At 38.3% G+C, this 272,608-nt stretch overlaps 5 protein-coding genes across 7 annotated transcripts; 3 read left to right on the forward strand and 2 right to left on the reverse strand.

Annotated features, from left to right (window-relative positions):
* Nucleotides 1-2,660: 2,660 nt before the first annotated feature.
* Nucleotides 2,661-25,981, forward strand: LOC127657050 (disintegrin and metalloproteinase domain-containing protein 17-like). Its single transcript, XM_052145688.1, has 19 exons — nucleotides 2,661-3,077; nucleotides 3,557-3,689; nucleotides 4,693-4,826; nucleotides 4,935-5,023; nucleotides 6,074-6,251; nucleotides 10,193-10,323; nucleotides 12,259-12,345; nucleotides 12,825-12,938; nucleotides 13,322-13,466; nucleotides 13,551-13,642; nucleotides 13,729-13,881; nucleotides 14,123-14,322; nucleotides 15,023-15,126; nucleotides 17,783-17,917; nucleotides 20,341-20,471; nucleotides 20,582-20,660; nucleotides 20,753-20,841; nucleotides 21,531-21,584; nucleotides 25,591-25,981. Exons 1-19 carry the CDS (start codon nucleotides 2,957-2,959, stop codon nucleotides 25,972-25,974), a joined length of 2,553 nt encoding a protein of 850 aa, XP_052001648.1. The 5' UTR covers nucleotides 2,661-2,956; the 3' UTR covers nucleotides 25,975-25,981.
* Nucleotides 25,982-27,746: 1,765 nt separating this feature from the next.
* On the reverse strand, nucleotides 27,747-31,544 carry iah1 (isoamyl acetate hydrolyzing esterase 1 (putative)). Its single transcript, XM_052145701.1, has 6 exons — nucleotides 31,236-31,544; nucleotides 31,113-31,165; nucleotides 30,879-31,021; nucleotides 30,638-30,799; nucleotides 28,070-28,191; nucleotides 27,747-27,920 (listed from the first exon to the last, which is right to left on the reverse strand). The coding sequence occupies exons 1-6, from the start codon at nucleotides 31,296-31,298 to the stop codon at nucleotides 27,747-27,749; spliced, it is 717 nt and encodes a 238-aa protein (XP_052001661.1). The 5' UTR covers nucleotides 31,299-31,544.
* On the forward strand, nucleotides 28,634-43,806 carry itgb1bp1 (integrin beta 1 binding protein 1). Of its 2 annotated transcripts, none has more exons than XM_052145705.1 (7): nucleotides 28,634-28,847; nucleotides 35,570-35,696; nucleotides 37,981-38,059; nucleotides 38,155-38,285; nucleotides 38,453-38,545; nucleotides 38,936-39,085; nucleotides 42,128-43,806. In XM_052145705.1, the coding sequence occupies exons 2-7, from the start codon at nucleotides 35,628-35,630 to the stop codon at nucleotides 42,197-42,199; spliced, it is 594 nt and encodes a 197-aa protein (XP_052001665.1). In that variant the 5' UTR covers nucleotides 28,634-28,847; nucleotides 35,570-35,627; the 3' UTR covers nucleotides 42,200-43,806. The 2 variants fall into 2 exon arrangements, with proteins under 2 accessions (XP_052001665.1, XP_052001664.1); XM_052145704.1 differs by lacking the exon at nucleotides 28,634-28,847 and adding an exon at nucleotides 34,237-34,351.
* A 1,630-nt stretch (nucleotides 43,807-45,436) lies between these two features.
* On the reverse strand, nucleotides 45,437-168,797 carry asap2a (ArfGAP with SH3 domain, ankyrin repeat and PH domain 2a). 2 transcript variants are annotated; one of them, XM_052145687.1, is made up of 28 exons: nucleotides 168,302-168,797; nucleotides 124,399-124,471; nucleotides 93,505-93,650; nucleotides 93,082-93,156; nucleotides 82,130-82,179; nucleotides 79,513-79,642; nucleotides 79,336-79,421; nucleotides 77,805-77,880; nucleotides 77,309-77,395; nucleotides 70,134-70,237; nucleotides 69,540-69,609; nucleotides 68,580-68,667; nucleotides 67,018-67,066; nucleotides 66,681-66,847; nucleotides 65,222-65,355; nucleotides 64,528-64,622; nucleotides 64,232-64,421; nucleotides 61,994-62,079; nucleotides 61,650-61,765; nucleotides 59,116-59,183; nucleotides 57,951-58,058; nucleotides 57,616-57,838; nucleotides 53,702-53,836; nucleotides 53,364-53,484; nucleotides 52,863-52,936; nucleotides 52,676-52,749; nucleotides 50,415-50,528; nucleotides 45,437-47,392 (listed from the first exon to the last, which is right to left on the reverse strand). In XM_052145687.1, exons 1-28 carry the CDS (start codon nucleotides 168,425-168,427, stop codon nucleotides 47,318-47,320), a joined length of 2,940 nt encoding a protein of 979 aa, XP_052001647.1. In that variant the 5' UTR covers nucleotides 168,428-168,797; the 3' UTR covers nucleotides 45,437-47,317. The 2 variants fall into 2 exon arrangements, with proteins under 2 accessions (XP_052001647.1, XP_052001646.1); XM_052145686.1 differs by having other exon boundaries at nucleotides 50,415-50,531.
* A 12,273-nt stretch (nucleotides 168,798-181,070) lies between these two features.
* Nucleotides 181,071-269,558, forward strand: mboat2a (membrane bound O-acyltransferase domain containing 2a). The gene is made up of 13 exons (XM_052145765.1): nucleotides 181,071-181,291; nucleotides 219,730-219,875; nucleotides 222,419-222,496; nucleotides 240,377-240,472; nucleotides 243,303-243,358; nucleotides 251,886-251,940; nucleotides 254,907-255,090; nucleotides 258,638-258,830; nucleotides 259,274-259,377; nucleotides 259,477-259,541; nucleotides 259,640-259,772; nucleotides 262,234-262,385; nucleotides 263,994-269,558. The coding sequence occupies exons 1-13, from the start codon at nucleotides 181,214-181,216 to the stop codon at nucleotides 264,166-264,168; spliced, it is 1,515 nt and encodes a 504-aa protein (XP_052001725.1). The 5' UTR covers nucleotides 181,071-181,213; the 3' UTR covers nucleotides 264,169-269,558.
* Nucleotides 269,559-272,608: the final 3,050 nt, after the last annotated feature.

Here is a 272,608-nt window from a genome sequence, read left to right on the forward strand (position 1 = left end):
CCTCTCCATTTTTTTTATTATTTTTTATTTTTGTGGTTAAAATACAATATTCTCAAATTTGAAAGCATAACGCATAATCTCAGAATGATAGTCAAAATTAAAGCACAGGATCATTGCCATAAATGAACCGCACACAAGTTACTTTATCCAGCTGAACCAAATCTTTGTCATCTTTTAAACATTTGGCCATTTCATGTGGAACAAGAGATAGATAGATAGACATGTATATTTTGACAATCATGCAAAGTGGATTTTAAGACATTGATAAGGGAACTCTTTTTGAAATTTGTAATCAAAGTACAGTAGATCTTTGTCATATGGGCTATATAATTACATCTTAGTTTATTTCATTTATGACATATGTACATTTGTGTTTTATTACTCCATTTGATGTTCTTTTTTTTGTTGTATACACAGTTTTTATGAAATATTAGCTGTATTATATATTAGTGTTCTGTATTTTAGAATGAATGAATGAATGAATTAGCACTTCACTCAGTGCTTATTTTGTTCTGTCTTTTTGGGGTAGTGTAGCCCCATGTTACCATGTAAAATGCCAAATGTTCCGACATATTATAAATTATTGTGGCTTTACAGGTAAACTGGAAACGCTCATTGACATAAACTAAACATCTTGCAAATGGCCAAAAATGGTGTTGTCCATGTGGAAGAATCTCCCCCCTTGGAGATAATTTGACTTTTGAAATGCATGTCTTTTGTTTTTACTACAGTTGTCTGTTTGTATTTCTGTCTTTTCACTTGGCTATTCCAAATATTCGTCATTATGACTTACAGTATTTGGATGTTTTTCACCATATAAATTTAGTGATCTGGCAGTGTCATTTTATCATTGCTCCTAAAACTGGTTTTGCCTTTTAATCTTCCTTAGATGGCCTTTTAATGTTTCATTTGTTTGTTTTTGATACATAATACATAGATTATGTATTTTATTCTCTGTAAATTGGAGCCAAATCCCACTTTTATAGTTGTAACCTTGTAAATTTGCATGTATGTGAAGTCTTGAGAGTAAAAAAATACAATAAAATTAAAATAAAAAAAGAGATCAAAACATATTCACTTGTATCATCCATGCCACAAACACTGTGATATTAAAATATGTCATATTAAATTTTTTTTTTTTGGGGGGTTATTTCCTTTATTTTTCAAGAACACTGTTCAGTTGATAATTGTTGTAAAATATACCATTAAAAATATGGATTTTTTTTTTTTTTTGTTAAAGTATGTAATTCTTGATGTGCTGACAAAATATAAAATAACATTGGCCAAATGTGACTATAAATTTAATTGAAATATTACTATGAATTATTGAATTTCTTACTATTTTATTTTTATGTTCCCCTTTTTGTTTTAATGACAAGCACTTAAAATGCATAGACTAAACCTGATGATCCGTGTTATTCCAGCATGATTTGAGAATGTCATGCTTGTTTTGCTTAAGTTAATATTATTATTATTATTATTATGTTTTTCTCCTTTGTCATCAACACACATTTTTTTAATTTTGTATTCCAAAACCACAATTAAGGCATTACAACCTGATTACAACAATACATAAAGAAATGCATTTTATTTATATATATATATATATATATACACACACACACACACACACACAGTAGCATGAAATAGTATGAGAACCCTTTGGAATTAGCTGGTTTTCTGCATCAATTTGTCATAAAATATGATCTCATCTTCATCAAAGTCACAAGTATAGACAAACAATGTGCTTAAGCTAACAACACACAAACAATTACAATCCTTCACATGTTCTTTAGCACACATAGAAATATTATATTAAATATTATAATCGTTTTTGTGTTGTTAGCTTAAGCATGTTGTTTGTCTATACTTTTCTCTTTGATGAAGATGAGATCACATTTTATGACTAATTCATGCAGAAAATAAATAGCTAATGCCAAAGGGATATTTTCAAATTGAATTCAACAATGAAATTAACAAATGTTCTAGAATTTTTATTTTAACATATTTAAAGGAGTTACAATAACTCCGACGTTAGTTTTTAAAAATAGATAATAGTGGTTTAGTTCTAAGTTACTCTTACATTTATGCATATATATATATATATATATATATATATATATATATATATATATATATATATATATTAATCTTTTTCTGATTAAATTAGTTAAAAGTTATTGACATTCTAAGCAAATTATGCATGTCAGACTAAAAAGTGTTATAGAACAATGTAAACAACAACAAACAAATGAGCTGTTGATTAGATTTAGAAATGCAATTATTATGAAAAGAATGTTTCAAGTACAATGGTAACAAGGAAATAATTTGTACATATTTTACAAAGGTAATACGGTCAACGTCACACATTTGTTTATTTGAGCACAAAGGTAGTGCAAAATCGTACTTATTCAGTTAAATGTCATAAGTTTTATTTGTTTTAAATGTTTCATAATCCCAAAACTGTATGTCCATTTACTGGTTTAAATAATAATAAAAAAGAAATGCCACATTTGAATGTGGTTCCAGCGTTTTTGACCCAACTGTATATTTTATTAAATTGTAATCGATATTCAATAGTCAAAACTTTGACATACAGCGCCAGTGAGAATACACAGTAAAGGTCCTCACTTCCGGGACATTCCGCTGTTCCCCGGAAACAGAATAGCGTGAGAATAGAGTGTCAGCTGACGAAGATGCAGCGCAAATGTGGAAGATGGTTTGAGACCCGCTGAACTCCTCTATATTAGTTCATATTTATGGACATTCAGTATTTATCGGGATCATATCCCATCAGTATCATTTTTGTCAGCATCTGTCATAGGCGTGGTTAATGAACGGAATAGAAGCTGGACGCGTATATTTGTAAATAAGAGACTGTGGATGTTGACAGCTGTAACGTGGGCTTTAAATTGAAACATGCTGCTTTGACACAAGTGATGTTACATCGCCAAATATGGGGTCTGTTATATTTTACTTGCTTTATATTCTGTTGGCTTTATTTTCTGTCCATTGTGCGGTGAAACCAGGATCTACAGATGAAGACTTGAGAAATCAGGAAGAGGAGCGAGAGTTTAGTAAGTTAGTTTGGAGTTGATTTGTTTATTAAATGGGTCCCACGAGTGAATTCGGAGTCAAATCAAATATCCCAGCAAACGTTCCCTTAACGTTAGTGGATTTGTTTTGGGAACCAACTCACGTTCAAGAAATGTCCTTTTTAGATTTTATTGTTTATAACCGAAAACGAATGTTCCCAGAACTTTCTTGTAACCAAAAATGTTTTATTTGGGATTTTGTCTTCTCAAGTTGAGATTGTGGGTTGGTTTTCCCTTTCCTGTTTTGACTTGTTTTCACGACAATGCGGAGTACATTTCCTGCTAAATGGAAGTTGCTGTATTTGCAGATCTCAGGAATGTGAAAATAATCATAATATTTGTTAGAATGAGTCTTGGCAGGCTTCAAACCCAAATGCAGAAGCTAATAGATTGGAAATAGTTTATGGCTGTTTTCAAAGGTGTGTATGTGGATGAATGATATATTATTCTTTGTCACCCAGATACCCTTGACTCCTTACTTTCGGACTTTGATATTCTACCTGCATCAGGGCTCCAGCTTCACTCGGTCAGAAAGAGGGACGTTGGCACTGGGTCACATGTGGAGCGGCTAGTCAGCTTCACAGCACTCCAGAGGTAATGCAGTCAAATCAGCATACACTGTCTTGCTATTGCACAGTGAAATGTACTAAATGGCATTGAAATTGGCTCTGAATATCATGAATAGTTCAACTCCTAATGCTCAACCAGACATAATTGACCTTTTATGACCACTATTTTTCAGACTCTTAGAATTATCAGGCTGTTTTTTAATCATCATATTCATAAAAAGATTGTGCGGTTTTATTTTTTTGTGAGTGATGGGAGATCAGATATATTTTTTGCTGCTGTGTCTTTAAAACTTAAATGTAAACACCCTCTTTGCATGTGAAATGAGCAATAGTGCAAAAAATACTTGTTTTAACTGCCCATCCCTTAATAACAGGTTCTTTGCATTACACTGTGACAGTTTCATTAAACAACCCTCACTGAAATAAGGTACACAAGACTGAATGATCAGATACCTTGTTCAAAATAAACATCAGTCTTAATATTTGGATCTAACTTTGCATCACCAAGCTGCTACCCAAGGCAGATCACATGAGATTCAAATAGTAATGGCACTTTAGGGAGGGGTTCCCTTTTCTCCACAATTTGGAATTCCCAATGCGCTCTTAAGTCCTTATGGTGGCGTAGTGACTCGCCTCAATCCGGGTGGCAGAGGAAGAATCTCTGTTCGCTCCGCATCTGAAACCGTCAATCTGCACATTTTATTACATGACATGTTAAGCGCGTTACCGAGGAGACATAGCGTGTGTGGAGACTTCGCGCTATTCTCTGCGGCAACCACACACAACTCACTACGCGCCCCACCGCCATCACATGGGTTACCCCATGTGACTCTACCCTCCCTAGCAACCGGGCCAATTTGGTTACTTGGGAGACCTGGCTGGAGTCACTTAGCATGCCATGGATTCAAACTGGTAACTCCGAGGGTGGTAATCAGTGACTTTACTCACTGAGCTACCCAGGTCCCCTCTAGAAACCATGATTAAAGACCATTACATCTTCTAAAGCTGTATCTATTTTTTCCCCAAAGGCACTTCAAGTTGTACTTGATGACGAACACTGAGCTTTTCACAGATGACTTCAAAGCTGTGTTTGTAGACAAGTATGGAAATGAGGACCAATATGACGTTCAGTTGCAAAATTACTTTAAAGGACATGTAGTTGGTAAGAAATAGAATTGGGACTACTGCAGATATACAGTATCTTTTTCATTGTGCTTTGTAACTAATCTTGATAATGTGTTGCTTTATCATCATTTAAAAATGCTTTCAGGAGAGGAACACTCCCGTGTGCAGGCACACATCGATGGGGAAGAGTTTTCAGCCCACATTCTCACTGATGAAGCTGAATACAATATAGAGGTGAATAGCAAACATATGCTATATATATATATATATATATATATATGTATGATCCTCCACTTAAAGAACCCATCAAATCAAAGTTGATCTTTTGTGGCTTTTAGACTCTTAAAGGAATAGTTCACCCAAAAATGATCTAATTTGCCATTCCAGATGTGTAAGACTTACTATATTCTGCCAAGCACAAACAAAGAGTTTTAGAAGAATATCTCATCTCTGTAGGTTCATACAATGCAAGAGAATAGTGACTAGAAATTTTGAAGCTCCAAAAATTACATAAAGGCAGCATAAAATTAATCCATATGACTCAAGTGATTCAATTAATATCTTCAGCAGCGTTATGATGGGTGTGAGTGAGAAACAGACCAATATTTCAGTTCTTTTTAAGTGGAGATTTAAAGTAAAAAAGGACTGAAATATTGATATGTTTCTTACCCAAAGTAATTGCATCACTTCAGAAGACATATATTAAACATCTGGAGTCGTGTGGATTACTTTTATTATGCTTTTATGTGATTTTTGGAGCTTGATGGGTCTGGTCACCTTTCACTTGCATTGTATGGATCTACAGAGATGAGATATTCTTCTAAAAATCTTCATTAGTGATATGCAGAAGCAAGTTAGTCATACACATCTGGGATGGCATGAGGGTGAGTAAATGAACTTTCCCTTCAACTTTGAGGCCATCTAAATGTTAGTGAACTCTTAAGCAAACATGCATTTCAAATATACAGTCTTTTTCTTTTTGGAGAAGAGAAATTTCTTTTGCCATGGTAGAAGCTGCTAAATATGGTTTTGTGGTATAAACTAAAGGCTAACAATGTGCCACTGTAAAACAGCAACAACATCTTTTTCGACCACCCCGGATTCTAAAGGAAATTTGTCAACACAGGAAAGAAAATTGTGTTCATCAAACTATTTCATGGGGTCTTTATTAGCAGTCCTGTCATTGGATCTGTTATTCTACTTGCTATTTTCTCGCACTATTTTACTGTCAGTACCTCTTTCAGAAGTGCATCTTACAACTCATCTCTGTCTTATTTCTATTAGCCTTTGTGGCGGTTTGCAGAAACGCCACCTGATGGCCGTTTGCTGGTGTACCGTTCAGAGGACATAAAGAACATCAGTCGACTATCCTCTCCCAAAGTGTGCGGATATTTGAATGCTGATACCCAGGAGCTGCTGCCTGCACAGGCGAGAGCAGTGAAAGAATCTGAACAGGTGGAAGGTGTGTATCTGTAAAGCTGCGTTCACACTGACAACTACTTTGTCGCTGCAGGTCGCTGGTGGTTAGGTCGCTAGTGGTGTGTACAAAGAGTCTAAACAGCACTGTTTCTTTACAATTCATATTTAATAATATTTATTATTAAAATATTAGGATCACGTGAGCTCTACCATCTTCTCTCGTATTGTCTGTCGCTCCCGAAAGTCTCTCCTATATTTGCATAAAGTGAAACATTTCTCAACTTTGTCGCGTTGCTGGACACGCCCACATCCGGTCGCCATCGCTCGTGTTGCCGGAAGTCACCAGCTCTCATTGAAATGAATGAGATGAGGTCGTTTTGTCGCTGCATGTCACTGGCAGTGTAAACGCAGCATAAAGGTTTGACCAGACACCACCAAGGGCTTAAGGCCATTTTGCTTGGTACTGCAGATTGGCCTTTTAAAGACAACTTGAAATTTACAGTTGAAGTCAGAAGTTTACATACACCTCAGCCAAATACATTTAAACTCAGTTTTCCACATTACCTGATATTTAATCGTAGAAAACTTCCCCTGTCTTATGTCAGTTAGGATCACTACTTTATTTTAAGAATGTGAAATGTCAGAATAATAGTTGAGAGAATTGTGTATTTCTGCTTTTATTCCTTTCATCACATTCCCAGTTGGTCAGAAGTTTGAATACACTTTGTTAGTATTTGGTAGCATTGCCTTTAAATTGTTTAACTTGGGTCAAATGGTTTTGGTATCCTTCCACGATCTTCTTACAATAAGTTGCTGGATTTTGGCCCATTCCTCCAGACAGAACTGGTGTAACTGAGTCAGGTTTGTAGGCCTCCTTGCTCACACACGCTTTTTCAGTTCTACCCACAACTTTTCTATCAGATTGAGGTCAGGGCTTTGTTATGGCCACTCCAATTCCTTGACTTTGTTGTCCTTAAGCAATTTTGCCACAACTTTAGCGTTATACCTAGGGTCATTGTCCTTTTGGAAGACCCATTTGCGACCGAGCTTTTATTTCATGACTGATGTCTTGAGATGTTGCTTCAATATGTCCACATCATTTTCCTTCCTCATGATGCCATTTATTTTGTGAAATGCCCCAGTCCCTCCTGCGGCAAAGCACCTCCAAAACATGATGCTGACACCCCGATGCTTCACGGATGGGATGGTTTTCTTTGGCTTACAAGCCTCACCCTATTTCCTCCAAACATAACGATGGTCATTATGGCCAAAAACTTCAATTTTTGATTCATCAGACCAGACAAAATTTCTCAGACAAGTAAGATCTTTGTCCTAATGTGCACTTACAAATACACTTGTCCTAATGTGCACTTACAAATGTGCACTTATGGCAGTTTTGGAGCAGTGGCTTCTTCCTTGCTGAGCAGCCTTTCAGGTCGATATAGGACTTGTTTTACTGTGGATGTAGATACTTTTCTACCTGTTTCTCCAGCATCTTAACATGGTCCTTTTCTGTTGTTCTGGGATTGATTTGCACTTTTTGCACCAAACTACTTTCCTCTCTTGGAGACAGAATGCGTCTCCTTCCTGAGCGGTATGATGGCTGTGTGGTCCCATGGTGTTTATACTTGAGGATTGTTGTATGTAAAGATGAATGTGGTACCTTCAGGCATTTGAAAATTGCTCCAAGGATGAACCAGACTTGTGGAGGTCCACAAAAGTCTTTGCTGATTTCTTTTGATTTTCCCATGATGTAAAGCAAAGAGGCACCATGTTTGACGATAGCCCTTAAAATACATCCACAGTTACACCTTTAATTCAGTACAACTCCTATCAGAAGCTAATTGTCTGAAGGCTTGACATCATTTTCTGGAATTTCCAAGCTGCTTAAAGGCACAAATAACTTGGTGTATGTAAACTGCTGACCCACTGGAATTGTGATATAGTCAATTAAAAGTGAAACAATCTGTCAAACAATCAAATTATTGGGAAATGTTCTTGTGTCATGCATGTCCTAAATTACTTGCTAAAACTATAGTGTGCTAATATTAAATCTGTGGAGTGGTTAAAAAAATTTTTTAATGACTTCTACCTAAGTGTATGTAAACTTCTGACTTCAACTGTAAATTGACCCCATTTACATTCTTAATGAATCTCCCTTGTCTTATTGTGCACATTTAGTCAGTGCTCAATCAGTTTGTTATTCTAAAGAATGTTAAGGATGTTAATGAGAATTATTTTTTATCGATGCAGTAACTTCTTTCACCTCTGAAATGACTTTTGTTTTATGCTGATGGAAATAAGGCCATGTGGGTGAGGGAAAAAATTATATTAACCAATAAAATCATAGTCTACTTCAGCCCTTATAATCCATTCAAACACTGATGGAAGCCTCTTCCTACACTATTTCCTGCTTCTTATTCTGTTTCATTCTGAAATATGTAATTTTGCAGAAGGTAAATGCATTCCAATTGCTGTTTATTGCCATTTGAGCCATGCTGAGACAGAAACATTAATTTTGTGACGGCATGCTTTTATCAGAAAATGATATTTTGCAGTCATCACATGCTCTTGATGATTGAAACGATAACTGCATGAGTAGGGCTGTCACGAATATGTAATTTGGCTGGCGATTAATTGTCAAACAACTAATTGCGATTATGATGATTAATTGTCTGTTTGAGAGCTATTATGATTATTTGTCTCTTTTAGGTCTTTCAATTGTCATATAAATTGTTATATTTTTTAAGGTGTGCTTTTTTCTGCATGTGTGCTTGATACACTTTAAGAAGTTATTTTTGCATATTTAACTTCAAATTCATAAATCAGATAATAAAATAGGGAAATATGATTTCCATTTAAGGCTTTAAAACTATAAGAATGACATAAAATATTTTTTAATATCAAAAGATTTCTAAATGCATACAATATGTCTCTTCTTGGTCAACTTTTTAGTTTTGGTCCATGTAAGGGGATTCAGATGGGCAAGGAGGTGGCGAGAACCGGCTTGTCAATATAAATAATGTTTAATTAAACTCAATACAAAAAGCACAAACATAAACGCACACATGACGGACATGCCCGTAATTCTCTCTCTCTCGAACCGTCGTCACCGGCCGCCTTTATCCCTCGCGTGCCCATCAGGCTGATTGGGGACCGGGCGTGCGACATTCCAGCCCGGCCCCGCCCCCGTCCGCTCCACAGTCCGTTTTACATTTACACTGTTTTTATGAAGAAGAAAAAATATTCCCTTATTTGGGCATTTAAATGTGATTGGAAGTGCACAATAATCGCGGTTTTCTCAAATAACCACGACTAATTTAATTATCGCCACAGGCCTGTGCGTGAGTGTGTAGGACAGGGGTGCCCACACTTTTTTTGTGTGATGATCTACTTTTAAATGACCAACTCAATAAGATCTACAACTAAAAAAAACACAGTTTCATTTAAAATAAGAAAATGCTTGTTAGGACTACTGCATGTATCCCTACAGGGAATTCATCTTCTAATTAATAAAACAATATATAATAATGTTCAATGTTCATATCATTCAGTTTTAAAACTAAACCCAAAACACCTACAGCACAATAGATTACAATAGCCAGGGCATTTACCTTATTCTGATGACGAGTAAATATTGACCAGGCAAGGTTTTGTTTATTCAGTTGCCATGACAACTAGGTTTGCACATACGTGCCTTCCAAGGACTTCTGAGAACAGAGCGCGAAATTGCGATGCTACTGCCTGGATTAGGCCAAACTGAATGGAATCAATTCCGCTCAACAGAGCGCAATTTTCGCTTCGATTATTTGTCTCCTAATGTTATGGTCATGGAATTCACTGCTTTTAATTTATGGAAGTAGACACTGTGGAATTTACTTGACAAAATAGATGGATCAGAGACTGGGAAATAATTCTTTGTTAGGTCAATTTTGTTTAATAGTAAGTGGGTTCTGTGGCTTTATTTCCTTAACTTGAAAATAGAACCTCACCATATAGAGAGGAGGGCTGCACATGACCACAAGAAAAACACCTGCCCTCTGCTGTTAGTGGCAGACCATCGCTTTTACAAGAATATGGGCCGTGGAGAGGAGAGCACCACACTCAACTACTTGGTGAGCATAGCAGCAGCCTGGAACACACCTAATGTGAATTTAAATGTGAAATTATGGTACACATCAGATTAAAGGGGGGTATTTACACTGTCACTTCATGCTTTTTTACTGATCGTATTCATATCCGATCATAAAATTTACAGTGTAAATGCCCTCCTGGAAGCATTTGAGGTGGCAATCCAATCAATCAAACTACCTCATGAGGTGCAGTAATAATAGATCAACATTTGTTATTCATATTTATTATATGTATACAGTGGTATGAAAAAGTTTGTGAAACCTTTGGAATTGCCAGTATTGATCTTCATTACAAGTTACCATAATGAACAAACTCAATCTATTTTAACTAATAACACACAATTTATTGTATTGTTCTTGTACATATTGAATACATCATTCAAACATTCCGACCATTTAATGGGATGTGTTCAATAAAGACATGAAAGTTTATAATTGTTTGTGTGTTGTTAGTTTAAGCGTATTGTGTGTCTATACTTGTGACTTTCCTGAAGATGAGATCACATTGTATGAACAATTAATGCAGAAAACCAGTTAATTCCAAAGGGTTCACATACTTTCCCTTGCCACTGTATACAGTATTTGTATTTACAAAGACACATTTATGTGGCCAAGTGTAAATGGAATTAGATTATGCATATTGATCAATAAGACTAACAAATTTACTAGGCCCAAATAGTAGATAGGCCCTAAGAAACTGAAGTTCTATGGACGGCATCTATGGCATACCGTTGATAACCACAGAGAATCATTTCAACAATTTTGCTCCATAGAAATCCATTGTAAGTGCATTTTTGTCATGCATCATTTTAACATTCTGTAAAACTAGTTGAAAAAGATTATTTTTGTCCTGTGGTAATTAATGGAATGCCATAGATGCTGTCCTTAGAGCTTAACTTGTTTTGAAACCAGAGCATTCCTTTAAAAAGGTTCAAAACAAGTGACATTTCTTTTATTAAAGGAATATTCTGGGTTCGTGCAATTTAAGCTCAATTGACAGAATTGGTGGCATAATGTCGATCACCACAAAAAATCGTTTTGACTCGTCCTTTCTTTTCTTTGAAAATTAAAGCAAAAATCGAGGGCCTGGGTAGCTCAGTAAGTAAACCACACCTGGAGTCGCAAGTTCGAATCCAGGACATGCTGAGTGACTCCAGTCAGGCTTCCTAAGCAACCAATTGGCCCAGATGCTAGGGTGGGTAGAGTCATGTTGGGTTAACCACCTCGTGGTCACTAGAATACAGTTCTCACTCTCAGTGGGGCACGTTGTGTGCACGGAGAATAGCGTGAGCCTCCACATACGCTGTCTCCTCGGTAACGTGCTCAACAAGCCACGTGATAAGATGCGCGGATTGACTGTCTCAGATGCGGAGGCAACTGAAATTCGTCCTCCGCCACCCGGAATGAGGCGAGTCACTACGCCACCACGAGGACTTGGAGCGCATTGGGATTGGGCATTCCAAATTGGGGTTCCAGTGAGGCACTTACAATGGAAGTGAATAGGGCCAATTTTTGGATTTATCTTTAGACAAAAAAGGTTAGTAAGCGATTTTATAAAACTGAAATCATGTTAGCACATATTGTTTATGTCTTGCGGTTATACTTTTAAAACAGTGAGTATTTTAACGTTTAAGATTTGGCCCCAATCACTTCCATTGTAGGTGCCTCAGTGGAACCCAGATTTTTTTAAAGAAAAGGAGGGACGAGTCGAAATAAATGTTTGTGTTTGTCAACATTATGCCACAAATGCTGTCAATTGAGCTGAACTTGTATTGAACACAGAACATTATTTTAAAGGATACTTAATTCATTTAGAATCTCAGTTAGTTTGTAATTACCAAGAGGCAAATTCTTCATCTTAGTCACACTTGGTTGATCACCTTCCCTGGTAAGTGTATTGCATTTTGTGTCTTTCAGATTGAGCTGATAGACAGAGTGGATGATATCTACAGGAACACATCCTGGGATGATGAGTATAAAGGATATGGTGTGCAGATTCAGCAGGTGACCTAAAAGATACAGCAATATTTGGGTATAATAGGGCATTTTACAGTTTTGTAGTGTCAAGGCACTACTTGGCTTTAGAAAATAGGTGGAATCAGTAATCAAAAAATAATGAGTATGACAACATTAATACCATAAACTGAGATCATCTTATTAAATGATCAAAATTTTAGACACTCACTGCAATGTTCTTCTGGTTTATTTCCCTTCTAACCACTTACATCTCTTTGGTCTTGTTGAGAACAGGGTCTGAAGAGATCTTTTTTATTTTAGTTGTGTGTGAAAGAGACAGAATTGCTTAAAGGGTTGTTTACTCCCCCTTGTGTTGTTCCAAACACTTGTGACTTCTGTGGCACCATTCACTTTGGAAAAAGTATAGTTGTTCCACAGAAGAATGAAAGTCACAGTCTTAAGAGTTGATTCTTGTGTAAATATTATCTTGTCATCCAAGATGTTTATACTCCAATTAATGCCCACAGATAATCATAAACAAGGAGCCCACAAAAGTTGGTCCAGGGGAGGTTCACTACAACATGAATGGCAGTTCATTAAAAAGAAAAGATGGTGTGTGGGAAGTGAAGAAGCTTCTAGAAGTAAGTGCTGGAATCGTGAGTTTGATTTGTCTGTCTCTGTGTGCAAACAAACAAATTTGGGGATACTGTGCAATTATGGTGTTTTCACTTAAATAAAGTTATTGGGTGCGTGGTTTTTCTTTTGATGACCAAGCTTTCAGTCATGTCTGACTCTAAATGATGCAAGAACTGGTTTCCTTACGGTTCTTGAAACGTAAATCACTGTTATTACTAACATGTTATTTATATGACAATCAGTAGCTAAAGGAATAGTTCACCTGTCAAATAAGAATTGTCATCGTTTTCTAACCCTCATGTTGTTCCATACCCATATGACTTTCTTTTGAGATTAGTTGACACTGAAATTTTCATTTTCTGATCTCTGTCCTCTTGGTTCTTTTCAGCAATTCAGTTATGACATCGCAGAAAATGCCTCTCTAGTTTGCCTTGCCCATCTCTTCACCTATCAGGACTTTGATGATGGGACTCTTGGTCTTGCATATGTGGCCCCTTCCAAACCGCAGGGTTTAGGAGGACTCTGCCCTAAACGTTTGTCTATTAAACTTTGATTAACAGAATAACACTGTTCAAAGACAGGGCTTGACTTTGCACATTCATTTTTTTGTCTTGCAGCCTATTTCCCATCACAAACCGTCAGTAAACCCAGTTACCTGAACACTGGCTTAACTAGCACCATGAATTATGGGAAGACTATTCTGACTAAGGTTTGCATGCAATGCTTTGAGTAGCACTTAGTGTAATAGATGTTTATATAATAGATGCACAGTGAGTTATTGTCTCTGATCTCCAGGAAGCAGATCTTGTAACCACTCATGAGCTTGGCCACAACTTCGGAGCAGAACATGATCCAGACAACATTGCCCTCTGTGCGCCTAGTGATGACCAAGGTGGCAAATTTATCATGTACCCTATTGCAGTAAGCGGAGATCATTTCAACAATAAGGTATTGTTCACCTTGTGCTTTATTTCCTTTAACATGTAGTTCCTTTTGGCCTTAATCTTAAACTATTCTGTGGGAATGGTGAACATCAAACATACTTTCATACTTCACATGTTGTTGTTTTCCAAAACGTGTCAGGATGCAATTCAAACCGCAATGCGAGTGCCCTGTAATTGTTGCATGTAGCATGTTCTGTAAGGATTATTATGCCTCTGCTGTTTACTTTGCCTAATTGTTTGCCCAGCGCTTCTCCAGCTGCAGCAAATCCTCTGTCAGTAAGACTTTGAAGGTTAAGGCCCGTCAGTGCTTCAAAGAGAGGAGCAGTAAGCTGTGCGGGAACTCTCGTGTGGAAGAGGATGAAGACTGTGACCCTGGACTCCTTCATCTCAATGACGACCCTTGTTGCACTGCCAAGTGCAAATTCAGGAAGAAGGCACAATGCAGGTAAACAAACACTAAAGCAGTAATAATCATATATGTTTTATACATTCCAAGGAAAGTGTGAAATGTGTGGTTTCTTTAATTATATAAACTCTATTCTTCTATTCATCACATTCAGAGCATAGTACTTGAGGGTTGTTCATTGGCCAATACTGATAGTGATATCTAAATTAGAGAGAGACCAGGCTGATTAATCAGCATATATTTAATGATTTTTAGATTATTGCCATCGGCTGATAAAAGTGCCTGACAGGCCTACCAAAGTAGTCATTCCACCTAGTGTCAGTTTTAAAATATACCACAGCCTTGTTAATGGATGATGAACATTTTCTGTTTTCAATGTTTGTTTGTTTTTTTTGTGAATTTTGAGTAAATAATGTGTAAAATAAGTGGTAATTTCACTTTTTTTGGAATAACATGCTTAGAATGTTCCTACTACCTGACAGACATCCCAGAAATGGATGTCTTGAGAGATCACACTTTTATATTTATCTTTTAAATATTCACATTTCTTATTTACTATCAGCTAATTGTATTACTGTGGATATGTTGGCCACCCTGCTCTCTAGATATCATCATCAACTATTAAAAAACATAATATCACCACTAATAGAGATTATGTGTTTAATGTGTGTTTTTTTTTTTTTTAGATTGTTTGTGTCTATCAGTATGTTTATTTTGTACTGCTCTCTATAACCGTCAGTGACAGGAACAGCCCCTGCTGCAAGAACTGTAGGTTTGAAAGTGCAGAGAAGGTCTGTCAGGAGAACATCACAGCCACCTGCAAGGGCATGTCAAACTGTACAGGTGAGACTGTGTGCACTATATGGACAAGGATATACAGTGGCAAGAAAAAGTATATGAACCCTTTGGAATAACCTGCATTTATTTATAAATTTGTCTTAGATGAAGATCAAAATAGATTACAAGTTACAATAACGAACTAACACAATCTGTTTTAATTAATGACACAAATTATTATATTGTTCTTGTACATATTGAATACATCATTCAGACATTCGCACTGCAGGTTTGAAAAAGTATGTGAACCCCTAGCCTAATGATGTCAAGAAAAGCTAATTAAAGTCAGGAGTTGGCAAACCTTGCATCCAGTTAATAAAATGAGATTGGATGTGTGGGTTAGAGCTACTTTGACTATATATGTTTGAAAAAAAAAAACACTCAAATATTTTGAGTTTGCTATTAACAAAAAGTACCCTTTGTAATATACCTTTGTCCACAGTTATGTAAGTTGTCTATAAATGAAGATGAATTAGTACTGTGGCTACTCTCCCTAGAAGTGGCCATCCAGCCAAAATACTCAAAAGGCACACTGCAGAGAGTTTGGTAAGGTAAAAAAAAAATAACCCTAGAGTGACAGATAAAGACTTGAAAAAATATTTCCCAAATTTATCAAGATATCCAACAGGATAATGTCAGGGTGGCTGTGCCCCAGCTGAAGTGCTGTAGAAGTTGGGTGATGTAGCAGCACAGTGACCCTAAACATCTATGTAAATCCATTATTCACCTTATGCGCCAGAGAAACTAGCATGCAGCCACCTTGAAAATTGTGTTTTTGATCTTGCAGTCTAACGTATTCTATATAGATTTCTATGGTGTTGATATCAAAGTGTGATTAGCTAGCAAAGAAGATTTACATGTTATAGAGTGGCCAAAAGTTATCATGAGTATTTCAAGTATTAGGGGATGTCATAGCAATGGAAAGCAGAGCGGGGTGAAATTAAACAAGAGTATTTCATTCATAAATTCACAAGATTCTACCTTCACACTGTGGATGTACTGATATGCTTTTGTGCTCATGAAACTTGACACAAAGTCATTAAAACTATCTCTGTATGACACATATGTGGTCATACAGAGTATACATGTCATTCACCCATCACTTTATAAGTGAGATTTTTGAGCTTGCATGTGTAATAATACGAGCTGTCCTGTTTGAAATTTCATGTCAACTACACATTTTAACACAAATTATTAAATGGTTGAAACCTAAAAATTAAGCAGAATTACACATATAACAATTAAACACTTGTATCATGGAATAATTGTAGTGTGTCAAATATGTCAGAATGTACTCTGCCATGTCCAATTTACCTCAGTGGGAGTCACAAATCTAACATTTACAGTGACAAAAAACCCCTCACAAGCATTTTCATGTAATAAAGGGGTTGTGTAGACTCCCTATCAACTCTTGGGGAAAAATATTTTCTGTGCTCCCACACGTAATCCATTTTGATGGACTCTTCTCAGTACAGTCTAATACAAACAGGTTAGATGACAAATTTCGAAAGAGCGGAGCGCACAAAAGGGGTGGGGCTGAACAAGGTGGCTAGAATGGCTTCAAAAAAAGAAAATCCAACTTTTGGACTGGCCCAGTTAGAGCCCAGACCTTAACCCAAAAGAGATGCTGTGGAATTACCCCAAGAGAGCCATTCACACCAGACATCCCAAGTATATGTCTGAGCTGAAGCAGTTCTTTAAGGAAGAATGGTCCAAAATTCTTTCTAAACATTTTGCAGGTCTAATCCGCAGCTACCAGAAACACTTAGTTGATGTTATTGCTGCCAAAATGGGATCGACCAGTTATAAAATCCAATCATTTACTTTTTCCGCAGCACTGTGACTGTTTAATGGGATGTGTTCAATAAAGAGATGAAAGATTATAATTGTTTGTGTGTTGTTAGCTTAAGCATATTGTGTTTGTCTATACATGTGACTTTCCTGAAGATGAGATCACATTTTATGACCATTTGATGCAGAAAACCAGCTCATTTCAAAGGGTTCACATACTTTTTCTTGTCACTGTATGCCTATCCAATTGAAGCACATACTGTAATAATAATCTGACACGGCATGTTTTTGAGGGGATTTTTCCAAAGCATTAATATGAGAACTCAGGCTTTCAGACAGACAGCAGATCTCCATTTAGTTGTTTTTTGAGTCATAACAGAACATTTTTACCAATATGAAATCATATCAAACCTGTTCTTTTTTTAAATGCATCTCATCTGAAGGATTGCCTTTTGGGACATATTAAGTCATACGAAGTGTTGTCTGGAACTGTCCCCTAATACACATATTCATTCACTCTTGACTCATATAAAGAGCTATAATATTTACTGGTTCAGACACAGCATATGCATATAAATATAGTAATGCCTTTTTCATGTATTGGGCAATGTCATGAAAAGCAAAATTTATTGTCCTCTGTCCACAATGACAGCTGCTCTCAGTTGTTTTCTGTATGATAACACTTACATTGTTATTAAAAACAACTGATGTAGATACAATGGATATTGACTTTTGTCTGAACAAATGGGTCAGATTTCATCTCTTACAAAATGATTAAAAATTGGATTTTAAAATGAATCAGATTTATGTGTTTTCATTGTGAACAAAGCCATAATTGCTTGCTTATCTTTGTTCCCCCATGTTTCCCCAGGCAACAGTAGCGATTGTCCGGCTCCTGGCAACCTGGCTGATGAGACAGTATGTGTGGATAAAGGCAGATGTCGCAATGGTGAATGTAAGCCTTTCTGTGAGGCTGTTCATAAACTCGAGTCCTGTGCCTGCAATGGTAAACTTCTCCACAAATCTTCCTGTTTGTACATTGTAGCGGTCTACTGTTATGGGTATGTTAATGGCTGGTGCCCATATCCAGAGAAGGATGCTTGACGACCAATATAATGCATAAATACATTACCAATCAAAAGTTTGCAAGCACCTACCTGTTCTTTATTATTACTATATTCCTCATTTTAGAAATAAAACTGAAACAACATTATAGGAAAAATTCACCCAAAAAAGAAAATTATCTCATCATTTAATCACCCTCATGCCATCCCCAAATTCATTCAATGCAAGTGAATGGTGGCCAGAACATTGAAGCTCAAATAAGCATATGAAGGCAGCATAAAAGTAATTCATTTGACTCCAGTGGTTAAATCTGTGTCTACAGAAGCAATATGATTATTGTGGTTGAGAAAGATACATATTTAAATCCTTTTATTGTTTTTTACCATCAGTCTCCACTTTCACATCCATATTCTTCTTTTTTCTGTTGTCTTGGTATGCATATATTTGTACATATCGCCACCTACTGGGCAGGGAGGAGAATTTAAAGTAAAAAAGGGTTTAAATACAGTTGAAGTCAGAAGATTACATACACTTAGGTTGAAGTCATTAAAGGTAATTTTTAACCACTCGACAGATTTAATATTAGCAAACTATAGTTTTGGCAAGTCATTTAGGACATCTACTTTGTGCATGACAGGAGTACATTTTCCAACAATTGTTTACATACAGATTGTTTCACTTTTAATTGACTATGACAGTTCCTGTGGGTCAGAAGTTTACTTACACAGTTTTTCACAATTCCAGACATTTAATCATAGAAAACATTCCCTGTCTTATGTCAGTTAGGATCACTACTTTATTTTAAGTATGTGAAATTTCAGAACAATAGAGACAATTATTTATTTCAGCTTTTATTTCTTTCATCACACACGATCATATTTTTTTTATCAAGAAAGTTCACATTGGATCATAATTTCTTTTTTTCTAGAAAGATGTTTGATATTAGGTCAAAAATCATATTCTTGAAAATATATATATTTTTTGTTTTCCTGTAAAAATATCTAAAAATCCTTAAAACAAGATCAATTAGATTCATCTTGTTATAGAAACAACACTGTATAAGATATTTAGGTTTTTCAGAGAATGTATTTTAATGTGTATTTTGTCTTACTGTACTGGCGAGTTTTTATAGTCAAAACAAGTGAAAAAAATCTACCAGTGCTGAAGAAGTAATCCAAAGTATTTACAATATGTTACTGACCTTGAGTAATCTAACGGAATACGTTACAAATTACATTTTACAGCATGTAATCTCTATTCTGTAGTGGAATATATTTAAAAAGTAACATTCCCAACCGTGTGTGTGTGTGTGTGTGTATACAGTATCTCACAAAAGTGAGTACACCCCTCACATTTTTGTAAATATTTGATTAGATCTTTTCATGTGACAACACTGAAGAAATGACACTTTGCTACAATGTAAAGTAGTGAGTGTACAGCTTGTATAACAGTGTAAATTTGCTGTCCCCTCAAAATAACATAACACACAGCCATTAATGTCTAAACCACTGGCAACAAAAGTGAGTACACCCCTTGGTGAAAAAGTCCAATTGGGCCCAATTAGCCATTTTCCCTCCCCAGTGTCATGTGACTCATTAGTGTTACAAGGTCTCAGGTGTGAATGGGGTGCAGGTGTGTTAAATTTGGTGCCATCGCTCTCACACTCCCTCATACTGGTCACTGGAAGTTCAACATGGCACCTCATGGCAAAGAACTCTCTGAGGATCTGGAAAAAGAATTGTTGCTCTACATAAAGATGGCCTAGGCTATAAGAAGATTGCCCAGACCCTGACACTGAGCTGCAGCACGGTGGCCAAGACCATACAGCGGTTTAACAGGACAGGTTCCACTCAGAACAGGACTCGACATGGTCGACCAAAGAAGTTGAGTGCACATGCTCAGCGTCATCTCCAGAGGTTGTCTTTGGGAAATAGACGTATGAGGGCTGCTAGCATACAAAGACAAGTGTGTCTTATATATATGTATTATTAGTATGCAGTAAAATAGTATTAAGTGTTCATATTTAGTTATTTATTATTAATATAAAATAAAAATGTAAATAGATGTAGACAATTTTTTTTTTTGTCAATGAAACTACATTCAAGCATACAAGCGTAAGCCTGTCGATCAAAAGTGAGAAACATAAATACAGTCAGGCTATCCAAACTTTTGACTGGTAATGTTATATATATATATATATATATATATATATATGTAACTTGTATAAGTGTGGGCAGATAATGATAAAATCAAAATGGCTTAATAACAGACAGATATAGTAGCTGATATTAGTACATAATATGCATGCAAATAATTATCACATTCTCTGTTTTACCTGCCATGTTATGCTGTGTTATTTTTCAGAGACCGTGGAGTCGTGTAAAGTTTGTTGTAGATATGGAAATGGGCTGTGTACTCCCTTTGTTATTAGTGATGGAGTGTATCTTTATCTGCGCAAGGGCAAACCCTGTACCGTTGGTTTCTGTGATGGGGCAGTGAGTTCTTTGCTTGTTTAGCATTCATTATAACTATTAGCTGACAGAATTATATTTTCTGTCCACTGCTATGTAAATTATGCTGTTTTTTTTTTAAATTTTTATTTCAGGGTAAATGCATGAAGCAAGTACAAGATGTTATTGAACGCTTATGGGACTTCATAGACAAATTGGATATCAACACATTTGGTAAGGGATGATATCTGAGTGATTTAACCAGACAATCTAATGATCTCTTAATCGTATTTTCTGTACATGACAGTAGTCCTATCTATGTTCAGGAAAGTTCTTGGCTGACAACATAGTGGGGTCCGTGGTGGTCTTCTCTCTCCTTTTCTGGATTCCTCTAAGCATACTGGTTCATTTTGTTGTAAGACAACCAAAAGGAATTTATTTTACGATCAACATATTTTATTCACCCTCATGTTATTCTAAACCTGTATTTATTTATTAAACTTTTTTTTTTGGTTTTATTTAATTTTCATATTTTTTTAGTTTCATACAGCTAAAGTATATAGTAATAACAGGCTTATAAATTTACCCAAAAAACACCATAAAAATATATTTGATTATAAAAAGGGGTCCATGCAACTGATACGATGTATTCTGAAGCCATTTATCGATAATCTTCCCCTCTGCCATAGCTCCCAAATTTGATTTGCATTTTAATAATTAAACTTGGTGTCTTAATGTGGCATATTTAAATATATGTAAACAGAAATAAAATTTTCAGTGAATACCTACATTTTATGCCCCTGACAGTAGCTATTGCTTGATCTCGAAAGACATGAAATATAGCACACAAGTCATTTGGACTATGTTTATGGTGCTTTTAGTTATATTTGGAGCTTGACAGCCCCTGGTCAATTTGATTTCATTGTATGGAAAAAGAACACCATCGACATTCTGCTAAACTTCTCTAGTATTCCATGCTAGAAAGTCATATGGGTATGAAATGTAATGAGGGCGAGTCAACAATGACACTATTTTCATTTTTTATTTAACTATTCTTTTAAATACCAGACACTGCACTGATGGTCTTTCTTTGCTTGTTAACAGGACAAAAAAATGGATCGCCAATATGAGAACTCCAAATCCTTGATGTACCCTAGTGTAAGTACTCTTTACAAAGCTCCAACTCCAACGACGGACTCCCTACCCATACTGCAAGGATTACACTTAATCTAGCAGTGTTGGGGTTACACGATAATAGTAATGCATAATCAGATTACTTTTTCAGAGTAACAAGTAAAATAACGCAATATTTTTTTATTTTAGACCATAACATCGAGTTACTTTTTAAATAAAGTAACACGTTGCTTTTGTGCACCTCTGCTGACTCCGTATTGTGAAAAATCAGGAGTAAAAGTGTGCAAACTTAGGGAGGAGACATTGTATTGGTATTGTGTTTCTATAGAGTGTGAGGCCAGAGACTATTTAGCAGTGCGAGATGAGTCACTTATATTTAAATGAATGTGAGAAATTGGAATGCCCATCCGAGAAGCTCTAGTACCCAACAGTCAATGGATGTAGAAAGGAAGTCCCATCTTGCTGGTAAAAGAGCCAATCACCTTTTAGATGCAGACATCGACTGTCAATCAACTCGCTAACTTGCATGAGCATTTCGTGTGTTTAGCTTGATATGAGGTCAACAACATTCATTTAAGTGAAATGCGCTTGATTCATGTGTTAATATACACTGCATTATAAAAATCAGTAAACTTGTTTAGGCAGAGGGATTATAAGACTAGTCTTCCACTTGCCACGGCATGATATACAGGGTGAAATACTCACTCAATTCACTAACTTATGCAGCCGAACTGCTCTGTGTTAGAGCTCCCTGTAACTGGGAGAATGGGATGAGAAAAGATGACTCTGGATTAGTGACTCAAAGTAACGTTCTACATGGTTGGTGTACGCAGAGAAAATTTTCAAAATTTTTGTTTTATAATAAACAAGTAGTTTGATTCATGAAACAAATAGTTTAATTACATTTTGGTAGCATTAAAAACTATTCCATTCAAGTTGGATCAACATGCACGTTTGAAGTTGTGGCGTCTGTACGCACCGTGGATCAACTCAAAACAAGCCAGCGCTGAAATGACTTCAGAAAAAAATATTTATTTATTAATCAGACTTATTCTTTGAGCATGTAAGTTTGGCATTCCCCACTGAATTTTATCCTGACTTTTGAAAAACATAAGTTGACTCTGGTATTGTCGATGGCACCGCACATGATGACATCATGCAGGTTCAGATGTTGAACTTTGTTGCATTTGGTAATACAGGGGTTATTATTCATATTGGCTGCCATGCCGATGGAAAAACCAATCATGCATATTCCTATTATTAAGTCTTTATCATAAATATGACGTAAAGACCTACTGATTGTAGACTTTCTAAATATCTCTTTGTTTAGTATATTGTTTTGACAAGAGTGTTGTACAGTAGCTAGCATGACCTGTAATGTCTCTTGGATTCAATGCATGGCTTATTTGTATGGAATGCATAGCAGAAGAGATGCAAAAGTAACGTAATGCTTAACTTTCCATAAAGTTTTTTTTTAATAAATTAAGTTACTTTAAGGAATAAAGTAATATTCTAATGAGTTAACATTAAATTAACAGTACCCAACACTGTAATCCATAATAAAATTTTCCACAACCCATCAGTAACAATAATTTTATGCTGCTGTTGGTATGGCAACTTTTATCAGGGCTAGTACAGGAGGAGCTTGGCTGCACATGTATGACTTGTGGCTTGTTTGCTCTGACCCTGGAAATGCAGCAGATTGTTTTGGAGGTGTGTAGTAGAGCTCACAACTCAAGTGAGTTTGCATTGTATGGCTCCCACACACTGCTGTGCAAACCCTCGAGTGATGGAGCGCACTGGTTGTGACACATCAGAAGGGCCGATTGTGAAAGGCTGGAGCTTGGAGTCCGTTGAGCTGTTGTGAATGTCTCGTGCATTCAGTGTCAGTGAGGATGTTTTGCAGATTTTTGGGTCAATATTGGATGTTTTAAATGCATGGCTTTGAAATGCTCTAGATACTGCAAATGCAAAGAATGTTCATGAACTAATTTTCAAATATTTGATATTTGAGACATGAATAGACATAGTTTGGTAGGCACATAGACCTAATTCATTGTATTGCCATATTTGATTGTTGACGGGAATGAAAACGAGGCTTTGAGGAATAGACTTACAATCTCTTCAGTGGCATTCACTGTATACAGCCGTATAAAGGTCTTCGATCACATCTTATTTTCACAACTTTTCTAAAGAATTCTTTGGAAAGATGCTTTTTTCAATGCTTTGTATGCTTAACGATTAAAAACCATTTAAACATTAGTACAACCCATTAATAAGATGAAGTCTATCCCTCAAAGGCTTGTCAAAAATCAAATATGGCAAAAGGATGAATAAGGTCCGTTTTGCTGCATTTCACATAAATGTAGCATGCTATTCGTGCTATGCATAGGGATGAGCATTATTTTTGTCTATTTGAGTACTCGACAGATAAATAAACAAAGATTTTTAATTGCAGGTCTATGTGCATATTTATCAGATGAGCGTCTATTATGCTGTTATGCATCTCGCCGAATTATCTCATGCATTTTTAAATGAATAGTTCACCCCAAAAAATTGTATTCACTCATCATTTACTCATTTCACCATTTACTCACCCTAAGATGTGTATGACTTTTTCTTCTGCTGAACACAAATGAAGATTTTTAGAAGAATATCTCAGTTCTGTAGGTCTGATCTGTGTCTAATGGTGACCAGATCTTTGAAGTAAATGCACATAAATGCATCACAAAAGTAATCCACAAGACTCTAGTGGTTTAATCTATGTTTTCAGGAGCAATATGATAGATGTGGGTGAGAAACAGATCACATTTGAAAGGAATAGTTCACACAGAAATGAAAATGTGCTGATAATTTTCTCACACTCAAGCCATCCAAGATGAGAGAGAGTTTGTTTCTTCATCAAAACAGAATTTAAGATTTTTAGGATTTCATGTCAGGCTTCCTTCTTTAAACAATGCAAGTGAATGTACTCCATTTTTTGACGGTCCAAAATGCATATTTAGGGTGCATCAAAATAATCCACATGACTCCAGTCGACAAATAAAGTTCTTCTGAACCCAAACGATTTATTTATTTTTAGAAACAAAACAATACTTATATACTTTTTAACTACAAATGATCACTTCCTTACATCTCTGTGACGCTCACTCATGAGAGGTGCATTCAGGCTCAAATAGGTAGGGTTGTGTTATAAACTCCATCTTCTCTTCTAAAATCGAAATCCTCCGACATTTTGGTTTGTGAACGGAGCTTGGTCTGTGCAGGTTTCTCTTGTAAACAATGACACACTTCCTGCCGCCGCCTCCATGCGTGACCTTATCGACAAGCTTACATCACCCCTCTCAGGAGCGCGCATCACAGAGATGTACGGAAGATAACATTTGTAGTTAAAAAGTATATAAGAGTACATTCACTTGCATTGTTTAAAGGAGGAGGCCTGAAATGAAATCCTAAAAATCTTAAATTCTGTTTAAGATTTTCTGCATTTAAATTGCAAGTGTAAAACAAAGATTACATGTGGTAAGATTTGCAAAACTAAACCAATCTGTACATGTAAAAATGTCAGCTATTTTAAGATTTTTCAAAAAGTGTCATTTGTGTTGTCAATATGTAACACATTTTTTCACCCAAAAAATATATCTCTTCAAATTTAGTTGGCACATTTTTTGTGACTGACTAACCACGTCCAAAAAGATTAAAACATTTGCAAAGAATGTAATTGACTGCACAGAATCAATTTATATGTGTAAAAATAAACAATTGCAAAAGTTTAAATGACAGTTCATGTATGTGTCAGAAGTGTTTTTCAGTAATAACACTATGCAATATTCCGTTATTTGACATGTCCACTTTTGGCACAACAAAAAACATAAATTCACCCAATGATCTTGTTTTTATGATCAATCATTGCTGTCAATTCTGAGAACTCTAAAACTCTTGCCCATCAAGTTATACAAAATGTAATAAGTGACATGATAAGGTGTTTTGAAGTCCCCCTAACAGATTCAAATTTTTCTTCTACCTTCAGAGCGTGGAGATGTTGAACAGTCAGGAGACCGTTCCCTTCCGCATCATCAAGCCCCCACTTCCGGCTTTGTTTTTAGCAGGAGCACGACCTCAGCCCTTAATGGGCCCCGGTATCTCACCGCCACAGGAGACTGTCGTCGCCCAAGGCCACGCCAGCCTATCCACCTCACCCAGATTGGATCAGCCACGAATGGACACCATCGAGGAGGACCCCAGTGGCGACTCCTCTCACCTGGATGAGGGTATGCCGGAGGAAGGCTTTCATCCAAGTGCCACAGCTGCCAGGTCCTTCGAGGACCTCACCGGACAGGCAACACAAAACCAGGCAGACAAGAGACGGCTGATGAGACAGGCGCGCATTGATAGTAAGGAGACAGTGTGCTGACGACAGATGGTCACACTACTCATTAGTACTTTTATGCACCCTTATTAGTGTGTATGCCAATCTTGATCACTTGATTAGGGTGCAATCAGGTTTCATTTTTAGGTGCACTTTTGAATTTAAAAGTCTTTGTGGTGTGTACGTTTTGGTTCTAATACATTTTATAGCATTCCTTTATTATAGACTTGTACGTGGCAAAGATGGGGTCACAAATGCCAGAGACTGCCAATATTAATTACTAACATATTGTAAAGGTAAGAATTAAAAGGAATGTTTTGGGTTAAATACAACTCGCGCTCCAACAGTATCTGTACTATCGATTAATTTTAACTTGTCCCTCAGTTTGTAAAAAAACAAGTAAAAAACAGGAATACACATAATTAACATTAGATTTGATTGCCCCATATGCTTTAATTCTACATGCATAATTTTCAAGGCATTTTTTGTTTGTTTTTACAAATTGAGTTACGAGTAGAAATTATTTTATATGCTATAAAATCAACATGCAACAGATGCTGTCTGGAATATTTGTATAATGCCGTATGTGCCTTGTATCACTGTTTCAGTAGTGCATTGGTAGCTACAGTTGCTTGTGTCCTAATATTTTAATGCCATCATCTCATTAATTTATACCTCATTAAGAATATGAGCAGCACATTTCTGTACAAGTAACCACACTTTTAATGTTACACTGGTCTACTCTGAGAAATTTAAAGCTATGCATATCCTATGTCATATGCATATGAAGTACATTTCGTATGTATGTGAACTACTAGAGTAGATGCTATTTGTAACCAGTTTTCTTGGATAATTTCTTAAGGCTTTATGGTAGAAATTGCAAAGGTTGTTTTTGCATTTTAAGATTTGTTCTGCTCATGGCATGACAATTTGTTTGGTAATACAAAAGGTATAAATATATGAATCATTATAGAGCTGAGGGATGTGCATAATATTTCACAGAAGAAAAAACCCCATCATACTTTTCTTTCTTTCTCATATTGCCACCATTACGGTTGTCAACTAGATGAGACCAAAAGCAAATTATATTTCAGAAGGATTAGGGACTTGTATTCTTCCCACTGGGTGAAATGTCTGGCTATAACTATTGCAGTTAAACATTTTTGTGAAGGGGAGTTATATTTTTCATGTGCCATAATTCAATGAACTAAATATATATTTGTAATGTTTCTTAAATTCCTGTATATCAGATCAGAGGTATGATCTAATTTGATTGTTGATGTCATTCTGCCATCAGTCAATGTGTGTTTCAGATGCTTTGTAATATGTTACATTAAATTTTCACTTTATTCTTGGGGTTTGCCTCCACATAAAATATAATTGATCATTTTCTGGGCCTACACAGAATGGAAATACATTTGGTGTTTCCAAAAGATGACAAATATACAGTATGCCAGATGGTGTGTTTTAGCAGCCTAAAAACCAAATAGGTCTCACCAAAACTTTGAACTTTTCTTGAAAAATGCGTGCTAAACTTGACAGTGAGTGTCCTCAGTGATAGACAAGTTTGTCGTTTGACACAACGTGAATATCAGACATTATATGTGGCTAAAGCTGTTCACATCTGTCATTTAAATTGCCTCAGAAACTCAAATCATCAAGTTCCCTCCTGTTTTCAAATAGAGTTGGTTTCAGCTCAAGTAACAAGAAGAAATCTGACTCGCAGATGGTCTTTCCAGAACCTGATCTGGATGGTAAGTGGGACCAAAGAGGGACCTAATAGTGTTCTTATCCATTGTGCGTGATTTGCCCTGAGTTTAATCACAGAGTAGGCTGCTCTCAGGACTTTTTGGGTCCACATCCCCCCAGTAGGGCAGAATAAAGGGCAGATCTGTCACTCGACTCTCAAGTTGCATCCATAAGTGCTCTGCCAGAAACTGGTTGCCTTTTTCAGAGAGATGCAGTCCGTCTAAAAGATACACTGATGAATCCTGAGGGTAAAATGCATTTGTTCATATTGTAGTTCCAAGTTTTATACCTGATGTTAAGATGTTCAAACTGACTTCTATAACTACAAACACAGGCCTTACCAGATATATTGTAATGTATAATTTATGTGTTTTGAGTGAATGTGTGTTACCTGTCCATCTCTTTGCATAAGTGTCCAGAGATCCAGAACATCCACACCACACTGTCCTGCAGCCTGGACACAAGCCTGTGCATACTGACCAGCCACAGAGTTCAATCGGTTCAAAGCGGAACCTAATAGTTGGAGAAATTGTAACACAAAAATCATATTCTATGTGTGTGTGTGTGAGAGAGCGAGAGAGACTGATATTCAGCCTGCGCTGAATGTTGCCAACTATTTGTTAAAAATAGTATGTGAAACAGCATGCAATATGCAGCCGTATATGTTTCAAATGGCAGTCATCTCCTATTTCATGAGCCAGAAGGAATATTTTAGTGTTATGCAGAAGTCGTAACTAACGCTCGTTATCAACAGCTCATCGGTTCTTCATACACGTCCGAAAGAGACAGTTCTCAGATCAGTGTGTACTGGCTCAAGGGCTGTCAGAGACTCGCGACTGTCAATGTAGATGTGAATATTTGTGACCAGATAATCGCCGATAACCCTATGACAATTATGACGCAAGCGTATTTCCCATAATGTTTTATGTGTTGTTATCCTTATATGCTGCTCTGTACATTCATTTCGTGCCCACACACGCCAGCTCTCGGTACGCGCATGCTCCGTTTCAGGCAGCAACTCGAGATTCTGTTCTCAGTTCAGTGTACAGTTGGAGTAACTGGAGCGCTGATAATAATAATAAGAGTTGGCAAAAACCGACATCATAGGATTATATACTCCAGGATATTGGCTCATTTCGAGTGGGAGTGACTGTCAGGAACGTTCGAAAGTGAGTTTTGATTGAGTAACTTAAACACTAATAAGTGTTGACTCGAGCCGCAAACTGTTTCAGACGATTCAGTCTGATTTAGTGAACTAGATCATCCAGTTCACTAAAAATAACCAGTTCAAAAGAATGATTTGTTCATGAAACAGACATAACTACCATCTAGTAGCAGTGAGATGTCAAGTAGAGAGAGCAGGTCAGTCAAGAGCAGAGAGCCAATCATAACAGCTGGTGTTTACTGTCAAGTCAAAGGATAAGCAGCACCAAAACCCAGCGTTTCTGACAGAGGGTCAGAGTGAGAGAGGAAATTTTGTTTTGTATATGTGTGTATGTGTGTGTGTGTATAGTATATATATATATATATATATATATATATATATATATATATACACACACACACACACACACCTAAAGGATTATTAGGAACACCATACTAATACTGTGTTTGACCCCTTTCAGCCTTCAGAACTGCCTTAATTCTACGTGGCATTGATTCAACAAGGTGCTGAAAGCATTCTTTAGAAATGTTGGCCCATATTGATAGGATAGCATCTTGCAGTTGATGGAGATTTGTGGGATGCACATCCAGGGCACGAAGCTCCTGTTCCACCACATCCCAAAGATGCTCTATTGGGTTGAGATCTGGTGACTGTGGGGGCCATTTTAGTACAGTGAACTCATTGTCATGTTCAAGAAACCGATTTGAAATGATTCGAGCTTTGTGACATGGTGCATTATCCTGCTGGAAGTAGCCATCAGAGGATGGGTACATGGTGGCCATAAAGGGATGGACCTGGTCAGAAACAATGCTCAGGTAGGCCGTGGCATTTAAACGATGCCCAATTGGCACTAAGGGGCCTAAAGTGTGCCAAGAAAACATCCCCCACACCATTACACCACCACCACCAGCCTGCACAGTGGTAACAAGGCATGATGGATCCATGTTCTCATTCTGTTTACGCCAAATTCTGACTCTACCATCTGAATGTCTCAACAGAAATCGAGACTCATCAGACCAGGCAACATTTTTCCAGTCTTCAACTGTCCAATTTTGGTGAGCTCTTGCAAATTGTAGCCTCTTATTCCTATTTGTAGTGGAGATGAGTGGTACCCGGTGGGGTCTTCTGCTGTTGTAGCCCATCCGTCTCAAGGTTGTGCGTGTTGTGGCTTCACAAATGATTTGCTGCATACCTCGGTTGTAACGAGTGGTTATTTCAGGCAAATTTGCTCTTCTATCAGCTTGAATCAGTCGGCCCATTCTCCTCTGACCTCTAGCATCAACAAGGCATTTTCGCCAACAGGACTGCCGCATACTGGATGTTTTTCCCTTTTCACACCATTCTTTGTAAACCCTAGAAATGGTTGTGTGTGAAAATCCCAGTAACTGAGCAGATTGTGAAATACTCAGACCGGCCCGTCTGGCACCAACAACCATGCCACGCTCAATTGCTTAAATCACCTTTCTTTCCCATTCTGACATTCAGTTTGGAGTTCAGGAGACTGTCTTGACCAGGACCACACCCCTAAATGCATTGAAGCAACTGCCATGTGATTGGTTGATTAGATAATTGCATTCATGAGAAATTGAACAGGTGTTCCTAATAATCCTTTAGGTGAGTGTATATACACACACACTTTGCTTATATGTGAACCTTAAGGAACGTATTAAATAATAATAACGGCATGTCATTACCCCTTTAAGACATTTTTAGGCAGTACAGTAAGTATGCTCTTGTTTTAAGTATGCTCCATTCTGAACAATACATTTTGAGACACGGCGGCCAGTGCATCACCTTTCAGCAAGCACTCTTTTTCCCAGGCAGCTTCCTGAAGTGGTGGTGGTGTGATGAAGATGATCTTGTCTTTGGACACTCCTGCAGACACCAGTTGTGTGACTATGTCTTTTAAATTCTCTGAGTACTCCTGACAAGGCACGTGCTGCTGGGGGTTCTTGTCTGAAAAGAAAGCATAAGTCTCTCAAGGACACCTAACTGGTGTTTAGAGCTGAAGCACAAACGTGGAAATGCTCTTTACCTTGCAATGCACAGTCGTTGGCTCCGAAGAAGACTGTCACAGCCGCGATAGGGGCTTCAGAAGTGGACACGATGCGAGGAAGCACAATCTTAGCCCACCTTGTGTTGTAACCTGACAACCCCCTGTTTACCACGTCGCATTTTCTAATAAATGAAAGGAATGGCAAATTAAGTTGCAGCGGAATGGATGCAATAATACATAAGTGCAATATATCATATGCGCTGTACCGCCCACCTTGCGAGTTTGTGAGCAATTTCAGACCCCCATCCATTAGCTTGAAACGAAAACTGAAACAAAAACAGTGCATGTCAGTGCAAGTCTCAAAACTTAAACTGCAGAGAACCCAAGATAACTTACTTGTGTAATAGAGTCGCCGAAAAGAATGATTTGGGGCCATATAATGCTCTTCAGTTTCGACATAGTGACTCCAATACAAGACTCTTTAAAAATCGACCTTCAAGTCTAGAAGGAAGTTACATGTGATTTCCTTCCTTAACGGCTCGACGGCAGGTCAATATATTCTAATGGGTTCGAATAAAAGATTAGGACAATAAATTAATCGGGTCATAAATTGATTTCTGTTTTATAAAGTATAGAGCTGTTCAGCCGTGACGTGAATTTATAGGCGAACCCGGAAGTCAAATTCTCCATGTGTTCCCTCGTGATTTTCAGAGCGTATTTAGGCCACGCCCACCGGGGGGGAATCAATCCAACCGTCTCTTGCGAGAGGCTGCCTCCTTGTCATTTATGACTTATAACAAAAAACAAAACAATGTCTAAAAGCTGCTGTGTGACAAGGTGTACAGTAAACAAGCTAAATAACCCAGAAATAAATTTTTAGAAGCTGTCGACCCCAAAAAACGGTTTGTTTCAGGACATAAAAGTGGATCAATTGAGACAGAGCGCAACTAGTTCTCGAACTACTCAGAACTACGCCCACTGGAACGCTACAGTTTAGCTTACATAAATATAATATATAAAACTGACATTTGATTTACCAGTGACAAAATGTTTACTGCACACGTAGACATACTGAGTGTCAGGATCCCACAATTTACCCACTCTTCCTGCTGATGCTTCACGTCTTATTGCCTGTATCCACTTTTGTCTCCTTAAAGGCTGGCTTTTACGGTTCGGAAGCTTATAAACATTTATTTATGTTTTGTTTTTTTGTTTTTTTTTATTGTTTGCTGTACACCTTGTCACACAGAAGCGTTTAGGCATTTTTCTGTCTTTTGTTATATGCCATAAATGACAAGGAGGCAGCCTCTCGCAATGCAGTCAATGGAGACGGTGGGTGTGGTCTTCAGATCATGACGCGTTGCGCTCTGTCTCTATGGGTTTTTAATAATGGGGTTATGTACGATACGTGGACGTTTTGTTCTACAATATAAATTACACAGTCTCATACCTCAAACGTGAATTTTGAAGCCGCTGTATCCCCCCTTCTCATTTATATGTAATTCAATACAGCTTTAAAATTCACGTTTGAGATATGAAAGTGTGTAAGCCTACTTTATGTTGCAGAACAAAACATCTACGTATGGTAAAGTAATGTTTACCACAGACCTTAATTTGTTCATAAGTTCAAAAACCCATAGGAAAATCTCGAGGAAACCCATGGCGGATTCTCTTCTGGGGTTTTGGACAGGGATTAAGATGAATTAACTACAATTCCCAGAATGCTCAATGACAACTGTCAATCTGGCCGCCATAATAATTTGTAGTTTATCCCTGCAACGACTGAAACTTTTATAGTCTGAAGTTTGTTACACACTGTATCAAACAACAACACCATAACATGTTATAAAAAGTAAATAACGTGGATATATATATATATATATGTAAATTAAAAAAAAAATCACATAGGCCTATCATAAATCTCAAATAAACAATCAAACAGCAGACACATAAAATACACCAGTAGCACCCCTAACACAATATTATAGCAAAGCTACAAGGTCATTACGGAGCAGGACTTTTCAATGAGCTGGAAACCGATACTATTTAGCAGAGACAAGCCACTTCTATTAAAATGAATGGGAGAAATTAGAACAGTAAGCGAATGTCGAAAGGAAATCCCGCATTAAAGGTAAAAGAGCCAATCAATCTTAGAATGTTTTTTTTTTTTATTTATTTATTTTTTTTTTTGCGTAATCTGAGGTAAAGAAGCACAATTTATGATACCAGTGTTGTCAGATGTGAATGCTAATTTTAAATATGTTCTTAGATCGTATTCTTGAACCGATTTTTTTCAGCCGTTTCGAAGATGTCGTTCTTTCCCCATTCAAGTACATAGGGGCATTCACTAAAGTACAGGGGTTTCAGTACAGCGACGCACAAGGGGCGTGGCCATGACATAAAACAAATTTCAGGTCAGCGCACATGTGCATTATAGTGCCTTCTTTCCGCGGGCGTTTCATATTTTCATCGCAGGCTTTTCATAACAGCGACAGCAAACTGATGGAACAGCCGTGGAGAATCTAAGACAAAATAGGGAAATCGGTAAATGTTTTTGTTGTTTTACTATGATACAGAGGCAGATGATTTTGTAAAAGATGCGGTAGCATTTTAATGTAAAGAACGAGTAACGATAAATAATTTTTGTTACCGTTTGCAATATAAGTGCATATGAACTATGCAAATTTTGAATTAGGAGAACGCCTACACTACCACGTCACATTTTTACGCTGTACTGAAACCCCTGGAAATAGAAATGGCTTTCCGAGAGTGTTCCAAAAATGGCCGACAGTGGACTGACTTGCTAGAGAGACTTTGGCTGGAAACCACACCTGCCAGAGGCCTCATTAGGGAATATGTTTGCAACTGTGACTTGCACCGTGGGAAGGGGACGCCACTCAAAGGGTTGTTCCAAACGGTTTGTAACTAAAATTTAAAGGTGCACTCATTAATATTCATATTAATGGTGCACCAACTTCTTAAATGTTCAAGTTACGTAGATGTAGCATCACGCAAAAACAGAAGTTCGCATAATTATCAATGCCATTGTAGAGCTGCGCCATTTGCAGTCCAAGTACAGAGGATTATCGAGATTACATTGCAATATTCGTCTGGTCATGCACCTCAGCATGCACCTCAGCACCAGGGCCATAGCTAGTGGGGTGAAATGTGGTAAAGATTCTAAGATTTCGTATATAGAACAAAGCAGCCTTTTCTCTATGGCGTGATATGATTAGAGCCTTCATTTTATGTGTGTACATAATTTTATAATAATAATTGTACTCTGCTATTAATATTTAATCATTAAAAAGTTCAGCTTTTTGCAAGCAAATTTAAGTTTTTATATATGTTGCGTCCCCTTTAAGAGGTGCTGGGTGGAGCCGCATAGGAAGTGAAGCATCAACGCAAGTCTCGCCAAAACAGAGAGTACTGCGGACCGCCACTTTGATTAAACTACATAATAATTATTATTATTACAGCCCTACACTGTGCATACTGGCTTCAAAATAGAGGTATGCCCTGTGTGCTTGATTACCAACTCACTAGTCTCGAACTCGCCATTTAATTTAAAGCAATCTACCAAATAACAGCCCTTTGCTTTGCGCATGAAGTTAGTTAAGCTAGACATGAGATGCTGCGGGCGAGTGTTTATCCTAGCAACGGGTTTCCGTTACCTTCTTCGTTGTTTTCATGAACAATGCCAACTCGTGCCCTGTTGTTGTCAAAGCGCACGAGCGGAGCGGCTCTCTGTTGATTCCACGAAAGTTGCTCAAAGTTAGGATTAGACTAGTGAGTTGCTCAAAGTTTGGCATCCGTGTTTTATAGTGGCGTGGGCACACGGAGAGCTTTTTTGTTTTAGCCCCGAGAACATGTCAATGTGGTCTTTGACCCTTATAAAATCAACACTGTCCGACACATGTTGTGTTTAAGGGTAGAAATGGATTACAACAGAGACCTTGCATGTGCATGGGACAACACCTCAGTGTTTGTTTACCTCTGCTATGAAGGTCTAGAATCAGTGGCTGGTTATGAAATACAATATTTTACTTGAGTTATTTATTAATAGGGCATTTTTACCACGTCGTTATAAGGTGCGCATATTCACAGTTTAGAACCAGTTTTAATGTTTATACTTTTACAACCCGTTTTTCTTATCCCATTTTCTCCCCAATTTGGAATGCCCAATTCCCACAACTGTCCTCGTGGTGGCGCGGTTACTCAGCTCAATTCGGGTGGTGGAGGACAAGTCTCAGTTGCCTCCGCTTCTGAGACCACCAATCTGCTCATCTTATCACGTGGCTCGTCGTGCATGACACCACGGAGACTCACAGCATGTGGAGGCTCATGCTACTCTCTGCAATCCACACACAAATTACCAGGCACCCCATTGAGAGCGAGAACCAGTTAATCACAACCACGAGGTTACCCCATGTGACTCTACACTCCTTAGCAACCGGGCCAATTTAGTTGCTTGGAGACCTGGCTGGAGTCACACAGCATACCCTGGATTCGTACTCGTAACTCCTGGTGTGATAGTCAGTGTCAGTACTCGCTTATCTACCCAGGCCTCACAACCCATTTTTACCTTTTGAAAAAATTTTAAGAATCGTGTTATGTTTTGGGCCTTTGATTGAAATCTGATTTTACAGAACTATTGACAGCACAGATGACACACATTCTTAGCTTTATGGATGTGATATTTATGGTACTAATGTGGTAAATCTCATTAGACTATGTTGCCATCTGCTGGTCAGCTGGAGAACTGCAGCACTGGCGTCATGGGGAAGGATGTTTAAAAAGGTCAAGAAGCCCCACAGCAGCAGCTCCCAGAGCAGTGAGATCAGCACTAAAAGCAAGGTGAGTTTTCCACCACATCAACTATGCAGCATTATAAGCATGTTAACATTTTATCTGAATCCAAATAAGCTTATTTCTACTAAGTACGAAAAGAACATTTAGCTGCAAACAGCAGTTGACAAGGTTCAAACGTTTCAAAGGGTCAAACGTTTAAGGGCCTTTTAGTGCATATGCAACATTAAGTATTAATTAGACAGTCTGTTATTACTTAAAATAATGATAAATTGCCTTAATTTTCAGAAACATTAGGTTAGGTAACAGAGATATGGCATTTTTTACATTCCTGATTCTTATAGCGCCACTAAGAGGCAGAGGTGTGCAGTTTTTTTCCATATGTCCTCATGTTGACCTTCTACATAAGTTTCCAAACTTTGGTAATAATATCTAATTTTGTTCAAGAGTTATAACCATTTAAGTAAAATTGACCACGCCCACATTGTACATTTTGGCGTACCATTGTGACGATTAATCTAAAGTTCAAACTTTTTATATATATAATTATTGATATTGGGACTCCAGAGAATCTTTCATTACTTGTTTGGTTCTGATCGTGCGAACGGCTTAGGACTAGTTCGACAAGTCGTTTTTCACACCAATGGTTCTTGAGGCAAAGTTTCCGCCTATGTTATGGACACTCTTTACAGAAATGCGGGACAGTACCTGTTTTTAGCACATGTTCAACAGATCAATGTAAACAATACAAAAGTTGCAAAATATAATATATGCAATATAATATCATATATTTTGAAATTTAATTTTGTTTATTTTAAAAAAGATCAAATGTGACAAATGATAAACTAATAAAATATAATTAGTCAAATTAATATTCAGATTGTACCTATTCAGATTGTACCTAGTTATAAGGTATTTCATTTGGAAGCAAAAGGGACATTATAACTGAAATATACCCATATGAATTGATATCGAATTCAGATTTGAATAGAGAGCTTGTGATTCAGAATCGAATCGGGAAATATGTACTAATACCGAGCCCTTGTGGTTATTTTTTTCAAACTATGTGACTTTCCTTAAATATATTTATTACACAATTTACAAAGACACTGCATGTAAAATTTCAAGTCGATCGGACCAACGGTTCCATAGTTAGAGCCGTTTTTATGTTTATCTTTGGATAATGCCATTAAGGGGCCGAGGTGTTTTTCGTTTTTTTTTTTCGTCTGTTCTCAGATTGACCTGCTACATAACTCTTGAACGGAATGAGATATTTTCACATAATTTGAGACACTTAAGCAAATGTGGCACCACCCACTTCATGCTTTTTGTCATAACGTTGTAATGATTAATCAATAGTTTGATAATTATTCATACTGGGGCTCCAGAGAATCTTTCTGCACTGGATTGGTTCTGATCGGGCGGACAGCCTAGGACTAGTTTGAAAAAGTAGTTTTTGAAAATGGCAGAAAATCTAGTGGGTAGAGCTAAAATTTGACAGGTGCATTAAGATTCGTCATGACCTCAAGGAATCACAGGAAGAATTTGATTTCTAGGCCTTAACGATTATAATCGTTATGGCCAAAAATATGCAGGTTTTTTCCACTATAGCACCCCCAATTTGCCGATTAGGTCAAGTTCATGCTTATGGCTAGAAAGCTGGAGTACGTACTACAACTCCCCAAAGTTTCAAGTCTCTTAAGCAGGGGTGAGGAACCTTTTTTTCCATTAAGGGCCATTTGAGTATTTATGAAATTATTTGCGGGCCATACAATTACTTGCAATTTCTGATTGTGGGTTGAAATTAATGTACGCATTCCGTTACGTGCTCGGCTCGCCCACCAAAAACACTAAAAGATCTGTCTATTATACAATATTTTGTGTTATCATTGAAAATTATTTGTAAACATTATTTGAAAAAAAAAATTTAGGTTAATTGAATCGAGGCCATTTTTTGCTTTTCAAATAATTTCTCAAATGGCCTAGTGGGCTGGGTAAAATGGTCTCACGGGCCTTATACGGCCCTGTGGTCTGACGTTCCCCACCTCTGCTTTACAGTTTGGTATGCACAATCAGTTCTAGGGCAGATAAATAATAATCCTGACAGTTACAATAGGGTTTCTGCACTTTGTGCTTCAACCCTTAAATACGAATTAAAGCTTGTATGGTAATTTTTTCATTACATGCCATCCATGTGCCTTACATAGAATTTTTCATCATACTATGATTCAGAATCCAGTAATAATCCTTATCTCACATACTAAATAGAACAAAGTATGGCTCAATCCCAGTTACCAATTCCCATCCTGAGCTTTGTATTCCACTTATCCAGTCTGTAGATTCCAGTTTGGTAGGCCTGTCTAGGTCAAGCACAGTTGCCAGCCTTGACACTGACTCCACCAAGAGCTCAGGTTAGACTTCGTCCACTCTCACCTTTAGGAAAAAACAAATGTTTACACTTACTCTGTTGCCCTGCTTAGAATTTCTGACCTTGTTGACCCTGCAGGTAATGCTGTGTCTGAGACCTGTGCTGAGTTCAGGGTAAAATATGTGGGAGTCATTGAGAAGCTGCATTTTGAAATGAGCAAAACCCTCCAGGAGCCTCTAGACTTCATCAACTACATTGATGCAGCTCAGGTAAGAATATTAAATGCTTTATTGCAGTTTTCTGGAATACTTCTGATTGGTCATTTATTTTTGTATATTGATCGCTAAAAAGTTTTTTTGATGGTTACCCCTGGCAACCTACTGTGATAGTTTTGTGACAGTTAAACATTTCAACATCTCGTGTATTCCTTTTAAAGCAAGATGGAAAACTTCCATTTGTGCCAGGAGATGAGGAGATGATTCTGGGAGTGTCCAAGTATGGCGTAAAAGTTGCACCATTGGACCAATGTGTGAGTTCTGTGCCTTATTCACATTTCATATTGTCAAGTTATATTGACTGTGGTCACGATGCCTGCATTTCACTTTTTACCAGCAATGTCAAAACATGTTAAAAAAACCTCCATGATTCTGATCTAATGCGGACTTTGCGTGTTTGCCCTTACATAAATCACCAGCCACAATGCTGTGTTCTGGGTGATTGCTTCCAAGATATTCTGGCTGTAGATATGGTTGTGTCCCCTCCTTCAATGCAAGTCTATGGGTTTTTGTTTTCACCATTTGTATTGATAATCAGGCACATATTTTACATCCAGATGCTTCCCCGCCACAAGATGTACAATTTAATGCTGCTCTAGATTCTTTCCCACAATATATAACATAGAACCCTTTTCTCTTCCCAGGGTGTGCTTCACCGTCACCCGCTCTACCTGATAGTGCGGATGCTTTGCTATGATGATGGTCTGGGTGCAGGGAAGAACCTGCTAGCACTGAAAACCACTGATGCCAAGCAGCAGGAGTGCAGCATCTGGGTTTATCAGTGCAGCAGTGCGGTAAGAGCTTTGAATGGTGTCAAATTGTTGTCATTTACAGTTACAGGAAAACCCTTTACATTTACCTGGATTTCTGCACAAATTGGTCAATATTTGATTTGATCTTCAACTAAGCCAATGATACACTTTCATGTTATTATTGAACAAGCCATGTAAACATTCACAGTGCAGGATGGAAAAAGTGGCATAAAAAAATGAAAACATCATCCCAATGGTGAAGTGCGGTGGAGGGATCATCATGTTTTGGAGCTGCTTTGAGGCCTAGACTGTTTGCCATTATAGAGGGAAAAATGAGTTCCCACTGAAAGTTCTTGGTTGAGGTTATTGCTGACAAATAAGGATAGAATAGTTTATAAATCCAAGGGTTCACTTACTTTTTCCACAGCACCGTGAAAGTTTAATGTGACGTGTTTAATGAAGACATGAAAGATTATAATTGCCTGTGTTGTTAGCTTAAGCACATTGAGCCTCATTCTTGAATCACGAGCAGAATTAATATTTTTTGAGTAAATCGTTCGTAAAGCCGTTCTGATGAAAATTCTCTGATTCATTTAAGTTTTCTTATTTTCAAAATGTTAGTTGGTATGAATGTAATTTACACCTGCTCCCGACCACGTGCAAAACATGTGAAAGACATCTGAAGGTTTTGTGTTCTTTCAGGCAAACTGTCATGACTATGTTTTGATTGAAGTGAAATTACATAAGTAATAAGTAAAATTAACCTAATTAACATAAATTAGTAAAAAAAGACCTTGCTTTCTTTTTAAACCATTGTCTATACTTATTTAGAAACGTTTCTTTAGTACTTGAATACATTTTTTCCAGCTGAAGTGCTTGATTTTACTCGAAACGATGAATGCCCTCGAACGTGACTGGTATGACTTTTTATTTATAATTTTTTTATTTTTTGATATGAGCTCTATAATTTAGGTTTCATAATTCTGAATTGGCATTGGTAAACAGCATTCAGTTTCTAACGTATGGTAAATGCTAATGCTGATAAATCCATAAATAAACACGGGTGCGAAAACAATGTAACAGGAAAAAATGGAAAACATTGTCTTATAGCTTGCAAATCTGAAATATCTGATATTTTCAGGCATTCTATTAATTTCTCCAAAGATTCTTCTAGTTAAATACCATCATGATTTACCCGAGAAGTTTCACAAATGATGCTGGCGATGTGCTGTGAACAGAAACAGAGAAGATTAATTGTGGTGGACATCCTCCTCCCGGCATGAACTGAATTTTTTTTACACGTCAAACCATTTTTATTGACTTATTGAAACTTTTGATTCGCAAAAGAGCGCCTTATGACAGCAAAAACATGCAATGGCAGTTACTCACTTTCTTTGAGGCGTTAGTTTACTTGCTAAATAAAAGAATTACGATGTGAATGCACTTAATTCATAAACTATTTAAAATACAGTTCCGCATAGATGTTAAAAGCATTTTCTATTGAGCCTGGTTTCTTCCTTATTTGGTGTTTTCATGGGCGTGGATTATGATAATTGTGAATGAATGTGCACACACCTCTTTACGAATGTTTGGAATTCACGAACATACTCACATTTAACTAACAAATCTTGGGGAGTACAAAGCATTTGTTAATCCGGGGGACATTTTTCAGGAAGGTCCATTTTACACTCAAATGACTCCGAATTTACGAAGGTTTCATGAATGAGGTCCTTTTGTGTTTGTCTATACTTGTGACTTTGAAGATAAGATCACAATTTATGACCAATTAATGCTATTTCCAAAGGGTTCACATACTTTCTCTTGCCACTATATCAATTCACATTTCATTTGCTGCATCTGTATTTGCAATAGTACATGATCCAGCAAACTTCATCTTCAAGAATCTTCATATAAAGTATAATTTAGGACTGGTCTTGTGTATATACACAGCTCTATAAGAACAGTTAATTAACTCTGTGTTTCCTAATCACTGTGACGTGGCACACTAGTGTGCCCTGAAAGATTGTCAGGTGTGCTCTTGATAATGATCAAATTCTACAAAATAAATAAATATGCATGAAAAAAAAGAAAATTCAGGGATCCAAATCCACTTTTGTGATTGTGAAGAGCAATGATTAATGTGCAAATGTGTCTGATGTTTATACGTCTTAAGGGTCTTTATGTGACTCACGTCAGCGCTGCAGAATACATTCAAGTCAATGAAGTGACGCCACTTTACATCAAAGTGTTTTTAATATACACTATTTTGCTTCACCAATAATGTCTTTGAGAGTACCAAGCAATAAGATATATTTAAAAACTGTCCAAATTTGTGAAGAGACATCGAATGTCTCATAATTTATTTTAATTATGCACACCGTTTAAGTCGATGCGGACCAGGAGGAAGGTTTGAGTTGTCGATTGAGTTCTGTTCAGTTAATTTTTTACGCGTTTTGTTCATATTTTAATCGCATTTGTTTCTTTTTTATTATTTTGCGTTGTTCATATGTCGTGTTTTAATGGCCGCCTCTGTAACTGCGGGGGAAAAAACATTCGTCTGCTTCGTGTCTCTGTTGTTCATCTGTTCTCTTCATAAATAAATAAATGCATAATCTGCTGTATACTCGTCCTGTAAATTTGTGATTAAAAATGTGAATGAAAATAAAAGCTATTAAATGCCTTATCATTTAAAATGTGAAAATTAAAATGACGGGTAATAATAGATTATGACAGGTTTTTTTTACGACCCTGTCTGTCAATATGACGGACGATGAGATATACAATGCTTGCGTTAGACTATGATTTATATATTACTTTTTTATTTACATTGCAAGTAATACAAGTAAACGCTACTAAGATGGACAGAAAACTTAGACAAGTTCTTGAAAAGGAAATACATTGATGATTGTTAGCTTATGTGGAATAGTGGTGTGCTGTCTAATGTTTTAGTCATAAAAGTGTGTCATGGCAGAAAAATGGTTGGAGAAACATTGAATTAACATATATATATATATATATATAAGGCTCTGTCTGCCTATGTAGATATGATATATGTAGATTTAACACTCAATTTTTGGTATTCAGGAGCAAGCCCAGGCCATCTGCAAAGTATTGTCCACCTCCTTTGACTGTGCCCTGGCCTCAGAGAAGTCCTGAGGTCTATTTGGGAGCGCTCCGTTTCACCTTTACTCATTCCCGGGAGGAATGGAAGAGTTGGAGCAAGCCTGTGGAAGTCTTGTAAATTCTGGAGTTTGTTTTTTAACTGATCTGAAAGAAACACAATGATTTCTCCTTATGATTAATATTTGTGCTGAAGATTTGGTTTTTGTCCAGCACGAAAGGGCAACCATCTCTACCATGTTTGCACCATAATCATTAGTCTTGCCAAAAATCCTCTTCTCCAGTGCCCCCCTTCCCCCTCCACCATCAGTATGCGTTTTGGATCCCCGTGTCTGTATATAATATTTGTACTTCCCTACTATATAGTATGTAGAAAGCAGCATGTAAAATTAGGTGTAAAGAATCAGTAGGTGAGAAATACCCAGATGATCTATTGCATCTGCTGAGATTCTGAAGTGGGCATCCACTGGACACTGTACTATCCCATAAGGACATGGGATCTAAGGAGCTGTCAGATTCAAAATACGTCCAAGTCCAAGTGCTGCATATACCAAGAAAGTTGATCCTCATGGTTACATTGTACTCATTTAACAAAACCAGAGTAAATTATTTTGCGGTCCTTGTTATGAAATCATGCACATTCCTGGGGGAAGTATGTCCCGAAATGCATTTATACTACATACATACTAAACTTACGTTATCTTCGTGCGACCCTGCATACACATGCGTGGACATTTGTGTTTTGGATTAATTTAAATTCATTGAAACTTGACTGATCTCAGTTCAGAAGACTCTGTACTGTCAGTAAGGGTTAAACTTTCTATTCAGTCATGTGACAAAACAACATGGTGCTGATCACAGCACAGTTTTCTTTGGGAGAAATGCCAAAAAACTACATCTGGTAAGAAACATAATTATGTTTTTACATTGAAACCTGTGTGAGTCAAAAGATTAGTGTCTAGTTTCATCCAATATAGCTTTCTTAAAATTGGAGCGATTTATAGTGAAATGCATTTTTAGCAAAACTGTTTACTCTAGAATGTATTATTATTATTTTTTTTCATGATTATTAGCTGCTTCTAGTTACAAATCAAAAGGGAAATGCACACATCTGTCACACTCATGTTTCAGGAGGTTGATAATGGTCAATAAGTGCGTTCTTGATCTAATGCAGTAGTTACTCTGAAAGTGCAGAAATTTGGACACAGAAAATAGTAAATGTGTACTACGAGGTGGCCTCAAGGTACAGGGTTGGGAAACACTGCTCTACTCCAAACATCCCTGCCATAATCCAAAGGTCCAGTGATCAGGTTTGGGCTGCATCTATTTTTGTAAGCTTATTTAATCTTATTTAATGTAAATGTAAATACAGTAACCTCAGAACACACTTCCCACCATGGTCCAGTAAATCTGTGATTTCTGAGAACCTAGTGAGATTTGTGCAAACTATGGTACATTAATGTCAGTATGACTGGGACTTGTTTATCAAAGATGCTGTAAATGCCAAACGCTCTGCACCCTGTATGTAGAGGTTGTAATGGGTCATATGACAATCAATGCTGTTTGTTAAATCTACCCCTCTTTTGTCATCCATCTCCAATGTTCTGGTCCAGATGGGATCAGTTAATATGGTACAATAAAGCAGTGCAAATGTAATTATATAAAAAAAAATGCTGTAGTTTTGCTTGTCTTTACAGTATTTTTTTATTTACGTCTAAAATCTGTTGAATGATGCCCCTTCTGTATAGCTCTCCACAGTTTTCCTGACCAACCACTGGGTGGCACCATGATTATTTAGATTGTTCCATGACAGTTTTCTGGTTCCGATCCCTATAAGAAGCAATCCAGACAGAGAACAACAACCATCTTAGTGTTAGTTGGAGTAAAAAAATAGTTCAGGCTTAAATATAAGGTGCTCAATTTGTCAATTTACTTTGAACACATCCTAACATTAACCACTAGATGGCAGCAATCCCCAACTATTTTGGACCCCAACATTATTTAGTAATTGTGTTGCTAACTACAGTGGCCACAAAGTATGTGGATTCTTAAGCCACACTTCAATTGATATGAATTGCATTGCTTTATACCACAGTTTCAAATCAAGAGGCATTTATTCTTAGAAAAATAACACAAGCACACCTTTCAAGCAAAAATATTTCATGAACAGAAGTTTGTTAGGTTTTATATGATAATGCAATACATAAACAGTTCAAAATGAAGATGTATTTTGTGGCTTACTGTAACATGTCCATACTTAATATGCTGAATTACACCTGCGGTTACTCTGCTAGGACACCTGTGAGGGGATCTGACTTTCCAATGCAACTGTAACACAATGACATTCATACTTTTAAGAATGGCTTGGGTGTCCAAATCCTTTTTGGGGCCACTGTATTAATAAAAGCAAGCCCCTGGATGAGGAATAATAAATATTGTAGAAGAACTGTTATACATACAAACAGAACACATTTGTGGCTCTTGCTTAATTCCAGATTTCCCATTTATTTGTACAATATATATATTATATATTAGTGTCTATGATGTCAATGGTAAACAGGTTGAATAGGTTATTTCTGTTGTAGTTAAAAAGTGTACTGCATCAGTTTTACTTAACAGTACATCACAACAAACGTCATCAATTTAGCTCTATGTTTACAATTAAATATGCACAAAGCAAAGTCAACATTTATTTACAATTACACACAGCAAGGTCCATTCATATACAGTGAGCTAAAGACGGAAACAGTGTGGAGGATAATCCCATCCCTTCACTGCCCGAGTTACAGGTCACTCTGGTCCGAGTTTAATTAAGACTAACATTATTATAATTAAAAGTTACAAAACAGATTCTATTAAGTTGCTCTGCAACCACATCAAACACTTGTCACATAAAACGCTCTGCTGTGTTACTCCTGTACAGAATTACTGCGGGATCTCCATTAATGGATGAGCTATCCAATGCTTTTGAAAGGATTATAAGTGTTGTTAGGGACAACGACTGGCAATGATCTAAATGTATTAGTTCTACAAACAGGGAAGATCTATCTAGCCCAACAAAGCCATGGAGAGCCCTGGTTTCTGAGAACATTCTGATAGATGAAAATAGATTTAATACATTTGCAGTTTTCTGAAAAATATCTTGAACTGACATGTTTGCATAAAGAATGACTGGGTGAATCTATCAAGAATATGAAAGGGTCACATTTCACCCCCAAATAAAAAAGAAAAATAAATAAAATTATATATATATATATATATATATATATATATATATATATATATATATATATATATATAAACACCGATCAGCCACAACATTAAAAGCACCTGCCTAATATTGTGTAGGTCCCCCTCGTGCCGCCAAAACTGCACTAACCTGCATCTCAGAATAGCATTGTGAGATGATATTCTTCTCACCACAATTGTACAGGGCATCTATCTGAGTTACTGAAGAATTTTGTCAGTTCGAACCCATCTGGCTATTTCTGTTGACCTCTCTCATCAACAAGACATTTCCATCCACAGAACTGGATGCTTTTTGCTTTTGGCACCATTCAGAGTAAATTCTAGAGACTGTTGTACATTAAAATTCCAGGAGATCATCAGTTACAGAAATACTCAAACCAGCCCGTCTGGCACCAACAATCATCCATGCGATTATCTAATCATGTGGCAGCAGTGCAGAGCATAAAATCATTCAGAATGGGGAAAAATGTGATCTCAGTGATTTGGACCATGGCTGAGACGTCAACACAGAATAGCCAGACTGGTTCAAACTAACAAAGTCTACAGTAACTCAGATAACCACTCTGTAAAATTGTGGTGAGAAGAATAGTACCTCACAATGCTATTCTGAGATGCAGGTTATGTATAAAACCTTTACAGCAAAACGATTGAGTTTTTGAATGACAGTAATGACAACTATGTTAAGGGAAATTTGCTTAATTGTCATAACACTAATGTCCTATTGCAAAACTAAATCTAATTAAAATAGGCTTCATTTTATTTAAAAAAAAAAAAAAAAAAAAAAGCTTTTGATTATGGATTGAATTATGACGCAAACAGATTCTTGACAGGTTTTTTGTGAGATTGACCCAATTTGTTTTGAAATGACATTGAATGGTAAAAAAACAGCATTCAGCATGTTCAAGTCGTGCACACTTAAAGAAGGTAGAAATAGTTCTACTGAAGCTCATCAAAATCAATAAGAGTATCTAAATAAAGAACATAGAAGGACAGCTCAGAGTCATAAATATCTATACAGAAATAAACATCCTTGATGCTCTGAAGTAGTTCCAATGCTCTCCTGCGAGACCATGAATGTTCACCAGACTGTCCCGGTGCTCAAAACTCCTTCCGACAGGTCCAGGGTTACAATTACAGAAGCTCTCATTCTTTTAAACACACAACACAAATGCAGTCGCAAAGTCGCACTGTCCCTTACACAAACGGTGTTTTTATTTTTGTCCAATGCTCAGTTTTCAGAGATTTCCCAGGTGTGAGCCATGGAAGGCCTATATATACACAGCACTGTGGCAGGTAGTGTAGAAATGGGGGCAACGGAGCACCTCATGGTGGGGGACAGCACTCATAGTGTATTCCAGGGTTAGTGCCATTTACCAAGCCATCTCCAAAATATCCTAAAAGTCATTTAATTCATATATCCTTCTGTTGCCTTCCAAGACATGGAATGTGTGCAAACAAGACTGTATTCACAGATATGTGTACTTCAAAAACAAATAACAGATGAGTGTTATGTTGCACTGTTCCATCTAAAAGGAAAAAGGATGTGAATGTTCATCTTGTATTAAACCTTCATCTTCGCAATACTCTCTTTAGCAATGTGACCACGGTAAATTCAGTCAAAAGTGCATTTATTGCATCAAAGTCACTAACAACAGTCGTTCTGAATCTGGTCCACAAACCAAAAATATAATCCAAAACTGATATCTCCAAAGATTTATGGAATTAGGTTTCACATCTGAGACTGCATCTCCCAGCCCAGTCGATCATCACTTTACAGTGAGAACCAGGGACCTCCATTGAAACTCGTGAAAAGCGGAACGATGATGATGATGATGATGATGATAGTCAGTGATAGTTAGAAAGGTGATGTCATCAGTCCAGCTCAGTGTCAGTGATCTATGACATTCAGTCCATGATGAAGTGTACGAATGTGACAGGAAACGCTCCTCTTCTCATGGGCTCTCCCTCGATGTGGCCCAGCTACAGAACAATGAAATATGTTAGAATCTATAATGTTTCTAAAATTATATTTTTGTAGAAAAGGATATTTGATTGTCAGCAAATCTAATTTGAACTATTGTTCCCATTCATGTTTTCCATAAAGTTTTCATAGAATCTTTTATAAAAGAGGTCTATTCCATGAACCAAACCAAACAGATCCTACGTGAATACTTTATGTACTTCATACTTTAATGAGGATATGAACTATAATATCATGAAGCATTGTAAATGATGTAAACTAATTAAAAATGCTGGAAAAACACAAAACTATTGATTTAAAATACTTGATTATACACCTAGTCCTTGAAAGTTTCTTTTCTTGGATCCTAAATATGCACAGAATTTCTGCAACTTCACTGCAAAACCTCTTAAAGCTGCAAACATTGTTGGCATGATAACGCTTTATAATGAAACCATCAAGCAGCTGTAGAGCTCTGCATCGATAATCACCAGAAGGGTATACACCTTCTAAAAATCAATGTCAGTGGAACGTTTTCTACATTGTGAAAAACTGAGTTTAAATGTATTTGGTTAAGGTATATGTAAACTTCTGACTTCAACTGTATATATACATACATATATATATATATATATATATATATATATATATATATATATATATACACACACACAGTGGATATAAAAGTCTACACACCCCTGTTAAAATGCCAGGTTCATCGATGTTAGGAATATTCCTTATTATGGTCAGGGGGACATGATTAACTGCGTTCATTTTTTACACACATTATTTTTTATATAATTAATCTCACTGAATGAATGCGATAATTAACCGACAGCCCAAATATATTTATGTAAGAAGGGGGGCCTCCAAGGAAACAAGTTAGGAACCACTGGTCTATGTGGCCACATGTGTCAAAAACAATAAAATGTACATTTAAATGTGGAAGAACTGGGTAAACATTTGTAGCAAAGAAAAAATTACATTAGCGTTATTTAGCAGCCTCTGCTGTCAATTGAGAAAATAACAAAATAAGTGAGGTAGAAGTGAGCTTGAAGCCACTGAAGCACATCCATATGTAAATACCGTTGAAGTCACACAGGCGGAAGACAGAGATTTGGGGATTTGGCTGTGCTGTTGATTAACCTCCACAGAGAATAAATGATTAAATTCGGCCAGTGGAAACTAAAGGGATTTGGTGGAAAACAAGCTGCAGCTGGTCTGCATTCAGCCAGAGAAACTAAACCAGTTTGAGAGTCTGAATGAGGTTACTTATTAAGATCCAGGCAGTCATAGGAACTGAAATATGCAATATTATATATATATAAATATATTTCTTTTAATTTGGTTCTCTTTCTCGACTTTTCTACATCCTAATAAATCCACGATCACCACTGTATTCAAACCAAAGAACAATCTCATGGTATGCTGTACATACACATCTACTTGTTACACAGTACATTCAGAAAGACACCTTCATTTCTTCCACATTTTGTTATGTTGCAGTCTTATGCTAAAATAAATAAATAAAAAAGGTTTTTCCCCATATAAATCTACACTCCATACCCCAAAGTGACAAAGCAAAAACCATATTTTTGATAACTTTGCACATTTATTAATATGAAAAAACTGAAATAGCACACGGACATAAGTATTCAGACCCTTAGATATGACACGACATTTAGCTCAGGTGCAACCCATTTCTCTGGATCAACTTAGATATGTTTCTACACTTTGTTTGGTGACCATCTGTGGAAAATTCAATTGATTGGACATGATTTGGAAAGACACACAACCGTATATAAGGTCACACAGCTGAAAATACATATCAGAGCAAAAAGCAAGCCATGAGGTCAAAGGAACTGCCTGCAGAGCTCAGAGAAGGATCTGTGTGTCGAGGCACAGATCTGGGGAAGTCTGCAAAACAAATTCGGTTATATTGAAGGTTCCCAAGATCACAGTGGCCTCCATAATTCTTAAATGGAAGGAGTTTGAAAAACCAGGATTCTACCAAGAGCTGACCACAGGCCAAACTGAGCAATTGGGGGAGAAGGGCCTTAGTAAGAGCAAGAACCTGATGGTAATACTGGTTCAGCTCCAGAGATCATGTATGGAGATGGGAGAAACTTGCAGAAGGACAACCATCACTGCAACACTCCACCGATATGGGCTTTATGGCAGAGTGGCCAGACGGAAGTCTCTCCTCAGTGCAAGAAAGCAAAAAATCACCTAAAGGACTCTTAAACTGTGAGAAACAAGATTCTCTGGTCTGATGAAACGAATATTGAACTGTTTGGCATAAATTCCTAGCATCATGTCTAGAGGAAACCAAGCACCACTCATCAGCTGTGCAATACCATCCCAATGGTGTAGCATGGTGGGGGTGTTTTTCAGTGGCAGGGACTGGGGCACTGGTCAGGGTTGAACTGGTCGGCTGAATGCAGCAATATACAGAGATATCCTTAATAAAAACCTGATCCAGAGTGCTCAGGACCTCAGACTGTCTGAAGGTTCACCTTCATACAGGACAATGACCCTAAGCACACCGCCAAAACAACGCAAGAGTGACTTATGGACAATTCTCCAGACTTGAACCCGATTGATCATCTTTGGAAAGACCTGAAAATGGCTGTCCACCGATGGTCCCCATCCAACCTGACAGAGCTTGAGAGGATCTGTAGAGAAGAATGGCAGAAAATCCCCAAATCCAGGTGTGCAAAGCATGTCGCATCATACCCCAAAAGACTTGAGGCTGTAATCGCTGCCAAAGGTGCTTCAACTAAGTACTGAGTTAAGGGTCTGAATACTTATGTCAATGTGACATTTCAGTTTTTTTTTTTTTTTTATACATTTGCAAATTTATAAAAAAAATTTTTTTGCTTTGTCATTATGGGATATGGAGTGTAGATTTAAAATAATTTAAAGCATTTTAGCATAAGGTTGCAACAACAAAATAAAAAAATACAAATAAAATAAAGGGGTCTGAATTACTTCTGAATGCACTGTAGTCAAAGCCTGGTCTCCAGCAGTGAAGATACTCACCCACCACTCCTGGTCCTCCTCACCGTCCACCACAATGACTTCTCCCTCAGAGAATGTCAGCTCATCTGGGTTATCAGCCACACAGTTATACATGGCCTTCACACGCTTTGGCTTCTGCTTCAGACACATGGATCAGGTATGAAAACACACACATGAGGATGTCAGATGGTTTCTCACATACACACAATCTCCGGCAATTATCATTAGGTTCATTCTGCTAAAAAACGTCTAACACATACATGACATTTAGCACATTTATTAACTTTTCTTTCTGCACTGAAGGTCGGTTTTAAGATATCAGCTTTTGGATTATGTGTGCAGAATCAGCATTCCAGAGAAATGGTGAGCTATTAATTTAGTTGGTAATCAAGTACAAGAAACGATAGAAATTATATGGCAAGCAATTGCTGGCAAAATGGGAAGCTTTCTAACATTACTATTATTATTATAACATGACAGATCCTGTATAAAGCTATCACATTATTATTAGGGCTGTCAGTTAAAGATGTTAATTCCGAGTGATTAATTATATAGAAAATAACACACAAAAAAAAAAATGTACGCAATGAATCATGCCAAATAAGCAATTCATTTTGATTAATTAATCGGCATATCACGACAGCCATAAATATCATACTTCATTCCATTCCAGTAGTGTAATAACATAACATTTAATTTTGGTTCAGGTATGCCAACTTTTCAGTTGAAAAAATCAGTTTTCATCTGTGATTTGCATAGTATTTTTGTGTCTTGCTGTAAATACAATATGACTTAAAAAGGTAGGCATGTCATAAATATAGATATATTGAACAGCACTTTATTTTATCAATATTTTTGGAGTAATAAATGTATTAGCTGACATTTAAATTAGATGCCAAATTTGTGTGCCTTCCAATTCACTGTCAGTTGGCCTTCTGTTTAATGTAGTCTGGTGTAATAGCATTGGTAGACCACAAGAGGGTGATATAACATTTGCAGAAGCCGGTCGCACACTAGATGGGAGAAGCGGACGAGGCACAGGTATCACAACATCTAGTGGTGGTGATTTTTATTTATGTTAGTGACTTGTCTTTTGATTCTGTTCAACAAAAAGATTTGTTCATTGACCATTTTGCAAATTACAAATTTGTGCCTGTAGATGGGGTCAAATAACCATCTTTTAAGTGATTGCATTGAACCAGAACTGAACAAACGACTTGCCAACTCCTCTCGTTCAGCCAATCAGCTCATCCTTGTTCATGATGACTGATTAATTTAATCTCGTTTGGAAACCAGTGCATTTGTTTCATTCACAAACGAAATGACAGACTGGTTCAGTGAAGGGGTGTATTCATTCAGCAGGTCAAACCAATGATATGCTCCTTCACAGCCCACACTAGAATGCTATTGGCTCCTGCTATAATCAGTCTTTGCAGGCATAAAAAAAGCACCAAAGCAGTCTTGTGCTTCAAATTAGAGTTAATTGGCTTCGAAAGGGAAAGACGTCAGTGAATGAGAATAATGAACAAAGTGAGGTTGATGAGTTTGCAGGTTAGTGTATGAAACTGGTATAACTGCGCAAACTGAATGATTAGAATTTATTATGCAATTGCGCTGTATGTAGCCTTGAAGAGATTTCATTCAAGCTGCCAAAACATACTTGTTTGTCAGTGACATACTTGTAACTGAAAATACATTGTATATCATCCATTGATGGCTAGAGTAAATAATCTTTGTCCTTTGATAATGATTTCGGTTGAATTTATTGGAAAACTATGCCAGTTGAGCTCTGTGACGCTACATATTTTGACCAGCCTCCAGAGATGGTGAGCGGTGGTGAATGCATTCTAAGATGTTTTTTTTTTTTTAGAATTTTAGAATGCCCAATGCCATCCGCCAGATGCGTCCGGTTTGCGACCCCGTTTAATTTACCCTTCTGCTCACACTTTACCAAAGTTGTGTTGAGAAATATGTCAGAAGAGACAAAGACTAAACTGCAATGAGCAGCCCTATTTATATCTGAAGAAAATGCAGATGTACATCAATATTCATCAGTAAAATGTTCTGATTAATAATGCGTGAAAAAGCCATCAGATCCCAAGCCTAGAAATGGTCATTATTCACACACCCCTCGTGTCTTTCCAAACCCGTATGACTTTCTTTCTTATGCAAAACACAAAAGGAGAAATTCCAATAAATATGTCGATTCATCTTTAGCTACAATACAATGGCAGTTGATATTGACTTACTTAATATTAATTTACACAAGTGATCGAACGTACCAGGTATGTTTTCCTTGTCATGTGGGTAGGGGGCAGCGATTTTCCAGTGGTATTTTGTCCAGGACCTTCTTTAGCTGCTCAAAAACAACAAACAAAAAAAAGGAAATGACATCACAATGAGTGTTACCCATCTACCCTTCAAATACAACAGTGCCGCAAGCCTTTTGTAAAACAAACATCAACTTACAGTTCAAATGGTTTCTTTGACATCTGCCTGGTCTCTCTATGGATCCTGAGCGCATCAGCAGGCTTTTGTCCGCACTGCAACCAACAAAAGGAAAATCCAATTTCACTGCATGAATTAACAGTTTGTGTGCATATAGTGTATAATATGATCCCCTATGTCAGCAATACAGAGTTATAAAAGTCATGCATGCTGGGTAATACCATTAGTAATCTGTGTGCCCTACTTGTCTCCTCATCTGGCACTGTGTGTGTGAACAAGGACTTGAATAGGAATTAATGACTTGGTAAAGCAGCATTTCCCTATAGGCTTTTTCCACCTCTACATTCACTCAACTTTTGCTCCCTTGAGTCAGGCTCACCGAAAACTGCTGAGAAAGTTTTATGCAAAGATGTATTGCTAACGGAAGCTTTTAAACTTTTTTTTTTATTCTTTCACCCTATAGGGCTGGAGAGTGTCTGTATACGTGTGTGCATGGGGTCATAGGTTATTTAGTATTCTGACCTTGTAGTCCTGTTAAGTTTCTGACCAGGGGGCCCCTGTCCAGATTTGGACTGTATATTCATGGCCTCCATCATACTCGCAGTCTTACCCGCAGGATGGGAAGGGCCGCCCGAGACAAGAACTTCACAGAGAAGATGAAATAGCCACCATAACATTACGCATGCTCACAACATTTAAAAAGTAGACAAAGAAACCATGACAGTGGCGCAACTGTCAAAGTCATCCATCTAGTGCATGTTTACATAGAAAACCAATAGAAAAAGACAGACACAAAACGTGTTTGGTGTGAATGGTCCTTAACAACTGGAAATTACTATTTCTAACTCAAATGCACTTACGTGACGAAGATGTGACTCGTAAAGGGGGTGCTGGGGGGTGCATGTTGGGTGGGTCAGAGGAAGATCTCTGCCTGCCTGTCAAATCTAGGGAACCAGGATTCCAACTGGCCGTTCCAGCAAGACCAGAAGGCTGAACTGTAGAATGAGAAGGAGAAAGAGAGACAAAGAGAGATTGCATGCAAGGTTCAGATACAGAAGGCAGACTCGGTGTAAAATCTCTCGTGGCTTCAGCATGGTCTAAAGGAGACCACTTCTGTTTACTTGGTAAAGTGAGAGCACTGCTAGGCTTTTAAAGTAGATTTTTCTGGACTTTGGTCTTGCTCCAGACCAAGGGAGCTCCATTCTGCACCGAAATGGGGGGGTTGGGGGTTCAACCAAGAAGAGAACTATGGGACTTAGCTCAAATTCCAGACAGAAAGAGAAAACTTGTTCTCAGAAATCAGCTCTTTGTATCTGTGTAAAACTATGACGGACATACAGTAGTCATCAGTTACCAATATCATGTTCACTAACATTTGGCTTACAAGCAGAACCAGTCCAGAAAGCAGTATTAGGCCGTTCAGTTGCACAAGACACCTGCTGCCAAGCATTTGAGCTCATAACAGCTCCTGTCCAGAGATTTTGGGAGCTCACATGTAGGTCAGCATTTTCACACGGCCGTTGCCATGGAGCCTGAATGTGTAACTAGATGAGGGTGAGGATTCAGGAACAGATCAACAGAGACTTTGAGAAGTGACTTCTATTAAATCTAAAAATACAGTGGCCTGACCCAATGCTGATAATGGGTCACATAGCATTAGTGACTTTGACCAAGTTTGACTCTTTTTAGCAGCATTTAGATAGAAGTAAAAAATTAATTTGGTGACACTTAATATACATTATTACTAATAACAATAACAAACATAATCACATTTATATTAACATATCATAAGTTAATGTTAGGGCTGGGCGATATGACTATATATTGTAGTGACGATATAAAGTGCCAATCGATAGAAATGTAGCTATATTGTGTATATCACAATATGTAAATATCTATGTGTGCAGGGCTTCACGTGAGACAGAGTATAGAAAATTCAATGACTTTCATCTTGCATTTGGTGCTTCATCAGCGCTAAATATGCTTTTAATCTGATACGCATGTGTTGCACATGAGTGTCTGGTGCGCTCCAGAGACAGGAGAATGCACTACTCAAGCTGGATTCTCTTGATATCGCAGCACAGACCACAAATCTTATGTGATCCATTTGTATTCTACTGAAAAGTTTAGTTTTTTTTTCTAATCAGGGTTCCCACTCTTTTCAAGGAACAATTTTCCTGGACATTTTATTTGCCAAACAGATGTAATATTTAAGCAAAAATACAGGAGAGGTCATGATATACAGTAAATTGTTATTATTGGATTATTTTTTTTTATTCCGTATTTAACAGTTTCAAACTTTATTATCAAAATGGTGTATAATCAGATTAATTCATTAAATGTTTCATCAAATTAAAATATAATTTTTTTGATTAATTTTTTTACATTAAAAAATAAATCAGTCGGCTTCACCAGATTCACACTGTCATTGTGAACTGTGTGAATTATATATTTATGTATATATAATGTATGTGATTTGGTTTATGACAGTCAACCTTTGATGTTGTTTCATAATTTGCACAGCCACCAGCAGAGACAAAACAATATCAATTTGTGTATTTAACACCTATCCCGAGTCCCAATTGTTACCATGTTTTGTACACAGTGAAACAGTTTAATTATACTTAAATATTTTCAAGGAGATATAATTATTTTCCAGGATATTGTTTTTTTTTTCTTCTTGTTTTCTTCTACTTTTCAATGGCTGGAAAACTGCATTGTAAAATTCCAGGTTTTCCAGGATGTGTGGGAACCCTGGCTAATGAGGCAATCAAACGGCTAGACAGCCCGATGAGGGAAATAGCTTCAACACTGTCATGTGCCAAAACAAAGGGTTTTTAAACAAAACAACATCTTTACTAGAAAAGATTTTAGATATTAGGAAAGAAACCGGCCAGGTTTGCCTTCAGATATTTACATACAGTTGAAGTCATAAGTTTACATACACTTTGTTAGTATTGGGTAGCATTGCCTTTAAATTGTTTAACTTGGGTAAACATTTTGGGTATCCTTCCACAAGCTTCTCACAATAAGTTGCTGGAATTTTGGCCCATTCCTCCAGACAGAACTGGTGTAACTGAGTCAGGTTTGTAGGCCTCCTTGGTCACACATGCTTTTTCAGTTCTACTTTTTGGTGTTCTTCGGCTTGCAAGGCTCACCTCCAAACAAAACTATCGTCATTCTGGCCAAACAGTTAAATTTTTGTTTTATCAGACCAGAGGAAATTTCTCCAAAAAGTAAGATCTTTGATCCCATGTGCACTTGCAAACTGTTGTCTGGATTTTTTTATGGTGGTTTTTGAGTATTGGCTTCTTGCGATATGATGGACGTGTGGTCCCATAGTGTTTATCCTTGCATACTGATCAGGCATTTAGAAATTGCTCACAAGGATGAACCAGACTTGTGGAGGTCCACAATGTTTTTTCCCCTGAAGTCTTGGATGATTTCCCCATGATTTCAAGCAAAGAGGGACTGAGTTTGAAGGTAGGCCTTAAAATACATCCACAGGTACACCTCCAATTCAGTACACCTCCTATCAGAAGCTAATTTGCTAATTGTCTAAAGGCTTGACATTATTTTCTGGATATTAGCCTTTCACAGATATATTGGTATCGGCGTATATATTTTCTGATATGCGCAAATATGAAAACTTTTTTTTTTCTTTAAAAAATATAATGCAGAAAACAAGGCTTGGGGGGGTTAGAATTGGTGTCATAACGCATTTTGTCCAGCAGAGTGCGTTCCGACTCCATTATTTACAGAGATGAGCTGACGGTGTGGAATTAAGGTGTCTTCACGGTAAGTTGATACCTAATTTATGAAATTTATAGTGGAAAATTAATATACAATGACCCCTCAATTTCTCTTTTCAATATAACAAATATAATGTTAACCCTGTCCCTGACAACCATGTCACTCATGTTTATCACATCTGTTAACAATGTTAGCCAGCTATAGTTTGTCAGTGCAGTCAGTAACGTAGCAGATTGAAAGGTAAACATCAGAGCATCTTATTGCAGCTCAGCAGACAACGGTGCGGTGGTGGATTGTGTCTGTTAAGAGTTGATTTTACACTACGTTGTTACCTAATTGGTGAGATGCAATGCTGGAAAGTAAATAAATAATGTCCATCTTTTACTCTCTGTGACAACAAGCTTATAGCTAACTAGCTAATCACGTATCTACTTTCATACCTTGTCAGCTGAGTGGAAGCTAATGTGTAAACATGTATTTACTGTTTTATTCAGGCATTTTCTATTACTTTATACTTCCACTCCACTACATTTCAGAGGGAAATATTGTACTTTTTCCACAGCATTTGTTTTTTTTAACTGCTATAGTTACTAGTTAATTTCCAGATCAATATTTTATATGTAAAATTTAAGATCAGTTATTATTAACGGTTATATCTACATTTAAAAAATACACATCTTAAAAATGCTCTGCTTAAATCAAATGTATAATTATAATAATAATGTCAAATATTCTTTGATAAAAATGTTTAACAAAGGAGCCTTTTGAGTACCTTTGCTTGTCCACTTATAATGTTAGTCAAGCTTTCGTGCACCAAAAACAATCCTGATTTAATTTTACACAGCCATTTTCAATAAATTGTCTTTTTAAAAGAAAGGTATCTGTACTGAAAGTTACAATTTCAGTTATGTTTTCATAGTACATAAAAATCTTTTTAAAAAGGAAATGACCTGGAGTTATGGGTTTTCTCTTTATTATGACCTGAATGAAATTAAATGTATATAAGCAGTTTAACAGTTACCTAAATTTCGGGGTGGTAGAGGTGGAGCAGAGGTGGAGAGGGCGACTGGTGAGTTGCTGTTTATAATGGTTCCATAGGTCTCATTGTTGACCAGGTTGGGCACGAAGCTCCGCTGCTTGTCTTTGACCATGTCTCGTGCCAGACTGGCCGGACTGGGCTGCAGGGAATTACTGCCCGATGTGTAAAAGCTCATGGGCCTCTCGTCCCGCCGGTGAGGACTGGACTATAGACATAAAATTTAAAGGTCATAAGTTCATAGAAGACACCATCTGATGCAAGCGATCTATGTCTCCACCGCTCTTTAATAAGAGCTCCTTTATCTTGTTCATCTTCACCTTTTCATCCAGATCTTCATCACTTTCATCCAGATCTTCATGCTGTAGTCTCCACTCATACTCAACATGCACATGAGCGTTAAATTTCCCTGCCAGAGCCTGGTTTAGCTAGGCATAAAACACAAAAACCATAAATCAACCATTTAGAATAGATATTTAATTCGCTTTAGATTGACAAATCTCACAAAGCCTGTCAAGAACAGGTTCGGGTCACACTTCATCCCAAAATCAAAAGGAAAAAAATAAGAAATTATAGTTTACATAAAGAAAATGAAGTGTATTCTAGGACTATGAATATTTTTGCATTACAACATTATTTTTATTACTGCAAATCCCCCCCCTCCATAACTTTAGTTATTGTAATGCTATACTTTACAATCTTTTTTTGTTAAGTTATGACAATGCCATTTTTAGTGGTTCTTATTAGGGGTCGAAGGGCCCTAATGTATTTGTAAGGATTATTATTATTCTGCCTTAAAATTATTGTGCAGACAAAACCGTAAGGCCTAGAGACTTGAAACTTTGGGTAAGGGTAGTAGGGGAATGGCTGGCTATATGCATGGACTCGCCTCAATTGACCAAAGGGGGGCACTACAGTGAACAAAATAAAAATAAACATTTTGGGCCATAAATCTTGAACCGTAAGGCTTATTTTCATGGCAAATAATTTGGAATACCTTACAATTGTTGCTCAGCCCTTTCCTAAACAATTAAACGAACTAGTGCTAGGCCATTTGCCCGATTGGAACAAAACCAGCGAAGAGTCCAAATATGAAAAGTTATCAAAGGAATTTTGAACTTTCGATTCAGCGTCAAAACGGTGCGCCAAAACGTACATAGTGGCCGTGGCCACTTTTACTAAAATGGTTATAACACATGAAAGGAATAAGATATTATCACCACATTTGGTACACATATGCATGGGGTCATTCTGAGGACTCACACAAAAAATTGCCTCTTAGTGGCACTATAATGATTCCAAATATAAAAATGGCTCTAGCTATGGACCCCTTGGTCCAATCAACTTGAAATTGTACATGCAAAGTAAACACTGTAAAATAACATTTAGAAAAACAAAACAAAAAAAACTTTTGTAATTTTTTTACTTGACAGGCTCTGTGAGATTCACCCAAGAATCAAAAATAATAAATGTATGATAGCTCACCAGTTCCTCACACTGTAGGTGTTTGAGTCGCCTGGCAATGTCAAGTGGGGTCTCACCAGCCTCATTAGCTAAAAGCAAACACACATTTCAATATGAAGTAATAGTGGTTTTATCACAGTCATTTAAGGTATTAAACTAAGCTTGGATTGATGAGGACATGCTTTACACTTTCTCCTTCAATTCAGGACTCTTGGCTTAATGTGGTGAATTGTACAAGTGAATTCACAAAAGATGTTGGCAGAAAGTAGAGGAGGTTCCCTGGCACTGCATTCACCCACATACACAAAAAACAGCTAAGCCACATATCTTTTGCAATCTTTTGATGCCATTGTTAGTGGACAGATTGTAAATGACTGAGAGTCCTGTACACAACAACAGGCTTACTAACCCTCACTGATCACCACACTAACTTTCCCCAGTAGTCAAAATAAAAACATATTGTGAGAGCATTCTGAAAAGAGCAAGCAAACAAAATGAGGAGTCTGGGAATTCTAAAAATAGCCTTTATACTGCCATCATTTCAGCCAGGGTAAAAAAAAATATAATAATACAAAAATCATATTAGCGTGGGTGGTTTCAGTGTCTACTAGACACGCAAAACTAAATATTTTCAAAATCAACTAGTCGAATAATGTGTGTAAAGGAATATTACAGGTTCAATACAAGTTAAGCTCAATCAACAGCATTTGCACATTAACACTGATTACCACAAAAATCTCTACTTTTCTTAAAAACATCTAAAATCTGGGTTCCAGTGAGGCACTTACAATGGAGGTTAAAGGGGCCAATCCGTAAATGATAAAATACTCACCATTTCAAAAGTATAGACACAATATGTGTGTTAACATGACTTTAGTGTGATAAAATCAATTACTAACCTTTTCTGTGTAGTTATATCCAATTTTACAACTTCATTGCCATGATAATGTCAACAAACCCTAAAATGACTGTTAAAATGATGATTTAAACAACTTTACAGCTCAAATAATACATGAGATTTAACCAAAGAATTAATGAAAGTGCTTTTATAAAATTATAAGCTTCACATTTCTGCCTTACATCCCTCCAAAAATTTTCCCCAATTGTAAGTGCCTCACTGTAACCTCGATTTTTACTTTAATTATTTTAAAGAAAAGGACGGGCGAGTCAAATAATTTTTGTGGTAATCAACATTATGCCACAAATGCTGTCGATTGAGCTGAACTTGTATTTGGCCTGGAATATTCCTTTAAGAAGCCCTGTAGAATTACATTACTTTTATAATTACATTTTATAATTACATATAATTACATGATTCTGAGTTCACCTGACCTTGATGAAATGCGTTTCATAAGAGTGTATTCAAAAACAGCTGGAAGAAGTGCTATGGAATAGAACAGAATGCAGGGGTCTGAAGTTGGACTTTTATTAACTTGACACGAAATCTTAAAAACACAACACTCATGGTGAGAGACTCAAAACACAGCATAATATGCGACACAAAAGCCCTATTCGGATGGGATTAGTTTTCTAAACGGCGTTTGAGTTACAATTATCATCGGCCGATGCCTGTGATTCAATGTACTGATTTGGATGGAACTAAAGATCTCTGTGTTTATAAACAGAGGTGGGAGTGTCTGTTTTCTAGATGTGGGCGTTACAGAAGGTAGAACACATAATTTAGGTGATAAAATGAATGTATATTGAATGTAAAATTACTTAACATTTTAAAAATGTATTTAAATTATTTAATTTCTTGATTTAATTGTATTTTATTAATTATACATTATACATTTCATATTTATAAAAGACTATTAAAATAATTAGCATGAGTTTATAGAGGTGGCTGCTTATAAAATTACAGTACAATAAATCCAATGAAATAAACAATACTTATCTGAGAATTATATCATTATAAATGTGCGTTATTGAGCGGAGAAATGAAGGTGAGTATCTTACATGACGCTGATATTACAGTGGTCAGTCATAGCAGTTTGCGCGATATGACTCTCCTTGTTAACTTTCTTTTTTCTTTTTTTTTTTCATCAAATGGCAAAAAATCTACATCCAAATTGAAAGGCAGCAGCAGATGATTGGCGTGCATAAGTACGATCTTAACGGAAGTTCATGTAGGTTAAAATACCTGAGGAGAAGCGTTGTGAAAATTTCAATATCAGCAATCGCATTCGCATTCAGACGGGATTAGATTTCCCTTTAGAGGACCCTTGAGTTAGCCGAACAGAGGTAGTGTGAGAAAAACACAGACTTATCAGATTCAGACGGGATAAAATGACAAAGAACGTCTGTGAAACACGAATTTCCCTAATCTTCTCAGGGAAAACTAGTCCCAAATGTACATGGCTGTAGCAAAGGTGTTCAAAGGGGATCCAATTTTAAAGCATAACTTTTCCAAGCAAGTTTTATCACGTAAACTGTTAAAACACCTCCGCCAAACATATTCAAACTAAAAAGGCTTGATAAGCTTTTCAACATGACTCTTCCTCTAGTTGTTTGATAAACTATTCAAAAATCACAAACCAATCACTATTTCATACCGATTTCTATAGAGGCCTTTCCTCTCAGAAGCAGTTTGAGACACTCGCTGTTGTCCGTCAGGCAGCAGTAATGGAGTGCTGTGCTTCCTTTAGCCGTTTGTTTATCCAGGTTTAAACTGTGGTGGGGGGAAACACACAATTTAGCCCATTTTAAAAACAAAATTGTGATTTTCTGGCTAGCCACAGCTATAATGGCACTCTTTAACCTTCAAAACCAGCATCTTTAAATAGCTTTGGTCAAACAACGACAAAAACGTCATTCATCAGTCAGCACTTGTTCAGCAAAAAGAGGATATTCAAACTAAAGGTATTTTCCACCCTGTGCTCGGGTGTCTGGTTCTTGCCTGTTTTGGGTGAGGAAGTCTACGATGTGAAGGGAGGTTCTGTCAACCAGTCTCACAGCCAGATGAAGGGCTGTTTCACCTTGTTCCTACCGCAGAGAACCAAACACATATAAATAAGCAAACAAAATAACATGTTTTATACTATTATAAGCTTGGTTACAACTCAGGTTTGTGAATAAGAGCTGCTTGGGTAATGTTTTGCGTGGCCATGTTATTTTGGATATATTGTTTGTTGCTTAACATTGAGTTCTAATGTGCAGAGGCCTGTTGCATGAAGATAGTTGAACAAACTCAGAGTTTCAGAGTAAGTTTCAGGTTGAAAAAACCAGGTTTAGAAACCGGTTTAGATCAGATTCAGCGATCTCAAGACGTTCTCTGTCTCTTAGTTGATACTTAACCCTGGAGCGCGTGCACATAAATGAGTGATGCTTGCCATGAACAGCCAATGTGTGAAGCTTGGAGAGATTCCAAGATTTACATCTCGCAAGAAATTCAGCATGATTTGCATCTCCGCTGAAGTTGAGGTTAATAAAAGTTAATCAAAATTCAACTTGACACCACTTTTTACTGCAAGCGCTTTTCATGTGGAGTTCAAAGCAATGCTGGCAATGATGCCCTGATGCATAAATGATTGCTGTAACAAAGCCGATAGCCACAGTCTACCGACAGATTCATATTGTGAAGGATGAGAGTTTAAGAGATTTAATGCCCATTGCAATGAAAATGCATCCTATGTGGGGACAAGTTCTTTCAATTAGTCAAACTCCCACTTAAACCTTGTAAACTGTTTAATGTTACTTATATTGGCGCTATTTTAGAGCATTTCTATTTTTATACTGTGGAAGGCTTTGTTTGGAAATGTTAATGAAGCATTATATTGTTACATGTTTTTGTTTTCTTTCCTACAAAGGAAATAACTGCATTTAGGCAGGAAAAGAAGTATATTTAGTCAAATTTCAGCACTTTCAAAATATGCGATTAATCGCAATTAACTATGTAAAATTATCGACTGACAGCACTACTAAATGTATTAAATATATACATACCCCTGTGAAGCGCACTTTAATTTGGAGCGAGAAATACAGTCACTCCTCAACTTTATTGTGTCAGAGATGTTACTTTACTCATAGCTGATTTGTTCAGTATCTGTTTGAGATCTGTAACCCAGAATAAAACCAACTCTGGAGCAGGTTAGCCGTAAGTTGCTATAGAAATGACAACCAGGAAAAACTTACCTTTAACTTTAAACAGAAAAAACAGAGTTTGCTCAAACTAAACTCAAAATTACCTGGGTAGCCCCTGAAACCGTCTTCATGCAACAGGGCTCAGAACACACAAGCCTTGTTCACACCGCCAGCGACTTTGTAGTTTGGTGTTGATAGACTCTGTGATATGTGTCGCTAGTGGGAGTACCTACTGTTTGTCGCTCGTGAATGTTGCTCGTCATTTGCATAAAGTTATAATTTTCTCCACGGCGATCTCGGTCTCTAATGGCTGTGACAGCTCGTGATGCTGGAAGTCGCTGTGCTCTCATTGAAAATGAATGCGATTGAGTCGCTGTCTCATGCGATGTTGCTGGCAGTGTGAACGGTGCTTTATAGCTGAAATGTGTATTTTATATGTTAAAATGACTTCTCTTATCCCAGCTTAAAACGTAGAGACCACTGTAAGCCATTTTATGGTCGATTGCCCGAGAAAATTTAAATATTGTGACTCAAAACATTGCTCGCAAGAGTGCTTTGGGTTTGTTTGAGCATCACGACCAGCCCGACAAAACAACATTGGCTCAACCATTGGCATGAGTTTGGTGCGGGACAAATATTTTGAGTGTCTGGGAAACCTGTATGAAAACAATGTATATTTTTGCAGTTCTGTTTTGGTGCCACTAGGGATGCAGAATATAATTCCTAATTAAAACGTTTGAGTGCGTTCAGTTTAATTTAATGTCATGAATGATTAAGAAAATATCAAGAACACTCTAATTCATACTACATATCTGTATTTAAAATGCAAAAAATGTATGTATATTTGTTTAAAATGTTTATTGTCCTTACAAAAATGTAATGTAGTAACCATAGTTTCGGCCAAAATACCACAGTCACTGTTACTACCAAAATAAGATGTATTTTTTCAATGCTATACCAAGTTTTATTGTAGTCATTATAATACAAATAACTATGATATTTTGATGGAAATTATAGTTATCGTTTTGCCAAGATCGTTTTGGAGCAGACTCACATGCCCATTGGCCAGAGGAATTGGCTCCATTAGGTCCACCCCCTCTGCGTAGACCTGGATGAGAGAAAAAATATCTCGGGCCTTCACCGCATCACACAGCGTGTACAGTTTCGACAGAGCATCAGGACACTTCTTACGAGCAAAGCGCTTCTCTGTGTATTTGGCCATGATGAAGTCTTTCCTCGCTTGCCTATGGCATTAAAAGTCAGGTAAGGATGGATACATGAAATAAAGCCTGGTACAAAGTAATGCCTTGAATTATACAGGACAAATTTACAAGAGAAACTATGGCTTACATGTCACTGGTTGGATTTGGTTTAATCACATCTTCTGCCATTAGACAAGATTCCATGATCTCATTAAAGCCAGCATTCCCCACGTTCTTGGCCAGCTGAAAACCAAACACACCCATACACACAAACACATGCAAAAAAAATCAACTAATTGCATTTCCTATCTCCAAACTGCTAGCAAACTGACTGCAGCGGTCAGTCCCGAACCTTCTGCCGGACATCTCCTTTTATGTTCCACTAAAAAAACTAACTAATACGGGTTTGAAACAACAAAAAGGGTGAGTAAATGATGACAGAATTTTCATTTGTGGCTTACAGTAACTATCCCTTTAAACACAGTTATTCATGGTCCATTTAATCTGTTTTGCTACTTCATAATACCCCAATCAGCATAACAATGTATCTTGGCATTCACTCAAAGAATCAAGTCATTCTCACTGTGGCTAACAGTTCTGCAGTCTTGTGTAATTGCTGTAATCATTCTAAATAGCTTGCTAAACACTGGGCAGAAATAATGTGTGTGAAATGACTCCCAAAGAGGCTGATTGTTTTAAGCAAACACTATAAAAAATGTAAGCATGCAGGCTGAATCAAAAAAGCCAGCACAAACCAAATAAATAAACCCGATATTAGGCTTTCAGAAACAGTGGTGGGGAATCGAATAAGCATTCTCTGAAACCAGACATCAAGCACTAACCAAGAGCTCTGAGGTGCTGAGAACATCTAGTGTTAGTGACTGGATTCTGGAGTAGTGAACACCTAACTCTCTGTGAATCCCAGAACATTCGATACACGTCAGAATCCCCAGGTTGGTGGAGAGCCACGTGGGGCCTGGAGAAAAACAACACGTGAAAAAACACTCAAATATGCTTAAAATGATTCTGCAGAACAAATATGTCCAAAAAGATGTAGACAAACGATAAGACAGCTTGTCTTCCATAATGAAAAGACTACAGTGGTGTAATTAATAATGCAGAATTATTTGTTTTCTCTAATGATTTAAAACCATCACAAATCAATGTGAATGGTGCTTACTTGTGCAAAACCTGCCACTTACTATGCATGGGTTTTGCTGCTAGGGCGTCACTATGCAGGTGTTTAGAGTGGTTTTAAACTCATTGATATGCAATTATGGTGGCAATAAACAGACACTGCTTTAGGTGATTCTAAAGATGCTGCCTAGAGTGTTCTGGGTGATTGCGGGAGCGTTGCTAGAGTGTTCTGGGTGATTGCGGGAGCGTTGCTAGAGTGTTCTGGGTGATTGCGAGAGCGTTGCTAGAGTGTTCTGGGTGATTGCGGGAGCGTTGCTAGAGTGTTCTGGGTGATTGCGGGAGCGTTGCTAGAGTGTTCTGGGTGATTGCGAGAGCATTGCTAGAGTGTTCTGGGTGATTGCGAGAGCGTTGCTAGAGTGTTCAGGATGATTACAAGAACGTTGCTTAGTGTTTTGGGTGATTACAAGAGCGTTGCTAGTGTTCTGGATGATTGCGGGGATGCTACTCTGGGTGATGGTGGGGATGCTGCTTGGGTGTTCTGGGTGATTAAGGATTTTTCTAGGGTGTTCTGGGTGATTTCAAGGGCATTGTAAGAGTGCTCTGGGTGATTGTGAGAATGTTGCTAGAGCGCACCCAGGTATTTGCAAGGACATTGCTATGGTGTTCTGGGTGATTGCAAGGACGTTTCTAGGGTGCTCTAGGTGATTGTAAGGATGTTGTTAGGGTGCACTAGGTGATTTCGAGGATGTTGCTAGAGTGCTTTAGGTGATTGTGGGGACATTGCTAAGGTGTTCTGGGTAATTGTGAGGTAGGTTCTAAAGTATTCTGGGTTATTGCGAGGATGTTGCCAGAGTTTTCTGGGTGATTGCTAGGATGTTGCTAAAATGCTCTGGGTGAGTATAAAGGAGTTTTGAATACATACAGTAAGTAGTATTCTCATAAGAAGTATGTTACTAAAAGAATGAGGTCAGATATGAAGTCTCATGGTGGCAGTTCAGAACATTATTTATTTATTTTTGGTCCAATTTGAGCAGCCTATGCAAATTCATCCCATTTAACAGAGTTCTTATAGCAGCATATGATTGTTCTTCCTCTGACCAAATTCAAAACAACCCCACCCTCTTTCTCAACTTCCTTCTTCCTGTCAATTTCCAGGTCACTCACCGGGAGCTCCGCAGTCACAGCAGACATCGTTACCCGCCATCCTCTTGACCTCGCCCAGGATGGCTTTGGTCAGCTCTTGCACAATGTTGTTCTCACCAACATGCTGGTCGCCCTTAAAGGCATTATTGAGCGCCTCCTCCTTACTGTTTTGTAGCACCGAGATCCATCTGAGAGGAGATGCACAGAGATCATGTAAAGAAATGAAAAGGTTATGGAGCAGTGGTTCTCAACTGGTTTTGATTTAGTATCCAGATTTGGATTTGCAACACAATTTTAGATTGTCTTATGGCAGGTTATTTTTTTTTTTAAGAGAACAGGGATGCAAACACAAACTCACATTTGACACTCCGGTTCATCCTCTGCCTGGAAATGATACGTTCTGTCATCTAGAGTGAAAGAAATAAAAGTCTGTGTTGCATGAAACAAGAGATAGATCATCTAGAAGAACAAAGATGTATTTGACGGTAATAGATATGCTCAGCCTCCAGAGTCCTATTTTTAAGTATGACTGAGCAACAATCATTCAGCAGATGTATTTGTGGTAAACTACAAGGTCTTCTCAACAGACATGGTCTAAATGTTACAACAACATTGTAGAAAGTTTGCGACATCCCTGTATACTGATGCTCAGCACATCCTTCCTATGTTATCTAAAAATGTATATAAAGACTGTGCTGTCGTCATGCATGTTGTCACCAGCTCTTGCCATTGTCTTGGGAAAATGTGTAGTTTTAGTGGTACTCCAGGAAAGGATTGAGAAACACTGATCTAATGCAATAACATTAGGGCCATCTCCCACCCCCACCCCAACCAGTGGGATCCCCCTGAGCGTTCCGCCGTCTGTTCAACCGACCGTATTAGAGGCCCTAGGCAATTGCCTGGTCTTCCTATAGCTATTGCTAGCCCTGAATGACATTCATATATTTTTAAGTGTGCCGAAAGTGCTTTTTGGGGCCACTGTACATTAATGGATGGATTTCCTTTTTTATAAAATGAATTCTTAAAAGCAATCAGAGATTTATTACACACTATATAATACCTAAAGTATATAACTGAACAAGAAAGTTATGCCAGCTAATTGAAGGGAATGGTTGCGATCCCCTATCAAGAGTGACACTGTGAGAACAAGTTCGGAATGAGAAAGAGTGGAAAAAATAGCAAGTTGTGAAAGGCAAGATAACCTCAAAAACTACTACTCTGACATGGGGAAATACACATAGATACAAAGTTGTTTTTATCTTTGGCATCAGTTTCCTGTGGATAGATGAGGAAGCACAGGAACATAGGCGAAAATCCCTCAGCCAGGGCCAGTGTTTCCTCACCCAGCACTTCCTCACAGATAACATTCACAACAACACCCACTTACATAAGGCTGCTATACTATAATATTCACTGCTGTGAAGACAACTTTGACATTATAGTTTGTCAAGCTACAAACTATAAAGTAGTTAGACTTTATCAAAGGGGGATTTGTTTTATATTATATATATATATATATATATATTAAAAACTCGGGGCAGTCTTTATCTGGCATGGACACTTATTTTTTTTACTATATACAACTTTTACAATTATGAAACAATTGATCAAATCAAATAGGAAAAACAAAAGTGATCAACTGCAATATTTATGTACAAATAAATAGATGTAAATAGCTGTTCAGCAACATAGAGTCATAATTAATAAAAATGTATTCACTCAATGAAATTAACCATCCAAAAGAACCATTTGACAAAAATGAATCAAACTACCCAACACTACTTGAGAGATGAGTTACATGAAAATGAACCTGAATCACAGTACAATGCAAACCAGTACTACAGTTCCTGTATTGCAAAAAGCTCTTGTATCAGATTTACAGATGTGTGTGTGAAGTAACATTGTGGGGTGTAACCGTACGGGAGATGAGGTCAAAACTCTTCTTCTCCTCTGGGTTGTGCTTCACTTGACAGGTAAGAAGATTGAGTTTAGCAGGAGGTCTGTTAGCCTGAAACACACAGAAACAGAATGAGAGAAAAGTGAGAACATATCAGTTACCAATAACATTCCTCCCAACACTAATTTAATGAGAATCACATTAGAGAATTATGATGAGAATGATATGATTATGATAATAATATTATGAGAAATTAGAATAAAAATAGAGAATCTAGAGTAACACCAAAAAATACAAATCTTCAGTAGAACAAACTGATGAATTATGGTATTGAGAATGTGGCAGAAAATTATCTTGTGCAAAATATAATAATATATATATATTTTTTTTCATTAGATTTGGTGGTGACATTAGACCAGGACATGCTTTCATAAAATTCACCCTCAGACTACATTTCAAAATGTTTTAATATGCTCTCTTTTTCCAAACATATAAAATATTGTGAAAACTGATACATTAAATGGATGCCCTACATTGACCACTAGCTTCAGCAAAAACTTTCATAACTGATGTGCTCTAGAACAAGGTGTACAATCGCAACTGTTGTATTCCTCTTTATTCCAAGCTCCTCCCAATCCTCGCCAGTTGCCTTGGTGACAAGAAAAGTCTTCAAATCTGAACAGCACTGAGGCCAAAGGAAATGCCTCTAAAAGGGACACAAGTATGACTGATAATGTTCATTGAGAGGCCTGACTTCTGTTTCTTACAGGGAAAGTTCAAAGGCATTCAGCTACTGAATCAGCATAGCACTAATGAGGAAAATGCCCTTCTTTACCAAAAAAAGAACCTTGGCTTGGAAACAAGGCTTGCTTTTTCCCCAGTGTGATTATGTTTGTGTGTTGATGTGTGTTAGTGCATGTGTGAGCACACGTGAGAGGAATTATTCAGATCCAGTATAGGCAAGGTCAGCAGTAATTACGTACTGTCCCATGCGAGATGGTCAAATAACCGTTCTTCACCGTGCATTTTCTCTTCTGCCATACTTTCCGAAGCCTAGAAAAATAAACAGTAAAAATCACATCATCATCCACAAGAGATTCAACTTACCCATCTTAAATTGTGTGTTTTTATGCCTTGTTTTTATGTTTAGGTTTTCTGTTATGTACTAAATATTGCGGTTCCAAATTCAGGTATTATTATGCAGTTATTAGCTGGCTAACAGATGAGGCCTTTTTGAAATTACAAAAGTGGCTTGTGATAGTCTTGGAAGCATAAGTTAAAAAGAGTTCAGTAGTGTTTACCAATCAGTAATGTTTTGCAATGTATGCCATTATTTTCCACCAAAAGTGTGTTTATGAATATATCTTTGTCTGTGACATTTTGGCATGGCAAGTACTATCTACCGTTGAGCCCCATAGTAGTGCTTAAGACCGCTATTTAGGAGCCAAATTAACCTTCACAGATTTCAATACACTATAAATTATGCAGCACTGCCTATAGTTGTTGTAACGAACATGCACTAAATCATTTTGGCATTTTAATGAGTGATCTGTTATGTTATGTCCAAGTATGATTACCCATCACTTTTCTTGTAAAGGTTTCCACTGCGCTCTGTCCCATGTTCCTTGTTGCCCTGTGGCTGGTGCAGACTGTATGTGGCGCTTTGTCTAACCTGCGAGTCCTATGAAAACAGAAAAGATGCATAATTGGCAAGTATATGTAATAGCAGTAAAACACTGGACATGTCACCAGTGCACTTTTTTGTAGCTCAGTCACAGTGTTGTCACTCCAATGAGGAAATGGGAGCAGTGGGCTTCTTCAAGTGTCCCTAGAGAGCTGAGCTCATTTTGAAATGCACTGCTGTGGAACACAAGGCTCTGAGCCAGTAATGAGAATGCTTCCATATTAATACTAATGTTGTTTTTGAGTTGAGTGAAAGCCAAAATGGGTTGTATTCTGATGGTGTACTGTGAAAAGCTTGGCTTAAACAGTGTCACATCACTCAGGTTTGGACAAGAATTTTGGCTTAAGAACTCTAGCAATCAATATTACTAACATGATGATACAATTTAGACTGCATTGTGGTTTATAAACAATGTAAGTAAAATGTACATATATGATCTGATGGCAGAAAGTGCATACCAAAAAGACACTTACTCTCCTAGACTTTGTTGCCAAAGGACGGTAGCATTAAAGAAGACAAGAGAACATTCTTAAGACAGGTTACACACATATATTTCACACTAAATGCTGCAATAATGTAAACAACACTTTTATATGAGGACGCACCAATATTGGAACTTTGCATCCAATGGTACTGATAACTGATCATTATTTTTTGTTTTATATAACCAATATGCCTGTTTTATACATTTTAATTTACAAATAAAAACACTGCTGCTTACCAAATAAATGATAAAATAAAGATCTGAGTTAAGGCTTCACAAGTATGACAAAAATGTATAATTGTTATTTTGGGTTGATCAACTTCAAGCTGTATTCTTAATGTTGCTTACATATCCAAAACAAGCTCAGAACTGTGTTACTGAATTACTTTATTGCTATGTTATGCATCAGTTAATAAAGACTTTGCCTCTGTCAAGTTCACACTGTTCACAGAAGTACAGTTGCAAGAATAAAATAAGTGAACCCTTTGGAATTAGCTGGTTTTCTGCATTAATTTGACATAAAATGTGATCTCATATTCATCAAAGTCACAAGTATTGATAAACACAATGTGCTTAAGCTAACAACAACATAATATTTCAATTTTTTATTGAAAACATCCTATTAATCATTCACAGAACTTTGGAAAAATTATGTGAACCCTTAGATTTAATACTTGGTCAATCATCCTTTGGCAGCAATAACCAGCAACAATAACAAGTGTTTCCGGGAGCTGCAGATTAGACCTACACAACAATGTTTTCATGTGGGTATACAGTTCCCCTTTTATGTCATACATAGTGCTGCATGTTCATCCCAAACAATTCCCTTAGTTTCATCATTCCACAAAACATTTTCCCATTAGCATTGTGGAGTGTCAAGGTGGTCTTTGGCAAACTTCAGGTGCACAGCAATGGTTTTGTTGGAATGCAGTGGTTTCCTTCGAAATGTCTTGCCACGGACACCATGCCTATTTAATGTTTTTTGTACAGTAGACTTATGAACAGAGATGTTACCCAGTTCCAATAATTCCTTCAAGTCTTTTGCTGTCACTATTTTTATTTTTTACCTCATTGAGCATTCTGCAGTGTGCCCATTGAGTCATATTGGCTAGACAGCCACTTCTAGGGAGAGTAGCCAAGGTACTAAATCTTTTGTTGACATTATTAGCCTAGGGTGTAACAGATAAAGGATGGCGAGGAGGAGGCGGGAATGGGCTAAACAGTCAATGTAAAGTTTAATATCAAACTCAACATAAAACAAACATGCAGCGCGCCCATGTGCATCTCTCTCTTTCGAACTGGCATCTCGCTCTCCCTGCTGATCAACTTTTCAATGCCGGCCATGCCCTCCTATTTGTCACACTCCTACCCTGCCCGATTCAAGCAAGGGTCTCATCGGAGTGACTACCACAGCTATGCAGGAAATCAGTTGTGCGAGACAATGATCAGTTATAAAGTTTAGCAGCAGTTATACAAAATATTTGACTGCAGAATGCTGCAATTGACTAATTAGAACACAAAGAGTAGAATATTTGAATTGGAAAGAAAGGCCCAATGTTATCTGTTTCACAGATAACAGCAAAATCAGATTGATGCTGTAAAGTTTACAAAATGCCAAATTTGGCCGATCATCAAAATATCATGAATTCATCTCATAGCAAAGAAGGCCAGCAGGGTAAACCTGGTAATGTTATCGGATAGTTAGATTAAAAAACTCTTGGCATCTTAGAAGCTGTTCACATGGCATTAAAAAGATTGTTACTTAAAGATTTTTGCATTCACTTTAAACATGCATAATTGTACATATTACTGTAAAGCATACAGTGGGTATCCATTCAGAATAGGCTTTCTACCTCCGCGATCACCGCGTGAATAGGTCATTAGCAGCTCTAAACCACTAAGGGGTGCTATAACCAAAGAATTTCAACAGGTCAGAGCTGAATGCCTCAGAGTTCTTTCTCCCTTAACGACCATTAAGTTGGAGGCGGTAAGGGCAAGTTAAGCTTGTTTTGCCAACAGCCATAAAAAAAAGAACAAAAAACTTCAAATTACCATAACATTTATTTTCTGGCTAAATGTTGAAATGAAGACATATTTGTGGTGGTGGTGGCGTGGTTGATTGCAGTTTGTGAATGGAGAGCGAGATCAGAACATGAGAGCAGTAAGGATCATCACCTGGCAATGAATTGTCTCTAACAGCCATTTGTCATTGCAGTGAGAGTGGAGACAGGCTTTTAAGAGCGAGCCAGATGCCAGTGAGGGAGAGAGAGCAACCACAGACACACACTGAAAGAGCATGTGCTGAGTTGCTCTGAAAAGCGAACGGATTGAGTTATTGTGGAAATAAATTACCTTTTTGAGTTTAATTATGCTGTCTCCTGCTTCCTCCTTGCACCCCATCCTAAGAACATTGTTACACTGGTGCCAGAACCTGGGATTAAGGGAGGAAGAACGCCAGCATGGATTCCTCACCTCTGGAGAACGTGGCCAAGACCCTCGCCTGCCTCCACCAAACACAACATTAGGCCCTCCTTGAGCTGTGCACCAAACAGGAGCAGCAATTCATTGCACTCCTCTGCACATGGCGGCGTGTTAGGGATCCGGAGAGACCCAAGATCCTTAGAGAAGGAGCCCCTAAGGAGCCCCTAAATGACCGGCTCCTCGACTCCGGGGATTGCAATACCCGCTGGGGAGGCAGAGCCGTGGCCATCTACGTCAGTTCCACGACAGGATTACTAAAGGGAGGGGGAAGTCTCGGCTTCCCAAGCCCCTAGAGGATTTCCCGCAGGGAGCAAACGCAAGACGAGAATCTTAGGCTTGCCTAAGACAGTGAGAGTGATTGATGGTCACCATCTTCAGCCAGATATTGCACTCGCCTATCCGTACTTTTCTATTATAATTGACTGGTTATATCGAGTGACACAGGACGCTCAGACAAAGGAAGATATGACCCAGTTATTGATACCAAAGAATCATCTGGAAATGTTATTCCAGACAGCTCATTATAATCCAATGGTGGGTCACTGAAGCATCTAATGGCCTGTTTCTATTGGCTGGGCATTTGATGTTCGCAGATGGAGTGCGGCCTGCCGGGAATGTCAGCTGGTGAATCCGCCGGCCACCCCAAGAGTGCCTTTGCGCCGCTTCCTTTGATCGAGGTCCCCTTTGATAGAATTGGTATGAATCTCGTTGGGACATTAGAGTGGACGGCATGTGGTTATCGCTTTGTGTTGTTCTGGGGGACTACGCAACGCGATATCCAGAAGCAGTGCCTTTAAAAAACATCTCTGCTGAAGCACTCTTCAAAATTATCTTCCGAGTGGAGATTCTGAAAGAAATCCTCACTGATCAAGGCAGCACTTTTAAGTCACTTACTCTACTCGAGCTGAATGAATTATTGGGAATTAAACTGATTCGGACAAGCGTGAATCACCCGCAATCGAACGGCTTCAGATTCATATGTTCATGCACGAAGATGCTCGGAATTGGGGTAAGTGGCTTGAACCCCTGTTATTCACAGTGTGAGAGGTCCTTCAAGCCTCCACGGGGTTCTACCCATTTGAATTATTGTATGGGTGTAGCCTCGGTGTCTTAGATGTCATGAGGGAAAATTGGGCAGAGGGAACTTCAAATAGCAAAAACAAAATTCAATACGTTCTTGACCAGAGAGCAAAACTCCACACATTGGGGCAACTATCACGGAGAAATTGCTACAGGCTCAAGAATGTCAGACCTGGCTGTGTAACAGGGGAGCTCAGCTACAGAATTTTACACAGAGAGAGGAAGTCCTTGTATCACTACCCACATCAAGCTCTAAATTGCTCGCAAAGTGGCAAGGGCCCTTTGAGGTCACACAGCGAGTCGGGGAAGTCGATTATGAGGTTAAACGCATGGATAGGGGTGGAGCATGTCAGATTTACCACCTCAAAATCATAGAACCATAGAGGGACGTGGTCCCCGTGGCTTTGGTGATGGTGGTAACGGAGAGGGAGGAGCTCAGGCCGGAGTGCACTTAAAAGCCAATCGCGGCACCCTGGTCACTTGCGGAGACCACCTCTCACAGTCTCAAATTACGGACGTGGCCCGGATGCAAAGATAATTCTCGGACGTGCTCTCACCCCTTCCCCGGTCATACGAACCTCATAAAACACCATATCAAAACAACCCCATTGGTAGTGGTATGAGGTCATCCTTACCGATTACCCAAGCACAAAAAAAGTGTTATGAGTAGAATTAACGGCCAAGCTCGATATGGGGGAAATAGAAGTATCCCACAGTGACTGGGCCAGCACGGTGGTGCTAGTTCCGAAGACTGACGGCTTGGTCCGGTTCTGTGTGGATTACAGAAAGGTCAATGCAGTGTCTACATCTGACACATATCCCATGCTTCGTATTGACAAACTGGACCTTATGGACTGAGTCCTCAGACCATTGGATGACATTATTATATATAGTAATGATTGACAGTGGCATATGCAGCATTTGGGGGCAGTTATGAGGTCAATTGATGGGCGGGACTCACGACAAACCTCAAGAAGTGTGCAATTGGATGGGTGGAGGTACGGTATCTGGGGTTCCACTTGGGTCACAGCCCACGGGCAGGTGTGCTTCCAAATTGATAAGACTGCAGCAGTTGCGGCCTGCCCGAGACCCAAGACCAAAAAGGAGGTGAGACATTTCCTGGGGCTAGCTGGATATTATAGGATGTTTGTGCCCAATTATTCGACATCACCAGCCCGCTGACCAATCTCACTAAAAAGGTAGCCCCAGACCTGGTCCAGTGGTCAGAGCCATGTCAATAGGCTTTTATGCGGGCGAAAGCTATGCTTTGTGGTGGGCCATTATTTCTTGCTCCCGATTTCTCGCTCCCTTTTGTTGTGCAGACCTATGCATCAGACAAGGGGTTGGGAGCCATGTTGGGGGCGGAACGCCCAGTGCTGTACATCAGCCTGAAGCTTTCGGTGAGAGAGGCGATGTACAGCTCCATTGAGAAGGTGTATCTGGCCATCAAGTGGGCGGTCCTCACCCTTCGGCATATATATATATATATATACAGATTTTGCGCTTACGAAAAGAAATTGGTACTTTTATTCACCAAAGTGGCATTCAACTGATTAAAATGTATAGCTTCAATATATCCACACAATTTTCCTTCCTCATGATGTCATCTATTTTGTGAAGTGCACCAGTCCCTCCTGCATCAAAGCACCTCCACAACATGATGCTGCCACCACCATGCTTCATGGTTGTGATGGTGTTCTTCGGCTTGCAAGCCTCACCCTTTTTCCTCCAAACATAACATCAGACCAGAGGAAATGTATCCAAAAAGTGTAGTCTGGTTTTTTATGGCAGTTTTGGAGCATTGGCTTCTTCCTTGTTGAGCAGCCTTTCAGGTTATATTAATTATAGGACTTGTTTTACTGTGGATATAGATACTTGTCTACCTGATTCCTCCAACATTTTCAGAAGGTCCTTTGCTGTTGATCTGGGATTGATTTGCACTTTTCGCACTAAACTACTTTCATCTCTAGTATTCCAGTATTCATCTCTCCTGTACCTTCTTGCCTTTGGAAATTGCTCCCAAGGATGAAACAGACTTGTGGAGGTCCAAATTTTTTTTTCTGAGGTCTTAGCTGATTTCTTTTGATTTTCCCATGATGTCAAGCAAAGAATCACTGAGTTTGAAGGTAGGATTTAAAATACATCCACAGTTACACCTCCAATTGACTCCAATTAGACTATCATAAGCTAATTGGCTAATTGCCTAAAAGCTTTCAAAATCATTATACAAATACATCATACAATATACATTCAACTGTATATATATGAGCGGATCTAACACTTTTAGTCTAACACTACTATGACTAGCTGGGTCAATTATAACATGGGTTAACGATAAAAAAAACTTAATAACTAGGTGTGCAGATAATTAAATAGCTAATATCTCTGAAACAACAGTTGTAATTTATTGAAAAAAATATTCTTTTTTTTTTAAAAAAACACTATTTTTCAGAATGTTTATCAATGGATTACACACAGCATTATAATAAGAGACAACAAAGAATGAAACGAAATTATTTTCATTAACTGAAATAAAAATATAAACTAATATATTTGGAAAAACTGAAAATAAACTAAAATACATTACCTAAAATACATACCCCCATACAGTACACATACGCACTCACAAACACATGCACAAATGAAATGTTGAAATTATATAGATGAGACATTTTCTTGAAAAATAAAATACAGTAGAATACAGTAGAATAAATGCAAATAAATGTTTCTTATTAGAGAAAGAATATGACTCCTTGTTTTTGATTTGCATAAAAATATTTGACTTACTATACCAAAAATGAATGAAATAGGCACAAGGAAATTAGTAATAAGTAAAAATTTATAAACAATCATTGGGGGGGAAATTTGTCAATTTGGATGTTAAGTTGTAATTAATAATCCCGGGTCAATTTGACCCGGCGATGTCTTCAGTAAAACTTGATTGTCAGGACTAAGTAAGGGTTAAACTTTGTGAATGGTGCAGAGGTTTTTGAGTGTGGAATCTGATTTGAGAAAAGACTAACCTCCTTCTGTTCAACCTGCAGAGCAGTCTTCAGGACGTCCCGTAACTGGGTAAGCTGCCTGCGCTCTTCATCCTGTACACGTTTAATCTGAAGGAGAAAAGAGAGTCAGCCAGGAGAAAAATCTGCTTTATGGATGTAGAAAAGCCATGTGTAAACTCTATGTTACAATCCTGTACCCAGTAAGTGCTCCATCTATGATGATTCTTCTTTATTTACCATTAGACATTATATGTCATACACAAAAAGTACCATGGTCTCACAATGTTGTTTAAACAGATACCATAGTAATACCATAAAGAACCTTGAAGTAGCTTAGAATACCACGTAAATAGCATGGTACACAAATATCATATCTATTCAGTATATGGTATTGTCATCTGATACCATCAGTACCATAGTACCTCCACAGTAAATGTTTGTTATATGAAGCTATGCATAATCATTATAGCTTTTGATTATGCTAAAACTCCCTAACATAAGAGTTTGAGTGTCTCACCGAGTGCAAATCTGTGGCCAGTTTCTCTATTGAGGGCTTTAGGTTGTCCACTGCTTTGAGGCCATCCTGAAAGAAGCTAAGAGAAGAAGGCATTATATAATTTATATTCAGAATGTACAAGCATCTACACTCACTTAATGGATTATTAGGAACACCTGTTCAATTTCTCATTAATGCAATTATCTATTCAACCAATCACATGGCAGTTGCTTCAATGCATTTAGGGGTGTGGTCCTGGTCAAGAAAATCTCCTGAACTCCAAACTGAATGTCAGAATGGGAAAGAAAGGTGATTTAAGCAATTTTGAGCGTGGCATGGTTGTTGGTACCAGACGGGCCGGTCTGAGTATTTCACAATCTGCTCAGTTACTGGGATTTTCATGCACAACCATTTCTAGGGTTTACAAAGAATGGTGTGAAAAGGGAAAAACATCCAGTATGCGGCAGTCCTGTGGGCGAAAATGCCTTATTGATGCTAGAGGTCAGAGGAGAATGGGCCGACTGATTCAAGCCGATAGAAGAGCAACTTTGCCTGAAATAACCACTCGCTACAACCGAGGTATGCAGCAAATCATTTGTGAAGCTACAACACGCACAACCTTGAGGCGGATGGGCTACAACAGCAGAAGACCCCACCGGGTACCACTCATCTCCACTACAAATAGGAAAAAGAGGCTACAATTTGCAAGAGCTCACCAAAATTGGACAGTTGAAGACTGGAAAAATGTTGCCTGGTCTGATGAGTCTCGATTTCTGTTGAGACATTCAGATGGTAGAGTCAGAATCTGGCGTAAACAGAATGAGAACATGGATCCATCATGCCTTGTTACCACTGTGCAGGCTGGTGGTGGTGGTGTAATGGTGTGGGGGATGTTTTCTTGGCACACTTTAGGCCCCTTAGTGCCAATTGGGCATCATTTAAATGCCACAGCCTACCTGAGCATTGTTTCTGACCATGTCCATCCCTTTATGGCCACCATGTACCCATCCTCTGATGGCTACTTCCAGCAGGATAATGCACCATGTCACAAAGCCCGAATCATTTCAAATTGGTTTCTTGAACATGACAATGAGTTCACTGTACTTAAATGGCCCCCACAGTCACCAGATCTCAACCCAATAGAGCATCTTTGGGATGTGGTGGAACGGGAGCTTCGTGCCCTGGATGTGCATCCCACAAATCTCCATCAACTGCAAGATGCTATCCTATCAATATGGGCCAACATTTCTAAAGAATGCTTTCAGCACCTTGTTGAATCAATGCCACGTAGAATTAAGGCAGTTCTGAAGGCGAAAGGGGGTCAAACACAGTATTAGTATGGTGTTCCTAATAATCCTTTAGGTGAGTGTATATGTCATGCTGTTCTTCTAAAACATATTGGCTGTATCTCAAAAACCTAGTGAGTAGCCTACAGTATTTTTGGGTATCGCAGGCATGTTTCGTTAAGACAAACACTCTAGGTGGGAGGCTAACTAGGTTTTGAGAAAGCCATTGTTTTAAAACGAATGCTTAGAGGTGTTGCCAGACTTACTTGCACTGAGCGTGAAAGTATTTGATGAGATTCTGGAGCAGGTCGACACCCTTCTTAACCTTGATTTCATTGACTTTGAGGAGGTACTGTAACAAAACATTGGAGGAGACTGAAGCAAACAAGCTACAGAGGAACTTCCTTTGCAATTAAAGTGACATTTCAGCATTCTCCTCTTACCTCACACATTTGAAGCTGAAAGAATCGCCGCTCCTTCTCCATCTCTTCGGCTATCTCCGCTCCACTGATCTCTGTCCGGATCATTCCATGCTGTCGAGCATGCTCTTTTTTCTCCTTCTCTATTTTGGAACTGCATGAAACACAGACAGACCACCTTAAAAATGATTCCAAGTGAACGCACATAAACACGCACAGGAAACACAAGCTCTTCCACTCATGCAACAGGGCATTCTTTTCCATATGCTCCAGCGCATATTGTACCCCACGTTAAGGATGCAGCATTTCCTCTGTGGCGAAGGAGGGCTGCTCTCACACATAGGATTCCAGAGAGAGCCTCATGCGTTTAGTTTAGGCCTTTTGGGCTCCAAGTTCCAACAGCCTATCATGAAGCAGGCTAACTGGCCGTTTCTGGAACCATTAGTGTCAGTATTTGAAGCCTAGCAGAAGGGTTTGTGATAAGGAGATGGCACAAAACTAGATGGCATTCTTAAAACAAATATTTTTAATGAGTGGGAAAGAAGAGATAAGCGAAAGTGTGTTCAAAAAGGCATCAAGCGATAATTAAAGTGCTGTGTTAGCATGTGGAGCTGTCCCTGACAACGTTTCAGGTTTCTGTATTAGGCAATACAGCCGTTTAGTTATGACGTCAATTTTTAGGCCAACCGGGAATGCTAATTTACAATGGGTACCTTCAGGAATTTCAAATGGGCTTTTAGAATAGTGCTTTTTGACTTATGAGTACTGTAAAAAAAAGTTCTGTGATTAGCATCACAGTAAGAGACTTTCATGTTTTGTTCTACAACATATATTACACACAGTCATACCTTAAACATGAACTTTGAAATTGCTAACAAGTTCTATATACCCTAAGGACTACAATGGTTGTCAACTAAAATAACTCCACATTAGTCAAGCATGTAAATTCACATTTGCTTGACAAATATTTTTGAGGGAACAAATGGCTCTAAAATGGTCATTCTATTCTGAACTACAAACTGAACAGCTGTACAAGGACTTTCTCATGCCAACATATCACTTCCTCTGGACACTTTAAAGAACAGTCCACCATTTTCAGAGAAAAGATTCCTGAAGCAATAATGCCATTCAAATTTATTTTTAGATAACATATTAACCTTTGAAGACTCTGAAGTTGTTAAATGACGGTATAGCTGTAAGTTGTGCTTTATATATCACAACAGTGCCTGCCCACTCTTTCAGTCTGCTTTTTTTTCCATAAATGTAGTTTTCCATAGGGATTTCATGAAGTCCTTCATAAAAAGAGCCATGAACCAAACCAACCAGCTCCGAAGTGAATCACAACATTACAAACTTTGAAAATGTCCCATCTCCATGATGTGCATCATCAAACTTTTGAACCACAATGCATCGTGCCACGATACACCCCTACTACATAGTATTAGTTGATATGGAACGTTGTACCGTTTACGAACGCATTTCAGAAAGAAGTGCTGTTTTCTGATAACACATTAAAAAGAAACAAAAACATAGACTGGTTTGATCTGACTAGATCGTATGCTACATTCCATTCACAATGCTTTATCAGAAGAGTAGTTCATTAATTCACCCATACACAAAAAGTACTTCTTTGCTTTGTATCAAGCGTAATGTTGTGATTGATCTCTGAGCTGGTTGGTTTGGTTTAGTAAGGCTTAGAGTTCATAGTTGAATAGTTTTCTGAAATGTCTATTGAGTGGAACAAATACATAAAAAATTGCGCATTTACTGTAGAGCCCTACATCAAACCAGTGAACGAAAGATAACAATGAAATAAATGGTGGAGTGTTGCTTTCATTTCAGGAAAAAACAAACTAATAAATAAATGAATTGTGATTTGATGTTTTCTGCTGCACACCTAGTCTCATGAGTCTCCTTTCTCTCTTTATTATACAAACACAGCAAGGTTTTTACCATATTCATTAGCAGGATATTTGGCAGACAATTATAAAAGCTGCTGCTGCACAAACTGCACTTTGCCAGAAAGCTGGAAGCTTTGCACAGACATAGAGACCAAAGAGAACTCAAACTGTAGCGTTGGCGATGATGAAAACCAGTTTAATGGAGTCAGGGCCAGTGTCGCATTAGAAGAGGGTTTCATTTCCTTCCGTCTGGAAACATGAAGGTATTTGTCACAAACTAATACCAGAGATTATATCCGGTTGGGGTGTGTTGGGAAATATGAGGATATGAAGCATGTATTTGACTGCCGATGATAAAAAACAACAATGATATTAAAAAAGACATGACTATCAAAAACATCCGGCTTTTAAGGTAAATCAACTAGTCAAATGACATGTTGTAAGAAAATATATTACCCTTTCAGCAAATAATGTCCCTTGCAGCTTGGAAAATATATAAAAAGTGCTCTATAAATGTCATACATTTTTGCATGCAGAACAATCAGTGAGATAGGACAGGATAGGAATACAGGAAGTGCGGTGGAAAGGATGACAGCTCGTTATCCAGAGAGCTCATTTGACACACACGACAAGTCATCTTTTGCTCACAATTTATTAAATTCTCCAGAGTGAGTAATATATAAGCATTCATGTATGGTAAAAATGGGTGGATGGCAGAGGAATCTTTTAAAATGTCTTACACTTTAGTCTCATAGTCTTTCCAGGCTTTATCAAAGGGCTTCTTCAGATCCTGCGGAAGACACAAGAGGACATTCATTAGACACACGAATGACTCAGCTTTCATGTTGACATCCAGTTTCACCCAAGTAACTAAGAAAAACAGACCTGAGCAACAGCGTCATCTTCCATAGCCATATTTTTGTCACCGTTCTGTGTAATTTCAACTTTATTTTAAAAAAATGAATCATCTTTTTTGTTTTAAATGAAAGTTTGTTATTTTGTGATTTACATCAGAGCTAGTTGGCTTGGTTCATGGCTTAGAACACTTTTATGAAATCCCTATGGAAAAATTAATGGAAAAAATACTTCCAGACCCAAGATGGCTAAAAAAAAATAATAAAATGGGTGGGCAATGTTGCATGGTATGCTGGCCAAGTGGGAGGAGACCAACCACTTGAATTGGAGAAATCACAAAGCTCAATATGGTAGTAGAAGTAATTGACGTCCTTCCTTTCATTTAAGAGATCCAATCTGCTTTTTGATATAGGCATCTCCTGAAATGCAAATGTGGACCAGCCTGAAAAACAACGTTTTGAGCATGATTTTAGCTGAGGTGCTTTGAAAGGTCATTGGCTAATGAGGTCAAATTTGACTTTGAAGCATCGCTCAAAGTTCAATGCACCCTAAAGGTCCTTTCGACAGGATGTAACCGGCCAATCAAATTGGTAATGCAGATTTTCACAAACTCTTGCCATATTTGTGAGCAATATGCATCTAACATTCCATGTACGGCCTGAGAGCACGACGTCTGATGCGGAGACTAGCAAAAGGGTGACAATCTAAGAGTCATGTCACAAAATTACCACTGCCAAACTTGGTATATGTCACACATCAAAGAAATGAATTATGTTGTGCTTCTAAAGAAAGTACCTGATGTAATGCCAGAGCTTGCATTCAGTAATGGCATCATCTGAAAACTTTAGGGAAATTCTCAGCTTACGTAAATAAAGTGTTTCAATGGAATTTGCAGTTCTACTGCAAGATTACACTACTAACAGCATCACCACTTGCTTATAGAGAGACTCCCTTAGCCTTTGAAAAACTAAAGTAATGTATTTTGTCCATTTACTTTTTAAGCATCGAGGATCATGAAATTTCAGTGGTATTGGTCTTGAATATAAAAATGTTGGTAATGGGACAACCCTACCACAATATTTCCAAAAGCTCTTGAGGTTTGAAAGAAAGAGATCTTCAGAGCTCTTTACAGGAAAGATCTCACTCACCCAAGGGCCCCTTTAGGGATTCAAAGAAAGACAATTCATTCAGCAATCCAGACAATTAGCTCAAGAACATGGAACAGAGGGATTGGGAGAGAGAGAGAATGCACATTTTTAAACGACAGACATGGAAAACACTGTTTCCAGCTGCTTCATGTTGCTTTGACCTATAAATCATCATTCCTTACCACACTTCAACAGGAGACTTTTACGAGCTAAGTCACAATGGCATCACCTGACTTCTGAGACCACAACATCTATCAGCCGGAGGGGTCTAAAAAAGCCTGATTGGGTGGGTTCAGTGGTCCTGAACAGAGAAGCCAATGCTGACATCACTCTCTCTGCGGCTGACAGAACAGTCTACTGCAGCAAAGTCTGTGCAAGTGATTGAGCAGGGGATGTACAGGGCTCCAGACTAAAAAAAATGACTCGGGAGCTATTGGTACCTAAACTGAAACATTAAGGAACCAAATGGCTGTTTTTAGTCTGCAAATCACAGAATGGCTCGATTTAGATTGCTGTTCAGAAGCAAGATAGAAAGCAGAAGGAAGACAGCTGATAGCACATTAATTTGAGGTTTAATAAACAGTATATATAGTTGAGAAGATAAGTTTGAATTCCCTTTTGTCTCATAAACGTTCACAACCCTTTCATAATTTATCCAAATATAAGAGATAAAAGATTTTCTTATTTAGTACTGCTCTTCAGAATCTATATTACAGATAATTACATAAAGTATAGTATGCAAATTGCATATGCATGTTGCTTTCTTGAGCATCAATGAATGTTTGCACCTTGTGTAAGTCCCTCAATTGTCAAAAGCTGGATCTCATATATACACACACACACACACACACACACACACACACACACACACACACACACACACATACAAGAGTGCAAACTGAAGCGAGCTCGTCAGCACAACAGAATGGGTGAAAAGCGGCACAAGACACCTGGTGCGCACTCACAAGATGATATCCGCATATGAATGCACAAAAACCGATTGTCGCCAATGGAAACTGTTTTAAATTATTCTTGCAATCAATTATTTTGGACGCATTTGCGACCATTTTAGTCGCAATCTGAAGCCCTGATGTATCGTATGCAAAAACACACTGTATAACAATAGAGGCAGCTGAGGAACAGACAGCATGATAATTAAGTTAGGAGCTTTTGTCATGATGTCAGCTCATATGCATGTCTGTTTTCCATAGCTTCTGATTCTGCCTGCATAAGCACTTCCGGCACAATACACATCTCAGTGTCAGGAAAGGGTCAGGATTTCTGTAATGTTACAAACACCTCTCATATGACATAAAAACAATGTTTAAAATAACATTCAACCAATATTTAGTCAACGGATTCAGTGTCTCGTGCATTTTGAGCAGACTAGGCAAAATCTCATCCCCTTTGGACCCCAAAGCGATACCACTCACTGAAAGAATTTGTTGTGGGTAATTTGTTTGATACCTCATTAGAAAAATTATTTAAAAAAATGTATCAAGCATTAATTTTTCACCGGTTATGTTCAACTTGATGTCCATGGACATTGTCTTAATAACTTTGACATATTCCTTGTGTATACACAGAACAGAATATGTGTTTAAGCTAAAACAATTGCAATTAAAACTACAATAATTTGGTAATGCATACCTGTAAATTGCTCCAACTAGAACAGTTGTCCTTGAAAAAGATGATTTAGACAACCACATACCTATATAAAAATATGTTTTTTACACAAGAATTCATAGAAGTGCTTTATCAAAAATATGAGCTTCACATTTTTGCTTTTAAACCTTCTGGTACAATTGCCCTATAAACTTTAATTGAAATTAATTTACTATAAAAGCTTTTCCCATTAATTATTTAATTTGAGCCCAATTAATACTTTGGTTTTGACACAAATGCTTAGCGTTAGCCTACAGTCGAACATTCAGCCTTTCAAAATATACTCCATTTGACTAGAGCACTGTACACTGTACTGTACACGTCAAACGTGCTGTACACATACGCTATTTGTTCACACAAAACAGAAAAAACCTTTGGCCGTTACTCTGACAGACCCGTCAAAGTATTGTCTGTGGTAATTAAAAGCATGCCGCAGACGCTGTCGACAGACATTAAGATGGCAACAACCTGTGATTCCAAAAACAGGTAACAAAAAGGATGACCTCATAATGACACTAAAAGACATTTCATTTCAAAGATCCATTTGCTTAACAGGCTGACAGATTAATGAGGCACAAGTCCAGCCCAAGAAGAGACCTAAACTCACTTAAAGGATTATTAGGAACACCTGTTCAATTTCTCATTAATGCAATTATCTATTCAACCAATCACATGGCAGTTGCTTCAATGCATTTAGGGGTGTGGTCCTGGTCAAGAAAATCTCCTGAACTCCAAACTGAATGTCAGAATGGGAAAGAAAGGTGATTTAAGCAATTTTGAGCGTGGCATGGTTGTTGGTGCCAGACGGGCCGGTCTGAGTATTTCACAATCTGCTCAGTTACTGGGATTTTCACGCACAACCATTTCTAGGGTTTACAAAGAACGGTGTGAAAAGGAAAAACATCCAGTATGCGGCAGTCCTGTGGGCGAAAATGCCTTGTTGATGCTAGAGGTCAGAGGAGAATGGGCCGACTGATTCAAGCTGATAGAAGAGCAACTTTGCCTGAAATAACCACTCGTTACAACCGAGGTATGCAGCAAAGCATTTGTGAAGCCACAACACGCACAACCTTGAGGCGGATGGGCTACAACAGCAGAAGACCCCACCGGGTACCACTCATCTCCACTACAAATAGGAAAAAGAGGCTACAATTTGCAAGAGCTCACCAAATTTGGACAGTTGAAGACTGGAAAAATGTTGCCTGGTCTGATGAGTCTCGATTTCTGTTGAGACATTCAGATGGTAGAGTCAGAATTTGGCGTAAACAGAATGAGAACATGGATCCATCATGCCTTGTTACCACTGTGCAGGCTGGTGGTGGTGGTGTAATGGTGTGGGGGATGTTTTATTGGCACACTTTAGGCCCCTTAGTGCCAATTGGGCATTGTTTAAATGCCACGGCCTACCTGAGCATTGTTTCTGACCATGTCCATCCCTTTATGGCCACCATGTACCCGTCCTCTGATGGCTACTTCCAGCAGGATAATGCACCATGTCACAAAGCTCGAATCATTTCAAATTGGTTTCTTGAACATGACAATGAGTTCACTGTACTAAAATGGCCCCCACAGTCACCAGATCTCAACCCAATAGAGCATCTTTGGGATGTGGTGGAACGGGAGCTTCGTGCCCTGGATGTGCATCCCACAAATCTCCATCAACTGCAAGATGCTATCCTATCAATATGGGCCAACATTTCTAAAGAATGCTTTCAGCACCTTGTTGAATCAATGCCACGTAGAATTAAGGCAGTTCTGAAGGCGAAAGGGGGTCAAACACAGTATTAGTATGGTGTTCCTAATAATCCTTTAGGTGAGTGTATAATCTCCATCCATTAGCACAGAATCAAGCTCACATATACTGAGCTCAGAATCAAGTTCAATGAAGATGCAGACCGTTCTAAGACCATTAGAACTTCATAACTGCTGGTTACACGAGGTCGCTGCCTTCCTCCTCCCAATCACCTCAACAGGAAACTGACACAAAGCAGGATTTATTTCTTCATCTGAGGTGGATCTATATGGGAGTCTATGATGCCTCAGCAAGTGTTTATACCAGACGAGTCAGTCATTGTAACCTAATTGTCACCATCTTCTTGTCCTTCGTGGTGCTTCTAATGTCATCAGAATTAACTAGATGTGTTTACAAGAGTGTTTGTGGTGTTTTTTCAAGTCAAAAGACCCCACCATCATGATTCCAATGATATTTTGGTCCCCATTTGGCTCGGGTTCTTCCTACAATGTCTATAGGGCTGAGCAATATTGCCAAAATTGTTAGCACGATAATCTTTTTCATATTGTTCTATATCAATATTTATCATGATATACATTTACACATTGCACTTTTTTTTTTTTTTTTCCAAAGTTGATGGAAGAAAAGAAGAAAAATTAATTCTAAACAGTCAAAAAAGTTTCTACAAAACTGCACAGGGGTCCAGAGACGGCCAAAGCAGTGGGGTCTGTGGGATCTTTTACCAATTTTACCATCAATCAATTGAAAATGAATGTTAAAAGATCATCTGTTTGTTCTGAAGCATAGTGACATCAGTCCAGTATTTGTTGGAATATTTTTACATTAAAATTCAATATTTTCTATATTTCTTTAGATTCAGATACCGAAATATGGGGCATAGAAGCCCTCGTGACTGTGGACTGATGCTGAATGTGGTTTCAGGGGTGTCCCGAGAAAAATGTTGAATTTAAAAAAAAAAAAAATGGAAAAAACATTTGAATATTTTCATTAAAGTGAGAGACTAGTCTACGAACTAGTAATTTTAGTCTTTCCTTATCCATTCCAGACATCAAATAAATTATCGCAAAATTTGAACAGAAATCGATTTGTTTATTCGATTTGTTTATTATTAAAGGCTCGTAACATGCTGACTAATAAAGATTTAGAAGGGAAAAACATTTTGGTCTAAAAGATGCTTTGAAACCATGTTAACTCATGCGGCGCTTCATGTCTACACACGTGCCGGGAAAAGAGGCAACACATGCGGAGCGGGACAGGGCAGAAATTATGCATGTTTGGTGCTAGAGAACAATATTCAAGATTACAGCACAGAAAGATTAGAGCTGTTGTCCACATCACTGTTATTCTGTCGTGCTCTTCACTAGAGACGATGAGAAGGTGCAACCATTGTCATGAAGTCTTGCAATGCGGATGGAATCAATCCGGTGTCTGACGTACCCTAATCGTTAGCAAGGCAGCTAGCATTATCAAGTTCATCCAGTCTGACACTACGTTACCACTGGCGCTTTGTGAGCGAAGCTGAGATCGTTTTCAATTAATTCCTGTGAAAGCCGAGCGTCATACTCGCAAGGTGGATCGTAGGATTGGCAGCAGTGCAGAGCAAGCTCTCTCCTAGCGCTGTTAGCGCCTTTGAGCAGATTTCATCCGCCCCAGTGGAAACGCAGCCTGAGAAAGCCGAACTGCTTGTAAATATAGAAAATTCCTCAAAATCTTATCGTGGATTTTCTTTATCGTGATATATATCGATATCGTTTTATCGCCCAGACCTAAATGTCTTTGGGATTTTTCTGCCTGTATCATTGTCTACCAGGCAAAATAAAAAAAATAAAAATAATCGTTAAGGACTAAGTATACCTTGGTTATCAGTATGCCACCAGGTCTCATCATGACGCAAATGTATTCATCGTCACAGTATGCGCCGACTGGCCACGTGCAGCCCTTCTTTTTAGATGTGCAAAATATGCTTGAAAGAGTATACTTTGAAATGCTAGAGCGACCGGCTGTGCGTGAGGAGAAAGTGTTTTCTCCAGGATGATCTCATAATTATATGTAGCTATACGTACGTAACATTTAAACGTACATATTTGAAACATTTTTACGAATTTACAGCTTTCGAAACATAAAATACTTAAATACATTGTAAGTATATTTGTACAAATTTTAATTTTTTTATGTTTTTAATGTACAATAAAGTACATTTTTACTATATTATAGATATTTTAGATCCCTTAACCCTACCCCTAAACATTACCACTCTTCAACAATATAAAAAAACTTGACAGGCAGATTAATATCAATAATTTTTAAAACGTCAATATACATTAGAGCTTTCAGAATGAATGCGTTAATCGCATGTGATTAAAAAAGTTTAGCGCGTATATTTTTCTTAGACACAATTAACGCATTTACCGTTAAGAAGCTCAGAGAATCATGAACGCAGCTTCACAATTTCTTTAGGAAAGCGGATAGTCACAGTCTATCAACAGATTAATATTGTAGAGGATGAGATTTTAAGAGATTTAATGCCCATTGCAATGAATCCTAAACCTATGGAGACTAAAGCCATCTTTACACAGCAAATGTAGCACAGAAGCTGCATCTGAAGTGGCAATTAGGTGTATTTTCACAGAGCAGGAATCAATGCTTTTACACAATAGTTGCAAATGCATAAATAATGTTATGAGATTAATATTTAAAATGAAGGAAAATATGAATGAACTCTAATTGGGGACTAATTCTTTCAATAAGTCAACCTCCCAATTAGACTTTGGGTAATGTTCAATGTTACTTGAAAAGGTGACATTATATTGTGGAAGGCTTAATTTTAATAAAGCATATTGTTTTTCTTTCTTTCCCATAACAGAAATAAATGTATTTTGTCAGAAAAATAAATAAATGTATATGGTGTAAAATTTCAGCATTTTAAAAATCTGTGATTAATTGCAATTAACTACAAAAAATATGTGATTATGACAGCCCAAATATATATATATATATATATATATATATATATATATATATATATATATATATATATATATATATATATATATGTAGAGCTACTGATCTGACCCCTACCACTAAACTTAACCCTAACCATGTCTTAACCATATAAAAAAAATTTGAATAGGCAGATCAATTTAATCATAATTAATTTAGAAAAATGGCAAAAGACAGTACAAAAGTAGTCTAAACGACGATGTGATGGATTCAAAGTGCTACCAAGACAAACAATATCTTTGGTGAGGTAGAGAGTGGAATTTAAGTTTTTAATCGTAGAAAAACTACGTGAAGATGCAGTCATATCTCATTCAAACTAACACATCACGAAATATGGCACAATTGATAACTCGCATGAGCACAAATAAGAATTCGACAAATTGTTGTAAAACATGTGTCATAATGCTCCTTGAGGTGGCAATTTTTACATTTTGAAATCATTGCGGGAGTTCACAGTTACGGCCGCTACTGAGAATGGAGATGAAGATTGTTCAAAAAAAGGCTTGAATGGGTATCTATTCCTCACACAGATCTATCTAAAGACTTGTGTATTATGGTGCATGAATAACATGTATTACTTTTATGACTGTTTTATTGAGGTTTTGTAGTTTAATTTATGGTAATATATTTATTATTATAAGTTTAGTCTTGGTTCAATTAATGTATTTATTTTAAACAAATTGAATACAGCACCGGAAATCAAAGAACAGAATAAAACCGTTATAATGTTAAATGAAGTAAATGCGTTTGATGGGATTAAATATTTAATTAATCTCATTGATTATAAATGAAAAAAATTATCTGTTTAATTTAATATTCATGGATTAAATATGGATCCGTAAACATTTGCACATCTCACACTTGGCAGGTTTGGTTCGATTAAAACGAATTCTGGTGCGATTGCTCTGTAACAAGTGTGAACGCTGCCATCCGAACCGTGGTGCGCACCAAACAAGTGGACCGAAACCACCTGAATAGTGGGTCTCGGTCCGCTTCCAAACGAACTCTGGTGCGGTTCGATTGAAATATGAACGCAACATGGACCAAAAACAGGAAGTAATTTGCCTATTACTGACCTCAAGCATACCTGGTTCTTCTCATCATAAGAGCTATGTTGCCCATTACAGCTTAGTACAGGTATCGAACTGCCGTCAGCCGTCCTTGCAGCATATCTTCGTTTGTGTGTGCGACGGAGGAATTCCTAGTGCCGTTTTGACTCCTTTACACATTTTACTAGCTCTTTGTTCTCAGCTGGTAAAAATACCACTATATATAAATAAATCGAGCGCATTTCGCCCAGCAGCCAGCATTGTTTTGGATGATCGTCAAAAAATATATGTCATAAAAGCTGTCCAATCAATCAATCTATGCCTTTTGTTTTGCATTGTTAGGTTCGGTTTTAAAAATGCCAGTGTGAACGTTAAGCAAACCAGGACTAAATGTATAATTTTCTTTTTTGGTCCGGACCAAGAAATCCAAACTACATGTTTGAACACACCCTTAATTTAATAAGTAAAATGCTTATGTTTTAGATGCTCTCGATATGTAAATATTGTATGTTTCCGCATCTACCAAATGTACATTTGAACCACACTTTACATAGGAAAACATACAAATCAAGTTGAAACTAATGCAAGACACTAAGTCCCTAATCTTAAGAATAAACAGTAATAGTGATTCTTGCCTTAGCATGTCTAGAGGTTTGTTGAAATCCCTAATCTCAAGTGACTGTCTAAAAAACCCTAAAAACAACCCCCTACAGACTGGTGGTGAGAGGCAGTGATATTCTGAATACAAGCTCATATGAAGAGGAACCAACCAAGATTAGGTCAGTCCAAACACGCGGAGTCCAATTAAGGCCCAATTAAAGCCTGTTAGGGGTCTCGCTGATGTAGTTAACTGTCCTTTCATCTTTACTAAGCATTTCAGGAATACGTCACCCAGGCAGAGAGAGAGGCATCTCCAGGGAAACGAGATAGGGAGCTGAGCGAAGCGCCTCATTAAGAGTAAATCATATCAGGTCCCTCCAAAGAGCTCACAAGACAGAATCACGTGATACAAGGAGGGTCAGTAGGTGACAGTAGACTTTAATGAAAAGAGACAGACTGGAAGGACATTCTGAAAATCAGTTTAGTACAGAGCTGCTATCCAACTGTCTTTCACTAAAGCATGCTCTTGTGAGCATATTAAGGACCTGGCCGATAAACCGATCTGATATTCCAAATTATCGGAATTGTTATTTTGTCTGCTCTGATTGCCGATAAATGTAAAAATGCGTTCCATTGGCTCTGATGTCGCCGCCTCTCTCTGAAATGTTACTGCTTTGTAGTCTGACTCAATTTCCCACCCAGAGTATTATTGGATTGGTTATATGTTACAAGTATGGCCAATCAACACTGTACTAGTATTCATGGGGGAGAGGTGGGAAAAAGGAAAGAAGCAAGAGAAAGGACTTGCTTTTTAAGTAAGAATGCAGATACTGAAGTTGCAATAAACATCACAATCTTTATAATCCATTTGAAGAGAAAATAAATGCAGATTGGAGCTCCCTCCACTTTATGTTTGAAAAACATAATGTTTATATGTTCTTTTCCATTATCTTTCAAAAGATAATATTAAAATGTTCTGTTTTGCAGTATTTATTTAAACATTTGTTAATAGGCATTTAATTTACATTTTGTGTTGGAGTTTGTGTTATTGTAAATTTTGACACAAACACTTTTTTTTACTGCAAATGTATATTGGTCCCAAATATCGGTTATCTGTCTGTTATCTGATTACTAATAATCGTTACTGGTTTTGGCCCTGAAAAAAACATATCGGTTGACCCCAAGAGCATATGCATATGCACGGACAGTGGTCTACGACTTGTACTGGACTTTCTACTATATACACCGGTACATTAGATAAAAAAAAAAAATATTGGGTAACATTACTTTACAAGTTACATTACTGATAAAACAGACTAAAAAAATCCCAATAACTTTCAGTGTGATCAGACTCTGAACTCATTTGGTCCCGGCCATGCAAGGCATCGCCCAAGCATTCCTTTTTGCATAATTGTCTAAAACATGTATCTAGCCTAATGCATTACCCCCAACACTGTCGACCGACTAAGGCCTGTGTGTGTCAAGATATTTTACCCATCCTTTATGTATTGGCTGACGTGCATAAACTTGCAATAAAACTGAAAACCACTGATCAATAAGGCACTCGTGTACTGCCATAAAGCACAAAGAAACTGTTTATAGGCTTAAGGTAATGAACTTACCCCTTTAACCCCTTTTAGATCTCCCTTCAGCAGACTGTCCAATGGGAAGGTAATGATGTTATTCATGTTCTGAAACTAGAGAGTGAAGGCAACGCATTAGACAAATCTCTTCTTTTCTCCCCAGTGCTGTCATTGTCTCTCTTATAATTATAATCATATCTGTGCTGCAAAATAAATACATAATGGTAGACAGGAAACAAAAGCACTCTGTTAGAGTGTGAGATGGTTTAAGTAAAGTATTCATGCAAGCATGATGTTAGGGGAATTATTCATTGTGTTTGCAAAAACTGGTGACAAAATACCCTCAAACTACAAATGACCAATGACTAAGGATCTTTTTAGCACATTAATGGCTTGGACATAAACTGTTGAAATGCATTTGCACCTCATAAATATTACACACAAATCCCAAAATGTCCTCACCAGATTCTTGAAGAGGGCTGTGAGCTCCTTGGTGAAGACGGAGAACTTTAGGAAGGCTGATCCAAGGTCAGGGTCATCTCTATACACACAGTTCTCTCCAAACTTCTCCAGAGCTTGAGTGTACTGCTCCTCGTTCTCCACATGAGCTAAAAACAGAGAAAAGTGGCAAAGCAGTCTATATCAAATTGTTTACAGAGGTCATGACATGAGGAATAAGATTTGCTTTGATATTTTGACATGTAAAAGTTCATTGTACTTAAAAACATACTGTAAGTTTCAGAACTCAAAACGTCCTCCTCAATATAAAGAAAATATTTTAAACCAAGATGCAAAACCATCTCATTTGGATTTTCCCTACTTTCTGACAACACAGAGATGAATACATAAGCACATGACTGCCTCTACAGCAAGACATAAACACCTATTTTTACACCATCGCACCCTTTGCACGCCCACTGGTGCTCAGTCAGAAAGGTGAAGAAGAAATAACAAGATGTGCCAAATATTTCTGCACACCAAAGAGGACTTGCACAGGACTAGGGCTGCCCCCGACAAGATCCCCGACCAAATATTTTCCTAGTCAACTAGTAGGCATTAATTTATGCCATTAGTCGACAAGTTGCACGTTTATTAATACATTCATTTAATTACTTAAATATATACAGTACTGTGCAAAAGTTTTAGACACTTAAGATGTTTCACAAAAACATTTGTCTTAAGATGGTAATTTATGTGTGTCAATAGGAAAAATACATTTTAGACTCCCAAACATTTACTTTGCTAATAGAAAAGATTAGAATAGAAGAACAGGGTGCTCTGCAAGAGATGTCATGCCCTCCACTGAACATCAAGTCAGTCTGTGATTACATGATGAGACAAAAGCAATTGAGACAGCCTAAATACATAGAAGAACTGTGGTGAATTCTCCAAGATGCTTGGAATATCTTATCTGCCAACAACCAAGAAAAACTGTGTCCAGGTGTACCTAGGAGAATTGGGGCTGTTTTAAAGGCAAAGGTGGACACACTAAATACTGATTTAGCATTTTTATGTTTACTGGACTTTGTAAGATGTTAATTGATAAATGAAAACTATTTATGGCATTATTTTTGAAGAAATCCTCACTATGCAACATTTTTCACAAGTGCCTAAAACAGTACAGTAAAGCACAGTATGTATATATTTTAGAGGGGTATCAGAAAATGGTTTGAGTTTCAGGGTTGAGAAAGAATATTATAAGTAACACTGCTAACACTGTTCTACTTTACAGAGAAATACTAAACCATAATAATGAGCCTTTAAAATATAAATTTTACAAGCGCACACATGAAGCGAGCCGCAGTGACACCGGCAAAAGCGGTTATGATTCTGAATGTGTCAGAAAAACCAGCAAGAGACTGTCTGAACATTTTGTTAATTTATAGAGAGAAATGCACAGTAGGCTTGTGCCAACAGACGAGGATATCGGGAATCGACGATGGTCAAAGTGATCGCCAATAGCTGATGCCTTTGAGAAAACAAATAAAAATGGGTTCACATGTGTTCATCAGTTTCCTGTGGAGTTTGTTTTCTGCAATCAACCGGCCAATCAAAACTTGGTTGACCCAGACACTTCTCATCGACTAACGTCTGGTCAACTATCAGGGGGCAGCCCTACACAGGACACATTCTTGTGCCCATCTGGACGCATTTGCTCTGCTCCATTCTATTTCTGCCGCTGGCTGGGAGAACAGCATCTTGTCCAGAGTAAACAGAATTTGAGATTTCATGCTTGTGAAGAACAGTGTCTCTACTTTAGCTTCTGTTGAAGAATCACAACATCAGGAAAGAATGACTGAAGGTTAACAAATTTCCTGAACGCATAAGTGCAGGATATGTTTGAACGTCATGTTTCACCATGGATTGAATTGCTTGTGTTACAATATTTCATTGTGTATTGTATGTGTGTTCGGCTCATTTCAGCATGTATTATATGTGTTTTAGCCTCATATCATTGTTTATTGCTTGTGAACCAGTCACAATATGATTCAAGCTTTGCAAAGGGACTGTTATTGAAGGATGAGACAGTTAAAAGCTCTATTGGAACCGACCACAAACCATAAGTACACAATTCCATTCATGAATGTTTTAAATGTCATCATTGTTTGATAATTATAGTTATGGTGCTGCTGTGCTTGAGTAAACAGTTCGATACATTCGGATGCCATGAGTTGTGTGTAAACCCTGAAATTTAGTTTAATATTGTTGTGGATCTTGTTCATTCTCATACGACTGAGTTTCAGATACATATTGCTGTATTCGAGGGGCTGCATGATTATAAAAGTGTCTGTTTACATAGAAGTTTATAGGGGACACTGAGACTTAAACCAAGTGTTTCAGACCATATAAGTGGACCTCAGAGAAAAAAAATAAATGATTTAAAAAAAAGTACGTCACGACCCCTTTAAATCCCACAATTCACAATCTGAAAAGAAAAGAAAACTGGCTCAATCCTAAATCTTTATCAAATGCTGCAATATAAATATATAGACCTTAGTTGGAGTAGACACTAACTTAATGAGGATGAAAATAAGACTGTAAGGGACAGGAGTCTTTTATTCTAGACTTTTATTGCATTTTCTACACTGATCAAGCCGGACCTTAAGGAAGTATGACATACTGAACAGACTATACTTCTGTCACTGATAGCTGCATATTTGTTTGCATCAAATAGAGATGTTCAGGTTGTAGTAAAAAAAAAAACAGAAGAGATTTCGCCACGGGTTTCCTCAGGATTTTCCTATGGGTTTTTATTATGGTGTTTTTGAACTTATGAGTAAAATAAGATATGTGGTAAACATTACTTTATGATACATGAACATTCTACAACATAAATTACACATAGTAATGCCTCAAACATGAATGTTTAACAAAAATGTGTGCAAATTATTTTGTAGAACAAAAGGTCAGCGTATCATCAAGTAATGTTTAGCACAGACTTTATTTTAAACATAAGTTGGAAAACCGCATTATAAAAACCATTGGAAATTCTCAATGGACCCAATGGTGAAGTAGACTTCTGGGTTTGCCTACAAATTGACGTCACGGCTGAACAGCTCTATTAAACATGGTGTTTAATCTAGTGAAGATCTGCATTGACAACAATAATTAAAGAAAATAATTATCAAGTTTATGCAGCTCTACACAAACATACAAGCCTCACATTCTTCTATAGAAAGCAAAAACAGAACATAGTCAGTTAACGAAAAGTCTGGAGCAGTCTTAGTCAAAGTATCATGTGTTTGGCTCATGTCTTATTATTCTTTCCTACTATTTGCTTCTTTCCTCTCAATTGTGTTGACTTGCACTCCAACATTATCAGTTACACTCCTCCAAATCACATCAGCTGCACTGAGCCATGGGCACACACTGTCTATTTATTATTTTAAGGAGCCTTTTCCACACTCTGTCTTTTGTTATTGGAAGGTGAGATAAAAAGATCCTGATAAGAGCCTGATGGAACTATAAACAAATGCAAAAATGCAGAACTTCCTCTTCATTCCGACTCCCGATCGTCATTCTCTCCTGGGTCAGGAGTACAAACCCTAGTTATGTTCCAAAGTCTGGAAAACAAGCATGTAATTGACTGGTTGCAGTGATGTTGCAAACCCTCCATAGATTGTCTGCAGGGAAAATGTGTAATTTACAAGTACAAACATGTTATAAAGTGTGGGGATGCCAGTCAGTGTGGGAGCCGACCAAATGTGGGCTGTTTGCAATCAACACCTGAAGCTTCAAGACTCCCTAGTGTGTGACCCTTTTCCCACAACCAGCTAACATTAATAAGCAGCATTTCCTGCACTGCTATTCAGGAGCTGCACTGTGTCGCTGCTGAATCTGCAGTGCCAGAACACAGAATAAAATATATTTATTCTCTCAAAACTATTCTTGTTGTGAGCTCATGAATTGTGTCGCAAATAACATTGACAATAAGGGGAGATATGGACGCAAAAGCGATATCTCAATATTTTTCATCTTATTGATGATACTCTCTATACTGTATATGCAAATATATACACACTGATTAACCAAAACATTATGACCACCTGCCTAATATGCTGTTGGTCCTCCGAGTGCAGCCAAAACAGCACCGACCCGCTGGGGCATGGACTGTACAAGACACCTGAAGTTGTCCTGTGGTATCTGGCACCAAGACATTAGCAGCAGATCCTTCAGGTCCTGTATGTTGCGAGGTGGAGAAGCCGTGGATCGGACTTGTTGCTCCAGCACATCTTTTGAGATTGAGATCTGGGGAATTTGGAGGCCAGAGCAACACCTTGAACTCTTCATCGTGTTCATCAAACCATTCCCGAACATTGTGTGCAGTGTGGGAAGGAGCATTATCCTACTAAACGAGGCCACTGACATCATTGAAAACCATTGCCATGAAGGGGTGTACCTGATCTGCAACAATGTTTAGGTAGGTGGCACATGTAAAATTGATGTCCACATGAATGGCCGGACCCAGGGTTTCCCAGCAGAACATTGCCCAGAGCATCACACTCCCTCCACTGGCTTGTCGTCTTCCGACAGAGCATCCTGGTGCCATCAATTCCCCAGGTAAACGGTGCACAAGTACACACCCATTCACATGATGTAAAAGAAAACAGGACTCATTGGACAAGATGACCTTCTACCACTGCTCCACGGTCCAGCTCCAAAGTTTGCGTGCCCATTGCAGGTGCATTTGACTGTGAACAGGGGTCATCATGGGTATTCTGACCGGTCTGCTGCTACGCAGCCTCATATGCAATAGGGTGCGATGCATTGTGTGTTGTGACACATTCCTCCCGTAACCATCATTTACATTTTCTGTGACTTGTACCTTCTGTCGGTTCAGACCAGATAGAATAGCTTTTGTTGCCCTAGCGCATTGAAGAGCCCTGGGCGCCCAATGCCCTATCACTGGTTTGTTCCTCCTCGGACCACTCTCAGTAGGTACTCACCACTGCTGACCGAGAGCACTCCACAAGCCTTGCTGTTTCAGAGGTGCACTGACCCAGTTGTCTGGTCACAGTGACTTGGGCCAAATTGTTCAGGTCTTTACTCCTGCCCAGTTCTCCTGCATTAAACACGTTAACTAAGAGAACTGATTGTTGCATGCACTGATACCACTTTTTCTCTTCCGATCCGATTCCGATATCGGAAATCATAGTATCGGTCGATACAGATACCAGTGTTGTTTTTTTCCATAATCAGTTTATAATATCTTTACATTATTGTGTGGAACTAATTGGGTGTACTTTTTAATATGTAAAGAAACACAAACCTCGAACTCCTTATTATTTCAGTATTTATAGCTGGATAATGTTGCAGAAAATTAACAGTAATTCCAGTATAAGTCATCAGTATAAAAGTAGACATTTTACTTTTTTTTTTGCAAACATTTTTCAACTTGTATCAACTTAGTTGTAAGATATCAGCTCACTTTTCATTCACACAGTTACTGTTTGGAAACCATTCAACTAAAATATTATTATAAACAAATTAGAATAATAATAATATATTATAATAGTAATATATATCTCAAACATGCACCTTTTGTCACGGATCCACAGGTCTTTCTCTCTTTCTTCCTCACTGCCATCACAGTGCTCACTCTCCCCTGACTTCTGATTACACAATCCTGCATATCATTAGTGGCTAATCAAGGACTGCATTTATACCCCACTTTCCCACACACCCTTTGTCTGTTCTCATCGATAGTATCTCTGAGACTCCAGACCTTTCTACTATGTCAAACATACCAGTGTCTACATTATTGCCTGCAAGTATCATAAGATGGTTTTGAGTTATCTGTTCATCGTGTCTATACCCTGTATGGATATTACTCACCTTCTGTTTGCCACTCTGCTCAACTTTCAATCATCTGTTCAGTAAACCCTGCTACTGAGTTCATATCTCAGGTATCGGATCGGTGCATCCCTAACATTCACCTTAGCCAAATATATTTAAACTCAGTTTTTCAAAATTACTGACATTTATTTGTAGAACACATTCCCTGTCTTAGGTCAGCTAGGATCACTATTTTATTAAAAAAATGTGAAATGTCAGAATAATAGAAGATTTTTATTTCATCACATTCCTATTTTCTGGAAATTATCCAAGCTGCATAAAGGCACAGTTAACTTAGTACATGTAAACTTCTGACCCACTGGAATTGTGATATAGTCAATTAAAACAAGTCTGTAAACAATTATTGGAAACATTACTGGTGTCATGCATAAAATAAATGTCCTAAACGACTCGCCAAAACTATAGTTTGCTAATATGAAATCTGTGGAATGGTTAAAAAAGGAGTTTAATGGCTTTAATGAAGTGTAGGAAAACTTCATATGTGTAATGTGTAAAACTTAAAACTGTGTTATTGCTGACTGGCTGTTCAAATGATAACACATAGTTAAAAGTGAATTTGCAGTAGTCTAATAAATGTAATCATCACACAATGCAATATTTTATTAACACAATATGCTGAAACAAATAGCATCGGTTATTGTTTAGCATGTTGTTAGGCCCAATTTCTTGAGTTGGTGCACCCCATTGCAAAGACAAATTTCTGTATGAAACACTGTTATCAGGCATTACTAACACAATTTCTTACAACAAAAACCTTCGACAAGAATAGCTGCATCCTCCCTCCTCCATGCAGATTTTTTTTTTTAATCAGTTAATGCCCTATGATTAATAAAACATAAGGTTATTTGTTTATTCTCAAATGTAGCTTGTGAAAGTCTGTTTGAGAGGTTTCTCTTTAGGTGACCCATTGTCCCTAGATAGTAAGTAAGCACAAAAGGACAGGAAGTGAGGTGGTGGTGTGCTATCACAAGAGCCAGTCCAGAACTGCGGCTCTGTCGCAACAACACAGATGAAAAACAAAAGGAAGACCTGAATACACACTCTAGCGAATGTGAGCACTCATGAAGCTGAGTAGACTTGGACTGATGCCCAGGTCACAACAACAGGGACGGTAATTAAATTCAGGCTAAAGCATAAAGTAAACGTAAAGGGTGTACACTGAGGAGATTCTAGAGGACACGGACCATTCAAATGAAACAAGTCAGGTCCTTTTTCCCCGAGCAGGAAAGCAAGGACAGGTTTTTCTTATCTTACACCTGCTTTTGCCATATGCCCTTAGCTTGTTTAGTTTGATGAATGACTACACCTGCCTCAATCAATGAACACTTGATATAAAAGATAAGACAAATAAGGTTGAGTAAAAGTGCTAACCCAAGTCTTTTTTAGCCCATATATTACCATTATAGTGTTGTCAAAAATACTGGTACCAAGTCGGTACTCAAACAAAAAATTATTTACAATACCAGAATTTCTGAAGGTACCGGGGTACAGAGTAAACAGCTAAAAAAAATATTATCTTTTCTAACGTCATTGAGGTTTAAAAAAAAAAATAAGTATAAATAATATGTTGCCCTCTGTAAACTACTGCAGTCTTATATGTGAAACTAAAGTACTTTTTTGAAATAGCTCTGGAAAAATAGCATGGTATGCTTGGGGTCATTGTCCATTTGGAAGACCCATTTGCGAATGAGCTTTCATCTCCTGGCTGATGTCTTGAGATGTTGCTTTAATATATTCACATAATTTTCCTTCCTCATGATGCCATCGATTTTGTGAAGTGCAGCATTCCCTCCTGCAGAAAAGCACCCCTACAACATAATGCTGGCACCCCCATGCTTCACAGTTTCTTCACTTCTCTGGACAAATAGCATCTCCTACATGCCCTACCGTCAACATGAAACAAAAATGGACACTACTTGCTTTCGTTATAATCATTCCTGGTTGTGCATGTCGTTTCAAGTTGATTTAAAATGTTTAATGTATGATTTAGCAGTGTTACAAGATAGAGTATTCATTTATCTTTTAGAAATCCCCTTCACAGGCCCCAATACCATATTGTTCCACCAAAGGATGAGTCAGCTCTCGCACCAGCCCTCCATAACACTACTATCACATTCTCAGACAGGTTGAGAATTGAGAGCAATGGGAGAGCGTCTGATCAGGAATTGAGAAGAACCTGTTCCTACAAACCCCTGCTGCACAAAAATGACTCAAATCTCAAAACAGACTTCTCTGACTGACTGATAAATCAAAGCTTCAAAGTCTCAAAATAAAGTGCAACAGTGCCTACCCACTTTCCAGAAATATTTTCCCCATTTTTTCCATAGGCTTGAGTGCATCAAAATATTACAAACTTTGATTTAAAGCAAAAATGTATTTGAAAATCAGACAAAAAAGACAAATGTACAAGACTGTGTAATTAACATCTTTAATGAGGGATGAACTACAATCCCATGAAGCATTAAATTAAAAACATTTAAATAGAACGATGGAAATATTGATTGATTTAAGGTTGTTGATTAAAGCTGCACTACGTAACTTTGTGCTATCTAGAAACATCTGTGGTTGAAAGTTAAAATTGCATGCAATTTGAGGAAGAACACATTACGTGAAACGTGTTTCAGCACTGCTCTTTAGCTTATGATTTCAGCTTACATTTGAAAATTAAAATTATCAATTAACTAATTAATTACACAACTCAAGGCGCTTACCTTTAACCAGACTTTCCACAATGGAGAGGACATACAGTTTAAAATGGCGGAGGACAGTGAGGTTTCTATAGTGATCGACTCTTGCGCACTAGCTACCGCAAAATAGGGAGAAATACCCCCGCTTGGGCGCTATTTTTCCACTGAGAAAGTTGATCTTCAGAAAGCTGACAGCATCTCTGCTTGGGAGTGGCAACAGGTGATAGATAGCTCGCACTCTCTCTCTCTCTCTCTCACACACACACACACACACACACACACACACACACACACACACACACACACACACACACACACACACACACACACACACACACACACACACACACACACACACACACACACACACACACACATCCTTGTTTATCCAATAACTTGTCAGACAGAGCACAAGCCATGATCCTATTTCTGAAGTGACATTTGTGAATTACTACCAGAGGCTTGGTCGCATCATTTGGTTTGAACCAGCTTTGAACCACTACTTTGGTTTGAAAGTAGTTCCAGAAAGTTCCATGGCTGTTCCATGCACAAATGCGTTTTTATGACCGTACTCAGTTTTTCCTAATTTTTTTAAATGTAATTGTTGATTGAACAGTTATATATCACACTTGCAATCATGCTATATGTCACTAAATCAGCACTGCTAAGATTACCTGAGGCCGACTCACAGCAATGCAGATGTAGGGCCATATTGCACTCTTGCTCGTGTGATATTGCTATATATATATATATATATATATATCATTAATGAAAAAAGTGGTTAAAAAAAGTGTTCCATTTAAAAAAATTAAAAAAAATTGCCAAAATATTATTCTTATTATTTTATTTATTGTTTTTATTTTGAGGTGAAATATCAATCAAACACACATTTTATGACATTCACTGATAAGTTTTGAGGTACCCTTGGACTTACTGTTGATTATCTAACTGCATATAGGGCTTTATGACTGCTTAATTATGAGATGGCATCTTGTAGTTTCCATTTCTGAAACACCAATATATTTATTGTGCTGCGAAGGCCAACAAAACCTACCTGCACCATGAACACAGAAAAAAAAAGTTTGATCCAAATATTCTTAATGAACTCTATTTTCCATTCCCTGTGCTTATTATGTGGTTTCAGATAGTGAGCCCTGTGACCACAAGCAAGACTCAGAACTCAGAGGGGCGGCTTGTCCATGTGCGTAATCCTTTAGTCATTTAAACACCTATGTATACTGCACACTGTAAACTTTAAAGGGTTGGTTTTAAAGAAAAACCCACTACCACAGGTCACAATCTACCTCTAGAGTTTTTCTAGGTCAAGCCGTAACCCTCACGCAGCTTTGCTTGTGGTCATGAAATAAGTAGAGTTTGGAAGAAATTTGTCTCTGATGATTATAACATGTTGACACATCAGAGTGGGGACATGACATAAACGTGTGTGATGGCAACATAGTAGCTCTGTTTCAAACCCATCTCGGCACACTTGCTGTGCTGTCTATTGTCTACATACAGGCTACCTTCAAAATGGATATAGTATATATGAGTGCCACTTCATTATAATTGTTTTTCTATGTAAACATATGCTAGATAATCTATACAACTCAAATGGTTTTAACCATGTCTTCTGAAGCAAAGCGATCGGTTTTGGGTGACAGACCAAAACTCTCCTTTCACTATAAATCTTGACATCCACCAAGCATGATCATGATTTGAAGCTCGATTACACTTCCTTGCACTTGATGCATGCCCAGAGTGAGTGCACAGAAGAGCGATATATTCACAACACATCTCCATCAACATATCTTTTGTTTGTGTTCCGCAAAATGTATGCAAGTTTACTGCATATAGGGTAAGTAAATGAGAGAATTATCATTTTTGAGGGAACTAATGCTTTCTTCTTCTTTCAGCTGCTCCCGTTAGGGGTCGCCACAGTGGACCATCCGTGATCCGTATATTTGACTTGGCACAGGTTTTACACCAGATGCCCTTCCTGACGCAATCCCCAGGGGCTGGGGGACTCTATGTGAACTATTGCTTTAAAGCTATTAAATGTGTTAAAAGGGATAGTTCACCCAAAAATTAATCAGTCATTGTTTAAACACCCCTGTGTTGTTATAATCCTTTATGACATTCTGCTTAACACACAGGGAGAGTCAGGAATATCATACAATGGCCGTTTATGGAGACTACATCTTCAAGCTTCAAAAGGAAACAAAAGTATAATTCAGAAGTCTAATAAATTATCCCATGAGACTCATGATTGTTATGAAAACATACGATTAGGTTTGGTCAAGTCAAGTGGTTTTTATTGTCGTTTCAACCATATACAGTTAGTACAGTACACAGCGAAACAAGACAACATTCCTCCAGGACCATGGTGCTACATAAAAACAACATAGGACAAACACAGGACCACATGAGACTACACAACTATATAAAAAACCTATATAAATTGCACGTGCAAACATGTGCAAAAAGTACGGGACCGTACAAGAAATTTCTGACAATGAACAGGACAATAGGCACAGTGAGAGACAGTGCAGCGCCGACCAGTACACAGTTGTGCAAAAAGTTGACAGTTTCTAAAAACGTAAACATAACATACTGTGAGATAGTGTTCTATGCACATAGCAGTGATTGAGATAGCAGAAAGTTATAAAGTGACAGTTATTAAAGTGCTCAGGACACGTGTGTGTGTGTGTGTGTGTGTGTGTGTGTGTCAAACCAGTCTTCAAAATTTTGTGTATTATTTAGTGAAAATGTTCAGTTACAGTTCATTTCCTGTGCACTTTCATGATCAACAGAAAGCAACCATGCAAGCAACCCCCTCGCTATATTGGGGCGTTCAAGTAAAAAATAGTTTTGTTTATCTAAAAAAAGGTCCTCCACAGCAATTGCAACAACAGAACACAATACAGCTGCACACAAAACCGAGAACAGAACTTACTAAACATGTCTGAAGAGTTTGTAGTTGAAGAATTGATGCACTTCTATGCCCAGCCTCATTCGTTTTAATGGAGTACACAAAAATCAAAGAGAAACATAGAGGAGGCTACAGGCAGCAAGTCAAACTTTTCCTAACCCTAGGGCGTTTTTGTCCTAACCAGTTGACGAGTGACGGTACATTTTATCGATCGCTTGTTTTCTATTTTTAGAATTGTGTGGGTATCTGTCCACTGTGAACTGGCACCGGTCCAAAAACTTTCAAAAAACAAGGCTGGGCATAGAAATGCATCAATTATTCAACTACAAACCCTTCAGACATGTTTAGTAAGTTCTGTTCTCTAATTTTTTCACAGCTGTATTCTGTTTTCGCCATCGCTGCGGCATCTCTGTTTTTATATAAACAAACAAGTTTTCGCTTGAACACTCCAATGTTGCGAGGGGGCTGCGTGAACTGTTGCTCTCGTGCCCTATCATGAAAGCGCACAGGAGATTAATGGAAATCGAACATTTTGACTAAATAATACATTCGATTTCATTTTTTTTTCTTACTAAACCTTATCGTATGCTTTCATAACAATCATGAGTCTCATTAAATAATTTTAGACTTCTGAATTATTCTTTTGAAGCTTAAAGAGGTGGTCACCATAAACTTCCATTGTATGACATCACTGAGCACAATTTTTCACAATTTCAAAAAAAGAAATAGAAAGTCATATAGGGTTATAATGACACAGGTGTGAGTAAATAATTACTGAATTTGTCTTTTAGAGTGAAATATCCCTTTAATGTAGTGTGATTCATTTTATACAAAATAACCAGCAATGTAATGTATCAGCCGCCAATATTTTTCGGCAAATTATTGACCAAATTATCATCACACTTTGTAAAAATTCTGTGAATTCAAATACACAATCCAGAAATAATGATAGCCACAGAATGTAGAAGGGATGGCACTCTTAAGAACATGTAATAATTCATTCATAATCATTCTCGTTCTTACATTGAGGAAAAACCATCGTTACAGACATGATGGTTGTTAAAGCGGCACTCTCCTATAAATGATGGGGTAAAACCATCCAAAACGCTTTGAAACTAGCAAACTCTGACCTCAAGTGGTTGACATTTCTATGGAATTGCCCAACATCTGGATAATATGTATGAATTTGTGATGTTCTATTATATACAGTACAACAATGTAAAATCAGGGTTCTAGACTGTGACCAAAATGCGAGCATTTTTTGAGAATGTGCGAGTTCAAATTTTATGTGGTTGCATTTGTGCGAGTGGACGCTCGCGCAACAGAACGCCGTTGTATCAACAGCAGCTGCTGCAGTCCGTAACTTATGTTCAAAATGAACGAGTACATCGTGAATCCTTTTCCAAATCGTGTTTTTGACTTATCCTGAATCACTACGGTACGCCTATAATAAGTGTTTATATTCTGACTATTTTATCCCGGGCTCGGCTTGGCTGCGATGTTGCCCAGTGCCTGCGTGACTCGACATTAACGGAGAGAAGTAGCTCCGGCTACAGTGTTCTTCTGCAAGAAACGTGCAGTTTATTTATAAACAACGTACACGTCACGCGCATTGCACACTGATGGTGAATTCCAATTCGCCAATTCCGAATTCACGAATTAAAATGAAAAAGTCAATTGCTGAATACTTTAAAAAACAAAGTGTGGAAGTCAAGGATGCTGGTGGAAAGGACCAGCCAACGAGCCAGCACACAGACACAACTGATGACGAGAGCACAGGTGCGGACAGGGAGGAACCGAGTGAGCAAAGGAAAAAGGCACAACTTCAAGCAGCAATGGCTTAGACAGTACCCGTGGTTGCGATACGAGGCTAATGACATGCATTGTTTGTACTGTAAACAGTGTGGCCCATCCATTGCAGGTTATTCTAAATTTGTTACAGGGTCTACGCAATTTTAGATTGATTCTATTAAACTGCACAATGAAAGCAAAAAACATAAAACCTGTAGGGACCGGTGTGTCTCACGAAACACCGAGCCCCTTCCTACATCTTTTCAGCGGTTAGATGAGAGTAATCGCTCGACAGAGGAAAAGAAAATGATTATAAAATTTAACACTGCTTATAACATAGCAAAAGAGGAACAAAATTCACAAAATTCAAATCTGAAATTATACTGATGAAAAAGAACGGGTTGAATGTTAATCCCACAAAATGCCAACGACATGGCCTGCATGTTTATAGGAGTGATAGCAGACAATCTGCGAAAAAAGACGGCTGAAAAAATTTCCTCCGGGGGTTGAACAGCTGTGAAGACAGTAAAATTATATATCAAACATTAAAAAACAAATGTTTTTATAATAGTTTTTTTGATTTGATAGTTAAAAGATTAAAACATTTTGCTAACATGAGGTCTTGTGTTACTGTCAGTCTTTTTACATCAGTGCAAAACTAGGGTATGCAGATTAAGACCACTATTCATTAGCATGCATTGATTAATCCCATGGCATATAGCAGAAAAAAAAAAGGTGCGACCAAATCATATGCTGGTGCGACCAACTGAGAAAGTTGGTAGCACCAGTGGAAAAGTTAGTCTGGAGCCCTGAAAATGTAAGGCCTGTTGTTTTGAACTGCAAAAACAGTTAATATTATAATTAATAATATTTTTTCACATCAAGCTTGACATCTCATGATTTGTACACTCTTTAACTACATAGCCACTGCTTGTCATTTAGCAGAAGCTTTCATTCAAGGTTTCAATGAGCCTTTCACTAAATTACCCTTTGCACACCAGTGAAGATGACAGCCATCCTCTAGTGACTGCAGTAGGCATCTGTTACTGTGAAAAGCTCAATGAGTGGCACTTTATGCCAGCTCAAGGTGTCATGATTAGCAAAACCCTCAAGCTGGCCTTGGATGAAAACCAAACGATGTTTGTCAGCGTTCTCTCCCTTCCTTCCATCCTCACGGTCTTCTTCTCTCTGGACAGCCTACAGCTCTCCGTTTCCTAGACACTGATGGCTATGCATAAATAATACTGCACTGTCAGACAGAAGTGCTTGTTTCATGGGTTGAAGTGAGAAAGCTCTGATGTGTTGGGAGTGAGAGTTGATCTCTTTGACCTTGCTGGAAGATGCTTTGGCCACTTATACAGCAAGAGGCCGGGGCAAATGAGATGGTATGAAAAGAGACTGAAAAACAAGGCAACACAGTGTAAATACTGTGTGTTTGTGATGACAGAGATTCTAGAACTACATTGCATTTTAATGTACAACTGTACTTATTTAAAAACCTTCCAGCAAACATACCAAATGCAGAGAAATAGAAATGTGTTGCGTGTCTGTGAATTTGTTTTTTAAAAATAAAAATCAATTAACACATTGAATCTGAAAGGTGTCGCCTTCAAATATATGAGACGTGAAAAAAGACGTGAAATTCTGATTATTTTGAGAACAACCTCAAAATAAGACTTCTCCTACAATAAAGTCATAATGTTTAGAGAATAAAGTATTAACATTATGACATTATAGTTTTTAAGAATATACTGAAAATTCAGAGTGTGTGTATACACATATATATATATATATATATATATATATATATATATATATATATATATATATATATATATATATATATATATATATATATGTATATATATATATTATAGCTGTAACTACACGAACCGCAACCAAAATCGCGATACAAATATCCACGATCCTGTGTCACGGTTCCCGAAGACCGAACAGCGACACACGCCCCTCTCCAACCCCAGAAGCCAGCCAACAGTTACAGATGCAGCCCCTTGAGCTCTTTACACACACTACAATAAAATTCCACTACAACAAAATTCATTAATTACAATTCATTCATTAAAGGTGGCAGTGAGATAAGCTGGGTTGTCTCCTCATATTAAGGGTTTTGCACACATTGAATCTTGCTTCGCAAGCAGGATTGCATGCTCCCTGTGTCATTCGCTTGCTTTGTCACGTGAGAAAAGTTGTGGCTTTCTTTCACAGCAGTGCCACAGCAACAGCTGTGCTCGTGGTAAAGTATAAGATGCTTGAGATCGCATCACATAATCTTATCATGGATGTTGTTACATGATGGAACAGCTCAATGGAAATACTGGACACCATCTCGAGCAACAAGCGGCTATAACGTCAGCCCTCTTGAGCACAAAGGTGCGCAAAAATGCCCGTCAACTCGATACTCTGTATAGCGCCTACAATAGTGATGCCGAAGAAATAGGAAACCTTCTTAAACCGCTAAATAAGTCACCACCATCCTGTCTAATGAAAAGTGCCACGCTGTCACTCATTGTGCCCTTGAAATCCACGATCGAACAGAGCATGACGAGAAATACTCTACAACTATAGCTAACATGAAGACAGCCATCCTGCAAAACCTCTCAAGCATACACAGAGGAACAGAATTATCTGTTAGAGAGTACTGCCTTGGACCCCACATTTTGATCGTTGCCCTACTTACTCCCTGAACAACGCGAAGAGGTTTTCCGCCGGTTGAAGGACAAATCGAACCAGTTACAGCAGGTGTGTATGCATTACAAATTGTGAGAACCGGTGTATTTGCATTTGTGTGCGTGTTTGTCACTCCATTAGCATGTTGGTGTACTGTAACTGTAAGTGACCTAAACAAACCCACAAGCTGTTTGTGTTGAGTTGAACTTACTTGAACAGAACAATAGGCCTATATGTTTTAATGATTTGATTTTTATTTTTGCACTTTTCAGAATTTCTCTCTTAGGTTTCATCTTAATTCTAATTTTATGTTAAAATTCAGTTTTATTGTTCAGTGACACCTAGTCAATTGATAATTTACATTGAGAAGGTTAAAATACAACAAAAAAAGTTATTGAAAATTGTTAATGCTTTGGAAATAAATCTGTTATTTGAATTTGTTTCATTTTTTTACATTTTGTTCAAAACATCGTGATGCGTATTGTATCGTGAACCCAGTACTCCGTGAGCAGAGTATCATTACACCCTTAAAATATTTATATATATATATATTAGGGCTGTCAATACATTTTTAATCAAATTAATTACATGATGTCCCGATTAATTCATTGCGATTAATCGCATATATAAATATTTGTTGAGAAAGCCCCTAATATAAAAATAATCCAATATAATGATGAAATAATTATAACGTAGCTATCAGATATAAAATTTATATATATATATGTATATATATATATATATATATATATATATATATATATATATATATTCAAATAATTAAAATGCATTACATTCTTGTGGCAGAAGAGTTAATCATTGATAAGACAATGTAACCCGCACACACACACACAAGACGAGACAGTCACAATGTCGGAGGAAACTGCTTTATTCACAAAGCAGGCAATAGTACAAAAACAGGGCAAATCCAGTGAAGAGTCGTCAAAGGGGAGCGTGAGGTCGAGGCCGGGGAATCAGAATAGAACAAAGGGGCAAATCCGGGAGAGAGTGGTCAACGAGAGCGGGAGGTCGAAGCCGGGAAACAGGACACAACTAGACGGGACTTGCGGGAGCAAAAGACAGGGGGGGCTAGGGGATTACTAGTGCTGGCAAAGCGAAGGGGAAAACTAAACAATAACCAACCCGAGTGAGACGAAAGGGTTGTGATATATATAGGGGCGAGTGCAGGTGTAAACAATGATGGGTGATCAGACGAGTACAGGTGAAACTAATGTGGTGACTGAGAGCGGGCTTGCGAGCCCGAGGAGGGAGACCTGCTAACGAGCATGAGAGCTCGAGGGAGCAAAACGAGCGTGCAAGCTCGAGGGAGCAAAACGAGCATGCGAGCTCGAGGGAGCAGAATGAGCGTGGAAGCTCGAGGGAGCAAAACGTGCGTGCAAGCTCGAGGGAGCAAAACGAGCGTGCGAGCTCGAGGGAGCAAAATGAGCGTGGAAGCTCGAGGGAGCAGAATGAGCGTGGAAGCTCGAGGGAGCAGAATGAGCATGGAAGCTCGAGGGAGCAAAACGAGCGTGCGAGCTCGAGGGAGCAAAACGAGCGTGCGAGCTCGAGGGAGCAAAATGAGCGTGGAAGCTCGAGGGGGCGGAACGAGCATGGAAGCTCGAGGGGGCGGAACGAGCATGGAAGCTCGAGGGGGCGGAGCGAGGGAGCGGGGTTCGTGACAGTACTCCACCCTCTATAACGGACGGCTCCTGACGGCCGCGTTCGGTCGCGAGGAGCGCGACCTCTGGGAAGTGGTGCTGGACGATCCCAACAAACAAAAAACCCCTGAACAGAAAACCCACAGAACACATCAACAAAATTGAGGGCAGTCCAAGGGGCACAGAGGGAAATGAGACAGTTCATGGGGTCAATGGGCAGTTTCAAGGCAAGGTCAGGGGGAACATAGCGGACAGGCGGGTGGTCAGGAGATCTAGGGGGCAGCCACAGGGCAGAGGCTGGGTCACGGGGTCTGGAAGGCGACTGGAGGACAGGGACTGGGTCCGGGGGTCTGGAAGGTGACCACCGGACAGGAATAGGGTCCGGAGGCCAGGGAAGAGGCCACAGGACAGGGAGAGGGTCAGGAAGTCCGGGCTGAGCCGTGAAAGGCGGAGCCGTCAGAGGCGGCACCGTAGGCGGCTCTGGAGGCAGGGTTCTGGAAGGCTCTGGAGGTGGAGTCGAAGGAGGCTTTAGGGGCGAAGGCCTGGAAGGCTCTGGAGGTGGAGCCAAGGGAGGTGGCGCCGTGGGGGGTTTCGGAGGCGACGGCCTGGCAGGCTCTGTAGTCTCGGGGGGTAGAGCCGTAGGAGGCTCAAGGGGCGGAGCTCTATAAAGCTCTGGAGTCTCTGGGAGCAGAGCCGTGGGAGGCTCGGGAGGTGGAGCCTTAGGAGGCTCTGGAAGAGGAGCCGTAGGTGGCCCGAGAGGCAGAGCCGTAGGAGGCTCGAGAGGCGGAGCCATAGAAAGCTCTGGAGTTTTTGGGAGCAGAGCCGTGAGAGGCTCGGAAGGTGGAGCCGTGGGAGGCTCTGGAGCGGGAGCCGTAGGAGGCCCGAGAGGCGGAGCCATAGAAAGCTCTGGAGTCTTTGGGAGCAGAGCCGTGAGAGGCTCGGGAGGTGGAGCCGTGGGAGGCTCTGGCGGGGCAGCCGTAGGAGGCTCAGGAGGCGGAGCCGTAGGAAGCTCTGGAGTCTCTGGGGGTAGAGCCGTGGGAGGCTCGGGGAAAAAGGTCGTGGAAGACTCGAGAGGCTCTAGAGGTGGAGCCCTGGAAGGCTCGAGAGGCTCGAGGGGGGGAGCCATGAAAGACTCGAGAGACGAAGCCCCGAGAGGCCGGAGGGGAGGAGGAGGCCTGAGAGACTCGAGGGACGGAGCCCTGAGAGGCTCGAGGGGAGGAGGAGCCCTGAAAGACTCGAGAGGAGAAGCCCTGAGATGCTTGGAAGGAGGTGGAGCCCTGAAAGACTCGAGAGACGGAGCCCTGAGAGGCTTGGGAGGTGGAGCCATGAAAGACTCGAGGGACGGAGCCCTGAGAGGCTCGAGGGGGGGAGGAGCCCTGAAAGACTCGAGAGGAGAAGCCCTGAGAGGCTTGAGAGGGGGTGGAGCCCTGAGAGACTCGAGAGACGAAGCCCTGAGAGGCTTGAGCCATGAGAGGCTCGAGGGACGGAGCCCTGAGAGGCTCGAGTGGAGGAGGAGCCCTGAAAGACTCGAGAGGAGAAGCCCTGGGAGGCTTGAGAGGGGGAGGAGCCCTGAGAGACTTGAGAGACGAAGCCCTGAGAGGCTTGGGGGTAGGAGGAGCCCTGAAAGACTCGAGAGGAGAAGCCCTGAGAGGCTTGGAAGGAGGGGGAACCCTGAAAGACTCGAGAGGAGGAGCCCTGGGAGGCTTGAGAGGCGGAGCCCGGGGGGCTCGAGGGGTAGAGCTGAGGCTGGCAGAGCCGTGGAAGACTCGGAGAGCGGAGCAGAGGCTGGCAGAGTCGTGGAAGACTCGGAGGGCGGAGCGGAGCCCGGCAGAGCCGTGGAAAAGTCTGAGGGCAGAGCGGAGCTCGGCAGAGCCGTGGAAGACTCTGAGGGTGGAGCAGAGCCCGGCAGAGCCGTGGAAGACTCTGAGGGCGGAGCAGAGGTCGGTAGAGCCGTGGAAGACTCTGTGGGAGGAGCAGAGCCCGGCAGAGCCGTGGAAGACTCTGAGGGAACCTCTGCGGTCTTGAGCACAAGACGAGACTGGGGAGAAGGGGCCCTCTTCCTTCTCTTACATCTTCGGCCAACAGGGGATGTGGCCATGGGGGTGGTCGAGGCTACAGGTGCTGGCTCTGGGGCAGTCGAGGCTACAGGCGCTGGCTCGCTGACCGTGGCAGACATGGGCGCTGGCTCGCCGGCCGTGGCAGGCATGGGCGCTGGCTCGTTGGCCGTGGCAGACCTGGGCGCTGGCTCGCTGGCCGTGGCAGGCATGGGCATTGACTTGCTGGCCGTGCCAGGCTTCGGGACTGGGGCCGTGTCAGGTTTCGGGACTGGGGCCGTGACAGGCTTCGGGACTGGGGCCGTGACAGGCTTCGGGACTGGGGCCGTGACAGGCTTCGGGACTGGGGCCGTGACAGGCTTCGGGACTGGGGCCGTGACAGGCCTCGGGACTGGGGCCGTGTCAGGCTTCGGGACTGGGGCCGTGTCAGGCTTCGGGACTGGGGCCGTGTCAGGCTTCGGGACTAGGGCCGTGTCAGGCTTCGAGGCGGGGGCCGTGGTAGGCTTCGAGGCGGGGGCCGTGGTAGGCTTCGAGACGGGGGCCGTGGTAGGCTTCGAGACGGGGGCCGTGGTGTGGAGCGCTGGTTCAGTGTCTGCCTCCCCCACAGTAAACGAGGAACCAGCGTACAGTAGGGCGAGGTCAATAAACTGAGCCAGGTTAAGGGAGCAGCGACCACCAGGCATGAATGATGAGGTTGGCTCATTCAGTCCACATTGAAAAATGTCTTTCAGAGCCACCTCATCAAAATTCACCTGGTACGCCAGGGCACAAAAATCCATAACATAAGCCTCCAAGGGTTGGCTCCCCTGGCGCAAAACCAAGAGTCGGGCCGCTGGCTCCATAATGTCAAGGACGGGGTTATGAGTTACACAACCACTGCCTTGCACGAAAAACCCTTGGTTAGCGTCCGAAGAGCCATAAAACCTCTCCGGGGATGGAGAGCATACGGCGCTCGCGGATGCGTGGAGAGCATCAACGGGCTCAGGGGCAGACACAGGTGAAACAGGGTGAAATATTTCAGACATAGTACATACCTGCTGCCCCTGGGCCACGAGCGCTTGGTCATGTCTCCAAATCATAGCTCCTCGCGCCGAATGCGACGTGCACATCCGCTCTAGTGAGCTGCGCGAATCCTCCGCGTGATGCATTGTGACTGTCTTCGGTGAGGTTGGTTATTCTGTAACCCGCACACACACACAAGACGAGACAGTCACAATGTCGGAGGAAACTGCTTTATTCACAAAGCAGGCAATAGTACAAAAACAGGGCAAATCCAGTGAAGAGTCGTCAAAGGGGAGCGTGAGGTCGAGGCCGGGGAATCAGAATAGAACAAAGGGGCAAATCCGGGAGAGAGTGGTCAACGAGAGCGGGAGGTCGAAGCCGGGAAACAGGACACAACTAGACGGGACTTGCGGGAGCAAAAGACAGGGGGGGCTAGGGGATTACTAGTGCTGGCAAAGCGAAGGGGAAAACTAAACAATAACCAACCCGAGTGAGACGAAAGGGTTGTGATATATATAGGGGCGAGTGCAGGTGTAAACCATGATGGGTGATCAGACGAGTACAGGTGAAACTAATGTAGTGACTGAGAGCGGGCTTGCGAGCCCGAGGAGGGAGACCTGCTAACGAGCATGACAGCTCGAGGGAGCAAAACGAGCGTGCAAGCTCGAGGGAGCAGAATGAGCGTGGAAGCTCGAGGGAGCAAAATGAGCGTGCGAGCTCGAGGGAGCAAAACGAGCGTGTGAGCTCGAGGGAGCAAAACGAGCGTGCGAGCTCGAGGGAGCAAAACGAGCGTGGAAGCTCGAGGGAGCAAAACGAGCGTGGAAGCTCGAGGGGGCGGAGCGAGGGAGCGGGGTTCGTGACAGACAATACAAAAAGTGGCTTTATAATACAATGTATTGTTTACTACCATATTATTGATCATAAGTCAATCATTTGCACACAGTTCACAGCAATTCATTTCACAAGTGAATTTCTCGATCAGTTGGAGATTTATTATGAGGGCTTGTTTAAGGACCCGTCAATTTCAACAAGAGACAGATATGCTTGTGTCGCGTCTCGGGTGTGTTGCGTCATAACCATAAAATGTTTAGGTCACTGTATCAAGTTAAATATAGTTTAATACTAAATTTTTAAACATATCTTGAGATCCCTTAGATCGCATTTGCGCTCCTTCAAGTGTTTTGAGCGCAAGAACGTAATGCATGTTTGTGTTGTTCTGCCTAATGAAGTGTTTTCTTCACTGTATAAACTGTGCGTTGCTCATACAGCTGACGGTTCCCTTACTGCCCTCTAGAGTAAACAGGTGGTACTACAAGCTTGCATTTCTCAGGATTCTTCCTTATTTTGGTCCGGGGGCATTGCGATTAATTGGATACATTTTTTATAAAATTAAATCACATGGAATTAGCACGTTAAATCGACAGCCCTAATATATATTTCTTTACTGTGACAAGATGGCCCAGAAACAAAGACTACAAAATTTAAAATTGAATAAAATCCCAGATGCAGTTTATTGTGCTACTCCAATCCCAATCAATAATATTTCAAAACATTGGTCACATTTGCAACCATTTTAGTCACAGTTTGGAGCCCTGAAATCAAGCTTCTGACTTCTCGTGTGAATGACCCATCACGATTACATCATTCGACAGCTCTGTGATGCATCGACTGCTAACAGGAAAACATTTTTTAAGTTAATAAATTATAATTTAAATTCAATTTTATATATCAATATCAATTTATTATCCATTGGCTTCAGAAGACATTAATTGATTGACTGGAGTCATGTGGATTACTTTTATGCTACCTAAATATGAATTATGGACCGTCAAACAGACAGCTGCATGATGGCACCCATTCATTTGTATTGTATGGACATACAGAGCTGAAATGTGCTTATAAAAAGGGAGGATATTTCATATCTCAGCAACCAACTCTCCCCTCATGTATATGCCACAGCTTGACCTCAGAGAGAAATAACAAACATACAGAGGTTTTACTAACTGTTATCTCTTTGGAACCCTAATATAAACCCTGTTCCCTGTTGAGAATCCAACAACACTCCCAATGCTGCTGTGCTGTTACATATTAATAAGCAGATCAGTGCTGTTGTCAAGGGTAGCTTTTTCCACCTGAGATCTAGCGCTAAAATAAAACATTTTCTTTCCCATGAAGACTTGGAAATTGTGATCCACTCACTAATTACAACAAGGTTAGACTATTGTAACTCATTGTACATTGGTCTGCCCCGAACTGCATTATCACAACAGCTGGTTCAAAACACGGCAGCTAGGATTTTAATAGGCTCAAGAAATAGGGATCACCTTTCCCCTGTTGCATCTCTATGCTGGCGTCCCGTGAAATTCAGGGTCGATTTAAAAATTCTGCTTTATGTCTACAAGGCACTATCTGGTCTAGCGTCTTAATATACTGTTTCAGTGACCTTCTCCTCAGCTCAGGTCATCTGATCAGCTTCTTTTGAAGGTTCGTCGTTGTCGCTATAGATCTAAGGGTGACCATGCCTTTTCTGTGATAGGTCCTAATCTCTGGAAGAGTCTCCCTTTCCTTGTGAGTTCAACTTCATTAGCCATTTTTAAATCTTCTTTAAAAACATTTGTATTCTGTAGATTTTGAATAGATCATTAAATAGTTTGAAATAGATAAATAAATTATGTTGTATTTTAAATGTTTTTATTTATTTTATTATGTTTTATATTTTAATTTAAATCAATCTGTTTTTAAATCACTCTGTTGTTTTTGTTTGTTTGATCTGTAAAGCACTTTCTGCATCTTACACTGTAGCACAGTTTTACACTGTCTCACAATGTTTGGAGAATATTGTTATAGTGTTATGTAAAAGGTTTATTGTTGAAGGTATCTAAAGTTGATACTACTTGATTTAAATAACATCAAACAACTGCATGAAAAATTTAGCGCTTAAAATCCATTTCATTCTTACAAATACGCAACATGATAACGGTGTTCATTGCAGCTTCCACTAAAGTAATGAAAACAGATAGACATTAATATTAAGATGAAAGTTAGAACTCACAGTGTTAAATTCAACACTGCAGCAGAGATTTTAACACACTATCACTGTTCTCTGCAGGCGTGAAGTACCGGTAGGTTTATTTCTACAGTTCTTTTCATGACTCAGTAGTGTTGTTGAAGACTGAACCTTCACTGCAGTTCAAGCTACTCCAATGAGGAGAATCGCCTCTCACCGTGAGAAAATTACATTTCGGCTGTCTGGCCTTTCTAAAAACCAGCTAAGAGCAGATGTTCTATTGCTCACTTATAACAGAGGTAACACTTTATTTTGATGGTCCCAAGTAGATATTTAACTGACTATAAGTGACCATTTAACTGACTATAAGTGACTTATCAACTGGCTTGCTATAGCTAGTAAACAGTGTTTCAACAAACATTCAGTAGACTATCAATAGCCTGTATAACAGCAGCAAAATAACAGCTTATTGCCTGACATGCTATAGTCAGTAAACAGTGTTTCAACAAACATTCAGTAGATTTTCAGAAGCCTGTATACAGATCTTTATTAATGACCTTTTAATGAACTGATGTTCTCAACAATAATGTATGTCATTAATAGAGGTCTATATACAGGCTACTGAAAGTCTGCTTAATGTTTGTTGAAACACCGTTTACTATCTATAGCAAGTCAGTCGATTAGCTGATATTTTGCTGGTGTTATACAGGCTATTAATAGTCTACTAAAATGTTTGTTGAAACACTGTTTACTAGCTATAGCAAGTGAGAAGTCACTTATAGTCAGTTAAATATCTACTTGGGACCATCCAAATAAAGTGTTACCATAACAGAAGTAGTTAATAGCAAAAAAAAATTCTTGATGCATGATGCTTATTTATGAGAACTGGGTTGTAAAAAGTGCAGTTGACCATTTGTATATCCACCCATTGTTACACATCTTTCCTCAACAAGCTGCATGATTTGAGGTGTCATTTATGTTTGTAGCACAAATGGTTCAAGATGAGTTATGCACCAAATTTTAATACTTATGGTAATGCCAAGTTTACACTACATGATTTTAGGCCAGATTTTCACTCGCTGACAGTTTTGTGGAGATCGCTGACAAAAGCCCGGAATCATAGGCAAATCTGGGAAAATTTGAGAATGGCTAAAATTGCTTACAGCACATTTAACATTAATATTGACAGTTATGCAAATATGGTAGGGAACAGATATTGATACAACAAAAGTAAAGTCAGGTCTCGACCAGTAAAATGCAAATAAGGAGCAGGTCTGCAAACTACTTGACAAAACTTCATGGATTGTAAATTTGCCTAATCAAAATTAGTGTACCCAAGGCTACTAGAGTAAAACGACACCAAAGCACTAATTCCCGCGAACAGGAAACAATAACAGAGTCACAACTCTGGGAACCCCATCAGCATGTAAGGGGTGTCATACACACTCACGCACACACAGAGAGAGACACAAAGGGTGTGTCCTGGCACAGCTGTTCCCTGGTGTGTGGGAGACAGCTGTCCTGCATGAACAGAGCCAGCAGTGTTCCTGGAAAAGACCAGATCAGAAGAGTTCGCCTCTGTGTTCTCGGCTGGGCCTCCACATGCAATTGAAACAAATTCAGCCTGTGAATGAGCAGCGTTGTCATAGACAGAGACAGGCAGCACAATGGAGAGCTGCTCAACCTTGGTACTAGCAGGCAGAACAAAGAACAGTTCACCAGTGGAAGCTGATAACTGGAGCCATTCAATCTAGAATCAAATAGAAACACTCCAAACACTCTGAATGTAACTCATGGAACATCGTCTACTCCAGTAACTCACTTTAAAGATAACAGCCTGTCAGCAAAATTAAGTTAATACCATGTCCTAAACAGACACAACATGATAAAGCAAAAAATCCTATCTATGTTATGTTTTCATAACAGGATTTTTTGTCTTTTATTTAAAGGACAGTGCTAAGTGACAGGAAAGTTGAGAGAGAGAGAGCAACAGGATCGGATCAAATTGGAACCACATCCCTGAGCATTACCCACTGCACCACAGTTCTGACTATCTGTTCCATGTAAATAAGAGGCTTAGCCAAACTAGTCTCATAGAATCACGTTATTAATATTTTTTTCTTTTTGAAAAATTCTTTTTATGTGGCTCACTGTACGTACTGCGGCAGTTTCATGATGAAATGAGCAGTAGAGATCATTACTTTTATTTATTTTCACACAAATTACAAGTAATATGGCAGATTTTCTGCTTATAAAAATGTTTTGCCCTGTTCCAAACACAATACTATCTTATGACATCAAAGATTTTTACTTGTGTATGACTTGCATAACATAACCAACTACATTTACAAGCTTGTTCATGTGCCATCAAATTCACGTGCGAAAAAGGACCAGGGTACTTGTCCGGAGTCAACACCTAAAATGTGTCATTTGCTTTTATGACATTATCGGTTAGGTTTAGGTTTAAGGTTTAAGGTTTAGAGTAGGGAGGGTTCTTTTTTACCTCATTGAGCATTCTACAGTGTTCCCTTTGAGTCATCTTGGCTGGATGGCCACTTCTAGGGAGAGTAGCCACAGTACTAAACAGTCTCCATTTATAGACAATTTGTGTGTATAAACTGTGGACAGATGAATATCTAAGCTCTTAGAGATAACTTTGTAACCCTTTCCAGATTTATTCAAAGAACCAATTCTTGATTGTAGGTCTTCTGAGACCTCTTTTTTCTTTTTTGATGCATTTTTCATGTCAGCAGATGCTTCTTGTTAATTGCAACCTCAAAATATTTGAGTACTTTTTACAAGTCAAAGTAACTCCAAACCAAACCTCCAATCTTGTTTCATTAATTGTATGACATGTTTTTTTAATTAGCTTTTGTTGATGTCACTAGCCTAGGGATCACATACTTTTTCCAGAACACTGTGAATGTTTAAGGGAATGTGCTCATGAAGACATGAAAGATTATAATTGCTTGTGTGTTGTTAGCTTAAGCACACAGCTGTTTGTCTATATTTGTGACTTTGTTGGAAATGAGATCACATTTTATGACCAATTAATGCACAAAACCAGTTAATTCAAAGGGGTTCACATACTTTTTCTTGGCACACACACACACACATTATACATGAACCAATTTTGCTGTTTTGGAAGGAAATTGGTACTTTAATTCAACAAAGTGGCATTTAACTGATCACAAAGTATAGTCAGGATATATGGAGCCAAATCAATCTCATTAATAATTCACGCACAAAAAACGATTCACACATGCGTAGACAATTTCACATGCATGAAACCTAATTCACGTACACAAAAAAAAAATTCACGTGCCTGAAAAAAATATATATTCACAAAAAGCTATTCACATGCGCAAAATAAAAGTATGCATATGTAAAATACATTTTACAAACGCAAAACATACTTCATAGATATACAACTAGTCGCAAAAAGTTTCGAATGTTTAAAATGTACGAGGTTATCCATGAATCTGAATGTGCAAATCGTCATTCACGTGTGAATCCCCTCGGATTTGTGTGTGTATGTTTTTGAGACTTTCCTGGCAGAGATCGCTTCCCACGTGGGTCTGTCGTACTCTTTAGCCAATCAGATGCGAGCTTAACCAATCATATCATAAGCCACTGATTCTGCGCACCTTTTGCGCAATATGGATTAATTAGAACGGAAATGAAGGCTTTTTTTTTTTTTTTTAATTAAGATTCAAACAAAGTCAATGTACAGTCAAAACTACAATAATACATATATAAAGAGAAAAATAATAAAACCAGGGGGGAAGGCTAAACATCATGTAAATATATTGAAGGACTCACATATAGAAACAGTTTTAATTGCTTTCTTATTATGTGAATGAAAAATAGTCTTTATATATATTTGAATTTCTTTTTCAAGAACCAAAAACAAAGGTTGGGATTTACTGTACTTACATTTATGTATATGAAATTTAGCAAAAATTTAAATTAAATTTATAATATAGTATTCTTTCCTTTTATTTGAGGGGATATTAGTAAAACCAAATATAACATTATCTAAACATACGGAAAAAGTGGGTTCAATGTTATCAATTATAAATCTGGTCAAATCTTTCAAAAATGTCCTTACATGAGCACAATGCCAAAATAGATGAAACAAAGTCTAAGGCAATGTATTGCACAAAGAACAGTTAAAATCAATATCTTTTTAAAATTTAACAAGAAAAATATTAACTGGGTAGTATCGGTGTAAGATTTTTAAAGTTATTTCCTTAACTTTATTTCCTAATAAATATTTGTTTGGTAAAGCCCAGATGGCCTTCCATAATAAACCTTCCACCAGTCTATTCCAATAAACAGTTTGACATAGTGACAATGTCTTTTTGTAGTAAGGAACGAATAGTTTTATTAATATTTAAAACTCCAGCGGTAGGAAATGAAGCCTTTATATCAGTAATACAACATGGCGAACGAAGAACGGGAAGCACGGGTAAGTGAAGTAAAATGTTTTTGGACAATAATGTATTGTGACTGAAAACATCATGAGGACAGTATTGATGCTTTTATTGAATAAATAAAATAGGCAATTAACTAATACTGAGAAAAAAAATCTGAATATGTATGTGTGACTCTAATAATAAAACAACAACAATAATAATAGCAGCACAAAAAAAAATTACTTCCCGTTCTTCGTTCGCCATGCTAGATTACTGATGTAAATGCTTCATTTCCGTTCTAATTAATCCATATTGCGCAAAAGGTGCGCAGAATCAGTGGCTTATGATATGATTGGTTAAGCTCGCATCTGATTGGCTAAAGAGTACGACAGACGCACGTGGGAAGCGATCTCTGCCAGGAAAGTCTCAAAAACACACACACACAAATCCGAGGGGATTCACACGTGAATGACGATTTGCACATTCAGATTCATGGATAACCTCGTACATTTTAAACATTCGAAACTTTTTGCGACTAGTTGTATATCTATGAAGTATGTTTTGCGTTTGTAAAATGTAATTTACGTATGCATACTTTTATTTTGCGCATGTGAATAGCTTTTTGTGAATATATATTTTTTTCAGGCACGTGAATTTTTTTTTTTGTGTACGTGAATTAGGTTTCATGCATGTGAAATTGTCTACGCATGTGTGAATCGTTTTTTGTGCGTGAATTATTAATGAGATTGATCTGGCTCCATAAGGACATAACTGATGTAAAAAACAGCATCATCACTTATTGAAAAATTGTTTTTTTAATCAAATCTTGACAGGCCCCATTTCTAGCAGCCATCACTCAAACACATTATCCTTGAGTAATCATGCTAAATTGCTAATCTGTTATTAGAAAATCACTTGCCATTATATCAAACACAGTTGAAAGATATTTGGTTCATTAAATGAAGCTTAACATTGTCTTTGTGTTTGTTTTTGAGTTGCCACAGTATGCAATAGACCGGCATGTCTTAGGGTCAGTATTAGGTCAAAAATGGCAAAAAAGAAACCGCTTTCTCTAGAAACTTGTCAGTCAATCTTTGTTTTGAGGAACGAAGGCTTATACAATGCTCGAAATTGCCAAAAAAAAATGAAGATTTCATACAAAGGTGTTCATTACAGTCTTCAAAGACAAAGGACAACTGACTCTAACAAGGCAAGAAAGAGATGTGGAAGACCAGATGTTCAATTAAACAAGAGGATAAGTACATCAGAGTCTCTAGTTTGAGAAATAGACGCCTCACATGTCCTCAGCTGACAGCTTCATTGAATTCTACCCGCTCAACACCAGTTTCACGTACAACAGTAAAGAGACGACTCAGGGGTGCAGGACCTTATGGGAAGAATTGCAAAGAAAAAGACACTTTTGAAAACAGAAAAACAAAAAGAAAAGGTTAGAGTGGGCAAAGAAACACAGACATTGGACAACAGATAATTGGAAAAGAGTGTTATGGACCTTAACCCCATTGAGCTGCAAAGCTGTCAATAATGCACTAATATATATATATATATATACAGTATTAATTTATCTTAAAATATCAATCTGCTTCTGAACCATTTGAAGCCGCTCACATCACTACAAGATGATTAAAACATTAGGGGCATTTACTGAAAATATTTGAGGCTTAAGACCCGATAGCCCAACCCTACTCCCATCCATAGGTTATCCCAACTGCGATTACGGAAAGTGATGCGCATCAAGGCATTTTACACGTCGCTTAGTTGCCATTTTTACTGAGTAGCTAGCCTACAGTGAAATCTCATTGGTCCAAAATTCCACTCCACAATAGTAAACATTAAATATGTTCTGCTTCACTATCGCATGGCACAGCCTTTTCAAGAACGCATACTTGTGCTAAAAAAAGCTAGATGCAGAGAAATGCATATAACAGAATGCAAGTGTCTCATGCATACTTTTAAAAGTGTACTTACATTTTTTTTAACCTGATATGGCGTCTAAAAAAATGCAGCGCTCCTGCACGACATACAGTCTAGTGCATTTTTACATAGAAAAACAATCGGAAAAGAGTATAAATGGCCCCTTAAGAGCTTACATTTTGATTTGACCCAATGAACTGTGTAACTGAAAAAAAGAGCGCTTCACCTCTTAAAATTGCAAACTTTGCCAAATAATACACAGAAATGTAGAAGAAAATCATACACAAAATTCATTCACTTCCAATCTTCAGTCAAACTTACTTTTCCAGTAGGCTATATGAGTTATCATCATATCATGCAGAGTCAGAAATTAACTTTTTTATTAAAAGGAAATATTTGCCCCCTGGAATTGATCTGAATTGAATTGATGAGAGCAATTTTTTTCTAACCATACACAAACACACTGTATATCTTCCTTTTTATGTAAAATAATTTTAATCAATTGATGAAAATACATTTCCAGTTTGAGTAATTAGGCTGTTACCTGTAAAATTAAATCAGCTAATAATTGTATGATATTATATCTAACTAGGAATTTATTACCGGGGCATTTTTTGCTCCCATATTTTGATGGCATTTTTGCAATGAGCCCATGTTAATATCCTGACCCTAATATCATCGGTCATACCTATAGATAAGGTTGAGTACAGTAATTGTATAAGATGGATGCACAGATATGTTCTACAGATATCTTTACTGTAACCCAATAATACTGCCACATCAGTTGACACGTTTAAAAGATGAATGACAGAGAAGAAGCGGAGATCACTTACCAAGACCAGAGGTGTAAATGGCCTTAACTGACTTCTTCATCTTGTAAAGGACACTACGGTCCACATCCAGGGCCTAATCACACACAGAGAAAAAGAGAGATATAATTCATCATAATCCCTTTTGGGCAGTAATAAAGATGTACATGATTATCAGTGCTACTGTACTACACACAATTATCAAAGACTCTTAATTAGCTTTAGCTCATGCTCTGCTATAAATCACACTATAGAGCAGTCAGTATTTTATACAGGGGGCAGGGGGGATTAAGTAGAGGTCTGCAACCGACCCGGGCCTGACTGATCTGCAGTTTAATTTTAAGGTCTGTGCAGACCTCTAGGGGTCTTCAGTTTGCTGTTGATTCATTATTCAAAAGGTGCTCTTCTATAACAAGCAATATGCTGTGTAATAAGTGTACAATATGAAGTGTATTAAACAAATACATGCGTATAGTCACCCTGAAAGCATAAAGTTTATTGTACACACCTAAATGATTTGTTGAAGACAACTAAAATAGAATTTTTTTGGGGGCTTTTAAATCTTGACCGATAGCTTTGAAGCCGTCTATATTATAGTGTATTTTTTAGGGCTGTCGATTTAACATGTTAATTCAGTGTAATTAATTGTATAAAAAAAATTACGCGTTAAAAAACGAACGCAATTAATAGCATGCCCACGGATTCCTGAGAAATGCAAGCTTGTAGTACCACCTGTTTACTCCAGAGGGCAGTAAGTGAAATTTAAGCTGTATGAGCAACACACAGTTTATACAGTGAAGAAAACACTTCAGTAGGCAGAACGACACAAACATTCGTTACGTTCTTGCGTTCAAAACACTCGAAGGAGCGCAAATGTGATCTAAGGGATCTCAAGATGTGTTTAAAGATTGAGTATTAAACTATATTTAACTTGACACAGTGACCTAAACATTTTATGTTTATGACGCAACACACCTGAGACGTCTGACATAGGTGTAAATTGATGGGTGAAATGGATTGCTGTGAACTGTATGGCAATGATAGACTTATGATCAATGATATGGTAGTAAACAATACATTGTATTCTAAAGCTGCTTTTTGTATTGACTTATCAATTATGAACTCTTCTGCTACAGGAATGTAAAGCAATTTAATTATCTGAATATATATATATATATATATATATACACATACACACATTTTTAAATATTTAAAGATAACTATGTATAATTATATATTGATATACATATGTATAATCATTATATATTGTGTTATTGTTATATGAGGGGCTTTCTCAGCAAATATTTGTATATGCGATTAATCACGATTAATTAATCGGGACACCGTGTAATTAATTCTATTAAAAAAATTAATCGATTGACAGCCCTAGTATTTTTAAAAGTTGACAAAATTCACTTTTAGCAGATATGAAATATCTCTCCTCCAGGAACACGGACAGAAAATATTGATGACTTATCTTGCACTACACAGACTCTTGTCCAATCAAATGCTCTCTAGAATGAGAATGTCTCTCTAACCTAATACCACCGCTGACTAGCAACAAGTAGCAGCAGATATTGTTCTTGGCTGTTACGCAAGACTAAAAGCTACTGGCTATTTAAAAGTGCACTCAATATTTTTCTAAGTTTCACTCCTAAATAAATGAATAGCCATTTTTAGGGTTGGGTTCGAAATTAGACCCATAAGGGCACATTTCTTTTACAACTTTCATTTTGCTTACATATGAAAGAAATTTATAATTATAAAGGAACCTTGGCAACCCTTATAGGTACAGTAACAAAACAAAAAAATTATATTATAAATTATATTTTATCACTGGTTTTTCATCAAATTGGTAAAATTTTAGCTTTTGAAAAATCTTCAAATTCAGTCTATTCCATCAAATAATGTATTGTAATTGCATATACTATGTTGCATAAATATTTTTGTACAATTTTTATTGTATACTTGCATAATTCACAAGTATTTACATTGATATGTAGAACACATGCTAAATCAGTACTGTCTCTTTAAGACTAGTGGCATCAGCCAGTGAGTGCATATAACTAGAGAAGACATGCATGGTTTCTTTAGCGCATCCATGTGTGATGTTTCTTTTTTGTTGTTTTTAATCATCAACAGTGTAATAACAAGAAAGGCTATTGAAGGAAAAAAAAAATTCAATGACATATGGATCCATGGATCTCATCTTTGGACACACAGATTTGTTAAACCAAACTTTTACTCTCAACACACAGTGAAAGGACCTATGTGCTAATAACTTCTCCACTATACTACTCAATCACTGGTGAGTGAAATCTGAACATTTAGCAGCCATAAAATTTTTGAGTGGCATAGAGCATTATTTGGCTGCAGATGTGAGTGATATACTTTCTTTACAGAGAGTTACCACATAAAGTCGATATCGAGATCATTGAAAGGAAGAACGCAATGGATCAGAAAATCTATATTTTTACCCAGCCATAGTTATTTTGAAACATGTATAAAATCATGACTACTCACAAGACACAAGATAGAAATAAGGCTTCAGTCATGCCACGCAACTCACCAAACATTCAGGGATGCTAAAAAAGTTTAAATACTACGATTCATTTCAACTCTAAAAAGTAGTAGTACTGTAGGGAGTGTAGTTGTCATTTTTACTTTCCACCTCTGGTTATTGGACACATTCACTCATAAACCATATTCGGACGGGATTATTTTTCCACATATATGTCCATCAAGTAATTATTAATGCTGAAGTCTGTAATGTTTACAGTTGAGTCGCACAGGATAAATTGCGGGGATCAATACAATTTACCGCACTCGAGCTGCTCAAATCAAAAGCTGCTCGTTTCTCATTTACATGGGTAAATAAAGACTAAACAGCATAAAAAGCTTAAGAAAAACATGCATCAGTTCAAATGCAACACCCAGCATTATCTGAAATTGTGAAGCACATCTTGCATCTCTTGACCAACATCCAGTTCAGACACTTGAAGAAACTTAAGAAAAAGAGATAGGCTATTTAAAGGGCTCTAGTGCTGGAAAGTGCAGATTTACTGGCTTTTTATTAACATATTAATTCGCACCGGATTAATATTACTAAGGGTTATTTTTACAGTACGCAAACGCTGGAACATGCAGTCCATAAATAAATCTGGGAAAATGACTGGCATGACCAATTCGCACAGGATTAAAATGACTGAGAATCTTTGGTAATTATTACATTACCCCAGATCCTAACATAAAACTAATCCCATCCAAACAGGGCTATAGATTAAATTAATCGCGACCAACTGTGATTAGTGAATTTATACAGTGGCATCGGTAAATTAAAGATATTGCGTTTGAATGATACTGAATCTACGCCCCTAGGTCTCAGTGTTCAAGAAGGCACAACAACAACTAACTGAACAAAAAACTAATGAGTGCACCTTTAAAAAAAGAGGTCCCTAAACAACTTCCTGTATGAATAGGAAATACTTCAACAGAGGATAGAAAACTGCATGCATCTATCATGATGTTTTGGATACCATGGTACAGTAATACAGTAATTGTATTTTTTGGGGGCAATACTGTGGTAATATTACAATGGTATTCTTTCAAGTACCTTGGTGTACCATGTAAAATACCATGTTGCAGGTAAGCAACCAGTCGTGGAATATGTCCAATTACCATGGTGTTACTATGTGATACCACTACAGTACCTTTTTGTAAAAATAAAATGTCAGATTGGTATATTACCATAACCTGGTAGCATATTTCACAACAAACTACTAGGAAATCTGAAAGATAATCTGATTGAAATAAAAAAATCTGCAGTACTGGGAAGTAACATGGTAGTTACTCTGCTGAAAGACACTCTACTACTGCTCCAGTTCACAGCAGATCAACAGATACTAGATTAGGCCTTCAAACCTCTATCTTCCACCCAGCTCTAGATGAAACACTGACCCTAGCACTCCAAATGTCTCCACTGGTACCGAAATGGAAGAATCGAAATCCTGCTTTTATTAAATGGGCTTTGTATTACTTCCATTCCAAACATGTCTTGGGGAAGCTTTCTAGGAGCTCATCTGTGTTTTACTGTGCTATATGTCCAGTTTTAGAGCGGTAGGTAGAACTGACAATGCTTTTACTCATATTGGGGAGTGAGGCAGACCATGAAAGTCCTAAACCAAGATGACCAACAAAGCAAAAAGGGAGTTTGCTGAGAAAACGGTTAAGTTATTAATACACCTAATGATTAAATAAAAATGGAAAGGAATTCATGCATAAATACCACATAATTTGGTGAAACTATTAACCGCTTTAGTGGCTATTGTTAATCACTGCAAAAGTGAATGCAGTATGTAAAATAAAATTGTGCCTTTCCAGAAATTCACATATTTTTGTATTACATTTCAACCCACAGAAACAATATTTTTAATTAATAAATGCTGCTAATGTGATAAAAAATAAAATAAAAAAAAAACACACACAGTTAAGAGTTGACCTGAACATGGCCCCTATTCAAACAGGGAAGTATTTTCACTCCAGGCTCCAGACCTTAGTGTCCTATTGAGTACAAACTCTTTAAATGCATAAACAAAGCTACATATTCACTGGTATGAATACAAACTCTGTTACTGCCTTAACAAAATCGTACTATTATTACAATTATGCATCAAAGTACAATATTCCTGTAGCCCATTTACAATTAAGTCTCCATTTTAATGATACAATAAAACAAGAAATACTAGGCCATTTCTTCTCCCAATAAGTCTAGACCCCTAGGAATTCTCTTTTCTTGTTTCTCTTGAGCAGATAGAAGTGCATCAGAGCGATGGCCAGTCAAATGTGACAGACTGATTGTGTAGCTCTTTGTAATCTGAAGCCGCAATCGGCCTTTCCATCTTCATTTTTACATGCTCAGTGCTCTCTCACTTAATCTCATTTTACTGGCCTCATCTGTAAGTGAGGCACTCAGTCCTGGATAAAAAGAGACCATTTTAATATAGACATCTCTGAAAGAGTTCTCACACTACATTTGCTCCACTACACTTTCCTGTTGTGAATATAGGCCAGAGATTTGTCCCACCAGAGATTTGTCCCAGCCTCAGACAGCCCCAAAGTCTGTTGGGAAACAAAGTTTTGTTTACATTACCAGGCTACTATCACAAGCGTTTCAGAGGAAGACAAGTTGTTGGATTTAAGTTTGTCAGGTTAATAAATGACATGTAGTTAGCCACCTTTTTCCTGAATGTGGAAGTGTTCCACGATTCGTCTGTTTTTAATTTTCCGGTTTCACCCACAGGTGAGTAGCAGGTTAAGTATTGCATGTAGAAATTGTAAAAAAAAACGAAAAAAAAAAACAGCACCTGCACAAGTTGAGCATAAAATTCATTTTTACTCGAAATAACACTTAATTGGTTGTTGTTCTCCATTTTGATCGCTTTTTTCGGTTGCGCCTCGAGACATCATGGTTCATCAATTCGAATCATCATGGTGCCGCCATGATTGCTCAGGAAAACTGTGGATAAGTGAACATTATCCTTGAATGTTTGGCATTATACAATTTCAGTCTTAGTTTCAATTTTAGTTTCAGTCCTCGAATTTGATTGGCCAAGTGCTATTTTAAGAGAGCTGATATTCAGGACAACAGCACTGGGGCGCTTTACTTTTTGAATCACTCTGGTTGTTTGCATTTGTGTTAATGCCTTTCCAAATATTGGTGGAAATTTTGATTAATCCCAGAGCCTTTTAAAGCTATTCACCATAGAGATTTGTTCACTGATACATGCAACGTGAAATTTGGTAATAAGAATCTACCCGTGTTTAGGCATGTGCGAATGAACTTGCTGTTATTAAATTTGTAGTTAGTGCCTAGCTTAGCAACTGGCTAAGAAAAAAAGAGGCATACTATTGTTGCAGCCTAGTAGACAGCCCAATAAAATCAGTCTAGCCTTACATTAACACTAGCAACGACAAGATATGTTGTAGGTCTGTACTGCTTTGTAAAGATCAGTGGCTTCATGGCATAGTGAACATTTTAATATAAAGACATTAAAGGTTATCAATGGTGTTGAAGGTAGTTTTTTATGTTATGGGTTCTTTACAAAGTTATATGTTATGTGTTAATTTAAAAGGCTTGTTTGGTATTGAAAGAGTAATATAACTTGTTATTAAAAGAACAACAATACAATTAGTTTATCAATTAACCAATTTTTTTGTAATGTACTTCAATACCGTGATAATACTGTTTACTGTGATAAAAGCATCTGCAATTCTTATGACGTGAATATCTGATACCATCACATGCCTACCCATGTTGATTGGTTTATTCATAAGCAGTTTGTGACCTTACAATAGAGGTCTGCAACCTGACCTGGGCCAGATGGGACCCTAGAACCCCACGGGTCTTGGGCTGGGTTTGGGTCAGTTTTTCAAATAGGACTTCAGGTTCAGGTTTGTAATTAATGAAAAAATAAACAGGCCAACCAAACTTGTCTCGCACATGTGCTCTCACAGACACGCATGAACGGAAAAATTAGGGGCCATTCACACCAAATGTGTTTTACATTTACATTTATGCATTTGGCAGATGCTTTTATCCAAAGCGACTTACAGTGCACTTATTACAGGGACAATCCCCCCGGAGCAACCTAGAGTTAAGTGCCTTGCTCAAGGACACAATGGTGGTGGCAGTGGGGATCGAACCAGCAACCTTCTGATTAACAGTTATGTGCTTTAGCCCACTACACCACCACTCCACACACATCTGCACATCTGTTATTTTTCCATATTACCGAACCGTGGGTGGTGAATCGTAAGATTAGTTTTTTACAGATAATCGTTACACCCCTATTAAAAACATGCTGGACGAACGTCTTTGCCTGTTACACTGGGACTCGCTGTTTCAGCAGCGTATTGCGCAGAACCGGCACATTTAAACACTGTGTCAAGTTAATAACTTAATAACTTCAAAAATGCATGTTGAGACACCAGTGCTCTGTTTTATCTGTTTCTATTTCTGTGTCTAGATTGTTTTTAGCGCAGGTGTCACAAAGATTAACATTTCTGAACAAGTTCAGGCTTGTTGCCTTGTTTCAATATTCCAGATTGTTCCGCACGTAGTATGGCTGCCCCCCCGACCAAAGATTTTCCTAGTCGACTAGTAGTCGTTAGTTTAAGCCATTAGTTGACTAGTTGTCACACATTTATGATATTAATTACTTAAATATATATGTCGGGTACATCAGAAAATGGTTTGAGTTTCAGGGCTGAGAAAGTATGTTATAAGTGACATTGCTAACATTGTTCTACATTACAGAGAAATACTAAACCGTAATAATAACGCACGAAGCGAGCTGCAGTGACACCGGCAAAAGCGGTTATGATTCTGAATGTGTCAGATAAACCAGCAAGAGACTGTCTGAACATTTAGTTAATTTATAGAGATAAATGCACAGTAGGGTTGTGCAGACAGATGATGAACTCGGGAATCCACGATGGTCAGAGTGATCGCCAATAGCTGATGCCGTTGATGATGTCAAGACTATATTTGGCTCGTTTTCCCATTAATGCATTAAATTATTATTATTATTATTATTAGACTATTATTATTGTCAAATTAATATTACAAATAATTTGCCCGTAGGTCCAGATACCTGCTTGAAGAAACGCTCTTTATTATATTATTAAGAACAGATGACAGAGAAGCCGTCTATGCGTATGTATGACACGTTGTGTGTATGGAGGTGTGCAGTCTCGAAGAACACTCGTATGTAAAAGGTTCTCACTCTTTCTTCATTTCGGTCATCTGAATTTTTTTTTTTTTTGCTAGAACAGAGTCATGTATGAGTGCTGCAAATAACCTCAGACATCTCATCTCAGGAGCTGCTTTCAGTTCAGTTCACTTTATTTCCACAGAACAGTTAATTGTGAACGCAACTCTACAGCCTGTACATCTGTAATTAAATAATAAAATAAATAAAAAACACGTTCACCTTGAACCATGATATATATTTCAGTGAATATTATCATCATAATTATTCGTTTGACATTTATAATTGTTTTTATGTGTTCATTTGTGTAAGTCATTTTCCGCCTGCATGCTTACACGGATTCTTGCCTGACGGTAAATGGAAAGGTGGTTACTAATATATATAGATAGCTTTTTTTTATCACTTTGTTATTTTAATTACATTTTCAAAGCAAAATAACTAAAGCAAGAATATTCAATGGTCATTTTAAGGCCTGTGCAGACCTCTACCGTACACTGATAAAGGAAGCTGTATAACCCTTAAACGCATACCTCAGGTCTTTAATGGGACTTGTACATTCAACCCCCTGTTCTTCATCCATTTTTTGGAGTTGTGCCCACACTTCATTAGAACACCTCAAACTCTCTCTTATAAATACTGTAAAAAAAGTCAAAATTGCCAAATTTCCCATATGCGTGATGTGTATACATACATATTATTCAAGCTATTTCTTACTCAAGGTGGCACTGTTGTTACAGTGAGAGTCTACACGGAAGTAAACTATAGCAAGTACAACACATGAACATTGTAATATATGACTATTGTCATTTGGTTGTACTACTGAGATGATGGAAGTTCTGCATCTATTTCTACTCAATAAGTGCCTGAGAAAATACTTATTTGTAGCTTATGTGTAGCTCAATATGTGTTTGACAGCCAGTTGCATCTCATGAAATTTCAGTGTGAAAGTAATGAATCTATCTCTAGATTTGTCCTGATTTGTTGCATTATCTCTTTGATAAATGATTAATTATCAAAATAATTGTTAGTTGCAGCCCTATTCACAAAGTGCTGTTATGACAACACAGGGATATTCTTTTATATTAGTCTTTCAACATTAATCTTCATCAGCTTTCTCTAAGACACTAAATGGTGTCCTTGAAGGAATGCAGGGGCCACAACTTAACAGGCTAAGTGCTCATCAAACTTCATCAGTCAATGTTGGCAGAGAAATGGAGGAACGTGTCTACCTCAATCAGCATTTATGTGATATTTTATTTATGTTAAAACACATTCTTACGGGCGCCTTTGTGAGAGCTTTTGAGCTGTTAAAAAACCATGCCAGGAATGACCGTATGTTATGTCAGTGTTCCTGACAGTGTGAAATGAATTACACACCAGTCACATGCTCACTCTCAGCTGGGGAAATACTTCTTGCATTTTGAAATGTTTGAAAAAGTTAAAACCTTAAAATGCTTTTGAAGGTCTTCTGTACAGGCTGTAAATTTCAAATTTTGCTCAAGTTAATTCTCCAAGCCACACAACCAACTATGTTAACAACAGAATGTGTGCTGTAAAGAGAATACATTTGATCTGTAGCCACTGAATCACTCTTAAAGGAATATTTCAACCAAATATTTTTAGTTTGTGTACTTTCAAACATGGAGCATCCAGACCAAAAACTTTTGACGTCACTGATGTCAAATATGATGTCTTGGCAATCTATAAATGAATATACGCAAACACAAGTGAGATTTTAGAGCTACACTGGAGGGGAAGATTTTTCAGAAAATAACTCTTTACATTTCAATCTGTTTCTGACACAAAGCTATCCTATGGCTTTAGAAGACTTGAAATATAGTGCAGAAGTTGTATGACCGATAGTGGATTTTGCCGATACCGATAACTAAAGTGGTGGGAAAGGCTGATAACAGATTAATCAGCTGTTTTAGTTTTTCACATCGATTCATAGAATATTACAAAATTTTATTAGTTGGCACAAATCCTAGATGTAGTTTATTTTTCAACCAAAATCACAATAAATATCTGAAAAAATGAAGATTGAGTGCATAACGTGGGACTTTTATCACTAAACATGCCTGAAACACACCGGGAACTCTTATTTTGAAATAACGGAGACTTGACTCCATTACAATGCTCCAATTTTAATATTTACCAAATTAAGCTTTTTATAACCTATATATTATTATTATTATTCAGAATCCAATAAGTTGGAGACACGATGTATGTGCTGGCGAGGAACGTTTCATTGTAGTCACATTTTTTTTGTAAGCCGTGGGGAGGAGGGATGCGCTGTCGTGGAGTCTTCACCATTGCCATCTGCCAGGGGAGCAGCCGCGGCCGTCTGCCTGGGGACGGAGGGGTCACTTCCAGCCGCCGAAAGCCGGAGGAACAGTGGCCATCTGCCGAGAAGTGGTTCAATTCACCAGGGGCCAGAGGACTTGCTGCCATCTGCCAGAGGAGGAGTGAGCTGGCGTCCGCCAGAGGGCAGAGGAGCGGTTGAGGACCGAGGGACGGTTGCGTCCGGGAGCCGACGAGCAAGTTCTTCTCTCTCTCTCCACTCTCTCTTTTTCTGCATGTCTCCGCTCGCCCTTCCCCTCTCCCCACGCCTCCCCTCATCCCTCCCCGAGGTTCACAGGAGGCGGGTGGACCACCAGCTGACAGAATGGCCGGAAGGGCAGCATCTCAGTTAGTCAGACCGGTGGTGCCCTTGCCTGAATCGGGCAGGGGAGGAGTGTGACGAGTAGGAAGGTATGGCCGGGCCGTGATTGAGATAAGGGGTGGCCAGAGATGCCGGTTCGAGAGAGCGTCAACATTGCATGTTTGTTATTTTGGTTTTAATTAAACATTACGCTAACTGTTCAGCTGGATCCCGCCTCCTCCTAGCCCATCCTTATACTGTTACACATGCCCTCGCTTCAATTAAAAAAAAATGTATCGATAGAGGAACTCTGAGAAATATATCTTTTTTTAACTATCGGCATAGATTTTTGCCGATTACGATACTTCCAAAAGGCAGCTATCGGCACCGATTAATCGGTAAGACTGATATATCTGTCTACCTCTAATTATGGTGCTTTTGGTAATTTTTGAATCTCGACAGCGCTTATTGCCATTTACTTTCATGTATGAAAAAGAGCAGCGTAAACATTCTGCTAAGCATTTCCTTTTGTGTTCCACAGGAGAAATAAAGTCACATGGGTTTGGAAAGACGTAAGGTTTGGGAATGATGACAGTATTTATATTTTTTGGTCAACTATTTATTTGAAAAAGAACATAAAAGCTTTTGTGGAAGCTACTGAAGTGTGGAAACAGCACAGCCAGCAGAGGTGTTAATGAAACTGTCTCTCGCTGTCCACTGAATAAGACATAGTAGATGTCAACAAGCTGAATCTGTGCTAAGCGTGCAAAGTCAAGCTTATCAAATTGGGCTGAAGGGTGCTAAAGTTATTTTCTCTCTCAAATACAAGAGAAATGGGTGGTATTGGACTCAAAAAAGGATTCAAAGGGTGCCATTGCTTGAAATGAGTAGACATATCATGAAAAATAGGATTTTTCTTGCTATTCTGAAATAAAAATGTTTGATCTAACATGCTCACAATACAAAGCTTCCTCTCTGGTCCACTAAGGCCATTTATGGAAACTAAACTTTTTCCAAAAATAATTTTGAAATTATGGCAATTGTCGGACACCTCAAACTATAAAGTCAATGTAGCTACGTCCCTCCCCAATTTTTAATGCCCAATTCAATTCAACTCAATGCACTCCAAGTCCTCATGGTGGCTCAATCCGGGTGGCAGAGGATGAATCTCAGTTTCCTTCTCGTCTGAGACCATCAATCCATGCATCTTATCGTGTGGCTTGTTGAGCGCATTACCATGGAGACGTAGAGTGTATGGAGGCCCATGCTATTCTCCGCGGCATCCACGCACAACTCACCACGTGCCCCACCGAGAGCGAAAACCACATTATAGGGACCACGAGGAAGTTAACCCAGTGTGACTCTACCCACTCAAGCAACCGGGACAATTGTTTGCTTAGGAAGCCTGTCTGGAGTCACTCAGCACTTGGTGTGGTAGTCAGCATCTTTACTTGCTGAGCTACCCAGGCCCCCTACATATATTAGTCTTAAAGTTACAGTAGGAAAAACTGGCACAAGAAAACTTGACTAACATTACAAGTGGACTTCAGGGGGTAAAAAATAAAATGCAATCAAAGTGCAGAATATGGCCCCTTTAATATAATTGATGTTTTTGGTTTTTATGCTTCTCTATTCTGTTCTGTTTCCAAAAGCGTCACAACGTCATCCTTTATCTCACCCATGTGATAATGTGAGATGCAGCATCTGCCACCGAAATGAGACATTCCTAGTACTAGTTCTGTTGTGGCATCATTATTCTGTGCTGGCGTGCATTTATCATCTTTCCGAACAGCGTCAAGCTGCACATGATGCACACTTTGCTTTATGCCTGCTAACTAATGTATAGCAGATTCACTGAACACTGCCAAAACATTACAGATCCAAATGTTTGATGACTTTCCCAGCACAGTAAAATAGGGACCTTCAAGTCAATATGACGTCAGGCACCATCTGTCTTGCTTTACTCTGGAGAGCAGCACATTTGAAGGTGCCAGGCCATCGCTGGGGTGATTGTGTCACTCTATATTCCCCGGGTTGGCAGGAGAAGGCCAGGTTACAGAGCTTATCACCCCACCAGGCTGCAGTGACTCTGATTTATGGGACACCAGGGAAGAGTCATACCATGAGCAAAATGGGAGGAACTGTTTTCTGACAGATGCAACCATATGTCAAACCAATGGAGAATTGCTTTAAATAAGGCAATGCACTTTTGGAAGAAGTTAAGATTTTGTTCGAGTAAATAGTAGTGAAAACATTAAAACGACTAGGTCTCATAGTCGCCATGCTTCATATGGCAAGCATCACTATTATCATTGCTCAAACTTACAGTTAGGAATTTGAATAAACTGCTAACAAACTGCGAACCTTAAAGCCCAAAGTATACTTTGATTTTAAAGCAATGCTCAGCGTCTGCGTACAGTCGAATGCGAGCCCATCAAAGCATATTCCATATGACTGTGCGCGCTTCAGACAGTTGGTGCCTACACGCTACGACTGCTGAGAGACAGAAGACTATTTCTCTTGAGGAGTCTTTATAGTCCTTCAGACTTGAGTTAAACAAAATGCAGGTATCTCCTGACCTCTCCACACATGCACTCATGCACATCCACTGTTGCTGTTTTTACCTTTATCTCCTTTTGTTTACTGCTGATTACAACTTCTTCTAGAGCTTCTTTGTGACAAAAACAGCTCAAATGTGAGTGTTGCCACCTTGTGGACCCACAAATTAGTGCAAATAATTCCAGGTGGATGAATCTCAGCTGCATCTGTGTCTGAAACCGTCAACCCATGCATCTTATCATGTGGCTCGTTGAGCACGTTACCACGGAGACATAGAACGTGTGGAGGACCACGCCATCTACGCACGACACACCACCGAGAGCGAGAACCACATTATAGTGACCACAAGGAGGTTAAGAATTTTTGCCTATAGCCTCATAGGACAGATAGGATGTTCCCTTGCTCCCTATTTAGTGAATGACTTAATCTTCAGTGTGCTGTCTGTCTGCAATAATCTCAGTTCGAACAGTTCGAAATAAACTTTTTAGTTTCTTTTTAGAGATTTTATATAAAGCCTCTGAAGCAACATTTAATAAATTCTCAATGTGAAAATGTACAGTAAATAAATGATTTCTACTGAAATCCAAGTGCTATTCTCCACATTAGTGTACATTAAGTTTAGCAGCATGGCGTTTCGTTATAAATTGTTAAAATGGCATATCGGAAGAATATAGAGACTTATCATTTTACTCAAACAAAAACATAATTTGGTTTCTTACCAGATGAAAGATTAACCATTTACTGGCAGCCCAGAGTCTTCTGAACGGAGATCATTTGGTTTGAATTAAATTAAACCATGTGTTGCGTATAGCGAAGTCAAAATACAATGACAAGGGGTCGCATGAGGTTAAATGTTCATTTTTATTCATCAAAAACTTCTGGGACTTCCAGTCTGCTTTGTTCTCAAATTTGAAACTATTTGATGACGCAATGTCTAGCGTAGGCCAACACCCTCCCCCTCCATTCCCACTACCCTAAACTGACAAAATAAAAACAATTGTTGCATCCAGCATATTCCTGATTAATCTCAATTTATTTTTACTTCCTCTCACTACATGCCTTCTAGTCTGAATCAAGATGCAAGTGCCGCCCACTCTGAACAACAAAGGGAGAAACATGGGTGCGTCACCTACGAGGCACGTGCTTGGCTTCTCTCTGGTGTCACTTTATTACATGTCCCACTTTCATCCCCCCAATCCAAACAAAAACAGTTCAAACACAGTTGAACTTGGGCCAAAAGAGGCTGTCGGGTATGCAATTATCCAATTCATTGGGGAAAGGGGGCTGTTTAACAACCAGATTTCACAGAGGCACCAGATATTTTTGTTAGACAAACAAATATTACATACAGAGCAGAAGGGTGGTGCCGTTTTGGGACACTTTTTCTTTACGTGCGATACAGTATGTCACAGCACTGTAGTCTTTGTGAATAAGAAGCATGAGAGTGGGGGAGAGTGTTATTATTATGGTGCAGTCTGATGCACTAGACAGGAAATAAACTACAACCTGTGTGGTCCAGTCATGTGTTGGAGTCAAGGGTGTGCTCACACTCTCAAATGTTTAATTTGTCTTGGTTCAAGTTAAATGATTATTATTATCTGGCTCTAAAAAGTGCTTGTGAGCGATTGGCATATATGTACCAAATACGGTATTGATAGTATCAAGCCAAATGTCCCACTTTCTGCTTTTTTCATCATTAACTTTTGTTTAAGTGCATTTATGTTGTCAACGACACAAAAATACCAATGAAAAATTGTCCCAGCACAAAATAAACACAAAACCACATGTTTATCCATGTTCTCTGAAGACAATTGGCATGCTTGCCCATGCAAAATTTGCCACAATGATGCTAGGTTGTTCTGGGTGGTTTGCTAGGCCATTTTTAGGTGGCTAATGGAGTGTTCTTTGTGTTGGCCTAATAGCTGTCCTTAGAGCACACCCCCAAAACCCCAAAATATTTTTGTCCTAGATACCCTCAGCTCTGTAGGTTAATACAATGCAATTGAATGGTGATCAAAACTGTGAAAAAAAGAATTCCTGTATGACCAAGCCCTACATGGATGTGTTTCACTCCATCTCCGTGTTATACCAGCATCTCCCGCTGGACAGGCTTAAATGCACAATCTCCCATGAATGACAGCAGGGGAGAAAAATTTGGCGGATGCCGCAACTAGTCAAAAGTCTTATTGTGTCAGGTGTGTTAATAGTCCTTAGTGAGCAGACAAATCCAAGAATTGCTTTCTATAGGTTTCAGTTGTTATTCTGAAATGGTCATATGACTGCTTCCCTGGATGTAGACAGAGCTATTCCAGGGCACTATAATTGAGTTGTCGCTGTCATTCAGGAACAAAACAGGCTTTGCCCAGTCATGGGCTGTTGCAAAAAGAGCCATTTAAAGCAACATACAATTCGGCTCTCTCCAATCATTTACTATAACACTGAATGGCTTGACCCCAATGTTTTTGCATAACTGTCTATTATTAAAAGTCACATCCAACATCATTCTTGAATTGTTTTATGTGGTTTGCGACACACTTTGTGTGATGAACACATGAATTTTAAAGAGCTATACACAGATGTTACATTTTTAAAAACTTGTACACAGATGAGGGAAAAATAGGGACCCTTATGCTGGGGGCACTTCAAACCAAATCACTTTATTGTCACACGACCATATGCACAAGTGCAACAGTGGGTGAAAGTCTTTTGTGCAGTTCCGAGCAACATAGCAGTCATGACAGTGACAATTTACAATAAACATAACACAATTTACATATCTAAATGTACACAAAATGACACAATACAATAATAATATACAATGTACAGTAAACAATACACACAATGTAGAATACAAATGCACAATTTGTGGGGCTGAATATATACACCATATATTGGTGTGCGATTGTGTGCATTCACACAAGCAGATTGTAGAGAGTAAGCTCCATTAATATGATTGCTATGGCATGTCTCCTACACTCTAATACTCTAAGAATACACCTTGTCTACTCAACCAGCCTGATTGGGATCACAGCAAGTGTCTATTAGCTCAGCCTCTGACACAGCTTGCTTCCATATGCTCACACACAACAGGATTCACAGACTAAGATAAATGCTTTTAATGCCATTTCTTAAAACAGCAGCAGTGTTTTCAATACTCGCGTTAATCTCATTTCAGCCTTAAAGGATGGGTCTGAGCTGATCCTTATCCACCTTCTCACACATTCCCATCAGACAAAGAAGCACATATTCCTCCTCTAGAGCCCTGCAGCCTGATATTTAGAGCTGAGCAATGCTGGGCTTTACAATACTACAGACTAGGCTGGTCTTTAATATAACATTGACTAGGCTGGGCTTTACTTAAATATTTGCTAGGCTGCGCTTTACTATGCTGATTTAGTAGGCTACAGACAAGGCACATTTTGGGCTTTACTAGGGTACAAACTAGGCTGTGCTTTGCTTTACTAGTCTACAGACTAGGCTGGACTTTACTAGAATATTGAATAGGCTGGGCTTTACTTAAATACTCACTAGGCTGGGCTTTAATATGCTGCTTTAGTAGGCTACAGACTAGGCTGTGTTGGGCTTTACTAGGCTACAAACTAGGCTGTGCTTTGCTTTACTAGTCTACAGACTAGGCTGGACTTTACTAGAATATTGAATAGGCTGGGCTTTACTTAAATACTCACTAGGCTGGGCTTTAATATGCTGCTTTAGTAGGCTACAGACTAGGCTGTGTTGGGCTTTACTAGGCTACAAACTAGGCTGTGCTGGTCTTTACTACAATACAGACTAGGCTGGGTTTTACTAGCCACCATACAAGGCTGTGCAGGGCTTTACTTGGCTAAACCTTTATCTTGGCTTTATTAGATTACAGTCTAGGTTGGGCTTAACTAGGATACACATAGACTGAGCTGGGCTTTACTAGACTACAGTCAAGGCTGTAGGCTTCATAAAGATAAATCTTAATCTGGATTTAACTAGACCACAGACAATACTGGTCTTTACTTGCCTACAGACTAGGCTTTACTACACTACAAACTAGGTTGGGGATTTACTAGCCAACAAGCTTGGCTGTTCTGTGCTTCACTAGACTACTGAATAGGCTGTGATGGGCATTACTAGGATACATTTTAATCTGGACTTTACTAGACTACAGACAATACTGAACTTTACTAGCCTACACTTTAGGCTGGGCTTTACTAGTCTATAAACTAAGGCTGTGCTGGTTTTACTACACTTTATCTGGGCTTTCCTTGACTATAGACTAGGTTTGTCTTAACTAGGCTACAGACTAGGCTGTGCTGAGCTTTAATAGGCTGAATCTTTATCTGAGCTTTGCATGACTACAGACAAAACTGGCATTTACTAGGGTGGGCTTTACCAGCCTATAGAAAATGTTGGGCTTTACTAGCCTACAGACAATGTCCGGCTTTACTAGCCAACATGCGAGGCTGGGCTTATAGACAATCAGAATCAGATGGAGCTTTATTGCTAGTATGTTTACACATACAAGGAATTTGTCTTGGTGACAGAAGCTTCCAGTGCAAACAATACAGCAACAAGATAGAGATAATAATAAAAAATAGAATAAAAATAAAAATTTAATATAAAAAAAAATATATATATATACACATACACACACACATACACTCACCTAAAGGATTATTAGGAACACCTGTTCAATTTCTCATGAATGCAATTATCTAATCAACCAATCACATGGCAGTTGCTTCAATGCATTTAGGGGTGTGGTCCTGGTCAAGACAATCTCCTGAACTCCAAACTGAATGTCAGAATGGGAAAGAAAGTGATTTAAGCAATTTTGAGCGTGGCATGGTTGTTGGTGCCAGACGGGCCGGTCTGAGTATTTCACAATCTGCTCAGTTACTGGGATTTTCACGCACAACCATTTCTAGGGTTTACAAAGAATGGTGTGAAAAGGGAAAAACATCCAGTATGCGGCAGTCCTGTTGGCGAAAATGCCTTGTTGATGCTAGAGGTCAGAGGAGAATGGGCCGACTGATTAAAGCTGATAGAAGAGCAAATTTGCCTGAAATAACCACTTATTACAACCGAGGTATGCAGCAAATCATTTGTGAAGCTACAACACGCACAACCTTGAGGCGGATGGGCTACAACAGCAGAAGACCCCACCGGGTACCACTCAACTCCACTACAAATAGGAAAAAGAGGCTACAATTTGCAAGAGCTCACCAAAATTGGACAGTTGAAGACTGGAAAAATGTTGCCTGGTCTGATGAGTCTCGATTTCTGTTGAGACATTCAGATGGTAGAGTCAGAATTTGGCATAAACAGAATGAGAACATGGATCCATCATGCCTTGTTACCACTGTGCAGGCTGGTGGTGGTGGTGTAATGGTGTGGGGGATGTTTTCTTGGCACACTTTAGGCCCCTTAGTGCCAATTGGGCATCGTTTAAATGCCACGGCCTACCTGAGCATTGTTTATGACCATGTCCATCCCTTTATGGCCACCATGTACCCATCCTCTGATGGCTACTTCCAGCAGGATAATGCACTATGTCACAAAGCTCGAATCATTTCAAATTGGTTTCTTGAACATGACAAGGAGTTCACTGTACTAAAATGGCCCCCACAGTCACCAGATCTCAACCCAACAGAGCATCTTTGGGATGTGGTGGAACGGGAGCTTCGTGCCCTGGATGTGCATCCCACAAATCTCCATCAACTGCAAGATGCTATCCTATCAATATGGGCCAACATTTCTAAAGAATGCTTTCAGCACCTTGTTGAATCAATGCCACGTAGAATTAAGGCAGTTCTGAAGGCGAAAGGGGGTCAAACACAGTATTAGTATGGTGTTCCTAATAATCCTTTAGGTAAGTGTATATATACACACACACACACACACACAATAGGACAATATATATGTCTATAGGTATGTACAACATACAAATCTGTTATATACAGAATCAAGGGAATGGAATGTTGGATAAATATAAATAGACTAAGCTGTGTATTACACATTAATTAATGCTCAATGGGGCAGTTTTAACTAAACGAGATGGATAGCCTGAGGGAAAAAACTGTTCCTGTGCCTGACGGTTCTGGTGTTCAGTGCTCTGTAGTGCCTGCCAGAAGGCAACCGTTCTAAAAAGGTAGTGGGCTGGGTGAGTGGGGTCCAAAGTGATTTTTCCAGCGTCAGAAAGCTGGTGATCCACTGAAGATAGAAACATATCTATCATAAAGGATTCTTGTATATGATGTAATCCCACATTGACTGCATCATCCACAGACCTGTTCGCATAATAAGCAAATTGAAGGGGATCTAGAAAGGGTCCAGTGATGTCCTTCAGATGGGACAACACCTGTCTCTCAAATGATTAGATGACCACAGACGTCAGAGCGATGGGTCTGTAGTCATTAAGTCATGTGATTTTGGGTTTCTCTAGGACAAGAATGATGATTGAGCATTTGAAGCAGCATTGGACTTCACACTTCTCCAGTGATCTATTGAAGATCATAGTGAAGATGGGGGCCAAGTGGTTAGCACAGGACTTTAGACAAGTGAATGAAACACCGTATGGGCCCTGTGCTTTCCTTGCCTTTTGTTTTCAGAAGACATGGCACACCACCATTTCACAGATCTTAAGTACAGGTTGAGTAGCAGGAGGGGGGAGGTGGGGGGTTGCAGGAAGTGTTGATGTTTGTGTGAAGTGAAGGTCAGAGTGGGTGTGGGGTGTGAGATTGGGCCTTTCAAATCTACAGTAGTACACATTCAGGTCGTTGGCCAGTTGTTGGTCCACTACAGTGTTGGGGGTAGGAGTCCTGTAGTTAGTAAATTGTTTTAGGCCACTCCACACTGATGCAGGGTCGTTAGCTGAAAACTTGTTTTAATCTTATCAGAATAGCTTCTTTTAGCCACTCTGATTTCCTTATTCAGTGTGTTCCTAGCCTGATTGTACAAGATATTATCCCCACCTCTGTAAGCATCCTATTTTGCCTAACGAACTGCCTGAGTTCACCTGTAAACCACGGTTTGTCATTGTTTTATGTTAACAAAGTCCTTGTAGGAATGCACATATCCTCACAGAAACTGCTATATTATGTTACAGTATCTGTGATCTCATCCAGATTGGTGTCTGCTGCCTCAAAAACACTCCAACCAGTGTAGTCAAGTACTCTGCTTCATTGGTCCATCTTGGACTTTACTAGCCTACAAACTAGACCATGCTGGGCTTAACTATGCTAAACCTTTATCTGGGCTTTATTAGACTACAGGCTAGGCTGGGTTTTACTAGGCAACAGACTACGCTGTGTTGGGCTTTACTGGGCTAAATCTTTATCTGGGCTTTACTAGAATACAGACAACACTCTGTTTAAACAAGCCTACAGACTAGGCAGGGCTTTACTAATTTATAAACTGGGACAAGAAAGAAACTATCTACGTCCAGCTCTACAAATTTATCTGAACCATGATTTCATTTGTTCTTTCAAATAACAAATGTTTCTTTAAAATTAGCATCAGTTTTGTGCAATTAAAAAGCTAAATAACTGACAGCAGAAGACCACGTCTGGCACTTTATTAGGAACACGTTCCTAATGAAGTGCCAGACGTGGTCTTCTGCTGTTGTCGCTCATCCACCTCAAGGTTCGACGTGTTGTGCATTCTGAGATGCTAATCGCTCACTGCAATTGTACAGTGGTGGGTTATCTGAGTTTCCATAGCCTTTCTGTCAGCTTAAACCAGTCTCCGTTGATCTATCTCATCAACAATGCGTTTCCATCTGCAGAACTGCGTCTCACTGGATGTTTTTTATTTTTGGCACCATTCTGAGTAAACTTTAGAGACTGTTGTACGTGCAAATCCCACGAGATCAGCAGTCACCGGAATAATTAAACCAGCCCGTTGGGCACCAATAATCATGCCATGGTCAAAATCACTGATCACATTTTTCCCCAATTTGATGAATGATGTGAACATTACCTGAAGCTCCTGACCCGTATCTGCATGAATTGCTGCCCTACGACTGACTGATTAGATAATTGCATGAATAAGTAGGGGTAGTCCTAATGAAGTGCTCAGAGATTGCATATTGCAGAAACTCTATTACTTTTAAACCACAATGGCCTTTGCTTGGATGATATAGCAAGGCTGAATAATGTGCTTTATTAACTCAAACAGGTTTTATTAAAACTGCTCTCTAGTAGTCTCGCGGGACTGCCCTAAGCAACCAGTGTCAAACAAACACTCTCCCTCAAGACTGCAGTTAAGTGCCCCATAAAAACAAAAGTAACTCTAGAGCAATAGCAGGATTAAAACTCTCCTTTACACACAAACACTGAGGTAAGTGTGTGCCATCCCTGCCTAATTTTCCAGCTTGAAAGCAATACACTGCATCTCTGTGGGCCACACTTATTGGCAGTTAAAGTAAACAAAAACTACATTGTCCACACTGTGTGTGTGTGTGTGTGTGGTGTAAATGAAAGAGAGAGAGACAAAGGAGGAAAAAGCTGAACACGCTACTTTGATCACAAACAACTACGAACTCAACTGGGTCAAAGTCCATTTAAAAAACTATAAACAGGATTCCCACACTTTTTAAGCAACGCATTTCCATGACCCCTCCAGTTGTTTGTGTTACCGTGTTAAAGGTTTTTAAAAATTATAGAAAAATTACTAATGACTAATTTTGACCGGCCTGACCGATTCACTGAAAATAACTGACTCAACAGAATGATCTGCTCATAAATCGAACATCTCTACAGCTTGAGTTTTTCTCTAAACAAGAGCAATATTTCGCTAATTAAATATTTTAGAGCAGAGCTCACGAAAAACATATATTTACTATTAATTTATGTGACTTTTCCAGTCCAGGAAAATCCAATTACACTTTTTCTGATATTTCCATGACCATGGCAACCCTGTATAAGAAGAGACACAACAGAATTGAACAGAGTGTAGAAGTCACATTTCACAAAATATTCAGTTTGAAAATCAAATCACTTTTTAAATCAAACTTATGTGACATCTGTGTTTTAAGTGAGGAGTTGAGGTAACTCCTGTACATTTCCAGTCTCTTAAAAGACTCATCAATAGATGGGTCCATTTGTCTTCAGTGGATGCACTTGTGAACAGGAAGACCTTTTGCCCTACAATGACCACTTAAAAGAAAACCTCTTCTTTTATGTCTCTCAAGGAGCACAGTGGATGACAGTGTTACCAAACATACTGGACTGACCACAACCTGCTCCCCCACCACAAAACTAGCTCCTGAGGTTAGCAGTTAACAGAAAATATATGTAATACCACAGTTACCTATTTGCTTAAAGACTTCAAGAAATAGTTTACCCAAAAATAAAAGTTCCAGATAATCACAATCCTCCACCCAATTTCACAGTGGGTGCGAGACACTGTGGCTTGAAGGCCTCTCCAGGTCTCCGTCTAACCATTGGATGAACAGCTGGAGGATCGGTGATGATCTGGGGGTGCTTCAGCAAGACTGGAAACGGGAAGATTCATCTTTGTGAAGGACGCATGAATCAAGCCACGTACAAGGTTATCCTGGAAGAGAACTTCCTTCTGCTCTGACAGTGTTCCAGAACTCTGTCTATTCGTCAAACTGATTCAAAATGAGAACTTGTGAGCAGGTGAAGCAGTATTTTAAAAGTACCGGCTCATAACAGTCATCTAGTCATGAATCGGACTAAACCGGTCACCCTGTTTGTTGTTGAGTACAGCCAGCAAACAAAACGCAATAGAAAGGACCAATGTTTTGGTGTTATTTCACGGAGCACACTTTTTTATGTCACCACATTCAATTCAATAGCTAACACTAGGGTAAAAATATATATACATCTTTTATTTTTTTTAATTGCCCAGCAGCCACAGTGGATGTGAATGTCCATTTTTTTACCAGCTCCTTTGGTTATTCATAAAGGTATATAAAACACTTCTGAAGCTGTAGTGATTTATGATGACACACATGACAATTCATTAATGTCACTGCATGTCATTTGCTAAGTTTGTATGGTTACGTATTCAATCACAAATGTTTGGAATTAAGCAATGTTGCATTCACAATGTGTGAAAATGCAAACTGCTCTGTGGAAATCAAGCAAATTAAACTTGAAATCATTTGAAGAGTTCTTATGGACGACACTGTTCTTGCAGGTACTAATTATTTTCAGATGACTGAAACAGTAGGAACAGTGAGCACATGAGAAGCGTTGTGCTTATGGGCGAATCCGACATGCATTAACGGCTTTATTCTTCCATCTGCTCTTCAAAATTCAATCAAGTGTTTATCTTCAAATGCGCATCTTTGTGTCTTACAGCATTTCTTGTCACATGTCACTCCAATACTTTTTATATATGTCACCCACCACAGATATAACCCCCCACTGCACATAAAATATCCACATTTGGCAGGTTGGTGGTAGGGCTGTGCGGTTTTTCAGATTAATTTGAATTTGTGTTTTGACACTTTTTTATTTTTTTTATTGAGAAATTGAGATTTTGCATAAAATATTGTAAACGCTGTAGATAGATACATTGTCAATCAACCAAAGACTGAATATGGAAGAGAAAAATAATTCACAGCGCTTGTCTTAGAGCGTTTTCACACTTGATTCGATTGGGGGGGTCTAAGCGCAGTACGCAGGATTTTTGATCAAGGTCTGTTTATTAAAGATTTTCATAGTACAGAACACAAACAGTACACTGTATTCGAACCAATCCTAAATATGCACCCAGCCCACCCACGTAACCATCACCCACCCACCCACCAGACCTGCATCATTAGATTCAAAACAGTTACTCTGTACACTTGCCAAAGAACTACAAGCCATATATAAAAAAATTATTAAAAAAAAAGGACAGACAAACAAACAAACAAATAACTAGAGGAAGAGTTTACACAATATGGGGTTACATTTTCTCCTTCCATTTTTCCACAAATGTCAAGAAGGGCTGCCAAGTTTCATAGAATCTCAGGGTAGACCCCTGAAGAGAGTATCTTATCTTCTCCAACTTAAGACATTGTATAATCTCTTGGATCCAATGAGAATATGTTCGGGGGCTTAAACGATACGAGTCGCCTGGCCAGTAAAGTGCAGAAGGTCAATCCCTAATGATGGCGCATGCTGTGTGGCGTGGCTCCAAATATAGCAATAAGAGGGCATGGAACCATTGGATCATTTCATATTTCAGAGAGAGTATTGAAAATTGATTGCCAATAATTATGTAGACTTGGATAGGTCCAGCACATATGCAACAAGCTTGCAGGGGCTTGCTTACATCTGTCACATGTAGGGTCTAGCTCTGGTCTAATTCTAGACAATCTAACCTTCAACCAGTGAAGTCGGTGTACTATTTTGAATAGCACAACAGCGTGCCATTGACAGATGGATGAAAAGTGGAACCTTCTGATAATTTTTTTGCCAGACTCCATTAGGGATTTGTTCATTTCAGTCCTCCTCCCACTTGTTTTTGAGATGATCTAAGGTTGCCAAACTATGTAGATTGAGAAGATTGTATACCTATAATCTGCTTTAAATATTTTCCTTACTTGAAAACGGAGTCTAGAAGGGACGTGGGGGGATAAGAAGGAAAGCAATTAGAGTGCGAGGTTATAAAATTCTGCAATTGTAAATATCTGAAAAACTGGGTCCTAGGAATACCAAATCTGCTTACTCGTTGCTCAAAAGATGCAAAATTGTTATCTACATTGAGGTCCTGTAATGAAAGGATCCCACTCATAAACCAAATATCAAAGGGTCTGTCTAACATTGAAGGGGTAAACATGTGGGTTTTAACTAAAGGAACAGAGAGGGAGAGACTGCAAAGAGCAAATGCCCTTCTAAACTGATTCAAAATTTTACAGACTGTGCCGCAATGGGGTTGGTGGTATAATGAGAGATAGGCTTACCCAGTGGGAGTTCAGAGCACAATAGAGAGGGTAAGGAGGTAGGACCACAGCAGGGCTGCAACTACTGATAATTTTGATAATCGATTAATCTAATGATTATTAGAATCATTGGCGATTATTGCAACGACTAATCATTAGTTCGTAACTGATTATTCAGCTTGTGCCCTGACGTATAAGGTTGTATTAAATGTGCTTACTAACAATAAAGAGGACAAAATCATCTTATAAAAATACCTCTAAATTACATTTACTGAATTAAAGGGGAATAAATATTTTTAAAGTTTAATTCAGTAAAGAAATTCACTGCAAATATCCTATTGTTATCGATTTAAAATGGTCTAAAAATCCTTTAAACAAGATATATTTACTTGAGAAGCAAGATATAAGATATTTAGACTTGCTTTAATGTATCTTAAATATAGAGATGCACCGATTGCAATTTTCTTGGCCGATTTCGATTTCCGATTTTTTGCAAGTGTGACCTGCCAATACAGATTTTTTCAGATTCCGATTTTCTTTCTAAGAACTATTATTGACCACATATGCAAACAAAATCTACCTTTCTTCAATGCTACATTTTATTTCATAAACTCGTCTAACAAAACAATTCCAAAGATCTGAAAAACTGAAGTGTCCAATACGCTCAACTTACGTTAGATGTCCAAATATCAGTTGTAAAACTGAGCACTGCTTCGGGAACGGCTTGCATACCTGCAACCACTCCCGTTTTTCCCGGGAGTCTCCCGTTTTGTTATTTCTCCCAAAAAAACTCCCGTAATTTGTATGGCCCAAACCACGTTATATGAATAATCACATCAATATATTATTCCAAGGTGGTCCAGTTGCCAGATCTTGAATGAAACGCATCCTACTCACACAATCGACACATCATACAAATGACCTCAATCTGGCAACCTACAACCCATTTGCACTGTTGATATCTGCGCAGGCAGCAGACGCGGGATGTTAAATCAAGCATCACTGGTAGATGGGAGGAGAAGACTCAGCTGGTAATCCGGTGAAAAAAACAAAATACACATGTACATTTAACAACAGCTGGGTGGAAGAATTGAATTTCATATCCCGAAGCCATATCGACAATGCCCATGCCTTTTGCAATGTGTGTCGCACTGATTTTAATATCGGACACGGTGGGAAAAATTACGTTAAATCACAACGGCACAATTTGTATGTATTTAGCCTGCCTCTGCCATCCAGCACCCCACTTCCCCTCTCCCGGATTTGTGTACCCAAATGTTGACAGATAACAGGCTGCGTGTGTGACATGACACGAGATTAAACTCTGGCAACGAGACGTCGGCAAGTACCTCATACTCTGTATCGAGGGAATGTATCAGATTTCTGATCCCTCTGTCCTCAACTATGGAGAACAGCTGGTCATCCAGGGCCATGAATTCCATAATTTTCCTCGTAATTGCTTTGGTCTTTTCGCTGCTCATTCCAAGGAATGATAGGAGGGGCTGCTGACTTGTGGCTGGCTCTGAGCTCTGGCTAGCTTTAGCCGCTTTCCCTTTTTAGCTTCTTTTTTAAAATGGGCATTTTCAGCTGGGTGATGGTGTTTTAAATGTCTAATTAGGTTTGTTGATCCGAAAGTTATTGTGGTGGTTCCCCCACGGTTTAATTTGGCCTTACTATTATTAAACATTTCAAACTTTATGTATTCTTCACTCACACAGTGAAGATCTCCCACGCCAATGACATGTTTACATGCGGCTGTGACGTTATTGCCTGCGCCGCTAGCAACAAAACGGACCGTCTTGGAATCGGTAAGACGTGAGGCTGACTGGCCGGTTACCGGCCCGGGCCGAACATGCGGAAAAATCGGCTAATTCCGGTCCCTGGCCGGTCAATCGATGCAGCTCTACTTAAATATAAGTGTATTTTGTATATAAGTGTATTTTTTACTTGGTTATACTTTTGCGAGTGCAGTAAAGGCAAAATATACTTCATAAATATATAAATTCAAGTTCTATTCTCTAAAAGCAAGTCTAAATATCTAATATGCTGCTTCTCAGGTGAATGCATCTTTTTTAAATGATTTTCAGATATTTTAAAATATTTGTATTTGTAATATTATATTCAACATTCTCAGATAAAAAAAAAATATTCTGTAGTATAGCTGCAAAAGAAAATGTACGTTGTTTTAAAGGAGTTTTCGAAATTTATATTGGAGCCAAAACAAAAACAAATCAAAAACATATATTGTTGCATTGTATAATGGGGCAAAGTCTTACCTCTCTCACATTTATGTTCACTTCAACCCATCTTTAACTCACATTAAAAACAAACTCGCTCTTCTTAATAAATCTGTGTATTGCCAATTTCCTTCACGATAAGAAATGCACAGTGACACATACAGGTGAAACTCGAAAAATTAGAATATCGTGCAAAAGTTCATTAATTTCAGTAATTCAACTTAAAAGGTGAAACTAATATATTATATAGACTCATTACAAGCAAAGTAAGATATTTCAAGCCTTTATTTGATATAATTTTGATGATTATGGCTTACAGCTTATGAAAACCCCAAATTCAGAATCTCAGAAAATTAGAATATTACATGAAATAAATAAAAAATAAGGATTTTAAATACAGAAATGTCGGCCCTCTGAAAAGTATAATCATGCATATGTACTCAGTACTTGGTTTGGGCCCCTTTTGCATTAATTACTGCCTCAATGCGGCGTGGCATGGATGCTATCATCCTGTGGCACTGCTGAGGTGTTATGGAAGACCAAGATGCTTCAATAGCGGCCTTCAGCTCTTCTGCATTGTTTGGTCTCATGTCTCTCATCTTTCTCTTGGCAATGCCAAGGTCATTCAGGTTCAGGTCAAGCGAGTTTGCTGGCCAATCAAGCACAGTAATACCATGGTCAATGAACCAGGTTTTGGTACTTTTGGCAGTGTGGGCAGGTGCCAAGTCCTGCTGGAAAATGAAGTCAGCATCTCCATAAAGCTTGTCTGCTGAAGGAAGCATGAAGTGCTCTAAAATGTCCCGGTAGACGGCTGCGTTGACTCTGGACTTAATAAAGCACAGTGGACCAACACCAGCCGATGACATGGCTCCCCAAACCAACACAGACTGTGGAAACTTCACACTGGACTTCAAGCATCTTGGATTGTGTGCCTCTCCATTCTTCCTCCAGACTCTGGGACCTTGGTTTCCAAATGAGATGCAAAATTTGCTCTCATCAGAAAAGAGGACTTTGGACCACTGAGCAACAGACCAGTTCTTTTTTCTTTAGCCCAGGTAACATTTGAAGCCCATGTCCATGACCCGTCTGTGTGTGGTGGCTCTTGATGCAGTAAATCCAGCCTCAGTCCACTCCTTGTGAAGCTCCCCCACACATTTGAATGGCCTTTTCCTGACAATCCTCTCCAGGCTACGGTCATCCCTGCTGCTTGTGCACCTTTTTCTTCCACACTTTTCCCTTCCACTTAACTTTCTATTAATGTGCTTTGATACAGCACTTTGAGAACATCCAACTTCTTTTGCAATTACCTTTTGAGGCTTTCCCTCCTTGTGGAGGGTGTCAATGATGGTTTTCTGCAAACTGTCAGGTCAGCAGTCTTCCCCATGATTGTGAATTCAACTGAACCAGACTGAGAGACCATTTAAAGGCTCAGGAACCCTTTGCAGGTGTTTAGCTGATTAGAGTGTGACACTTTGAGCCTACAATACTGAACCTTTTCACAATATTCTAATTTTCTGAGATTCTGAATTTGGGGTTTTCATAAGCTGTAAGCCATAATCATCAAAATTATATCAAATAAAGGCTTCAAATATCTTACTTTGCTTGTAATGAGTCTATATAATATATTAGTTTCACCTTTTAAGTTGAATTACTGAAATTAATGAACTTTTGCACGATATTCTAATTTTTCGAGTTTCACCTGTATATTATGATTCAATATCACGTTATAATCTAGCTGCATTAAAGGTGCTATATTATGTAATATTTTTTACTGTACTAAATCATAAAATTACCATAATATGTCATTAGAGAATTAGGAAATGTGCCAAGTTGAAACACTTGCTTCTCCAATGACAATGCTACAGCCAGTATATTCTACTTTGAAGTTTCCATTCCTGGCCGGAATTTCTGTTTTGGCCTGTGTGATCCCACCATCTGCCCACTGACCAATAGTATTTCAACACCGCCGGGTTGCCAGATTTGGAAAAAAAACACTGCGTGCTGCAGCCATGGAAGCCCGCAAACAAACTGGATCAGAGATAACAGATTCCACCCGACCTAAAAAGCCTCGCCATCAATCTAAAAGCCACCATGACCAGAGGTGTAGTAAAACAAGAATAAATATTGCCTTTGAAAGATGGAGACAGCTTAATGACCAGAAATCCTTTAAAACATTCTGGCAAACCGCATGAGCTTCGAGTCTGAGCGGGGCAGACAACTCTCCAATATTTTTAATTTGGACTGAAGTACCCATTTCAAACACTTGTTGTCAATCTTACATATAGTAACTTTAAGCGTGCGCGCTTGAGGGATGAGCATCCCTGCGACAGTGTGTGCCTCAGCTGTTGCAGTTTCAATCTCTCCTCCTTAAATCAAGACATTCGCACAACTCATAGAAGAGACGCTGACTGCACAGAGAAATGCCAGTTTCTGAGTTTATACTTATTTACATGATCTGCTTCAGTATTATTTGAACTTTAATAAAGCTATAACACATTTAATATAACTGCATTTAAGATTTAACTCTGGAGTTATTCCACAATGAGAGCTTTTGCATTTACTTATTAGTTTTTATTTGTATAATTCCCTCATACTTTGTGATCTACATCACCTGAAGCTGTTTGGAAAGTTTGGAGTGCATCTGGACTGCAAGCTCTGTTTTCTTCCTCTCCTCAGTCAAGTACGAACTGCTCATGTTACGTTAAATGAGACCAAATGACTATTCGACAAAAAAAATTGTTTTATATTTTATAACCGGATATCTGCCAAATAACTTCAAGGTGTCTAGTAATCTAAAGATGCTTGGCAGAAGGTTTGCCAGATATAACAGCAAGTCGTCTGCATAAAGCAATACTTGAGTTTACATTCCTGACCTCCTCGGCTAATTCCTTTAATATTAATATCCCGCCTTGTAGCTAGTGCTAACCGTTCAATCACAGTGGCAAACAGGAACGGTGACATCGGGCAACCTTGCCTGGAACTACTTCGCAGATTAAAGTAAGCAGAGACGTTATTGTTGGTATGCACCGCAGCCATTAGGGAGGAATAGATCATTCTAATCCAGGAAACAAACTTCGGGGCAAAGCCAAATTTTCAGAGTGTATAAAAGAGGTAATCCCACCCCACCTGATCAAAGGACTTCTCAGCATCAAGTGATAGTACAATCTCAGGCATGTCAGATGAAGAGGGATTATAATGAATATTTAAAAGCTACCTGATATTAAAGAATGAATACCGGTTCTTCATGAAGCCTGTTTGGTCTGCTGAGATGATTAAAGAGAGGGGTGCCTCAAGACGTCGAGCCAAAAGCTTTGCAAGACGCTTTACGTCTGTGATCAGGAGGGAAATAGGATGGTATGAGCTACACTGAAGGGGATTTTTGTCCTTCTTTAAAATAAGGGAAATGGTCACTTCACGTGTAGTTGGGGAGAGAACTTGAAGAAAGTGCTTCCTTAAAATGGAGAAGAGGGGCAAATGCAACTGAAAATGTATTAAAGAACTCAGATGGATAGCCATCTGGCCCTGGAGATTTTCCGCTTTGCATACTCCTAATCGCCTGCAACCTCTACGACGGAGATATCATCCTCTAGCTCGGCATCCAGCTCTGGGTCTACTCTAGGAATATAAAGATTATGAAAAAACTTGTCTAACGCTGATTCTTCTTCTGGTGGCTCTGAATGCTCAAAGGACCGTGGATGGAGATGACTATGGACTGATATTTGCAAGTGATTTTTTTTTGTCAATAAAAAAATATCTTTCCATGAAGCATCTTGTGAACTGGGGAAAAAAGGAATAGCCCCTAGATGTAGGATTATGGAAACGCCAAACATCCGTTACACCGTATATCTGAAGAAAATGTTTTGACTCAGAGGAAGTTCTAGATGAGCTATGGTCTAACTTTGGAGAAAGTACGCAGTTTATATCCCCATCCAGGATAAGATAATGCGTGTCTATGCTAGGAATTCGGGAAAAGGTATTGATGGGGGAAAAAAATATCATCCCATTGATATCCCATTGATCATTTGGGGCCTAAATGTTGGCTAAAATAACTGGGAGACCATACAATCGACCAACTACAATAACATAACGTCCCATGATATCAGATTCTGTGCTAGACATCACAAATGGTAAATTTTTACAGATTAGGATTGCTGCCCCCCTCGAGTTGAAATTGGATTGAAACGCTTGCCCCATCCATCCACCTCCCAAACTGGATTGATCAGCGATACAGAGATGAGTCTCCTGGAGAAATGCAACATCAGCCTTGAGGTGATCAAGGAGTGAGAGTACCTTCCTGCGTTTCACATGATGATTTAAAGATTTGATGTTCCAATTTACAAAGTTAACAATGCACCCCGTAGCTCCTCCTAAATTATTAGTGTCAGCTAGAGTCATAGTGGACAATACCCTTTGAATACACCCGAGACTCCAAAACAGTGAATTTAAGACGTGTAAGACAGCTAACAAAACAAACAAACAAAATAGGTCTGGTAGGTCCCCAACCCCTGCCACCTAAATGAACATGGTGGCTGCAACATCCTTCACTGACAAAACCACACATTCAGTGGGGATTCAATGGGGAACAACTTAGTGACCACTAGGTCGGCCTTATGTCATAATAACATTCAATAGTGAAAGTGGAGCACTACAAAAAAAAAAAAAACATTTAAACAGATACATTATAACTAAATAATATATATAAATAATAACTAAAACGGTATGTATTTGCTGCTTCAGTATTAGAGCACCTACACATACATGAGATCTGGCATTGCTAACGAAGATGTGCACTTGCCTTATGATGAAGGGGGGGGGTGTCATGATATCTCTCTGAACAATATATGAATGAAGTAAATATGTAGATATCAGACCTTTAAATAGGATTGCCTATCAAACCTTTCACATATCGGCATCTGCCTGAGGGAAAACAGAGCTGGGTTCAAGATAATGAGGAGTCAGAATGTTAACGTCACTTTGCAGCCTACGTAGTTGGAGTAATGTTTTAAACGTAGGCTATTGCCTTCTCCGGGTCCAGAAATTCAATATTATTCCCGTTATAGGAGATGAGAAGTCAAGCTGGGAACACTATCCCATATCCCATACAGACCTTGTTGACAAGCCTTCCTCCATATTGTTGATAGCGGCCTTCATATTGTCCATCTAAGAGCGAATAGCCAATGTGTTGTCTGCAATTTCAGATTTAAAAAGGACTGAGACCAGGTAACCAGTAAAGTGGACCAAAAACAGATCTGGTCCACTTTAAGGGGTCTGAGATTGGTTCTTTTAAAGAGGACTCAAGTGTGAAAACACCCTTAATGCCGCACCCGATCTGATCAGCTGCTTGTGTGTGGCGTGCTCCAAATGAACATGACCGGTGACTGATATAAAAGACAGCTGTAATATTCCCAGTGTGATTGTACACAGTGTGATTGTAGCTCACCTTCATCCATCATGCATGGATACATCAGCTTAAGACCATAACTGGCCTTGATGTGTGCATGTTGATGAACGGTCTCTTTTCTTGGCCCATAAAAAAGTATCAAATAATTTGGAGAGGATATATTTGGGAGAATCAAACATCCACTGCTCCTTTTACCATGATGATTCAGATAGATCACTAATTATTGCTTTGTTCTATGACGTGTTTCAAGTGTACTGCATCTATAGCCAACATTTAGCAAGCGGTAATTTTGACAAACTTTGCTAGTTGAATTGTAATGATATATTTCATATTGCTGCACTGCTCCGTGTGAACCGCTAGAGGCTGCTTATCTATCTGCAGGGGTTTATGAATATACACACAAATTGTTTGACATACAATGAGTACTTCATAGATAAACTTGATAATTTATTATTGATGGATATTGATGTCTAGATAACTTTTAGATAAACTTGTTTAGATAAAATGAATATCTACACAGACAAGAAGTATTTCTTAAGCAGTTTTCTTATTTTATTCTATTATTTCTGAACATCTGGGTTTATTAGGTTTAAATTTATTTTACATTTACACTATGTTGATAACTTTCCCCTGTGGTACACTTTATTGTGCATTTTTATCCCGCAGGCCGGAGATGACTCCTTACAGATGTGGCCCACGGCCCGTATGTTTGACACCCCTGGTTTAAAGTGATTGTTAGGAAGAGTGTGTAAACTCCAGGACACTAATGAAGATGCAATCATTGAAAAATTAAGACCAAATGTGTCTGGCAGAGATGCATACACTGGGTAGCAAAAGCAGTCTCCACATCTCTTGGTATGTTTTATGGATTTTCAAGATTCATCAATCATAATCTACAGGGAGAAACTGCAAAACTGGTTTAAGTAAAAAAAAAAAAAAAAAAAACAGATTGCAGAAAGACACCATAAAGGCACCTGCATACTTCATATGAAATCAAAGAACAAAAAGGTATTACGTCATTTCGAACTAAATCTGGCCAAAACAATGGTGTTTTTGAGATTGTTCCAGTGGTTCATAACAGCTTGTTTAGTCAGTTAAGATCTGTCAACATGAACACACCAGAGTGCAGCGTTATTAGCAAACTGGTGCAAACTTACCTACATCTGCCTGATCGTTCACATAGAGACATTTTCCAAGAATGTCATGCATTTAAAATAAATATATAATTTATTAGGCTTCAAAAGGAATCAAATCTACTCAAATACATTAAAGTGCCTATTCACTCTTTTGTTTGATGCTGATTCATTCATGTGCCACCTTTGGCCGAAAGCCATTCACACACCTGCGCAAAGTAAGATCTGCCTCACTTAACATTATTTTGTCTGTAATCTGTCCATTACCCTCTTTTATACACCCATCTTTGCAGTAGTATCAGTGTCATCATAAATTAAAAGTACAGAGTATAAACTATGCATATTATGGCAGTGTTTAACATGTTAGCACAATAATGCCATTAATGCATAATGTAAACATGGAAATTACTAGAAATGCACCAATGTATTGGCCGCCGATATATACCGGCCTATTACTGTCTCTTCACGGTTTGATGTGAAAAGCAGAGAATAATACGATAATTTCAATCTCAATCTCATGTAAACATAGTTTTCTTGCTTTGCCAGATTTTTTAGGAGTATCAGCGTATTGGTGTTTATTTGAGTGGTTAAAACAGCCTCTATTACTGATCACAGGTGAATTCTATATATAGAATGAGGCATGTAGTAATTGATAATATTTTAATATCACATTAGTTTAGGTTTTACATGTAATATTGTGCGTTCTAATATTTAAATGCTTCTCTAAATGCCTGCCCATGTAGCGTGGCCGGTGTATGGATGTTCGCAAATGGTTTCCTGCTGCTCAGCTGTTTCGAACTTATTTTGGCACTGAACGAAGAACTTTTGTTTATGGTTTTTTTTTTGGAAAAATGAAAAACTGCTGTAGTTCAGCAGGATTTTTATTTGTATTTCAGAGCTGGACAAGCAGAAACTGACCACACATCTGCAAGCTTTTAGCAGCAGTGACAGCATTAAAAATTCAGTTGCTGTAAAAATAGCAGCACGCCAGAGGGTCTGTCGAAATGTGGACATGCAGGTAGCATTTGCACATTTTAGAAAAATCCCCTGAATCTGCATGTCCTTTGGGACTGGATCTTTGACAGCTTCTTTCCCACTATGCAAGATAAAAAGAATCAAATCCTCACAAGCTAGCATTTAATACCCTTCTTAAAAACATGTTTAAAGAAGCCACAATTTTTTTATGGCTTTTAGTCCATGTCTCTAGTTTACCCCTAAAAAGTTTACAAATTAATTTCTTATGATTTTTACATATTTAAAACTGACAGTCTCTCTTTTCACAGAAATTCCAAGGACATACAGTATACAAATTATTGTCCAATAAAATGCTCTCTAGAATGAGAGTTCCACCTTCTCCTAAACTATAAATAAAACCTGCCTTTAATAGATCAAACTAATCTCACTGATAATTTGGCAACAGTAGGTTGAAAGTTCTCCTGCTGAAATCAGTCAGTGGTCGAAGCTGGAGGTGTTGTTAAATGTAGTTGCATATGTGAGCTCCAGTTTCTGGGTGAAATGTCCACAGAGTGGCACCACTATTTGTATTTTTTGTAGTAAATTATGTAATAAAGTTAAAATGAATACCCCTACACTACACTACCCCAAACCCCAATATTAAACCTAATCATTAATAGAGTAATAGTGTAATTTTAGAGCACAAATGCAATCTCTGAATTGTGCCGACCATTGTTTATGTGAATGCGATTAATTCCTGATTCCTACAGGACCAGAAACCTTGCCTCAGAGGCTGCTTGTGCAATCAGAAGCACTAGAGGAAAATGTTATTGTGCTTGAAATGATGCAAAAATGCTGATGCAGAAAATTTACCAAATATTGTAGGGGGCCTGGGTATCTCAGCAAGTATTGATGCTGACAACCACCCCTGGAGTTGGAAGTTCAAATCCAGGGTGTGCTGAGTGACTCCTCGCCAGGTCTCCTAAGCAACCAAATTGGCCCAGTTGCTAGGGGTAACCTCCTTGTGGTCGCGATTAGTGGTTCTCTTTCATTGGGATGCGTGGTAAGTTGTGCGTGGATCACAGAGTTTAGCATGAGCCCCCACATGCGTTGTCTCCGCGGTGTCATGCACAGCGAGCAACGTATTAAGATGTGCGGACTGATGGTCTCAGATGCGGAGGCAACTGATATTCATCCTCCACCACCTGGATTGAGGTGAGTAACCGCACCACCATGAGGACCTAGTAAAGTGGTGAGAATTGTGCATTCCAACATTTGGAGAAAAGAAGAAAGAAATTATTTTTTTGGCCTCGGTGATATATTGGTTGATCACTAATTATAATCAACCACATACAAGTCCATTGCTCACTTCTGTGAATAAATTATAAAAAAACAATCTGGATAACAGTTTTGTTTGTCATGCTTTTAAGGTGCTCAATGTGATGGTTACCATTTAGGCAGTCTTCATTTACTGATAAAACAGCTATAAATATTTCAGTAACAATTCTCAGCTTGTTTTGAATGTGTTGCTTACATAAGAAATATGGCATGCAGTTGATTTACCCAAAATAAGCATTTGAAAATGTTAATTGTTTTGATCGAAATTAATCGCAATTACAACTGAAGGGGAAAAATTCATCATGTTTTTTGTCATTGTGCAGCTCTACTATATAGAATATATATAATACATATAAGGTTTAACGTCTTTGATATATAAAACCACTTTGCCTAATCAAACATGAAATAAACCAAAGAAAATATCTTACAATTAACAATTCAAACTAAATTGGTAATACAGAATTTGTATTTAACACTAATATAATCGCATTTAAAGAAAAACTGCTCTTACTTTAAAAAACTGCTTTCCCAAATTAGATTGGTTTGCTTACACAGAAAGTGACAGTCCCAACACATTTACCAGGCACCTCTGGGAAACAGACCTCCATCCTTGGAGGACACAGCTACAAATCAATGAGTGGACTTCATTACTGAAGAAGTAGGGCTTAACAGTTAACAATCATCCTGAAAAGGGAGTATCCCCTTATAATCTGTGACAAACTCCTTGGATAGAGGGACTGCCTGACCCCATTAACACTCACTAAACAAAGGCCAGTGCACTTCTGAACCCTAGCAGATCAATGCACCCTGCTCCAAACAATTAATGGGATTTCCTCAACCCTATTATTCCAACATGTCACTAGGGACTCCAGATACTTTGGTTTCTACCATATGAGCCATGACATGATAAAGAAATCCAGAATCTATTGGGACAAGACCATGACTTTGGCCCAAACTAAGAATGCACAGAAATCTCAGATGCCGAAAATGTTTGGCCGCAAATGGCATAAAATGCTTTTTTGGTTTTCGGCCAAAGAGAAAAAAAAAAAGCAGAAAATCTTGCACGACAATTAGAACAAAAACTGTTATTTAAAATCCGGTAACAGAAACATTCACATGGAAAAAAAGCATTGTTTATGTTGAACATTCAAGTCCACATCTCTAGAAGTGAACTGATCACTCTCTTGGTCATTAGCATATTAATAAAGAGCATTTTCTAGTGCTTCAGTATTGTGTGTTATTGTGTGTCATGGTCATTACTGACAAGCTCAAATATGACATTAAAGAAGCAAAAAGCAACATTAAAGTTGTAAGAGTGGGTAAAAAAAAATGACGATCCTGTTACAAATCGCAATTCTTAAGACAAACAATTTAAAAATCATCTCACTGGTAAAAATCTATTTTTAATGTAATTTAAAAAAATTACACATTTAGCTTAATATGCTAATCTAACGATAGATAGATTATTTATGTTAAGTCCTTTAATGCACCACTGCTACAGCCATCACAGCACCGCTTGTTCACTGTCAGACATCAAATCTTCTGCTGTGGATAATATTCCTGTAATCATGCATAAACCACAGATTTATTTGTGATGTGGTGTGTAGAGTATTTTTAAGGTTTTGTCCCACTTTGTAAAAAGCTTTTCTTGTTTCTTACTTTTGTTTCATCAATAATAATTGATAAGGCTCTTAGAATTCAGAGAGGACAGGTGGTCATCAGTGTACCAAACTACACACCTCCTTAACTGACTAGGGGACCAATGTTGTTTTTAGCTTTGTGTGTTTTAATCTCATTTCCTAGGGTTGTTAAAATGGCCAAACTCCACCTGTTCCACCAGAGCAGCTGCTGGTTTCATCAGCATTACTTGTCTTGACACCAGTGATCAGGAAGTGATCTATGCTATACCCTGCTGACAAAAACAGACTAGACCAATTAAGGTGGTTCAGCAGGTGACCTTAAATGTCCAGTTAAAACCTCTGCAGTTAACAAGTTTAAGGTATGTTTGGGAACATTCATGCTTGTTTTCTTCAATCACCCTATATGGCTACATTGGTTAAGATTGTCTCCATGCAACAATAACCATCTTAACCAGCTTGTGACTGTAATAGACCAGCATTGCCTACCTGAAATCAGTTTAGACCATCTTGAAATTTAAGATGGTCCAAACTGGTCCAAGTTGTTTTTTCTTCAGGATGGTATTTTTATTTATATTCTATCCCTTTTTTTCCCAATTTGGAATGCCTAATTCCCACAATTTAGTAGGCCCTCGTGGTGGAGCAGTTATTCGCCTCAATCTGGGTGGCGCAGGACAAGTCTCAGTTGTCTCCGCTTCTGAGACAGTCAATCCGCACATCTTATCACATGGCTCATTGTGCATGACACCGCAGAGACTCTGCATGTTGAGACTCATGTTACTCTCCATGATCCAAGCACAATTTACCATGCGCCACATTGAGAGTGAGAACCACTAATCGTGACCACGAGGAGGTTACTCCATGTTACCCCTCCCAAGCAACCGGGCCAATTTGGTTCTAGGAGACCTGGCTGGAGTCACTCAGCACACCCTGGATTCGAACTCATGACTCCAAGGAGGGTAGTTGTTAATTGAATAGGATAATAACAACTACCTTATTGCTCATTCTTAGAATTAGGGATTTCAACAATCCCTTGACAATTTTTGATTAGATAATCAAGTGTTTAACAAACCTTATTATTACTCATTAAACTTTATCTGGTGAAAATATATGCAAAACACTCCATCTTGTAATATATAGGCTATATAAGGTTTAATTTTTTAAATACTAACATATAGATTATTGGAACAGAGCCAAGTCTCAGTCACTGAAGAATAAGAGTCCCTGGTGTGTTTCGGGCTCATTTATAGTTAAAAGTCCTGCATTATACACCAAATCTTCATTTTTTTTGGTTATTATTGGAATTTTGGTTGACTAATAAACTGCATCTGGGATTGTATTTATTTTGTACTCTTGTTGTTTATTATGTTAAACTATTGGCTGATTAATCAGTTATCTGTATTTTCCATCACCTTAGTTATCAGTATCTGGAAAATCCACTATCGGTCAACCTCTACTAAAAACCATAAACATCCCCCAGCATAATGGAGAAGACTTTTGCTATGTGGGCTAAAAATGCAAGAATATCTGCTAGTTATGACCTGATCTATACTTGCTAGTATCAAAAACATCTTTGTTCAGAGTAGCTTAATACAAATGTGTTCATTACATTTGTAAAGGCCCTGGTGTATTAAAAGAACTTAGCTTTCATGGACATCTGCTCCAATAGAGAAGAAGCCAATATCTTTGGGGAGATAGTTCTCAAAAACACATATCTCTGGCTATCTTGTGATTGAGAGAAGATTCAGAGATCATATGAAGCACTTACGTTTATTGATTCTGAAGCCAGCTGACCTCGCAATAAGACAAGGAAATATGCAACCATGAATCGACCTGAAACTCCCACGCCATGAGAGAGAGGGACAATTTAACTATGAACACCAATATGTTGCTGCAGTGAAACAAAAATCTGAATTGGTCTACAAAAAAATGCAATAAAAAAAAAAAAAATTAAAACACACATTTTACTCATAATGTGACAACATTTTCAAAATGCAATTTATATGCTGGAATGCACCAATTATGGTGTTAGTATAGAAATATCACTCAATACATACCTTGATGTTTTGTCAGTGCTGTAACATTAACATCCTGGTGGCTGGGTGTAATTTGGTTAGATAAATTGTGGGCAGAAATCAAAAATCAAATAAAGTAAAGACCAAACACTGTTCACCCTTTCGTTTTCCCGCTATTTAAAATTTGTGGTGTATCATCTAGGAGACACTGGGAACAAAACGTTGTACATAGCTTTTTGATAGACCAAACCGTTTTCAAATACCGCTTCAACGAATCTGATGGCGAGCATGTCCAAAATGGACGTGAGGCTGTACGCTTTGGCATATTGGCACCAAACTTGGTAATATGTCATAGCCATCATGACTTGAGGGTACCTACAGAATTTAGGTTCAGTGCCAACAAGTGGTCAGGAGATGGATATATCGGCCATTTTGAGTTTTGTTGTAAATTGCTGTTTATTACAAACACTTTGGCATATCATTATGAAATTAGGTTGCGCAAAGTCTTTCTAGCAAGTCAGTCCACAGCCGGCCATCTTGGGAACACTCTCGGGAGGCTATTTCCAGTCATGACAGTGCAGCTCCTTGAATGGCGAAAGTCTAGCAATACGGATATCATAAATTGGGATTTTTTACCTCATAATATGCTAAAAAAAAACGCAATTATCCTGGCTTTTATAGATAATGCGCACGCACGTTCTAGAGTTGATTTCCTGGTGATGCCTGTATCTAAAAGTTGATTTACTCTTTGTAAGGCGGGACTTCCTTTCTACATCCTTTGACAGTTGGGCGATCAGAGCTCCTATGTTTAGCGTTCCAATTTCTCCTTTTCATTTTAATAGAAGTGTCCCATCTCTACTAAATAATCTCTGGTATGTGTCATCGCAGCTATGTCCTGAAGGTACTCAAAAAGTTTGGGAACTGCACCACAGTGGTCAATAGATATGATAAAACACTTATAACTTTGGATTACTTTGGCCTAATTTTATTTTGTTAGCTTCCTTGGGTCATGCCAAACACGGTGATACAACATTTGATAAGGTCCACTATACTTCATGTACGCTGTTGTGAATTGGATTTTTTCATTGAATCTTTTTAATGGTTCACTGAAACATTGTTCATTGTTTTACTTATGTGCAGGTCTAAAGCAGATATTATTATTTCAAATTGAGTAACAGTCTATGAGCCTAATATTTTAGCTTGTTTTATTTTCCAAGTGGGTGAAACTTTTACAACTGTAGGCCTCAAATTAGCATAATTTGTTTTCCAGTATAATTGCTTCAGCAAGAAACAAAAGTAATCCATAATTCTCACTATTGGGAACAATTAGGAACTTAGGAAATTAGACATGTGAGAGAGGCAGTGCTTTAAAGTGGAGATAATACTGAGCAGAATCATTCTGCAGTCATAAACACATTTCCTAAATTTAGCACCTATACAGTATATAGCCCAATTACGCTCTTAAGGTAAAAGACTGTTAAAATGCTACAGTAAAAAAACGTAAATTGGTTAACGAGTAGTTACCGTAAAATATGTTAAAATTTGTAATACATTTAAAAAGACAATACATGTAGTTTTATGGTAAAATGTTGTAAAAATTTAATTTTTATATATCTAAAAAGTATTATTTTCCTGTATAATTAACGGTTAAAATTATATTATGTTAAACAAGAGTACATGTACTTTATACGGTAAATTATTGTTAAACTTACGGTAAAAAAAAATTTAATTGGTTGTTCCCAGAATTCCCTGCATGATCCATTACATTTCATTATATTTGAAGGGAATAGTTATTATTCTTATTTTTAATATCGGTTATGTACATTGGGGTGTTCTGTGTTATATTTGATGTAGTTTAGTTAATGTTTATTGTATGATTTTAATTTCACATGTGTTACCCTGATGGTGTTTAGTGTTTTTGTGAGTGCAACATTTTTATTGGATTTTTTAAAAATACTGGTTTATTGGTCATTGCTCCAGGATGGGCCTCTTTTGATGAACTTCATATCATCATGTGCTTACTATGTGATTAACAATACATTATAAAGTGAAAAGCAGATTTGTACAGTTTCAGAAGGTTAATATATTAAGTGTATCATTTAATAATATAAACAATGGTACTGCACTATAAAATATACAGTTTAAAACTGTTAAATGTACAGATTGTTCTGTAAAGTTGTTTGCATTTTTACAGTATTTTATACATAATTAATCTGGCAACCACAGCTGCGCTATTTTTTGTAAAAACAACAGGATTTGTTTTTTTTTTACAGTCTATTTTTATCAAACTGTGCAAGCTCCTCTTCAAAATTAGCTCAACAAATTCAGACAATGACTATGTTGGTGAGAGGTCAGTGCGACACAAAAACAACCAACTTAAAGTGATTTTATAAAACTCCAAATTTGTGGACAGTACTACTTATGTCCCTAAAGCAGTGACCACAAAGCCAAAGAGTGAAAAAACAGCATGCAAGAGGAGGAAGACCAAAAAAACAATCATTTAGCTCCAGACTTCCTGCGTGCCTCAATGGAGCATTCAGCCACAGGATAGAACACATTTACCCCACAAAAAAAATAATATTCTATCTATCTAACACACACACATACATATATATACATATATATATATATATATATATATCACAGCTATAATACACATCAGACACACGCACCACTTGGCTTAAAGGCTCAAATACTTTTGTGGGCCAACTGAATATGAGCTACAGTATATTCACTCTGAACCTGTGAGATTGTACAAGTCCAGCAAAAAATTTTTTTTTTTTTAACATTGGACATGGCAAAGATAAAAAACACACCTTGCTAGCAACATCAGTGAAAGTCATACAGCAACACACCAATTTTGACCCCTTCTGAGATAACCTAAAAAGGTCTCACACTACACCGACACTATCTTTAAACTTAATAAGAAGTATATAAGAAGTATAGTCTGCAGCATCCATCATGACTAATCTGTAGTTGTGGTGATGGAGTTCCCACAGGAAGCTGTCTCCATTCAACGCAACACAAAAGCAGCAGAGCCTATCAGAGCTGGGGAAGGCTATATATATATCTCGTCAGGGCGAGGTTTCAATCATTTACTGGATGTTTTTATACATTGTAGAAACTGTGTCATTACAGGAATGTTCCAGTTCAATACAAGTGAAGCTCACTTGACAGCATTTTTGGCAAATCCAAAAATATAACTCATCCCTCCACTGAAATATCATGGTTAAAGTATGGCATTTACAATGGAAGTGAATGGAGCCAGACCATAAAGGTTAAAATACAAAGATTTACACTAGTATAGTCATAAGACGTAAACATTATACTTGTTAAAGGAATATTCCTGGTTCAATACAAGTTAAGCTCAATCGACACCATTTTTGGTATAATGTTGATTACCACAAATGTATTTCAACTCATCCATCCTTTTCTTAAAAAAAAAAGCACAAATCAGTGGAGGCACTTACAATGGAAGTGAATGGGGCCAGATTTCAGGGTTTCACCAACGCTACATCACCATGACAACTATGTTGTAATATTGGATAGAACTTTAGACAGAAAAGGTAAGTGATTTTATCACACTAACAGTGTATAGCTGTAAGATGTAAACATTACACTTTTGAAACTGTGTATTTTACATTTATGGACTGGCCCCATTTACTTACATTGTAAGTGACTTACTTTAACATAAATAATATGTTATATGCGATATATATATGATGTTGCCAGCAAATCTTTGCCATGTCCAATGTTAAAAAATACATTTTGCTGGACTTGTAGAATTTCACAGGTTCAAAGTGAATATACTGTAGCTCATATTCAGTTGGCCCCCAAAAGTGTACACACACACATATATATATATATATATGTTCCAAAAATACTTTCAATTGAGCCTAACTTTTGACAGCAACACCTGACATACTGATGGACAAAATTTTGAGCTGTGTATATATATATATATATATAAAACAGATGTTGATCAATTGCTACCAAGCATTGAAGTGAAATATGTTCTATTTTGTGTTTGCAGGAAAATATATGTAGCATGATTACACCTATATACAGTATGATTACACCTATTCCACTAAGCCGTGTTGTATTGTAGCTAAATGTGCAATGATCAAACTCTTCAGGAGTTTCCACTGGATAAGACAATCCAATACTGTGTCTAATGGGTGAGGCTCAGAGCATCAACAAAGAGGGGCGAGGATTTGCCTCCTCAATCAACTCATTTAGCTACCCCAAGGGGGGCAATAGCTGACTCCGATGGACTTCTAAGTAAGCAAAACACCCAAGCCTGCTTTAACTAAACCAAACACACAGGTTAAATGAACTTGTGGCGAGTCTCACCTCCTCCAGTGCGGTTACAGTATTCCTGCAGTGAGTCATTCTCGTGGTGAAGTTTGAGGCGGTGGGTGATTTATAATCTTCATTTGTCTCCGCCACAAACTCCGCCACCGTGATTTGGTCCGGCATTGTATATCCTTTTAGAAATCCCACAAATCTCAGTTGAATCCTTTCAATGACTCGCTCTGGTACTTATATGACGACAAATTCAAAAATAATATGACGAAATGAAACTATGACGAGCTTCCTGATGTCTGATCATCGCTGTGTATTGTCCTTGGCGGAATAAGTCAAGTTGGGAATGTATTAAAATTAGTAGGCACCAACAGAGACTGGAATCTATCTCTTCCACGGCGTTAGTTCTCACTTCTTCACGTTTAAGTGCAAATTCAGTGCACTCGTTTGATAATAAACCGATCCGATGATGTAGTCCTCATCCGTTAAGGGACATTTGTGTTTCTTGTCGCGCGCAGCAGCAGGCTGTAGAATAGATCAATGCACGAGCTCTTGCAGAGCGATTCAATGAAAGCGCAGAAATTGACAAAGTAAAGGTGGAGGAGATTCAATGGGAAGCGTTGACCAATCAGGTATAACGACAGTTAGTTCTAAACCAATCGGAATGGAGTAGGGCGTGGTTTGTTTGTGGCTCGCCTTTAGAAGTATATGCGTCTCTTTTAAGGTGGAGTAGGGAGTTTCTAGTGCGTGTGAAGGGGTAGATAACGTTAAATACTTTTTGGGTATGTTATTTGTAATGTTTGTTTTGATATTTTCTTAAATAAAAAAATAAACACTTTTTGGGTATGTTGTTGACATGTCCTGTGTTTTGACATGCTATGCCCCATGTAAAACATTTGTATTATTATTATTATTATTATTATGCCTGCAGCTTTGACCTCATATCAATTGAGAGACTATATGGATAATTTGTACTTTTAAAATTAATTTAGCATCATTGGGCAATAACAAACTAATGAAGGCAAGAATGTTTAAAAACTGACGACTTACAGGACCAAAAATGTGTTATTTCCCTTGTGCATTCATATAAATTAACCTAAAATGTTGATGTGGACAGAAGAGTTAATGGACATGTTATGCGTCACATACCCAAATACAGTCTGAAACTTTCTAATAAATAAATAAAAATACAATTGTAACAACATTTAACCAAATACTGACTAATTTAATGTGGGAAAATAAATCTACATTTATTTTTTAAGGGTTAATTCACCCAAAAATTAAAATTCTCTCATCATTTAAACACCCTCATGCCATCCCAAATATGTATGACTTTTTTTTTCTGCAGAACACAAATTAAGATTTTTAGAAGACTATTTCAGCTCTGTAGGTCCATACAATGCAAGTGAATGGTAGAACTTTGAAGGTCCAAAAAGCATATACAGGCAGGATAAAAGTAATCCATACGACTCCAGAGGTTTATTATATGTATTCTGAGGCAATTTTGTTGCTTTTGGTAAGAAGCAGATCAATATTTAAGTCCTATTTTGCTATAAATCTCAATTTTCACTTTCAGAATGTGAAAGTAAGTGAAAGTGGAGATTTGTAGTAAAAATAAAAGCCTAAATGTCTGTTTCTCAACCACACTTTTCGTGTAGCTTCTAAATACATAGATTTAACAACTGGAGACATTTAGATTACTTTCATGCTGCCTGTATGTGATTTTTGTAGCTTCAATGTTCTGGTCACAATCCACTTGCATTGTATGGACCTACAGAGCTGAGATATTCTTCTAAAAATCTTAATTTGTGTTCTGCAGAAGAACGTCATACACATCTAGGATGGCATGAGGGTGAGTAAATGCAGAGAGAATTTTAATTTCTGGGTGAACTATCCCTTAAAAAGGTATGCCTGTTTGAAAATATTATTTAAGATTCTTTATAGAATATTTTCTTAGTCCTATGCAAATTACTTAGCCTAATTACTTTAAAACTGAAATATTTCTGAATATAATTTTATTAGCCGGTTGACATCATTGTTGTGCCAATAAAAGTTGCACACACAGTTGCCTCCACAACAAAAGACTCATTTAGATGATAATTATGTAATTGCTGAGGGCTGTAATCCCTGGCACAAAAGGTGCCAGTCTTTATTATTTTTATACTCCCATGTATAAATAAAATATTGATCTCAGATTGAAATGAAATGTAATGTCTGAGATTTAAAGGGATAGTTCAACCATAATGAAAACGTTGTCATCATTTACTCACCCTCATGTTATTCCAAACCTGTAAAACTTTCTTTCTTTCCTGGAACATTAACAGAATGTTAGCTCAAGTCACCATTCACAGTAAAAAAAAAAAGTCACAAAGTTTGGAACAATATGAAGGTGAGTAAATGATGACTGAATTCTCATTTTTGCATGAACTATTACTTTAAGGACACATTTAGATCCTGCTAAAACACTTTGTTCCTGTGCTTTGTGATGAAATAAAAATGTGCTGACTTTATCAGCCCATTCAACCTCAGCAGGGCAGCCAGCGTTTTAAATAGTGTAGCAGCGCCAGTCTGAGACTCAGGACCAGCTCTGAATTTCTAACACTGTATGTTTGCCTGCGTACCCATGAGATTGTCTGGAAATACATTCTTAAATCCTAGCAACACTGAGAGTGAAAACAAAACAAAAAAAACAAGTTTGAAGACCTTCAATACTGTTGTGCTTGTGATATTCTCTTTAAAAACATCTGCCATCCAGAACATAATCTTTATTTATAATATATTGTGTATATATTATTGTAAGGAAAATAATGAATCAGACTTTACTATTTAGTTGTGTTCAACACATTTGTTTCCAATGACTCCAATCACATATGACATATGACTCCAAATCCAGAGGTTCTAACATCTTATTATAGGCTCCAATGGGCAGCTTGAGCCAATAGATTTTAAACTGACCAGAACACTAACAACTAAACAACAGCTGCAAAGCTTTGCTTAGGTTTTCTTCCAATAAATGGTCAACATTAATGCCACTTTCTGTATTTAATGTATTATTTACAATTTCCCTCAGCAGTCCTACTGATTCCTAGCTCTTTTAAAAATCTATTTGAACAAGGTCTCAGTTGAGATGGTAAAAAAATATACATTTTTTATACTTGAGACATCTGCCAAGTGAATTATGGTTTAGTTGACATCATTAAAGTTGGGGAAGGTCAGAGTTAGAGGGCATGAAGTACACACACACACACACACACACACACACACACACACACACACACACACTATGGATGGTGTGGCTATCCTTATGAGAAATCTCCATAGACATAATGATATTTATACTGTACAAACTATAGATTCTGTTCCCTAACCCCCACAAAACATTTTATATATTTTAAAATTTTCAAAAAAACATTGTTTAGTATGTTTTTTAAGTGATTTGAGGGGTGAAGTCCGTGACCAGCAAGGCAGCGAAATCCAAGATTGAGCAGATGGAGCAGGTAAATTAGGGAAGTAATCCAATAACGGAGGTGAGCTGCTGGAAGGTCAGTAGATAGATGAAACTGGTAACCAGGAGAGCACTGGAATGATAGGGAGGTAATTTACATTTACATTTATGCATTTGGCAGACGCTTTTATCCAAAGCGACTTACAGCGCACTTATTACAGGGACAATCCCCCCGGAGCAACCTGGAGTTAAGTGCCTTGCTCAACGACACAATGGTGATGGCTGTGGGGATTGACCCAGCGATCTTCTGATTACCAGTTTACCAGTTATGTGGTTTAGACCACTACACCACCACTACTCAGGGTAATGACTGAAAGCAGCACAAAAACAAAACAGAAAAAAGCCCAAACACTAGACAGACAATGTTGAGAGGATACAAGATTATCTGGCATGGGGGCGGATGACAGGTTTATTACAAGAAATGTGTAAAATGGGATGGGCTAAACCCAGGGAGAGAGAAAGTTTAAGCCGCACCACCACCAGAATCAAGACCTTGGCAATAGAAAAGAGCGTCCAAAAAAAACAATGTCAAAGTATGTGGGTAGAGGTCTTGAGAGAGGTTGGAGGAGGCCGGCAGTTGGGCGATTAGAGGTCTTATTTTGAGCACAGACTGAACAAGCCTCCAGAAACCGGTAAACATCTCTTGTCATGGTCGGCCACCAGAATCTCTGACGTACTAACAGCAATATAAATCTGACACCTCGATGACAGGCAATGTTGAATGAGTGGCCCCGCTTGAAGACGGGTGATCTGACCGACTCCGGCACAAAGGTCGGTCCAGACCACAAACAGTTTCTTGGCTCCCTCCATATAGTGACGCCACTCCCCTAAGGGAAGCTTGACCGCTAACAATTTCCAGTTACCGACGTAATAGTTCAGTTCAGCCTGAGAAAGACAATGAGAAAAATGGATGTGTCAAACCATCGAGAGGGTACTGTTGTGAAAGGACTGTGCCAGCACCCACCTCTGACACATCAACCTCCACCAAGAAGGGTCAGTTGGGGTCAGGATAAATACGCGCTGAGGTGAATAGATAAATTAGTTTGTCATAGGCAGCTTGAGTTTTTGCTGACCACACAAACAACTCCTTGGTGGAAGATCTGTCAGAGGGGCAGCTACTTGGCTGTAATTCTTAATAAAACATCAATAAAAGATTGTGAATCCCAAAAACCTTGCGGGAATCAGGGATTGGCCAACTGGCTACAGCCCTCACCTGGCCAGGATCCACACAAATTCTCTCCGTAGAGACTAAAAACCCCAGGAACGGAACTGACTGTGTGTGAAACTGACACTTCTCCACCTTCACAAAGAGCTAAGTCTCTGGAAGACCTGGCAGACATACTGGGTGTGCTCCTGGAGAGACTGGGAGAAGATCAGTATGTCATCCAGGTACACAAAAACAAACCGATTAACCATGTCCCGCAGCACACCTTTCACCAATGTCTGGAAGACGGTCGGGCATTGGTCAAACCAAAGGGCATGACTAAGTATTCAAAATGCACCATAAAGATGTTAAAAGCCATCTTCCATTATTCCCCTCCCTCATGTGCACTACAGGCATTCTGCAGGTCCAACATTGTAAAGACGTTCACACCATGCAACAACTCTAAGGCTGAAGACATTAATGATAAAGAGTACCTGTTCTTGATAGTAATGTCATTCAGCCCCCGATGGTCAATACAGGGGCGAAGTGACCCGTACTTCTTCTCCACAAAGCAGAAATCTGCGCCAACTGACGAAGAGTCTCGTTGCCAGAGACTCCTCTTTGTATTTCTCCATGGCCTCCCTCTCGGGGCACGACAACAAAAATATCAGTCCCTGTGGCAGAAAAGTACCTGAAAACAGGTCCACAGCACAGTCATATGGGCGATGCGGCTGGAGAGACACAGTACCGGACCTGCTGAATACCCCCCCACCCCCCGGTCATGGTAAACTGCCGGAACCGCCGTCAAATCAGGGGCTGGACCTGAAACACAATAGAAGATGAGACAGGAGTATAGGTGCTGCTCTCAGACAATTCTCAAGGCAAAAAGGAAATGGAGCCCCCAGCCCAACAAACCTGAGGATTGTGCTTTAATAACCAGGGATGCCCCATGATGATGGGTGCCAAGGATGACCAGATTAAGTAAAGCAAAATCACCTCCCTATGATTGCCAGAAATAAACAGACTCACCGAAGCAGTAACTTGGGTAATGGTCTCCAAAGCACTACACCTAATATTGCAGGCAATCTGCGAAGAGGTGAGATTGTGGATGGGCAGTCCCCACTGGATGGCCGAGGTGGAATTGATAAAGTTCCCCTCAGTGAATAAAAATGGAGCAAGGACGATGTTTATCCTTCCAACGAAGCATGGCCAGGAGGAGAGTACGATCAACAGGGGCTGACGCTGTAGGGCCGGATTCGGCTGCACTCTGTAACTGCTGCATTTGCTCTGTAAGTTCCGAGACTTGCCCGCCATAACTTTGAGCATTATGTTGGTTGAAGATAACTGCTGCTCGTGGCGGCTGAGGAGAACACATGCTGCGAAACAGCAGCCATGAAATCCGGAATTTCTGAGGGGTCCAAGCTGGCCAGATTGTAATGTCACAACCGATCAAAAAGGGACCCAGGAATAAACGTTTAGTAGCAATGTAGTAGTCAGCGAAACCGGCGTGCACACGGTGCCTGTAAACAAAAGCACACACGAGGAGAAACACAAAACAAAACAGAACAGTCTAGCCACCAGATCAGCCCGAGATCCCACACCGACAGTTGTAATAAATCCACTTATTATTTTTTTTTTTTATTCACGCTACATACATTTTAGTTCTCTTTATGTACTGTTTTTTTGAGGAGGCAAGACATAAAAAGACAATGATTTATTACAGTTCTTTTTTCTTTTTTGTTGTTGTCTGTTATCCCTGTTATTCAGGCTATTTACGTATGTAAAAAGAGGAAATCCACTTATTAACATTTATTTTATTCATGCCACATACATTTTAGTTCTCTTTATGTACTAGCTTTTAGAGGAGGCAAGACATAAAAAGACAATGATTATTACAGAATTTTATTTTCTTTCTTTTTTCTTTTTCCCCTATAATACAATAAGCATATGACCCTGCTGACCTTGAGACCTTAGGTTGTAAAAATAAACAGTTGATTTCAGATATAATAATATAATTATCAGATTCCCATTGTGAAGAACAGGCTCTCTTCTAAATACCATTATTAAACCACTTTCATTGCTCTCAACTCATAATGAATAATAAAAGCAGATGTTGATTCACATGACCTCTACTGGTGTGTCTTTGCATAACCCTGTTTCTTCAGGCTATTGAGGTTCAATTTCTGAAAAGAACATCTGAAGAGACGGTGATGTCAGACAGTTCAGTACTGAATGTACTAGCCCTTTGTGATTTGCTACAGTACAGCTGAATTGTGTGTGTGTTTTTTTAACCACATATGTGTTACACATATCAATATTCAATTATAAAAATGTTGCACTTATGTTTGCAAAAGTTATTGTTAACAACATTAAGGCCATAATAATTAACCATTTTACCACCAAGAGAAACAGGCAACATTTCCCATTTTAAAGGGAGAGTTCACCCCAAAATGAAAATTCTCTCATCATTTAACTCCATCCCAGATATGTATGACTTTCTTTCTTCTGCTGAACACAAATTATGATTTTTAGAAGAATATCTCAGCTCTGTAGGTCCATACAATGCAAGTGAATGGTGACCAAAACTTTGAAGCACCAAAAATCACATCTAGTGGATTGACATATGTCTTCTGAAGCAATATGAGTGTGGGTGTGGGTAAGAAACAGATCAAATATATATATATATATATATATATATATATATATATATATATATATATATATATATATATATATATATATATATATTAGCATAAATCTCCACTTTTACTTTAACTTTAAAAATATGAAGGAATTGAGATTTATTGTATAAAGGGACTTAAATATTGATCTGTTTCTCACCCACACTTATCATTTTTCTTCAGAAGGCACAGATTTAACCACTGGAGTCTTCAATGGTTGTATGGACCTACAGAGCTGAAATATTCTTATAAAAATCTTCTGATTAAAATCTATCTGTCTGTACCTACCTACCTATCTACCTATCTACCTATCTATCTATCTGTCTATCTGTCTGTCTGTCTGTCTGTCTGTCTGTCTGTCTGTCTGTCTGTCTGTCTGTCTGTCTGTCTGATCTATCTATCTATCTATCTATCTGTCTATCTATCTATTAGAGCAGCAACTATTAATTAGGTAATTGACTAAAGGTGCAATATGTAAAAATGTTCATGTAATATTCGGCTTTTTTGCCCATGTGTGAACGGCTTGTAACGCAACTTAAAAAATAGCCCTTCCCGGACTACCTAGGTTGCCTATTACAGCCTGTAGACTGATTTTCATGTGAAGGGAGTGGGTCGATTTGCCGGGAATATCCAAAGGATGTGACGTTGATGCGCACTCCCGACAGCCTTGCCTCAGACAGTAGCTTCTCTTCCGCTGTTCAACAGCGACAACAGACAGTCTGCAACACTAGTCAATGTTATCTTAGAGATGGAATCTAGCAAACATCTGACTCCCAGCACAACACCAAATCCTACACAAACTCAGAGTAAGCCAAAATAACAAAAAAACATTTATCTACTGATTATCGTCTGGCTAAGCGGGAACGTGAAAACTAGAGAGAACATCGGCAGGGCATTTGATTCCAGGAGGGACCTCCGATTGGTTCAAAACCGACCCTGAATTGCCGTTATTCTTATTGGACAGGTTATCTTACATAACTGAAAAGCAAGTGAAATATAGTGCCATAAGGATTTATCTGTGTCATTTTAGCTAAACTACAGAAACACATGAAATGAATGCTAGACAATGTTCAAGATAATCCCATAAAGACCCATTCATTAGTGTAACATAACTTGGTTATGCAGAAAATATATACAATCTATTATTATAAAACAATAGCATATCGATATATCAAAATGACAGTTGTGATGGAATCACATCAATACTGAATTGTGTCAATATATTTATAATGTCATCATCCACCAAATTTAGCTAACAGCTCTTGATAAAGCTGGCTAGCTAGCTAACGCTGACATAGGCTATCGTATAAACGCAGTCAATGTATCATGCAAAGAAAAGTGATTAATTCAATCTACAGTCTTGCATAGTCAGAGCTATATCCACACTTTGTTTTAGCCTTAGAACTTTTGTTCCTGCACTGGAGAGTCAAATATAACATACAGTCTCAATGTTTGTAGTAAAACAATCATAACTGTGTAATTCTATCATGCTACCTCATCTGTCAGCATGATGTCCATGAGTCACATTCAGCCTCTTTGTACGTTACGTCATTGTTTTTGTCGATGCCCGCGTCCCTATGGAGTGTGTGCACTAGCGCGAGCAACAGGTAGCTGGCTGCAGTTCACTTAACGGCCACAGGTGTCATTAATAACAAGGGTTTCTGAATCTTACATACTACACCTTTAATCTAACAATTAGATTAGGTTAGAATAATCTAGAATGATTATTCGACTATTCGTCTTAAAAGGTTGTATTAAGCATGCTTACTAACAATAAAGAGGACAATTTTAAAAATACCTCTAATTGACATTCACTGACATTTTTGTTTATTAATTTTAATTCAGTAAAGAAATTCATTGCAAAAAATCGTATTGTTTTCAAGTGTCTTTGTCTTGTTTTAAGGATTTTAAAATCCTTAAAACAAGATACATTTACTTGAGAAGCAACATATAAGATATTTAGACTTGCTTTAAGAGAATGTAAGTGTATTTTCTATCTGTCTGTCTGCATGCATGTAATATATATATATATATATATATATATATATATATATATATATATATATATATATATATATATATATCTGTCTACTTTATTGCAAGTACTTAATTTAAAAATGTTGAATGCCCATTGTAGTATATAAGTGATTTCTTCTTAACAGCAAGATAATTATGCATTCACAGTATACCACAATCATTAAGTTTTCTCTACCACCCACTCAGCCATGAGGGCTCTTTCAGAAAATGTGCTGAGTCACTGGGGTTACTCCTGCTGTTACTCGCCCCACACAATTTTACCCATATGTCTGCCATAGTGCTTTTGATTTGAACAGGTGTTTAGCAGAGACCCCTAGCAACAGAGCCTTGTACTAACATTATGCGCTGACCAATCCATGTTAGTACTTCATTATGTTTGTGAACATGAATTCCACTGGGTTAAGTAGGAAAAAAACAGAACAAGCATCCACACATATGAAATGTGCTTGGTCATGTGATTAAGAACTAGTTAGTGGACATCCTCAAAACACTCTGTAATGGCCCTGGAGTGGATTATGATATTTGTTTAAGATGGTTAGTGTAACTATTTGTAGTTGATATCATAAATTATTGGTTCCTGCTGATGCACACTTAGTTACAGGAAGTCAATAGTCCACTTATAGTGAATTGAATTATTTTTTTTAATGAAAGAAATATAACAGAAAAAAATACTTTCTACATTGAATAAGTGAATAAGCGTGAACTTGAAAATATTAAGTACATTTTACATTTGTACTCGATTCAAACATGTACAAAGTAATGTTCTAGCTTATAAGTTTATATTATTTATGACTGTTAATTATCTTCACAATGCGTCATCCCGTATCAATCCTAAAGTAGAAACTCTTCACAAGTAAATGAAATAAGTACATTTTACTTAACTTTTCAAAGGTGGCTTGAATAATTAATGAGCGTTTGGTTTCACTGTTTGCAAGTTGATTTACAATGTTTTTGTTTTTCGTTTGGTAACTTCTTGTTTTGTGAAGTCTGAAGTTAATTTTGTACTCAAAATTACTAAAAAATAAATATCTGTTCATTTTGTTTGTGCACCAAGTGTTCAGGTCAGCATGTGCTTCTTTGCATCATGGTTCTGTCGACATTAAAGGAAGATACTGTTTGCCACAATAATGTAAAAAAATGCAGAGAACACAGATGTACAAAACTGAAGAGTTTAGTTAGTGTTAGCTGTGATTTTTGGATTTTCATAATGCCAGAAGGTGGCACTGTCTAACTACATTACACAGGGACAATTCTCCAAAACAAGTCCACTCCAGTGAAAACTTTTATGAAAGGAATGTTCTTTTGTTATTACATTTTTCACTTTGGCTGCTCTTATTTCTCTGCCTGTACTTCATTTTATATCTAAAAAAATGCTTCTCATCAAATAAGGGCATATAAATGATCACTGTGTAGTGCTGTGTAGTGAATGCATATATTATGTGCTGTACTAGGCAACAGTGTTGTATAAAGTACTTTCATAATTAAAAAGTAAAAAGTAAAATTAAAGATAACTTCATGGAAATTGACTCAAGTAAAAGTTAAAGAAGCTCATGAGAAAATGACTTAAGTAAAAGTATAAAAGTAACTGATATTACATTTACTTAAGTATCAAATGTACAAGTAAACTGCATAAATTAAGGAACAGTTCATTAAACCAATGGAAACTTATTTGATTGGTGGTGCTCATATCATCCCAGATGCGTATGCCTTGCTTTCATCTGCACACAAAGATTTTAGAAGAACATTTCATCTCTATAGGGTCAATTCAATGCAAGTGAATGGTGGCCAGACATTTAAAGCTACAAAAGCACATTAAGGGAGCATATTTATTTAGCTGTGTTCAGTCGCAAACGTAACGAAAGGTATCAGCCACTTCTAGCTATTTTAGCGATACAAAAATACTACATTATGCTCTTTATATTACAAGCTGGCAATATATGTCATCATATTATTATCATTAAATATGATTTTCATAAACTCACTGGTTTTGAACGCATATAGTTTTACGGTATATCTCATTTTGCCATCGTTTTATCACACTGTTGCATAGACAGAATGAATGAGAGATCAGGCACTGACAGGACAATCCTTCTCCATCTGACACTCCTCCACAAACTTTACACAACCAGCAGAGAGAAGAAAGATGCAGAAACCAAAACTGCATCTTGTTTCATCTTAACAAATTAAATTATGCATTTTACTCTCCGATCTGGTCAGAGAGCATTCTCTCTTTCTTAGTGGTGTATAGTAAACAGACACGCAGATCAACATTCAGCATGGCTTATGAAACGTCGCCTTTATAAACAAACAAATAAAGCCATCGTTGGAGGTGATGCAGTTACATATAAATGGAGGTTTACATGGAGAATAAACACTGCATCGTCACAATCTCTGTAAAATAAGAAGCAGATTGTATTATCATCTCCTCAATACAACAACACAGCAACAAGTGAATGATTTATTACTCTTTTATTATAAATCCATTCCAAAATCATTCTGCTTTACATCCTGTGGTTGTTTGATAATCAGGGACGGATTACCGATGGATTACAGGATTACTCTCCAATGGGGCCAGTGCCCAGGGGCCTTTGACTAGCAGGGGGCCCTTGACTGCCCGTGGGGGACCTGGGCTTTAAGGTTGCGTGCTCTAGTTTGGTGATCCCCCCGCTCGAAAAACACTTTTGGGCATGAACAACGACCACCCTACCACTTTTGGGCAGGAAAACAAAACCCTGAATACCACAATTGGAGGGGGGCCCTTGGAGATAATTGGCCCCAGGGCCTTTGCAAGTCATAATCCATCCCTGGTTATAGTTTATAAATTTATATCACTATATTCTGGTATTTTGCGGTCAATAACAGCAGAATTTTTACACATTTGACGGAAATGCAGCTACGGTGATGTGACAGCAGATTGCACTTCATAAACCACACTCACACACAACTCTAATATATGATGGAAGTGAAGTTAGGTCAGTTAAGCAGTTTAGAAAAGTTATAGTGAGATTTAACAGCATTATACTTGCAGCTACCTTAAACAGTTTCTCACACAGTTATAGCCTGTGTGTTCATTGTTATTCGTTTGTGAAAATCTTGATGAATCCTTTCTAACAATTCATTCGAATGAAAAAATAATATAAATAAACATACGAGATTTATAGATGAGCCTCTGAAAACAATCTCAAAACATGGTTTTATCAGGTGCAAAAATCACTAAATAATCAAAAAATTGGCATCAGCCTTCAACATGCTCCAAGTTATCAAGGGTTAAAGGTGTTCCAGTTAAATCCATTTCACGTCTTCTGCCAGTAGTGGACACTCGCGCAACGTAAGCCGTGACGTACATCCGAGTCCCTGAGACGGAGTGAAGTTTGCGAGGGAAGGGCATACAAATTTGAAATGCAACGCAGCCCAAGTCAGTCCGCCTACACGGGCTTTGTGTTCAGGCGGCGCAACAGCGCTGACAGTCCGCGACCTGATGAGCACCAGAGAACATTACACACCCGACAGAGAAAAAACAGAGAAAGAAGAAATAGGTCAGACGGTATTTTGGGGTGATTTGACTGTGAGGGAGTGGAGAGCTGGACTAAACCATGGCCAAATCTACATCTTGCACTGGCTCCACACTACTGCAGCCAATCAGCGAGATTATCGATCTACCGCTGGACCAGGTAACTGTCACTTTAACTGTGATTTATGTTGTGATTTTGTCGTGTTGTCTCTTACAAAGATCGCTCTCCCGAAGTCGTTTGCAATAAATCCAGCACATTTGATGCTCACGTATGCCACCTACATCACTGTATTTCAGACATCGATTGCATGTTACAAAGTACGAGCTCTTGAAACATCTCAAAAGAAGCCTGCAATTCATTATCAGACATTTCATAACTGTTTTGAATCCCTCCCTTCCTGTGTTTTTCTCTAAAATATAGGCTGATGACAAGTGAGGCTTGGACTGTGCGTAAAACCTAGCGTGTTGCCTATCTAGACTGCATTACGCTCAGACCGAACGCGTTCTTGCGAGACGCAGCGCAACGCATATAAAAAACGCAGGTGTTGACCTTCTTTTTAACCTGCCGAGACGTTTAAAATATGTTTACATAGAAAAAATAAGATAAAAGACCTCATTCGGACACAAAGACGCGTTCGGCTTGAACGGCCCTTTGTGTTGTCTCGGTAGGGAGCACGCTAGATTTTGAGACGCCGCCATGTGTCACGATTTCGCTTTCGCTGAAGCGATTTCTTGTAAGAAGACAATCGTATTTAAAAATATCTGTCTACACAGAGCTGAGATGCCATTTGAAACTTGAATTATTAATGAATGAAAAAACAAACAAACAACAACTTCAGTTCAGACATAAAATCTTTGTTTCAGTTCCTCATTCCGTTTTAAGCTGCTATTTTGACGAGGGGGCGTTTGCTTGTATACAAAATGTTATCATCATTACACTTAAAGACAATGACATATTACTGTCATTTACTTTATTATCTGACAATCTGATTGCATATAGAGAACCCCAAAAGTCTTTCTTTTTAATCTCCTTTGGTATTACATCCTAGCACAGGTAGCTTCATTGGTCTCTGTTGACATCTCAGAGTCATGTCTCTTGTGTATCTTTAAAAATAGCCAGAGAATTAGTACTATAACGAACTGACACTCAATTATTGCTAGACAAATCTAGAAGCACATTGATGATAATCTCCTCATTGCAACAATGCACCTTTGATCTGATCTTGTGGTTGCTTGAATCATTTCCTTTTAGGGAGAGGATGTAATAATAATGCCTTGGGTTAAGTTAAATGCCCTTTCTTTCAGAACCGTTAAAAACAAGAGTTTTGTTCTGCTCAATGTTCTAGACAATGCTGCGGATTAAAGGGATGACAATTTTCTCATAATTTAGTCATGCCATCCCAGATGTTTATGACTTACTTTCTTCACCAGAGCACAAACAAAGATTTTTAAGAATATCTCCGCTCTGTAGGTCTGCACAACACAAGTGAATGGTGGCCAGACCTTTCAAGCTCCAAAAAGCACTAAAAGGCAAAATAAAAGTAATCCAAAAGTCTCCAGTGGTTTAATATATGGCTTCTGAAGCGATATTATCACTTTAGGTGAGAAACAGTTAATTATGTGGTTTAACAGGTCAGTTAAACATACTCACATCGCTGATCATGCAGCTTATCATTAAATCTGTTTACTGACCATTGGAGGGAGTAATCGTAAACAAACGCACTATAGTAAGACCTTTATCATGGCCAGCTCTGCCAGTCGCGGTTACTGTGATATTACATAATTCTCTGTGCAGATGCCAGAGTGTTTGCAGTCGCTCACATATTGTCCTTTAGAGTTTCCTTGACCCCTTTCGCTGGTGCTTCATATCTTGTTCTGCATGCCCGGGCATCAATGCACCTAGAAATGGAGTTGCTTTGGATTGGAGACATTCTTGCTTTTCTTTTGATATGCTTACCTTTTTAAATTGGTCAACAGTTTTGTTTTACATGTTAAACATATTTTTATGGAAGAATGTTTGGCTATTTATGGTTGGGTGTGGGAGCCAGCAGCTACATTTTGCAGTTTAACATTTTTCAAAACATTAACCTTATGGCAGGGCAGAGGGCGGGGCCGGTCGTGATCCTAAACACCCGGTCCCGTATTAGGCTAATTATGCCTCCGTGAGGGATAAAGGTCGACTGCAGGGGATCGTGCGGGAGTTAGAGATCGTTTACGGACATGTCCGTCATGTGTGTGTTTATGTTGTCTTTTAATTTTATCATTAAACTATTATTTATATCGTAAAGCCGGTTCTCGCCTCTTCCTTTCCATTGATCCCTTTACACTGGTGCCGGACCCGGGAAGGAGGAGGGATATGCCGTAGTAGAGTTCTCGCCACTACCGTCCACCCCAAAGGAGGTGACCGCAAGGGGAGAAGGGGCTCCTAACCGACCGCCTGGAGCGGTCAGGGCCGCTGCCAGGGGCGCAGGAGTCGCCTACTGGCCGCTGAAACGCAGCAGGGTTTAAGACCGCCAACCACGAGCGGGGAGGGGCTCACTGGCGACCGCCTGGAGCGGCAGAACCGCTGCCAGGGGCGAGGGAGACCCCTTCTGTTCCCCGAGAACGCGGCGGGGCATTCCGTCCGCCAGGGGCTGGAGGACTGCCTCTGATCCGCCCGGAGAGGCGTGGCTGTCGTCCGATAGAGGGTGGAGGAGTGGCCGAGGAACAAGCTGCGGCGTATCGGAGAACTGGCGAGATTTTGTTTTTCTTTTCATCTCTCTCTCCTCTCTCTCTCTCACTGCCGCTCTGCGTTGGCCTTTTCCCTCTTTTAAATTTTACAGTGTTTTTTTGGAGGGTACTACACTGTTACAGGAAGTACCCCCCATTTTAATTATTTCTGTTTCCCTCCCCTTGTCCCCTCCCTTGTCCAGGTAGATGGGGATGACCTGCCGGCAGACTAGACTTAAAGCACGCCTTCCCCCAGGGAAGGGGGGGTGGGGGGGTGTACGAGAACGACGGAGGAATGTGGCAGGGCGGAGGGCGGGCCGGTCGTGATCCTACACACCCGGTCCCATATTAGGCTAATTATGCCTCCGTGAGGGATAAAGGTAGACTGCAGGATATCGTGCGGGAGAGAGAGATCGTTTACGGACATGTTGTCTTTTAAGTTTATCATTAAACTATTATTTTTGGGTCTGTTTATGTCCACAGCTATAGTGCCCTTTGCTCTGTCATTGGCATGGTTCTTAACAAGCTTTTTGGAATGAGACTTTGGCAGGTGTAAGCCTACAAACCGTCTCACAATACGATTCCACTACTGAACTCCTGTTAATGTGAAAGAAATCACTAAATCGCACCAAGCAGATCATGAAACGATCTGTCAGTGTTACTACTGTACATCCGGAGCTTTAGCAAACACACAGGAGGAAGCAAAGGAAGAGGGCCTTGTATGTACTGTATGTATGTGATGGCATAAGATGGATGGCTAGACTGGGCCTAATATTTCTTTTTGGACTCTCCTGAGTCTCCATAAGATGACAATGTAATCTGAGACTTTGATGGTTAAAATAGTCTTGTCACTGTGTGCACTTCCCAGTTGGCTGCATAGGCCCTAAAGCCCTTAGATTCCTGGCTTGTGTGTTAGAACTCAGTGGTGATGTTACTTTATAAAAGATATCATACCAAGTTTCCAGGTAGCATGCTTGAGTGTTGTTTTTATATTATAGAACAGTTGCTTGCCAAACTGTGACTGTTTGTGTTAGTTCTGTTCCAAAACTAGTGAGTTGCCTAACTAGACCGAATCATAGGCATGCTTCTGCGCAAAGGCTGTTCAGTTAGTATGCTGCCTGTTTAGGCAGTGGACAGCAAGGCAGCTCACTAGCAAAGAAAAATGCACCATTGCCTTAAAATAATAGAATTTTATTCTTTGGTGTCTGTGATTGCTGTATTTTGTGATTAGGAGGATGTATTTGCAGAATGTAGAAAGTTACATATGTCAGGTTGATTTTCTCTGTACACTTTAGTACTAGCTTTGAGGGAAACTCAGATGTCACACTTTTCATGTTCATTTTTTTTTATTTTTATTTAAAACTATTAGCCTGTTAACTAACTTTAACTAATACGTTGACATGACTCATAGTTCATCTCATGATTTAGCCTAGGCTATGAAGATTGGTTAAAGGTGAAGTGTGTAATTTCTGGACTCCTAGTGTCACCAAACGGAATTACTAAAAGTATGTTTTCAAACAATATTTGCTAACACCCCTTAGATCAGGGGTGCCCAATACGTCGATTGCGATCTACCAGTCGACCGCAAAGGCAATGCTGGTAGATCGCACAAAATTTAAATGTGCTTTCGTTAAATTTGTATACAAATAAATATAATGTCTTTCTGTCTGACTTGAACTTGACGAGTACATTTTGACCAGGCAAGATTTTTCAGTTGCCATGACAACTAGGTTTGCGCCCTCCAAGGGCCTCTGAGAACGGAGTGCGAAATTGCAAAGCTAGCAGTGTTTGAGACTAGCTACCAGCAGCTACTGCCCTGATTATGCAAAACTGTCTGATTCCATTCAGTGCAAGTCATCAGAATAAGGTAAATGCCCTGTCTATTGTAATCTATTGTGCTGTAGGTGTGTTGGGTTTAGTGTTAAAACTGGATGATATCAACATTATTTTATTTTATTTTTATTAATTTGAAGATGAATTCCATATAGGGATACATGCAGCAGTCCTAACAAGCATTTTTTTTTTTTATGAATTTTTTTTTTAGTTGGTAGATCTTATTGAGTTGGTCATTTAAAAGTAGATCATCATGCAAAAAAGTGTGGGCACCCCTGCCTTAGACTCATCATGGCCTTTCCCACTCTCTGATTCCCTATGAACAAATAGGCCATACTAAATGAAAGATGATAAAAGTTTAACATGGTAATGAACTAGCTCACTATAACATATACACACCAGACGGAAAGCATGGCACAGGAATCGGCTCGTTTGAAAACATCGCTGGATTGATCAGCATCTGGGTGGACGGTGCAGGATATCCAGCACATGAGGTAGGATTGTTCTACTTGTAGCTTGTAAGTGTAATGACAGCACCGTTATTGACCATTTTGGAGCCCTAGGGGAGATCGCTGTTGGGAAGGCAGCGGTGTATTAGCTCGTTAGCAATTATCTCGTTATTGGTGCTCCGGTTTGCCAGAACAATCTCAGAATTTGTGGTGTGTGTGCGTGCGTGTGTGCCTCCGTTCTCACTGTCTCAGTAGGTGATGCTAACTTTCTTTGCCTTTGTACACATCTGCCATGGTTTTTCATATTCCCTCGGCTGAAGTAGCCTCAAAATATAAACATAAATGCTTTGATTGTGCCTTAGAGGCTCAGTTTTTGCTCTTTTGGTGAAGTCAAACCTATAAATGGCTTACCTATAGTTGTCAATGTACAATAAACAGGGATAGTAGAACCACTTCACACTTCACCTTTAAGCAAATTGTATTGTTCCTGAGTACAAATCAATGGACAAGGCATTCACCACTGTGGCTCTGTGCTCTATCAAAGCATTTGCTCTGTTTGAGCATCCTGACCAGCCTGGCACAGCAACATTGGCTCAACCAGTGTGGGGTGTGACTATCTGTTTTGCAGACCAATGGAAGATGGGGGAGTGTTCGGGGAGCCTGTTTTAAAATCAGTATAATTCCATTTAGTAATTGTGCAGAAATGACACACTTCACCTTCAAAATATTTATGATAGTTGTTGGAGGTAGGATTCTTGAGTTACATTTACATTTAGTCTTTTAACACATGGTTTTATCCAAAGCGACTTCCAAATGAGGAACATAGCAAGCAATTTGTCGTGCAAAGGTCAAAAATATCTGCAGTATTACACTGACGAGTCTCAAGGTGACTGGAGTAGTGTAGATGCTAGCACAGAAGATTTTTTTTTTCTTTCTTTAAATATTGTTAAATATTAAGCAAGTGCATTTAGGGTGGATTGGTTATGTACTCTCGAAACAGATGTGTTTTCAGCAGATTCTTGATTGTTGATATGGTTTCAGCAGATCGTATGGAGGTTGGAAGCTCATTATGCAACAGATTAACAGAGAAAGTGAATGATCATGAAATAGACTTTGTGCCTCTATGCAACAGGACCACCAGGCATAAATTATTTCATTGACCTTAGAGAGTGAGTTGGTACATAGACCTGGAGGAGTGAATTGAGTGTAAGAGAGTGCTGTTCCACAGAGTCAAAGCCTTGAATTTTATGAAAAGCTGCTACAGGTTACCAGTGGAGCGAAATCAAGAGTGGGGTGACATGAGCACTTTTTGGCTGATTGTCAAACAGATGAGTTGTTGCGTTCTGGACCATCTGCAGTGGCTTAATTGTGCTAGCTGTGAGGCCTGCCAACAGGGCATTACATTAGATCAGTCTTGAGATGACCAGAGCTTGGACCAGGAGCTGTGCAGCATTTTCAGACAGGAAGGTCTGATTTTATCCTGTGGTATGAAACCGCAAGACCGGGCAGTTGATGAGATTTGGGCAGTGAAGTTAAACTGGTTTAAGCTGGTTTATGTTAGTGTAGTTGAATCAAGATGAATAATGAGGTTGTGGTCAACAGACGGGTTGGCTGGATTGAGCTGAAGGTGACATTCCTTTGTCCTGGCTGAGATCTTCGAGAGGTAGGCAGAGATATGTGCGGAGACAGTGCGGTCGTCAGGCTGGAACAACAGGTAGAGCTGCATATCATCTGCGTAGCAGTGATAGGAAAAACAATGGGCCTTTATTATCGGTCTGAGTGATGTAGTGTAGATCTAAATGAGGAGGGGTCCAAGCACTGATCCCTGAGGAACACTAGTGGTCAGCTGTTGTGACTTGGACACCTTTCCTTTCCAGGTGACCTTGAATGATCTGCCTGTGAGGTATGACTCAAACCATCTAATCCATCACACTTCACGTTCCTGTGATGCCCAGGTCAGAGAGAGTGGACAGGAGAATCTGGTGGTTCACTGTGTAAAAAGTAGCAGACAAGTCTAGGATGAGGACAGATGATCAGGATTTAGCTCTCACCAGTCGCAGGGTTTCTGCTACTGACAAAGGGCAGTGTCTGTCTTTTTTTTTTTGTAAGCCAGACTGATGTCTGTCGAGTAAATTGTTCTGTGAATGTAAAGCAGTCAACTGAGTTGTAGTAAACTGAAAAAAGTTGTGGTTATCTGTAAAGGAACACTTACGAGGATATGAATGACCTCAGCTGGTCTTTAAATAGACAAAAGTTGTGACAATACCCCTTCTGAGTGACTAAATATTCTGGATGACCTTTAAAGGTTGATGATTGCCAGTTTAAGGACTTAAGGCATACAATCTATGACCATATACTTCAAACAGACTAGATCACTTTAGTTTTTTTTGTCACAAAGTGTATTGATGGAACTTTTGTGTGAAAATAAATAATAACAGAAGGTTGTTTTTATTAAAAACATTTTTAAACCCAAATACGATCCATTCACTTACCTCAAAATCAAACTTTAGACATAGCACGCAATGATCTCATGGATCAGGAAATGACAAACAGGTGTTAAGGAAAGTACTATGATAATTTTTGTTGCTGTTTAGTGTTTTGGGATAAAATCAAATTAAAAGTGTCTTTTATCCCACAGGGACTTTGTACCCTATATGTCTGCAGGGGCATTTAATAATGAAGCACACAGGTCTCTTGTATTTCACCCAGCCCAGCAGGAGCATGAGTCACAGTCCTAATATCTCAGAAGAGCTAGATACTCTTTTTTTTCTCTCTCTCTCTCTCTCTCTCTCTCTCTCTCTCTCTCTCTCTCTCTCTCTCTCTCTCTCTCAATTTCAATTTAAAAGTACTTTATTGGCATGTTTGTGTTTACATACAATATTGCCAAAGCATTAATACACAAAACAGATAATGACAAGACAAATAATAATAATAAAATTGTAACAAATAGCAATAAAGTTAGAATTAAAATAAGATGTAAAAAACTATAATAACAATATACACTATAAAATATAAAATAAGCATTTAACACAACATTATGAGCATAAGAGAATAAAAGTACTTTGAATGAAGTACATTAAGGCAGTGATTGGTTTCTGAGGAGGTGCAGCTCAAAAATGAATTTTGCTGCAACTGATGCATGATGGTCCTCCCCCAGTAACACCGGCATCTGATCTGATCTCCCCCAGTAACACCGGCATCTGATCTGATCTCCCCCAGTAACACCGGCATCTGATCTGATCTCCTCCAGTAACACCGGCATCTGATCTGATCTCCCCCAGTAACACCGGCATCTGATCTGATCTCCCCAGTAACACCGGCATCTGATCTGATCTCCCCCAGTAACACCGGCATCTGATCTGATCTCCCCCAGTAATACCGGCATCTGATCTGATCTCCCCCAGTAACACCGGCATCTGATCTGATCTCCCCCAGTAACACCGGCATCTGATCTGATCTCCCCCAGTAGTACCGGCATCTGATCTGATCTCCCCCAGTAACACCGGCATCTGATCTGATCTCCCCCAGTAACACCGGCATCTGACCTGATCTCCCCCAGTAACACCTGCATCTGATCTGATCTCCCCCAGTAACACCAGCATCTGATCTGATCTCCCCCAGTAACACCAGCATCTGATCTGTTTCTGCCAAACTGGAAAACTGTTGCATGAGGTGTGAGTTTGTGGAGGTGTCTCTCTCTCAACTCTGTACATTTCTCACAGTGAAGGAGAAAGTGTGTCTCTGTCTTGACCTCACCCGTGTCACAGTGAGCACAGACTTGTTCTTCCTTTGGAAGCCATGTTTGTCTGTGTCAGCCTTTTTCTATGTTCAGACTGTGATCACTGAGTCTGTATTTGGGGAGGATCCGTCTCTGTTTTTGATCTCTTACAGTGTGCAGATATTCTGCCAGATTATATGTTCTATTTAGGGCCCGATAACATTCCAATTTGCTTTGGTTTTTACTTTCATTTTCCCAATGATCCAAATATGAATTTTTGCTTTCTTTTATGATTTGATTTATTCTGATCTGGATTTGTTCAGCAGTGCTGGTCTGAAACTGGTGTTTGTTAGTGGGTTTGTGAGTTTCAGAGCCAGCTGACAAAAGGAACTGGTTTTAGGCTTCAGCTCTTGGGTTTTAAGGGCTTCATGTTGCAGTGTGTTAGGGGAACTTGAATTTAGGTGTGTCCAAAATTCTCTCTCTCTCTCTCTCCCTCTCTCCCTCTCTCTCTCCCTATTTCTCTCTCCCCCTCTTTCTAAATGGGGACTCTCTTGAGGCCACTTGCACCTGATTGAGTTCTGCTAAAGGGAGAATTGAACAGTGTTGTTTTACTTTTTTTTTCATTGGGGTACTGAACTTCATCTCGGTCAAATTTTTTATATGTAATTTGATACTGATTAAAAATTACATGCAGTAAAAAATTATAATTTTTTATAATTTTAAAAAATTATAATTTTTTACTGCATGTTTTTATGAAAATTTAATTTTAAGTATATTATGTAAGGATTTATTGATGACAGACCTTTTGAATTATTAAAAAATAATGCACCCCGAGGTGGTAATGCAGCCATGGCACAAAGCGCAGAATGTTTTTATTTTTTTATTATAATCCAATGGACCAGAGTCAATTATTCCGCTTTTGCCATGGTTACCACACCTGAAGACATCGTTCAGGGTTTTTATCTCAAGCCTTTTTCAGGTTTCAGCAGATTGTGTGTAGGTTAGAAACTCATTCCACAACTGAGTAACAGAGAAAGTGAATGATCGTGAAATAGACTTTGTGCCTCTATGCAACAATGCTAGTTTGAAAGTGTTACTTTAGAACTGTCTATGTGTGTGAGAGCGAAAGAGAGCAAGATAGAGAGGGTGCTTTCCACAGATATTAATATAAAAAGTTATTATAGACATTGTCATTTTTAACCGATTTCCTTGCCAATGTCTATGTTTTATTGGATTCATTTTCTGTGGTAGCCTGTTTGGCTCTTTGAAATAACTGAAATAATTTGCCAAAGTGATATGAAATTATTATGCGGTCTGGAACTACTTCATAGCTGTGCATTTACTGAAAAATCATTGCACACCTTAGAACATACATCAACCAATCAGAATCTAGCATTCAACAGCCTTGTTGTTTAAGTAATAATTTACTATCCTTTCCACACTTTCATTTCATTGTCTAATAACAAGTAATTGATTTTCGCAATCTCATTACGTAATCCAGATCACATGTTGTCTATTACTACCCACCATCAAATCTCAAGTGTAAGAACAATAATCTTGTGGTGCATTCCTTTTAAATATCGGGTTTACCATAATTACAAGATTTCAAATTATCTGATTATTATGAAAGCTCTGACTTGACAGCTGTGACATGATGTACACAAATATGGCAGCAGCCAATAGTTTAATGTAGTGAACACATTTTTCTGTGTGATAGCCATTTTATTATGCCATTGTTAAATGGACTGTTTTATTTGTTCTGTAATATTTTTCAAGAACATGTAGATGTGAACTAATGAATTAATGTAGTAATACATATTTTGTTGTTATCAACAACAGAGCTGTTTTTGCTATATGAGTATTGCATAGAAACAAATAATTTTCAATGTCCGAAGACGTGCTCAGACTAGAATCTCCGAGTTGCTATCTCAAAATTACAGTAATACTGACACGACGTGAGCATAGAGAAAAACAGCTAAACAGTTTTAAATGTATGTATGAAAAATAATTCCATTGTCATGGGACAAGAATATGTACATTTGAAAAATTTTACTTAAATGTTTTTTATAATATTAAATATATACTAGTTTATTGCTCCTGTAAGGTTGTCTAACTGTTCAGAGAAAGGGCAATCAGCTGTCTTGCCTTTCAAGATCCCTTGCTGTTTGTCTCCACAATGAAATGGACTAATGCGTCTCATTAGCTGTCAGTGATCTCCAGCAGTGTCCAGTGTCATTTCTGTAATGCTGGTGAGAATATGAAAATAATACAAACTCAGTAACAAGTCTTGCAAATGTAGGAACTGCTGGTAATCCCCTTGTAGAGTGATGTGAAACTTATCTGCAGCATTAATTGACTGTTAGTGAAATCAGCCATTAAGAGAGGTAGCCATATATTTTACTGTCAAGGCTGATGATTTCATCAAGCACATATGCTGCGTTATGTAAGAGCAAGATAAATATGGCACTTGCACTTTGCTATAACTTGCCACTCTGGATTTATCTCTGTGTTTGATTCTGTGTGGCACAGATCAGCACGTGGAAGTTTGACTGTCCAAAGAGAGCTGATTCAAATCCTTTGAACTTTGAAAAACACAAAAAATAGGTAATTTTAGATTGAGGCATAATATTAAAATATTGCTTTCAGGGCCATACACCACCATAGGCATTTAGGGGGGCACAACCCCATCAATATTCAGTGGGGATTTTAAAGGCAGATTCTTACATTTTTACATTTTACAATAATCACCACTTCCAGAGTATCTACTTCTTTAGGGGGGTGTATACTACTCCCAAAAATAGTACAGAGCAGGTTGTGCAGCTGTAAATACTTAAAGAATTGAGATCTGGGAATCCTAAAATGTTGAACCATATTTTCAAAGTACCTCAACACTCTCATATAGGTCACCGAGCGTATTAACCTCCCTCACACTGTCCAGCAGAAAGGGGACTTATTCATTCATAATTTATGGTTCGACCATATGCTCGAGGCAACATTTAAATAAATGTTCAAATTAAACACTCAGGACACACTTTTATAGATAACGGGGTGTAACTTAACTTCTCCAGTTAGTTTAATAGAAAGGCTTTGTAATGGCAAAATAGGGGCAAGAAATTCCTGTTCAATACAAAAACAGGGAGGGGCTCTTTCAGGTGGAAGTAACCAATGAGCAAAATGTCTGAGTCTGAATGCATAAAAATAAAACAAAATCTTGGGTAGGCCTTTGTCAATTGGCCTATGTAACTTACTGAAATGTAATCTGGAAAGTTTACCATTCCAAATGAAGGACTTTGCTATGCTATCAAATAGCTTGAAATAAGAGAGGGGGACATCTACAGGGAGAGACTGTAGCAGGTGGTTGAATTTTTGGATACAATTAATTTGAATAAGATTAACCTTCCCAATCATAGATAAATGTGATGAAGACCACCTGCCCACATCGCTCGAAAACCTTTATATTAAGGGGTCAAAATTAACTGTAACTAAATCACACAAATTTGCTTGTAATGCCACTGTAAGGCGCCCAGCTGAAAAGCCGTTATTGGGCAGTACGATGTCAGAGCCAAAGCTTTGGATTTAGACCAATTGACTCTGTACCCTGAGAAATTAGAAAAGGAATGAATAATTATGTGGAGGCAAGGCATAGATCTAGTTGGGTCAGAGACTGTACTCTCACAGTACATACAATGTAAAGACAAGAGAATGCTGGTTAAAAGCTAGTCTAAACGAAACAAAGACACAATTAAGTATGTTGTCACCAACTTGGAAAGTTGTGTATCCAGTGCACAACAGTACAGGTTTGGGACAGTACAATTTCGAGGGCTAGCTAGTCTCCAGAGTCTGATATCTCGGCTTGAGTTGCCCTCTTGAATGTGAAATGGGCACAGTGTGTGATGTTGGCACCAGGGCGGCATATTAAGGGCAAGTTTTAGGCCAACGCTGCATGTCTATTGGCTCAATTGTGGGAATGCAGATCATCTTTGGCCTCACAGCCCGAGGTCCTACCTAGACTATTGTCCCTGGCTGACCAGTTGATAGCCCTGGTTCGCACTGGCCCGATAGTGGAAAAGCAGCTACTGAAACAAATTGCCTCAGGGGGGACTGTTTCTGCAATAATTTTGCTATAAATTTCTTAAAAGCTTCAGCTAAATTACAAATTAGTACATTAGTAATGGGTGAGGTTGTATTGGCGCAGTTCAATTATCAATGAATTGTATCAGTTTGTTGTATTTCTAAATCATAACGTAAAGTTTGTGACATTGGGTATGAGTAACACATAAGCTGTGCTTGCATGAATGACTGTCCTAAATATCTTCAGAGTTGCCTATAGAGACGTCATCTGGAGTAGCCAATGACAATGAAACTACATGCTGTTTGAAAATCTGAAATTTGTTGTTTTTACAGTTCCATTTGGTTATGCTAGTCACACAGAAATAACACTCCTCAGCTTAATGAGGGACTTCTTTATGCATAGAGTGTTTCCAAGAGCAACATCAGCCAATCAGCTGCAACTATTGGAAGATGGAAAGAGAACCTATATTATTCTCATAAGTAATTACGACACTTTTGTGTGGTCTGTAGGCTTGCATTCTAAAACACTTATTTATTAATAAAATATTTATTTTAAGCAGTAAATGCCTGTGACATGCTTCCAAAGAATCCAGAATCAATACTGTTTCAAAATTTACAAAAAATGTTTTATTAATTACACCCGTGACTGATTTCAGTTATTGACTAGATGGTTTTTAGAGCACTGACAAAAGAGTTGATTTCTTTCTAACTCTATATAAACCACTGAAAGTAAAAGTGTTCAGCTTTTGGAAGAACCCATTGATTCTCAATGTGATAATGCACAGTAAATATAGGGAACAAATGGGCTGAAGTACACATTAATATACATTTTGTTTAGCAGAGTGGCATTTCACTATGAATCACTCAAATGTAAAAAATGGCATATCAGATGAAACTAGAGACTATAATCGTTTGACTCAAACAGGTTTCAATGTAAAAACGTAAGTTTTATTACTAGCTGAACTGTGTTTTTTGTGGCGTTTCTCCCAAAGACAAAGTCCGCTGTGATCAGTGCCATGTTGCAAAGTTTAACTCTTTACTGACAGTACAGTTTACTATTATTACTAAAATATTTATCAAGGTATTTTTTACAATTCTGGTTGTTTCATGGTATATCACTGTATTTGTTTTTCTTTGCATGACTGGGTCTTTATATAGATTTATAGTGGCTTAATTTACTGTCAGGATAATGTAATATACTTTGTTGGCCATTGAATAAAGCAATTTGTTTCAGCTATGCACCAGTTCTGCGGTATTTGAAAAATACATATCATATGGGAAATTAAAGCACTAATTCATGTGTATATGGGGTCGCACAATGTTAATCATGGCAGGTGCAAATAGCAGTAGGTCTAAATCCAAAACAGCAAGTGTAAAGTAATGCTAACAGACCCTCCTGAAGCAATTTCCTGTCTTTTAAAGGGCACCTATTATACCCCTTTTCACAAGATGTAATTTAAATCTTTAGTGTCCCCAGATTGTGTATGTGAAGTGTCAGCTCAGAATACCCTACAGATAATTTACTATACCATGTTGAAAATGGCAATTTTTGGGTGGGAATAAAAATGTGCTGTTTTTGTGTGTATGTCTTTAAATGCAAACGAGCTGGTGCTCCCTGCCCCGTATCCAGAATAGGACGTTTTGATATCTCTGCTTCAGATAACTAGATATCATAAAAAATATGACTGACAGCTAAAACAGTGGTTTTCAGCCCTGTATGTTTGAACCGGAGTGAGACACTGATGAGGGAGAGACTCAGTCAGAAGTCAGACAGTCAGTCAGAAGTCAGACAGTCAGTCAGAAGTCAGACAGTCAGTCAGTTTTCAGCAGTTTTACAATGATGGATGAGCAACACACACACAAAAACGTTTGCTATGCGCTATAACGAAACAACCAGTGGCGAATTCTCAGGGCCAGCAAAGCCTTATCTGCTGGCCTAAAATGCCAAATAAATCAATATTTTTCATCTTTTCATTTTCAGTCACCTTTTTGTCTATGTATTTTGCCTTAATTAATCTACAAGCAAATAGAGAAAAATGAAAAGTTTATCCAGTCAGAATTTATTTCTTGATGTTTACAAGCAAAGTGTGATAGCTGTTTCACAAATCGCATGCCAGAAGCCGAGCTCGTTAGCTGAAGCAGCGTGTGAGTTTGAGCTCCACACCGTCAGGCCTTCAGAATTTTCGCATTCATTGGCCAACAGTGCAAATTAATGCGCAACTAAAGTGAGATTCATCAGCCAATCAGATTGATTTATTTGTTCTTGGTGGGTGTGATCTTTAGGATATGTCCCGGTCTTTGTTTTTATTGAAATGTATTTTTTTTTATAGAACTATAACACTTACAACAAAATATACTGTACACACAGAGGATCACAATGTACTTACTGTTACAATCATAGTAGCATTAAAGAGTATAAACAGAAAGAGAGAAAGAAAAAACAACAAATAATAATAAACCAAATAAAGCCAGGGGATAACTTAAAATGAAAAGGTTTCAAGTATTCTATACATTCGTTTTGCCTTTTTATTTCTTGCATCTTTTAGAGTCCCAATATAATGCATCAGTTCAGTTTTAAACGGTATGATGTTAGGTTTATTGTTTGCCCATTTTTGTTTGTGTATATGTTTTCTTTTCCATATATAATTAACAGATTAATCACCAAATTTTGTTCTAAACTTTTATTCTTATTCTTATACAAATAAAAATTGGTTGAACACACATTCAAAGAATAAATGTTTTATGGATTCTTCCTCTAAGTTACAAAAGACACATGTAGTCTCCATGTCTCTAAAAAATCTTGAGACTAGTCTCACCGGGTAAATTAAATGAATAACTTTATATGTGACTTCTTTAACTTTATTGATGAGACAGTATTTACTATGTAACCTCCAGACCTCTTTCCATTCAATCTGATTATACAATGAATTCCAATATGTTTTGTATTTAGGTAACAATATATTTCTTCTTTCCATATTGTTTTTATAAAGAATTTTTAAAAAACATCAAACACTATTGCAAACTATTTAGCAGTTACTGGAATCTTATAGTAATTAAGGAATTCACAATAATTAAAAAGTTGTCCATTACTCTTAAATAACTGTCTCACCAGTACAATGCCGTTATCGTACCAGTTTCTAAAGGATATGTCCCGGTCGAGGCCTTCTAGCTGGCCTTGAGTGACGCAATCATGCTTTAAGTGACGCATTTGAAAGCAAAGAGTGCGAGATCGTCATCACTGCTGTTATCGCCGCTGAGAAAGAGATCCTTATGAGAAGTTCTGCATGATCGTGTGATTGCTTAATTTATTAAACAAGAAAGGACGACTGATTTTCACTTCAAGTAAATTGATAAGTGCTTTTTGTATTGTTAGCAACATCAGGAGTTTTCAGTGTCGGATACATTTTTGAAAAGTAGTACAACTTGTAGGCTCGTGTAGAAATTCTCAACTCTGATTTCGCTGAGATGCAGGGGCATGATGTCACACTAACATGTTGACACTCAGGGAGATATACAAAGTAAGTGAAAACATTCACTTTATTAAGTAATATTGATAAATGAGTTCATTTCCATATTACATTATATTAAATCTTGTTTAATAAATGCCTGCTGCAGAAACAGGTGTATAAAACATTATAATCTCTTTTGATAATCATACACCTGAAGCACGTCGGCAGTGTCTGTCAACAGTCACGGGCAGGGCCTGTACAAAGTGCAGAATATGCAAACGGCTTGATTAATGGGGATTAAAAAAAAGGACTGGGTTGATTTTTATAATTATAGTGTGGTTGTGTACACACACTGCCAACACACATTTATTTTCAAACACCATGTAAAAGTGAATTTTGCATAATAGGTCCCCTTTAAAGAGTAGGCAGAATCTTTGGATTCTCACAGATGGTGCCTGTTGACAACAATGCTCAGGTGTGAGGTTATTTTGGACTTTCATGTGTCACGACTCATGAGCTAATATTAAAAGGAAATCGATTACATTTCAACCTCTATTCAACCTCTAATCTTTATTTGTCTCATTTCCAGCCTCTGTGGCTCTATGACAGTGATGTGTCCTAGCAACCAGAATATTTTGTGACTGATTGTGAGTCATTACAGATCGTACGGTTGGATATTCAGCATGCCTTTGCCTCTGGATGCTTGGTTCTTGCAGTTCTGTTGACTATTGCATTAAAAACATTTAGCCTTTTTCCTTTTGCAGGCTTATTTTTTGATTGTAAAGCTTGATTCATGTCTGATACAAGCTTAAAGTTTGATCTACTGAAAAAAGAGAGCGCACACATAGATAATTGTGTTTGAATCAGCATGCCTGTTGGTGATCTCCAACAGATTTGCTCAAGTCCCAGGTGTAGAGTAGAATTGCAGGCATCAAGTGCCGAGATCAGCGTACTGAAAAAATGCAGTAAGTCACAACATCTATGTGATGTTTACTTTTGTGATTAAGCAAAATCAAAGCTATTCCACTGCTCTTTAAAATACACATTCCTGTGTGGCACTCCAAGGATTTGCCTGCTGAAAGAGAAACACTAGAACACTCTCTTTGAATGAATGAACACACGATGAAAGACAGTAAATGGATAGAAGGAAAAAGACTCACCCTCCTGGCTAGCCTCCGGTGTTTTCTTCATGAACTGCTTTATTAAGTAAGGTTTGGTTAAGTTAGCTAGACTGAACAGGAGTGAGAAAGATAATAGCGATGAATTATAAGCTACAGTATATTGCTGTCAGACATGGTCACAAAGCTTGGGTATTAGGTCACACTGTTAAAATGGACATATGGCAACATGCCACATGTAGATAGTGGTGGATTTGTGTTGACTCTGACTTTCATTGACCTTTTTACGCTTAACAGACCTAGTGGTGTAATTGCAATCTGTGACGAGGAGGAGGGCATGGCCAGGCCATGAGGGTGCACGGCCGAAGCTGAGTCACCTAATCAGCCGGGAGGGGGATAAAGAGGAGCCGGGGGCACCAGTTCGAGAGAGAGAGAGACACACCACTGTGTGTGTATGTCTATGTGTTTTATGTTATGTTTCAGTTCTTTTATGTCATTAAAAGTTTTGTTGACTGCTCAGCTGGTTCCCACCTCCTCCCGGTTGATTAGGTGATTCAGCTCCAGCCTTGCACCCTCACAGCCCAGCCACGCCCTCCTCCTCATCATGCAAGCCAACTCGCAATGTTCGGTAAAGTGTTAACAATTTGCTTCTTGTTTGGTAAGGCTAGCAGGCCAATAACTGTTTTTCCACCTCATTTACATAAGTATTCGAAAAACAAATGGAGTTGGTGAGTTGGTGCTAATGTGATAGTGTGCTATTGAACACACTCCTTTAGCTTTTTTTAAAGTTCAGTTTCAATGTAAATATTAAATTAAAAGATATGCATGTTTGTTTTTAAGCAAGGCCCTACAGAAATCTGTTTCCTCAAATCCTTTTTTCCTTTTTTTTAAATTATTTTTCCAGAATCCCATGTATTAAAGTTTAATTTCATTTCATTAACATAATGGTGTCTAATCAAAAATGAACTTTAACTTATAAAAAACTTTTAACAAGTAAAAATGAGAACAATTCATTATCAACATATTGCATTTGTAAACAAACTTTAATTCAGTACTATAGCACACTTGCTTGTGATTATATTGCTTAATTTGTATTATTATTACAATAATTATTCATTATTATTGTTGTTGTTATTATTAAATTATTATTTCTACAGTGAGGATTACATTTTACTATACAGTTATAATATACTACTTTTGCAATTTCTTCCATTTTCAAGCGTTTTTTTTTTTTTATGAATCATGCTTTTATTTTATGTGTTGACGTTTAAATTCTCCAGATTAACAGTTCACTACATGGCCCATTGTGATCGTTAAAGCGCAAAAACTGTGATTTTAATTATATAAAAATAACACCATCGCGGATGGTGCTCTGCTCTGTCATCTCTCATAAATGTGTATGATTCTCAATTTGAGTGGAGTTTCCAGTGTATGAGAATTTCAAGGTTTTATAATCACACTCGGACATCTCGATTTTAATTCGATTAGTTGTGTATTTCAGTGAAAAAGGAGTATTCGGAGCACACGCTCAAATAAGCGTGAGCATTTAAAAGCAGTCGTGTGACAGTCAGAGAGCGCACTGGGACCTAATTAATTTGAGGCTTTGTACTACTGGTACTGCACAAACACTGGTATCGTGACATATTTTTTATTTTAGTACTGACTTGGTACCGAAGTACTGGTACTTTTGACAGCACTAGTATACAGTACTGTATGAGGCAGGGTGAATGCAAGTCATCTGTCATGCAGGGAAGGCTTGAGTGGTGTACTATTTATAGCTGACTGAGGAAGCTGTGAACGTTGGATTATCATAAAGGGACACTGCTGCCTGCGGCAGCAGACTTTTGTGTAGGGTGAAGTGTTTGAAAGCAGGATAATGCTGTATGCTTTTGATGTTCACACAAAACAATCCCACAGCCAAACTCATCCATTCTGCAGCTGTAGGTTTATATACAGTTGGACAATGGACAGTACAGCATGTTTATTTGAGATGCCTCCAGCTGTTTTTTTTAGATTGTTCTTACGATGCAGTGTACTACCCCATACTTGTCTTTATTTTGGTTGTTTTTAATTTGACTTGTTTGGGTTGCTTAAATGTAATTTCATTGTTTGGCTTGCTTTATGAAACCAAAGGTGTATGTGTAATTTAACATTTTATTTGATGGTGCCATGGTTTTGGAGGTCTGTGAAGGTACCTCATGGGGTCTGCAGGGAGGATTCATAAAACATATAAATATATATTGTATTATAGCCTATTATATAAATGTAATAATGCAAGCTAATATTTGTTTTTATTGAAAGTTATTTTTAAGAGTTACCAAGAAAATGTAGCTTTTTTATGTAGAAATAATTACCGTGACATCACACAAGCCACAACTTTACTTCCGGGATCTTTAATTTGTGTGATTGATTGATTGCTATGTAAAAAGTTAAAATCTGCCAACAGCTGCCGCAGGGTCTTATTAAAGACACCATAACAATCCATGAAATATTATAAAGTACAGTATGTCAAATCCTGAGTTTGTCCTGATTCAACCATCATGATGGAAATTTAAAGAAACCCTAATAATCTCCAATAATATTTCCAAAATGGGGTGTTACAAACCCACTAACTGCACTTTTTAACAGGTGCAAAAAAAAAACTGAGGTAACCCAGGGTTAAAAACTTCTGCTCAAGAGGATTAAACCAAAGCCCCTCACGATGCACCCAAGTACATATCAACAGCAAAGTCAGAAAGAGCCATGGGGAGTCATGACTAACTCAAGTGCTCTCTCTCTCTCTCACTCACTTTCTTTCTTTCTTTCTCTGTCTCATCTGAAGCTCAGTCTGGTTGGAAAAGCCATGTTTGATGTTCAACTCGAGTAGACAGGCTATTCCCGCCTCTGCCTCTTTTCTTTTTCTGTTCTCAGTCTCTCTCTCTCTCTCTCTCTCTCTCTCTCTCTCTCTCTCTCTCACTATGAGGTCATCTGAATCAAGAAAGAACCAATGAATCAATTACCCTTAATTTGAAGCACCTCATTTGGATTTCTAGGATTCATATTTACATCAGTTGTTTTGAAGAGTAAAAATAGTGGAACTGTTGATTTCTGTTCACTCAGAGAGGGAGGTGAAGACGTGAATACAAAAAGGAAAAAGGGACATAAGAAATGCATTTGCTCTGCTTAATCCTCCACCATTTTACAGTATATCTTTAAACAGCTTCATATAGGCTTTTTGCTGGCACTTCAGGAGATCCTGAAAGTGGTTTCCTTTTCGAGCAAAAGTTCACCATAATTCATTATTGGTGCTTGCTAAGCAAATATTGTGAGGGAGGAGGCCTTTTGGCTTTGCTCAAACACTGTCCTCTGTGTTTAGCCTGGAGACAGGAAAAACGGACTGAAGCATGAAAGAGTTTTATTGTATGAGGTCATTCATGTTAAATTCATGCCTTATTTATTGTTAAAATGGCACTAAGAGAGCTCATTTATTGGCAGTAGTGTCTGTCTCCTGTGACCTGTATGGCTTTGTTTAGTAAAGCTAACATGACTGACTAAAAAATTGTAAATGACGCAAATCAAAATGAATATAGTCTATATTAAACTACTTTGAAACGGACATGAGCTGAAAATTATGAAAACGCCTATTGGAAAGTAGACAGCATTTCCCTCTGTGTGGCTAGCTAGAGCAAAGCTTCGGAGGAAATGTAGCTTATCTTGAGAATGCTTTTGGTGCAGCAGCGTCTAATCTTTGCCTTCATGTAAAGTTAGATGCCTTGCTGGGGCCTATTTTAGAGATTGATTGCCAAGCGAATCAATAAATATGCAAAGATGTTTTGAGCCGTAGAGAAGAGATGAGGGTGTGTTTGCTGGCAGGCTGTTAGATTAGTAGTGGGGGTGGTGGAGTGTCACACAGGTGTGAACTGAAAAAGCACTTGATTCCCATGGACAACATGCAAGTTCAGCTGGCACGACTTGACAGGCTTGTTCCGTTCTTCCACAAGCACATTTCTGCACAATGCTTACTTTAGATGCAGCTCAAATGAGGAACAATTTTTTTTTCCTCAAACTTTTTTATATTGTTGTTTACCATTTTTATATAATTATACTGTAAAATTTTATATTTCCTTAAAAAGTGTCAAATGGTTCCACACAACAGTTTTGATTAGTTCCAAATAGCCACGGTTCAGTTTTATGGACTAAACATTTTCAAGTAAATTGGACAGGCTTTTTGAGTAAACACAAACCATTTGAATTTGTTAGTGTAACGTATTATTATCATCGTTTTACTTGATAATAAGTGTTCACATTACCCAAGTTCAATTTATTAGGGCAGTTAACAGTAGGGATGTGCACGAGTAGTCGAATATTTGAATATTCATTCTGCAATAATTATTCGAATAGTAAAAATACTATTCGAATTTTGCTAAATATTGCTTTGCTGGCCATGTATACAGTGAGATGCATGTTAAATCCTGAACACACAAACTAAAACTGGCAGTTATAACAGAATGCACTTGGTGGTGATGTTGAGCGTGGACAAGTTGATCACATTTGTTGAGCAAATGGTTCTGTCACTCAGTAAGTACAGATGGACACCAGAAAAGCGGGTTATTGTGAAAATGTGGCTTACTGTGAGAAAGCTGGGTACTGGATAAGCGGTGTACACTTTACTCTTGTATATGTGCAGCTCGTCAGAAAGCAGCGTCCCCGTAGCAAAGTAATCCCCTCGACGCTTCTGTAAACAACAAATATGACAGCCGAGAAAGACTTTGCTAGCTGAGGAAAGGGACATTCCATCATTTAGACTGGTGTGTATAAGTGAGTATAGTTTTCTGAGCATGTGGATGTGCTTGTTTTTCTTAACAAAACATGACATGAGATACAATATAAACATGATGATTACTTTACAGTATGGCGGGTGTTTATACTTGTCCTGTATGTAAACTGCGTCAGTCTACTTCATTAGCGGTTTCTTTTTCTTCGCTTGAGCTTAAATGCTTTCATTCTATTCTTTTTTTTATTTTTTTAATTTTTTTTTTAGCATTGCTTGTTTAAATAATAATAATTTAAAAAAAAAAAACACAGGACATGATATAAGCATGTTTTGTTTATAATTAGAAGCTTGTTTTTTGTGTTTTTTATGGTGAAGAAACCTTTATGACTAAAGTTTTTTTACAACGCCTCTTTCTCATTAATTACCTTCATTTAAATAGAATATTCAAATGTTAGTTTTTTATTAGCTTAAATTTTTGAATACCAAATTATTGATGACTGCCCATCCCTAGTTGACATGGTAAATGTATTGGCATGTATTGCAACAGAGTAGATTCTTACCACTCTGCTGCGAGTGACACAAAAAATAGCTCATTGGACAAAGCAATATAAAAATGTTAAGTATTTGTCCTTCTCAAACGGTGCTCAAACCCAAAAACTCCCAACATTAGAGAAACTCTTCGAAATTTCAACATAACAAACAGTAACTACTAACTATTCTCAAGATTTACTCCGTCCAGTTTTGTGCAAACCATGCTGGGAACAACAGATCTCTGTGGTTTCAGTTAATGCCAACAAACATATTTATGTTGGCAAAAAAAAAAAACACTTACTCGCCAGTTCTCCTATATGCCGTAGCTTGGTTTTCGGCAACTCCTCCACCCTCTAACGGATGTCAGCCATGCTTCCCCAGGCGGATCGAAGGCAGTCCTCCTGCCCCTGGTGGACTAAATGCCCTGCCGCGTTCTCGGGGGAACAGAAGGGTCTCCCCCGCTCCTGGTAGTGGTTCTCCCACTCCAGGCGGCCGGCAGCGAGCCCCTCACCGCTCTCAGTCGGCGGTCTCAGAGCCGCCGCATTTCAGCGGCTGGTAGGGGACTTCTCCGCCCCTGGCAGCAGCCCTGACCGCTCCAGGCGGTCGTTTAGGAGCCCCTTCTCCCCCAGCGGCTGCTCCGTTGGGGTGGACGGTAGTGGCGAGAACTCTAATACGGCGTATCCCTCCTCCTTCCCGAGTCTTCGGCACCAGGGTAAAGGGATTTAGATGGGCAAGGAAGAGGCGAGAACCATCTTGATAATATAAATAATACTTTAATGGAAAACTTAAACAAAAGACACAAACTCAAATGACGGTCAGCTGGACGTAAATGATCTCTCTCTCTCTCTCTCGTCGCACCACCTTCCACAGTCGGCCTTTATCCCTCTCGGAGGCTTAAATAGCCTGATAAGGGACGGGGTGTGTATAATCACGCACCGGCCCCACCCTCCGCCCTGTCACAAATAGTTAATTAAAATATGTAATTTTGTAATAACAATGTTTTCCTAAGTTATTCATCCTCATGTTGTTCCAAACCAGTATGACTTTCTTTTTTCCTTGAATCACAAAGGATAAACTCTTCTCTTTTTCTTGCAATGGAAACATACAGTCACCAGGGGCTGTGAAACTCTAAAAAGGACAAAAAAAGCACAAGAAAGGTACCTTTTAAAGAGTCCATATGACTTGTTCGCTAAATTGCTTTAAAAATCTGTGGAGCAGCTGCCAAATCCTATTCACACCTGCACTTATTCAAACTTTCTGAATGCAGTTTCGCTGCACTAGGTTTGACGTCAGTGATGCCAATGCCATTGGTTCTTTCATGTCTAGAAGTCAATATATGCAAGGGCAAGTTAAATTTGAGAGCTTATGTTTGGAAGGGTATGAAAGTGAGTGAATGGTGGCAGAATTGAAATATTTGGAACTATTATTACTCAGACTGATAACTTTATTTGATCAAATAAAGGGCATAAACAACAGCTCTGTGCTTTAGTTATGTGGTCTGGTTTTCAGGTCTGAATTTAACTATAGATTAAGATGAACAATAAAAATTATGAATTTAAATAAAAGCATGTAACTATATACAACATTTTAATCTCTATTTGATTTTCAAATTGGAATCGAATCGAGAGCTTTTGAAATGGTAACAAAATATCAACAGCTCCTGTATAGAGGTGTTTGTCAACCCTGTTATCCACTGTCTGAAAAGAACAACCTTCCAAAGAGCCACAGGGGCTGTCCAAAGACTTTAATATCCCTTCTGAGCTTGTTAAGTAGACAGGTCTCAGTACAAAGATGATCTGCCTCCCTCTGGCGAAGTTTTGCTCTTTTGAGCAGTCGGTTGCTTGGATACCAAATGTGAGGCCCTTGGTTTCCTCACAAGCGAGGTGATGATGTGCAGTCAGTGGAACGTGTCTTGTTTACACCCTGCTTTGTTTATAGATAAGCTCCAATATTATAAAACCTAGTCAAACTTGAGGCCATATTTAGCAGCATCATTTAGAATACATAACATCAGCAAATAAAACGCATATGTTTCACGATGTGGTCATACTGGAAGACATTAGAAGATTTGTTTGCTTTGTCATCCTGAAATGCGAGGCAAATGTTTGGCAAGGTTAGATTACTGCAACTTATTGTATACGGACTGCTTCAAACTGCTTTGTCCCATTTACAGTTAGTTCAGAATTCGGCCACTAGGCTCCTTACAGGGTCTAGAAAGTTTGACCACATTACTCCAGTATTAGCATCCCTATACTGGCTCCCCATAATATGGAGGATAGATTTTAATATTCTGCTCTATGTATATAAAGTTCTATCTGGTCTTGCACCTCAATATCTCTGTTACCTTCTTGTCACTTACTCTCCTACTAGAGCACTTAGGTCAGCTGACCAACTTCTGCTGAAAGTTCCTCGTTGTCGCTACAAATTGAAGGGTGATCGTGCATTTGCTATTTTAGGCGCCAAACTCTGGAACAAGCTTCCACTTCTTATCAGGACTGCTCAGACGCTCTTCCCTTTTCAATCTGCTTTAACAACACATTTTTACTCATTTGCTTTTGAATACATTTTAATTAGGGATATAGATTTTAGGCTCAGGTATTTATTAGTATTTATATAAGGGTATATTATGCATATTATGTTGTGACTGAATTATGTATTGTAAAGCACTTTGGGTCAACCCCTGTTGTTATAAATGTGCTCTATAAATAAAGGTTGAGTTGAGAAATGTTGGATCACCATATTTAGGAACCACAGTTTCAACATATCCCTTCATTCGATTGGGATGTGCTATTCTGGACAGCAAGGGCAGTAACTGTAACATTGAGCATATTTTGTAGTATTAAACACATATTTTGTAGTATTAAACACGTATAAACCATTTTCATCAGGTTCCGGAAATTCTTCGGAAAGAACGCAAAGAATGGCCTTCTCAGCTGCTGTAGTTGCAACGCTTGTGTAACACAACAGGGTGTTCAACGCACCACCGTTTCAGTATAAATAAACGCTTCGGTACATTCGGTACAACATGCCCCTGGGCTTTAATATACTTTTATGAGAAGGATTACATGTGACAGCGTCTGGTTAGGACACAGTGTGACAGTGGGAATGCCTTTTCTTTCATTGTTTCTTTTCATCAGGATGTGGTATTTGCAATAGGATTATAGTAACGAAAGGTAAAACTAAAACCATGATAACGTGGATAAACCATAACCATAAAACAAATTATGCAATTTTTCATAAGAAAAACACATCCTGAAATAAAATTGTATTCCTCACTACCCCGATATATTTATATAAGTTCATTGTAAATAATTTTATATCTGTGATGTGTGGTTTGAAATCCTTAGTTTCAATATCTGTTTCTTCATGGTACAGATTTCTCCTTTTATTCCTTTTCAATGCTGTTTAGAATGTTGGGGCCATTTAATATGATTTTGAGTGATTTATGAACTAGTTTAATCATTGACACATTATGGGTTTGCATAGAGGTTTTAAGCAAATAATCAAGGCCGAATCCACGACCCAGCCCATGCTTCTCGCAGTGCTGTTTATGATGATCTGCATGGCTGAGCGCTTGAGACTAGCCCATGAGTAAATGCACGTCTCTACGCTGATCTGTCTATTGAGCCTTGAGCTGACTGATACGAGTAGAGCTGTTTCCTTTCACGTTTTGAACGTTTGCTGTCTGATGTTTCTCATACGCAAGAAAAACCGACCAGAGTGTCGGCCAACTTTGTATTCGCACTAGAGCGACCTCTTGCAAAGTATAATCGCACTGTTAGGAAAAATGGTCCCAAATATGACCATTTAGTCAAAGTCTGGAGATCTGCAATACAGTTTACCTTGAGCCATTTTTCCTTCATAACTCTATCATGACTGATGTTTTAAGAAGGTAACCTTCTGTCATGTCAACCTAGATTTGTTTACTGTAGACAATCAGGTAGTAAGTGTAACTGTCAGTGTGCCAAATGTGAAGTAGATGATGGTCATCTTGAGCTGGTTGTTGGTAATGCACAATCTCTTATTCTGAAGTTCTGATCCCAGGGGGCCATAGAAGAAGAATTAGTGTCTCCAATTTTTCTTGTCTTTACCCAACATGATCACACATGAAGTTGGCATGATGTTTCCAAGAGTTTCAGCCACATAATGCCAATTCACTGACAAGCGGCATTTACCATCAGGCATTTTTGCATCGGCTCCAGCATGTTTACCTTCCTTTGTGGTGCGTCCGGAAGCACGTTGCCCTAGCAACGTGGAAGACCTGGATTCGTATTCTGCATTAAAACCAGGAAGTAATCGCATTCGCATAATCGGTGACGAACATGATTCAAGGTTGCATTTCCCCCCTAACATTATATTTTTACTCCACTGATGGTAAGGTTTAGGCTTGGGGTTTGGGTTTGGGTTGAGGGGTACAGTTTATAAAATATGCTTTCCTCTTCACCTCGCTACCCTACATAAGACAAGCGGCTATAGAAGAGCGATGGATGGGTTTTCCTCTTCACTGTATTGCAGTCCTGTACAGTGAAAACAACTCCCTTTACAATTCACTTTTGGTGCCCCTCCATGGACATTACACCTAGAAATGATGCTCACTTGTGCCCATAGGCCCAACAACACTTAACGCTTTAGACACTGGGGGCAGTGTTTCAAATTTCAGTATAAGAAACTGTAAACCCAAGGTTACATCTGAATTATCATGCAGCATGTTTAATTTGATGTGACCCTTGCCAGAACTCACTTGTGCAGATTTATTTTTACATCACTCCTGCCCTGTGTATTTTAAGATATTATTAATAAAGCTTGTTATCTAACTGCTATGATGAAGAAATGTATGATTCAACTTAGGTGTATGTTTCCAGCAAGCTAAAAATGTCGTCACATTTAACTGAGGCTCTAGGGGGATCTGGCTTTCAGTACAGTGGACAGCCACATGTAGGAATGGTGCTGTTTCACCCATATTTATTATCTATGTTAATCTTACAGTTTCAGTTCCAGTGTTTCCCTCAGGATTTTGTGAGACTGTGGTGGGTGGACCTTGGACACTCTATGGGGGTCCATGGTCATGCTCCCCCGTAAGATAATGTTTTACATTTTAAAGTTAAATGCATCAGTCTGGTGCAATTTGAGAGCAAACTTAAGAGGCTCTACCTATGAAGAACTTTTTGCTGTAGTTGTAATTTAATCAAACACATTGGTTGTATAGATATGAATGGTGATGACATGGCAAAAAAGTCACATCCAGAAAGCATGGTAAACGATACGGAGCTAAAACAGTAGATTTACTTTAACATGATTAGTTAACATTACAAACAACCTAACGTTACATGATGAGCCAACTTGCTCCTCAGATGCTGAAAATTGCTACGTTGTCAGAGCTGCTGGTAATAACATTAGCCAATTGAAACATGCCTACAGAAGAACTGTGGCGAATTCTCCAAGAAGCTTGTGACATCATATCTGGCAACAACCAAGAAAAACTGTGTCCAGGTGTATCTAGGAGAATTAGTGCTGTTTTAAAGGCAAGTAAGGAGGTAGAAAATAAACTACTCTCTGTTAAGGTGTGCAGTTTTTAATGACAAAGCAAAGATTTGGGATTCCAGAGCTTGAGAGATGAAATTGTGACCCTGAAGAGAAAAATTTGAATGAAATGGAAATGGTTAATATGCTCACGATTACACGTTCACCGTGGGCAGAGCGTCAAATGCCATCTGCCAATAAATTGGTGTGATTTTAAAGGGCTTTAGGGATGGTCACTCTTGGGAGGAGTTCCCATAGCATCAGCTAATCATGCAGTGTCAAAGTGACTGACTTGATAGAGAACCAAGTCATACCATCTTAAGGTGGTCAAACTGGTTTTAGGTACCAGTGTGCTTGTTTGGTACTGATTCAAGAATGTTTAGGTGTTTAACACGCTGTAATATGAGATGGTAAGGTCCTGGCTGGGCTAATAGATCATCTTTGTCAAGGGCTTTGCTGTAAAACCAAAATGGTTTGACTTGGGTGGCAACATTAACATAGACGTTTGAAAAGTCATGTATTTTAGGATTCAGGGGCGGAACATCCTTGTGTATCAATGTTTGTGTGCATTTTTTGCCTGTATTTTCCTGTGTACTGTATGTTTAGAATGCATGCTTACGTTTTTTGCTTAACACTCCTCAACCACTAATTGCATGCCACTTTTAGAAACCTGTGTTTGATATTTGTTTTCTTTCAGTTTAATCGTAGTACTTGGTCTCCACTAAAGAACACTTGTTTCTCATCAAATTCAAATTCAAATACATTTCAGAGATATTTGCAAAGCACACAGTGGCCAGACTCTCTAATATTGAACTTTAATAAGTCATTCCCTCTTTCTGTTTGTCCCCATATGTCGGCTCGCCTCATTTATTTCTCTTTCAGCTGAAAAGGCAAGGAAAGGGGAGAGAGAGCCAGATGGCTGGCTGCACAGATGCTTTAGTGCCACAGGGGGACAAATTGTGTCATTTTTCTCTCTCTTTATGACGCTGTGCCCTTACTTCTGAGACTCATGCTATTCAGACTAGTCATTATAAGTGCTTTCCAAATCGTGGCATTTGCATGACCTAATATAAGGGTTGTTTAAAGAGATGCTGGTAGTGCATTTAATAAATTTGCCTGAATATGCATTTCAAAAGCAATTAAGATATTGTCAGCAGATGAAACACAAAAGGTCTTCATACATTTCTTGAATCTATGCTTAATATGCAGAGAGAACTATAAGAAAGCCAGGAAGCAGTGTTGTAGTACTCGAGACTCGGACTCGTCTCGGACTCTGTCTCGAGACCATATTTTAATGGTCTTGGTCTTGTCATGGACTCGTGTGCATTTTGACTCGGTATTGACTCGTACTCGAACATTTTAGGACTCGGACTTATTCCCGAGTCCACTCGAGTCCAATTCAAAATATTTTTCATGATTATTAATGTATGTATATAATATTTCTTTAAATTGATTGACACGCCCAGTGATTGGTGATTTTCTAGTGCGTAACTGCGCATGACTTGAGACTAGTTAGCACAAAGGCAGCAAGATTCGGTCAGGTAGGGAGGATGTGAGCCTCTAGCAATGTGTGAAAATGTCTGCTAAATCGACCATTATTCAGTTTGCCTTTAAAGGACACAAAGAATTCATATGCAGTAAGACTTTTAAAAGGAAACACTCTGCAACATGTACATTCTATGGGACTTCAATTACAGAAGCAAAGGTTATTAGTTACATTTAGAGAGTGGACTGATATTTCACCAGCTTAGAAGAACTGATAATATTTTTTGAAACCAATATCACTAAGTAAATAAAAGTAAATTAGGTAATCAACCCTCTCTGGTCTCGGTCTCGACTCGGACTCGACCTCCTCTCTGGTCTCGGTCTCGACTCGGACTCGACTCTCTCTGGTCTCGGTCTCGACTCGGACTCGAGTGAGTTGGTCTCGACTACAACTCTGCCAGGAAGGTTGATTTTCCCCTAAAAGTTTAACAGCGTAAACGTGCATGTCAATGAACTGATAGTGGTCTGGGAAGTGGTATTCAGCCATCTTAAGTGAGATTCCAATCTGAAAAGAGTGGTACATGACCAATGGGTTTCTTCTTTTACTGAAGAACTGACAAGACATCATGCTGATCTGAACATTTTCTGAACACGATCGCACTCGGCTGCATATTATCACAAATGCAGATTGTAATCCATAGTGACTCTCTCACCAAGCATTTTTGCTGGGGTTCTTCTACACTAAAATGACAAAAAATCAGAATGTGGAGGCACTGTAGTCTGTTTTTACAGAAAGGAATCTCTTTATTAACTGTAAGTTGCATTTAGACATAACGTTCTACGGCAAGCCTCGAGGGGATAAATACACAATCACACACATTCACAAGATAAAGTTACTCCATGAATCGCACCCTAAATCACTCTGTTTAATTTTTTATGTTCACACGGTACTACTGTTGTCATTTCAGCAAGCTTTATGAGACCGGGAATCATTATGTCTGTCAAAAATGTAATATAGTAATTTAATTATCTGTTTTAATGTCAAAACGTATACAGGCATGCATACAAGGGATGGGCATTATCAAGTAATATTATGGTCGAGTACTCTAACCCACAAAAAATTAGTAATCAATTAAAATGCAACTTAAAAATAACAAATATGACACATGTGAAAAAATGTTTTTTTTTGTTTTATTCACAAACCTTACCAAGAACCGTTTCAATATAAGCTAACTTCAGCTAAATATTATTATTATTTTTTTTTTAAAAGAAAGAAATTAAATTTAACAATATTCATTATTTAAAATGTATAAAATTATCATCTCACCCGGAGCTTACATAGAAACCAATACTGATGTCATTAGGGTAATGCACATATAGTTTAAATAAAGCTATTACATTTTTATTTTTTTTATAATTTCACATTAAAAAAGAACAAAGAAAATAAAATGTGGTAAAGGTTTGCTTTTTATAAAATGCACTCTGTGGTGACATACTGGTTTCGTCTGATAAACGTCAGAGTTTCCTTTACCGCTTCAAAAACAATTTCCACCACAAAAGCAGTTCCTCTTCCATTGGTATGCATGACCAACAAGAACCAAATACCAATTGAGGAGAATTCAATAAAGATCAAAATATTACAAGTATTGCCACATTTGGCTTTACTTAAAAGCCCACAATAAAGACACCATCATAGTTCCTTCTCTCAACCAACACCTCGGCAACACACATCCACACGCATGGACTCGATTGCAACTGGGAAATTAGCGAGGGATTCGGAGGGAAAGTACAGTCTAATTCTGTATGGCAGGCAAATGTGCAAAGAAATACATTTGCAATATTCAAGTAGTGTATTTAAAAGTCAGCTCAGCTGGTGCAAAATGAGTACTCGATTACTTGTGTACATCCTTAATTCACACAACACTTGCTCACATTGGATAAGACATTGTTGTATGGTCAAATTTAATCCAAGAGTGAAAGTGTCCAACAACAGGCTGATTACTGATATTAAGTGAGTAATATTTGACTGGTCATGTGATCTCAATATGATAGCCCCCATTAGGTAACCCTCTCCATGTAGAATAAAGCATTTTTTCTAAGGTTACTGATATGACTGGACTCTTCATGTGAGTATTCATGATATTGCATACATATTAAAAAAAAAATGCTATTAATTTATTTTAGAGTAAAACTTTTTTTAATGAGGAAAATATGACTAAGTACATCTTTTAAAGGAGATGCATTGGGTTTCTTGATGTAGCCAAAGTGAAGAGGGGCACGTTTTTTGCCAATAGAAAGATGCAGACTGGGAGATTCAGAGAGAAAGTGACAACTACCAGAAGGGGGATAGAGGATATGAATGGTGTCTTCAGGGAGTGACCAAAATAGACCTGTGAAAACAAACCAAGCACCTATTGGAATTTCAATAGCATTCTCTGAATTGTGTGATGCTTGACAGAAAACTGTTGTTAGGCCATTCCTTTTATGCAGTGCATTTTCACATCCCCATCATATACAATTTTTTAAGATGGAAATTATTTTAGTTTGTTTTTGTATCACACTTAATTGAATATGAGGGGACTATTGACAGGTTATTCCTACAATGCAGTGCATTTTCATATAATAATTAAGGCTGTTGATTAAAAGCAATAATTAATGCATAATCAAGTTACTGAGTTGCACAACAGGAATAACCTTCATAACAGCACGTTTTCTGGGGGTTTTAGGCAGCGAGAGAACAGGCCGCACTTAATAATGGACGTGCTTTGTCCCTGTCATATAGAATCTACTGAGTGAACTAAACTGGAGAAAAATGAATTGAGAGTGAGACATAAATAAAGCAGGACTGGAAAGTGGAGTTATACTGGGCTTATGACTGATTGTTGCTTTGTTTGTTTGCTTGCATGGCAGCCGGCACATGAGGATGCCATGCACACACACACACACACACACACACACACACACACACACACACACACACACACACACACACACACACACACACACACACACACACACACATACACACAGTAGAATCAGACAGAAGGCCATTGAGAAGCAGGGATAATTTAAATGTGTCAGTGTGGTTCCTCAGCAAATTACAGATGGTATTTTATGGCATATTACCATTCTACTCATTCTATTTTTACAGTATATATACTATATGCATATACAGTACATTTTCTGTATGCAAGGAAAACTAAAATGGCCTAAAACTTTCACCACAAGACACATACTCTTTAGTTTCTTATAGGGGTTATGAGAAAGAGTTTCTCACCCAATCTTCTTATCATTTATCATAAATTGGGTCTGTTTTGAGTACTGTATGTGGGTCACATGACTTGGTTAAAATTTTCTGTGATCGTTAAGTCAGCCTGACTTAAAACCAACATGGCCGCCCATGGTGCAGGACATGCTTACTTTGTCAAAATCAAATCAAAATCAAATCACTTTATTGTCACACTACCATGTACACAAGTGCAACAGTATGTGAAATTCTTGTGTGCAGTTCCGAGCAACATAGCAGTCATGACAGTGATGAGACATATACCAATTACAATAAACAACATACTTACACAACACAATTTACGTATCAAATGTACACATACTTACACAACACGATAATTATATACAATACACACAATATAGAATATACAATACAGTAAGTAAGGAGTATATGAAATATATATATATATATATATATATATATATATATATATATATATATATATATATATATATATATATATATATATATATATATATGAAGTAGTATATTGAGGAGAATATGTTGACAGTCCAGTGTGAGATATAAGATGAATAAAGTGCAGTGCTAATTATTGATCCTGATAGATCAAGTGTTCAACTGTCTGATTGCTTGGGGGAAAAAGCTATCATGTAGTCGGCTGGTGCGGGTCCTGATGCTGCGATACCACCTGCCTGATGGTAGCAGTGAGAACAGACCATGACTCGGGTGGCTGGAGTCTCTGATGATCCTCCGAGCTTTTTTCACACACCACCTGGTATATATGTCCTGGAGGGAGGGAAGCTCACCTCCGATGATGTTCCTGGCAGTTCGCACCACCCTTTGCAGGGCTTTGCAGTTGTGTGCGGTGCTATTGCCGTACCAGGCGGTGATGCAGCCAGTCAGGATGCTCTCTACAGTGCTGGTGTAGAACCGTGTGAGGATGTGGTGGTTCATTCCAAACTTCCTCAGCCGTCTCAGGAAGAAGAGGCGCTGGTGAGCCTTCTTCACAACGACCTCAGTGTGGGCCGGACCATGTGAGTTCCTCAGTAATGTGGACACCGAGGAACTTGAAGCTGCTGACTCTCTCCACCGGTGCTCCATTGATGGTGATGGGGCTGTGTTCTCCGTCTTTCTTCCTGAAGTCCACAACAAGCTCCTTGGTTTTACTGACGTTGAGGGAGAGGTTGTGCTCTTGACACCAGCGTGTCAGAGTGTGCACCTCCTCTCTGTAGGCTCTTTCATCATTGTCAGTGATCAGACCTACCACTGTCGTATCGTCAGCAAACTTAATGATGGTATTAGAGCTTTGTGTTGCCACACAGTCATGTGTGTACAGGGAATACAGGAGTGGGCTGAGAACACAACCCTGCGGGGCTCCAGTGTTGAGGGTCAGTCATGAGGAGATGTTGCTGCCCATTCTAACCACCTGATGTCTGCCTGACAGGAAATCCAGGATCCTGCTGCACAGCGAGCTGTTTAAGCCCAGAGCCTGGAGTTTCTCATCAAGCTTGGAGGGCACTATGGTGTTGAATGCTGAGCTGTAGTCTACAAACAGCATTCTCACATATGTGTTCCTTTTTTCCAGATGGGAGAGAGCAGTGTGTAGTGTAGATGCAATGGCATCATCAGTGGAGCGGTTGTTGCGGTAGGCAAACTGCAATGGGTCCAAAGACGTGGGCAGCACAGAGCAGATGTGGTCTCTGATTAGCCTCTCAAAGCATTTGCAGATGATGGGGGTCAGAGCAACAGGACGCCAGTCATTTAAGCAAGTGATTATAGCTTGCTTCGGAACAGGCACAATGGTTGATGTTTTGAAGTATGTGGGGACTACAGACAGGGAGAGGGACAGATTGAAAATGTCCGTAAAAACACCAGCCAGTTGATTTGCGCACGCTCTGATGACGCGGCCCGGAATGCCGTCTGGACCCACGGCTTTACTGATGTTCACCCGTCGGAATGATCGGGTTACATCCACAACAGAGACGGAGAGTGAATCAACCTCTGTAGCGTCAGCCGGGAGTGCTCTCTCCGCGAGGGTGGTGGTGTTGTCCTCGAAACGAGCATAAAATGTATTAAGTTTGTCCGGGAGATATGCAGCGTTGTTCATGGTGGAGACTTTATTCCGTTTGTAGTCCGTGATTTTGTTAATTCCCTGCCACATACTTCTGGAGTCAGTGGTGTTGAACTGACCTTCAAGTTTGTGCCTGTACTGGCGTTTGGCTGTACTGATAGTGTTACGGAGGGCATAACTGGCTTGTTTACGCTCCTCCGTGTTAGAAGAATTAAAAGCGGAGGTCCGCGCAGTGAGTGCCGCGCGAACATCGCCGTTAACCCATGGTTTCTGGTTGGGGTATATCCGTATAGTTTTGGTCGGAACAACGTCCTCTACGCACTTCCTGATGAAACACGTTACGCTGTCAGCGTAAACCTCGATGTCGTCATCAGAGGTGGACTGGAACATCTTCCAGTCCGCGTGATCAAAACAGTCTTGTAGCGCAGAGTCTGATTGGTCCGACCAGCACTGGATCGTTCTGAGGGTGGGTGCTTCCCGTTTCAGTTTCTGCCTGTAAGCAGGTAGAAGTAGAACGGAAGAATGGTCTGATTTGCCAAATGGGGGGCGGGGGAGGGATTTGTAGCCTTCCCGGAAAGGAGAGTAACAATGATCTAAATCCCGGTCCCCTCATGTGTTGAACTTTATGTGTTGGTGGTATTTTGGAGCGATTGTTTTGAAGTTGGCTTTGTTAAAGTCCCCGGCAACAATGAACGCAGCCTCAGGGTGCGCGGTTTCCTGCTCACTTATACACCCATACAGTTCCCTGAGTGCCCGGTCTGTGTCGGCTTGTGGGGGGATGTACACAGCAGTGATGATGACCGCTGTGAATTCCCTCAGTAGCCAGAATGGTCGACACCGAAGCATGAGATATTCCAGATCAGGAGAGCACTCTGATCACACCATGATTTGTTGATCATAAAACATACACCACCACCTCTGCTTTTACCTGAGAGGTCTTTCTCTCTGTCCGCTCGGTGCACGGAGAAGCCCGTGATTTCGATGGCCAAGTCTGGAATCTCCGCAGCCAGCCAGGTTTCTGTAAGGCAGATAACACAGCAATCTCTCCTCTCTCGTTGGAAAGAGATCCGCGCTCTCAGCTCGCAGAGCTTGTTGTCCAGAGACGGAACATTTGCCAGTAGTATACTGGGTAGCGGGTCGATTTGCACGACGTCTTACTCTGATGAGAGCGCCGGCTCGTTTTCCTCTTTCCTTCTGCGTTTCCGCGGCCGAGCAGCCCAGACAAAGGGCTCCGCCGGCGTGTTTGTAAACAGCGGGTCGGCAATAAGGAATTTGAAGTCCGGTTTTCGATGTGTAATTGTAGAACTAATGTCCAAAAGCGTTTGTCTGTCGTAAACAATAAGGCAGACAACATCCAAGACAAAAAAACAAAGAACTGTAAACAAAACAAACAATAAACCGCAGTGTTGTAACGGAGCTCGCAACGCAGCAGCCATACTTGGCGCCATCTTGAGCCCATCTTGAGCCTTGTGATAACTCATTAGAAATGATATCTTTTCTTAAGTAAAAAACAAAACAATAAAACTACTAATATTAATTGTGAACATTGTCTTAAGATGCAGAAGAAGAAAATTAAGTCATAAGTTGTTTATGACTTAATTTTTTTATTTAGCACATTTTGAAGTGTGCGTATCCCCTGAGATACGGTTAAGCCACAATATTACTTTTACACATTTATTACATTTACATATGTCACACATGCAACCTTAAAGCAAAACTTTTCACATTTTTGTACACACACACACACACACACACACACACTCTCTCTTGCGCACGCACACACACACACACACACCTGTTTTAACAGAAATTTTATTGACTTAGACTTTTTTTGTACCTTAATAGGGCAATGTATCCTGGGAGATACAACTTTATATACCAAATATATCAAAAAGTCCTTTTTGGATATGTTTTACTAAGTTATTAAGTCCAAATGATATAAAAAGTGACATTACATGTTTTTTTTGCTAATCATTTTCCACTCTTGTCTGTTAAAGGGCTAGGAAAAAAGAAGCAATATTTCTTGAATCCTTATTTGACCTGACTGCTAGAGATTGTGAGATTTATTTTTTTATTTTTATTTTTTATTTTTTTTTACATAAATTGCCAAACAACTGTAATTATTTCTGAGATGATAACTGGAAAGCACTCGCCGAATTGCAACATATTGAGGTCATGAGAAACGACATACTAGTCAGTGTACAGTAAACTGTGCAGTAAGCAGTACATTAGCATTCCATTATGGCAGAAAAGAAGCTTTAGCACTGATATAAGCCCCCATAAGGTAACAGAAAGGAGGCATACCTTACTTTGATACCATTATTACTGCTCATTATCAGTGACAACTCCTGGTTAGTACAGGCCATTGTTTTTGAAGTGTCTTAATTAAAAATTACTATTTGTTTGGCTTGATTACCTCATTAATCATAAAGATCCTGGGCTTTTGCCTGAACTGTGTGTAACCTGGCACCACACTGGCACTGTTGTTGTGTTGATTGCACTGAGAAAGTTATGAGTTGTTCAAAGAGTTCTGTTGCTATTATAGTGACATGTAAAGTTGAAACATTTAATTTTACACACATGTAAATTACATTATATGGAAGGCAAAGAAAGGGTGAGTGACTGGTTCTACACAAAAGCCTACTGTAGGTTGTTGATGAGTAAGTTAAGCTGTGAAATGCACAGGAGTCATTAAATGCCAGGTCCAGACCTGACTATATATAGTATACAGTATAGCTCTGTGGATTCAGATCAGCATGTCTGAACTATATGCATACACAAGGGGTTATTTTAAGGCCTATTTGGTTTCCTTTACCATGCAAAGGCGCGTTATTGACAACATCGACAAAAAAAAAAAACTGTTGACAAAAATGTTCATTGTCGAATAGTCGTTTGATGTAATTTAACGTAACTTGAGATCATACAAAACTCTAATGATGACACTTGAGAGCAGCACTGGAGTGAGGAGAGGAAGAATTACACCGATCACAGTCCAGATGCACTCCAAACTTTCCAAACAGCTTCAGGTGATGTAGATCACAAAGTATATTGCAAAAATACAAAAGTAAATACAGAAGCACTCTCACTGTGGAATAAGTTGAGCTGGAGCAAAACTTGCAACCAAATTGGCCCGGTTGCTAGGGAGGGTAGAGTTAGTTGTTAGTAAGCATGTTTAATACAACCTTTTAAGTCTGGACACAAGCTGAATAATCAGTTAAGAGCTAACGATTAATCGTTTCAATAATTGCTGAATTGTCGAATTATCGTTCTAATAATCATTAGATTAATCGATTATCGTTACTTGCAGCCCTAATTTAAAGAAAGGAAAGTGTCAAAGGGGTGTCCGCTGAAATAAAAACCGTCCTCTTTCATGGGGTTTTTGAGCATGTGTTCTCACTTTGAGGCTGTTGGGCATGAGAGAACAGCTGAATGATGTAAATTCTTGTAATTTCTTTTTATTATTTTTTTTTTTTGCATGACATTGTTTCAATTTAAAAATATAAATTATTATATTATTATATATAATATTAATAGGAACATGGAGAAGACTCTGGAAGGATCAGATTTTATGATGATAGTGCAACATTTTGTTACACAAGACTAATGTACAGAGAATTTAACCTTCAATGTCTCTCGCTCTTTAGGTGAACTTTGTGGTGTGCCAGATCTTTGCCCTGGTAATGGCTTTCTGGTTCAGACTCTACCTGCACCCAAGTAAGACCAGTCCCTTCATCCGACATGTAGTCGCCACCCTACTGGGCTTCTATCTGGCTCTGTTCTGCTTTGGCTGGTAAGTGTCTTTCATCCCTCATACAGTATATATTGATGCAATGCAGGGTCATTGACAGCCGGTTAGCGAGCCATTCAATTTATAACAAGGATGCGGTGTGTTGGCAGAAGACCAGAGTCTAATCAGCAGTCTGCTCTATGTTTGGAATTGTTTTGGAACCTGAGATGCTCTGAAAGAGCTGTTTGCAGACCTCTTTATTGATTTGTACATGTTTACAACAACAGAATATAAGTTTTGTCACTTTTCTGTCCAGAGGACATATTTTACACATCTCTACACGATTCATATTACATTTTGATTGGGCATTTGGGATTTTTGTTGTTGTTATTTTAGAAATAAAATGATGTTTCACGCCTTTGACACCTCTGAGTGAGAATTACGGTTACTGTTATGAAATGTTAAAAAAGAAATGGCAGTTATTCATTGTTTTTGTACAACATTTTCAAATGAAGATTTGATGTCCAGTAGCTTATAATACTACAGTGTCTTTATTATACACATTGCATGTCAACACAATTACACTTTAGGACTAACGATAACAAGTGTAAACTGGTCCCCCCAGAAATACAGTTATTACATATTGAATACATGTTATTTACTTACTCGTGTATTGCAATATTATAATGTAACGGAAAATTATTTTCAATGTGTGTTATTAATAATTTGATATATTGATCTATCTAAATTGATCAATTTAGTTAATATGTATACATTAGTTGTTTAACCTGTTTACATGCAGCGAGTACACATAGGAAATGTGCTGTTCTTGCTTTTTCCAATCTACCAATAGTGGTGAAAAAATAAACCTTTTAAGATATCATAAAAAGATTAGATTTCAGCTGTCAGTTTGTCCAGATACTCGGGTGACATTTCACACCACACTTACTGTAGCACTTGACATAGATGTGGCTGTCTTGTTGGGCACTTCTCACGCACCTTACAGTCTGTAGCTGATCCCACAAAATCTCAATCGGGTTAAGATCCACAACACTCTTTTCCAATGTCTGTGTTTCTTTGCCCACTCTAACCTTTTTCTTTTTGTTTTTCTGTTTCAAAAGTGGCTTTTTCTTTGCAATTTTTCCCATAAGGTCTAAACCCTTGAGTCTTCTCTTTACTGTTGTACATGAAACTGGTGTTGAGCGAGTAGAATTCAATGAAGCTGTCAGCTGAGGACATGTGAGGCATCTATTTCTCAAACTAGAGACTCTGATGTACTTATCCTCTTGTTTAGTTGACCATCTGGTCTTCCACATCTCTTTCTGTCATTGTTAGAGCCAGTTGTCCTTTGTCTTTGAAGACCGTAGTGTACACCTGTATGAAATCTTCAGTTTTTTTGGCAATTTCAAGCATTGTATAAGCCTTCGTTCCTCAAAACAATGATTGACTGATGAGTTTCTAGAGAAAGCGAGTTTCTTTTTTGCCATTTTTGACCTAATATTGACCCTAAGACATGCCGGTCTATTGCATACTGTGGCAACTCAAAAACAAACACAAAGACAATGTTAAGCTTCATTTAATGAACCAAATATCTTTCAACTGTGTTTTATTTAATGGCAAGTGATTTTCTAGTACCAAAATACCAACTTATCATGATTACTCATCATGATAAGTTGTTGGAGTGATGGCTGCTGGAAATGGAGCCTGCCTAGATTTGATCTTTTCAAATAGCGATGGTGCTGTTTTTTTTACACCAGTAATGTCCTGACCATACTTCATAAGTTTAATCAGCTTAATGCCACTTTGGTGAATTAAAGTACCAATTTCCTTCCGAAACAGCAAAACTTGTACATTATTCCAAACATTTGGCCACCAGTGTATATAAAATTATATCTAAAAAGATACAAAATTATGTTCAGAGATAAATTAATTACCATGGACTGGGTTTTATGACATCTATATATAAATATTTGACCTCTTTCCACCAAAACCGCACCAACCTGAGAAAATGGCATTCTGAGAAATTAGTCCACAGTATGTGTAAATTGTGAGCTTTTGAATTTGTGTTTAAAAATGGCAGGCGGCAGTCCAAAAATGCCCCAGAGTTGATCAATAACCACACCAGTTGTTTTGTTAATAACCACACCAAGTTGTTTTCCTAAAAAGGTTGTCACACTGTGATTGCAAGTGTATGAATGAATATATTGTCAGTTGGAGTCATAGGTAATCTGACACTCAAACACATCTAATGATTTGGAGCAGTCTCCATGCATTTCTCTGTGCATAGGTCAACACACCCATTTCTAACCCACACAGGAAGTCATGTGTCATTCAGTGAACATAATGTAAAGAGAGAAGGCCTAAGATCAAATGTGTCACATATGTCCTTATTAAATAATGGTAATAATCCTCACTGTAACAATTGCAGGTTGCCTCAATTTACAGTATATAATGTTGAAACGTATAAGATAAAAGTGATTGGGCTTTCTTTTAAACAGTAACATGACATTTTATATCAACAGCCCAGAGTCAGTTTGTGTTGCAAAAAGATATGACATTAGACTATTCCTCACTGGTATCCTCTTCTCCCCTGTGCTTCATTTTAGGTATGCCTTACACTTTCTTGTTCAGAGTGGTCTTGCCTACGGCATAATGCTTTTCACAGGAGTGGAACACATGCACAAGTGAGTACAAACCTCTGTAAACACCTACATCAGTTGTAACATCAAATAAGTCCTGCTACCAACAACAGGAACAACAACATGTCAAATCAAACCTCAAATGCACAATGACACAGTGACATGTTTCAGTGTTCTTTGCAGTGTCAAGCTACTGCCATCCAGTTTCATGAGGTTTTAATATAGGTGGCAATATGCAGAGTTATTCTGCCCTACACTGAAACTGAGAAAAATTGCTTCAAAATTACTAAGTATAAGTGTGGATGTTGTAGCTACTATTGAGCTATATAGTAGAACCAAATCCATCTGTCACAGGATAATCATAGTCAAACAGACCCAATTTCTGTTCAAACTCAATTTTGACAAAATGTCAATATGTTTTGACTGTGCATGGCAGAATTTATTTAAACACCTATGATTGGCTTGTGGAAGATTAATCCATACTACTCGCACCAATCCATGTAATTCGTATGAGTAAAAAGTGCAGTGGGAACAAGTGAGCGCCCATTATGTTGCTGGATGAGTGACTGGACTGGACCAAGTGGTGTTCTATCCTGCTCTGGGCTGCTATAAAATAATCAGTGTTGCCCAATACTGATTACTATTGAAACCACACTAATGCAAACTGAGGCCTAGTTCATGTCAACAGCAAAGGATACTATTAGAAACGGAGTGACTATTTGCACTGGTTTTAAATAGCACTGGCCACACAGCATGGCTATTTGCAACCCAGTAGTCTAGTGCAAACAGACAAATCTTTGAAAAAATGCAAATTGGATGTCAGAGAGCATTCAGTGACCTGAAGGTAGAGGACATATATTGGTATTGTTGCATGGATGGCCGGGGTTCGAATGCAACTTTTTATATTTTCCTTCTTGAATACCACTTAAATTCCCAAATCAATTTAAGGCAATTTTACACTCTGTCTTTGCTAAGATGTGGACGTATGGCATCACACGAACATGGCGGCACCCAGGAAGATGTACACAGTTAATTGCAAAACCTTTTAAGCACCTAAAATGCATAAAATGCTTTAAAAGTTCTTACATTTACATGGTAATAAAACAGCAGTAAAGACAAGTGTGTAAAATATGGTAAATTCTTTCTGTTAATAAATATACACCTAATTTGTTTCTTTATGCGTCATCTGGTGAGTAATGGTCAACAGAGTGGTATAAAGTCGGAAGCTGGATATTTCAAGTAGGAATATCTTTAAATGGAAAATGTTATCGCACTGATTGCAGCATTTTCTTTTGAGAGATTTAGATTGCTGAAGAGTCATCAGTCCTATGTCACCAGACCTTGGCACGTACACCAGAATATCTTGCCAGAAGTCCTGTCAGAAAGATTTATGACCTTCTACTGATCGAACATATCATGATGACAAGTTGACTGTTGATCCCCAGATGTTTGCATAACTGATAATTATCATACAAGATATTTTATCTGCATGTGTTAAGAATGCAGAACATGTATAGTGCATAAAGGAATGTTCTGTAAGTTGAACAAACTTCTTGCTTTCAATTTAAGAAATTAAATATTTATATAAATATTTCTATTAAAATTAAAATATTTTGATTATTATATTATAATATAAATATAATTAATTAATATAATTAATCTATTATATTACATTTACATTTTACATTTATGCATTTGGCAGATGCTTTTATCCAAAGCGACTTACAGAGCCCTTATTACAAGGACGATCCTCCCAGAGCTACCTGGAGTTAAGTGCCTTGTCAAGGACACAATGGTGGCAGCTGTGGGGATTGAACCAGTGACCTTCTGATTAACAGTTATGTGCTTTAGCCCACTACGCCACCACCAGTCCAGCAAATTTGCTTCCTTTTAAACGTTTTAAGTAATTATATATTAAGACAAGTGAACAGCAGGCCTAATAAAATGAATAAATAAACAAATTATCAGCAATAGGTTCAAATTAAGTAAACAGTGCTTTACATTTTCTGTAATTACATGTAAAATAAAACTACTTCTGTGCTGTAGTTGGTAACACATAACCAAAAATTCCTCCATCTAGAACAGTAGTCACTACGGAACAGAGGACAGGGCAGTAGTGTTTTTCCTGAAATAGTTTTGCGTTCCTTTGCAATAAGTTTTGCATGCTCTGACAATATTTTTGCATTCCCCCGCAATAAATTTACCATGGTTTTAATACAGTAACCATATTTTAACCTTGTAAAACCATAGTAATAATAATATAGTACAATGAAAACTATGATGATAAAAATAATAATTTTGTTGTTATGATGGTTTTACTACAAATACCATGGTAAAACCATAAGATTACCAGGGCTAATCCATTGTAAAACCACGGTTATTATATGGATACAGTATACTTTATTAAAACCACGGTTTCTGCAACAAAAAAATAAATAAAAAACTTTTCATAGGAAAATAGTATATAGTATGTAAAGCCATGATATTATTACAGTAACTATAATTAAACTATGGTATTTCTATAGTAAAACCATAATAGCCACAAAATTATGATTTTTATTACCATAGTTTTTGTTTTGCTGTATTATCACAATGGTTTCACCATGAATATAATGGTTAAAATATGGTCACTGTAGTAAAACCATGGTAAATTTATTGCAAGGACACGCAAAACTTATTGTGAGGAAAAACTTATTGCAAAAGAATGCAAACTGTTGTGAAGGAAACGAAAAACATATTGCGAGTGCAAGCAATCTATTGAGAGGGAACACAAAACGTATTGCGAGGGAATGCAAACTATTCCTAACGAATGCAAAACATATTGCGAGGGAATGCTAACTATTCTGAATGAATGCAAACTACTGCGAGGGGACACAAAATGTCTTGCAAGGGAATGCAAACTATTCCAAACGAATGCAAAACGGATTGCGAGGAAAGGCAAACTACTGCGAGGGAACACAAAACGTCTTGTAAGGGAATGCAAACTATTCCGAACGAATGCAAAACGGATTGCGAGGAAATGCAAACTACTGCGAGGGAACACATAACGTCTTGCGAGGGAATGCAAACTATTCAGAACAAATGCAAAACGTATTGCGAGATAATTCAAACTACTGCGAGGGAACACGAAACATCTTGCGAGGGAATGCAAACTACTACAAGGGAACATAAAATTCCTTCCGAGGGAACACAAATCGTCTTGCGAGGGAACAAAACTTATTGTGAGAGAATGCAAACTGTTGTGAGGCAACATAAAATGTATTGCTAGGGAAAGCAAAAATTATTGCTAGAGAACACAAACAATTGCAAGGGAACACAAAATGTATTGTTAGGGAACACAAAACTTATTGCGAAGGAATGCAAAACTTATTGCGAGAGAACGCAAACTTATTGCGAGGGAACGCAAACTTTTGCGAGGGAATTCAAAATGAATTGCGAGGGAATGCAAACTATTGCGAGGGAACACAAAACTTCTTGCGAGTGAACACAAACTATTGGGAGGGAACGCAAAACTTATTGGGAGGGAACGCAAAACTTATATCGAGGGAACGCAAAACTTATATCGAGGGAACGCAAAACTTATATCGAGGGAACGCAAAACTTATATCGAGGGAACGCAAAACTTATTGTGAGGGAACACAAACTATTGCAAGGGAATGACAAACGAATTGTGAGGGAATGCAAAGTATTCCGAACGAATGCAAAACTTGTTTTGAAAGAACACAAACTACTGCCAGGGAATGCCAAAATTCTTGCGAGGGAACGCAAACTATTGTGAGGGAATGCCAAAATTCTTTCAAGGGAATGCAAACTATTGGAACACAAAATGTATTGTGAGGGAACGCAAAAATGATTGCAAGGGAATGCAAACTATTCTGAACAAACGCAAAATTTATTGCGAGGAAATGCAAAGTAATGGAACACAATATGTATTGCGAGGGAACGCAAACTATTGGAACACAAAATGTATTGCGAGGGAACGCAAAAATGATTGCAAGGGAATGCAAACTATTCCGAACAAACGCAAAATTTATTGCGAGGAAATGCAAAGTAATGGAACACAATATGTATTGCGAGGGAACGCAAACTATTGTAACACAAAAGGTATTGTGAGGGAACGCAAAGTATTGTAACGCAAAATGTATTCCGAACGAACGCAAAACTTATTGCGAGGAAATGCAAACTTCTTGCGAGAGAATGCAGGAATGCAGTGTTGGTGGTGTAGTGGGCTAAAGCACATAACCGTTAATCAGAAGGTCGCTGGTTCGATCCCCCCAGCCACCACCATTGTGTCCTTGAGCAAGGCCCTTAACTCCAGGTTGCTCTGGGGGGATTGTCCCTGTAATAAGGGCTCTGTAAGTCCCTTTGGATAAAAGCGTCTGCCAAATGCATACATGTAGTTAAATGAAGGAATGGGTCTTCACATATATGGTGATGAGACACTGGAAAATAGGGAATGAGATAACATGCCAGATCACACAGTTATCTACACTTGCAGTCATTATGAAACAGATTGATTGAGCTCTTATCCAATGGATCAAGGCTGTTTCTTGTTTTTTAATTTAGTCTAAGAAAAGGGAAAAGCACCTCATTTTAATGTGGAACTGTGGAAGACATTTGATGAAAAGAACTTGTGCAGGAGTCCTGTAGGGATGATAAGAGATGTAGTCTGTTCCTGTCCCAGCAGTGAGCAGAGAGACTGCATTAAGGATGCAGTGTGAAGAAACAGCCCTTTTGAAACTCCAGGAGATGTCTCTGTAATAGAGTGATGACATGCTCCACTACTCAAAGGAGATGAAAGAGAGACCAAAGGATGAAGGGAAATTTAAATTAGTCTAAAAAAGTTACATAAATATGACAATCTCCCTTTAGGGACGTCCAGGACATCCTCAATTGGAATTATTTTTATTTGTGTTAGGAGCAGTCTATACTCTAAATGTAACAATAGTTGTCTATGTATGTCCTAGGTGTCACTTTGTTTTAACAATTATTAAGACTATTTTTTTATTATTTTTGTATATTAACATGTACTGGACAGATGTCTTTGACCGTTTTATATGTATATATATATATTTAAGCAATATCACACAAGCAAAAGTGTGATATGGCCCTACATCAGCACCGCAGGTTTGAGGCCGCAGAACTGCTGGTTCAAAACAAATGATGCGTCTAAGCCTCCGTTAGTAATTCAATGTCACTTCAGAAATATTATCATGGCTTGTGCTGTTTCGAACAAGTTATTGGATAAACAAGGATGTGTGTGCGTGTGAGAGGGCTGTTACCACACCCAAGCAGAGAGGAGGTCCGCTTTCTCAGTGGTAAAATAGCCATCCAAGCGGGGGTATTTCTCCCTATTTCGCGATAGCCGGTGCGCAAGAGCCTATCACTATAGAAACCGTACTGTCCTCTGCCATTTTAAACAGTATGTATCCAATGTGGAAACTCCGGTAAGAGGTAAGCGCCTTGAGTTTGTGTAATTAATCTGTCTGTTGTGTCTCTCAGCTGCAATGAGCCGTAATGCTGAAGTTGTTCGTTTAAAGCCATTTAAAATATTTCATAGCTTCAGTAGTGTAGTAGTAATACGAGCGATCACAGAGCGCTGTTCTATGTAAACAATGACTAACGGATTTACTTTGCGTAACCAGCTGGCTCATATTACACACAAAAATGATCTTATACCACCACCTGCTGGCTATGTAATGTAATATGTCATGTAAAAAAAAAAATTTATGTAAAAAGAGACACATAGCCTACATTAGCTCTTAACACATCTGCACTGCTCTTACACTTTAGTTTAGAACAGCACGAACACAAGCGGAGTGATACACACAGTGAAGCATCTGAGTGCTGATGGTGTCAGACCATCAGTGTTCATGGAACGTCTCTTGTCCAAACAGATTCGAGGACCGGAACTAACTGGTGTGTGTGTGTGGGGGTGTGTATGTGTGAGCGTGTATTTATCACTTTGTGGGGACCAAATGTCCCCATAAGGATAGTAAAACCCGAAATTTTTGACCTTGTGGGGACATTTTGTCAGTCCCCATGAGGAAAACAGCTTATAAATCATACTAAATTATGTTTTTTGAAAATGTAAAAATGCAGAAGGTTTTCTGTGAGGGTTAGGTTTAGGGGTAGGGTTAGGTTTAGGGGATAGAATATAAAGTTTGTACAGTATAAAAACCATTATGTCTATAGAAAGTCCCCATAAAACATGGAAACACAACGTGTGTGTGTGTGTGTGTGTGTGTGTGTGTGTGTGTGTGTGTGTGTGTGTGTGTGTGTGTGTGTGTGTGTGTGTGTGTGTGTGTGTATATATATACACACACAAGTTAACATTATTATAGTAAGACTGTTGGAATGATAGTTAATGGGATAGTTCACCTAAAAATGAAAATTCTTTCATAATTTACTTACCCTCATGCCATCCCAGATGTGCATAACTTTATATTTTCTGCTAAAGACAAATTATTATTATTTTGAAAAAATATCTCCACTCAGTGGATGAATATACAAATATACAGATCAATATTTAAGTCCTTGGATTTTTTTTTACTATAAATCTTCACTTTCAGATGTGAAAACTAAACATGTGAATGAAAAATTGTGTTTTATAGTAAAAATCTGTTGATAAATATTAAAACCGTAAATATTGATCCATTTCTCACACACACCTATCATGTCGCTTCTGAAGATATGGAGTTGTGTGGATTACTTTTGATTCCTTTATGTGATTTTTGGAGCTTCAAAGTTTTGGTCACCATTCACTTGCATTGTATGGTCCTATAGAGCTGAATTATTCTTTTCATTTGTGTTCAGAAGAAGAAAAAGTCATACACATCTGAAATTATGGGTGAATTTTCATTTTTGGGTGAACTATCACTTTTAGTAATTATTTTAAACATAAGAGTATAACAGTTTTTCTCCCCAATTTGGAATGCCCAATGAAAGTCATACATATGTAGTCCTCTAAGTCCTCATGGTAGTGTAGTGACTTGCCTCAATCCGTGTGGCGGAGGACGAATCTCCGTTGCCTGCACATCTGAGACAGTCAATCCACGCATCTTATCACATAGTTGAGCGTGTTTCCGCAGAGACATAGCGCTTGTGGAGGCCCACGCTATTATCTGCGTCATCCATGCACAACTTACCACGTGCCCCACCGAGAGCGAGAACCACATTATGGTGACCATGATGAGATTACCCCATGTGACTCTACCATCACTAGCAACCGGGCCACTTTAGTTGCCTAGGAGACCAGGCTGGAGTCACACAGCACGCCCTGGATTCGAACTTTGACTCCAGGTTTGGTAGTCAGCGTCTTTACTCATTGAGCTACCCAGGCCCCACGAGCATGCATGTTTGATTGACAGACTGCGCAAGAGCGCACACGTACTGTGTATAAACGTGCACGCAGAATGAGTGCCGCTCTCATAATATCAGCCATCCTCCAATATTATTAGTTGTTTATTGCACTCTGATGTTATTGTCCCTCGTTTCATTAAAAATGACACTTTTATCACATGATATATTGCTTTTAATATGTTTCCACTCAGGCATGTGAGAAAAGGGTTTTATGGCGCAGACTGAGACCCCATCTACTGAGCGCTGATAACGACTCGCCTCTGTGTCTCACCTTTATAAATTATCAGCTTGATACTGTGTGCGGTGGTTATTGCCATGTTAAAATAGAACCTATCAGGAGAAGGTTTAAAAAAGAGCTGCCTCATTATAGGTCACTGCCGTAATTCTCTGTCATATTGGAGGTGAACAGTGCAAATGTGTATTTATAGGACACTGTATGCCACTTGAAAGGCAAGATATCAGAGTTTATGCATTCCAGTGACATTTGAATTTTCACATGCCTATTTTTGCAGTCATAAATCTAACATATTCCCCCCCGATGTCCTGATTTGTGGTCAGTGAAATGTTTTTTTTTCCATTTTAGCGATTCAAACACTTTCATATTTGGTCCCCCACAATCTACATCTTTATTATTGCTCATACTTGGGGTTAGGCATTTTAACAAATCCGAGCCTGATCTCATGCAACAAATTAGACTGTGGCGAACAAGTTTTAAATCAATTAAACTGACCTCCCTACCCTAAATCATAAACCTAAACCTAACCGATAGTGTCATAAAAAGCAAATGTGACATAAAATATAATTGCTAAAGCAACCACGCCATTTTGTGTTGTCATGACACTTTTGGCTCACGTGTCAACTCGCATGCTCTTTGGGACTTGTACCCCGGTCTTTTGCATTGTGAGTGCAGCTGAACTATACTGTGCGATGTGATTATGCGCAAACAAGCTTATAAATGTAGTTGGTTACGTAATGCTAACATTGAAATGTATCGTCTTACATGTCATTCACTATAGTAAGTGTTTTGATGTGATAAGATAGCATGGTGTGAGGAACGGGATGAAAAGTAACTGTCTATGAACTGATAATCTGCAGTTTAACTTGTGATTTATGTGAAAGGGAATAAGTCATTGTTGTAGCACTGTGCTTTCAATGCAGTGACTGGGGACTGCTCCCTTTTTTTTGTTTCTGGTTTGTTGCTGTGGTTGTCTTGTTTCCGTGATTATCTCACTAAGGAAGCTCAGCGGGATTATATGTTATTCTCACCTTGCTTTTTGTCATATAACACATCTCTGGTGTTAACATCCTGGCTAATGTACTGCAGGTTTTAGGTTTTTAATAAAGGGCCGGTATCCTAGTATTACATTTTTTCCTCTATCCACTTATCTTATTAAAGGTTTCTTGCACCAAAAACAGTCATAATTATGTTATACGTGACCATTTTGTACAGGAAAATTAAACCGGCTGCTTTTGCTTCTGTACCTTTTAAGACATCTAGGAGTAAATGGACTCTGATTTGATTGACCAGCCTCCATGTACCGGTGTAGTTCACAACCTAAGGGAAAAAGCATGCATGTATATTCAATTTGAAAATTCACTCATGATGGTGGATCCAGGCAGGAGGCACCTATTATTTTCTACACAATTTCAATACACTATTGTGTTTTATTGCCTTTGGTGGACTGGGAAGAATGTTTTGCATTGTGTAAAACAAGGGTTCAAACTTGTCTATGTCTAGGGCCCCCAAATATGATGATCCCCTTGTAATTAAAAAATAAATAAAAAAATACTCCAAAATATGTATTACAGTGTTTTTTCCTTAACATTAGTTTTTCACTATTAATGTTTGTAAATGAACCTTAACCCTATTTTTGCGTTCCCATCAAAACTGACTAATTCACTTTTATTAATTATTTTTTCTCTGAAATCTGTAGTTTATTTAATCTAGTTGGAATAAAATTCCATGGATTAATTCACACAGGGCATCTGAACACACAAATTTGTTTTAGATCCTTTTCATAAAAGTGTAGTGGTTTTATTTCACTTTGTTACACCTGTGGTGTTCCTGGTCTAAACTGACCAGCCATTGTAGACTACAAAGTACAGAAATATTAAGTATTCAGGAGCATTCCAATCCTTTAGATGAGCACAAATGTGTGTGTGTGTTAGCACACACAAAGTCCTCGGACATGTGTAGACACACACACACACACAATTTATGTTGAGCGCCCTTTTGTGCATCGTCTTTCCATGTACTTTGAGGAATATTTCAAGATCTACTAATCATATGTTGTGTTTGGGCTCATTTGAATCGAGATAGTCTTCTGTAAGTTACAATGTGTCATTGTCATCATGTTATATGTATGTTTCAGGAAGTAATGAGGAAAAGCATGACAAAAAGACACTCCGTTTCTTACATTTATGTGTGTCTGTAGGAATTTCATACACTAATACTCACTGCAGTTTGGCCTCCTGAGTAAAGCAAATTTACTCATTGCATTTTACTAATTGGGACCTATCCAACAATATATACCATGTGGCTATCTAATCGTTTGTAATTAAATTGTAATAATTTTTTGTATTGATTCCTACAAAACATATATACAAGAGCAAAACAGAACATATATATGGAATCAACATTTAATCCCCACAACCACCCCGCCCTGACCCTCAACAAACATCTCTGTGGTCTCATATGAGTATATGCAGATGAGCATAGACACACACAAAAATAAAAAGATAAAAAATAATAATAATTACTCTTCCAGCAACGTCAGGTATCCGCCCCATTTCTCCATAAACGTTTATGTACTTTTATGTAAAAGTACATTTCCCTAGTCTTCTAAAAGCCCCATCACCTAAAATACAGAGTCTGGGGCAAAATAGAAGCCGAGAAAACAATATATCACACACAAGACTATGAACCATCAACCAAATATCTTTGATCTTAACGCACCCCCAAAAGACATGGGCTATGTCTCCATTATCTGATTGGCAGGTGGGTGTGTCTTTTAAGACCAAGCCTATACAATCTAGAGGGGGTCCAATAAAATCAATGTAAAATCTTTAATTGCATCAGATGCACCCTTGCATCCCTAGATGTAAACTTGATGTTTTTTAGAATCCTTGTCCACACTCCCTCCTTCAATACCAAGTTTAAATCTTTCTCCCATAATCTCTTGAGAGAAGTTGATGCCCCATCCCCCAGACACTGAAATAGCAGGGAGTAATACACTGATGCCTCATGACCTTTTCCAAAAGCAGTAATCAGTTTTAGGCGGGTGTATGCTACTCCCAAAATAGTACAGAGCAGGTGGTCCAGCTGTAAATATCTAAAGAACTGAGATCTAGGAGAACCAAAAGGTTGAACTAGATTTTCAAAGGATCTAAACGCTCCACTCTCATAAAGGTCACAGAGTCTAGTAAACCCCTCACAATCCACTTGGAGCAGCAGAAAGGGGACTTATTAATACATCATTTGGGGTTAAGCCATAAACTTGAGGCAACGGTTAAATAACTGTCCGAATTAAACACTCAGTGTAAATGTGATACTGTTCAATACAAAACCAGGGAGGGGCTCTTTCAGGTGGAAGCGACCAATAAGCCAAATGTCTGAGACTGAATGCATAATAATAAAACAAAATCTTGAGTAGGCTTACCCCACCTTTATCAATCAGTCTATGCAGCATTGATCTAGAAGGGTCAGAGATGAATAATAAAATATAATCTGCGTAAAGTAGAAGCTTATGAGCCATACCACCCGCCACCACCCCTAGAAAATCATCCTCCTTTCTTATCGCGGCTGCTAATGGTTCCATGGCAAGACAGAACAATAATGGGGAAAAAGGGCAACCCTGCCGGGTGCCCCAATCCAGGGTAAAATAATCTGAAATTAATCAATTTGTTTGTTCCGCCTCTACCAGATGTCTATAAAGTAACTTAATCCATCCAATAAAAGTATTCCAGAACCTGTATATTTTCAAAATCAAAAAAATAATAATCCCATTGTACTTTATCCTTTTTGGCATCAAGTGAGATGGCAGCGATCAGAGTCTGATCATACGCCACTGCCCACATGATAATGATGATATGCCTTATGTTATCAAAAGAGCTACGGCCCCGAATAAAACCAACTGGATCTATATGTATAAGAGATGTCAAGAGATGAGTGGTGGTGGGCATAGTGGGCTAAAGCACATAACTGTTAATCAGAAGGTTGCTGGTTCGATCCCCCCAGCCACCACCATTGTGTCCTTGAGCAAGGCACTTAACTCCAGGTTGCTCCGGGGGGATTGTCCCTGTAATAAGTGCACTGTAAGTCGCTTTGGATAAAAGCGTCTGCCAAATGCATAAATGTAAATGTAAGATGTCATAACTTTATTTAATTGGTTAGCCAGAATTATTGACAATATTTTTACGTCTAGCTGGATCAGGGAATTTGGACGGTAACTCTTACACTCACTTGGATAATTGTCTTTTTTAAGAATCAGACTGATCCGGGCTTTTGTCATGGTTGGCGGAAGCTTTCCATTCTTTAATGATTCTGTTTAAACTTCTAATAAAATTGGAGCCAGTTCTGTAGCATAAGATCTGAAAAATTCAGCGTCAAAACCTTCTGGCCCCATGCCTGTACCGGCCAGCACTTTGCACATCCCTCAACAATTCACTTTCTCACAGGACCTATCCACACACAATCCTTTTAATAATGATCGAAAAGCCAGCCAATTAGTTCCCAAAATTAGCGGATGGGTGAGGCGAGGACTATCCACCACCTCAATAATATGCTGGTGTCCCTGGAAAATTACTGTGACCATCACTACAGAATAATCATGAATATCCCTGTGTACACACATCACTCAATTATTCACCTCCAATGCCCCAGTTTGAACCAAGCATTGATGAATGGAGGTTTGATTACAACCTGAATCCACCAAGGCTTTGTATGTTCCCCCCTTATTACTCGCGTGTATCAGTTACATCCCTACTTGGTTGTAGGCAGTCTGTGGGGTGTCGGGGATCTGGATCAAGGCCTGTATTGTTCGGCAACCGGGAGAAAAATTGCTTCAGCACCACCAAGTTGATTACATCATCGGTGTCGCTGTCTTCCTTAACCGGCAAACACTGCTGGCAGGCATCACGGAGAAGCTGGGCAAAGGCAAACAGGTAGCCAACCTCACTCAGCATCAGGGAGCGGAAGCGCTGGCGGTGTTCTTCTGGGCTGCGGCCGACCTATTACAAGATGGATTTTTTCAGCACCGAGTAGTCCAGGAGATTGGCGAATGGAAGCTGTTGTGCTGTGATCTATGCTCTTCCCAGTCAGCAGTGGCAAAAGGTGCACCACTCACTGTTCTACTGTTCCCGAAGAGCTCAAGGTATGCCTCCGGATCATCTTGAGGCCCCATTCTAGTGAGCAACACGTGGGGATGCGCTGCTGCTGGGGCTGCCCCTCCTGGGGTACTAAGTTCTGCAGCACCTGCCAGTCCTCTTTCTGGAGCTGAAGGAGTACCTCCAAATGCTGTTGCTGCTCTCTCTAAAGATTCATGAGGGCCTGGTGTTGTCCCTGGTGGATGCTGTCTAGGGAACGGAAGACTTCCTCCAGCAATTCATCTCCAGTGAAAACACTTACCAATTCCTCTCTCCCCAGACGAAAGAAAATTTTTTCTTTTGTATTTCATGTAAGAAAGAAAGTCATGTGAGATTTGAGCAACATGAGTGAGTAAATGTTTACAGAATTTTCATTTTGGTTAAACTATTTCTTTAAGTGAAATGATTGACATGCCACAATCCAGCCCTGTAACTGTACCATCATATTGTGTTCTCTGTGCAACCAGGCAACAACCTCTGCACAATCTTCCTGCAGAAACCACTTATCAGAAGAAGGTCTTTGATAGTACACACAGTGCTGCTCAGAGCTTTGATAAAGGACCTTAGTGTTAAAGCTGAGCTGGCACGGCCTATAAATATTGTGAGTGTGACTATAAGGATGTAAAACCAGCTTTGTCAGAGGCAAAGACAGAGACTTGAATGCCAAGAATTTGCCCACTGATGCCTAGTAAGGAATCTAGGTCTTAATTTACTTACCCTAATGTTTTTCCAGAACTGTATGTCTTCCTTTCTTCGATGGAACACAAAAGCCTTAGTCACGGTTCACTTTCGTTGTATGGAAAAAAAGATCCATTCAACGAAAATCTTCAGAATTTCGAAATACTGAAGCCATAGATTTGAATTTCAACTAGTTTTCTCTTTGCTTTCATTTAATTCCACTTGAAAGTTCATTTAAATTGTATGAAAGTGGATGTTTGGTTATTTTGATGTAGTGAATTTGCTGCTTTGCCAGTGGTTATGTTGAGAATGGAATGCCAGCGTACTGTTTACTGTACAGTGTATTCTGTATATTGCTTACTATTTTGTGAAAATGACAGAATTTTGGTAGTCCAAAGTAATAACTATTTGAGAAGGAGATGTTACAATAGAAAACAAGAGTCGAATTCCAGAAGTAAAAATCCCATTCATTTACTCAGATTTGATTAAAGGGATAGTTCCCCCCCCCAAAAAAAATTCTCTCATAATTTACTCACCCTTATGCTATCCCAGATGTGTATGACTTAATTTAGAAGGTTTCTAGAAGAAAATCTCAGCTCTGTAGGCCCTCACAACGCAAGTGAATGGTGGCTAGAATTTTGAAGGTCCAAAAAGCATATAAAGGCACCATAAAAGTAATACACACATCTCCAGTGTTTTAATCAATGTCTTCTGAAGTGATGTGATTGTGTGGGTAAGAAACTAAGTCCTTTGTTGCTATAAATATTCACTTTCACTTTCAAATTCTTCTTTTATTTTTGGCGATTCGCATTCTTCATGCATATCGCCACCTACTGGTCAAGGAGGAGAATTTAGGGTAAAAAAGGGACTTAAATTTGTATCTGTTTCTCACCCAAACCTATAATATTGCTTCTGAAGATATGGATTTAACCACTAGAGCCTTATGTATTACTTCTATGCTGCTTTTGTGCTTTATGGACCTTCAAAGTTCTGGCAACCATTCACTTGCATTGTATAGACCTACAGAGCTGAAATATTCTTCTAAAAATGTTAATTTGTGTTCTGCAGAATAAAGAAAGTCTTACACATCTGGGATGGCATGAGGGTGAGTAAATTATTAGAGAATTAATTTTTTTGCGTGAACTATCCCTTTAAATAGATTAAAAATAATTTATGTTAATGATAACTTAGAAATCATTAGAGACAGACAAATTCTTGGCAAATACTTCAATTTTAATAACCTCGGCCCTCAATCCATGTTATTTCAACTTTATTTTGGTTAAAAAAGTGTTTAATATTGTAATTATGGTGAAGAACTACAACACCAGTTCTGAAAAAGTTGGGACAGAAACAAATAAGGAGTGATTTGTAAATTATATTCACTCCTTACTATATTGATAGCACTACAACTACACATCATATGATGAATTTCCTTTTGAATTTCCTTGTTTTTTGTTTTTTATGATTATTTTAATGTACAGTCATTTCAAATCAGATAATTGCAGCACACTACAAAAAAGTTGGGATAGTCGAATGTTTTCCACTGTGAAACATCACCATTTGTTCTAATAATGCTTAAGCATTTAGGCACTGAAGACACAAGTTTGTTAAGATTAAAAAGTGGAATATCCCCCCATTCATTATGCAGCTACACAATTGTACGGGGTCTTTGTTGCCATATTATACGCTTCATAATGCACCACACATTCTCAACTGGAGATGGTCTCCAATCTAGCACCCGCACTCTCTGCTCACACAGCCATGCACTTGTAATCCGGGCAGTATGTGGTTTGAAGATGTCCTGCTGAAACTTCTAGGATGTCCCAGGAAAAGATGGTCCTGGATGGCAGTATATACTGCTCCAAAATTTGTACATGTCTGTCTGCATTAATTGTGTTCTCACAGATGTGCGAGATACCATGCCATGGGCTCTGACTAGAGGTCTGCAAGCCCGTCGGGTCCCGAGCCAATTTATTTTTTAATAGATAGGGCTCGGGTCGGACTCTGGCTCCTTTAACTTCTCTCCTTTCATTGTGCCCATAATCGTGCACTAAAATAATACAAGTAATATATAGCCTATAATTATAAATAATATAATATATTATAATACTATAATTAATATTATAAATATTATACATAGCCTATATGCATGTAGGCTACATATGCGTTTTCAGCACAGCAGGGAGGACGCTGGAGGAGAGGAGAACAGCTCTGAAGCCTTCAACATTGGATGCGATTCTTTTTCTTCACAACACCGCCAATAAACAGTGACAGTTCAGCCTTTGCACAGTTCAGCAATTTATTATTTATTTTTCACGTTAGACAGTTGGCGAAGAGTTCTTTGAAACATTGTTCTCCAGTTTCTGTAAAGTTTCTTCACATCAAAGAAAGGTAGGCCGCACTTCTTTATTTACGTATTTGCTGCTGGATCACATAGCTTGGCTATTATCTACTGCATGCTTATACTTTTCTGTAATGGATAGTCGGTAACAATATTTGTGGGCATGATTGCCGGTGGCACTGTAACTTTATATTTGAGGCCTATAATAACTTTACCTATTAGTATGTGTGTCTGCGTGTATTAGAGAGAGCGTGCATTAAGATTTACACACACACACACACACACACACACACACACACACACACACACAAACACCACTGAAAGTAGGCCTATATACACTGTTAATTATTTTATTTTATTTATTTATAAAAAAAAAAATGACACACTTGTTCAATACAGAATTTGTTCTACTCTGTTATTTTTCATGCTCATATAAATGCTTTGGCAATACAATGTATTGTGTATGTGTCATGCATGTGTCAATAAAGCTCATTTGAATTGAATTGAATTGTATTAGAGAGAGCACGCGTCAGAGAGCTTAAATATTGGCGTCAGAGAGAGCGCGCGTCAGAGAGCTTAAATATTGGCGTCAGAGAGAGCGCGCGTCAGAGAGCTTAAATATTGGCGTCAGAGAGAGCGCGCATCAGAGAGTTTAATATTGGCGTCGGGCTCGGGCTGAATAATTGCATTTGTTTTCGGGCTGGGGTCGGGCTAGGGCTTCAACACTACGGGCCAGGGCCGGGCTAGGGCTGGAGTTTTTGGCCCATGCAGGGCTCTAGCTCTGACACACCCCTAGCCCATACAGACACTTTCTTTTGGACCTGAGGCTGATAACAGCTTGGATGGCCCTTTTAGAGAACATGACGGCTGTGTTTTTCAAGAACTATTTGAAATGTGGATTCATCAGACCAAAAAACACGGTTACGCTGTTCTACTTTCCATCTGAGATGAGAACAAGCCCAGAGAAGTCAGCAGTGCTTCTGGACAGTGTTGATGTCTGGCTTCTGCTTTGCATAGTAAAGACTTCACTTGCATCTGTGGATGCAGTGGCGAGTGGTGTTGACAAACAAAGGTTTACTAAAGTTATCTCACGCCCATGTTCATGATATCCATTACAGAGGAATTATGTTTTTTAAGACAGTGATGTCTGAGGGATTCAGAAATGGTTTTCGTCTTGCCTTTTATGATCCGAGATTTGTCCAGATTCCTTGAATCTTTTAATCATTTTGTGCACTGTAGAGGGTGAAATGGCCGAAATCCTTCCAATTTGTCTTTGGGGAACATTGTTCTCAAAGTGCTGGATTATTTGCTGAATCATCTTTTGGCAAAAGTCTCGAATGATCCTTGCTCTTGAAGGATTAGTGGGTTTTTGGAGGCTTCTTATAAACTATGACATGATTGCCTCACCTGTTTAACATCTCCTGTTTCACATCGCCTTGTTACTTCAACTTATCAAATTGTTATTATTCTTCAATTTCCCTGTCTACATTTTTTTTGAAGCGTGTTGCAATCATCTGATTTGAAATTGCTGTTCATAAAAAAGACAATGAAATTCACAAGGTAAAACATCATATGATGTGTAGTTGTGGTGCTTTCAATATAGCAAAGAGTGAATATAATTTACAAATCACTCCTTTTTGTTTTTATTAACATTTTTCATACTGTCTCAACTTTTTTGCAATTGGGGTTGTTCACAACACTACCCATGAGATTCAAAGAGGGATTCATCAATCAGAGAATAGCAGCAAACGGCAAAAGAGCTATGTAGTGACCATCCACTTCCATAATGCTCTATGAATGACGTAATCTCCCTACACTCTCAAACTATAAACTGTATATTAATATTTTTCACTAAATTTGAAATACATTAGAACTGAAATAAATGTACTTTATTTTATCAATATAACTTATAATGAATGGTTTATTTTTCCACAATGCTTTATAGGATTGTTGATTTTTCCCCCGTGAATTGTCGTTAAAGTCTTGTACTTTTGTCTTTTTTTTCCATGATTTTTAAATACTTTTTAATGCTGCAAAGTGTATAGCATTATGATTCACCTCGCCGCTAGCTGGCATGATTCATGACTTAGAATCCCTCTGGAATCTTACTTTGGGTATGTTGTTTACTCTAGAACCATGATACTCAAGTTTGGCACTCTTTTTTTCCTTCCTCTTCATAGATACTGCTTTGTGGTTACACTGGGATACCTCAGTTTCTGCCAAATCACCAGAGTCTATGTGTTTGACTATGGCATGTACTCAGCTGACTTCACTGGGTAAGTTGTTGTTCATTGGAGTAAGTTGCCATTTCTTTCATTATGTCATAAGATGTCTCATAAAGCCCTATATATAAGTGTCCGTTAATACCTCACCACCCATAAATTAAGCAGAAAGAGATATACATGTTCAGTTTTTTAGTAACTTTTTTCAGGTCTACATATGCTTACCATTCAGCTTTATGCTGCAGTCCAGCGAATCTCCAGTTCCCCACCAATAAAAGATACATGTTAACCGAAGCCTTGAGCAAGAATACTATATCTGTGTCAGTTTTATCCCCAAGATCAAAGCTTATCAGATTAGCAGCTCAACCTTCAAGCAGTTTTGATGATGGAGAAAAGAGCTGCACCATGAGCTCAACCCTAGGGATGCTCTGTGGAGATGGTCAGTGCAGCTGTATTAATAATAAATGATGGAGAAGAAGGGCTGATAAGATCTGGAGGCTATTTTCTTGACTTACCTGTAGATTCTATAGATTCAATGTGAGACTCAAGAGATATATTGTCTTTATATATGAAGTACAGGAGAATAAAAGGCTTTCACTGGTTCTCAGCGCTAACAGTGTACTCATGTGAATACACACTCGTACTCTAGAATTCATTTATTGATATGGTCCATTCTTTTTTCATTACATTTTGGGAATTACAAAGTATCCAGGCTGATATTTAGCCATTACAAAATAATCGGTATCCTCGTTTGGCCCGATTCAAGCCCCATTTACACCACAAGCAACTTTGTTGCTTGATGCCGCTATTTTCTATACTGTATGGTGCTAGTGGGCGTTATTGCTGCTGTTGCACTAATGTTAATGGTGGATGCCACAACTGGCCATAGCTATTGAAATCTGATCACAAATAAGATATATCGGGTTAAACTAAGATATCAGTCTAATTTGACAAGGAATCAGTTTTCATGGAGGGTAAAGTGTTTTTATGTAAACTTCAGCAGTGCTTAATGCATCATATCATGAACAATATGAACAATCTGACAATGTATGAAGCAAACTCGCTCAAAATGCTGACAATTACTTGTGTGGTTTTTCATGCATAATTTGTTTTTTTATATTATATGTATGTGGTTTCAGACAAATCATATTGAACTGTGAAGTTGTGTGGTGTGGTTTCAAAATCTAACAATAGTCTAATAATAAATGTTAATATTTAATAATTTTTGGTATATAATTTTGAGTAAATATTGTATGAAACCTAATTTTGGCCAAATTCTTAGGGAAAGCAAATCAAGAATGCACTGTGATGAGCTCGATGAAAGATAAATCCAATATGGCAGACGAAGAGGAAGAAAATTGTATTATAAATATACTTATTATCTATTTATTCAATAATAAAAAGTATCAATAAAATATATTAAAATAATATAAAGCTATCTATTTTCCCCAAAAACGTGCGTGCTATGTATATTTATGTTTATGCTCATTTATGGTCATTTAATTATGTTTTTGCTCCGAGTATAGTGTTAAAACCATTGCGAATTGAATCTCCCGTGTGCTGCTTTTGAGAAATGTTATTTGAATGGCACATGCAGTTGCTGTCTGTGTGTAGAATTTCAAATAGTCTTGTCTGTGGATTAAAGTTTTGAATAGCAATTAATCGCATAATCGTTCAGTTAATTGCGATTAATCACAACTTTTAAAAGTGCCGAAATTTGACTCGTGTGTGTGTGTGTGTGTGTGTGTGTGTGTGTGTGTGTGTATATATATATATATATATATATATATATATGTGTGTATGTATATATATATATATATATATATACACACACATATATATATATATATATATACATATACACACACACACACATACATATATATATATATATATATATATATATATATATATATATATATATATATATATATCTTTTCTTGTCAAAATGCATTTATTTCCTTATTTAGGAAAGAAAACAAAATAATGTGACAAAAAACAATAACAAAAAATGCTTTATTAACATTTTCCAAACAAAGCCTTCCACAGTATAAAGATAGAAATGCACTAAAATAGCACCAATTTAAGTCATATAATTTCTCAAAGTCTAAGTGAAAGTTTAACTAATTGAAAGAGCTAGCCCACACATAGGTTGCATTTTCATTGCAATGGGCATTAAATCTCTTAAACTCTCATCCTCCACAATATTAATCACCCGGCAGACTGTGCCTACCCGCTTTGCTACGGCAATTGTGATGCTGCGTTCATGATTCGCGTCAAACACTGCTTTGAACTCCACATGAGAAGCGGTGCAGACAACGTCTCATTCTGCATTTTGGTGTTAGGCTTTTCCCTTTGCTGTTGTGTTTTTGGTGTGTCCATCAGTGTAATGACTCCGGGTTCCACCAGTGTTTATGCTGGTTTATACTTTATTAACGATAAGAAAAACTAATGAGTTTAAAAAAAAGTAATAATTCTTAATCACATGTGTTAACACATTTTAGCAGCTCTAGTTTCAATTCAATCTCTTTTGAAGCCTCATTTCAGTTAGTATGTTGCCATAGATGGCAGCTGCCTATTTAGGCAGGAGGCATTGAAGCAGCTAACTAAGATATATTCAAACAATATTTAATAAATATTCTAATAATGAACATTTTCTGTTTTCAATGTTTTTGTTGTAATTGTCAGTAAATATTTCGTGAAATAAGTGTTTAATTTCAGCAATTTTACGTGTGTGTCTTCTGCTACCATTAAATTGAATTGTTATTAATATATCAGCATTATTATCCATTGGCCACCCTCCACTGAAGATATCAATATTTGATGTATGAAACACAAGTCTATATCTCTCTCGCAAACATTTCCTCTTTCTTTCTCTCTCAAGGCCCATGATGGTTATCACACAGAAGATCACAAGCTTGGCATTTGAAATTCATGATGGTATGGAAACATTTCAAAGAATTTTTAAAGGGATGATTCACCCAAAAATAAAAATTCTCTCATCATTTACTCTGCTGAACACAAACAAATATGTTTAGTATAATATCTCAGCTCTGTTTGTCCTTTCAGTGCAAATGAATGGTGACCATAACTTTGAAGGTCCAAAAAGCGTATAAAGGCATCATAAATGTAATCCATATGACTCCTGTGGTTAAATCTATATCCTCAGAAGCGACATGATAGGAGTGATAAATATTTACTAAGCTCAAAAATGAAACCCATTTTGCTTTGGTACATGAAAAGTGCATGGGTGCCAGCACTTTGATGGTCCAAAAGTCACATTGGATGGAAGCCCAGATTTAAAGTTAAAAACGTTTTAATGATCGATTGTTTCTTACATAAACCTATCGATTCACTTCAGAATACATTCATTGATTGACTGGAATCGCATGGATTACTTTATTGCTGTCTAAATTTGACTTTATGACCATCAAAGTGATTGCACCCATGCACATCCATTATAAGGACCTGACAGAGCTCTATCTTCTAAAAATCTTCAAATGTGTTCTGCTGAAGAAAGACAGTCATACACATCTGGGATCGAATCAAGGTAAGTGAATAATGAGAAAATAATTTTTTTTGGGTGAACTATCCTTTAATAAATACTTTTCAATCCACAAATTGCATTTACCTTTGTTTATTTATGATATGTTTAGTTATTTTAGAAATGAAGGCATTTTCTCTCAATATACTACTAGCACTTAGCACTTATACTCGCAGGACGATGCAGACAAACCAACGCTGAACTATAATGGCAAGCCACCGCGTCCGCTACTATGCGTAGCCTATATCCATGCAGAAGTATAAATAGGACTTTACTCCACTTTTTAAATGTGATTTGCTGTTTCTCGTCATCTTGTAGTGCATCTTTCATTGTGGAAATGCTTTAATAGTTAGTCATCAGTTACAAAACCAGCATAATTGCTACAGGATATCCTTATAGATCTCCACACGTTCCTTCCATACTCATATTAAAAGCTCAGAGAATTAAATAAGAGCAATTGAACCCTCCAGCCCCAGTGCCCTCATATGCCATTAATTCATATAACTGCTGTTTCTGCACTCCAGTGTGTGGGACAAAGGTGTTTGTGTTGCCAGCTGGATGAACTTCATTGACCCCACTTAACTCATTCAACTCACGACACATCGACTTATGCAACTTAGTGAGATCTGTATACTTGGATGCCAGTTGTGCCGCATCTCCACATTATTCTGGAAGATCGTGCTTGTTGATAAATAAGACTGACGACTGGTTGTAATCAGGATAAACAGATTTTCCGTGAGTCTGTAATGCGTAAAGCAGTGACCCGCAAGGGGAAGGGTCGGTGGCAGGAACCCAAGAGGAACTGCTCTAGTTTTATCAGTGATTTGGCAGAGTGCCCATGTAAACAAGGCAACTGATATGCTAACTAGATTGCAATCCAACCTAACAGAGTTTTTAGAATGTTTAATCGACCACAGAGCTCATCTTTTCACTGCGTGTTGTTTAGAGTAAAATTTTGGTTGCACTCTTTCCGTGTAATGTGTGTCCAAAGACGAGATCCACACAACCCATTTGTTATTGAATAATGTTTTTTAAAATACCCTTTCTGTTCTTTATAGAGCTGTTCAGATTGTAGTCCAAAAACCCAGAAGAGAATTCACCATGGGATCCCTTGTGAGTTTTTATAATGGGGTTTTTGAAGTTAAGTGAATTAAGGTCTGTGTTGAACATAACTTGACGAAACATGGACATTTTGTAAACGTAAATTACAAAATAAATTTTTGAGGTCTGAAAGTGTATAACTTATGTTGTAGAACAAAACGTCCACATATCGTCAAGTTATGTTTACCACAGACCTTATTTTAGTTGAAATAAGAAAAATCCTGAGAGAACCCATTGTGAATTAGACTTCCGGGATCGCCTACAAATAGACATCACGATTGAACAGCTCTATAGTCAGTTGTTGATCAAAAACAAAAATAAATTATACATTTAATTCTAATCACACATATCACAGAAACGGTAAAGAAACCATGCAAATACTCATAAATAATGTATGCTCATCCAAAAAACACTTCTTGATGCTCACTGAACTGCTTGCATTCTTAAAGAGACAGTACTGTTTCAGCACTTGATCTACAAGTCAACGTAAAGACTTGCAAATTGTGCAAGTAGAACGGTCATTAAGACACTAACAGCTTACAGACGGTAGGCAATTAAGGTCAATAAGTAGGCAATTAAGGTCACAGTTACAAAAACTAATGACACTAAGAGACCTTTCTAAAACTCCAAAAGAAAGATGCTCAGGGTCCCTGCTCATCTGCGTGAACGTGCCTTAGGCATGCTGCATGGAGGCATGAGGACTGCAGATGTGGCCAGGGCAATAAATTGCAGTGTCCGTACTGTGAGATGCCTAAGACGTCGCTAGAGGGAGTACAGCTGATCGTCCTTGCAGTGGCAGATGACGTGTAACAACACCTGCACAGGACCGGTACATCAGAATATCGCACCTCCGGAACAGGCACAGGATGGCCACGTTACACCAGGAACGCACAATCCCTCCATCAGTGCTCAGACTGTCCGCAATCGTCTGAGAGAGGCTTGACTGAGGGCTTGTAGGCCTGTTGTAAGGCAGGTCCTTACCAGACATCACCGGCAGCAACATCGCCTATGCAGTAAACATTTGGAGGTGGAGGGTGCGTCATGGTCTGGGCCAGTAAGTCACATTATCATCGGACTGAGCTTGTTGTCATTGCAGGCAAACTCAACGCTGTGCGTTACAGGGAAGACATCCTCCTCCCTCATGTGGTACATTTTCCTGCAGGCACATCCTGACATGACCATCCAGCATGATAATGCCACCAGCCATATTGCTCGTTCTGTGTGTGATTTCCTGCAAGACAGGAATGTCAGTGTTCTGTCATGGTCAGCGAAGAGCAGTTGAAAGTGAGAGGAAGTTTCTTTTTTGCTGAGTTATAGCAAATACTGAAATTTCAATTACTGCCCTCTTTAGTAAACAGGTGGTACTACAAGCTTGCATTTCTCAGGAATCTTCCTTATTACGGTCCGGGGGCATTACGCTTAATTGCGTGAATTTTTTTAACGCGTTATTTTTAATAAAATTATCGCACTGAATTAACACGTTAAATCGACAGCCCTAATATATATAGATAGATAGTTAGATAGTTTTATTATCTTCGCATTAATAAGTAATATATGATCATTTTCCACCCTGTCTCTGGCCCTCTCTATCTGAAACGCTCAGTTTTGGCATAAGCACCTCCTTAAAACTTCAGTGTAAACGCCCACTGTTATGATTGGCTAACATCATGCAACTCAATCCGAAAAGAATGAATATGCTCCACAACATTATAAAACTAAATTTCATGTGTTACAGATAATGTATATCCAACACATTGTATCAGAATTTAAAAAAAAGTCTAGTAAACTGTTCATCGCATCAAAAGCAATAGAACCCATTATAATCAATGATGATGTCTACCATGGAAGCGTCCATTGCACCTCGTGTCTCGTTGCGCCGACAATAAACAGATGTCTTGTTCAATTTTGCGCTGCACGCGCTGGCAGTACTACTGCCAACAATAATAATAATAATAATAATACATTTTATTTAAAGCGCCTTATCAGGACACCCAAGGACACTGTACAAAACAGATAAAAACCATTAAAACAGTAAACAATAAAATTGGCAAAACAACATTGAGGTGATATGGGTCAGGCGGAATATGATTGTCTAAACAAGTGAGTTTTGAGTTTGGATTTGAAAAGATTAAATGAGTTGATGGTACGAAGATCTGGAGGGAGGGAATTCCAAAGATGGGGAGCAGAGCGACTAAACGCCCTGTTCCCCATTGTGACAAGACGAGCAGGGGGAACAGAAAGATGGCAGGTGTGAGATGACCGGAGTGAACGAGTAGGGATGTTTAAATGGAGAAGATCTGAGATATATAGAGGAGCCATGTTATGAACTGCTTTGTAAGTAATGAGAAGTATTTTAAAGATGATCCTCTGTTTGACAGGAAGCCAGTGAAGTTGTTGCAAGACGGGAGTGATATGATGAAAAATAGGGGTCTGAGTAATCAGGCGTGCAGCAGAGTTCTGTAGGAGCTGCAGCTTCTGGAGCGACTTATTAGGGAGGCCAAACAGGAGTGAGTTGCAGTAATCTAACCGAGATGTGATAAGACTGTGAACCAGGATGGCGGTGGTTTTTGGAGTAAGAGAGGGACGGAGGCAGGAAATGTTACGCAGGTGGAAATAGGCTGACCGGGTGATGCTGTTAATGTGAGAGTGGAAGGATAAAGTGCTGTCAAGGACGACACCCAGACTCTTAACCTGAGGGGAGGGAAGGATAGTTGAGTTATCAATGGTAATGGAAACTTTATTAGCTTTAGAGAGGGTATGAGGTGTGCCCACCAGGAGGACTTCGGTTTTTGAACTGTTCAGTTTGAGAAAGTTGGATGAAAACCAAGAGTGAATTTCTTGGAGACAGAGGGTAAGAGAGGTTGGCGGGAGTAAAGAAGATGGTTTAGTAGAGAGGTAGAGCTGGGTGTCGTCCGCGTAGCAATGAAATTTAATGTTATGTCTACGGAGGATGTGACCAAGAGGGAGGATGTATATGATAAAAATACATCCTCCCTCCCTGCTTTAGAAATTTCATGTCAACACGCTCTGTGTAGACAGCCTCAAACCATTGCGTCGCATGCCAGCACCATAAATTATCACACAGTCATGACATATAAAATATTCATGAATGAAATGGGTCTAAGTGTTTTTAATTGCCCCATTCTTCAATAATAGTTCCTTTGCAAAGCTTGAATCATTTGTTCACATGCAATCCACTTTGATATGAGCCGAAAACATGCAATCCACTTTGAAATATGCTGAACACACATCCAGTTTCCAGTATCATCCTGCACAGAAATGCACATTGCCCGAAACACGTCTAAATTGTCAAAGACATCCATCCAGCGCTTGTTTTCATACACCAATGTGTAGCTGAATGACAGAGAATGGAAACTTGTCTTTAGAGATGTAACTTCACACCACGTCTTTTAAAAGTGGCCTGAGATATGTATCAAGCGATCAAAGACTTCTGTCTGTGCATGTTTAAATGCAAATATAATTTAAATTGGTCAAGATGGGTCCCCATTTGGTGTTCAGGAATATTGAGGCCACAGTAGCCTTGTTTGTCCTTCTCTCTTAACGAACTGTTTACGAATTGAAGCACTTTTGGACTGGGCCAAGGGTGCGACGATTTAAGTAGCCGATAAGGTTTTTGGCTGTAGAGGTGGTAATGAATTAATGAACCCCAAATAGCGTAGGGTTGTCGCGGAAGTAGAGATCCTTTTAGTTCTGAAATTTACAGTATGTTTTTATAGTAGAAAGACCTCTTATATGTCAAAATATCAAGGAAAGTTTTACTCCTCATGACATGACCTCTTTAATAGCCTGACCTGTGTTTGCTGACAGAACAGCTAATATAAACTGCAGCCCAGCAATTCTGAGCTGCCGCTGTATGACTCGCCATTAGCTCTGCATGCCCCGCTGTACTGCAGGCAAGACATGTGACAGTTATGCAATGGACTCCTCTCTCAAAGAGTTTATGGAAAACTGCACAGAGAGCAGTGGAGCATGGTTCTGCAGCTCTGTAGACTATGACCTTTGACCAATGCCAGGTACATTTTTACTTTGAAGATCATGATGAAAGTAATAGCATTGCGGTGTGAAATTACAGTAATTATAGAAAACACTGCAAACCAATGAATGTCATTAGATAATTACATTACATTAGATAACAATTATCTAACAAAAAATAGCATTGACACAAGTTGGTTAAAAGTATTTGCAAAAATGGCTCAGAAAAGTGATTTGTTTGCAAGCGTCACTTGGTTTAATATTTTGTATTTAATGCAATGGCATTCAGACATTTTTAAGTGTGACTTGAGTGTCCAAATACTTTTGGGGACACTGTATGTCGGTTGTGCTTTTACAAACAGAGATTCAGTGGGCCCATGTAGTAATTGAGAGGTCTGCCTAGTAAACAAATATTATTAGTTGACATTTGATGCTGTCACATTTGCTAAAAGAGTGAAAGAGAGGTATTGTGTGTGTTTGTGTTTGTACATGCTGCTATGAGTTGTGCACAATTTCCCAGCAACCATTAAGGCTGCAGGAAATGATAGGGGGACTAATCTAATTGTCAGTACACTGTGATGAATGAAGAATGGCTTGACCCATTTTCCTCACTAACCCCACACAATTCAGGCAGCTGGAGACTGGAGCAGAACAGCTCAGTGTTAAAGAACACAACATCACGGTGTATGTGTGTACAGTGTATGTAATAGTGGTTGACTGATATATCATTGAGGTCGCTAATTTGGACGATATTTGATTTTTTTTAATTATCTGCATCATTATCGGCCATTAATAAACCCAATTCGGTAGACCACTAGTATGTAGGTGTGTTTGTATGCTTTTCCATTTCTTTAATCAGATGGTTTTCTTTAAAGCTGTACATACAGTTGTTGTCAAATATTAAAACACTTATTTTGGTGCAGTGATTACATATTTTGAGAATGGATGGTTCCTTGATGTTGACCAGAATGCATTAGTACGCATTAGCGTATACACAACAAATAAGATGTGGTCAAATGTGTCCATGTTAGTCTTGCGTTGCCAGACATTGGACTATCAGGATGAAGTCTGCTCCTCATTGCAGCTTATTCAAACATGGACTAAAAGTGACTGTATGATCGAAATGTCATGCGATCAAACACAGTTTGTTTTGTTAGGCTGGGGTTATCTGAAATAGATCAATTCAAATAAGGACGCATCAGCAAATGGTTTTACTGACTAGACGTCGACCGATTGTGGATTTTACTGATATTGATAGCTAAGGTGCTGGGAAAGTCAGATTATTGATTAATCGAATAGCTCACTTCATCCAAACAGATCAAAGTTGTTTTTTAAAAACTAAATATTTCTTTAACATGAGAGGTAAAGACATGGAGGCTGCAAGATTATAAAATGAATAAAATCCCAGATATTGTTTATTTTGCTACCAAAATTCCAATAATAACCACAAAAAAAGATTTGGTGCTTAATGCGAGACTTTTAACTATAAGCAAGCTCGAAGCACAGGGACTCTTATTTTACATTTACATTTTACATTTATGCATTTGGCAGACGCTTTTATCCAAAGCGACTTACAGTGCATTTATTACAGGGACAATCCCCCCCGGAGCAACCTGGAGTTAAGTGCCTTGCTCAAGGACACAATGGTGGTGGCCATGGGGATCGAACCAGCGACCTTCTGATTAACAGTTATGTGCTTTAGCCCACTACGCCACCACCACTCCCATTTTGAGACTTGGCCCCGTAACAATGCCCTTTATTAAGTAAACCAAATTATTGAATATATATTTTTATAGCCTATACAGTATTCACAAGATGAATAATAACTGCCAACCATTATAATTCTGAATCTATGTACTGATGATCATTGTCCCATGTCTGCCAAACATGTTGAGTGATCCAAACATCATCTGCAGCCTGAAACTGAACTTTTAGTTGGATTTTAGAAGTGAATGCACTTGGCTGCATAACAAAGCTATAGGATGCTCCCTTGCTCCCAATTTAGTAAATGACTTAACCTGCAGTGCGCTGTCTGTCTGCACTGGTCTCAGAACAGTTCGAAATTCACCTTATTTTCATCCTAACTGCTTTATTTTAATGTTAATGCATAGAACCGTATTGTACAGTTATAACAACATAAAATATAACAAAATTGATATTAAAATGAAGCGAAATAACCCACAAATGTGTCAATGTTGGAAGTTATTTAAAATAGCTAACATGTTTTGGGAATAATGTCGCAAAATCCACGTATGTTTATCAGCGCTCTGATGCAGCATATAAAACAAAACTAGAACGCTACTCTTTGCACTGAAAGGTTACAATATAAAAACTTAGAGGTTTCTTACCAGAGGTACATTCGTTGGCTTTGCCCCAGTAGAAGCACTACACGGAAATAAATGGTCATGCTGTTGTGACACATTTAACCCTTAAATGACAGTCTATAGTCTTGTGAACAGTATTCTGTTAGTTTAAATAAATGTAAATTATGCGTTGCGTATTGCGATGCAAAATACAATGTCCACGACAAGGGGTCGCACAAGATTAAACCTTAAAAAAGCCCAAAGACATCATAAAAGTAGTCCATGTGTCATATTTTGAAGGTGTACAATAGGGCTCCATTCACACATATCTATGTCTTACAGTGAAGCTGCTGTTTCGGCAGATAAGTGTGAACCAGAGGAGACAACTGACCTCAGAACACCCTCACAATACTCTTGCAGTACTGTTACTGCTTCAATTTAAAACAGAATATTATGTAATCTGTGTATCTCAGCTACTCAGACAATGCATTACGGGTGTGTTGGATGTGTGTGTGTTTTCCCACAGGTCTGATGAAGAGGGAGGAGCATCTGAAACCCAGTCAAAAGTATCTTGCTGTCAGGTATGTGTGAAAGGTATGTTTGTGTCTGGGATGAGATCACACATTTACTCTGTCTTATTTAAAGATACAAAACACATTTTGTACCCACTGCAAAAACAGTCCATGTGAATCGTATTGCATGCATATATTAAATTACTTGTGGCATGTATTGTATATATCCAACTGTATGCGCAGTGATTTTTGAGGTAACTATAATAGGAGAAATTATTTATCATCCCAGCAATTATACACTGTCTCTTCGAACAGAGGCAGAGAAATTGAGAAAAATACAGTCCTTTTCACTGATCAAATGTGTGTTAGTCCCGTAAAGAAAGTGCTAAGCATTCTTTAATAACAACAGTTTTGAACACAGTAATACATTACTGCACGCAAAACTAGAAAAAACCTCTTGCCGGCTCAAAAGTAGCAAATCATTCACAATCAGGTTCACAAAATCTGTTGCCAAGCAACTGAACATTCCTGTCGCAACATGTGAGCCAGCATCAACGCAGGAAGTTGTCAGGATTCTGAGTGAGGACGTTTGGAAGCTACACCCTACTAATGTGTAAAGTTTTGAACAATATTAGGACCAAGGCCTTTATTTCCCTGCGACACAAAATATGTGAAACTCCTGTGGTCACAGAGTGTTAGGTGACATACCAAAATGTACACACTGACTGACATTCTTGTTAAAACATGCCACACTGTCATGTTTGTTTAGTGCCTGATTCAGCCATTACACACTCTACTGGTCACATACTTTATGCTACAACTAGCTAAATTCTAGCTAATCTAACTCTCATGCTAATTAGCTAAATTGTTTTCTGTATATGAAATACATAAGTTCAGCTGGTTTCAAAATAGTGCTACTTTTCCTACAAACACATTGTAGCATACAAAAATGACTCGCTGTTGTTAATGACAAATTGTATTGCATGTGATTCCAAAGCATTTCAGCAAATTTGTTTATAAACATTGCCACAATCATTGTAAACACATATATATATGCTATATAAATATAATTTCTTTCCATTTTTGTTTGTTTCAAAGAGAGTCCAATGTTCAGGGTTGGGGAGTAGCGGAATACGTGTAACGGGATTATGTATTTAAAATACAAAATATTAGTTACTGTATTCCACTACAGTTACAATTTAAATAATTGGTAATCAAAATACAGTTACATTCAAAAAGTATTTTCTTTGATTTGCATTTTATTGTCATTCTATTCAATAGAAAACATTTATACATGATGCGATCCGAGGAGCTTTTGAACAGCGGTGAAACTCTTTCTTAAAATGTGTTACATTCATATGAGTAGAAGTAAGTTTGAAGTAAGTTTGGAGTGGCAGAAATGGAAATAAACCTTGTGTAAATTGTAATGTAAACATTTCGTTTTATGCTAAGCTAAAATGCTAATTCTAGCCATTTTGCATGCACCTGTTACCAGGCACAATCCTATTTTTAATTATTTTTATCAAGAAAATACACATTAGATCACAATTCTTTTCTCTAATAAGACCTTTTGATATTATTGATGAGAATGTATGTATTGTTTTTCTGTAAAAATAGCTAAAAACCCTTAAACCCTTGTTTTAGATGCAACACTGCATTAGATATATAAGGAATATTTCTACCATCGGAGCAATTCAAGCTTGAAGTACCACCTGTTTTAGCAGGGGGCAGTAAGCAAAACTCCAGCTGTAAAGGCCCTTGACACAAGCGACAGCACGAGATGAGAACGTGTTCTTGCATTCAAACAGCTGGACAGAGTGCAATTCCAAATGCAGAGGTCTCAAGGCATGTCTTTTCAAAATAGGTTTAACTTAACAGAGACATAAAAACGCTATGTTTATGATGCAACACAACCAAAGCTAGACACTCCAAAGCCATACGTCTGATGCATGTGTACATGGACGCGGCCTTAGAAAAGCTCTTATAAAATATTGGACAGCTTGACGAATTTGATTACAAAATGGACCGCTGTGGACTGTAGGCCAATAATGGGCTTTTGTTCATATGGAAATAAATTATATATAGAATTTTAAAGTCACTTTTTGTTTTGTCTTATCAGTGCTTTACTCGTGTGCCACAATAATTTAATTTTAATTACATGAATAATTGTATTATATTATAATTTATAATTATGTAATGGTTACTGATCATGATACAGTATTGCTATAAGGGCCTTTCTCAGCAAATATTTAGGTATGTGATTAATTATATTAAAAATAAACATTAAAATGTAGTCATGAATATATTTACATTGTACTTTGTTTTTTGTGGATAGTTAATTTTTACATGTATAAATCTTTGATACAAGTATGTTTATGCCTGCCATAAAATGAGTGGACATGCTGTAATTAAAAATGGAGCAAAATATTCAAGCGTTTTCCAGCGCTGAAGTTTTGAATCTCAAAACTATTATTTTCTCTGGCTGCCGTTCAGTCTCTTTTGCGCACATGCTGAGTCTCTCTCACACGGTTTTGTATTTGACACTGGTTCAGATGACAATGAATGAGCGTATCTCTCCCACACCTGGCTCACCACTTGCGAATTAAGTCTCCATACTCCATACAGTAAATCCATACCCGTGAGTATTATGCCCGGGACACAAGTAAATAAGTATGCACTGCTCCACACAATCAATTTCTGTGCTAGGATGTTGCAATCGAGTGAGGCGTGTACATTTCGTAAATGGATATATGCCACATGAAGGGGAAAAAACATTACTGAACTTTCAGGAAGTGAATTAAACAAAACAGATACTGCATTAAGTGCGTTTTTTTTACGTGTTAAACAGTCAACTATTAATCGCAGAAATGAACGTGTTATATTTCCCAGCCCTAATTTAAACACTTATGTTTTTCCATCTTTTATCATTATTTCCCCTAAATCATATTTTGAAAATTAACATTGTATGTGCTTTATGACTTAAATCTGCTTATTTGATGAGTTGACATTGCTCTCTCCTTTTGATTGCTGTGCAGAAAGATGCCCAGTCTTCTGGAATATCTGAGTTATAACTGTAACTTCATGGGGATCCTAGCAGGCCCGACCTGTTCTTACAATGATTACATAGCCTTTATAGAGGGCAGATGCTACGAGCCCAAACATGTGGAGTCAAACGGCAAAGAGAACTGCAAATTCAAGCAGAGTGACCCTTCACCTAAGGTAGTGTGAGTTCTCTGCTCTCTTGCTCCCACTGGTGACAAAATTAAGTTAATATCAGAGCTGAGTCTGGCTCAGATTCGGCTTTGCTTCATTTGTCCTTCAGCAGTAAATGGTTTGCACGGGCATTATGTGGAAGCCTGAACCCGATCCATAAATGAGACACCGTGACCGACATGACCAAAACCCAAAAATGCTCTCTGTATTTTTTATTTGCACTCAGAGATTGAAAATAACACAAGGATTTTGCAAGACAGATGCAGCAAGCCAATAACTCACTGACTCAATATTAGAATTAAATGGATGAATGAGTATATTTACTGTACATATACATGTATATGTATAGTGTATACATACATAAATACAGAGTATTTTTTTTAACTGAAATTTGTTTACACTCCTGAGTGCAAGATGATTCATCCATAGTTTGGTCGCTTTTCTTGAAAGAGATATTCCTTGACGTTTAAATGTGTACTGTATATGCTATACGTTTATTTTGTCAACTTTTACGAGTACACTAGCATAGATGGCCTCAAAGCTAACAGACACAGACTTATAGCTACAAAACTCCAGTTTTGATTTCATCAGGTCTTTCAAACATAAAATAAATGGATTTAAATTGAAATGTTATATTTGTATTTTATTAATTACAAACCCAATCCTGATGCACACCCTAAGGAAAATCGGGAAAAACTGACTTGAACCCGGTCTGAAACCTGAAGGTTTGTTTGGGTCTCATCAAGCTTGGGTCAGTACATGAAGTACATGAAGACAGCCAACATTAATTAAAACAAATTACATATGAATGTTAATGAACGGGAATTTAACAACACCTTTAGGACAGGTTTTGCCAGACGGATAGAAAATGGTGACAGAACCAGTTTTATAATCCTTTCTTGGAAGCGTTGTGAGTGGGGAAATTAGGTTTCTTTTGTGTAGGATGGTGTGGCACTGAAGCCAAAAAGCAACTACATAAAAACCTTTTTCACACCTCTTTTGAACCACTTGATGGACATTTTTGAAAATTATATCCAGTTGCTTTTGACTAAAAACACTTTAACATGACCTGAAATAATAAAAACATTTGTAGACCAGGGGCCAGTTGCATAAACATAGCCATTAACTTAAGACTGCATCTAACAATTAGTTTGACTAGCTAAAGACACCATAGAAAGCCTGTTGCATAAAACAAGCTCACAGTTGTCTTTAGTAAGACAGTCTAATTTGCATTGCATTGTGGGAAAAATAAGACACTGAACAGCTTTAAAAAAAATGGCCGACAGTGGACTCAATACATTTTTTATTCGCTGAGAATATTTGCTTATTAGAGGACTACAATGCTTCAAAATTTATTTTAATGAACACATTTAGTGATTTAACCCAAATAATTAAATACACAACATTTTGTTACCATTTTTGAAGTCAAAGTCTTCAACCAAGTCTCAACTCAAGCCCCTTTCAGCCCCCACTGGCTCAGCTGACAGTTATTTTCAATGGCAAAATGGAATGTAAACAAAAGTTAGCCTGAGGTGTGCTGTCTTACATTTTGGTCTATAATTAGACTGATCTAAGTTTTTATGCAACTGACTGAAAAAATTAAGACCAACATTTTAGACGACTAACTAGTAAGACTAGTTTTATGCAATCGGCCCCAGACGAGCTTGCTGCATTGTTTTGAGTATAGCCATTGTGATAAACAGTCATTTCCTCCTCAAGGGCTTCACAATGGTCCTCTCAATTTAATGGACTCCAGGAACAGATTTAGATGTCTCTTAGCTTGCCCCAGACCTCATTAAATATTGTCAGTGATTCATGGATTTCATCCTCAACAGACAAACAAAAAAAAAAAGATTTGTTGAATCAGCTCAGTAGGAAGATGCATTTTAAAATTAATTTCCTGTTGCATAATGAAAGACTTCACCACCCAGATGGGCACTCACTGATACCAAAATAAAATAAGCTTTTATTATACACCGTGAAAAATAATTTATTAATAGATTAAAGGATTAGTTCACCCAAAAATGAAAATTCTCTCATCATTTACTCAACCTTATGCCATTCATTATGGTCAACAGCCATATCACCCTGCAGCTCTCGCCTGATTGCCCACTAAAGCTAAGCAGGGTTGAGCCTGGTCAGTAGCACCTGGATGGGAGACCTCCTGGGGAAAACTTAGTTTGCTGCTGGAAGTGGTATCGGGGAGGTCAGCAGGGGTCACCCTGCGGTCTGTGTTGGTCCTAATGACCCAGTATAGTGACAGGGACACTATTCTGTAAAAAGGCACCATCTTTCAGATGGGATGTTAAACTGAGGACCTGACTCTCTGTGGTCATTAAAAATCCCAGGGCACTTCTTGTAAAGACTAGGGGTATAACCCTGATGTCCTGGCCAAAATTCCCCCCATTGTCCCTTATCTCTCATGGCCTCCTTATAATCTCCATCCCTGAATTGGCTACATCACTCTACTCTCTCCACCAATAGCTAGGGTGTGGTGGGCGTTCTGGCCCACCATGGCTGCCGTCACATCATCCAGGTGGATGCTGCACACTGGTGATGGTTGAGGAGAATCCCCCTATACTATGTAAAGTGCTTTGAGTGCCTAGAGAAGTACTATATAAAAGTAAGGAATTATTATTATCACGAATGTGTATGACTTTCTTCTGCTGAACACAAACTAAGGTTTTTAGAAGAGTATCTCAGCTCTGTGGGTCCATACAATGCAAGTGAATGTGGCCAACATTTTGAAGCTCAAAAAGCATGTAAAGGCAGCATATAAGTAATCCATAAGACACCAATGTTTTAATCCATGTCTTCTGAAGTGATTTGATGGGTGTTTGTGAGAAACTGATCAACAATTAAGCCGTTTTTGCTATCAATCTCAACTTTCACATTCTTCTTCTTTTGTTTTTGGCGAATCGCATTCTTTGTGCATATCAAAATTTATAATAAAAGGAACTTCAGTGTTGATCAGTTTTTCACCCACACCTACTATATCGCTTCTGAAGAAATGGATTTAACCACTGGAGTCATATAGCTCAATTTTATGCTGCCTTTATTTGCTTTTTGGAGCTTCAAAGTTTTAGTAGCCATTCACTTGCATTGTGAGGGCAGCATAACTGAGACATATTTCTAAAAATTGTTGTTTGTGTTCAGAAGAAGGAAAAAGTCATACACATATGGAATGGCATGAGGGTGTGTAAATGAGAGGATTTTCATTTTTGGGTGAACTACCCCTTTAAAAGAATATTTCACCCAAAAATGAAATTTCAGTCATATTCTCCCTTATGTCATTCCAAACCTTTATAACTATCTTTCTCATGCAGAATAAAAAAATAAAAATGACTGTCAATGGTTGAAAATGTAATTCATTTCACATCTTTTTTCAAGATAGTTGATATAAAAAAAGTTATTCAAGATACTGATTGCAAAATGTAAAATACTGATTTCTACTACTATTACTACTATTTATGGACTTTTTGATCACATTTGTTAAGGATATTATTACAAATTAGTAGTCTGACTGTCTCAAATGTTTGCATTGTTGTTATAGAGGGATGTGATCCAGAAATTCTGCACATGTGCTCTGTCCCTGCTGGTGTATTTGGTGATCTACACTGCGTACCCCACTGACCGTGTCATCGAAGACTCCTTCATGGCCTCTAACCCCTTTTACATCCAGGTTCTGTACCTCTACATCTCCATGCTGGCCTTACGCCCAAAGTACTACTTTGTATGGACGTTAGGTAAGTAGACCAGATGGGCAAAATGCTTTGCTTGAATGAAATTACACAAATAGCTGAGATGTATTTGGGATGTAAATGAGCCATTTTTACTAGCAGCATGATTACTGGACAGTATTCTGAATTAAACATGCAACGTTAATGAGAAAAAAATTTAGTATACTAACATTTGAAATAATAAGTGTTACATAATTTGTACTGTTTCACATATTGTTTTAAAAAAAGAGAAGACAATATACATTGTATACTGTGCAATAGGCACATGCTGGTATGCCATTCCAAACATGGCCTATGTTCAAGTTATGTATTATACTGCCCTCTCGTGTTCAAAAGAGGCATTGGGTGTTGCTGCACTCTGCTGGTTTGTGTGCAAATGAATAATCTTAAACATAGTCTGACTCTTTGCATCAATGTTGTCAAAAAATCATTTTCCCCTCTTTTTACAGCTGATGCCATCAACAATGCAGCTGGTTTCGGCTTTAATGGCTACAACACAGATGGCACACCAAAATGGGACAGAATATCAAACTTAAGAATACTGGATATAGAGGTACTGTGAATATGAGCAAAATAAGCTACTTTCAGCAGGTTGTCTTTTCCAAATAGATCCAAACCTCAAATATATCATGTTTCCTAATGTTCTTCACAGTTTGCCACCAGCTTTAAGATGTTCCTTGATAACTGGAACATTCAGACAGCCCTGTGGTTAAAAAGGTGAGCACTGAAGAATAGAGCACAGAATACTCTTAACTGAGCATTTGTCTTCTTTCTGAAGAAAGCAATATGAGCTTTGATGTTGCTGTTACCCACAGGGTGTGTTACGAGCGCTGCCCATATAACCCAACAGCAGCCACTTTCCTCCTCTCTGCCATGTGGCACGGAGTGTACCCGGGATATTACCTGACTTTCGTCACAGGCATTGTCATGACAATGGCAGCACGGGCAGTGAGTATTCTTTATGTGAGATTGGCTTCCACACCAAGTAAAAGGATAGTTCCCCTTTAAGGAATAGTTTATCCAAAAAGGATCTCTCATCATTTTCTCACCCTCATGCTGACTCGTGTGACATACTTTCTTCTGCAGAACACAAAGGTTTTTAAGGGATATTATGATGTCTTTTTGTCCGTACATTCAATTCAAGTCAATGGGGTCCAAAATCTTTTAAGCTCCAAAAAGAACATAAAGGCAGCTTAAAGGTAATCCATACGATACGAGTGGTTTAATCCATGTCTTCTGAAGTGATACAATTGGTTTTGGTTGAGAAGCAATGCAAAATGTAACTCCTTTTTCACTATAAATATTGACATCTGCAGTCTCCTTGGTGCGATCATGAGACAAGCTCGAATGCACTTCCGCGCACTTGATGCATATTCACAGCGCGTGAACTATTCTTTTAAAATGTAATTTCAGTCATCATTTACTCACCCTCATGTTGTTCCAAACCCATATGACTTTATTTAGTCTGTGGAGCACTAAAGGGGAATTTTGGAGTGAAAGTGAATGTGGACTGGGGTTGTCAAGCTGCAAAATAACAATCTAATCGAAGTTGAGTTTCTGAAAATCTTGCCCCTCTTCATAGCTTTTAAAGCAAATATGATACTGTCTGCAGCCAACTGTCATATGGCTTCAGAAGACTTGGAATATATTGCATATGGATTGCTTTTATGATTTTTTTGTCATTGTAAAGGGATTTAGATGGGCAAGGAGGAGGCAAGAACCGGCTTGACAATATAAATAATAGTTTAATGAAGAAATAAACCAAAAAACACAAACACACACACAGGATGGACAGCTGCCATAAACAGTCTCTTTCTGTCGCACCACCATCCGCAGTCGGCCTTTATCCCTCTCGGAGGCTTGATTAGCCTGATAAGGGACCGGGTGTGTAAAATCACGACCCGGCCCTGCCCTCCGCCCTGTGACTGTACTGGACCTTCGAAAATGTACCTTTTGTTATCCATAGAACAAAGAATGTCATAAGGGTTTAAAGTGACAGGAGAGTAAACGATGACAGGATTTAAATTTTTGGTTGAACTATGCCTTTGCAAGTGAATAGGGGTTTAGCTAAGATAAAAATGTTGTTAGGCCTACAATAGAATCAATTTGGATATTGCTTTTCTTTAAGAGTACACTTGCAGCAGGAAGGGATATAATAAAAGAGATGTGCTCAGTTATGGTTATTATTTACTCTTGTAATGTGCTGTATATTATAGCATATTCCTCTGTCGCATGGTAATGATCAAAGTTTCTCCAACTAAAGCAAATAGTAGGTCAGTAAGTTGCAGTCTATCTCAAAATGCCACACTGAATCCATAGCTTTTTCACTTCTTCATACTGCTGTTACAATGTTTAGGTGTTTCTTCGACAATGGCACTTTTATGTTGCTTATTAACATATTGCAACTTTTGTTTTTGTAAAAGTCACACTATAACTGTTTTGAAAAGTTTTTTAATATGCCTTCATTTATATTTGCTCAAATGCACTTAATGTGTAGATAAAAAAAATTCACCCACCCACATTGACTTTCAATCTTAAAAATGAACAGGGTCCCCACGGTCATGGAAAGGCCAGAAATAGCAGGAAATGTGTAATTTCCAGGACTGGAAATTCATGAAATCTTAAAAGTCATGTAAATTCCTATAGTTAATATATATATTTTCTAGTTATGGCCTAACTGTAAAATATTTTGTTGGCTATAAATTGGTCCTCCTGAGTGTAATCTTTATAAAATGATTATTAAAATACTTATTCAGGAATCATGAACGACTGATAAAGTCATGGAAAAATCATAGATACTGTATTTATTGGTAACACTACAATAATGTTTCATTGGTTAACATTAGTTAATGCATTAGGTGTCATTAACTAACAATGCACAAAATATATATTTTTTACAGCTTTATTAATCTTTGTTAATGTTAGTTTTTTCAAATTTTCATTGTTATTTCAGGTTTGTTCATATCGCATTATCTTATGTCAACAAATACAACTTTAAATTTTTATAAATGTTTTACTATATGTTGAAATTAGCATTAACCAAGATTAATAAATGATATAAACATATATTGTTAATTGTTTGTTCATGATACTTAATGCATTAACCAATGATAACGAATGGAACCTTATTGGAAAGTGTTAAGGAAAAATCATACTGTATGAATAGAATATTGAACAACATTTTTATTGCATGCCATTTTCATTAAAGCTGGAATTTTGTTAGATTATGCATAACGTGGACAAATGAAAATATTGAGCATCTGAAAAGTGTTTTAAGGGAGTAAAAAGGGTTCATAGTTGTAGAAACACCCATTTATGTTTAAAATATTTGTAAAGCTCATTGTGATTTCCCCTTATAATCTTGCATATGTTTTGAATATTTTTAAGTTATACCATTTCTCTTTTTCAGGTCAGACACAATGTGAGGCAATACTTCCTTGGCTCAGCCACACTCAAGGTCTTCTACGATGTGATCACGTGGGCCTGCACACAGATCGCCATATGCTACACTGTTGTGCCATTTGTACTGCTGACAGTAGGGCCATCTCTAAAGTTTTATAGGTCAGTAAGCATTTGCAACAATATGTGATATTCCCTGTTTAAATAACATTCCAGGGCAGGCCTGTGACCCAAGCTATTCCACATTTCACCTCGCGAAGAATCAGTATACATCAGGCTCTTACAGTTTGTATATGAGTGAGCTGAGGTGCTAAACCATCAATAAAGTTAATGCTTTAGGAAGCAGTTTAGCAAGACATCGTAAACCCACCTGTACCACTGAGCTATTGCTGAAAGTTATTAGCAAGGGATATGAAGCAGACAGTTAAAAATGGTCATTGATTTTAGCAGTCGTGCTCCATTCATTAAATGGTTTTACTGGCTGGAATCTTGTGATACTTTATTAGCTGGGTGAGGGCTGTTTATTTCACAGCCTCTACTGAGGTAAAATAAATCTATGATAGTAATTTGTTTGAGCAGTGCTGTTAAATTAGTCCAGCTGAGCAACACATAAAGCATTTTCATTAACTAGGGAGAATTACATTCACTGAGAACTTTGAGGAACACTATGTACCTAATAAAGTGTCAGAAGTGTTCTTCTGCTTTTGTAGCCCATCTGCCTCAAGGTTCGATATGTTGTGTATTCTGAGATGCTATTCTGCTCACTACAATTGTACAGAGTGGTTATCTGAGTTACCAAAGCCTTTCTGTCAGCTCGAACCAGTCTGGACATTCTCTGTTGACCTTGCTCATTTACAAGATATTTCCGTCCACAGATTTTTTCCCCCCATTTTGATGGTTGATGTGAACATTAATTTCTCCTGACCCATATCTGCTTGATTTTATGCACCGCAATGCTGCTACATGATTGGCTGATTAGAATATCACATGAATAAGTATGTGTAATAATGTTCCTAATAAGTTTAGTACAGTCAAATGCCTGAGAATGAGAGCTTTCGTATTATATATTTAGGTGCTATGTGAAAGAGTTTTAATGTCTTTTATGTAATATAAATGCAGAAGTTATCTCTGAAAATTTCAGATTCTAAGCTTTCAAATGATACCTCATGCTGGATTTATGTATATGGGGACTTTATCGTTGTAAGTTTGAACTCTTTTCAGGATATAGCACCCCCCCCCCTTTTTGGACCCACTGGCAGGTCCATAGAATTTAAGGGTTATAGTCATCTCCTGATGCCTAAAAAATAAATTGCACTAGACTCTGGGACAAGGGCTGGATGTCTTGTTGAATTTTCAACAATCATTGAGCTACATGCATGGAAGAAAAACCAGGTAAATTCAAAAGAAATGTTCCACCTGGAGGATTAATGAAATGTGCTTGAGTCAATGGTAAAAAACAGGGCTTAGACCTATGTGGAGGCCGGGAACCAGGGGTAACCAGGGCAGGATCAGACTTGGAGGACTTTGGTTCATGAGAGGCCAAGATGAAGTTAAAGTTAGTTAAAATGTTCATTCATTGTTTATAGCTAGCTAACTAAATAATAATCAAACTGTTGGTTTAATGGCACAGACATTTGGTGGCATCTCCATTGCCCCTTTGAAGTTTGCATCACAACACGCAAGAACTCACGCCAAGTATTTAACAGAATAAAGTCATAACGGAACAATTACAGTTAAGTTTATCTTTTTCTCTCTGCAATCCCTCTTCAGCTCATGGTATTGCGGCATTCACCTGATCTGCTTGCTGCTGGTGCTGGTGTTACCCGTGAAGTCCAGACGCTCACACGTGAAACAACAGGAGCAGCAGAGCAGTATTCAGACCAGCGAACACAACTGCCTCTCCTCTCAAGACAACAACTGTAATGAGAAGCAGATAGCCACATGAGGGCGGCAGGGAGGGCCGCTCGCTCTCACACGCTGCTGTGAGAAACACTGATATCAATACTGAGAGACACAGAGTGGCCATTTCCACCCTCCGATCCAACAGTGACATTAACAAGGCACAAGCTGCAGCAACCAAACAGAAAAAAGAGACGACAAACCCATAATTGCCCGATGGAGTTGGATTTGCTTTGGTTTTATATAGGAAAAAACCTTCATTGTATCTTATGAAATTGCGGGTATTCTTGATTATAGGATGCAGAATAAATGACAAAAATGTCAGTAAATCTGAAGTTGCCTTAAACCCTTGATATTTTTAGGGCCTATAGCCTTGTATTTGGATCATGTTACGTAGGAATGGGCAGTCATTGTCGGCTTATAGCATCACTGCATTAGTGCAGGAAGTCTAGCACTGGAATCAGCTTCCAATTTACCAAGATGATTCTGCCATTGTCGTTTTAAACAAAGTAACCTCTGTTCAAGTTCTTCTCAAAAGTACATTTTTGTGTTGCCAAACTCATAGGCCTTAGGTTCCTATCTCTTATCATGGGTTGATCTTTATTGTATGATAATAGAGCTGTTCAGTTATGACGTCAGTTTGTAGACCAACATGGAAGGCTAGTTCGCCATGGGTTCCCTCTGGAATTTCTAATGGGTTTTTAGAATGGTGGTTTTCAGTTTACGAGTAAAATAAGGTCTGTAGTTAACATTACTAGTAGAAAATTTGTCGTTTTGTTCAGCAACTTAAATTAAACAAGTTATAAACATGCTTGATACAGTAATTGACGTATAATTCACCAGACAACCGTCGCAGTCCTTATGTAGCATCACATTAATTTAAGTTTAAGGTATGATGGTGTAATTTATGTTGTATAACAAAATGTGAAAGTCTCTAAGTAATTTTAACCACAGACTTTATTTTACTCATAAATACAATCCTATTAGAAATTCCTGAGGGAACTCATGGCTCAAAAATGCAAATTCTTGGGTTTTAGAACTACAAACTTAACAGCTCTATTTCTGTGGTTTTCTAGTAGGTTCAATCTGCTGCTTTCTATGGCTTGTCAACCTTTGTTGGGAACATGGGTTGACATTAAAGGGTAGGTGTCTTCATTTAATATAATTGTTCTTCTTTCTATGATTTCAGTGATTTTTATGTTGATTTTTATGAAAGGTTTTCTATTTCATTATGGGTTGTATTTGTGACATTGTTTATGGTTTGTAGGTTTCCTCAGGGCTCGCAGGTCTTATTTTAGACTTATTTGCTCTATGATCTGTGTTTCTCAGCAGCATAGAAGCCATTAAGAGAAAACGCCATTCAGTGGCTCTCATTCACTAATATGTGAATACAACAGGTGCGTACGCAAATTAATTTGTTCTTACCTTTGTTCTGATGTTGATGAATCCAGATTATTCTAAATTAGGGAGTCCTCTAAGTAATTTGCATAATACACACCTAGACTATCTCCAAATAATGGCTTTTTGGACACTGCTCTCATCTGAGAGCACATGAAGCAAGATCTTCTAGTAAAGTGAAGCTTGCCATTCTCAAAACCAGTTGAAATGCAATAAAATGATTTTATATAGGCATAAACTATACATCATTGGCAGTTTTTATGTAGAACTTATCCCTGATCGTGCTATAAAGGTCTTATAAGGTTGCGAGAGATCCTGGGTCCAGATCCCGGACGAGCCCCCAATTTATTGCTTCCCTAGGAGCAGTGGTTCTAAACCCTGTTCCTGGAGGCCCTTCAACACTACACATTTTGTATATCTCCAGTTTTTGACACACAGTTCAGGTTATAGGAGATGACCCACCCCCCCATCCCCCCCACTCACACACACACACAAACAGGGAACTTAACAACAATACACCTGCACAAAACAACAATAAACCTAACACGAAATAATATAAACTTAACACAGTAGCATTGGATAGGAGCCTAGCTTAAGATGTGATGCCTTTATTGAATCGATTTGAAATAATTTTTGTTGTTTGTTGGATCTCTATTGAAATAAACAGAACTTTTTTGCAAAAGCCAAGTAAGCCAAGATATAATATATTGTATGATTTCGCCATCTCACACAAATTATAATGAGTTGTTGTAGAACTATGTTGCATCAACTCCTGTTGGCCTTATAAACACTGAATGTGTTAAACCACAATGTTTATATGAATATCTAAGGGCGGTTCAGACCGAACACATGACCTAAAAAAGCTAAATGCTGTGCAACGAATAGAACAGAAAGTGTGTCAAGACACGTTTGTAAAAGTTGACGTTCTTTTTAACCTTATTCCTGCACTTGGTGTGGACATTCCCTAAGTGACCCTACAAGAAGCTTTAGGGTTTGAGTAAGAGGTTAGACTTTATGGTAAGGTTTTGAGTTTGAGTTGAGTTTGGGTTGGGTTGGGATTAAACTTAAATTGAAACAACCTAAAAATTGTAAGAAGGCTCATTCAAAACCCTGATTGTTTCTCTTTCTTTCGTGGAACACAACAGCCATTTCCCCCAAAAAATCATGGTTAGGTTTGGGTTAGTAGTTACTTATAGGAAAAATCGTAAAAACTTTTCTTATTGGTTAATTTTTCTTTATGGGAGTAAAAGTCACAAGTTTTTGTAAGAGCCAACTCATATGATTTTCGTCATTGGACCGGGTTGGTTTCTGCTTACGTGTGGTTTCAGTTGGTTCAACATTTTATTATAAATTTAGAAGTAGTGCAAGCACAAAGTTGTTGATGAAAGTGTCTGCACACAGGTTTTATATATGGTTAGAGAATGAGACCCAGTATTTCTCAATATCACAATTGGTTTATTCAAATGAATTTTTATGTTACAGATATACACAAGTGCAATAACTGTATTTCATCCTTTTTTTATTTGGTGCATGTTGAGTGAAAATATGGCATTTATTTTTGCAAACAATGCAAGTGCTCTTATCAAATTACAACAATAGTCATAATTTGGTAGTTGTTCAGTACACGTATACTCCGTAATTGGACACATGCAATACTACATAGAATAGCTGGATAAATGCATAATTTATTCAAAGATGGAGTATTTTTCTATCATCCATCTGTTTTCTTGAGCCCTAAAGAAACCTGCAACAATTTTGATTAGAAAAGTTGAATTATTTTTGTCACATCATTGTATTTCTTCATATGTTATCCTCAAAACAATGTCCGAAAGCCTTGCTCATGCCACTTCATCTTAGTCCTCCAAAATAAGAGCAAATATGTGTTTTCTACCACAAGTTTTACACCGTGTGAAAAGTGACTTATCTTCACATGAATTGAGAAAAGATCTTAATATGGTAATGATGGGCCTAAGAGACTAAAGCATTTACCAATGTGAGTTTTACTGCATATTTGTTAACTTTTTGATCAAGACTTCAGAAGTATTCGTTAGAATATCTGAGTTGAGTGAAAACATGAGCTGGACCATATACATAGCAAGTTTAGTAACAAGAAAATGTTCTTCATGGGGGTAAAGTCGACAACCTTCCAACCCTCTGGTTTTGTAAGCACACGTCTCTAAAGTCATATTGTATTTTGATTCACAGAACACCAGGCACATAAAATCAGATTACAAACAATTTTAGCAACTGCAAAACCGGTAAGAAGATTATTGACAAATCTGCAACTCTTGTTGGTATTATATGGTTTTGCAAGTGCCGAAAACCTTTTTAGTGCTAAACGAAGAGTCTTGCTCACCAGTCTTTTAATATATATATTTGTAATATTTTTTTACTTTTGTCCTTAAAGAGATAGTTCACCCGAAAATGAAAATTATGTCCTCTTTTATTCACCATCATGTTCTTCCAAAACCTGTATGACTTTCTGTCCTCCATGGAACAAAAAAGTACATGTTAGGCAGAATGTTAGCCTCAGTCACCATTCACTTTCATTGGATCTTTTTTCCTATACAATGAAAGTGAATGGTGTCTGAGGCTATCATTCTGCTTAACGTTTCCTTTTGTGTTCCACAGAAGAAAGCAGTAGTCAAAAGGGTTTGGAACAATGTGAAGGTGAGTAAAAGATGACCAAATCTTCATTTTGGGGGGAACTATTCCTTTAATGAATTAATTGTGGGTTACCTACCCAAAGGGAATATTTTCTTTAGTAACTAGTGAACTAACCACATAACCAGCACCTCAACACTAACTTGCTTCAAACGTCCAAAGTGCCAAATCACTCGAGGTGCACAAGCTGTACATCTGCAACAAAAACATCACTTTATTTGTAAAGGTTTACAACAGGGTGAGAGGCTTGTACTAAAAAAGAGTGATTAATTTGGGCTTAAAAGAACATTATTTTTCCTACTGACAATCAGAGAGGTATTATTTTTCACTCTCTCCCTTTTTGCACTTTTGGTTGGAATGAGTCATGGTTGTGCTAAAGTAGAAAAACTGCCAGAACAATGCAAGATACTTCTGATATACTCAATGGATTGACTATATGGTTACTAGAAATTAAATGTTTGAATTACCCCACAACATTATATATACAGTGTAGCGTCTTTTTATTGTTAAAAGAAAATCAGGATGGCGTTCCATTGTTATTAGCTTATTATGTAAACATGCTCCATCCATAGACTGTATTCATTGTTGTTTATGTATAAACATTGTCCCTTTGTTCAATTGCTGTTCAGCTGCATACAAAATGTGTTTTGTTTGTCAAGGCCCAAGTAATGAATTTTGAAGGCATAGATCAGCGTTATTTATCTGGTAAATTTCAGTTACTGTACATGTGGTTAGGTAATTCGTTGATTTCCGTACTATTCCTAACTACTGATTCTGCAATGAATGACCCAAATCTATGTGAAACTGCGGTGACTACTGTCATTTCTTTATAGTACCCCACTTGTACACTAACAACTTAAACTGTTCTGTCCTTTTATATTGTCTTGTTGATCTGTTTGGTAATCATTCAAATGTTATTGATTGGTGACCTTTTGTGAACATGCAAACCTCTAACTGATTGCTGAGCTTTCCAGTTATTGCCCAGAATCCTTTTACTTTGCCTATATGATTCCACGGATCGGCCATGGCATTGGATTAACTGGCAGTATACTGGAACACTGAGGATATTTATCAGATGTAATGTGGTTGTGGAGATATACAGGAAAAGTAATACCGAATGTATTAAACAGTCTTTTTTTTGTGCAAAACAACTTTTTTACTGTCATTCAACATGGATTGAGAACTGTTTGGAGGGGAACCAGCACTGTTTTTTACTGTTTTTTGTTTTGTTTTGTTTTTTTTCTCTTCTAAAATCTGTGTAATAACCATAAATTGAGATGTGATACCCAACATTTGAATGGTTTAATGAATTGAGTGCTCTGAAACCAAACAGTCCTCCTTTAAATACAGGACTTGACACAATCATTTAACTCCACTACCATGATGATAGTCACACACACACGCAAAAGCAAAAACAAACATATTTCCATTCTCTGGATTTTTCTTGGTCTTGTCACTTTTCTTATAGTTAATCTAATAGGTTTACCACAGAGATATGACCCTGGTTGCAAAAAAAAAATTATATTAAAACATTCTAAACAACTACTTCACAAACTAAACAAAGCAATATTGCTCCAATCTAAAAATGTCATGATTTGAATTTGAAGGCCAACAGAAAAACATGTACCATAGTAAAGCAGTCTCTGTTAAAACTGTACCATAGTAGCTAGAGTAAGTGAAACCAGTGTGAAATCAAATAAATGTGGTATAATAACAATACACACAAACCCAGGGTCCCTTCACAATGCTAAATATATATATTTATATTAATATTTATATTAATCTAACTGGTGGCAAAAAGTTTGGAATAATGTACAGATTTTGCTCTAATGTAAAGAAATTGGTACTTTAATTTACCAAAGTGGCATTTAACTGATCACAATGTATAGACAGGACATTAATAATGTGAAAAATTACTATTACAATTTGAAAGAAATTTTCAGAACTTCTTAAACTAAGAAAATTTCTCATAAAAAAAGCCTCCACATGCATTAATGTCAGCTTTGCAGATCTTTGTTATTCTAGCTGCCAGTTTGTCCAGATACTCAGGTGACATTTCACACCACACTTCCTGTAGCCCTTCCATAGGTATCTTGTCGGGCACTTCTCACGCACCTTACAGTCTAGCTGATCCCACAAAAGCTCAATGAGGTTAAGATCCATAACACTCTTTTCCAGTTATCTGTTGTCCAATGTCTGTGTTTCTTTGCCCACTCTAACCTTTTGTTTTTTGTTTTTAAGTTTCAAAAGTGTCTTTTTCTTTATAATTCTTCCCATAAGGTCTAAACCCCTGAATCGTCTCTTCACTGTTGTACATGAAACTGGTGTTGAGCGGGTAGAATTCAATGAAGCTGTCAGCTGAGGACATGTGAGGCGTCTATTTCTTAAACTAGAGACTCTGATGTACTTATCCTCTTGTTTAGTTGAACATCTGGTCTTCCACATCTCTTTCTGTCCTTGTTAGAGCCAGTTGTCCTTTGTCTTTGAAGACTGTAGTGTACCTCTGTATGAAATTTCAAGCATTGTATATCCTTCATTCCTCAAAACAATGATTGACTGACGAGTTTCCAGAGAAAGCTGTTTCTTTTTTGCCATTTTTGACCTAATATTAACCCTAAAACATGCCAGTCTATTGTATTCAGATGCAACACTAAAACAAACACAAAGACAATGTTAAGCTTCATTTAATGAAACAAATATCTTTCAACTGTGTTTGATTTAATGGCAAGTGATTTTCTAGTAACAGATTAGCAATTTAGCATGATTACTCAAGCATAAGGTGTTGGGAGTGATGGCTGCTGGAAATGGAGCCTGTCTAGATTTAATTAAAAATTTCTTTTTTAAAATAGTGATGGTGCTGTTTTATTACATCAGTACTGTCCTGACAATACTTTGTGATCAGATAAATGCCACTTTGGTGAATTAAAGTACCAATTTCCTTCAGAAACATAAAAATCTGTACATTATTTCAAACTTTTGTCTGTGTGTGTGTGTGTGTGTGTGTGTGTGTGTGTGTGTGTGTGTGTGTGTGTGTGTGTGTGTGTGGTGGGTGTGTGTGGGTGGGTGGGTGGGTGGTGTGTGTGTGTGGGTGGGTGTGGGTGTGTGTATGTTTATACGTATATATAAATACAGTGCATCTGGAAAGTATTCACACGCTTCACTTTTTCCACATTTTGTTGTTACAGCCTTATTACAAAATGTATTAAATTCATTATTTTCCTCAAAATTCTACAAACAATATCCCATAATGACAAAGTGAAAGAAGTTTATTAGAAATCTTTGCAAATTTATTAAAAGTAAAAAAATCACACGTACATAAGTATTCACAGCCTTTGCCATGACACTCAAAATTGAGCTCAGGTGCATCCTGTTTCCACTGATCATCCTTCAGCTGTTTCTACAATTTGATTGGAGTCCACCTGTGGTAAATTCAGTTGATTGGACATGATTTGGAAAGGCACACATCTGTCTATATAAGGTCCCACAGTTAAAAGTGCATGCCAGAGCACAAACCAAGCCATGAAGTCCAAGGAATTGTCGGTAGACCTCTGAGACAGGATCGAGGCACAGATCTGGGGAAGGGTACAGAAAAATGTCTGCAGCATTGAAGGTCCCAATGAGTACAGTGGCCTCCATCATCTGTAAATGGAAGAAGTTTGGAACCACCAGGACTCTTCCTAGAGCTGGCCGCCCGGCCAAGCTGAGCGATCGAGGGAGAAGGGCCTTTGTCAGAGAGGTGACCAAGAACCCGATGGTCACTCTGACAGAGCTCCAGCGTTTCTCTGTGGAGAGAGAAGAACCTTCCAGAAGAACAACCATCTCTGCAGCACTCCACCATTTAGGCCTGTATGGTAGAGTGGCCAGACGGAAGCCACTCCTCAGTAAAAGACACATGACAGCCTGCCTGGAGTTTGCCAAAAGACACATGAAGGACTCTCAGACATGAGACATGAGTCTGATGAAACAAAGATTGAACTCTTTGGCCTGAATGGCAAGCGTCATGTCTGGAGGAAAACAGGTACTGCTCATCACCTGGCCAATACCATCCCTACAGTGAAGCATGTGGTGGAAGCATCATGCCATGGGGATGTTTTTCAGCGGCAGTAACTGGGAGACTAGTCAGGATCGAGGGAAAGATGAATGCAGCAATGTACAGAGACATCCTTGATGAAAACCTGCTCCAGAGCACTCTGGACCTCAGACTGGAGAGAAGGTTCATCTTCCAACAGGACAACGACCCCAAGCACACAGCCAAGATAACAAAGGAGTGGCTACGGGACAACTCTGTGAATGTTCTTGAGTGGCCCAACCAGAGCCCAGATTTGAACCCGATTGAACATCTCTGGAGAGATCTGAAAATGGCTGTGCACCGACGCTCCCCATCCAACCTGATGGAGCTTGAGAGGTCCTGCAAAGATGAATGG

Source organism: Xyrauchen texanus, chromosome 16 (assembly GCF_025860055.1).
Source record: "Xyrauchen texanus isolate HMW12.3.18 chromosome 16, RBS_HiC_50CHRs, whole genome shotgun sequence".
Lineage (NCBI taxonomy): Eukaryota > Metazoa > Chordata > Actinopteri > Cypriniformes > Catostomidae > Xyrauchen > Xyrauchen texanus.

What these genes read in the sequence shown, in the direction of transcription:
- itgb1bp1 (XM_052145705.1), top strand. Translation starts at nt 35,628, where the DNA reads ATGTTTAAAAAGGTCAAGAAGCCCCACAGCAGCAGCTCCCAGAGCAGT. An exon ending in AGATCAGCACTAAAAGCAAG is followed by an intron (nt 35,697 to 37,980) that starts GTGAGTTTTCCA and finishes CCACTTATCCAG; the next exon opens with TCTGTAGATTCCAGTTTGGT. An exon ending in ACTACATTGATGCAGCTCAG is followed by an intron (nt 38,286 to 38,452) that starts GTAAGAATATTA and finishes TTCCTTTTAAAG; the next exon opens with CAAGATGGAAAACTTCCATT.
- mboat2a (XM_052145765.1), top strand. Translation starts at nt 181,214, where the DNA reads ATGGCCAAATCTACATCTTGCACTGGCTCCACACTACTGCAGCCAATC. An exon ending in CAAAAGTATCTTGCTGTCAG is followed by an intron (nt 251,941 to 254,906) that starts GTATGTGTGAAA and finishes ATTGCTGTGCAG; the next exon opens with AAAGATGCCCAGTCTTCTGG. An exon ending in TAAGAATACTGGATATAGAG is followed by an intron (nt 259,378 to 259,476) that starts GTACTGTGAATA and finishes TGTTCTTCACAG; the next exon opens with TTTGCCACCAGCTTTAAGAT.
- LOC127657050 (XM_052145688.1), top strand. Translation starts at nt 2,957, where the DNA reads ATGGGGTCTGTTATATTTTACTTGCTTTATATTCTGTTGGCTTTATTT. An exon ending in ATGGTGTGCAGATTCAGCAG is followed by an intron (nt 12,346 to 12,824) that starts GTGACCTAAAAG and finishes TAATGCCCACAG; the next exon opens with ATAATCATAAACAAGGAGCC. An exon ending in AGGAAGAAGGCACAATGCAG is followed by an intron (nt 14,323 to 15,022) that starts GTAAACAAACAC and finishes TATAACCGTCAG; the next exon opens with TGACAGGAACAGCCCCTGCT.
- iah1 (XM_052145701.1), bottom strand. Translation starts at nt 31,298, where the DNA reads ATGTCGAAACTGAAGAGCATTATATGGCCCCAAATCATTCTTTTCGGC. An exon ending in AAAAGAGTGCTTGCTGAAAG is followed by an intron (nt 28,192 to 30,637) that starts GTGATGCACTGG and finishes TCCAACTATTAG; the next exon opens with GTTCCGCTTTGAACCGATTG. An exon ending in TTATGCAAAGAGATGGACAG is followed by an intron (nt 27,921 to 28,069) that starts GTAACACACATT and finishes TTTTACCCTCAG; the next exon opens with GATTCATCAGTGTATCTTTT.
- asap2a (XM_052145686.1), bottom strand. Translation starts at nt 168,427, where the DNA reads ATGCCGGACCAAATCACGGTGGCGGAGTTTGTGGCGGAGACAAATGAA. An exon ending in CCAAATCCAACCAGTGACAT is followed by an intron (nt 64,422 to 64,527) that starts GTAAGCCATAGT and finishes TTAATGCCATAG; the next exon opens with GCAAGCGAGGAAAGACTTCA. An exon ending in ACGAGTCACATCTTCGTCAC is followed by an intron (nt 53,485 to 53,701) that starts GTAAGTGCATTT and finishes TTCTCTGTGAAG; the next exon opens with TTCTTGTCTCGGGCGGCCCT.